The sequence below is a fragment of the Bemisia tabaci genome, chromosome 1, assembly GCF_918797505.1.
Source record: "Bemisia tabaci chromosome 1, PGI_BMITA_v3".
Classification (NCBI taxonomy): domain Eukaryota; kingdom Metazoa; phylum Arthropoda; class Insecta; order Hemiptera; family Aleyrodidae; genus Bemisia; species Bemisia tabaci.
The window spans coordinates 5,046,068-5,317,689 of record NC_092793.1 but is presented as its reverse complement, the minus strand read 5'-3'; the positions used below and the strand labels follow the sequence as shown (position 1 = coordinate 5,317,689).

The following is a 271,622-nucleotide window of genomic DNA, read 5'->3' as shown; positions in this document are numbered from 1 at the left end:
AATCGTATTTTCTCTAGTGTCTTCGCCAATGTCTTTGGTCAGCGAGTGGACAATCAACGTATCAGCAGTCATTTTAATTGCCACCAAAGCAGCACCTATTTGAAACTTGAGGAAGTCATCGTGTTCAACCGCCTCACAGTGGATCGGGTTAAAAGAAGATGTCGGATATGAAATTTTTGAATAAAACTGCAAATTTCGATGTATATTTCGTCATATTTTAAATTATAAGGGGTGATTCTAGTGGAAAATTTCACGAGAAAACCAATGGAACCACGTTTAGAACCTCGAAGTCCTTTATAAACGGCGCTTTGAAAGTTTCCAAAATGTGTCCGACCTCTCCTATTGACTAAATCCACTGTGCGCCTGTTTCTCTGACTAGTTTTTCTGCTGCATATGGTCAAAAAATCAAAATCAAGTGACTTTCTAGTGTTAAATATTGTTTGCGAAGAATATAGGACCGGTTGGACTGAAATAATACATCACCTTGCGTGCGTATATCAGTGACTGCATCGTACTTACCGACGACGTATCCCTTGCATGAGTAGTTGCTGCATCAGAATTTGAAGGCGTTTTGAGCGCGCTGTTTACGATTTATAGGATTATTACCAGTTGTTACAGACAACAATTTATCTAACGGTGAGAGCTGCCAATTTCCGTGTGGGAATGTCAAATTGAGAGGGCTGGAGAACCCCCCCCCCCCCTTGTATGATACAATTAAGTTTTGATCGTTAGAGTAGTATTTTTCGTTGCGTAAATCGTGTTTCACGTAACACTTTAATCAGGGAAAATGCATCAAAATACTTGAGTTCGCACCTTGTCTATTAAAAGTAATGGAGCCAGCGGGCCGATTATTTAAAGCTTTGAGCATCGGCCCGATGAGACATCGGAATGCGATATATTGCATGGTTACTATGTCTACTATGTTATATTGCTATGTCTTGTCTTTTGGTGCTGACATAATTTAAATAATAGGGCTGAAGGAGAAGAAATCGTCACCTCCGGCAAAAGTATCACAAGCGCCATGCAACCTTTCGAAATTTCCACTGCCATTTTATTTTTTTACAGAGAAATTGTTGGTTGAATCTGTTTGAAAATGTCATTCAATTTCATCGACAGCACAAAAAAAAAAATTCAGTGGAATATTCAGACAGCTTCGTTGAATGATTTCTCTGTAAAAAAATAAAATGACAGCGGAAATTTTTAAACGTTGCATGGCGCTTGTGATATTGGCCGAAAGGTGGCGATATCAGCATGAGTATCTCGACGAACGTTCTTCTTATTGCTAACTTAGCGTTACTACCACAATAGTTGACTATCACGCGTCCCGAAGGAGGATTCACTCCCGTAAGGACCAATGAGAGTGTGGAATGTGAATTTTGATAGGTATTCAGTGCAGCAAGAGATTAAATATTTTAGTCCTCATTAAACACTAGAGTTCCAGTATTTGCTACCATAGGGTATATTGATTATTTCCATACTCTTATACTTGTCCCGCAAACCATATTTTCTCCTTTTTTGGTGTAATAAATGAGCGGTAGAAGATTAAGGGTTCGTGCGACTCAGTTTTGTGGTGATCGGCACAGCTTTATTCTGGGTGCCCTATCAAAATTTATGAATAAAAATTAAATAACAATTGAAGATTTCTAAACAAAGATTAGCCTCAGCGTAGCTATCTCATTATTTAAGAGTTGCATTATTGCTGCAACACTGTAAAGGACTGAAAACAGTGTATTACACCAAGCGCCCGAATGAGTGAAGATTTTTAATTACCTTAATAATTACTTTTATTCCAGCGACGGTTGTAATAATTGACGGTGATTCTTTTATGGTCTATCGGACAGTATACAATGTAATCCGTCAATAAATGTAACTGTATAAGAATGTCGAATGAGATTTCACCTACAACTATTGCTTTATAAGTATTTTCATGCAATGATGAAAAGTAGTGTGCTTACATCGAATCTTGCAATAAAACAAGAGCGGAATGGCAGCTCGCATTTCCACTAATATACACTCCATACCTAACGCATTTCAAGAAAATTATCCCCTCCTTTCTAAACGAACCATGAGTGACATGAGTGAGTTCTCGACGAGGTCAAATCTCATGATCTCAATGGAAATCTCAACTTTGCAGTCTTCTTCTTTAGTGAAATTCATACATTGATTTTCATCTTCGAGCTGCATAATAGTTGATATTTGCCTCGGGGCAATTAAATTTTATCTAATACTCCTACCCCTGGTTAATGAATGTAATTGGTTGGTATTGTAATTCTTAACTAAGTAACTATTACAGTCCCGTTTAATCAAAATCAGCTAGTCTGCACTATTGTCTACACGTTGTAAAATATCTTTCCCTGCTTAGTGGGTATTCTCTCTACAAAAATTTAATAAAATATCGCCTGGAAATCTATCGATCCCCCTTGAATTCTCCCTATCAATTGCCTTTAGATTAAATATGAAGAATATGATTCACTAAATTTCAAGTCGGAATGTTGGGTAGTAATTTGTGGAAAAAAAGTATGAGAGGCAATCTAGCAACATCTGCGGGCTGATTATTGAAATTTATATAGAAAGAAAACAAAGAACACGAATGGAAAATGGAGCAGTTCTATTGGTTGAAACGGGTGGCTGCAATGGACGGAGGCAAGACTATCTAACGGCTCACGAGAGACCCTTTGGCTAGATCATAATTTGCCCCCTTAGTCTATTATAACCACCCGTTCCAACGAACAGGATCGCTCCAGTGGCGTGGCGTGGATGGCGATGTATCGATTGTTGTGCCATTTAAACCTATGGTAAAGAATCGATTATGAAGGTGTTCGCTGCGATCACCCTGTTTATCGATCCTGTGTTTAGGCTAATTTTGGTTAAACTCATCCACTTATGATATTTGGATCGCATTTAGCAAAAAGGAACCAGCGAAATTACAGTATTGTAAAAATGTTACTCCTTCATAATTATCTAAAAAGTCTCCCAGATGAGCAGATAGTTTTTGCTTCCTACCAAAAAATTGTTGCTTATGTTTCGCTTAAATCCGCTTATGTTCCTTCACAGAGAAAAGTTTAGGGCTCCCAGGAAAAAGTTCAATATCGACTGGACAAAATAATAACGCAATGCCGTTTGTAATGAGTCGGTCAATGTCGATCAGTGGGGAACTCTGCCGTGATGAGGAAAAACGTCATATGATCATTCGCATGTTGCCAAATTTCCTCTCAGGAAATTTTCATTTTTGAAGAAAGTAATGAACATTTTCTCTAGAAATGTTTAGACTGTTTAGATCAAATTTCGAATGAAATTCTCTGAAAAATCGGAAGAAAAATGTTTATTAATAACCCCGAAAACTCGTGATGTATCAAAGGAAATTTGGCAACGCCTGAAGGTTCATGTGGCGTTTTTCCCTAGCACCAGATGATACTTTGCCGTATGAACTTGAAAAGCATCGCGGAAATATCTAATAGAGAATGCGAGGCGGATGCGTTAACACCATCATTAGATACAGCTCAACTCGTTAGTGCATCATTATACGCTCCTGAGGTGTAGCCTCGCGTCCACGATTCTCATGGTGCAGTTGCGGCTCGACACCAGTCTTCTGGAGATCAATCAAAGTTCACGAGTGAGACCGCATGAAACAACACATTCGCAGTGATTTGCAAATGGAACATGATTGTTACGCCAGTTTTTGAGACTTGGTAGTGGTGTTTTAGGGCATCCTTCTGCGTGCCTCAGACCATACACCTTGTCTGAAATTGTGTTTTCAGGTGTGAATAACGGACCAGGAGATTGGGACTCCTTGGTTTTCTCGAGTTTTTTTGTTTTTTATTTATTGAATTATATCTCTGAAAGTGTGCAAAAAAAAGTGTGACGGACTCTTACGACGTTCTAGATTTGGTTGTACATTACCTAATTTCGATGGTTATTTGCCCATATGTGACACTGATATCTTGACAGCCGATTTGTAAATTTTAATAGAAGTGTAAACCACCTGCCTCCTGAGCAGTCTCACCAGAATTTTTAGTCTTGTCAGGAATAAGGTAAGCAGTCCTTAAAAGTTTGAGAATTTAAAATACTTTACATGTAGATAATGAAGAAGCAAATGTTCGTGACAGTCACCGATAAAAAGAACCTTAGTCACGGAGACAGTTTTTTGTGGAGATCAATTTTGGTTATTTCATTTTCAACTGATACCTTACTGATATCTTACAGACTTTTCGACAGCCTCGTTCACAAACAGGACTAACGGGACGGACTGATAGGTCGTGGTTCAATAGGTTGTGTAGAATTGCATTTGAATCCGAAAATGTTGAGCCCCTAGCTAGAGAGATTGATATTTCCCATTTTTTTCTCAAAATTATATTTTCCTAAATTTCAACCAACGAAACATCGGTTTGTGTCAGTGTCGGCATTTTTTCTGCCAAAATTCACGAGCGAAAATGCACTTAGATATCCCTGAGAGGTGGTTTCTGCATCTAAATTTTGAAATTTCTCCATACGGTTATTTTTTCGATGGGCGGTCTCTTTTGCTTGGAATATGATGAAAATCGTACTTCCTTTTCATTTTTCAGCGTGCTGAAGATCAAGCAACGTATATTAATACATTGAAATTGTATTTTGTCGTGTTCAATTAGTGTTCGATTCATTTTTAAGCCACGTGTAACATTGGAATAAGTATACGACACTATACAACGTGCATTTTAACAAGGTTTACATTTGCAAGAACTATCCTCCCATATATGTAAATTTTCTTGGGATGCGATATTCATACAATTACACCAGATAAAAGAAAACCCGAAAAAAGAAAGGATAGTGGACGAAAAAGAGGAGAGCCGGGGAGAAAGGAGAAGAGAAAGAAGGGGAAAAGGAGGAAGGAGAGGAAGATAGCGGTAAGAGAAAGAGGAAAAAAGTAGGGGTGGGAAAAGGACAGAGGGAGAGGGGAAAGAGAGGAAGCACGGAAGGAGAGGAGTCCTATTACCACTACGGAAAAACTTCATAATAGTAAATACTGGAAGTACAGTAGTAAAACAGTAAAGTAGTAAAATTGGACAATACGGTACGGTACAGTACAGTTAGTACAACAGTTGAGCTCTGAAATCCACTTGCTCTCAATATTACATGTTTTAATCGAAGGAAAATAGTATAAAGATGAAATGAAGTGAAAAACCTCACAAATGAATTACATCAAAATCACGTACATGTGCTGTCAAATTCTGATTATCAGAGAAAAAGTACCCGATATTACCTTACATAAGCTCATCATTATTTTTCACAACGTTTTAATCAATGAAAAATCTGCAATATTTTTTTCCCTCTTGATCGTGACTTACACACACAAAAATATGTCAAAATGACGTAAAAATATCGTGTAGTTACTTGAAACCTATTTATAAAAATAATGTATCATGTTTTTGGTCAATTCTCATTTGGATATAAGTATACAAAAGTAGCCACATATTATTTTCAAAATACCTACTCGTATTGCTTTCATCAATAAAGTTGTAAGTTGAGTAGTTCCTATTACGTTTAAAAATTCATTTACCTTTCCTTCCTTGTGCAAACACAGCTTTTAATCTTACGACCGCGCATACCTCCCAGTCTTGCAGGCAAATGTAATTACAGTTGAACGTCCAAGGTCACATTAAAGCAGAAGGCGTCATGTCAATCAGTTTGCGTTCAATTGCAAAGATAGCGAAGGAACAAACAAAGCAAGTCTGGAACTCATGGAAAAAGTTTGAATGATCTGCGATTCAGATATCCTAACGTCATGAGAGAACAAAAAACGTTGACAGTCTCTTGATCTCTATACTTTTACAGTATCTGCAGATAATCGACGACTACCATGGATTGAGTAAATGGTCGAGCGTAAAGTTTTCCCATCGCAAACAGGATTTTCCTATTAATTCATTGTCACCCCACCCCCCCCCCCCTCCAACCACGGAGGAACGTAACTCCATTTCAAAGTTGCCAAATTATCCCTCCCAAATCGTACCATTCGTCGCTTGGCTGACATAAGGGCGTAACCACACATTGAGATGAGCCCGGAAAATCATTGAGTTGTATGAACGACAGGGTTCATTGCAGAGCGTAGTTCAGTGGCGAGGCGTGAATTATCGATATTTCCCCATTTGAAACTACGGTGAAGAATCGATTATGAAGGTGTTCGTCACATTAGTCGGCCTCCTATGGTGTAGTGGTTGTAGCGCTTGCTCTATAATCGGGAGGTCCCGGGTTCGATTCCCGGCCAGGCGACCCGAGTTTGATGGTCTCAAACAATGGTTGCCTGGGGCTGGTTCAGTAGGGACGGAGGGGGATGGGACTTAAAGCGTGGGATTAGCCCTTGTGGGCTATTTGAAGTAGTAAAAAAAAAAAAAAAAAAAAAAAAAAAAAAAAAAAATTCACCCTGTTATTCGATCCGTTGACATAGGTTTAAACGGCAGATCAATCGATATATCGCAAATCACGCCCCGCCACTGGTGTAGTAACGAACTTAGGTATGTCAGGAGGGCGACGATTCATCTGGATTATCTTGGGCCTTTTTAACCGAAAATTTTACTGATTTTCCCTCTGATCTCAGGCAAAAATCAGGAAAAATCGAGACAAAAATCGCAGGAAAAATTGGATTGTCAATTTTGCAACCCTGGAATAGAGTTACGTTCTTTCGTCCTGGAAACGACGAATTCATAAAGCCGTCGCTCTCCTGGCATAAGGACGTAAGTGCACTTTACGGTGTAGCCTGTCGTCCGTATAACTCAATGCTTTCCCGGGCTTATCTGAGAGTGTAGTTACGCCAATTGGACGTAATTCTGCCAAACGGAACTATGTGCATTGAGACAGTTAGTTAGTTTGAGCCGCGAGACCCATAAGGATATATGCATACCAGGGCTCACGTCAGAATGCACGTAGTTCCATTTGACAGAAATGCGTCCAATTTGTGAGTCGAGCGACGAATCCACGCATTGTAATTAACCTAAACGTGCTGCGACTATAGCTGATCGATCATAATGACATAATTATCTCCACAGGATTGACGTCCGACGCTTCCACTTCCGAAGAGGAAGTGAAAATGTACCACAACGTATGATTCCTGCGGCGCGATCTCTCATGGTAATCATTTCAACGATTTTCATGCTCAAATTTCGCCAAAATGGATTATAAATTTGCCATCATTGGTAAAACATTTGAAGCCCGGAAAAATTATGTTCATGCGCTGGTGGACGAGTCAGCTCTTTTGAGAGAGAAATCTTGCAGTCAACTCCGATCTCTTTTGTTAGGTAAGAATAGTATAAAAACTTTGTTTTCGTTTTCATTTTTTTACACTTACAGGGTTTTTCCTGAATAGCATTTTTCAACGGAAAAATCGTGATAATCTCAGATTAAGATGATATTTTTGACGAGTTTTTGGTAATAACATCGATAGGATTTTTAACATCTGAGAGATTATTCTTGATCTTGTCGTAATTTTATGTCTATAAAATCGCATTCGATGGAATTGTTTCATCTGATTTTGCCACGATATTGCGCTACATTGCTGTCGAAAATCGTGATTTTATTACAAAGTCATGTGATGAGATGGCAATTTCTTATCCGATAATATTGCAATAAAGCGACGTCGCTATAATCGCGATACATTTTCCGATCAAATCGCAACTTATCGCTATCACTGCGCTTCTTGGGCTTCATTCCTCATTTCAGCTTTTGCAAGCTATTCCTCCTAATTTTGATTCCAACGTGCGATACACAAATACTATAGATTTTAATTTATAATTGAACAGCCGTAATGAAAATGCAATCAATTTATGCAAATCCTATATATAAAGGCTCCCTTAAAAAAAAAGAAGCTCACAACTGAACGCCTAGAGACCTCCACCATTAAATTGTGCTTTTCTGAAACGAAGAGTTTGATTGATAACTGACTTTCCCGCCTTTATTTGATGATGCCTCTCGAACAAACCCCAAATCAAACCGTATGTTGACGAGGCACTAGAAAAAAATGTTTGGCATGAGTATACACTATAGAGATTTGTTTTATAGGGGGAAGGTGCGAGGGTTGAACTGGACTACATTTTGAAATTTGGACCTATAGATTCTAACCCCGTTTAAAAACAACGTATGTGCCATTAGTTTTCCAATGCACATAAGTGTTTTTCCAGAAGAGCCAGAATTTATAGTTCCAAATTGCAAAATGCAGTCCAACTGATAAAGCGGTTTTCTACATGCAATATTTTTTCAATCGAGAATTTTTCCTGTTGTCCCGTTGCCATATCGCGCTAGGACAAAACACCGCATCTGGTGAATCACTATCAATGGCAATTTTGCAAGTTGGCAGTATTAATTTTCCTCCATTTAAATCGATCAAAAATATCGAATTTAGGAAAGACAAGCAGCCTCACCAAGGATCGATTGTTTTACATACATTTAAATGGATATAAAAATAGTTTTGCGAACCAGTAGCGTGGCGTGCTTTGCGATACATCGATTAATCTGTCATTTAAACCTATAAAAAGGATCGATAAACAGGGTGTTCGCAGCGAAAACCTTAATAATCGATTCTTTACCATGGCTTCAAATGGGGAAGTATCGATGGTCGATCATTCACGCCACGCCATTGATTACCTTTGATCCGCGTGCAAAACGTTCCAAGATTTAATACTGTGATTAATAAAATAGTTTTTTTGATGGGACAGACGACACGAGATTCAGCTCCATCTTCAACAGCTCCTCAAGGTCGATGGATAATCGGCAATTGAGAGAGAAAAATCTTAAACCACGTTCTTGAAATATTATTTTCTTTTCGAGTGGGTAAAAACCCCTTACGTAAAATTATTTAAAATGCTGTTGGAAGTGATCTAGAATTAAAAAGGAGCTTGAAAATTCTACAAAATAGAAACATCACAAACGATAAATTTTAATTACACTTATATTTCACTATGATTTATGGGATTGCTTTAAGCATGCGGATTAGTCACAAAACAATTGTGTCACTGTGGTTTTAAAATATATATATTTTAACTATGATTTCAACCAAGACTACCGTAAGAAAACGAAATATTCAAGAATCAAAGTTTTCATCAGCCTCAGTCTTAAATCTCATGAGATTATAATTTTTTGAAGGCAGAAATTTACAGTGTTATAATATAAATATTCTGACGCAACAGTTAAGATTTGATTGACACTTACTTTCTTTTTCGCCCGATGAATTTTTTTTCTCGGTTGTCACTTAAAAAAAAAAAAAAAAAAAAAAAAAAAAAAAAAAATTCATCGGGCGAAAAAAAAAAAAAAAAATTCATCGCGCGAAAAAGAAAGTAAGTGTCAATCACGTAGTTCCTGATTAAGAAACAAAGGATTAGTAATTAAGATTTGTTTTCAAAATTTCACATCTTCAGTTTCCATTCTTAAATGTTGTTTTGAACGGAAATTTTGTTTTTTCAGAGGAAAAGAACCTACGAACAAGCACTGATGACATTTTTTTACTGAGATTTCTGAGAGCGACGAAGTTCAACGTTTCAAAAGCTCACTCCATGGTGAGCCACATTATTGCTCGATGTTTCAATGTAATTTTTGGCATTTCATTAAACCAAAATTTCTTTAAAATTGGTCAGAAAAAATATCTCAATTCCTTCATTTTCTCAAAGTACTGTGGTTCTTAAATTATTCGTATTCATGCCTGACTGCAAAAAAAGGCAATAAGGGTATTAAGAATAATGTTTTCAGAAGAAACTCATCTTGCAATGAGTACGTATGAAGGTTTTTTTACCATTATTCTTTCAAATAAACTAATACGCTCTTCATTTTGCTTCCCGCGTTCATTTATGTTAATTTTGTTCGCAGCTCTTGGAACCTAACTTATGTGAAGACTTGAGATGCAGGCAAAAATTGTCAAAGCTATCCAATAATAATGCTTTCATCTATGCCTGAAACCACCATACTGACGTGCTAAAGAAGAACGTCGTATGAACATTCGAGAGTTGCCACATTTCCCCCAATAAAGAGTTTATTTTTTATGAGAATTATCAATAATTTTCCATTAAATTATCAGACTTTTTAGATCGAATTGCAAACAAAATTACCCGAGATAATAGAAGAGAAATTCCCACAAATTTCCTTGAAAATGTGTGATTTATCAAAGGAAATTTGGCATTGCCTGAAGGTTCATACGGCGTTTTCCCCTAGCACGGCAGCATACCCTATGCATATTTTTTACCTATTTAATAATATAATTATAAAATTTAATTATTAAATTTAATTTTTTTTAATTTTTATTTTTATTACTAAATTTAATTATTTTTATTTATTTTATAATTATTATTTTAACACTTATTATTTTTTACTTTGTTAAATATTTTTAAAGGCACACTGGATATTTTTACAGATACTGAAATATTATGCAGTGAAACAGAGAAGCCCGGAGATGTGCGTTCCTCCTAGGCCATCAGAAGTTATCCATTTGCTGAGAATGGGAATGCAAAGTTTTCTCGAAGATAGAACACGCGCAGGCTATCGAGTTGGCATTTTTAGATTAGGTTGGTTTCTATCTTTTCTTAATAGGTAAAGTCATCTGAGGAATAAAGTAAAAATGGAGATCTTTGGCGTAAAGTAATGGAGATAACCACCAATGTAACCGCGTATATTCGGATTAAACATTGTACTGGTGGACTACCGTACACTCATTCTTACAAGTTCGCCTGCAATACCAAAGTAGTCAACGTGAGCGGCTTGGGAGCAGTAATGTGGCCACGTTTATTCAAACATCATACTGATAAACTATTATCGAGTCATTGCAGTGTTTCGCATGCATTCTGATCAGTTCGCCTTCAATATAAATGTAGGCAATGTGAGCGGCTTGGGAGCAATAATACAATCAAGTTCATCCATTCTAAAAGAAAAATATCATGACGATGGCTTATATACCTTCAATGTACCTTCAGTGACTTTACCTCTGATACATTTTTTTACATTCCAGATAAGGTAGATTTCTCGCTCATCGGTTTAGACGACATTTTCTTAACCAACGTGATGTGCGCAGAGGCAGTCTCGCTGGAGCCGGAAACTCAAAAAACGGGTGTCGTCTGCATAATCGATCTAAATGAGTTTTCCTTGCATCAACATACTTGTTTATTTTCTCCGCACTACTCGAGTCGTACTTTTGAACTTGTTCAGGTAAGCATTTCCTCTTTATATCCCGCCATAGGTTATATCAGTCCTTCCATCCTTTTATAGAACAAATTCAAGGAGAAGGTAGTGAAATAGCTATTGATGTCCCTTTAGGATTCTGAATCAGAAATTTTTTCAAAATTCCATGAATTTTCCTCCCAAACCTATCATTCCCATGAAGCGGAAACCCAACTGTGGTGCGTATAGCGCAACGCTATTTTTCATAGGGTATTTCTATCTCCCTTACCCCTATATTTTCGGTATAACCCTATGATTCCTGAATTTCAAGCCACAAGCAAGCTTCACTTACTCAACGGCGTGATCAGTCGACCGCATCTTTCTTTATATGTTTTTTAATCTCTGCGGCAATTAGGAGGATGAGGTGATGTGGCTTTTTACACGGGCAACGTGTCTCGTAACTCGAAGAGACGCCACCTCGGTTCAAGCTTCAGCTTCGACATGTCCATCTCGCACTACCTACCTCTTGTGCTCCCGAAGGGACTGATACCTTGTAATGGTTCTAGTCTTAACTTAATAAAAAGCATAAGTCAAATCAATAACTATCTTCAATAATTTTTACAACCTGCTCTCCCACTTGAATAGCTATTCCTATTCTCGTAACACGTCTTGTGACATAGTACCAAAACCCATGTCATAAATACGGAACGTGTGACAAACTGCTTTTCGAGTCAGGTCCGGATCTACCTACTTGCTGCTTGTGGGTCGCCAGTATTTTGCCGCCCCTTCTGATTCGTTTGGAAACATCGATTCAAACCATCAAGTGAACGTGCCGGAGGAGGAGGGGTGCATAAGACGCGTTTACTCGTGTTGGGCTAATATTTTGTGAAAGCCCTGTCAACACTAGCAGAAGTTCTAAGTTCCGTAAACCTATCCCTATGTGGACAAGGCCTCTCATTTAAAGAAAAGAACGAAACAATTACGAAAGAATAAACATGAATGTGGTTAAATGATTTTAATTTCCGCCACCGCGCTAACCGCACTGTGTTTGGCGCAATGCGTGAAGTATCCCTACAGTCTCGTAGGCGCTATGCGTTTCACGCCGCGCCGACCGCTGCTGACCGCACTGTTTTTGACGCAATGCGTGAAGTATTCATGCACTCTTGGAGGCGCTATGCGTTTCTCGCAGACCGCTGCTGACCGCACTGTGTTTGACGCAATGCTTGAAGTATTTGTGCAGTCTTGTAGGCGCTAATGTGTGTTACATGCCGACCGCCACGCCAAGGGCTTCTCCTTTTCATCTCAAGTCCTCGTGATCATTGCTCTCTGCGCCGCGCCGTTCCAGGCCAAATTGCGTGTTTGGTTTCTTTCTCAACTAGACTAATGAAAGACGCTGTCTCTTGTATCACCAAAAGACGAACTAATTAGAAATTACTATACTTTAACTCTCAGGAAATGAGAGATTTTTTCGCCTTTTCTTGTTTGTATTTTTTTTTTCTGAATCAAATTTTTTTCTTGATACCTAGATGTGAAAAAATTACCAACATTTGTCGCCCCCTAAATTTGCCGACAAGGGCCGCGGCCCATGTGGCCACCCCCTAAATCCGGCCCTGTTCCGAGGACTGTGATGGTTTCAAAACTATAGAATACAAACTGCCTAATTATTGATTCAGCTTGTCTTCCCTGCAAAAATCAAAGGATGGATTGAGAGAGTACCGCCGCTAAATGAAGAGAGGGTTCGTTGCAAAAGGAATAATCTATTTGAACAGAATGATTAGATCCACAAGAAAACTAGGAAATACTGAGCTACAGGATATTGATACAGAAAATTAATTTTAATTTAAAAAATCTCATAAAGTTTATCACCTAGAAAAAAAACTGAAAATTTGACTGTGCCAACTGTGAAAAATGGTAGTATGGTAGTAATCGTATTAATGGAAGTAATAATGGTAGTTTGGTAGTAGAATAGTGTGGACCCAGACGCGTTCTGGCCAGGGATACTAGCATACATCAGCACCTCAGAAATTCTGACAAGTGACTCAGAGGATCCCAGCAGGACTCTTTCAGAGCCTCCAAAACTTGAAAAACCCACACAAAGGAAGACTTTAAGTCAGTTAGCTCCCCCCCCCCCCACTCGAGAAGAGGGGCCCCGAAAGCGAATCAACACCCCAAAAATTTTCGAGTCAGACGGACACTGCATGTGTGGATCCGGCACTATCTACCACCTTATTGTTGTTCACCTTATAAACATGTTAACACATTCGGACAAATTTTAGGCCATCATGTTAGTACTGCCGTGCTAAGGAAGAACGCCGTATGAACATTCGAGAGTTGTCAAATTTTTCTTGATAAAACATGTATTTTTGACGAAATTTATGCATATTTTTCCTTAAAATTCTCAGATATTTTAGATTAAATTGCGTACAATATTGTCTGAAAATTTTTGAAAATAATATTAATTCTTTACCCTGTAAATTCGGTTTGTATCGAAGGAAATTTGGCAACGTCTGAAGGCTCATACGGCGTTCTTCCTTAGCAAGGCAGAGTAACTATTGAATTTAGTGAAGACGGGGATCTTGTTTGGGGTCGAGGAGCTTTTCGAGCGGTCGACACATGGTCCAAATGAATTTCGTGGAGTCTTTCGGGTCAACCACGCAGGTGGCAGGAGCGTAGCCAAAGTTGGCTGCGAGCATGTTCATGACGTCGGGGGCGCAGCGGTAAACCCGGGTATGGTCCTCGTAGCCCTTGGTCTTGTCCTCAAAGGACTTGATAAGCCGCTGGATCTCGAGCTCGATGTCCATCCCGTACACACGACAGTCCTCCGTCGTTAGGTCCCCTACCACCATCAGCAACATCACCGCTGACCTGCAGTCCCAAGAAAAGCATAGAAAGTGTTAAATGGACGTATTTCTATCAAACTGCAGAACTATGTGCAGGTGAGAAATATGGGGTATGCTATGAGGAGCTGCATAAGAAACAATGTAAAAGTGGGCGTGATTCCTTTTGAAGAATTGGAAAAGCGGGATTTTAGATTCAGCAAAGAGAACTATGTGCCAACTGAATGCGGGATATATGAGCCGCGGGCATGGCACGAGAGCGTTGTGGACAGGGCTCATGAGTGAATGACCATTACGAGGAGCCCCGACGACGGCATCTATCTCCGTTGACGTCACTGGCGCTTTATTATTCTCATTCACTCTTACGGTCGGAGAACTGACGAGCAGACCCCATATTTCTCACCTGCACATAAATCTGTTTGAAAGAGATACGTCCAAATAACACTGGTCAAAAAAAAAACCTTCGGCGCGTATACACAGTATACCGCCTTTGTTATCGTTTCGACCCCCCTACTCGATACAATGCAACGAGTGCCTGAGTTGCTTACCGGAAAAAGACTGGCGGGCTCGTCCGGAATTTTTGAGAGCTTGTCTCAGATTTGTTACGTCGATTTTTTTATTATATACGGAAAATTGATAGTTTTTTGGGATTGAAATGGTTATCATGGATTCACGATAAAATAAATGCAACCCCAAATGACTGAAGCATCTTGATGTTCACATATTTGCCTTCATAAAATTTATTTGCCAGATCAACGAATGGACACATCGACCTGGTATATCGAGTTTCTGCAATTGTTTACGGCAAATCGGTATATCTTTGGGATGCAGTTGGCTTACTTGCAATTCACGAATGAATGAAGCAAAGGATATGGCTGAACTTCTGTGCATGGCAAGATGCTGAAAATAGCAATGTCAAGACATACTCAATGCAATTGCATTTTCATCGAGTCAATTTCTTTTCAATGATATAACGGCATTTACTACCGGTGATTTGGATATAACAGCCCCAAAATTCCATTGAATTGGCTTTATTATCCAGGAGCTCAACAGAATTTTTTCCTTTTTAGACTTAAATTACTCATCATGTAAAGCTCATTCAATTGTTTTGCGTCAGAAAAGAACGGAAAAATTGTTTCCTTATGTATCAAGTGGACTAATTTCCGATCAATTTTTGCCGCTGATGTCGAAAATGACTTTCGTTTCCTTCCAAAATCCACCCAATTTTTGGGAGTCTATTTCTTCTCTTGGAAACTAGATTTTTCGAATATCTTATCTATTTTGGGATTATGTACTTGGGCAATAAACAAAGTTGCATAGGAAAAAGAGAACGCAATATACTTTACCTTTTTTCCAAATACTGAGAAATAATTAATATTGGTCACATAGGCATATCGAACGTAATCAAGTAACTGTGCACACGTCTTAGTAGGACAAAAAAAAAATGTTCTCTGCAACTTTGAAGCCTACTTCCAATAAAACTACACATTTTTCAAAAAACATAAAAAGTGGAGGAATGTTGTATCTTATCAGTTATGACTTAATTCAATAGATAAGCTCCCCAAACAGAGTCAGTTAGGCAATCTCAAATAAGTTTAAAAAGACATCAGGGAAAAAGAAAGAAATGAATTTTAAAAAGACAGGGCGCTGTATAGTCACTTCAGGAGAGCAGAATGTATTTTTTACGTATGTTGAAAATCCTCTCGATCTTAATAGAATCTACTACCCATAGAAATACAATTTCATTATTTCCTCACAATAGAAAAATATCTGTGTATACTGACGTGCTAAGTAAAAAGGTCGTATGACCCTTCGAGCGCGGCTAAATTTCCTTCAATATAATATGAAATTTAAAAGGATTAAATATGAGCCAGTTAATTCTAATCTAAATTATTCCATGTCCTTATACCAAAAAATAAAACCCCTGCGAATAAGTGAACTACTCACTTCGCGGTGTATCAAGAGTCGCTCTCTACTGGGCTTAAGCTAAAACTCCCTGAGGTTTGGGTCAATGTTTTTGTATACAGCGGCGCCCTCTGCGCTGTGATGCTACCGTCAAAGTTTATGAATTCCCCCAATGTTCGAGCGAGTGAACTTGTGGCTGACGCTAAGTGGGTCTCCCTTGCCTTCGAGATCATAATATAGGCAATAATTAGTAATGAAACAAAGCTGTTTTGCTTTTTTTTAAACAAAAAATTGAAAATAATAACACAATAAATAAAATAAATGAATAAAACCAACGCATATATGCAGCGATGAGAGTAACTTCAAAGAGTGTACTGCTAAACATGACCCACTGACCTAAAATTATACAAAGGCTCATTCAAGCGACTAATCACAGGCTGTGTGTCAATATTGCGAGTCAAGCACATACACATCGATGCGGAACGTTTAGTTTCTTGTGTACACCAATTTTCTTTTCTAAGAACTGACCTATCGTTACTATCCAAACACTTCTTATGACTTCCTCTCACCTTATAAAAAATGTTAACAGAAGTTTTTTTTTTTTTTTACACTTACCTACTCGATTCTTTTCGAGCCAAGTCTATGAAGTATCATCATTATATACAACACTATCAAATCATTGCAAATGGTTTATTTAGAGAGAGAGGGGGGAGAGGGAGAAAGAGAGAGAAAGAAAGTATAATGTGTTAACTCCTACTGAAAATGTTGCATGATTCAAATTTTAAATATGCATGAAAGCTTTCCAAAATTTTTACGTCCCCATCAAAACTGGCACCTGGAAACCAAATCGAAATATTCCCGATACATAGGTTCTGGAAGTATTTCCGTAAACATTCGGTTAAAAATCTGCTTCGTATCCTTGGCAAATAAGGAATAATGAGATAGACAAATGGACGAATTTATGCTCAAAATAAGTATTTGTTTTTTGTAGTTACGATAACTTTTGTTAGGAACACGCCGATTCATTCAAATTGTTTAACGATATGCATTTCGGTCACGTAAGAGTTGAGTTCTATTTTACCGTTCATCAATTGTGCGGATAACACAAGCTCCCGTGGTCAAATAGTGATAATGTGGTAAAACGGCACGCTTATCTACTCGGAGCTCACACAAAAAATAACTTTTGAGCAAACCAAAAGAAGTGATCGAAACGCCTCATCAGTTCGCCTTCAATTTTTAGTGCAGGCAAAGTGAGCTCCCGCATGGTCGAATAGTGGTATCCTCTTAAAATGGGATACACACAAATTAGAGCTCTTTACCAAACGGGGATAGGTTATTTTAACGAAGCGGCGACTCTTGTAAATTGCAATGCTGATTTTTCTCCGTTTAAATGTATGTTAAAAAGTCGAATCTAGTCGATACAGCCTGTCTCACCCAGAACCTATGGATTCGATGGATTTACATGGAGAATTAGCAATGTTACAAACTGGCTAAAATCACCACTGCTTTAACGTCATGTTAGTTTGCCTTTCCATTTTGAACAATAAGGCTTTCACATGGTCGAATAGTCGTATCAACCCCCATATGATAGACACAATACATGATGGAAAAACAAAAGTTCGAATATACGAATAAATGAGGAGGGTCATGAACAAGCAGTGGCGCGGCGTTCTTTGCTATATATCGATTGATCTTCCATTTAAACCTATGGAAAAGGATCGATAGACAGGGTGTTTAATAATCGATTCTTTACCATGGCTTCAGATGGGGAAATATCGATGATCGATCATTCACGCTTCGCCACTCTAAACAAGGATAAAACATTAGGAACACTATAAGGCAGGTGTTTCATTTTTTTGTGGTTTTTGCAGCTGAAATGAGCTGGTAACAGCTCGAAACGTCCTGCCTTTTGGTGTTTTTAATGTTTTAGCCTTGTTTATCCATGTTTTGATTCCCTCCTCATTTACTTTATAGCGTATTTATAAAGAATATTCTACCACCAAAAGAGAAAAAATGCAAGGAAGTTTTGAAGAAATTAAATCGACTGTTTTTCAGAGTAAAAAGAAAGTACGGCGGAAAAAGGAACGGAGATACGTAATTTCGCTCTTTAGCCATTGATTTGGATAAACACGGCCGGAGAGGAAGCGAGAGAGACCCAACAGGTCCATGCTGCCGTGCTAAGGAAGAACGCCGTATGAACATCCGAGAGTTGCCAAATTTCCCTTGATAAAACATGCATTTGTGACAACATTCATGCACATTTTTCTTGGAAATTTTCAGATATTTTAGATTAAATTGCGTACAAAATTAACTGAAAATTTTGGTAAAAAATATTCATAATTTTCCCGGTAAATTCGGTTTTTATTGAAGGAAACTTGGCAACGCCTGAAGGCTCATACGGCGTTCTTCCTTAGCACGGCAGCATGGCTATCTGTCTCACAGCATCTCTCATTTGAGGAAACTTCCCTAATGGTCAGCGACGTCGAGGACCTCCTCGGAGGGATTGATAGAACTAGAGCGAGGAGAGCGGGGTGTGCTTTGCGATATATCGATTGATCTGCCGTTTACACTTATGGAAAAGATCGATAAACAGGGTAATCGATTCTTCGCCATAGCTTCAAATGGGGAGATATCGATGATCGATTATTCAGGCCTCGCCTCTGGAGGAGAGAGGACAGAGGAGCGAGCTAGGGTGGCTATAAAAGTTCCAACTCTATAAATTGGGACGACAAAGGAATGTCAAAGTGTGAACGGCGACGACGGTCGGCGCGCCGCGGCGCCCGACCGTCGTCGCCGAGACGTAAAACGACGTATCTCAATTTGTACGTAAGCCCTGTTTTACATCTAAACCCATTCTTTCTGGGGCTCAAGCGGAAATCGAGATACGCTTTTTCGCCGGAGGAGCGACGAAACTTGAAGCCAAGGCGTCACGCTCTGGCTATCTCCTCGCGGTTCCGATCAGTGGCGAGGCGTGAACGATCGATTATCGATTTTTTCCCATTTGAAGCTATGGTGAAGAATCGATTATTAACAAAGCCCTATATCGATGGTGAAACTACCAAACCACGTATCTCGGTTTGCGACGTCGCAGACTTCCTGTCATACTTTATTTTTTAAACGGAAAACTACGTAACGCCCAGTCATGAAAATTTCTGTGATTTTTCCTCTTCGTGCGGAGAAAATGCTGTGAAAATTTCATGGAATGATATTGATTTGGTCTACTTCAAAAAAATAAAATGCGAGCGTAGATTTTTAAACACCGCAAACGAGATACGTGGTTTGGTAGTTTCACCGTCGATATATCGATCCTTTTCAATGGGTTTAAATGGCCGGATCGATCGATTCATCGCAAAGCACGCCACGCCGCGGGTTCCGATGACTCGATCGAACTGTTAAGAACTTTGATCAGGAAGTTTCAGCGTTGAAATGGATTTTTTGTCGGGAGAGTTTGCAACATGAAACTCAAGTTCCATCGTTATAGCTCGGTCTCGAATCAATGGCAATGCACGGCACTCTCCTGCAGCTCGGCTTTTCAAAACAATGCCATTATTTTTGTAATATTGCTTTCTATCGATGGCCGAAGTGTGAAATCACATGTTTTTATTGCAACGTTTCATAATTTCCGCTCCTACTTTATTTTTTCGAAGAGTAACAAGCCAAGTTTATAATCTGAAATTCTTACAGAATATTCTGCTGACCCAGAAAAAATTTTAAAGAAATTACGATTACGAGTTTTTAAAGAAAAAAAAGAATTACAAAAGTTTTGCATCGTCGCATACGAAAGTACGTGTCTCGCATTTTGCCTATCGCTCTCTGTCTTACATTCTATAGATCAGGTTTTCATGGAAGGAAAGCCATCGACATGCTGCATGGGATTCTTTGGGACCAAAGAATCTTCAGGGACAACAAAGAGAGGATTTATAACTCTCTTGTCAAACCTATACTATAATGGCCTATATGGCAGTGAAAAGTGGCAGTTGAAGAAGCGGACCCAGGAAATGCTCAAAGCGATAGAGATGAATTTCCGACGAAGATCGGCTGGAATCTTGAGGAGAGAACGTATCAGGAATGAACGTGTCCGGAGATCCCTGGTAAAAATGGCAGTAGAATCTGTGTTCCAAAACACCATAGACCTACAGCCGGCTGTAAGATTTCCAATAGCTTCTATAGTCGGCTACACAATTTCTTATAGCCGATGGCGATTAAGCAACAGCCAGGCGATAAAGTGTATACTAAATGTTACTAATTACGGATGCTAGGACTTAATGAGTTTTTGGACTACCGCTCTCTTTTTGGGCCGTAGTATCTTGATTTATTTTGCGAGGAAAGCTCCGTACTTTTGATGGATGCCTGCCATTCCTAATATGTTAGCGCGCCTTCAATTTCGTATGATACTGTGCAATACCTCTGGTGTGAAATAGTTGCTTCAAGCGCCGTGGCACGCTGCGGCGCGGCGGGCGGGCGGCCAGCGCGAAACGCGCATTGGCGCCTACAAACCTAACAGGAATACTTCACGCGTTGCGCAATGCGTGAAGTATCCCTGTTAGGTTTGTAGGCGCCGATGCGTCGCCGCTCCGCTTTGTGTTAGGCTCTAATATTTAATCTGGCGAAGTCAGCGTTTTTCAACTCATGATTTTGAAATGTTTGCACTCTCTGTGTGGATTATTCCCATTTTAATTGATTAAAAAAAATATGTATTAAAGGAAAATATAATGTGTGGTTTGTAAATATTAAGGTGGTTCCGTATCAAACTTAATGATTTTCAAAGCACACGAATTTCTACACAATTTCTTATAGCCTTTCATAGCAGATGACGATAAGGTGTATAATCCGGCGATAGGAACTATAGCCCGCCTTCAGAATTTTTTATCGCTTCGTATAGCCCGGCCGTATGATTTTCTCCGCTTTCTACAGCCAGCTATATGATTTTCTGTAGCCTTCTTTGGCCAGCTATAAGAATACCTATGGTATTTTGAAACGCAGCTCCTATCGCCAATTTTTACCAGGATAATGGGCGTTGAGGGGACAATTATGCACGATATCATTACCAAGCAACTGGTATGGTATGGGCATGTGCAGAGGATGGCTGATACCAGGTTGCCGAAGAAGGTTTGGAGTGGGTTCCTCCAGGTGGGCGAGGGAGAGGGTGTCCAGCCAAACAGTGGGTAGAGGGCATCCGTCAAGAGATGGAGAGCTTCCGGAAGATCTCTACCATGACAGATTCCTGTGGCGGGTAGGCGTCGCAGAGCGCCCTAGCGCGCCGTAAAAGCGACCTAGATGCACGTTCAATAATCTTCCGTTTTGCTAAAAAAAAATGAAATATAATCACCATCAAAAGGTACCAGTGGCGTTTTAATGAAGTGCCGTGTTGTTTATTTTGAGGGGGCTGCAAAGAATGCCACGTTGGGAATCCTAAATATTTAACCACTTCCCGCTTTCCTTGAGTTTTGAAGTAATTGAACAAGCTTCTAAGTCAGGCTCTCAGCCACTCCGCCACCGGTGGGGCACGAAAGTGGGGAAAATGTTGGAGAGAAAAGGTTGAAAGTTGACCGAGCTTAGCAGCATGCAAATTCTGTCTTGTCACCTCCCTCTTTCATTTCACTTCCCAGCTTTAGTGAGTACGATTCTCACTGAATATTTTTGCGGAATTTATCTGATCGGTGTAAGCTGATGGTATTTTACTCCTATAATTTGCACTCTGAAATTGCCATTCTCACGAAAAGTCCACACTTATGTTTTATTCAATGTTATATGCTTAAGAACCTTAGACGGAAAATCGAACGTATTTATATTAAAGAGAATTATGTAGAAATTTATTAAATCAAAAGGAGGGATTTTTGCGTTTCATAGCTTTTGTTCATTAAAATTAATTTTATATAGTTTCCTTATATGGTTCTTATTTAGTTTCTAGCATAAATACGTCCAACTCAGCTTTCTCGATTGACCAGTCATCGAAACTAGAATTTTTCAGCCAAGTGCAAAATGCGTAAGGTCATGAAATTATTTTATCAATTGAATTTTATATGAGTACTCTTATAAGTTTTACCCGTAAAATATGTCTGAAATTCAAGAATTCAAATCTGTACCATTCTCAATACTGTGACTTTCCTCTGTAAATCCATCCTAACCCGCGTTATAAATTATACAAATTCCTCTCTGGTGCTGAGCGTGGAAGAGGTTTAGTCAGAACGTCTGGACTTGCATTATAAATCGTCAGTTTAGTGATTTTCTGCATTTCTTTGAGCCTCTCTTCCCACATTATGAATGCACGAGAACTTTTTCCTCCGACGGAGAAGCAGAAAGAAAACCGAAGAAAAAAAAGGAATGGATTCCATTTATAATATACGAGATAAAAGACTTGAGACACAGATGTCAAAGAAGGAAGAAGAATTCAAAGTAACATGTCTTAAAGATTTTGTGGCACAAATAGCAATAACAACTTGTTACTTTCTTGAACGGCGAATTAAATCTTACATTATTCCCTCGTCTTTATTACTTGAACTATTGATACCCCTCAAATTTTGATAACTATTCATAACTATAACTTTATAACTGTTTATTATTTTGATAATTTTTTAAGTCCATAATATCGTCTCGTTTGAAAAGATGCTACATGATACCTACTTTTTATTCAATTTTTAAATTTGTATATATATTTTGATCCACTTTAAAAAGGCTGTGGTGTTTTCCAGCCGAAAAGTCTTGGAAAATTATTATTTTCTAGTCTTGTTGCCTTTAAAACATTTGATAAGAGTTCAGTTCTTTGATAAAGATTGGAGAATAATTATTGAGTGTCAAATTAGGAGGCCTCCTCTGAAAAGAGATGGCGGAGAAGTCTAAAACTAAGTGATCCTCGTGGTATTGGTCACTGAAACGGTACTTTAAGATGGGGGAAGGTTCAAGAACAGCATGACAAAAATAATATGCTAGGTTCGAGTTCGTATCAAAAATTAGTCAAAACGGGTATAAATGGGAATACCTAGAAGAAAAATAAAATGCTTTGAATAATATTCTTAAGCACCCCCCCCCCCCATATCTTCACCAATAGCTCGAGAAGACGATAATTTAATACATATTAATTTAATCACGTGGTGCTTCAAGTCAGCTCAAAATAACAGGTGTATAAAATATCTTTTTCTGAGGGGCTTTGGGAAATCTGACATTCAACGAAGTGTGCTCAACCGACCTGATTAAGTTCTGGATGCCCGAAAGGCAGAAAAACCTCAATGGATGAGGAGAATGATGGGTTAGGTTAACATTATTAACAAAAAAATGCCTGCGGGACTATACATTCAGAATATTATTTTACGTTCCTCCGAGGAGCTGCCTTGATAGGAGCGTTCTTCCAAATTGAGGATCAGAGAGATTGAGGGACCAAATGATTAGAATTTTACATTTTCTCAGCATTTACAAGGCGCAAAAGTTTCCCTCACTTTTTAAAAATCTTTAGAATCTTATAGGGTAGGAATGTACATTTGAGTTGGCTCGTTGCGCAGGGCATTTCATGAGTAAAGATATAATTAAGACTTAACTCTTTACATAATTGTGTGTTTATTGGTGAAACGTAAAAAAAAAATAATCTCCTGTAAAGTCAAACGGATTCGTATCTGAGAAGACTTAAAATTTCAAGGAGAGCTTCTGTCTGTGCTTCTTTTCTGACAGGTAAAAAACCCAACCGTTTTAAATATTTTTGCAACGCCTTTATCTTACGAAAAATTAATTTAACTTAAATTGACTTAAATCAGCTTAGATTTAATGGAAAGTTTGCCAGTCTCGCACTACAAATAATTTTCTGAAATTTCATTTTTTTCACCTCTGTTTATGGATCTGTACCCATGCGAATAAAAATACGATCCGTAATATTATATAAATTTGTTATTATCTGCTTTATTTCAGGGCGCCTTTCCACTTCGCTTCAAAGAATTTCATGTTATTAACGAACCCTTCTACTTTGGCGCTTTCTACTCTCTCCTGAAACCTTTCCTGAAAGAAAAAATTCGAAAACGGGTGCGTATGAAACGTTCTTCAATTCCATGCTTCGTCAAAATTAACCTCTTAACCATTAATTGAACCAACAAACCCTTAAAGAATTGAAGAAGAAGAAGAATGTATTTATCAGAAAAATCGATTCAACATTTGATCGTAGCGTCTTCATATTTCGGTGACGATGAACTTAATATTCTGAAAAGGAAGGCAGCGTTTGATGTACAGAAACCTCTTAACAAGCAAAATCCTCCTATGAATCTGAACGACCTTTTTATATCAAAACATGCTCAACTTTTTGTATACAACAAGTTGAAGTTGTTCTTGCATACAAAACGTTGAGCACATTTCAGGGGAATCAAAAGGTCATTCAAAGGGATGAAAACCAGTGGCGAAGCGTCGGTTATCGATATTTCCCCATCTGCGGGCCGATTATTGAAACTGATAGACAAAGCGATAGACAAAGAAGACATAGGGAGTATAGAGCGATCCTATTGGTTGACATGGTTGGTTCTTATAGACTAAGGAAGAAAATGATGGACTAACTGTCGGGTCTTGGTGGGTTGCCGTTAGTTAGTCCATTACCTACCTCCTATGTCCATTGCCACCACCCGCTTCCACCAATAGGATCCCTCCAAATCCTTTTGTCGTCTTTGTCTATAGCTTTGTCTATCAATTTCAATAATCGGCCCGCAGGAGCCATGGCAAGAAGTTAAAAATAATAATGAATTTTCCGTACTACCTAAATACTTTTCCTCAGTAATATAAGCTCTACTTTTTATTAGTAATACATAAAAACAAGCAAAAGCGAAATACTCCAATGTGAGAGCGCCGAGTCAATAGGAGGGATCGGTTATCGCGCATCACGTGTCTTGTTTTCTCTGAATGCAGAGCTTTTCCGACCTCATTCCAGAGTAAATTACCCTTTCCTCACGTAAGTTTTGTACAGGATTACATTTTTTAAGATATTAGGGCGAAATAACAAGTTTTAATACGATTTTGACCCACTCTTTCATGACTATTGGAAATGGCGGATCCTTCGTAACTTATTTTTAGCTTATTTTTGATGTTACTTTCGGCGAATGAGACAATGAGCTGCTTACATAACCATGCATTTTGCAAAACTTGGTAGAGACATTAATTGAGGTGTGAGGAGGGAGGGGAAAGGGGCTCCACAGTCCCTTCGCCACTATAAGGTTACCAGATTTCCTTAGATCGATAATTAAGGTGTTCGTTGCGAACACCCTGTTTATCGATCCTTTTCCATAGGTTTAAATGGCAGATCAATCGATGTATCGCAAAGCACGCCACTCCAATGATAAACATTACTTGCAATTGCAGAGAAAGAAAGGAGAGGACGAACGTCTGAAACCAACAGAGACTCATACTGCCGTGCTGAGGAAAAACGACGTATGAACATCCGAGAGTTGCCAAATTTCTCTTGATAAAACATGTATTTTTGACAACATTCATGCATATTTTTCCTCGAAATTTTCAGATATTTTAGCCTGAATTGCGTACAAAATTATCTGAACATTTTGGAAATTGATATTAGCAATTTTCCCAGTGAATTATCGGAAGAAACTTGGCAACGTCTAAAGGCTCTTACGGCATTCTTCCTTAGCACGGCAGCACTGCCGTGCTAAGGAAAAACGCCGTATGGACCTTCTGGCGTTGCGAAATTTCCTTCGATAAAAACCGAATTTACTGAGAAAATTGTGAATATTTTTTTCCAAAAATTTCAGAAAATTTTGTACGCAATATAATCTAAAATATCTGAAAGTTTCAGAGAAAATGTGCATAGTTGTCGTCAAAAATACATGTTTTATCACGGGAAATTTGGCAACTCTCAAATGTTCATACGGCGTTCTTCCTTAGCACGGCAGCAAACTCGTTCGACACCGCGTCGTAGCGCAGGTAGTTAAGGGGGATTTTTTCGAGGGATCGCCTCGCGGAGCTTCCCCTCGGGGAAAATACTCGCGCTAAACTGAAAAATACAGGCTCTAATAAGTAGGAGAGTAAACAAATCGGTGAATTTAATATGGGGCTGATTAAATCTCGCTCGGGAAAATCGATGAGGAGCGATAATCCAGGTGGATACCCCTAGCCCGACCCCAACCTCGACGGATTAAAACAACGGCGAGGCTTGAATGCGATTATCGATATCTCCCCATTCGAAACTATGTAAAGAATCGATCATCAGGGTTACACCCTGTTTATCGATTCTTTTCCATCTGTTTAAATGGCAGATCAATCGATATATTGCAAAGCACTGGATGAAAAGACTCCTCGAGTGCATGGCGAAGCTTGAACGATCGATTATCGATACTTCCCCATTCGGAACTATGGTAAAGAATCGAAAATTAAGGTTACAACCTGTTTATCGATCCTTTTCCATAGGTTTAAATGGCGCATCGATCGATAAATCACAAAGCTCTGGATTAAAAGCTCGTCGTGCAGCGTGCTTCCCGGTTCCCGGGAAACGGAAAGCCCTGGCAAGATCGTCGCTCCCCTGACGTAGGCGCTTCTCAATTTTCGCGTGAGGTTAATTTCGTATATAAATCCATGCTTTCTGGGGCTCATGTGGGGACGGAGATACGCCCTTCGGAGCGGCGAAATGAGGCGGCGCCCGCTTCAGCGTTCGAGCTTCGGATTTTTTGACGCACTGAAAAAAAATTCTCGGCGTTTTTACGAAGGTCCGTTGGTACCTTTACCATCTCACTTTTTTTTACCAATCATTGGTAATTTTACCAAGACAGACTGGCAAGCTTACCTAAAAACCGGTATTTTTACTGTTTTTTCCAGGTAAGAATACCACTTTTATTGGTAATCAACTCCCGGTAACTTTGCCATTTTATCTCGGTAATTCTACCACAGTCGATAAAAATTATTGGCGTTTTTACCAAGGTCCAGTAAAATTACCGAGAAAGTTCAATCATTTTACCGGGATTTTTCGGTAAAATTACCAATTCCATAAATGGTAATTTTACCAAGAAAAAACTGGGATCAAATAGAACCCTGAATTCTTGGTAATTTTACCCTTTTCTTAGTAAATACACCGAGATTTTTCTTTCAGTGAAAACGAGTTCCTCCACCTCCGTGTGAGCCCTGAAAAGTGAGGAGTTATATCAGGGAAAGAGGGCTTGCCCCGAAATGAAGTCACGTTCCTAAGTCCGAGGCGCAACGTATTTTACCGTGCTTAGGATGAGCATTCGAGAGTTGCCTAATTTTCTCCGGTGAAACATGTATGTTTGAGGACATGTATTTTTCCTCGAAATTTGCCGATATTTTAGATTAAATTCCGAACAAAATCGTCTGAAAATTTTGAAGGAAAATATTCACAATTTTCCCAGTAAACTTGTTTTGCATTAAAGGAACACTGAAAAAAAATGAAGTTGATTTAACATTTTGGATGTTAAAAAAGTGTGCGAAAACTTACAAAATGCTAAATTAACTGCTACAGCAGCTACTTTAGCACTGTCAAGATGTAAAGCTGACTGCCATAGTAGGTAATTTATCATTTTGCGAGTTCTCGCACACTTTTTTTACATCCAGAATGTTAAATCAACTTCACTTTTCTTTTCTCTCTGAAATTTGGCAACGTCTGAAGACTCATGCAGCGTTTTTGTTTAGCACGGCAGTGTGGGGATGACTCTGAAACGAAAGATGGGTGGCAGTGGCGTGGCGTGAATTGCGATATATCGATTGTTATGCCATTTAAACCTATGGTAAAGAATCGATTATTAAGGTGTTCGCTGCGAACACCCTATTTATCGATCCTTTTCCATAGGTTTAAATGGCATAACAATCGATATATCGTAATTCACGCCACGCCACTGATGGGTGAGGAAATCGCGCCGGGGCGCTTAACTCTGAGTGAAATTTATCAGCTCCAGTTGAGACTGGAGTCAAAAGTGACAGACAGACATTTTCCCCCTGGTTGTCACAGTTATTCTCTTCCTCAACGCTCGTACGTACTTACCTCCGTGCTGAAAAAAACCACCGTAAGGAAATTTCAGCCTTGCCAAACTTCCTAAGACAAAATACGAACCATCCGGAATTCCTCGGTCTGTTTCCCCTCGCATTTTTCAGAGGATTATATTCGGAATCAATTTTACAAATCAGAAAATTTGAAATGAGAATATTCATCAGTTTCCTCAAATATTAATCTTATAATGAGTGAAATTTGGCAACATTCGAATGTTCATACGGCGGTTTTCCTTAGGACGGCAGTATGCGTCTCGGAGCACTCAACTTTTCCTCCGTTCATCCGTTAGATACTTTGTATTCCCTTGATGACAAAGATGGATTTCAAACTGTAAGACGTCGCGGAGAAAATGGCTGAGTTAGTTCCGGATTCGAAGTCTGCTGTCGGATGACGCGCAGCATTACTGCCGTGCTAAGGAAGAACGCCGTATGAACATTCGAGAGTTGCCAAATTTCCTTCAATAAAATGTTCCTTTTTGAGAAAAGTTATGAATATATTTCCTTGAAATTTTCAGGAACTTTAGGTGAAATTGCAAACAAAATTATCTGAAAAATTGGGAAGAAAATATTCATAAGATTACCAGGAAATTCGTGTTTTATCAAACGAAATTTGGCAACGCCTGAAGGCTCATACGGCGTTATCCTTAGCACGGCAGATTACCGAATTTCTTCCTGCTAAACAACGGGGGCAAAAATTACTTTTCTCCGAATTCTAGTTTCAAAATAATGAGGTCAAACGGCAAGTTCCTGCGTCATTTCGGCCAGTTTAAGCCTAACTGATAGTGTAATCATGTTACAAGAATCAGCTTAACTTAAATTTGTAATCGTGTAAAAGCAAAATCAGCCTAACCTCTATACAAAATGATAACCAATATATCATCAGCCAAAACATGTAATAAACTATCAAATAAATCCGACGAAAGGCTGCAAAAATACAACAGATAAAAAAAAACCAATAGAAAAAAAAAGCGGGACGTTTCGAAATAATAACTGTCTCATTAAGAAACGAAACTTGTGTTTTCGATTCACTACTCTGAGGGGAAGAGAAGTGAAAAGCCTTCAATTTTCTGTATGCAACACGCACATCCACTGAGTTAGAATAGTTGCATCCAGGTGTTAACTTATCATCACGCTCACATCCGTCGACAAATATCAATTCAGCACGACCAGTTCCTTGTTTTTTTGTTTGTTTACATCAATATTTCCTCTGTTAATATTAACAACTTTGAATCAGCGTTTTCTAAGTTCTGAGTTTTAATTGGGAAGATCTTTCGCAAATCAATGCCATGAAAAAAATTCTCGAAGTATTCTTTGAGAAGATCGAATTTGACCGGAAATCTCGATACATATCAAACCAAATTCATGTTTTTCTAGTTCAACTACCTACTATCAACTACTGGGTAAACTACTATTTCAACTTCACTATCAACTACTGTAAGAAATCCGCTCCAAAGCATTTTTGTGTGGCTCAGGTACTCCGAGTCTCAATCCTATTGATATATTCTATTGATATATTCTAAACTTATGGAGTATTAATTTATTTTTATGGGATAATTGGGGTGAAATGAAATTTAAGAGGCTAACATACTTTTCGACTGTTACCGATAAAAATCTGTTCAGTACATTGCCCAAAAAAATCTGCCTTTAATCTAAACCCATTTAGATACCAATACACCCTTTCTTGTTACTTCAGTGTTGGTGCGTCAAGTTTTACACTCTCTTTTCTGTACTTCTCAACAGGTTTTCTTTCACGGTCATAATTTAAAATCGCTGCACAAGTATGTTGATCCGATGATTTTACCGAAGGAATACGGTGGTGTGAAAGAGGAATTGGACGACACAGCTTGGCGAGAGAAACTACTCGAACTGGACGACTGGTTTGCAGGTGAAGCTCTGATTTCTCATTTTTATGCTTTTCATATTGATAGCCAAATTGCAGAGCCACGTATCTCCATCGCAGTTTTTTTTATAATTTCTGCTTCTAGTATATTTTCTTGAAGAGAAACAAACCAAAGTTATAGCTAGAAAATACAGAATATTCTGCCAACAGAGAGGAAAAATCAAGGAAGTTTTCAAGAAAAGAGCCGCTTGGAGGACATGAAACATGGTTGCAGTTTTTGAAAAATTGAAATTTGAATGATTTCAAGGGTGGTTTCACGATAATTGGAATAGTTTTGTCGCCGTAACAGACAACACATTTTTCGGTCATATTTTTCGTAGAAATGATAATCACCCGAATTTTTTTTGCATTAATCTACACAGGGTTAAAGGTTACGTGTTATAACGCTTTTCAATGATTTGGACCGCATTATGCAAAGGAAACACTATTTCTGGCTCATTTCAGAAGCAACATAATTATATGCCATATGCCATTGATTTCCTTCTTCAGAAAGGTGCGTTTATGGAAGAGTCAGAAATAGTGGTTCCTTATTGCAAAATGTAATCCATTTATCGCTCTACTTTTCAATTTTAGGGCCGAAAATGTGCTGTCTGTCACGCTGACTTTTTACCGTGTAAGAGACAGCACAGTTTCGGAATTTACATAATATTAATTGAGGAGTAGAGCAATGAATCATTAAAAAGCGTTATAATCAGGGCCGGATTTAGGGGATGGCCACATGGGCCGCGGCCCATGGCGGCAAATTTAGGGGGTGGCAAATTTTGCAATTTTTTTAAATGTAGCTATAAAAAAAAATCGGATTCAGAAAAAAAAATTACTAACGAGAGAAGGTGACAAACTCTATCATTTCCTGAGAGTATATCTCTAATTTTGTCGTCCTTCTGTGATACAGTAGACAGCACCTTTAATTAGTCGAGTTAAAACTAAGAGAGAAACCGAACACGGAATTTGGCCTGGAACGGCGCGGCGCAGAGAGCAATGATGACGAGAACGTGAGATGAAAAGGAGAAACCCTCGGCGCGGCGGTCGGCATGTAACACATATTAGCGCCTACAAGACTGCATGAATACTTCACGCATTGCGCCAAAGACAGTGCGGTCGCTGCGGTCAGCAGCGGGCAGCGTGAAACGCCTAGCGCCTACAAGACTGCATGAATACTTCACGCATTGCGTCAAACACAGTACGTGCAGCAGCGATCGGCCCGAAACGCATAACGCATGTAAGACTGTAGGAATACTTCACGCATTGCTGCGTAAAACACAGTGCGGTCAGCGCGGCGCGGCGGCGGAAGTTAAAATTATTAAACCATATTTATGTTTGTTCTTTCATAATTGTTTGGTTCATCTCTCATAAATGGAGGGTCTTGTCCATACAGAGATAGGTTTACGGAACTTAACTTTCGCGCCAAGTTCCGTGAACTTTTGCTAGTAGTGTTGACAGGGCTTTCGCAAAAAACGTGACCAACACGAGTAAACGCGTCTTATACGCCTCTTTCCCTCCGGCACATTCACTTGATGGTTTTTATTGATGTTCCAAAACGAATGAGAAGGAGGCGGCAAAATACAGGCGGCCCATGGGTGGCAAGTAAGTAAATCCGGCCCTGGTTATAATACGTAACCCTGGGTAGATTAATGCATAAAAATTCGAGTGATTATCATTTCTACTAAAAATATGACCAAAAAATGTGTTGTCTATTACGGCGACAAAGCATTCCAGTCATCGTGAAACCACCGTCAAGTAACGCTAGTCTTGATGCATATTCTGTGAAAAGTACGCTCCGAAATTCCAATTTTTAAGCATCAAAAAGTCGGTATTCGAAGTTACTTTCCGCCATAAGGATCCGTGTAATTTTGAAACTTCAAACACGTATTCCTCGGAATAGCAAAAACTGCACGTATGCGTCTTATCCTCCAAGCCCTTCAAATTACGTTAACTATAGTTTTTCTTTGAAAAAATAAAATACGACAGGAAAAAAAAACAACGTCACAAACGGAGGTACGTGCTTTCACACTTTGGCCATCTATATATTTATTATTTTTGCCCGTTCCATTCGCACTTTCTTACAGGAGGCCGTCCCCAAATTAGTTAACGCATTTTTCGATATTTTTACCCCCCCCCCCTTTTTCCGCTACTTTCATCGCTTTTGTGACCTAGGCCCTCTTCTTTAACACGTAAAAGCATAATGACGTAACGCTCACCTGAATTCCCCCCTAGAGCGTTACGTAATGGATCGTATTCGACAGTGGTTCGATGTATCGTTTGGTTCAAAACAATAGAACATAACCTCAAACCTAAATTGTAGGACAGTTATCGGTAAAATTGAAATTGAGAAGTTTCGTAGCCATTTCACTACTCTTGGCCAATAAGCACTCATACGAATCAAAAATCTATCACAAAAAACCCGTTCCGTCAGATTACTCAATTGACTTTTGTGGCTATGTTTATGTTTTGAACCAATCGATATCGATACAATCTCACCCGTTTGATGCATCGAATACGATCTATTTGGAGACGGCCCCGACCGCCCCCAAGCTTGATATCATTTTGTTACTATTATGGAAATGGTGTGCAGTTTTACTTCATCGTCAACTTATTAACGACAGTTCTGACTATTCGTTGTGATGGTAATTAGAAACGTATGATTTAAACGGAATCGCACTAACGTTGAGGTGTTTCTCTGTTGCAGAACTGAAAACTTACGGGTTTGACAAGTCTTAATTATCAACGTGCTGACGCCTATCCTCGAAGCTTTTCATATCGATTTTCACTTGCCCATTCATTTTGTTTTCACGCCACGTGCCATGGCAGGCGGCCAAATCACCACAAATATCTGCGGTGGAAAGTCGTAAGCGGATACGAAACTTTCCAGGAATAAGAGGAAACCGCTATGCATGGTGTCTTTAGGCAAGATGAATGGTGAAGCTACCTTTGCGAAAATGTTTTTAGGTTAACCTCCTATGCAATGCCCTAATGCTAATTTTACCCTGTTACGGGGGTGTGTATGTGTTGTCTCAGTTCGGAAAAGAATTAGTCATTAAATCAAAGACTAACACTATGTTTTGTTTTATTTCCCGTGATACCAGTAAATTTTGAAGGATCGTTGTCCAGAATTCACTTCTTTAATCATCATAATTTGTGTTCCAATATTCTGAATGCTCCTTAGGCATAGGTACGTTTGAAACATGCAACTTGACCGCAAGATATGGCAATGGTAGTACTCAGAGCATCTTGCTGTCAAATTGTTTTTTAAATAGCATATCGACGGTGCAAGTCGGCAATCACATAACTCGTTTGCGGTGTCTGAAAATCTCCGCCTCGATGTTATTTTTTTAAAGGAGAACTAATTGACATCATTCCTTGAAGTTTTTGCAGAATTTTCTTCGCACAATGAAGAAAAATCATGGCAGTTTTAAAGAATTGCCGTTGAATAGTTTTCCGTTTAAAAAATAAAGTATGACAGGAAGTCTGCGACGTCGCAAACCGAGTTATGTTATTGCCGACTTGCACCGTCGATATGTTTTAAACGGAGAGGTGCATGCCTAAGGAGCATTCAGAATATTGGCACACTAATTTTGATCGATTCCATTCCATCCTCATTTTGAAAGCTATGCAATTTTGCGGGATAAAATTCCAGATTTGAAAGACATAAAAATACATTTTTATAATTTAATGTGCGAAATTCGAACGATTCAATTACAAGCTCTCGGAACTCTAAGATTGACTTCGCACTTTGAAACTACTTCCAACCGTCTGAAAAATTGCGATCGGTTCGTCCACCGCATTTTGTTTCGTTTATGTTCGTCCACTCTCTACATTTCAATGTAATTTCGACAGCAAAAGCGTTTCCAATCGACATAAATCATTATTTGCTCTTGTAACTCGTCCGGGAAAAAGTTTCGATTCCTGTGTCTCATGAGATGTTTTCCGCCATAATAGTAGTCGTTTTATTATTCCAAAAGCTTTTACTTTGATTGCAGTCCAGGAATAGTGTTATGTCCTCCAACAACGATTTATTCAATAACAATCAACTATTGAGGAAACAATGGAGCTTATCTAAATTTCAGTCTGTATATAGGTAGTTAACAATTTTAAACTCATGAAATGCATTTAAGAAGTGAGAGCATATTTAAAGATAAAAAGGGAGAATAAATCGATCATTCCTTGGTTGAGACAGTACCGCAATAATATAAATATAATCAAGGTAACATTGTCTTTTTAAAACTTCCGACTTATCAGACGTTTCAAAAGAGGAATGAAATGGACTACATTTTGCAATTCCGAACTACAATTTCTGGCTCATCTGTAAAAACACATGATTCTATGGGGATCTAATGGTCCATACGTTGTTTTCAAACTGAACCAGAGATTGTAGATCTAAATTGCTAGATAAGGTCTAAATAACGTGACGAGTTGTGTAGGAACGGCTCCAAAAGTGCTTTAGAGCAATTTTTTTTAGTACAACCAAGGAATTAGTTTTATCTAGTTGAAAATGGACTACATTTTGCAATTAGGAACTATTAATTCCGGCCCGGTTTAAAAACAACATATGTGCCATTAGCTTCCCTATGCACATACGTATTTTCTCAGATGAGACAGAATTTATAGCTCCAAATTGCAAAATGCAGTCCTAATAATAGTCTCAACCGATGACATCTCCTAAGTAGACAGTAAGGATCACGTACGAAGTTGGCCAGATTGACTCAGTGGTCAGACTTTAGGTTAACATGCCCCGGGTTCATCATCCCGGAATCGACGAAAGGGTCTGCTGAAATTGGACGTATTTATGCCAAAAGGAACTATGTTCCACACAATCCCTATGCACATAGTTCCTTTTAGCATAAATATGTTCAATTGATGTTTCTCGGCCCTCATTTCTGAAAACTAGAGAAGCCACAAGCATGGATGTGTAGCAATCCCTCTAGTATCCCTCATTTCCTCCCATGGCTGTATGTTCCTATCGGAATATATAAGCCAAATAAAAACATCGGAATGGGGTATGAAAATAATTCACGGGAAAAAAGTCTAAGGGGTTATCCCCTAGAATAATAATTCTAGTACTTCCCCGATTTGTTGGATGATGTGGACATTTCAAATTAGTTTTGGTATAGTGCCGCAACTAAAGTTGGGGTGGTAACGCAACATTTGGGTTAGTAACCTACTTTAATGGGGTACCACCACGATTAAGAGGAAATATCCAAGTTGGGACTTGACCCCAACCTTTTTTTTCCTGTAGATTTAATAGGTTTCATGGGGATTATATTCCTTGGATATTGTACGCAAAGACGGAGAAAAGTTGTTTCAGGACACATGCAGTGATCCAAAAGTGATGCAGTCAAGCCATGCACCAGAACTTTATTTTATTTTATTTTTTACCTACATAGCAGTGGACATACCTTCGGTCTGAGATACCCCAAGTCCTGAAATTCATACGTATTAACAGTGGCGTGGCGTGAATTGCGATGTATCGATTATTCTGCCATATAAACCTATGGTGAAAAATCGATTATAAAGGTGCTCGCCAACGAACACCCTGTTTATCGATCCTTTTCCATAGGTTTAAATGGCATAACAATCGATATATCGCAAAGCACGCCACGGTACTGCGTATTGATACAACGCGGTTGCGTTTAAAAATGTCTCGGTAAGATTCTTTGAATATTCGCTTTGATATGAACCAGCGAGGGTGCACCAAGATCAAGAAACGACACTTCATCGTAGCAAAGTACGCGCAAAATTGAGCGGGAATGGATAGCGGTCGTAAAACATCAAAGAGGCGACCGACCGTTTCTCACCTGCGCGCAATCAATTTACCGACGCTGAAAATCAGACTCAAAGTTTTACGCTAGATAATAATTAGTGACGCTAATACGTGTCCTACTTGTCATTCGAGATATGTTTGATGATCATCTTACCCGTGCGAATAATTCGTAATGCGGTCGTGCCGCGCTGTCAAAGACGGAGTCCGAATATGATTTCCAGCGCGGCGAGGGTGGCTCGCGGCTCAATGCGGCGCCACCGGCCGCAAGTCACGTTAATTAGTCAGTTCATAAGCTCCTTTTGCACGATGCCAAGAGTGAACCTTGTTCATAACTCCGGGGTCATCCATCTTGATTATTATATTCGTCTCTTCCCATCGTAGTTGCGAAGCAACGTGCACCATGCTACTGCCTTCGCGAAACAGGAGTATAGCGCAACGCAACACCACAACGCTGCTGCACTAGGATAAAACGCCGTATGTACATTCGAGCGTTGGCAAATCTCCTCCAGTTAAATTTATTTTGTGGGAAAGTTATGAATTTTCCTTGAAATTTTCAGATAATATAGATCTGATGAGATGTGTTGGATGCTCCACAGCCCATGACAAGATTCGACGGTGTAAGTCGACAATGACATAACTCGGTTTGCGATGTCGAAGACTTCCTGTCATGCTTTATTTTTTAAACGGAAAACTACTCAACGGCAGTTCTTTAAAACTGCCGTGATTTATCTTCTCTGTGCGAAGAAAATTCTGCATAAACTTCAAGGAATGATGTCAATTTGTTCTCCCTTAAAACAATCACATAGAAGCGGAGATTTTCAGACATCGCAAACGAGTTATGTGATTGCCGACTTACACCGTCGATGTATAAAAATAGTAACAATTCAAACAGCGGGTAACAACTGGCGTGCTGCCATGCCAGCGCGACATGCGCATTAGCGCCTACAAACCTAACAGGGATACTTCACGCATTGCGCATTGCGAGAAGTATCCTTGTTAGGTTTGTAGGCGCTAATGCGCTGATCGCCCTCGCCCTCCGCCGCGCCACGGCGCTTCAAGCAACTATTTTGCAACAGAAGTGTTGCACAGTATCATACGAAATTGAAGGCGCTCCAACGTATTCAGAATGACAGGCATCCTTTAAGAGTACGGAGCGATCCTCGCAAAATAAATCAAAATACTACGGCACAAGAAGAGAGCGGTAGTCCAAAAACTCACCAAGTTCTAGCATCCGTATTAAATAACGTTTAGCATAACTTTTGAATTCCATCGGAGAAAAAGTGATTCGATTTAAGCAGGAACATTCTTGAGTATAAGCTGTCAAGAAGATTTTATTTTGAATCAAGAATAAAATAACTGAGTGAAAGCGGGTTTCTGCTTGATGTAGGTGACTTTCCTTGTTATTTGAGCATATTTTCTTCTGTGCTTAAGCATTATTTTCTTTATTGATTCATAAGGAAATCTTCTCGGCGGTATATTTGAGCATATTTCTGCTTGAATCAAGTCATTTTTACCTCTACTGGAGTTCAAAAATTATGCTAAATGTTATAGAATACATATCAAAGGTGTAAGTCGGCAATCACATAACTCGGCTTGCGACATCGTAGACTTCCCGTCATAATTTATTTTTAAAACGGAAAAAGTACTCAACGGCAGTTCTTTAAAACTGCCGTGATTTATCTTCTCTGTGCGAAGAAAATTCTGCATAAACTTCAAGGAATGATGTCAATTTGTTCTCCCTTAAAACAATTACATAGAGGCGGAGATTTTCAGACATCGCAAACGAGTTATGTGATTGCCGACTTACACCGTCGATGTATAAAAATAGTAGCAATTCAAACAGCGGGTAAGAAGCTTTTTTTTACACGGATGACACCGAAACGTTTCGGCCGAAAACACTTTCTTCCTCGGCTGGATAAAAAGCAATGAAAATCTGAAAATCTAAAATCTTAGTACTCGGCTGTACCTTTCAAAACGAGAAAAAATGTGGTTATCTCATCATGCTCAACAACGATAGGCAACAACATTCTTTTCGTATTGGAGGGAAAAATTGTTGGAATGGGAAATTGATGGAAAGAGAAATTGTTTGACTTTTTTCGAATCATCAGCGCTCACTTTAGCAAACATAATATATAGGCCGGAAAATCCTTTTTAGAGAGTAAAAAATCGTCTTCTGTAAACTTAATGAATTCCTGATGATTTCTAATGTTTATATTAAGAAATCAAAGCGGATCACCTTGCAATACGAATTACTGTTCACTTTTTCTGATCGAAATTCTCAACCCCTCATGTTATACACCCCCTCTCTTTCAGGGGCATGAGTGCATTAAAAAAAATAAGTGTGTACTTATCAGGTATCGATTTTATGCACCTCCAGCTTGTTTGTGCATGCCTCGACGTTAACACGCTGTATACCCAAGGGAACCATATTTATTTTATGCATATTACACGCTACATGATGGCTATGCGGCCGTTCGTAATTTTAGATATGACTGAATTATATGCACGAAGGGTAAGTATCCTCCCATCACTGAGCTTTTGTAATATTTAAATACTAGGGGGCTACGCGGCCCAACCCCCTGAAGGCGCTCCGCGCCATCAATGGGCCGCTTCGCGGCCCTATTTTTACTCTCCTATCAGTGTTAGTTTTATTTTTCCCCTAAAAAATTACGATATGAGGTATACTTTAATTTTAAACTTTACTTAAAATTACTTTAAAAGTAAAAGGACGCGTTTTGGAATGACTGCTTGATGAAATATTGCAGTACAACAGTGAACAATGATAGTCAGGTAATAATTAAGATTCCATGAGTCTGGGATCGAACCCACACCGAGATCAATTTGGCCGCATCTGACGTTTTAGACGACTCGGCCACCGCTCGACATGAAGTTTATGGTGTGAATCTTGTGTAGATAAGTGTAGAGCTGATGCGCAGGCTACACAGCTACTGCGCAACCTCCTCGACCACTGCGCATCCTCCCGCGCATAGCGGTAGCAGTACCGGAGCATTCTGTAAACTCACTCACTTTTATAACGTGATTTTAAAAAAACCTGGGTCCCTTTTCCAAAATCTGATTACAGCGGGCTCATCTAGGGCTTATTACCTGTCGATTTACGCAAAAATCATGGAAATCGGCCCGGTAGAACGCTCAAACGAACTATGACAAAAAGTATAAATTTACATTGTTTAAATGGGAGAATTCGCAACTTTACCACGTAATATAAAAAAACCTGGGCCATATTTTGAAAATCTGAAAAGAGTTGGCTTATCTAGAGACAATTGTACGTCGATAGCCGCAAAAATCATAAAAATCGGCCCGGTAGAACGTTGGAACTAAGCGTTACCAGTTTCGCAAAATTAGGAGGTCTTGGAGCTTATAGTATAGATTTTCAAAAACCTCATCTCATAATAAAAAAGAACGAGGTGAAAAAACGCATTGTGGCTAGACCCACACATTGTGACAATGTGGCACATTGTGTATAGATTACTTGCTACAAAGTATACTAAGAATGCAGTTACTTTATACGCCAAAAAAAGAGTTAAAAGAAGTTTCGAACAAAAGAACTGAAGAATGCAAAATTGAGAAAAAATTCTTCCAGTGAGGAAAGATGAGTTTATTTCAATTTCTAATATTAAGTTCCTTGGAAGCATGAAACTTCAAACATCTTTTTCTCGCTCAGTTACAATTTAATGTGACTTGGTTTCGAGTCGGTTCAATTCTGCATTTCTCCTATTTCAGAACGTTCTCGCTCGGTATTCCCACATGCACAGCAAAAAATGCGGACGATCGTCGAAACAGGATAAAGGAAATTGCCCTATTTTCCTCTTTGCTATTTACCTACTTAAACTCTTGCGGTCCAAATCACTTTCATGGATCCAAGCCCAAATATTAGATAGCGTTGGACATTTTAAAACGTTCATAGTGGTGTTTTTTTCATAGGTCGACAACAATGAAACGACCCAATAGAGTATTTACTTGTTTGGTTAAAACATTCAGTTCTCACCACTGTAAGCATCATACTTCGTCGCTTCTCTGATGTAAGGCCGTATATCTTTATTTGCACAAGGAGCCCCGGAGAACATTTACTTACACAAATAACACGGTTCACAATGAAATCGAGTTACGCCCTTACATCAGAATCGCGACGACTTACAAAAACCCAGTGCATTCTCGCATTTTAGCTTTTTACTTTTACGGTTTGACTACTTTCCAAAAGCACCAAGCTTTGATCTCTTTCGAGCACATCCCCGAATGGCTGAGAAAGTGCATTTGAATTTCAGGTTTTCCGTTCATTTCTTGGCATATCAAAGGCTCCTCAATGTTGTTTGCTGTTATGCAACCTGCATAACTTTAAGCTAGGAAGAGCTTCCTTATGATCTGAAAAGACGTGTAACATGTCGTGAGTGGTTTATCGAATTCTAACCCATAAGAAAAACTGAGCACATTATCTGCCCGGGCCATTTGCGATCGTCCTGTAAAAAACAAAATATCTCCACCCTACATCCCGCTGTCTAAATGGGGAATGGGAAAATCCAAGCTAAGGCCGCGGGAAAATAATGTTCCGCAAGAAATCCATTATTGCATGTCTTATTTTTTAAATTAAAAAGTATCACCGGAGTCATCTTTTTCACGGCATCGCGTAAATTATGTTCAATATTGTCGTTCGTCAGCTAAATGAAGGAAAACGAGAAACTAATTACAGAAAACTGATCTAAGTAGGAAAAGATTAAAAGGAAAGAGAATGGGTCTTTCAAGGCAAAGATGACAATCACTGAGACAATGCCTAAGGATGCTATGAACACTAATCGCTCATTTTAAGTATTTAAGAAGCTTGGATTCAGCCGTGCGAGTACGAAATGTAGAGGGATGAGAGTCAGGTGCGGGTAATGTGGAGTTACTCTCAGAAACTGAGCAGTGTCCTCGCGTGCTTTTCGATATATCGATTGCTCTGATATTTAAACCTATGGAAAAGAATCGATAAACGGAATGTTTACAAAGAACAACGTAATAATCGATTCCTTACCATAGCTTCAAACGGGGAAATATCGATAATCGATCACTCACGCCTCGCCACTGGAGCTGAAGCCTCACACCGAGCTAAAGTTTGCATTCGACAGTGAGTGGATATCCCTGCCCGTCCCTATCGTTTTCTGTGCGCGAGAAAATTATGAATTCTTCCCTCTTCGTCCGGGGTTGAACTCAAGGTTACCAGCTTGTGCCGTAAAATTCTGATATTTTACATTGCTTTAAATGGGAATGATTTTCCAGCACCATCTGTCAACTATGACTGAATTTCGCAGCGCCTCGAGCCCCGCATATATTGAAAATACTTCGTATGAAAGATAAATTCCGGTGAATATCTAATCGGATACGAAGACATAATAGCGGGGCTTTCAATTCAACTGAACGGTGCTTTAAAGCTATAGCAAGTTTTTCCTCTTTTCCCCTTTTTGACTTCACTTTCTTCCTTTTCTATTTATCCCGAAAGAAAACGTTCAGCGGTTATTCGTCCTTAGTTATTCAAACCTTGGGAGGGGGGATGAGACTATGATTAGAATAAAAATTTTCCATAGCATCGATTCAAAACATTCCTGCATTGCAAAGTTGATTGAAACATTTCATATGTTTACAAAAATATGACTGCCCAATTTACATCTAAATTTTTTTTATTTTTTGCATGCGCCCTCCGTGACCTAGAGAAAAATCTGTGAAATTTCTGATCAGAGATACCCAATAGCTCCATGGGAAAAACTTAAAACATGTTTAAGCTTGTTAAGCATGTTTAGGCATGCTTAAACTTTAAACATTTTAAAACTTAAAACGTATAATGGTAAAAGTAATTTTACGTGAGTTGAATTGGAACTGGTTTTTCAGCACTGCAGCTGCCAACTCTGGCTGAATCCGCATGCAACACCTCGAGCGCATCCTCGAAATGTAAAGCTGTATTGGGGCAGCATAGAGCGAAGCATCAGCATTGCGAGTTCACGCCGCGCTCCACCGCGCCTTCAAATTTGCAGATGCAACACGGACATCCATCAAGCACGAATAGTTGTATCTCTGCGCCGTCATCAGCGCGCGTCCGTTCCCTTGCTCAATATCCACATCGTGTTCGTTTCCGTTTGTCCCATTTCTTGGCTCCTCTGGCGTAAGGGCGTATCTCGATTTCCACATGAGCCTCGGAAAGATTTAGATTTAGATTTAGATTCAGATTTATTTATTTGTTTGTTTGTTAAGCATAGAGTTATACGGAGCACAGGGTTTACGTGGAAATTGAGATACGCCCTTACGTCTGAGGAGTGACAATTTGTAGTGGTGCTTTAAGGTCTACGTGAGCAACACAGCTAAAGATATGAAAAAACTAATCCGGCCTCGTTTTTTAACTTTTCTCCCGAATCTAAGCAACATTTCACTCACTGGCAGCATAAAGAAGAGCATCGCGAGTTCACGCGTTATTTAAACTTAATATAACTGGTTTCATTATAGTAGATATATCATTGAATTTATAAGTTTTTTTAATTTAGTCTGGTTATTTAGTTAGAAAATAACTCGTTCTCATTATTAACAATAACATACCTCTGTTTTGGTTTTAACGAAAATTGTACGAAGAAGCATAAAGTTCTTAAATTTTAAGCCGAAATTAAATGTAAATTTATACTTCTGCACAATTTTAAGATAGAAACTGCCTGGTTTACTTTATAATTGCAATTTACATGTTTTGTTAAACTCCTATCCTGAATCTTTATATTATTCAATCTAACAACCCCGTTCACCATTCATACAAAAACCCTAAGATAAGTGACAACATTAATGTATAAATCATTAAAAATATATACTCCTATATAATATTCCATACCTTCAAAAATATAGTAGTAACAGTAATACTACTTCAAAAACTATCGAAACCAATGCACGGGTCAATTAGACTCGACTTGGGACTTTCCGCATGAAAGCGGTCTTTGGCAACTGAGGGTAAAATGCTAGAAACCTTGATCATTGGCACCTAATTCTCAGTTATATATTTCTTTTTCAGAAATTTCTGAGAATGCTTCAAGAGGGATTTAAAATTCCATGAAATGCCACATTGGCGATGAGCAAGCAAAACTAATATCTACGTAAAATGAGACTAAAAGTGATTTGTCTCGGGTTCTCAGTGTGGTCAAACTGGCGTGCGATTGATCGCATCGGTTATTTAAAAACCTCGGCAGATTCTGAATTTTCGGCTAAAACAAAGAAAATATCCCCCACGCAAGAGCCTAAGGAATCATTTTCAACTGAAGATATTCCAAAAGTCAGAAAATGGAAGAAGAGTTCTTCTTGGGAAGAAACGTTGTGTTCCAAGAGTTATCAACCCTCGTATATATCGCATGTCAGTTCGACCACGCCAAGAGCCTAGGAAAAGTCTCCAGAGGTCGAGTTACCCTGGGGTTGGTGGCATGCTTTGCGATGTATTGATTAACATGTCATATAAACCTATGAAAAATGATCGATAAACAGGGTTTTCGCTACAAACACCCTAGTAATCGATTCTTTCCTACAGGTTCAAATGGGGAAATATCGATAATCGATCATTCAGGCCAAGTCACTGCCAGCAGGGGTCGCAGAGGGCACTGAGAAGCTAGGCGCGAGTTCCAGACGCCTGAACTTAGAGCTTCAAAGATAGTTGATGAAGGGATTTGCAATTCGGATTAATGAGGCTCAATCTGCAGGTGTAACACGAACAGGGTGCAAGGCGACGGAGTGGAAAATTATTCGAGTTGGGGCACTTCTATGACACCTTGATTGAATCGGAGGTCAAAGTGGCGCTGAGTCTTCGCTGGGAATATATACGCTGATGTTTACGAAACCTGAATCCATAATTCGTCTTTTCCCTCACGAAAGAACGTAAACGTAACGTGCATTTCAATGTTGCCAAATTTTTCCTCGCAAATTTCAGTTTCACCAGGAGAATTCTGGGCATTTCCAACTGGAAACACTGATTTCTTAGTGCGCACCTTTATATGGGGAGTATGAATACCGGGCCCCGGAGGGCTTGGGGTCCAAAAATGGCGGCGCTTTGCTTTGGTTTTAAAGGATGGAGGGAGCATTGTCATTGAACATTGGAGGTCATTGCCAACTTTGGACGGTTATCATCAACCACGCTTACTGCCAACCTTATTATATCTAAGACGATTTTTTTCCAAAATAGTACACGAATAGCCGTGAAACTATCTAAATACGTCGTAATAATGCACTCGAGTACATTTCTCGTTGCGATATGCGAATGAAACTACATTTTGAGTAATTTTGTATTTTCATTGATTTACAGCGTCAGCTATTTTTAGGCCTCATACGATGGCTGAGCCAATCAGAAGTGGTAACTACAGTGACCATACTCTCCTTATGCAAATGAAACTACATTTTGAGTAATTTTGTATTTACACTTACCTACTGTGTCAGCCATTTTTATTCCTCATACGATGGCTGAGCCAATCAGAAGTGGTAACCACAGTGACCATACTTTCCTTGTCAAAGTACAATACATATGATTAACATGATGACATACTATACGTATGATTTCTTTCGCTCCTAAAATCTGACAAATTTTGGACAAAAATGTCACGGGTACATTCTGGTAAAAAATTGAATTATTCGAGTGAGTTTTGGAGCCTTGGAATGGAGTTACGCTCCTTGGCCTATAGGAAACGTGGAATTAGGGATAACTTAAGCGCTCAACGGAGTAGTGTGCCCTATGGCCCGAAGTCGAGGTTGTGATTGAAGTGAAAAGAAGAGTATTCGCTGGGTGACAGGGCGCGGGGCCGAGGTGGAGATGAGGGTAGAGGTTTGTAAAAGGACGGAAGGGGGTGAAGCGGGGAGGGCGTGGGAGGGGCGGTTTGGGGCTCAGATGGTCGGAGTGCATGGCAGGGCGCAGCGGTGAGAGTGGGGAGCCGGGGCCGGGGCCAGGGGGGCCTGGAGTCCTTGGCGGGGGACGGTGGGGGCCGGTTGGGAATCGATCGGGATTCGGGGGTGCACGGTGTGCGAGCGTGAGCCGTGAGCGTGAGCGTGTTTCGCTGGGCGTCCGCGGGGGGCGGCGGCGGCGCTTCGGGTGGCGGCGCGGGGGGCGGCTCGGCGGCTGGGCTAGTCGTTGAGCGGAGGCCAATGGAGGCGGGAGATCCGGACCCGTCGCTCGAGCGACTCTACAGGAGCTACAGCGCCAAACAGAAGCGCGCCGCTTTGCCATGCTTCATCTTCGCCGCGTTCGCCTACGACGTCTACGCGCTCACCTTGCCCAGCTTCGAGCCGCTGGTCACCTGTGCTTTCATCGTGTTGTGGTGTGTTGTCCTCGTCTGGACTCGCTTCCGGGAGCACCGTGTCGCCCCCCACGTGGCCTCCAGCCTCTTCCTCTTCCAAGTCCTTCTTCATCTCGCCCTCCAGCCCCACGGCCTCAGCCCTCGCGACTCCTTCGGCTGGGTCCTCCTCCTTGACTTCCTCATTTATGTCGCCCTCCCTTTGCCACTCCGCTTTTGTCTCCTCTTCAGTGTCATCGCCTGCATCTTGTATTTTATTCTAGTCGTCTTTTTTGCCAAATCGGAGCCCTATCTTCTTCAGCAGGTAGGTCCACTACTACGTTCACGTGTGTTCCCTGTCAAAACAGCCCCATGGGAGCCCATAAGCTTCCTGAACTATCTTTGCGAAACAGAACTAAGCGGCATAGGGAGAAGAAGGGGAATGTGGGTAGGATTGGCGGGTACTGCGGACCAAGAAGCGCGTTCCGTCCTATGCTCACAATGCTTTTCCATGGCGCTTAGTTCCGTTTAACAGAACGCGCTATCCGGAATTCTAAAATCTTCAGAAAGTACTGCAGTTGGCACATAGTTCCGTTTAGCAGAAATACGTCCAATTGGAGCCCCTGCTAGGATGAGAAAGCATACCTGAGGGTCCCTATGGGGTGAATGAGGACACTAAGATGAACCCATGAGGCAGCTGGAGTGACCCAGAGGGAACCCTCGTGGCTCCAAGAGGAACCCTGGTTCTGGATTGTCAAACCTCGTGGCCAATTCCTGATAGGTTTTTGATGGTTTATTCTCATGGGTCTGTTTTGATAGGATTACTAAGTTTTTCCTCCATTCAAAGCGCCCTGCCGTCACTCATTTTAGCTTCGTCATCCTCCACATCGTAGTTTGTTTACCTTCCGGAGGTGGGTTTGTCTGCGAGCAATTAGGCGCTGAATAATGACAGTTTGGATCACGCGCGCTCACAGACTCCAGTGGCATTGCGTGCCTTACGATATATCGATTGATCTGTCATTTAAACACGTGTAAAAACATCGATGAACAGGGTGTTCGCAACGAGCATCTTAATAATCGATTCTGAAACATAGCTTCAAATGGGAAAATATCGATAATCGATCCATCACGCTTCGCCACTGACAGACTCGTAGTGACTCCTCCGACTAATTGCCAAGCTCTTGGAGTCCGTGCTAATTGTGCGCGATCTGTTCATTGTCCCGTTCACCTCATGCTCTTGCCTTGTTTCCCGCTCGTCTGCTCCAAGCTCGCTTCGTCAGGTGCAAGCCCCATTTTTTTAGCCTCTGAAAAAACACGTGCTGTCAGAACTATCAACTTTGTAACGGCCTTGACGATGAAACACGCGGTAGTCGTAATCCGTCCCGGTTGCAACTTGCACATAACATCGTTTCTCACATTTCTAATCTTCATCCTGAAATTTCTCAGCAGCTCTCAATTATGAGATATCTTTTCACCTCTCAACACTTCAAAGTCCCTCCTCCTCAAAAAAGGAGAGAAGAAAAGTATAGAATGCAACAAACTTAACTACCTGGAAAGTGTAGAAGTCGCATCAACAAAAAACTCCCATAAAAATTTAGATATGGTGGGTTTGGAGGACAAGAAGCACACCTGAATTCAGTTCTGAAAAAACTGAGATATTAATGATTTCCTGTGAAACTAGCCTTAATGCATATTATGTAAAAAAAAAATCGCTCCCAGCTTCCAATTTTTAAGCATCATAAAGTCAGTTTGAACTTTCTTTCCGCCATAAGAATCAATGTAATTTAGAAACTCTAAACACGTATTTCTCGAAATAGCAAAAACTGCACATAGCGCATTGTCCTGCAAGCCCCTCAAATGGACTTTAATCCAGAACAAATGTATTTGTTTAAAATGTGGGAAAAGGGACCAAGATCAGATCTTTATTGGGCATTGTTGCGTCCGGCAAAGCACCAGTTGCATCGTTCGGAGTTTGTTGAGCGTGAATGGGTATTAGTTTCGAGGAAATCTTGGGGTTCTGAAAAAAAGCTTAAATTAGTATCAACAATTTTTATGTAAATTGTAAAATTGAGGACTTGGGAAATCTCCCTCCTAAGAATTTCTACAGAAGCCGTGCCTGAAACGATGCCACCCGTTTCAACATGTATGAAACTCCTAACTACGTTCCATTCAACTAGAAAAAGATGGTTGAAATGACCACTTTGACATTGGTTATGCTTGCCTTTACTTGCGAAGGAGAAAAAGGGAAGAAAACACTAAAATATGACCTGAGAACTCTTAGGAAAGTGTGGACCCAGCACCATTCTACTATCCTTTTACTTAAAAATTAATATGAATATTTTCAAAAATTTACCCTCAAAATTACATCATTTCAATTTGTCACTCATATGATTTTTAGATCCTATTATGAGCGGAAGAGGTTTTCGTAAAGAGAAACGTTCCAACATTTCTCAATCGGCATCAAATTTTGCCCTGAAAGGAGTAACACATTTTCTTCAAGCACGCAGAGTGACATAATGAAATGTGTGCGAGCCTTGTTGGATGAGAGAATTAGTATTTTTAAAACCATTGCATGTTTCTTGGAAGCACAACATTTACTGAGCATTTATTTATATAAATATTCAATTTTTATGGATTTAAGTAAAAATTCCGGAAGGCTTTATGCCCTCTAAAGATGTGCGCTTAGAGAAATAAGGGAACGCTGCATGGTCGCATTTTCAACCAAAACCTCTTCTCCCAGGCTCTGACCTTAAATAATTAGGAAATTTTTACTGGAGATTCTGTTTCTATCTTATGTCCATTCTTTTTTACAACACGTCGAAAAAACTCGTCAAAACCTATGATTCATCTGCAAAAGAGGGACGGTCTACATACCACTTTTTTCTGTTTTCTTTAAAGCATTCCTTCCCCAATGACGATACCTAAATATATCCGCTAGCCGAATTCTGTTTCAATTCGTATAAGCTTCGATGTAAATGTCAAAGGTTTAATATGAGTTGATAATCACGTATCTGAAAACAATTATGAAATTTCTGCCAAAACAACGCCGTATGAGCCTTCAGACGTTGCCATATTTCCTTCAAAAGAAGCCGAATTTACTGAGAAAATTGTCAATATTTTTCCTCAAATTTTTTAGTTAATTTTGTTCTCGATTTAATCTAAAATATCTGAAAATTCAAGGGAAAATATGCAAAACTTTCCTCAAAAATACATGCTTTATTCGGGAAAATGTGGCAACTCTCGAATGTTCATACGACGTTTTTCCTTAGCACGGCAGAATTGTAAACGATTTTTTCTCGAAACGCGAGTTCTCGGTATGGACTCTTCCGGAAAGCTCCTCAATTCCCAACAAGCAACGAGATGAGTGCCGGAACAGTGCGGATACTCGTTTCCTGAAGTTGGAGTTTGGAGAGCGAGCATGTAAAGAATCAACCACATGTTATGCCATGGGGTTTTTGTTTTGTTTTTAGGTCAACAGTGCTAGTATGTGGTCGAGTGGAGGCTGATAAATGGTGATCGGTGACATAGCTAATTTTGCTGGAAAAAATCTATGCGCTCATTCTGCTCCACTTCCGAAGAGGCAGAGTTGTCACAAAGCAATTTTTAAACTGACGCTCTGTTTATTTCTTCTTCTGCCTAGTTGCTCAGTGCATGGAAATCATTTCATTTATTCTTAAATGACAATCACTAATGCTTTTCCTCTCTAGAGACTCTGTTAGAGGAACATTTAAGATGTTAAGTGATTTTCAATTTTCTTACTTCTTTTACCGAGGACGGTGCCTCGGAAGATAAATCCGATAAATTTATTGTAAATTATAAAAACCCTGGAAAGCCGTAAAATTACCGTGCATTAATGATTGGCAATTCCCAGAAAAATTGGTAATGTAACCGATCAAGTTGAAATGCTTTACTGTGAGTCTATTTATCAGACTTATGCTCAAGAATACTCTAGCTCTTCTCCCATACATTTGAATCAGTATACATACTTTTTGGGTATACACTGAGTTAAATTACTTGCATTTTTCTATTTCATCAAAAGCACATATCAATCATGAGTACGTACTCGCCACTCACTTTCCTTCATGTGATCGTTGTAGTAGTAGTAGTTGTAGTATACCAACTTTAATGGCTCCAAAGTTACTTTTGGCTACAAAGCACCCAAGTCAGCGCTGCGTAGGGATTAAATCAATCAAGCAACTCTTCGTGCTCCAGTACCACACAAATTGCCTACGTCGACAATCACAGGCGTTTGATAGGTATGATTTATTAACACGCGTCCAGTATGAGTTAACTCATTTCTGTGAATGATGAAATTATTAGGTATTAATTCTCTTTTCCGCAACATAGGAAGACAGTTTTTTCTTATTATAATACAGTACAAAAGAATATAATGCATATCGACGGTGAAACTACCAAACCACGTATCTCGTTTGCGGTGTTTAAAAATCTACGCTCACATTTTATTTTTTTGAAGTAGACCAAATCAATATCATTCTTTGAAATTTTCACGGAATTTTCTCCGCACGAAGAGGAAAAATCACAGAAATTTTCAAGACTGGATGTTGAGTAGTTTTTCATTTAAAAAATAAAGTATGACAGGAAGTCTGCGACGTCGCAAACCGAGATACGTGGTTTGGTAGTTTCACCGTCGATATACAAGATAAAATTATTGCACAAGAGGTATAATACTTTTTCCCAAGTCTGCAACAAGTCTGCTTTTCTGAAATAAGACATATTATTAAGATTTCTGAAACACTATAAACAATTCTATTAGTGCGAGATCTATAAAATTCATGAGGAGACTTCTCGATATATCGATTGATCTGTCATTTAAACCTATGAAAAAGGATTGGTGAACAGGGCGTTGGCAACGAACACCTTAATAATCGATTCTTTACCATAGCTTCAAATTGGAAAATATCGATAACCGACCATTCACGCCTCGCCGCTGCGCTGGTCCTAAGATTGAGTTTCGAGGCCATAAAGCGGAGCGGACCTGAAAAATTAGCGAAGTTTACAGATTCGAGATCATGTAATGATGCCTCAGAACGATGTCTGAGTATCTTAATTTCCCCCAATTCCGCCTCATTTCGAACTCAACGCCCCCTGAAACGATGAACGTTCAATCCATCAAAACCGCTCCGATCCTAATTAAAAGCCAAAACGAATAGCTCTCTTTTTCGAAGAATGCGTCTGCTATAAATAGGGAGGATCCGAGATCAAATAAGGTTGAACGTGGAAAGGAAGTGCGTGTTTGATATGTTCCACACTGTGTTTTATCCTCCCGTTCTGCTTTCCGAGGGAAGAACGCCGTATGAACCTTGAAACGTTGCCAAATTTTCTTCGACAAATGACGAATTTACGGAGAAATTCGTTGGTATTTTTCCTCAGATTTTTCAGAGAATTTTGTTCATAATTTGATTTAAAGTGTCAGTAAATTTCGAGAAAAAATATTCAAAACTTAATTCACGAATAAATATTTTCCGAGAGGAAATTTGGCAATATTCGAATGCTCTTACTGCGTTTTTTATTAGCACGGCAGTGTTCCGCCTCTCTTCTAGCTTAGTTCATGTAGGCTGTACGGCGTTCCTCTCCTTTCCTTGTGATAAACAAACTGATCAGCGGCGAGGTGTAAATGATCGTTTATTCGTTTCGATATTTCCCCATTTGAAGCTATGGTAAAGAATCGATCATGAAGGTGCTCGTTGCGAGCACCCTGTTCATCGATCCTTCTCCATACGTTTGAAACGAAGATCAACCGATATCGACGGTGAAACTACCAAACCACGTATCTCGGTTTGCGACGTCGCAGACTTCCTGTCATACTTTATTTTTTAAATGAAAAACTACTCAACATCCAGTCTTGAAAATTTCTGTGATTTTTTCTCTTCGTGCGGAGAAAATTCCGTGAAAATTTCAAAGAATGATATTGATTTGGTCTACTTCAAAAAAATAAAATGTGAGCGTAGATTTTTAAACACCGCAAACGAGATACGTGGTTTGGTAGTTTCACCGTCGATATATCGCAAAGCACGCCACACCGCTGAAACTAATGAGGGAGAAGAAGAAGTCTCACATGTTTCCCTGTTTCTGCTGAGTTTTCAAAATACGAGTATATAGGCCGCAATCTGTCTTGCGGCTAAACATGATTCCAGTTGAGCTTTCGGGCTTATGGCGCTTTGAGACGAACTGAAAATGAGGATGAGCCTCTGCGTCGCTGCCAAATTGCACAATGTCCTGATAAATTGTCGCTCCTTTGGCGAAAGGGTGTATCTTGATTTTTACATGAGCCTCAGTCGGCTGATTTTTGAAATTGATAGACAAAGCTATAAGAAAAGAAGACACAGGGAGTATTGAGTAATCTTATTTGTTAAAATGGGTGGCTCTTAAATGGACTAAGGGAGAAAACGATGGACTAACTATAGGGTGCCTTTATCCGTTGCAAGCACCCACTTCCACCGCTAGGCTCCCTCCATATCATTTGTGCTTCATTGGTCTAGCTGTGTCTGCTCCATTATGTGCTGCTCTCTGGGATTTTTATTATACTTAAAGTATGGCTGTTCTGAAAAATTCCGTGTGTCGCATGTGAGTTAACGTGTAATGGTGGAATATACTGCTGTGGGAAAGAAATTAATTAAACATTTAAGAAATAATAATAAACAGGGAAAATATAACCATTTATTTTAACGGGTAAAATTAGCATTACGAGGCTGGGAAGAGGTCAATAATTGGCAAAAAACCGATAGTTAAACTACAGATATTTGTACCCGTTTGCGCCGTTGCAGATTTCCAGTGATTTTTCTGCATGGAAAACTATTCTGAACGTCATTCTTTAAAACTTCGGTGATTTTTCTTCTCTATTTGAGGAACATTCAGTGAGAATTTCAAGCCGTGAGATTGATTCGGGCTCTTCTTTAAAAATAAAATAGGAACGGAGATTTTGGCACATTGCAACCGGAATATTTGCATTTTGCCGCATTTTTGCAGTTTCACCGTTGATTTACTCTGCCAAAATGGTTAAGCGTCAAAACAAACGTGCATCATTCATTTCGACGGTGAACCGGCCTATACCAGACCGCGTGTATTGTTCGTGGTGTTTAAGAATCTTCGCTTCCATTTATTTTTTTGAAGGAGAACAAATCAATATCATTCCTTGAAATTTCCAAAGTTTCCATCGCGAAGAGTAGAAAAATCAAGGATTTTTTTAAAGAATTGTCGTTGGGTAGTTTTCTATTTATTTGAAGTATGATCGGAAGTCTGCAACGTCGCAACCAAGATATACGTGGTCTTTCTACGTCGACTTTTGATTTATTCATTCTAATTTATAAATTAACGGCCTGCTCTTGTCAAAACTTTAAAAGATTCATCCTTGAAACAAAAAAAAACTGATTATATAAATAAAGTAGTAAATAAATTAAAGGAAAATAAACATTAGAAAACAGACTTTAATTTTTGGAATCTCTCGTGCTCTCTTTTTCTTCATTAGAGCGGCTTGGAGTAGACATGACCAATGACCATGCGGCCGGAGCAGAACGCATATCAGCGCCTACAAGACTGCAGAAATACTTCACGCATTGCGCGTAGAGCACGCTGCGCTCAAAACGCATATTAGCGCCTACAAGACTGCATGAATACTTCACGCATTGCGCGTACACCGTAGTGCGTACTTGAATCTTCCAGTGCCAGGTTTCCATTGAAAAAATAATGTAGGTATGGCACGAAGTCTACAACGTCGCAAACCGAGATATGTGGTGTGGTTGTTTCACCGACAATTTGCACACCATGCAGACAATATATAGTATTAATTATTTAATGTTGCAATTTTCAATAACTTTTAAACGAAGCATGCCTAAAAAAGCGATTCCGTAACACTGAACGAGGTTATCACAGAGGAGGCGTAGCGTCTGCAACTTTGTGAAAATTTACCTCAATTTTTGCCGTATGCATCATAGGACGGCGACAGTCAATAAAGTGACCGCGACAGCAGTGCGCCACGAGAGTGTAAAGCAAACTCAAGCTTTTATGGACTTTCGTTAACTTCCGGAGAAAAAGTGAACCTTTCATGTCGAGAACAGAAAAGCTGGTACATCGTTCCTCCTCTATTAACCTTTTTTTTTTCAACTGACCCATCATTAACTGAACGCGTGACTCGACTTCTGACCCATATACTAATGGTGCGCGGCTACAGGGCTTCCGATACGACGATTAAGGATTCCTGGAAAAGCACGGAACTTTCCTCTTCCCTCATCAATTTCCCAAAGAAAGAACAATTATTTCGTTAGTTAAGATTAATCAGAGCGTGGACCGGGCTACCGCTGTGGGGCCGTCCCTAAAGTACGTGACGCACTTTCTCGGTATTTTTGACCCCCTCCGGCCCTCCCCTCCCTCGTAACGCTTTTGTGACGTAGATCCCTTTCCTTTAACACGAAAAAATAAAATGGCCTAACACTCTCCTCGACCCCCCTCCCCCTTCCCTTGAGTGTTACGTAGTCTAGGGACGGCCCACGGTAGATCGAGTCAATTAGAGAGTTCGAACAGAATATTTTAGACTAAAACTGCAAATTTTGATGTTTATTTCGTCACATTCTAAATTTTGAGGGGTGCTTCTGGAAGAAAACTCTACGAGAAAACCAATGAAATCACTTTCAGAACCTCAACATTTTGTATAAGCGGAGTTATGAGAGTTTAAAGTTTCCAAATTTTGTCCGACCTATCTTATTGTCTCGATCCACTGTGCGGCCCCTGCCCTGAGGAGGAGCCTACTTTTCACCATGAGATCAAATGAAATAATTAAAGTTTCGGTTTATGTGATCGCGATTTCGTTCACCTCTTGACATTAAGAGAGATTAAGGAACAACTGGACGTATTTCTGTCAAACGGAACTAAGCGCCAAATTGAGTTCCTTTCGAAGATTTTAGAATCCCGGATAGCGCGTTCTGTCAAACGGACCTAAGCGCCACGGAAAAGCATTGCGAGTATAGGAGGAGCGAGCATCGCGTTCCGCAACACCCGCCAATCCAAGCCCCCCTCTCCTTTCCTCCCCCTATGGCGTTTAGGTCCGTTTGATAGAAATACGTCCAACTGACCTATTTTACTATCCTGGAAATGGAAATATCTTTTTTACTTCACGACTAAGTGCGCATATATTGTAAAATTGAAACATTTACAACATTCCATAAATCCTTCGAAAAAGGCCCCAAAAAGAGTCCCCTTAGGCGGACCGTGTTGGATGGGCCCGTCAAAGAGAGGAACGTGGCAAAATATTCTATCATCCTCGGGAGAAGAATGCCAGCGTTATGTTGCCGTCAGATAAAACAAATGGAAATTTTGGTCTCCACTGCTGCCATTCGTAAGACGGCGAACATGTTGAAAGTTGCCAATGGCACCGTGTCAGTCACGTAAAATTTAACGAACACAAACCTACATACGTAAGTACATGACAAAATATCTGTCACTCCACTGTCAGTACTTTTTTGAGGTGGGCTGAAGCACTGAGTCGGACAGGGTAAATATGCAAGCGCATCCATGGATGACCCGGCTGCGAGGCGTGAAAGATCGATTATTATCGATATTTCCCCATTTGAAGCTACGGTAAAAAATCTATCATTGAGGTAAACCTTGTTTTTCGACAATTCTCCATAGATTTAAATGGCAGCTCAATCGATATATCGCAGAGCACGCCACACCACCGAAACTAATGAGGGAGAAGAAGAAGTCTCACATGTTTTCCTGTTTCTGCTGAGTTTTCGTCTCGCTGTCTATCGATCCTTTTCCATAGATTTAAATGGCAGCCCAATCGATATATCGCAAAGCACGCTACGCCACTGGGATGACCGTTGAAAATTTTGAAAGGGATCGGGAAAGTCTCAAATGAGCGAGCAAAGTAGGACAGGGCTTTGACGAGACGGCAGACAGGGGCCTCGCGACTCGCGTATGGAATCGTAAAAAAAAGTGGAAATGCAATGACGGGATACGGATCAGGGTGTGTGGGAAAGCGGCTGTGAGCAGGGCGGGGAGTGGCGGGGTGGGGGCTGAAAGAGAAAAGAGATAGTTATAGAGTGGAAGCTGAGCCAGGGCAGGGAAGGAGGGTTAAGCTTGTGCTAGGACGAGCGTCTCTGTCGTTTCTACTTTGAAGCTCAATCAATTCACAGGGAAGCGCCGTTGTCAGATTTCAGGACTCGTCTCCGCAAACCCGACATTTCCCGCATTCTCGTTTTTAGCGGCTCTGGTGCTTGCACTAGAGCTGCTATTCCGGACGGTCCCAGCTGGGGAGTATCAATGCAGCATGTTACATTGTAGAGACCGCGCGTTGGTTGATGGGAATCGGCGCCATTTTCGGCTATGTTCCTTGTCATGACTTTATTTTATTGCATACTGTTTTATTGTTAGTCAATGCTATGTTGTGTATTGTATTTTTGGAATCATGGTGATACAGTCAACAATTCAAAACTTGTTTGTGCTTTTATCTCGTGATGGAAAAAATGTACTTTACGTTCAAAATTTGAAAATTTGAATTTGAAAGTTTTCGCGGTTAAGGAAGCTTTAACCACTGGGTTGGAGCTTCCTAGTCATTTACTCGATATCAGCTGATAGCAAACAAAGGTTACCAGGGAAACCGTAAACGTCTAACAACTATCGTGGCCATTGGGGCGATTATTGAAATGATATCGACTGTATGTCGCCGCTTACGACAGGACATAGCCCTATCTTAACTGTGTAATATATCGCAATTCGATATTGTTTTGATTTTTAAAAGGAGCAATTCATTCATACAGTTCCGATTAGTTTTGGCGAACGGGCCCTTAACCTACGGCACTCGGCTCATGGGAATTTTTTAACTCTAAATTTTTTAACCTAACTCTTCCATTCCGGGAACATATTTATTGAAAACGGCGACTTTTTCAACAGTCCTATTTTTATCTACAACATCTAAGTGGCCCTTCATAATCATTTAATTTTGGCCCCTGGCCAGAAAAAGGTTCGGAAATTGCAGTGATTTTGCCGAAAATGCTGAAGTAAGTAAATTTGGGCATTTTTTTTCCTTCTGCAAACTCTGTGGAGAAGCACTTCTCCTCCAGTACATCTATTTTTTTACTTATCTCTCGCAAGGTACATTTACAGAAGGTGTGTTCCAGTATTAACAGTTCAGATTCGTTGTTTTTTTATTATAACGCTTATTTCGGAAAGCAATTATTACATTGTTCAATTCTACTGACTTTCAACACTCGATTATACTCCCGGCAAATTCTGCAGCAGCGTTTCAAATGTTGACTCTAATGCTTCCAACAGCCATCCGATGTCTAAGGGTTTATTCCTAGATTTAGGGATTTTCCGGAATTTCCAGGGATTTAGGGATTTTTCAGGAAATCTAGGGATTTTTTTTTGATGAGGTAAAGTTACCAAAAATCAACTTTTTAACCTCAATTATAGCTTCGACAATCGAAAACATTTTTTCATCTATATTTTGTAGGCCTTTTTGGCAACACTATTTTCCCCGCAAATAAGCCGGAAATTAAAACGATTGTGTCCTTCGATGTACTTGACATTCAACTGCATTCAACCTGTTAATAATAAGAAATCAACTAATATTCTTTCATTTTATTGGTCTGGATTAGCACTGCTTTCAGAGAGCGCCAAAATTCAAACGAGCCAATCAGATATAAATATTGCAAATCGCTACATCGAATGACATCATGATTCTTCATAAAAAAATGGCGCTTTTTGCAAAATCTAGGGATTTTTTAAGTATATTTGAGCAAATCTGGGGATTTAGGGATTTTTAGCGAAATCTAGGCATTTTTTTTCTTCCCCGCTAGGGATTTAATATCGGAAGACTGGCTTCCAGTATCGCAGCGTTGATCGTCGCTGATGTCGAAATGGAACCTAATGCCGGACATACTGTAACACCTCCATTCCTCAATTCCGGTGAGGAATACGTCTCTACCCTTAACTCAATATAAATATACAAATTGATAAGTGAGTGCTTTAGTCTCCTGAAAACAGAATTGCGAAACTTAAAATTGGAGAAAAATGATGAGTAAATGAAAAAATGGAACCAATTGATGGAAAAGTCGCATGCCATTCTGACACAAAATATGGCGTCTATCGAATCACCTTAACTAAATAAAATAACCAAATTTTCAACTCTCAAACTATCAACTATCAACTATCAAAATTCAAACTATCAAAATTTCCAACAATGACAAAAATGATTGTAATATACCTATAATGTAATGAAATATACACGCTCTAATCATTTAATTTGTATTACCTTTATGTTATGTACCTACATGTTATACTATTTTTATAATAAATTTTGCCAACATGCTTTTCAATTCAGTCTACAACATTTCATTCCGACGTGGCAATAATGATTTATAATGCCCCTAAACATTAAAATGAATTACAATAGTAATGCCGCATTATAATGTCGTATTATACATCGCAACGATTCATGTCCTACTGATTATTGATTATTGTAAGATGAATTCTGTTTTCTCTGATTGTATGTTTCATACGTGCGAAGCAAGTACGGGTCACTAGAAACGTGGTTCGTACGGGTGGCTGATGAAATTGATCTTCGAATACCTTTTGATGAGCTAGGGAAATGGAACCATCTGCATCTCATGGACAATAAATAGTTGCCGTAATTAAGGTCATCCCGTGATTAAGGTGCCGTGATTTAAGTCATAAATTCTTCATCTAATTCTTGATTCATCTCCAAAATGTCTGCTAAAGCTTTCATGCGCTTCTCCTTGTATGCATGAATGAGCAAATTGGGTATCGAACAAGCGGACACTTTTTGAAAATTTAGATGATTCTGGACAATATCGTACAGAAGTCCACGAGCTGCAGATAGAACCATTACCTCTAGCTCATCAAAAGTTATTCGAAGATCATTCAACAACCTCTTTGACAAGTTGCAAAAACTTTTCGTTAACAATAGTGTCACACGGTACTAGGAATATTTACTATTTAACGAACCTTATATTTCCCTGACTCAGTCCTAAATTATAGAAGTATGCGTTACTTTTCCAGCAATCCAAAAAAACAATTATACAAAAAACCAATACCTACACTTTCAGATATAAAAATGCAAATTTTTTGCAGCCTCGCTAAACGACTTATCAACCAGAGATTTTTTAGGAAGCGGACCTCCAAAGAGCTTTCAAAATTAAAAGTATACAACAAGTGATAATGCCATGTATTCGCCATATCAAAGCCCAATACACATTTATACACCGGCTACGTAAATCTGCTAAGTTACAAAACATGAATCGACAGTTGTCGGATTGTACATCAATGACAAAATGTGTCTAGGCCCTCATTCTTGACTACAACTACTGCCCCCAGAGCCGCTCTCCGACGCCAATGCGTTGGAGCTTCCTGCTTGTTTTTTTCTCCGATCGTAACTCGTTCCAGGTCTCCTCTGAAGCTTTTTTAATTATTTGTGATGGAGTCAAAAAAAAATACTTCTAAACTTTAGAAAGATGGCCGCGGAGAAGATGGAATTGCGGCAGGGTGAATAAAACCCACGTGGCCAGTGTAAAGTAGTCCAATAGAGAATTTGCACTCAAATTTGTACTGCTTCATCTGAGAGTGCTCAAATAGCTGGTTTCACAGTAATTTTTATGATTTCTTTCTGATATGGAAAATAGTATAAAAATAGGCTTAAAAGTGAGGAAATGCATCTGGCGGCAATTCGCGTTTAAACACCTGCATTCTCGCAGATTTGATAATTTTGCCATTTCTCCTCTAAAAATTGGATTGTCTATGCTTAAATGAACTATGTGAAAGTAGAAAGATGGGGTGTGCTTGTGGTGAGCTAGATACGAAACAATGTAAGAGTGGATATAGTTCCTTTTGAGAAAATGGAAAAGCGAGATTTTACATTAAATCAAAAGGGACTGAGCGGTAACTCGTGAGCCGTGGACATGCGACAAGAGTGTTGTGGACAGGGTTCATGAGTTAGTACTCGACGACGGCGGCTTCGTCTTCGCTGACGTCACTGGTGCTTTAAAATCCCCATTCATTCTTATGGCCCTCAACTAACGAGCCCACCCCATCTTTCCACTTGCACATACTTCCATTCAGCATAAATACGTCCAATTGTTCAACTTATGAACCAAGGGTATCTTTGTGCTCAGTGCACTCAGTAGTTTCCATTAAAACACGAAATTCATCAAATTTCAGACACATGCGAATTCTCGCAAAGTCGTTGGAAAATCATTAATTGGACTGCATTTTGCAATTTGGAACTATAAATTCTGGCTCATGTGGAAAAACACTCATGTGCATAAAGAAACTTATGGCGCATACGTTGTTTTTAAACCGGGCCAGAATCTATAGTTCCAAATTGCAAAATCCAGTCCAATTGAGGGGCGGGAAACCACCTTCGGGTGCGCTTTTTAGGCTGCGTAGTGAACTTAAGCCCCTTGTTGCCGACTTAAGGTTACGAATAGTTTACCCCAGCTAAATATCGATGACAGTAGCGTGGCGTGAATTGCGATATATCGATTGTTATACCATCTGAACTTATAGAAAAGGATCGATAAACAGGGTGTTCGCAGCGAACGCCTTATTAATCGATTATTTACCATTGGTTTAAATGGCATAACAATCGATACATCGCAATTCACGCCACGCCTCTGATCGACGAATTACGGGTCTTTCGATGAAAATTTCAGCCATTTTTCTGTATCTCTGAGCATTCAACTTTAAACCACCACTTTTGGGGGAGAAGTACCTAAATCTGCTCACCGGGTGAGTCCACGAGTTTGGCTCCTTTTAGCAAAACCTACCGGATTTCGTTGGCTGCTCTTGAATCATACATCCTCCTTACTTAAGAATGACTTAGCGAATAAATCTGCCTCTCTCCTCGTCGTTTTCTTATCAAACCATTTATCAAACTGATTAATCATCTTGGGGAAAAATATTCAAAACTTTTGTTAATGAATCGCTTTCAACTTTTTGAAACACTGGGTGTTTTCGAGATTTCATGTTGGCGTTTCGTTCTTATTCTCATTTTCAGTCCTCTCAATTCGCGCCTCTCATAGGTCCCACTTCCTGTGTCATATTTTAAACTTTAAAGGAATCAGGCTAATCTAGACGTTACTCTGGTTACTACCGACTAATAACCGCAAGAATCATTGCCATGGCCCTGTTAAAACCTCACCACTCTGTAGAGTTTTTTGTTGCTGAGTAACTTCCTCCTGTCTTTATTCTCATGTTACGAGGGTCGTCCAGAAATTAAGTTTACCTATTCAATAACTCTTAAATTAAGATAGATAAAGATAATTTGTAAAAATCGTTAAAAAGCCACTACTTTCAGCTTTTTAAAGCGCTATAGATTTTGAAATTTGGTTAAATAGAAAGCTAGAAAAGTGGATTTTTCTACACCCACCTTCTCTCCGCGCGGGTCCAAAATTTCAAGAGGCGCCATCAACAACTCCCTGGTAAAAATTGGCGATGCGCGAGCTGCGTTTCAAAATACCATAGAGTTCCTATAGCCGACTAAAGAAGGCTATTGAAAATCATATAGCTGGCTGTAGAAAGCGGAGCAAATCATATAGCCGGGCTATACGAAGCTATAAAAAAGTATACAGTCGAGCTATAGTTCCTATCGCCGGGCTTTACACTTTATCGCCATTGGCTATAAAAGGCTGTAAAAAATTGTGTAGAAATTTGTGTGCTTTGGAACTCATTAAGTTTGATACGTAACTACCTTAATATTTACAAAACACACATTATATTTTCCTTTAAAACATATTTTTTTTCATCAATTAAAATGAGAATAATCCATACAGAGTGTGCAAACATTTCAAAATCATGAGTTGAAAAACGCTGACCCGCGAGATTAAATATTAGAGCCTAACAAAAAGCGGAGCGGCGACGCACTGGCGCCTACAAACCTAACAGGGATACTTCACGCATTGCGCAACGCGTGAAGTATTCCTGTTAGGTTTGTAGGCGCCAATGCGCGTTTCGCGCTAGCCGCCCGCCCGCCGCGCCACAGCGTGCCACGGCGCTTGAAGCAACTATTTCACACCAGTTGTATTGCACAGTATCATATGAAATTGAAGGCGCTCCAACCTCTTAGGAATGTCAGGCATCCTTCAAAAGAACGGAGCTTTCCTCGCAAATTAAATCAAGATACTGAGGCCCAAAAAGAGAGCGGTAGTCCAAAAACTCACTAAGTCCTAGCATCCGTAATTAGTAACGTTTAGCATACACTTTATCGCCAGGCTGTTGCCTAATCGCCATCGGCTATGAAAGGCTATAAGAAATTGTACAGCCGGCTACAGAAGCTATTGGAAATATCTTACAGCCGGCTTTAGGTCTATGGTATTTTGGAACACACATTCTACTGCCAATTTTTACCAGGGCATGAGCTGGTGTGTGTATCGCTTATCGCAAAAAAGTGGCTTAGAGGTGATTGAATTTCATGTAAAATATGGAGCAGCACAATTTTAAATAAGAAAATCGCAGGTTCATTCGATATTAATGGATCTGAGCTGCAATACGTGCAAAGGTTACGCTACAGTTGGTTAACTCGTGAAGTTGTGTCAGCTGAATTTGGTTCTGATGTGTGAATTGCGCTCTATAATTCGTTTTTCAATCAAAAAAAAGTGACAAAAAGCTGCGAAAATTCAGATTAATTCACCGTTAAGATGGTGTAAATTTTGCGTATTTTTCCAAATGATGCATCTTCGACGAAATTTTTTAAAGAGCGGGCGGAGTAATGTGAAGCCCTGTGAACTATTCAGTCAATAAGCAGTTAACGCTGAAAATTTGGTTAACTTTTGTTCAAATACAACTGATTTTGCGGTAAACACAGTCAATCTTGCAATTTCCTAGCTGAATTATATTCTTTTTTATGTTTTCCATGACTTTCAACCATTTTAAGCCACTTTCTTTGCGATAAGCGATAGATACAGCAGTCACAGCAACTCACTTGCTGATGACGCTCCGTGAAATTTTGGACCCGCGCGGAGAGGAGGTGGATACAGAAAAATCCACTTTTCTAGAGTTTTATTGAACCAAATTTAAAAATCAATCGCGCGTTTAAAAGCCATGAGTAATGGCTTTCAATGCTTTTTACAGATTTCCTTTTTCTACACTTAAAAAAGATATGACCCCATAAAAATTGGCTCGGAGATCCATAATTTCTAACCAAAGTGACTTACCGTCTACAGTATGGCTTTCTGAGCCATACTTTTGTGGCCGCGAACCTAAGCATGGCTCCACGAACTATATTTCATGGCTCCATGATCCATAACTCGGCCGGCAAGTCACTCTTCAAATACTTGTTTTTTTAGTGTATCTTAATTTAGGAGTTGATGAATAAGTGAACTTACTTTCTGGACGACTCTCGTAATATGAGGACGGCCCCAACGCAAGACCAACACCGTTTGTTTTTAACTTTAGGAGTTTAGATCGTATGTAATTTGTATTTGAAAACCGAAGTCTGGCATCGGCGCAAATGACATCTCATTTCTATGCTACTCTAGCTTGTGTCGGGCGCTGCGTGAGCGCTTTTTCCCGTGAAACATCCCTATCTTCGAAATCAAAGGAGGAGAGAAAAAACGGAAACGCGCTTGAAAGAGTCTCTATCAAATATGGACGTGGTTCTACCAAACAGACCTATGTGGAAGTGAGAAATGTGGGGTGTGCTCGTTAGTCTCTTTGCGTAAGAGTGAATGATAATAATGAAGCACCAGTGACGTCAGCGACGATGACGGGAGCAACGATGCCCGGCAGCGTGGTCTTTAACTCATGAGCCCTGTCCACAAGGCTCTCTTGCCATGCCCGCGGCTCATGAGTTCCGCACTCAGTTGCACATAGGTCTCTTTGATAGAATGCAATATCCCGCTTTGCCAATTCTTCAAAAGGAACCACGCCCACTTTTACATTGCTTCTTATCCAGATTTCTAGAGCACACCCCACATTTCTCATCGCCACATAGGTCTGTTTGGTAGAAATACGTCCAGTTTTAGCAATCGAGAAAAGCAAACTTTCGCTTAAAATAGTTCCACATTCCGAGAATCATTAACTTAATCGAGTTTGGAGTTTGTGGAGCCAGCAGCAAACCCCAACCATCTCCAAATTAAATTTCTCTCCCTTTGCTCAAGTTTGCTCTCCGCGGAATTTTCTTTTCGCCAAGAAAATAGAAACGGGAGAGCGGATTTTATGAGCGGTCAATTTCTGAAATGAAAAATCTGAATTGAAAAATGAAAAGATGAAAAACCAGAAAGCAGTGAACGACAATTTTTTGTCTTCGACTCCTCTCAGCTATTCTGTTTGTACAATTTGCGTGAGCCAAATTTCATTTGAAGTGTCTACGATGTCTGATCGTTAAAATTTGCATCTATCTCTATTGGATCAGATTCCTCATATTTTTCTTTGAATTTGGAATCCAGCATGTGCCCCATGATATCTAATCAAAACCGTCGAATATTGCCCCACGAACTCTGGGGCTTCTCTTTGAATTTTGCGTGAAAAACATGATCCGTGTACATAAGACTTTCCATCTCTTGAAATAAAATTTAAGCAAGTTTAAAAACAGAAAAAAGCAGCACCAAAAATTGATGAATCTTTTTGCAGGGGATAAAGCAATGTATACATTCGCGGGGAGATTTTACGCCTTTGGCCTTTGACGGTTTTTCCATACGAAAAAATAATCTGTTTAGTAGAGCCGGAACACTGTTTATAAATAAGTGCAGCTATGAAGACATACAGCGATTGAAACAAACGAACAAATGAAATATGCATTTTGTGAAATTTTGAGGATAAAAAGACCAATTTTGAAAGCAATGCCAGGAAAAAATGGACTAAATTTTGCAAGTAGAACAAGCTCAGTTCCGAAACATCGTATACATCATTCGTTTCCCCGTGTACAAAAGTGTTTTTACGGATGAACCAGAAATGAGTCAGTTGCGCTAGTCACAAAATGGTATTTTGATACTTTATTCTTTAAATCGGCTAAAAAAATAAGATCCGTCCAAACAGCAACTTTCTACAGTCAGTATTAATCGAGATATCGCGATCCGAAAATTTCGGTTTGAGACGTCATCCACCGCGGTAGTGACTCCCTTGGTTTCAACCACTATGTTTTTATCCGAATTTGACGTCGAGTAGCCAGTGTAAATACGCATTCTCCCTAATTGATGAAAACAAGGTGGATGAAACCAAAAGGGTGTCACTACCGCGGTGGATAACGTTATAGACCGAGTGTTTCACAGTGCGATATATCAGCTAATATTGAACGTAAAAAGTTGCTGTAGGGACGGATTTTATCATTTTTAGCTAACCTACGAGAATCAATCATCAAAACACAATCCTGTGATCGGCGCAACTGACTCATTGTAGTTCCTAATTTTAAAATGAAGTCTAAATGAGGGGCTTGGAGGGCAAGGCGCATAAGTGCAGTTTTCAAAAAATTGATATATTAATGGTTTTAAGTAAAACTAGTCTTGTTGCATATTCTATAAAAAATTCGTTCCCAAATTCAAATTTTTAAGCATCACAATGTCAGTTTGAACTTTCTCTCCGCCATGAGGATCCATGTAATTTCGGATCCTCGAACACGTATTTCTCGAAAAAGCAAAAACTGCTTTTATGCGCCTTGTCCTTCGAGCCCCTCAAATGTACTTCTTCCACTGTACTTCTGGGGGCTAATGGACCACTAGACAAGGTGCAAATTTCAGCATTCTGATACATATTTATCAATCAAAATTGCACGTAAAACACGATGCGCACAACAAAAATTACCGAAATCAACTCCTTACAAAGATAATTAATGATTCCTGATGAGTGAATTCAAACCACCCGCTCATTAAAACTCAATGCTCTACGTGATTTACATGGCGCGCTGAACATTATCATGATAGTCTCTGCGATATAAAAATCTGGCAACCTCAATCTTGACGCTTTGGCTCAGTTGTAGCAAATTGCTTACAGTTTGAACAACACATGGTGGGAAATGAACATTGCTAGATTAAAAAGCTTGCTGAAACCGTTGTAGTGCGCGATTTGATTCACGTAGAGCTTTGAGTTTCTTGGGAGCGTTCAGTTAAAATTCCTCGTAACCAATGTGAAATAAAAACGTTCATATCTTCGTTAGGAGTTGGTTTCAGTAATTTTCGTTGTGCGAATCGTGTTTTACGTGAAATTCTGGTTAAGAAACTTGTATCGGATTGCTAAAATTCGTACCTTGTCTAGTGGTCCATTGAGACGAAAAAACCTTGGTGCTGTGCTGCCGTGCCGAGGAAAAACGCCGTATGAACAATGAGAGTTGCCACATTTCCTTCGTTAAAATGCTAATTTTCGAGGAAACTTATAAATATTTTTCCTTGAAAATTTCAGGACTTGTTGGTGGAATTTGTAGCAAAATTATCTGAAAAAATGGAAGAAAAATATTCATAAGTTGACCAGGAAATTTCTGTTTTATCAGGGGAAATTTGGAAACGCCTGAAGGCTCATACGGCGTTCTTCCTAGAGTCCCTTTATACTGAGAGTTGAGACAACCCCCGTCATGGAGTCACAAACGGGAATAAAGATTACACAAATTGAAAGTTTTTCGTAATCTTTGATCGGCTCATTCTCAAATTTCTTTCGTCATTCCTTCTCTCATTCCGTTTTTTCCTTGCCGAACCCGTGATTCCCCGGTCCATTCTAGATTGTAATTTTTGCAATTGGTAAAAATGTAATCTTTATTCTCGTTTGTGACACTATAGAGGCCTAAAATACGGGAACCAATCAGAAATGGATTCACATTGTCTTGACTCTCAATACAGAGGGACTCTAGTTCTTCCTTAGTACGGCAGTATGGAGGTTAACACAGGCGTGGCGTGAATTGCGATATATCGATTGTTATGCCATTTAAACCTATGAAAAAAGATCGATTATCAGGGTGTTCGCAGCGAACACCTTAGTAATCGATTCTTTACTATAGCTTCAAATGGCGAGATATCGAAAATCGATTATTCTCGCCACGCCACTGCAGGTTAAGAGCCGAAAGTCACCTACTCCGAGTAGTGACCACTGCGTCTGCATCGATATATTTTTGACGTGCGTCACGCCACCCGTCAAACGTGCCCATTCATTATTCACCCGAGGAGAGCTATCAAAGCGGTTCGTTTCAATGTCTCAGTGGCTCATCCTCATCCTCCTATCCCCTTGCCCTTAAGAGCCGAAAGTCACCTCCTCCGAGTAATGACCACTGCGTCTGCATCGATATATTTTTGACGTGCGTCACGCCACCCGTCAAACGTGCCCATTCATTATTCACCCGAGGAGAGCTATCAAAGCGGTTCGTTTCAATGTCTCAGTGGCTCATCCTCATCCTCCTATCCCCTTGCCCTACTCGCTATTGTCATGGGAACGGAGTTCCCCATGATATTACAATCGTTCCGATGCTATCGCTATGGGATTCCCTATGCCTCTGCGACCTTGAGCGTTTCGCCCAGTCTTCGATTTTTGGTTGATTTTCCGATGTATCAAAAACCGTTGTATTTTTTAGCCAATCATGTCTCTACGTCAAGTTGTGTTGATTTCTAAAATTCGCTTTCAGCGAGTTTTTTTCCACCTTGAGATGTCGTGTCTGACTGGTAAATCTGCGCAGAACCACGAAGTTCCGATTTTGGGCAAATTCTTTTTTTTGGGAGGTTTTCATTGGTTATTTTACGCCATCAGTTTTCTGTTCGTTGGTGCAAAAGATCGCCTACCTCGTTGCTCTTGAGAAGCCGCCATTATCCCACCTCAAATTTTACAAATAGAAATAAAGAAATTATAACTATTGTGCAAGGTGGAAAACTGCTCTGGAGGACCCGTTACGGATATATGAGCCAAAATTGGAACTCGATTGATTGATTTATTCCATGAATACAGAAATATTGCCTCAGCTTACTGCCGCGATAGCAAATGCATGCTGAGATGAACCTTGAGACACATGATAGCATAGGCAAACAATGTCTCACAGAGAAAGGCGCTTAGCTCATTTCTCTCATATCTCAGAGGCTACGAAGACGCGAATCGCTCAAGGACAACTCTTGTGATAAGTCCCGCCCATCGTCCGAGTCTTTTAAATGCTATTTTTTCTCGGAGTGCCGCGGATCCGTGATAGCCTAGTTGACTGAGGCGCCCCATTTTTTGATAAGGTGCGGGCAATAGGTGATCGGGAGTTCGATACCCGGCGATGGGAGTTAATTTTTAATGGTTGTATTGAATGTTTTAGACCAATCATCAAAAAATAATTAATACTAGATGATAAATGTACGAACATTTTCTCGTGAGTTAATATGTTAAACAAAAATACTGGAATATACCTCCTTCATATAATCAGCCACATGTTTCCCCAAATTAATGACGTTATTTTCTTTTTTTCAATAAAGTTTATTTGCATTCAACGTTCGTAAGTTAAGCAAGATGTACCTATTGATACAAATAGAAAGACATGAAAATAGTATGTCTAACATTTCAGTTGTTTTTTTTTTTTTTTTTTTTTTTTTTTTGTTTTTTTGTCTTTTCAATAAAACAAATTGCCTTGGACTAGAATCAGTGTATCTCTGAAGACAAAAGCTAAGTTTTTTGATACAGAAATACTAATATATTCATCCGTTATATAATCAGGGAGATGTTGACCCAAATATTGATGTATATTTTCTCTGTTCGCCCAAATTAATGATGGTATTTTCTTTTTTCAAAAAATAAATAAAGCAATGACATGAAAGTAGTATAGTGCACATCGAACATTTCAGTTACATCTATTTGAATGAAAAAATGGCAACTTAGGAGGCACATAGGTCACTTATGATGCGTATTCGGGCATATGTGTAGAGTAAAAATATCATACTTTACGCCGAAAAAGCGAAACTGAAAGTTAAATGCGTTAACTTCCGAAAACCATGTATAATCCAACGAAAATAAATAATTGGTAAATAACAGCTTTCTTGTATGCAAAGAAAAAAAAATTAAAAATGTTAAAAAAGAGATGTTGACACAAAATTACATAGCCCCTTCAATTCTGAAGATACTGCAAACGAACTGTACCTTAAAATTTTCATATCCCAGAAGCTAAAGTTCCCATGACGAATATTGCTATCGCTAGCGATTGCAAAAACCAACTTGTTTTTAAATTAGAATTCTTTTGACCTCAGAATGAACCAATCATTGGCATGTATCATCCTACTTTGGTATTATCACTCTGTAAAGGGGGCGGAAAGTAAAAAATGTGTGGGAACACACCGCACAAAAAAAAATGGATCGCTGATTCAACAATTTTGAAATTTAATGTAATAAGTAACTATTCTGTTGATACTTTTTTCCCCTTTTACTAATACCTTAAGAAAATCGTTTAAAATTCCTGTATCGGAAGTTAGCAATAAACCGAATCTATAAAACAAAACAAAAACAAAATTAACAATTAAATTATTGAAAAATAGTTCCGACATGTTTCAAATGTAAATTTTACAATATTGGAAAGCTATTTTAACTACCTGGGTGGTTCAATTAGCAATTTTTTTTTATTGTAAAATCTACATTAAAACATGCCGGACACTTTTTTTAACTACAAAATTGTTAAATCAGCAATTTCATTTTTTCCGTGTGCCTTGCTGAGGAAAAACGTCATATGATACTTCAGAGGTTGCCAAATTTTATTTGATAAAACACGGGGTTTCGAAGAAATTTGGAAATATTTTGTTCTTCGATTTCCTAAAAAAATTTATCCGTAATTTGATTTTAAAGTGTCTGAAAATGTCATGGAGAAATATACTTAACTTTCTTCTAAACTCGACATTTTCTGAGAGGAAATTTGACAACATTCGAATTCTCATACGGCGTTCTTGTTTAGCACAGCAGCATATTACATACACGGTATAAGAAACATATACAGCTAACAGGCGTCGGATCCTATACTGCGGCAGCTTTCGAAGTTACATTTATATTCCTGTGCTTCAAAATCTCATATTATATTTTAGTAATTTGGGAGGAAACTAACCAGTATTTTTGCTTAAAATTTTGTAGAAATACAGTGGGCGCCGCTTATTAGAAACGTGGTTAATAGAATCGGCCGCATAATGGAATCATTTCTCGCGGAACGGACCGGCAACATCCAATTCCATACGAAATCCGCCGCGTATTGTGTTCGCCGGCCGCATATTGTGATCGGGAATCCGGAGCCTTATCAGCACTTACCTGGTGTGAGAGCTTATTTTTGTTGACAGACACACCTAATCAGTGCCTTCCGCGCGGTTATTAGACTCGCATCGCGTCCGTACAGTTCAGTGTTTCCCCATTTTAAAGTTTTATTGCCGTTTTTAAAGTTTTATTGTTTTTAAGTTATTTTGACTGAAGCTGAGCAGACTCAGACACGATGAAAAGACTCCATACACCACCACTAACAGAAAATCGCAATGCTTGGCACTTAAACGCGCGTCAATGTTGCTGAAAACTCGAAGTTCGCATCAGTATGAATCATTCGTGAATGCTTTGTTACGAGACAATACAAAACAAGCTACTATTGACTCTTTCTTTAAATGATTGTTTTAAAACATTGAGTTTTTATCTTTTTACTATGTACTTTTTAATTTTTACGGCTTTTAAAAAAATTATTACGGCTTTTAAATTTAGTGCGTGAGTGTGCGGGTGTTCTTAAGAGAAAACGAAGGCGTGCTGAACAAGGGACGGTCAACAGTCGGGACAAAATCATCGTGAGTAACTTCACTTTTTTTTTTTCGCTTTTTATAATCAGCCGTTTAATGTGATCAAAGTGGCCCGGCCCAAGTTGACCACAATAAGCGGCGCCCACTGTATAACCTACATATGGGTGAGAAAAATTCAAAAAATTTCGAGTAGGGATATTCATTAGTTTCTTTCCAAAAAATTAAAATAAGGGATGAGATTTTGAAACGGCGCGACGTAGCTCAACAACGGTTTTCCTTAATTCTATCCCGTTAATCTCTGAGCAGCCCAGTTAATTCAATATCTTTTCATGAAGAAATTACGGTGAATATTACAATTAGCAAAAGAAAAAATGAAAAAAGCGAGAAGAAAAGTATTTTGTTCTGCTCATCATAGTCAGGATTCTCAACTGGAACCAAATAAAATACAATGCAAAGCGGAATCTCGATAGCTGACATAAATTCCCGTAGATTAAGAATCCCAAAAGGGAACAATGACAGGCGAATTTTAAGCCGCTGTCATTGTGAGAGCCCTTCCGGAATCGTTGAGACTCTCTTCTGTTGTGATATCTCCTCGATGAAAATATGCTCCTAATAAGGCTCATCAACTAAGTGTAAAATGCTTGACAAACGGAAAAGATTGTTGTGCGTTGATTTTGCTTTTTAATTAGAACAGGGAAAGGGTACCCACGGTCCTTAAAATCCTTTGAGAGCTCCTCTGAGACGAGGCTTCTCGGTCTCAACCTGTTCGGTAACTGCCTTTCGATTGTTTAAACACCCTGACTCTCCCTCTAATTATCGTCGACCCTCTTGCACGTCTGAGCGTATAGCCTGTGTCACACTATCAAAATACTCCTCCAGAATATCAAGATCAAGTGCTGTGATTGGTCCAAGTCATCGAATAAGCCAATCACAACACCTGACCTATATTTTGATCACTAGCTTTGATAGTGTGACACAGGCTTATTTCCATTTCCACATGAACCCCAGAAAGCATAGCTTTACACGTAGAACTGGGTTCACATGAAAACTGAGATACGCCCTTACGTTAGAGAAGCTACGTTATCAGAGCTACTCCAATCCTCAAAATCTTCAATCTTCAGCACAATTCAATCCCAATTATTCTTTGTATGCCATAATATCCAAACCATCCGAGTTCAATCTGTAACTTAGAGGTAAATCAAAATTGAGCTTCAGGCTTCGGACTCTAATAACGCTTAATTCAAACTAACGGCCACAACGGATCAATCCTAAAGGCCAGAGGCGATTTTGCAAATTGGCATCACTATTGCTCTTCCATTAAAGGCCATGAAAAATATCGATTTTAGGCGCGATAAGCTGCCTCGCCAAGAATCGATTGTTTCTTATACTTTTTAATGGAAAAAAAATAGTGTTGCCAAATTATCTAAAGGCAACAATGAAACTATTTCAGACTCTCAAATTTTCGTCTAGGGAAGTTTCTTAGAGGCATTTCCCCTACACATCTGCGATCCTTAAAATTTTCAAAAGGTATATAATTATGTCAGGGCCGGATTTACCTACTTGCCGCCCATGGGCCGCCTGTATTTTTCCGCCCCCTTCTAATTTGTTTTGAAACATCAATAGATCGTATTCGACAGTGGTTCGATGTATCGTTTGGCTCAAAACAATAGAACATAACCTCAGACAAAAATTTTAGGATTTAATTTAGAATAGCTGAAAATGAGAAAATTCCTGACAATTTCACTTTTCATTGCCATTTGGTATTCGAGAGAATAAAAATTCGATCACATAAGACCCGTTACCTCAATCACCGTTTCAAGCCGACTACTGCTGACCGCAGTGTATTTGACGCAATGCGTGAAGTATTCATGCAGTCTTGTAGGCGCTATACGTTTTATGCCGACCGCCGCACCGCGCCGCTCCGTTCGAGGCCAACTTGCGTGTTTGGTTTCACTCTTAACTCGAATAATTAAAGGTGTTGTCTCTTGTATTACCGAAAGACGACAAAATTAGAAATTACTGTACTTTTACTCTCAGGAAATGAGAGATTTTGTCGCCTTTTCTCGTTTGTAATTTATTTTCTGAATCCGATTTTTCCTCTCTTTTTTTGATACCTACATTCAAAACAATTGCAAAATTTGCCGCCCCCTACATTTTGCCGCCCGGCCCATGTGGCCATCCCCTTAATCCGGCCCTGAAATATGTTTCAAGTTTACTTTTGGATTTCATGTCAAAAAAATAAGAGCTTTCTTATTGAACACTTTTTAGCCCTCTTTTTACACTAGGGGTATTTTGAGACACTTTCGAGCATCTAAACTCAATGGAGCAAGGAATCAGCTGGACCCAATGGCTACCCTATGCAAAAGTGCAGAGCGGATCATCAAATTTAATAAATACCTAAGCTTTTGAGGTAGAGATACGTAAAATAAACATTGCACAGCATTTATTTCTTGAATGGACATCTAGTTCTTTTTATGCAGTCTGGCGGGGCGTGAATGATCGATTATCGATATTCCCCAATTCGAAACAGTGATTAAGAATAGATTATTAAGACGTTCGTTGCGAACAACCTGTTTATCGATCCTTTTCCACAGGTTTAAATGGCAGATCAATCGATATATCGCAAAGCACGACGCCATCACTGGAAAAAAAAGTCGCTTGGATCTAGAGTCCAGACTCTTAATAACATCGACAAGAAAAAATACTCTTGATTCAATACGATTTTTTCTTGAATTGAGGAGCCGAACCTATTGATCTAGACGGATTTCCTTTCGATTCAAGTAAGTTGTCCGATGGAATCAAGAGTGTTCTTTCTTGTCAATGATTTTAAGAGTCTGAACTCTAGATCCAAGCGCCTTTTTTTCCAGTGCACTGAATTTCAGGAGTCATAAACTTGCCCTGGCATGAGAGGGAGGAAAATTCAAAGACTTTAGGGTAAAACATTCCAACTCTACGAAAATAACGAAAGTAGGAAATTAAATAATAATGTGGCTGGCATTTATTAAATTTAATTGTAAGTCCCCGAGTGCTGTGGCGGATTTTAATTTCGGATCTGCCGAAGCGCGCGGAGGAGCTGATTAAAATTGTACGACGCGAGCGACTCTCGAGGAGGTTCCCGGCGCACCGTGGTTCGAGTCAGTCAGAAAGGTTGGGCATGACATTTACAACTAAAATTGCAAATATTGATGTTTAATTCGTCTCATTTTACATTTTAAAAAGCTTATCTAGTAGAAAATTTCACGAGGAAACCAGCGGAACCGCTTTCAAAATCTTAAAGTTTCGTATGAGCGGAGTTACGGGGCTTTAAAATTTCCAAATTTCGACCGACCTCGCTCATTGACTAGATCCACTGTGCGGCGCGAAGGCTTGCGGAGCTGAGCTGCTTTGGCAGTTAGCTTTTATTCCTAAGAGGAAACACAAACATGAGAGCCACGTAAAGTTTATATTGTTTCCGAATACTTCTTCCATTCAGGAGTTTCCAACCCCCACCCCCCCACCCGCTTCCAATCCTTTTTTATGCACTAGTAATTCGCTCGACAGACAGCCAAGCGAGCCCTTTTTCAATGCGTATACTTTTTCATGGAAAAATTCTAACCACAAACTCGGTCTCCGCGCGTATTTTTCCTCGGAAGAACAATTTTTCAACGGCTCCGGCGAGCTGCGAGCATTGAAGCAAACTTAGAAACTATCTGTTCCCGCTGTAAAATTGCGTCTTTTTTCATGGGAACATTGCAAATTACTTTCTTCGGGAGATTTTGTGTCAGGGGGAGACTCTTTTTTCTTGGTGCTTATTTTATTTCTGTCTTTTCAATCATCAGTATGCAAAATTCCTAAGAATAATAGCAAGTTTATAACGCTGTAGGGCAGGCAAAGTACACTGAAATAATTGGTATGCTGTTTTAGCACGTAGGATGTCAAAAATGTGTCTGGTTATCCTAAGATGCTGCCTTGATTGCCCACGCAATTGAATTTGCATTCTCTGGATGTAAAAATCAACTGCGGGGGCAAGAGAGGCAGCATCTTGGGATCAACAGACACATTTTTGACATCAGATGCTAAAACAGCATTTACCATTTACGATATATCTCAGGTTCAGGGTGTAGCCATATGGACTAGATGCGCAGGAATTTGTAGTCAGAGCAAGTTGAGAGGATGGCACAAGAAGTATTGATCGCGATAAATAGCGATTTGATTTGAGAATGTATCGCGATTTCATATTATCGGATGAAAAATTGCGATAAATTTCGATTTCATTGTATGGATATGCGATAAAATTGCAATTTTATCGACGGTAATTTATCACAATATTATAAAAAAAAATCGTGATAATTGAAATTAAATTTTGGTTTTATCGATCGCAAATTTAAAGAGAAAATTGCAACAAGATTGAGAGTAATCGCAAAGATGTTGATGATCCTAGCGATTTTATCGCCAAAAAATCGAAAAACAATCGCAACTTAATTTCAAAATATCGCGATTTTTCCGTCGAAACATGTGACTTGGGGGGAGGGGGGCACGGGGAAGGCTAACCACGCCCTATATGATTAGGGCACCATGAAGACAGCTTGAGAGATGGGCTACAGTGCTGCCTTACATCCATAAAGGTATTTTAAGATCATTGTCTCCATGAAGGAGAGGCTAGACAAAAAGGACTTCGACTCTGTCCAACAAATGATGAGGAGAAGAAGAATGTAAAAATATTCAGGCAAATCCTTCAAGTGCGACGTTTCAAGCTATCGCTTATTTTATATTTTTTTAATGGGCAATTATTACTAAACGTCATATTTTGAAAACTTCCGGTTTTCTCTGTTTGGAGAATATTCTACGATATTTCGAGCCTCGATTTTCTTTCTTTTTCCTCAAGAAATTAAAAAAGAAACGTAAATTTTGACAGACTGCGAACGACGAGTTACGCCTTTTTGCAGTTCCATCGTCGATACTCATTGTTTTGCAGGAATTTAAAACGATGAGACGCAGGGTTGCAAACCTGCAAGAATCGCCAATGGACACTTAGGCTCCTCGTGCTAACACAAGAAGACACTGATCGAACATTCTTCATGATGGATTTTGAAAAGGAAATATGCCTTTTGGTGCTTATATTACAATCCGCCCGGCAAACCATTTTAAAATACGATCGTCTTCCTCCATCAGAGCAAACCACAAAGGCCAGCCAAGTCACGTAATCAAATGTAACCTAACCTACTTGATGGCACTGAAAAACAATACTCCGACCAAAATCCCTTTGTCGAAGCCGTGACAACACTGCGGAAATACATGTATCTGTCGAAGGCAAATAGTCAAATCAGGTATTTTGTCAAATACTAGGCAAATAGTCAAATATTCTTACTTCGTTTGAAATTTTGATTTTTTACCCTAATTTTAGACAGAATAACTCGTCGCTCCTGAAGGAAAGAATTCTCTGTAAAAATATGCAGCATACTATAGTATTTTAAACGATTTTAAGATACTGAGTGCACATTTATCATGAAATTTTCAGCACATCATAAAACATAGAATTTTTAAAATTTTGACCTTTAAATGTACTAAAGGCATATAATAAGGAAGGAACAAGGAGATTTCGCGGATTTGAAGAGTTATTCTTCCCAAAATATTGAAAACCCGTGAGTTCCTCGCCGTAAATTTACAGAATTCCGTAAACCGTCAAAATTTGACTACCGGCCTGGATACTGGATTTGATAAAATGCCTGATTTGACTGATTGCCTTCAACATATCTATGTTGAAAAAGACGATTACACATTTGATTCGTGAAGAACGAGCCTCATAGTTGACATGACTTTGTACACAGTGAAAAATAACATTCCTGGCTTATTACTACAAGTGCATCTTGGGCGTAAAAATTGTCAATTGAAAGTGCGCCCACGCACAAAAAGAAATAATGCGCAATCCGTTAACTTACGTACCTACTTTGCGATATATCGATTGATCTACCATTTAAAACAATGGAAAAAGATCGATAAACAAGGTGCTGGCAACGAACACTGTAATAGTCGATTCTTTGTGACAGCTTCAAATGGGGAAATATCGATAATCGATCATTCACGCCTCGCTACTACTGAATATGGTACTAAAATCAGCCAGAGGAAAGCCGATTAAGTTCCTTTTTTAGTGTAACCTTTAATACACAAAATAAATTTTAGTAAAGCAAAGTTCCTGCGCTGGACGCTCGGCGAATTTTGCGCTGTAATTAAGTGGCGTGCATCAAAGGTGAGAGCGTAATCCTTTTATGTAAAAACATTTACATCCAGCATTTAATTCGTAGCCAAAAGCATCGCAGAATTAATTAATTATCACGGCAAGGGTCAAATTAGAGCTCGGGCTCAAAACCTTTGCTAGAATAATACTTTTCTTGGTCTGAGTAATTCTTGGAAATATTCAGCAGCATTTGATGAGCCAAGATTAAATGGACGTATTTCTGCCAAACGGAACTATGTACAAGTATGTCTGGTCATTAGACCGACAGCGGGTTTGAAATCTGGAGAAAAGTTCTGTAGATTCTCACAAATTTCGCCGTTCCTCTGACGTAAGGGCGTATCTCTGTTTCCACATGAGCTCCGAAAAGCGTAAGTTTATACGGAGAACAGGGCTCACGTGAAAATAGAGATACACCCTTACGTCAGAGGAGCGACGATTTGTCCATTTTGGAGTGGAACACCAAACTGGCAGCAACCTCCCTAACTATGACTTACTCAAATTCAAATGTATTTCATTGAAGAATACAGTATGTGTAGGGAAAAATTGATCTTCTCTCTTTTAAGTGCCTCATTTTTCAAATAAAACGAATAAGCTTCTCTGAGATTCCTCTTTTTCTAGGGTTGTCTATCGTTGTGCATGAATTATTCATTTTTCAAGGCCTACTCTTGCAAGAATTGGGTCAGTCATTTCATTGCACCGTTATATCTTCAAACGTACTTGTGCTAATTTAGTTAGCATGTTTTCTCGGAATATGATATTTTTCGCATAGTTTTAACTGTTTGTTGTGAATACACGATTCTACAGAAAATAAGCTTTTCATCCTTTCTGTTTCAGGTAATTGAGCACAAAGATAATCCTATTTGATGTCCTAATTATTTTGGTGAGTGATATGATTTCTTTTTATTTTGAGTCTGCCTCCAATGTGAACAGTTCGTTGAAAATTTTGCCTTTCCCGCTTTGTTCACCGTGAAAATAAGTTTCCCTTTTTATAAGAGAAATCTCGTATAAAATCAGCAGTAGATCGGAGAAACCTTTGCCAGCTCTCTTACAAAAGGTACTTTAACATTATGTATGTTTTTCAGGCGCTTATTGACAAAGATTGAACCCTCAGAAAACTCCAAGAGCCCGTAAACTTACATTGATTGATTAAAACTTAATTAATTTGAATGACACTGACCGGAAACAGCAAGTAATTACAATAGACGTTGCCAGAATTCATCTCATTTTTCCTTCATTTTTTTTACAAAACGCCGAGCGACTTATTAATTTACCTTAAAATTTCATTTGTAAAATTTTCAAAATTTAGGGAAAATTATTCATGTTGTTACGGTCCTTGGTCTTCTTATGAAAAAAATGAAATATAATTTTTAGAAGGTATTCTATATAATTTCCAAAAAAAAGAAAAACAAGTGAAATTTACGAATAGCGAAAAATACATAAAAAAGGATTTTTGACCCTGTGAAGAGCAAGTCAGCATTCTTTCTGGTTGAGTCCATCCGTTAAAGAATGTAAATTTGACTTCTCATCTTAAATTTCTTACCTTGTAAATTTTGTTTTCAAAGTTTCAAACTACAGCTTGGGGAGGAGATTGATGACTAAAATTAAACGAGGAGGTAACAGGTGAAAGAGAAACATATTTGCCGTCATGAGATGTAAAAATCAACTTTAAAAACATTTAGCCCGAGGTCTGAGGCAACTGGGGGGCTCTAATCTTCAGTGGACGGGGGGCCGTTCCTAAAATTACGTAACGCTCTAGGAGGGGAGGAAGTTGAGGAGAGTGTTACGTCATTTTGTTTTTGAGTGTTAGAGGATAGGGATCTACGTCACAAAAGCGCTTAAAAGGGGCGGTGAGGGGGGTGTCAAAAATGCCGAAAAAGTATGTTACATACTGTAGAGACGGCCCCCAGGCGATGCGGGTCATCAACCTGAGATCTTTAGTGTTTTATTAAAACGAGGAATCCGGAAGAGATCTCGATTCCCTCCTCCTTCTGAATATTCGGGTGGCAATGCTGCTGTGCTACGGAAGAACGCCGTATGAACTTTCGAGAGTTGCCAAATTTCCTTCGATAAAATGTTTATTTTTGAGGATAATTATGAATATTTTTCTTTGAAATTTTCAGACGTTTTAGATCAAATTACAAACAAAATTATCTGAGAAATTGGTAGGCAAACATTTAAAAATTTTCCTGAAAATTAGTGATTTGCCAGGGGAAAATTTGGCAACGCCTGAAGGCTTATACGGCGTTTTTGCTGAGCACGGCAGAATGACTGAGACATGTGAAACCGTTTAAACGGGAATGGGAGGAAGTCCGTCGGGCGGGAGGGGAGGTGGACAAGATGTCCAAATCTCCAAGTGCCGCGTGAAGGTGTGGGTGTCGACAGCTCGGATCATCGCGGCTTCGTTTATGAGAAACGGATCGCGCGTGAGGTGTGACACGAGAGCGACGCTGCGCCGCGCCGCGACGCTTGTGGTCGCGATTGCGGTATTGCATACGCGGCGCGGCGCAGCATGCACCGTGAATCCGTTCTGGGCGAAGAGGAGCGTTCATTGTGTCGCATACCGCTGCGCTGATGTACGGGGTGATTTTTAAAATATTCCTCGGATCATACCCACTCAGAGACGAGAGACTCTCCACTGGCCTCTTGGCGACAGGTGGAAGCTTTTACTTTCTGGGATTCAACACTTTCCTGTGGACAATTCGTCACCTTCCAGGCAAAGTATCACAAGCGCCATGCGACGTTTAAAAATTTCCGCCGCCATTTTATTTTTTTACAGACAAATTGTTCAACGAAGCTGTCCGAAAATTTCACTGAATTTTCTTTGTGCTGCCGATAAAATTTAGTGAAATTTCCAAACAGATTCAACCAACAATTTCTCAGTAAAGAAATAAAATGGCGGCGGAAATTTTTAAACGTCGCATGGCGCTTGTGATACTTTGCCTGGAAGGTGACGAATTATAAAGGGAGCAACAATCATCACTCTTTTTTCGACTATTGACCTACCGAAATGGTGGATGATGAGCTGCGGGTGACGTCATGAGCCAAACAAATTCCCCAAATTTCGGTTTGTTTGCAGAACGAAACTGCCAACACGTTTTTTACCATCAACCAATGAGGTAGGTCAACAGTTGGATGTTGAAGTCCCGAAAGTAAAAGTTTCCACCATTGCCAAGACTCTAGTGGAGGGTCTCTTGTCTCTGTACCTACTGTGGGCTGATTATTGAGATTGATGGACGAAGGGATAGACAAAAGGAAAATGGAGAGATCCTATTGGAGGGAGCGGGTATTTGATATAAATTAACGGGGAAACTGATAGGGGAAATTATCTAGACTCTCTCGTGAGTCGGAGTAAAGGGAATATTTACATTTGTCTGAAATTTTGTGAATCTTATGTATGAGATGAAACTACTGTGTGAACTGAGCACGAAAATATCCTTAGTTTCCAAATGGACGTATTTCTATCAAACGGAGCTATGTGCATTGTGACGTGAGCCCTGTTATGCATATATCATTATGGGTCTCAGGGCTCATGTCTGAATGCACATACGAGTAGTTCTGTTTGGCAGAAATATGTCCAAATTGAACAATTATTGGATGAAATATGACAAAATAACCGAATTTGCTCAAATACATGTGTTCAAATCGAAAATGCCGCCAGATGATATCACAAGGGGGTAAATTTTCTTACATTTAAATATATTTTTCTGCAATTCCCATACCAGAAAGTAATCATGAAAAAGTCTGCGAACTTAGCTCATTAAGCACTCTTAGATGAAGCAATAAAATTTGTCCGTGCAAATTCTCTATTGGTCTGTTATATTTGCCTCCTTGTCCAATGCAACCATCCGTTTCCAATATCCCTTTGTATTTTTTTACCATCGCTTTTTCAGGGTATCAATTGAACGTATTTCTATCAAACGGAACTATGTGCATTGAGACATGAGCTCTGAGACTCATAAGAATACATGCTTAACAGGGCTCATATCATAATGCACACAGTTCCGTTTGACAGAAATACGTCCAATTTCAATGATCGGCCCTCAGAAGTAGACGCTCGTTTTAAAATTCATGCGATATGATCCGAGTGCAATTGAATTCTACACAATGCGTGAAACCCGCTGAAATTTCTAAATAATCGAAACAGTAGACTAGAAATTAGACATCAACGAATTTTCGTACAGCAAATCATCGTTTACAGTCTCGGAAACAAAAGCACTGTTTCCGATTATTGAAAATATCCGTGATAAATCATGTATCAACAATATCGATAACTTTTTTAATACGCGCGGCGCTCTCTGCAAACATATCATTAAAATGATTTATTGTGGGACTGAGATTTCATTTCTTGGCAAGCAGCAGACTTTATCTTTAACTTGCATCTCATGGAGGAATAAAACTTTCAACCTCTCTTTCTGAGTGCGATCTTGATCAGAAGCGAGGCGTGAATGACCGATTATCGATATTTCCCCATTTAAAGCTATGGTAAAGAATCGATTATTAAGGTGTTCGTTGCGAACACCCCGTTTATCGATCCTTTTCCATAGGTTTAAATGGCAGATCAATCGATATATTGCAAAGCACGCCACGCTACTGATCTTGATGTGACTTGATTTCCTCTGGTTGAGCTTGGTCTGAGTGTTCAACTTAATGGATCAACAATTAAGCCAGTAGCGTGGCGTGCTTTGCGATGTATCGATTGTTCTGCCATTTAAACCTATGGTAAAGAATCGATTATTAAGGTGCTCACTGATTCAAGCATTCATGTTGCATACATGTTTCATGTGTACAATTTCACGTAGAACATGATTCGCACAACTCAAATAACAGATGCTCACTCCAAACCAAGATATTAACTCATTAGAGCACATTCTATTGAGTTAATTTTATTTATTACTCCCAAACAGCAATTATTAATACATGGAAAAACTAATACCCGCACCTTGTGTGTCTAATTCTATCGAGTTCGCCTTCAATTACCGTTAAGGCAATATGAGCGGTATAGGAATACGCATAGTTGAACGCAGTAAGTTTGTCACTTTCGCTCGTTCCCGGCACAGAAGAGAAACTTAGAGATTCAGATCGCTTAAACCTTACCACTACTCTAACCTATGAATCAATCGGGTCATCCAAAAGTATTGTTAAGGGCCCGTTCGCCAAAACTAATCGGAACTGTATGAATGAATTGCTCCTTTTAAAAATCAAAACAATATCGAATTGCGATATATTACACAGTTAAGATAGGGCTATGTCCTGTCGTAAGCGGCGACATACAGTCGATATCATTTCAATAATCGCCCCAATGGCCACGATAGTTGTTAGACGTTTACGGTTTCCCTGGTAACCTTTGTTTGCTATCAGCTGATATCAAGTAATATAACTAGGAAGCTCCAACCCAGTGGTTAAAGCTTCCTTAACCGCGAAAACTTTAAAATTCAAATTTTCAAATTTTGAACGTAAAGTACATTTTTTCCATCACGAGATAAAAGCACAAACAAGTTTTGAATTGTTGACTGTATCACCATGATTCCAAAAATACAATACACAACATAGCATTGACTAACAATAAAACAGTATGCAATAAAATAAAGTCATGACAAGGAACATAGCCGAAAATGGCGCCGATTCCCATCAACCAACGCGCGGTCTCTACAATGTAACATGCTGCATTGATACTCCCCAGCTGGGACCGTCCGGAATAGCAGCTCTAGTGCAAGCACCAGAGCCGCTAAAAAGTCGTTTCTAGGGACCGATAATAACTTTGAACACAGCTGATGGACGAATTATTACCGATGTCGACTCATTGTCAGTATTGCAAAAACTGTGGGAGCTTACTGCTGAAGAGCGGCGAGACATGAAGGAGACTTGAATTCTTCACAACAAGGCTTGCCCCCCGAATGGCCCATTACACTGAAGAATTCGTGGATGGATCAACATGGGATCGTCTGGCTTTCGTAGTCCTCCGCCCCCCCCCCCCCCCGCCCCCCGAAAGTACGGACCCTTAAAATCATTCCTTGAATTGAAAAGGAACGTGAGAGGCAATGATTGACAAAAAAAGCAGTTGGAACTTTGTTCAACTCCCTCGCGAGAGAAGATTTTGAGAAAGCGTCTCTGATGAAATGAGAAGAACTGGTGCGTTGCTGCACACAAGGTAATGGCGAAGATACTTTAGAAAACGGGGAAAAAGCTGATGAAGAAAAGTAAATTTTGTCAACTTTGGTGAAAATCTGTAAACGTATTTTCAATACAACCATTTCATCATTTAACCCTATTGCTCTTGTAAAAAATGCTGCGACTTCAACCCGACACCCAATTTTCAAAATCCTGTGCCTCAGTCAAATTTTAAGTCAAGGAGCTCAATTTGGTCGTGGTTTACAGTTAATTACCAGGACTCTAGTACCACACAATGATAGGGATTTTACAGCAAAAGACAGAAGTAAATGTAAATGAAAAATCAATTTCTAAAAAACCTCACCACTTTCACTATAAATTTCACTAAAATACCTTGGTAAAAGTGGTGGGTCTTTTTAAAAATTGATTTTACCATTTATAGCCGTACACAAACCGGAATTTAAAAATACTGTATCTCAGTCGGATTTGAAGTCACGGAGCTCAATTTGGTCGTGTTTTACAGTTATTTGCCAGGACTATAAAACCACATAATAATAGGGATTTTAAAGCAAACGGTGAAAATGTATTTAAATGATCAATCAATTTTTAAAAAAACTCACCACTTTCATAATAAATTCCATTAAAATCCTGTATTAAAAGTGGTGCGTTTTTTTTTTTTTTTAAAAAAAAATTGATTTTACCATTAATAACCATACACAGACCACATTTTGATGTCTGCTACCTTTCGCCCTGTGAGAAAAAGGAGCGGTTCTTCTGGAACAACCTTTGAATATTACCTGGATATTTTGATCCCATCATAGGAGGTGTTAGTCGACTGAAGGCGAGAACTTGGGAATCACTCTATAGGCTGGGAAAATTAAAGCGTGCGTGTATTTATAACTCCGTTGTCTCGTGGTTCTCGTCGCGGTACATTACAGAACGCCACGGTCGCGGGCTGGCAGTACTGCCGTGATAGCGAAGAGAGCAGTAAGTGCATGCTGGGGTGAACCTCGAGACACATAAAAGCACGTGCAAACCATAGCTCATACAGAAATGTACTTACGGCTCTCTTCGCGATCGCGGCAGAGTAGAGGGCGGTCCGCAACGCATGCCAATTGAAAATGCACCGGCGCGGCGCGATCCTCGCCAGTTGGCGATACCATTTTTTCTCCATTTAAACCTATTGTAATTAATCGAATCCAACGATGTATATCGATTTACATCGATTGTTTTACACGCGTTTCAACGAGTAAAACTCATTCACCAGCCCGCAAAAGTGCTAGTGACTCGAATCGATACTATTCAATTATTTCTTATTGGGAATTGGAACACCTGCCTTACTAGCAACGGCTGTTTAATTTTGTTTTTAAAAAAACCCTTGAAATTTAGGTACGGAGAAGAAAACCCTTTTTGGGATTTTTAAGATGAAATTTACGAGAGGCAAAATTTATTTTAAAGGAAGTGTTGAGAAACACTTAAAAATACGCGAGTTCTTCCAATATTTTTTAGAAATAAAATTTACGAGAAAAGGTATTTAAAAAACCGGTGGATTACTCTAAGAGTGCTTCTTAATAATTATTGTACCTAAATGAGATCTCTCGTAAATTTTACGTGAAAAAATGCAAAATGGTTACCTTCACCGTAAATTTTAACAGTTATATGAAAGTTTTAATTTTAATTATTTGTAAAAGTTTTTTAAGAGATTTTAGAGTCTTTGCTACTAGGGTGATATTGATTCAGACTATATTAGCAAGATATAACCATAGAAATAGTTGGTCATGCGGAATCAATCCTGCTTCCAGGACTTTATGTCCACCTACCTTTCGTCCATTAAATAAATGTCCACCGCTATTTATGTCCACTAAACGTTAAGTCCAGTCTTTATTAAGTCCACATAATTTAATGTCCAACCATAAATATGTCCAAAATTGTCCAAATTGTGGACATGTTATGTCCACATTTTTTTCTTCTCATTTAAATGACAGGAACCACCTCAAAAATAAATGCATACTACTACTACCTTTATTCTTAAAAACTTTTCATTCATGAATTAAGTCATGAAAAAGAACAGACTCTAAGAGCAGATAAAAACATATGTTCATGTGTACACTGTACGGATATGATAAGATGAAAACCAAAGCGGGAGCCTAGGAAACGCTCCAATGCCAAATTAAACAATTTTTAGTGACAGATGCAGTCAAAATTGAAAGTCCTCTGTAACTGGTTATTTCGTGCGCCTTTAATCTTGTAGGATACTGTGCAACGCCTCTGACGCGGAATAGTTGCTTAAAGCTCTGCGGCGCGGCAGGCAACCAGCGTGACACGCGCATAGGCGCCTACAAACCTAACGGGATACTTCACGCGTTGCGCAATGCGTGAAGTATCCAGTTAGGTTTGTAGGCGCCTGTGCGCGTTCTGCGCTGCTAACACGCCGCTCCGCTCTGTGTTAGGCTCTAATATGACGGCTCTATATTAGGCTCTCTTATAACGCTGACTCGCGGAGTCAGCGTTTTTCAACTCATGATTTTGAAATGTTTGCACTCTCTGTATTGATTATTCCCTTTTAAACTGATGAAAAAGAAATATGTACTACTGAAAATTATAATGTGTTTTTTGTAAATATAATAGTGGTTCCGTATCAATTTGAATGATTTCCAAAGCATTCAAATTTATTCTTTTATGTTTTGGGCTTTTACTGTGCTGCAGCGTGGTGTAAGCGCAACCAAACGCTCAAAATTGGACGTACTTGACTCAAGGAGGTCGATGTACAAATAAGTTAAAAACAAAAAATTGCGTGCTTCTTAGTTTTTTTCCTCTTTTATTAATTTTTGTATAGTTTCTTTCATCACAACTACGGCTCATTGAGATTCATATCGATGCCATTGCTTGGAATTGCTTTTTTCTTTTTTGCACATACTGCTCTTCTGGTGTAACACGACAGCATTGCAATTGCAACTGCCATGCGACAGCGACAGCTTAGTTCACACGGGGGACTTGGCAGCCTACATTTTGGAACGCACTTGGAACGTAGGCACTCCTGAATCTCACGTCATAATTATGATGAATAAACTTATACCGCATTTCAGCTGCTTCTGAATATGTGCGACCCTTCACGGAGAAATGAGTCTTAATTATAAAACCTTTTTCTTTACAAATTAATTTTTTATTAGAAATCTATGATACTGGGTTACTTTTTTATTATTCCTTACGCACAATGGCCATTTCGGACAGGCCGCCCATCTTCAGGTGACTGCGCCGGCGCGTCTATCTTCACGCCGAATGTTTAACTTTTTCATACCAGTTCAGTCACCTGAAGATGGGCGACCTGCCCGAAATGGCCATTGTGCGCATAAGAATAATAAAAAAGTGAGTCATCTAAGTACAATCGGTTTTTGAAAAAAAATGTAATGTGTATAGGAAAAAGTATTCATAGTGCCGATAAAGTGTTAAAAAAATTGTGCAGTATGCAACAATATAGTGTTAATTATAAAAAACCCGGAATTGATCATAGATGTACTGCTTGGAAGAGTGCTCCGCAATGATGTTGTAACAAAAAAAATATCAACGACGTCAAATTAAAGAGAATTTGTGACGGTTTATTAAAGTTTACAATTAAAAAACATAAAGTAGTAAAATGCAACCATACCCACTCTTTTGGTTTAAAAATCCGCTTGCAGCGTACTCTTGTATTAAATGATATGGAATATCCTCCATCGAAGACTATGGAATTCTACCCCTCCCCCTTCCCACACAGATTGAGAAAAATAATTTTCCTGAAAATTTGCCTCCATTAACGAAGTTTCCTTTTACTCTATTGGTGGTTATACATAGGGTGTCCCAAAAGTACTGCCCCTTTTTTCTCAGAGGGCGAAAGAAAGCAGATATCAAAATGCGGTTTGTGTGAGGTTATAGTCCTAGTAATTACCTATAAAACAAGACCAAGTTGAGCTCTGTAGCTTAAAATTTGACCGAGATACAGCATTTTGAAAATGACGTGTCAAGGTGGCGCCTACAGGATTTTCAACATTTTTTACGAAAGAAAAAACCAAGTTTAAGAATGAAACGGTTTTATTAAGAATGAGTTTACAGATTCTTACCGAGGTAGACAAAATGTACACTTCTTCATCAGATGACTCAACTTTTCCTTCCTTCTCAAAGTATCTTCCTTCACTTTGTATGCAGCGCCGCATCCGTTCTTCCCATTTCACCAGAAAAGTTTTCTCAAAATCTTCTTTCGCCAGGGATTTGAAGAAGGTTTCAACGGCTTTTTGGATCTCGGCAATCGAATTGAAACGCTTGCCTCTTAAGCTCTTTTTCAGTGCGGGAAATAGCTAAAAATCGCAGGGTGCGAGCGTTTCAATTCGTTTGCCGAGATCCAAAAAGCCGTTGAAACCTTCTTCAAATCCCTGGCGAAAGAAGATTTTGAGAAAACTTTTCTGGTGAAATGGGAAGAACGGATGCGGCGCTGCATACAAAGTGAAGGAAGATACTTTGAGAAGGAAGGAAAAGTTGAGTCATCTGATGAAGAAGTGTACATTTTGTCTACCTCGGTAAGAATCTGTAAACTCATTCTTAATAAAACCGTTTCATTCTTAAACTTGGTTTTTTCTTTCGTAAAAAATGTTGAAAATCCTGTAGGCGCCACCTTGACACGTCATTTTCAAAATGCTGTATCTCGGTCAAATTTTAAGCTACAGAGCTCAACTTGGTCTTGTTTTATAGGTAATTACTAGGACTATAACCTCACACAAACCGCATTTTGATATCTGCTTTCTTTCGCCCTCTGGGAAAAAAGGGGCAGTACTTTTGGGACACCCTATGTATACAGACGCTATCAGTGTTACGTCACGAAGAAGCTATGTAAATCAATTTATCACCAGGTAGTATTGAAAGGTAGGATATGTCATTGTAAATGTTTGGATCTAATTTGATGTAATAAAATGGAGCCTCCTTAGGGTGACTTCGGTATATTAAAATATGTCATATATTAAAACCACATAAACTTATCTGCTATCAATGAGGGGTTTCAGTCGTAGCCCCTCACCGTTTGCTTCTTTAGGAGAGCGAAGAAAGTCAGGCGCCTTCAATCTATCTCATACGCAACACGGACAACATCTGAGCGCGAATAGGTGAATGAAGGCAATATCGTCAGAATCGTGTGCTGTCCGTTCATTAAAAGTGTTCAGCGATTCGGTGAAGTCGGTTTGATGACATTATTGGGGAAAAATCTTTCCTTTTCCGACCTCCTGATCAATGTTTTGTTTAAAAACAACTCAAAAGAAAATAGTGCCTGCCCTGGCTGTGCGAACAAAATGGCCACCCAATCCAACAATCTTTCTCCACGCGCTGCGTTTCATCGCGTCGCCTAAAGCCCAAAGTTCAGGTTCAGCAAAATGAAGATATAACCCACAATTTCAATGTAACTGATCAAATTTTACTGATTATCAATAATTGACAAAAATACGGCGCAATAACCCAACGAACTTAATTTTGTAATTGAATGGGTTTCAGTTAGACGGGCTTCAAAAAAATCATGAGCTCTGGCTTTCGTAGATCACGTAGGACGCTGGGGCTCATGAGTTTTTGGGCTTACGCTGACAGAATCCTAGCTAATTAGGAACTACCTTCACAGAAAAAATGAAATTGCAGATCTAACAATTTTGCAGTTAAAAAAATTGTCCCGACTTGTTTCTATGTAGATTTTGTAATAAGAAAATGTTAATTTAACCACCCCCGTGGTTAAATCGGCTTTCCATTATAGCAAATGTTTGAAATGTGTCGGGCATATGTTTTCACAATTTGATCGATAAATTAGCAATCCATTTTTTCTGTGTTTTTGGTTTATCCATAAAATCAATTATCTGCAGAAGAAAACTCCTCTCTATAATGAACCAGAAATGAAAGTTCCTTGATGCAAAATAAAGTTTAATATAAGCCTGCTTCGGAGCGTGGGCTGTGTTTCTCACATTGTAAAGCAGTCGCGAGGCGTGAATGATCTATTTTCGATGTATCCCCTTTTGAAGCTGTAGTCAATTATCGATTTTTAAGGTGCATGTTGCAAACATTCTGTTTATCGATCCTTTTCCAGAGGTTTCCTTTCTTCGGTTTAAAAGACAGATTATTCATTTTATCGCAAGCACGCCATGCCACTGTTGTAAAGTGTTATACCTCCTGTTAATGTTTCATCACGACTGCTGCCAAGCGGTGGTAAATAACCCCTAAAAAATATTTTGACAGTGAAATTACCAGACCACACATCTTAGTTTGTGACGTTACAGACTTCTTGTCTTACTCAATTTTTTAAATGGTATTCTACTTAACGTTGGCTCTGGGAAAATTCCACGATTTTTCCTCTCTGGGCGAGGAAAACTTATGGGGATGATATTGATTCCTCGTGACACGGGACTGGAGATTCTCAAAGACCACAAACGATACGTGGTCTGATAGTTTCACCGATAATTTTCCAGCGCTTTGAATTTATGTTTGCGAGAAAGAATCATATTATCTTGAAAAATCCGGGACTCAAACTTCAGGCTAGACTGGGCTGACTGAATGGAGCACAGAGAAGTTCAAACGCAGCAGAGAAAATCGTAAAGAAGCACATCGAACCCTGACAAGAAGGAACAACTCTTCTGAGTTTTGTCTAAAGTTTTAAATGCATTCATGACATTTTTCTCGTATGGATTGCCATGTCACGAAACAAAAATATATTCGAAAGTTGGACGATCAGAATAAAACCAGAGGCAGACGTACATCGTGTGGCCCGCTAAAAATGAACGCGTGTAATGACGTCCGTTACTTTGTATGAAAAAAAGTTGTTGGCATTACCTCTGGATTACTACAAAGACGCCCAGCGTCTGACAAATATGCAACGCCAAACTTAATCCCTCTGCTTAGCGCCGAACAGCGTTAAAAATCTCACTGCCTCAGTGCATTGACTCGGAAATGAGCAAATCTTTCTCAAAAGTTAAGGGACAGATTTTTCAAAGTAGACGCACAAAAAAAACACACTTTTGAAGGGAAAAACTTGGAACACACTTGGGGGCATTCTTGCTAGGGGGGGAGGGGGACTGCAACGGGACATCAGTGGAATTTATAGGAAAAAACATTTCACAAATTATTTCTTTATCATCTTTTTTGAAACGAATTTGTTGTTGAAATGTATTCCATATAGTTTCTATCAAATCAGCAACAGGTGAAATTAGTGGCTTTGAAACTCACCGGATGCTAATTTTCTCATATAATCGTGTTTTCCATAAGAGCGTAAGTTCATTCTGCATGACACGTATTACTTAGCCAAAATTTCATGTAATACACGATTCTTATAATGAAAATTATTGAAACTAACTTAAAACTAAGATATCTAATGTCTCTAACGCGTGTATTCAAACCTCGTGCATAATATGAGGGAACAAAGGTCTACGTGAGTCCTATTGCGCACTAAACATTATCGTAACAGTCCTAGCGATATGATAATGTGGAAACCTCAATTTCAGTGCTTTTGCTCAGCTGTTGCACATTTTTGACATTTTCATAAAAACTGGGCGAGAAGAGAACACTAATCGATTGAAAAGCCTGCTAAGATCGATGTAGTGCGCGATTGGATTCAAGTAGTTTTCTTTTGCGAGGGAATTCAAAATTCTCTCAACCAATCTAAACTTTTTTTTTGGTGTCGCACTGGGTGGATTAAAACTTCCAAGGAAACACTCAGCTCTGTAGAAACATTTCTCCAAAACTGGGCAAGAAAAATTTAAAAAGTTAGTATTTTAATTATGAGTTGATTTCAGTAATTTTCATTGCGTGAATCGTGTTGTACGTGAAATTCTAGTTTAAAAAAAATGTGTCAGAATGCCTATATTTATACTACGTCTACCGGGATATCGAGGAAAAATCGTTGAACGCGGTGGCAACCCAGCGCACGGGGTGTTTCATCAAATTAATCCAAATTATGTGCCGGTCATTTGAGGTTACTGGGCGAAAACCCGCGGGACACAAGCTCCTGTTGCCGCATTTAGCCTCATTTTGTCGATTTCTGTTCAACTCCGACTATGATTCGAGTCGTTTCTATCGTGACGACTTGGAAACAACGGATGAAAAATGCCTTTTTTCATTCCTCATTTAGCGATGATATCACCGTTGAACAAACTCGGAATCGGATGAATGCTTTTTCAACCTTTGCTCGCGGTGACAAATCTGCCTGCTAATGAAGCATATAAGAGCAAAACTGCACGCACTTACTTATCAAAACTTTCGGAAAGCCGTAGAGGACCGTAATTTTGCCCAGAACGGATGGATTTTTTCCTTAATCTAAAATGAAAAAAGAAAATTAAGTTAAAATGGTCAGACCCGAAAATCTAAGGGGCGTGCTTACTACGTTCAGTAATTTTATACTCATGCAGTTGATCAAAACTGTAGGATGATTTTATTCATGATTCATCCAGACATTTTATAGGATAAAAACTTCGAAAGTTTTCGGAGAGGAGAGGGGAAGAAATTTTAAAATTATGAGCAAACACTGCTGCAGAAGTCCGTATTTTTCAGGTTTAGCTCTTATCATAAAAAAAATTGTTAGATTTTAAGGTCATTATACCCCCAGTCCTTAATCTCCACGACTTATTTTATCCAAATTTGTTTTTTATTTGCATGAGATTTAAAAACCAACTGCTTCGTTATTTTATCATCTCAATTTTGTCCGTAAGAGGATTGAAGCACTTTTGATTCTACTTGCTCTAAACGTTACACAAATTTACATCTGCGGTCACATGTAAAATTGATGGTTATTTCTGAAACTTGAGAACTTTTCAGGCCGGATATGCACCAAAATGCGCGCTGCAAAGTATCAAAATCACGAATTATCTTTAAAATAAAGTTTTAAAATGAATCCGGCGAATTCTCAATTGGACGTATTTCTATCAAACGGAACTATGTGAATTGAGACATGAGCCCTGAGACCCATAAGGATATATGCATAACAGGGATCACATCATGATGCACATAGTTCTATTTGACTGAAATGCGTCCAATTACTCTGATGGAAAAAAGTGAAAAACGAGATATTGTGAGAAAAGCACGGTCATTTTCGAAGAGGAGTAACCCAACAGTAGACTATCAGAGTACACGCATGTTTGGTCATAGCTGTAGAAGAAAAGCCAGACATTCTCAATTTAGGGCGCGGACTTCACCCTCAGCGCGTCGCGTCCCTGAGACCACTTTGTAGGCTAAGTACCGTGCGGTCGGCATAAGTTTGCAAATAGTTTATCTCCGATGAATATCCGCTCTTGGAGTGAGAATTTTGGCAGTTTTGCCCTCGCTCTAAGCGTTTAGTAACAAGAGACCACTATTGCGGACGGAATTCAACCGTTTATTTTCGTCAAAACGGAACATCAAAGTCTCACCATGAAGATAAAATGGCGAAATTTGCTTTTCTTAATGATTTTAACGCTTCCTCAATTTTTTCGTGCCTGGACTAAAAAATTCAACCTAAAACTTAAAAATAAGTATTAATGCCGTGGGTATAGGATTTATGTTTGAAGAAGCTATTCACCATGAGAAACGATTTATGATTAATCAAAAGCCCTTACGTGTAAAAATGTGTCTTCAATATTATAACACATACTTATAATATAAAATTATAAGAGTAACGCATGACGCATAACGCCTCTAGCGTGAAGACTGTAACGGGGGGTTGGATCACGAATCTCTCAGGGGGTGTAGCCTACTACCGAAAAAATACTGGGGATGGCTTACAGAACGTTAAAAACCTTAGGTATAAATGACTTATGGCACGTCAACTTCACTGACGTCTGACGTCCTTCACTTAACGTCAACCTCAATTGGACGTATTTCTGACATATAGAACTATGTTCATTAAGGCATGAGCCCTGATACCCATTAGAATATGTGCATAACAGGGCTCATGTCATAATGCACATTGTTCCGTTTGATATAAATACGTCCAATTGAAGAGTTTGCCAGTAGAGGGATGTCTTTAGAAAATATATGTTTCGGATTAAACTCATTTATATCTCAGGCTTCGTACCTTTTGGACTTATATATGCTAAAAGAAGCTATGTGCATTTGCGTGCAAAATAGTTCCTTTTAGCATAAATACGTCCTTTTGACCTTGTAATACGCATAGGAGCGTCGGATCACATAGAAACTTGATGTTATGTATCCAAAGATTCGCCGATATGTATTATTGGTTATCAAAACGAAAACGAATTTTAAAACATTTAAACACGGTATTATTGAAAGCAATCTATTGCTCGTTTCCGGTCCCTTTCGTTCGGATACGGCCCAATGGTTGAAAATGCCATTTCCATGAACCGCATTTCTATGATTTTATTTCGCAAATGACCACATTCTTGCCAATACGTCGTGTTTAAGGGTTGCGTCTTCCATGGCAAGGAAGGGTCCCTTAAATATTTAAAAAAAGAAGATGAAAACAAATCAATAATGATTCGTGACTAGATAATTCAAAGCACTTCGATTCATTGGACTTGAAAATGAAGCGGTCAGAATCTTTTGTAATGCAACACAGCAAAAAGCCCGTGGAACAGATACGGAAACTATAATTTTTCAAACCAAAGAAAAGTTAAGCAAAATAACTGTATATAAAGTTCCAGAGATGGCAACAAAGCTATACCACGCAATGGAAGAAGTTGCACGCAATTTTTTTATTGCTTCATCTGAAAGTGCCTAATGAGCTGAGTTCGCAATATTTTTCATAATTTTTTTCTGACATGGGAAATTGGAGAAAAATTGATTTAAAAGTGAGAAAATGTGCCGCCTTGTGACGTCATCTGGCGGCATTTCCCATTTAAACACATGTATTTTAGCAGAATAGGTTATTTTGTCATATCTCCTCTAATAATTGCTCAATTTATGAATCAAGGGTATCTTTGTGTTCAGTTCACTCAAAGGATTCCACTTAAACAGGAAATTCATCAAATTTCAGACCCTTGCAAATTCTCGCCATTAAAATCCACGTGGAATCCCTACAAATTCAATTACGTTTCAACCCGGTAGAGCAGTCTAAAGAAGCAACAGTGCCCAATTAAAGTTAGCAAACGAATCAATTAGTGCGGCTTATTTCAAGCGAATCAATACAACTATTGGAACAAATATATTTTTGCAACAAGCAAGTTTTTGCTCAAAACCTCCATGGTTAATATTCCTGAGAAGAGGGAGTGGATTTGCATCGGTTTTACACAGCTTATTTTGAGCACAAAAAACACGGAAAAACAAGGACCTAGTGTTGAGCACTACTGGCCGTTTAGGTGCGGAGTAGGAGTTGAGGGCTGGCGTCTAAGCACTGTACATCAGTCTCAAACAGCCGGAAGGCATTGCAGGTGGCACTGAACATGAGTAGTGCTAATCAGATGCCGCGAGACGTAGTTGCCGCCTTAAACGAAGGTGTAAATTCCACCCCCGAGCCGTCGGAGATCACGATAGCCGGGTGGGTTAACGGCGCTGGTCTGCCCCACGGCGCAACCCGAGTTCGCTCCCAGGCGGAGACGTTTCATATTTTACGCTGCGCTCCAAAGTCACTTGAGGGCTTGGACACTACTTCTTCCTTAGTGACCGCTGCCTTCGAGCTGTTTTAGTGCCCAGCACTTCTCCCTCCTCTGACTTGCTGGCTCCCATTTGATCTAACCCTCCGTTAGTGCCCAGCACTAACATGTAGGTCCCAACCCTAAACTCGTTTTTTCCGTGAAGAAGGCTGAGTTCAAAATTCGTGCTCAAGAAATATCTTCGTAGTATGAACTAAGAATTGAAGGCGTTCTGACATTTCGGATCCTCGCATTACTACTCGCAGCTGCACCGCGCTGCTGGTGAAGCGGTGCGTGCCGGAGAGCCAAAACGCCTTCAACTCCGTGCTTATGCAACACGGACATCCGTAGAGTTCGAATAGTTGCATCCAGGCGTTATGATCATATTCGTTCAGTGTTCATCGCATGTAATACTGACAGAGGACGGGTTGCTTACTTTTCTTACATCTCAACTTAATTTCAGCGTCCCCTTACGTACCGATGAAGTAAACCATCGCTGATTTTTATCCCTACATTGTCAATTTTCAGAAAAATGCATTGATTGATTACTTGAATGTATGACAAAAATGCCAGTCCTCAAAATCGCCTAAAATGTAGGTACCAAGCAAGATTTGTGAAGCTTTCTTTAACATTTATGAACTAGCCGTTCTTCGTTTGGATCCACCCCATTTAGGCAAATACTTTTGACGTTTAAGTGTGAAATTTACAAAGAACACTCCTCGACCCTGGCCCAGAATTTCGTGCATAAACTCCTGAATCAAGCGAAAAAAGATCATGAATTTTTCTTCTTAGTTTTTCTTTTAATTGCGAATTTGCGCTTTTAGGGTGAGTCTTTACACTCTGCTTTTCCGGCATTAAACTAAACATTTCTCACTTTATTTGCAAATATGCGCTTGTGGGTACCGTCCACCTTTTGACACCAATACTTTTTACACATTGAGAGGAAAAAGTGAGCGCCAGAGCTCACTTTTTTCGTGCCGTGTACTCGGAGACCAGTTTAGGCGAAATAAATGAAACTTCGAGTATTTTAAAAAAAAATTACTCAGTTCACTCTTCTGCGCTATCTTTTAAATTAGTAGCACTCGGAAAAGCATTACCTTTAACCTTCATACGATCTATTGAAAGAAAATAGGGGAAGCAGTGCTTCCCTTGCTTACATTGATGCCAAACCACTGATACACATGACGTCATCTTTGGGGAAGACCCAAAAGGAAGAATAAGAGCGTCCCCCGTTTAGGGAGTTTTTAAAATGTACTGTCTCCACTGCGATAAATGAATCTCGACAACGCTTCCCCCCTCCTCCTCCTTTAATTCTTTCTCCGTTTCATTATATGTACAAAATCCTCATTAGCTATTAAGATCGACCCAGAATTGGCTCTCGTGCCGCGCTAACCCTGGCTTACCACAACCTTCCTCCCAGTCATCCCTCGGAATGCCTCCCTCCAATTCCCACCCACCAATCATCGATACTCTGTCAACTCCCGCCACTGCTTCGCTTCATTGGTCTGCGTAGAAGCACAGAATTTACTCTATCATGTTCTCCCCTTTCACTTCTTTATCGGCAGAGAGGAGCCCTAAACTTACCTCTCTTCCAACTTACTTTCCACAGTGGTCTTGAAGCAAAAGAAAGGGGAGAGAATACTTTCCTCACCTTAGAGAATACTTTTCTCTTCCGAGAGAAAATTGCATGACAACATTTTCCTCGCCTCGAAAGGTACGGCCAAGTACTACGTTTTTAGATTTTTACAATTTTTTTCTGGTTTGTCCAACTGAGGGAGGCTAAGTTTTCAGCCGAAAAGTTTTGGTGATATTTTCGTGACAATTAGCCTTGTTAACCCGCTTTGTAATTTGTTTTAATTATTGTATTATTATTTATTATGAATTTAAATATTGTATCAGTTGTAATCTTTGTAATTATTGTATAGCTTGTCACGGGCTGCGGAGCATCAATCATCTCATGTTTTAATTTATGTCGAAAAGTTTTACACAGAATCCCCCATAAAATGACCATAAAATACAACTCTCTATTGGTAACAATATTGATTACAGAGATAAATGGTTTTCAACGTGTTTTATACGGTTGTTTTCAATTCGCCTTCAGCTGCGTCCGCAGCAATTGTTGTTATGAATATGTTGTGCGTGCTGATCTCAGCCCCTTACATACTTGACTCTTTGAAGGCGTTTAATATGCGAAAGTAGAGCACCCTGCTGGAGAACAACAGAAGTGAGATTTAACGAATCGATTAATCAATACTTCATTCGTTCTTCGACAGATTGCGCTATTCATGCACATAAAACGCCTTCAGACAGTCGAGTATGTAATGAGCTGTAATCATCACGCACAACATATTCGTAACAACAATTGCTGCAGACGTAGCAGAAGGCGAATTGTTCAGTTAACAAAAAGACCAAGATAGAAAGTCTGCATGTAACGAGAGGGTATGTAATGTATTCGATCGACATGAATCGAACGAAAAATAAAAACGTGAACCAATCAACACAGATTCAATGGACATAGAAATAAAAAAAGCTTATCAAAATCAGTAGAAAACTTGCATTCAGTATGAAAATTTAAACTTGCGGTATCGCGAAATTAAGATCAGCCAGGATTTTGATTTTCCACGACTTCTAGTCCACACGCGTCATGGACTCACCCCCTGTAAACCGTTTTTGAATACAATTTGTCGAATTTTTTTGGTTTGTTTTTTCCTGTTTTTTTTTTTTTTTTGTTTGTTTTTGTTTCAATACCACTGTGTTTTAGGTTCTGCAATTTTGGTACCTATCTTATCTTGCGTTAGCTTTTTCAAAAATTAAGGTTCAATAACGCTTATCAGATCTTACATGGGATGAATGAGGTTAAATTCAATCTTACGAAAGGGTCTCTTTTTACTAATAGAAACTATTTGTCAACAAAAATAATTTGTTCCGTGCAAGTTTTCTCAGTTACTTCCTTGGAAATTGGCGGGAGTGGGTTCCACTCCAATTTTAAGTATTTTAAAATGGAGGAGGTTGGAGGCAGAGATGGAAGGTGAAATTTTAAAAGGCTTGAAAAAATAACAAAACAATTTTGTATTTATTTTAAAATTATTATAATTAAAACTTGGGAAGTCCGAAAAGCGTTTCAGATGGTTGTCTTGTTGATGCAGCCGTTTATGCTACTCTAATGAGGTGATATTCATGAAGGGAGGCACACAAGGGAGTTTATATTGGAATTTAGACCCAACTTAACCTCCATACTGAATGAAAACATTTTCAACGCGTGAATGTTTTAGGCTTGGGGTGAAAAATGTCAATATAGAAAATCTTTGTTTTTAGGCGTTTCTTTGGTCTCCTAAACGCATCCCCAAAAGTTTCAAAAAATTTCATGAAATTTCTCGCGGATAATTTTCATGATATTTTCCAACCTTGGTTTAAGGCTCTTACGAGTGGCTTATAAGGAAAGAGGGGAGTAAAAAAGGCGGCCAAAATGCCTTACATAATACATAATACTTGAATGGTCCCAAAGCGACTCAGTAAGGCAGGAAATTGTTTGCTGACGTCTTTTCTTCTGTGTTCAGGGTATTCAGGGCTTGAGCCCTCCGTTCAATTTTCTCGGGATCCCTGTCGCGCGCCGCTCAGCGCTTTTCTCTCGTGCAGGGTAATTGCTCACAATTGCGAGTTACGGAACACATGAACGTAGACTTGACCATTCATCAATAAGGGAAACTGCAGGCAATAAATTGGCGGGTAACTACAGCAACAGACATGCTCGCAGGGCGTGGTTTCATTTATCTCGGTCAGTAGTGTGGCGTGCTTTGCAATATATCGATTGATATGTCATTTAAATCCATGGAAAAGGGTCGATTAACGCGGTGTTCGCAACGAACACCTTAATAATCGATTCTACACCATAGCTTCAAATGGGAAATTATTGCTAATCGATCATTCACGCCACGCCACCGTCTCGGATACCTATGCAAGATGGTATTTCAGTTCAGGCTCAACAAGGGCGTGGGATACTGCCGTGCTAAGGGAAAATGCCGTATGAGCCTTCAGGCGATGCCAAATTTACTTCTACAAATCGCGAAATCTGGATTGTTCAGACTGCGTATAAGAACGCGCTAGGCATTGCGCCTTCATTTGTCAAAGTATACCACAAAATACTCTGCGAGCATTAATAGTTACTACTCGATGCCTAGAAGGAGCATCAATGGCGATTTACAAATGCTGAGTCGCGAGCTTTTGAGCAGCCGGACATATCATGACTTTTCGTCCCGATCTTGAATTTTGCGTTTGTCAAGAGAGTAGAGCGCCAAAAGGGGTATAAATTAAAGCACATTCGTGAAAATTTCCCCGACAAAAATTTGCAGAGAACTCAATAAAATCGCTCAAAAATTCTGAAATCGAATGGAAACGAGGAATTACTATTCATACCTCAAATTAGAAGTAGTAATTCCAAACTTTTCGCTCACGAAAATCCCAAAATCAGCATAACTCAAATTAACCACTGAAAATAAACTTGTGAGTCTGGCAAATAAGTATACGGTTTAATTTCACGACAATCTCCTTATTCCTTCTAACCGATAAAACTTCTCATCTTGCCACAAACTATCTAGAGAGAAATAAATTGTATTGTCACGAACCACACTAAAGTTAGTTTAGTGCCTGACTCGGCGCGTGTAGACCTTGGTTTTTGGTGAGAGGGTTTGCGCTGACGAACACAAAAAACGTTGATTAGAATGCAATTGATGAGAATGATGTGGCAGAGACTGCACTTCAGGTTACATATTCAGCGGCATATCTGCTGTGAAGTATATTTTTATTCACTACCAAATTAGCTAAAGGAACAATAAATTAACATGTTTGTGACAGTTGGCAATGACATTTCCCTCATTTTAAAAACATTGTAAAGTATCAGTTCTTGGTGAGGCGCGCAGCATGCATGCCTCATAGAATCAATGCGGTGCTTCTTAAATTTTAAAATGTCGAAGATGTCATTCGGATTGAGGAATTAATCTTTCAGCCTTAGAAGCCCCGAAAATAGCAAAAGTTTTGCCTCTTCGTCATTAGATAGTAAAACCGGGCTTAGAGGTCTTCGCTCAGCATTTCAAAGGGCGATAGGATTCTTAATCGATCAATAAATACTTTCTGCATTTCAGGGCTTTTCTTGAGAGTTTCCCAGCATCACATCACGCTGTAGCACGTCCAATATTTGTATGCAATATTTGACCACGGAGCATTATTGAGTAGCTTTAAAAGTGTGCTCCCAGTGAATATTGCGCAAATGGAAAATTGAATGGCAACACCGTTCGAGATATTTTCACTTGGGATATACTTCAAGAATTATTTCGAGTTTTTTTTTGGAGGGGGAGGGGGAGGGGTTAAAGTTTGTGTGAAATACCCAGCACACTACAGCGTGATGTGATACTCAGAAATTCTAAAGAAATCCTAAAATCCAGAAATTATCAATTGATCGACGTACTGTCCTATTCTCCACAGTGCTGAAGAGTCACTTCAAACGAGGAAAAGCTACATCACTGATAAAATTAAATTCACCGGCAACACCGCGACAGTGACGTGGCGTGATTTGCGATATATCGATTGATCTGCCATTTAGTCATACAAAAAAGGATTTATAAACAGGGTGTTCGCAACGAGCACCTTAATAATCGATTCTCTGCCATGGCTTCAAATAGGTAAATCGACGGTGAAAGTCGGCAATCACATAACTCGTTTGCGGTGTCTGAAAATCTCCGCCTCTACGTCATTTTTTTAAAGGAGAACAAATTGACATTATTTCTTGAAGTTTTTGCAGAATTTTCTTCGCATTGAGAAGAAAAATAATGACAGTTTTAAAGAATTGCCGTTGAGTAGTTTTCCATTTAAAAAATAAAGTATGACAGGAAGTCTGCGACGTCGCAAACCGAGTTATGTGATTGCCGACTTGCACCGTCGAAATATCGATAATCGACCATTCACGCCTCGCCACCGCACCATGATGGTTGCCCGTGATGAAACTTCTTGTTAGCCTCGATCAAGGTCGTCAAAGAGGCAAAAAACTTTCCATTTTAGGTTAGTTCGACAGCTGCGGCTCTGTCTTGAACATCGGCGCGGCGTGATGACTTCTAAGAAAGTCGCGCACCGGCACCGGCTGTCGTCACCAGCTCACTACCCTCTTCATTTTAATTTGCCCCTTCGCTCAGCTCGATGCAACCCAATATACACCCCGACAGTGGGGCTCCGTCAAGTGTCACGGTCCGGAAAAGTGGGCCAGGAGACGCGGCGCACAGTCGACCGAGTCGATAGAGAGGTTGGACAAAATTTGGAAACTTTAAGAGCTTATAACTCGGTTTCTACGATATTTTGAAGTTCTAAAAGTGGTTCCATCGGTTTTCTCGTGAAATTTTCTTGCAGGAGCTTCCCTTAAAATTTAAAATGTGACGAAATAAACATCAAAATTTACAGTTCTAGTCAAAAATTTCATGTCTGTCCTCTCTAATTGACTCGATCCACTGTGCGGCGATGGGATCCCTTCGGCGAGGAATGAGGTGCGACCCGGGGCCGGGGGTGACTCGATAGCGAAACGAACGAGTTCGGTTAATTATCGCAGCCGTTCGTGTTGAAATTCTCGGCTCGATCCCCCACACAGTTGCCAGATTGCTCTGAAAAATCAGCGCTTTTCGCCATTTAACCCGCGTAAACTATACGCATTTTATCGCACAACCTGGCAACCCTGATCCCGCGGCCGCCCTCGAACTTTCCTTCCTCCCATTGTGGTTGGATCTTACTTGCGTCAAGTTTCATTGTATTTCAATGAGGATCCGTATAGCGATGTCACTTCAGTTGAAGTATATCGTTTTGTCACCTTTGGGGGCGACAAAACGCTCCATGGAGGGAAAAGGGTCAACTAGAAAGACCAGAAATGGAGAATTTGCATGCTAATATTTTATTGCTTCATCTGAAAGTGCCTAAAGAACTGATTTCACAATATTTTTTATAATTTTTTCTAAATTGGAAATAGTATAAAAATAGATTTGAAAGTGAGAAGATGTACCGCCTAGTGACGTCATCTGGCGGCATTTCCCATTTAAACACACATATTTTAGCAGATTAGATAATTTTGTCATGTCTTCTCCAATAATTGCTCAATTCATGAACCAAGGGCATGCTCGTGTTCAGTTCACTCAGTAGTTTCCACTTAAATACGAAATTCATCAAATTTCAGACACCTGCAAATTCTCTATTCTAGTTTACAAGTGTATCAAATTTCAAGTTACAGATTAAGTCAACGCGTTGAATTTCCAAAAAGTTTTTTTTTTTTTTTTTTTCACTTCAAATATCCCGGAGGGAGGGGGAATAATCTCACGCTTGTCGGCCCTGATGTCCCATCCCCCTCAAACCCTAAATCAAGCAAGTCCCAGCCAACCGTTGTCTGAGAACAATAAAACTCGAGTCATTTCGCTGGGAATCAAACCAGGGACCTCCCGATCATAAATCAATCAATTAATCTTAATAAGTTTGTATTTTGAATTTTTTCGAGAAAAGGGTCGTTCCACATACTTCCACCGCTGGAGAAGAGAACCCTAGAATAGCTTTATCCAAAGTTTCCCTCTAATTCTGTTGCGGCCTGATGCTTGCTTTTAGAAAAATTCATTTTAAACGCTTATAAAATCATTATTGATGCGAGTTGGACAGTGGTTTTTTTGGGAGGGGGGGTGTTGGAAAATGGATGCATCGAAAATTGAAAATCGATTTTGTATTTTCCGAACCGGTTTTTCTCGATGAACAAGGAAATACGAGTTTCCATTTTTAGCACATTTTCTCTGGCTTTGTCACAAATATTGTGATACAGAGGCCAATACTGCCATGCAGGGAGACACGCCGTATGAGCATTCAGGAGTTGCCAAATTTCCTTCGAGAAAATTTGTATTTTTAAGGAAAGTTATGAATATTTTCCCTTGGAATTTGCAAGAAACTCAGGTGAAATTGCGAGCAAAATTATCTGAAAAATTAGAAGAAAAATATTTTTAAATTCACCCGGAACTTTGTGTTTTATCAAAGGAAATTCGGCAACGCCTGAAGGTTCATACGGTGTTCTTCTTCAGCACGGCAGAATAGGAAATAGCGTATAAGGTGACGGATGCATGGTGCCAAATGCAGCTAGAATATAGCATAGTATTTGAGTAGGAGTAAAGAAGTAGCAAGAGAAAGGTATTGAAACGACAATTGGACGTATTTCTGCCGAACGGAACTACACGCATCAAGACATGAGCTCTGAGACCCATAAGGATATATGCATAACAGGGCTCACATCATAATGCACATAGTTTCGTTTGGCATAAATACGTCAATTGGAGCATATGACGAGAATGTCTTCGCAAGCAAGACAGTGTGGCATTCAGTCAATATCATAGAGATTCAGCGACACGGCGCGGCGTCGGTCTAGATGAAAAACGGCGCACGTCAAATCAAATTCCCATCGAACCGTGCTTAGGTTTCTCTTTAGCTCTCCTCCTTTACTTCACCCCTACGTTGAGGACGCTTTTACGTTCGAAAATTTTATTCTATCCCTCCCTAGCTGTCTGAAATAGCGTGAAGTCATATTTTTTCGAATCATTCATGCGTCATATCCCATAGTGTGAGGTTTCATTGCGTTACGCGCGTGGCGTGTTTAGCCCGGGAAACAGAGCATACGAGCTTTTCTAGTTGCGATTTTTTTAAATCGACAATACTTAGTTTTGCCCATTTAATCCTAATCCATGTAACAGTCGATATGTTTCGAAGTAAGCTACCCGCTACATCTGGAATCTTTTTGTTCTTTTTTTGTAATCAAATTGAAATGGAGGGAAATTACTGTACATAATAACAGCTCTGTCATCATGAAACTCAAAACGCACTTTTTATGGCCATGAAATGTGGAATCTCGGTAGATTTGAAGAGCAACGCGGTACAAACATGTCCGTACGCCAGATTATCTTCTGTCTGCAGTTGTGATATGGCAGACTCGTAGGCAACCCAGTGTCTTGAAATTTTAATCCCCTCCCTCTTGTCTCCCAAAAATTTACACACAAAAAAGAAACATTCTTTACGATCTGATGGAATTTTTCAACCAATTGCGTCTAGTAGGAAAAAGATCAGACCGCACGAACAATCAGTCGGAAGAATGCTAGCAGCTGCTACTGCCGACCTAAGTAAGAACGCCGTATGAGTCATCAAGCGTTCCCAAATTACCTTCGAAAAATCACGACTTTTCAGGAACATCTGGGAATATTTTTTCCTCATTTATCCAGGGGATTTTCCTCGTAATTTGATCTAAAAAGTCTGAGCATTTCAAGAAAAAATACTCATAACTTTCTTCAAAAATACAGAATTCTGAAGGGTGATTTCACGATAAGAGGAATAGTCGTGTCGCCGTGGGTTATGAACGATATAGGGCAAAACGATTGAAAACCAAATGAATAAATCAATAGGAATGATGTCCCTGAACCTATCCACGCTAAAAAATATGATAAATTATTATCATATTTCATAATATGAGACTTTAAAGGCCGAAAATGTCCGGTCGGTTACGCGTCGCCAACCCCGATTTTGAAGCAAAAGAGCAATTTGCGGTAACAAATCAGTACTGATCATGAACTCTTTGGCAATATTTGCTGAAAAGAGACTCTAATGTTCAAGAAAATTGCCAGTTTGAACTGAAATGTTTATTATTGAGCGAGAAAAGTCATTAGAAAGAGGTGTCGCCACATTTGGCAACAAATTTTTGCAGTTGTATTGAGTGCAGTGTTTATCTCGCCAGACGGAGTCAGGAGTTTCAAAATTGCCATCAAATTGTTCGCTGAAGTCTTCTCGACAAAACCATTACTGATAAGTTCAGTTTTTTTTACAATGAAAACTTTAATTATTATGAAAACCAGTGATTTTTAGGTGTGTAGCACTAATTCCTCACTACGCAAAAACCTCAATTTAATATTATTAAACTAAAAGGAAGTCTCCAAAGTTTAGAAAACTTTTAAGGCAGCATCAATTCCACCTCATAACTCAAGAATTGCCAAGTTTCATCTTTTGTATCATCTTTTATCTCACATTTTCAAGTGTCGGTTACGCTGCGTCTGTTACGTAACCGACACAATATGGCAGGGCCGCCATGTTTGCGTGGACCTCCAGCAGTCCCGCGGGAAGCGCTGATACCTGATTCAATGGCTTGTTTATCAATCACTTTAACTTTGCACTGAATCAAAATAGAGCGTGCCAAAGCTGGAAAAAGGAGGTTCAATACCTTTAAAATGAGGTAATGAAATCCTGTTAAAATTGGTGCACTTTTATTTTTAAGGTATTTCACATTTTAACTATTCCTGTTATCGTGAAATCACCCTGAAGAAGAAATTTGGCAATGTACGGTGGTTTCACATATTTGAGTTCGTTTACGGCAGGCGTAACATACAACTATTTGACCACTGGTGTACGCATGTTGCAGCTCCGCCGGATTGAAGGCGCGTCAAACTGCGAAGATGTCTTGACAGCCCTGCCTAACCCTTCCGGCCAGAACGAATGCTAAAATCGCTGCAACACTGGGACAACGCGTCATTATTTATGACTCCCTTTTAATTTTCACCATAAAAAACAAAAATAACATTCCTTATACTTGCGACTTGGAATCAGGGACCGTGGTTTTTTTTCGATAAAGATAAAAAAAGGATATAAAAGGACTAAATACACTTCATATCGCGGGGATATTTCCTGTGATTTCAATTAAAAGTATTCGTAAAATTCTTGTAATTTTTTCAAAGAATGTGTGCATATCTTTAAAAAAATATTGATTAAAATTGAAACATTAACTGTGGTTTGCAACGTTGCAATCTAGGTAAATACGCTCCTTTTCGTGTGGAATGAACCGTTGATATTTAAGTTTTTTTACGACAGGCGTAACATGCAACTATTTGATCACGGGTGTACGCATGTTGTCGCTCCGCCGGATTGAAGGCGCTTCAAACTGCGAAGATGTCTTGACCGCGCAACTGCGACCCTCGAGGGCGGGACGATCGCTAACATCGCTGCAGCACTGGGACGACGCGTCATTATTTACAACTCCCTTCTAATTTTAACGATAAAAAACAAAAATATCATTCCTAGTAGCTACGATTTAGAATCAGGGACCGTGGTTTTTTTTCGATAAAGAGAAAAAAAGGATAATAGGACTAAATATACTTAATATCGCGACGATATTCCCTGTGATTTCAATTAAAAGCGTGAATGAGAGACGGCTTTTGCTCCTTTCAACGTAAGGACGCATCAATCTCCCATTAAGAGGGTTAATTATTGGCAAAGTTCCAAAATTCCCAAGATAATCTAACTCCTCACAAATGTACACAGAGGATGTACCCAGCTCAGATTCAGGGCTGAAATATTTTCTGATGAGGAGCCAATGAAAGATGACAAATATTTTCTTAGCAGTGTAAGACGCAGAATAGGAAAAGGTCCGCGAAGGGATCACAAGTAAATAACATCTCTGTCATCATGAAACTCAAAACGCACTTTTTATGGCCAAGAAATGTGGAATCTCGGTAGATTTGAAGGTGTCTGAAAGGTCTGAACATTTCAAGAAAAAATACTCATAACTTTCTTCAAAAATACATAGTTCCAGAGAAGAAATTTGGCAATGTAAGACGGTTTTACTTAGCAAGGCAGGCAAGATAGTTGAATTAATCGCCCTGACCAATGGCAAAGTCAGGTGAATCCAAGGGGGTTTGCGAGGTCGTGGAAGGGGGGATGTCTCGACCTCCTGAACCCTCTCGATATGAAAATTTCATTTTACCTCCAGTTTGAGGTAATGTATCTATGAAAGGTGCGGTTTTTCACTACAAATGCACATTTACGCTCTTTGGTCCATCTGATATCAAACCAAATAGAATTTAATTGTAGAAATGCATGCACATTTATGATTCAGATTTTCCAATATTCACACGATATTGCTTTGAATTCGTTTCAGTTGCTGGCAGATGCTGTGTTACTCATAAATGCAAACATTCTAGGGGCATTTTGCTACGGGATCTCGGATAAACAACAACGGACGGCATTCTTGGGGACTCGACAATGTTTGGAAATGAAACTAGTCATAGAGGAACAATCTGCAGAGCAGGTAAAATAGTTTGAAAAATCAATGCAACATTTTTCTCACAAAATGGCGATGAAGAGTTTGAAATACTTAGATCTATATTCGCCCTCGTACATTGGATAAAATCCGCACAAACTCTCCTGAGCACGACTGACGGAAGAAATAAGGGTGAAGAATGTTGCCACTTATCGATATCATCAGTTTTCGTTTTGTCAGCGTTTTCAAGGCATTCCCATGCTCATTATGAGGATGTGGTATACGTGCAATAATGTTTACTTACTACTTCCTTGTTAACTTACTACTTCTTCCTCTTTCCTTAATTTTCTCTCTTCTTCTTTCCTCCTTCTTTTTATCTTCTTCATCTCCTCCCTCATTCTCCCTGTTCTCCCGCCTCTCCTCTTCTTTGCCCTTTTCTTTTCATCTCCTTCATATAGTATCGTGTCTACACCAAACCGTCAACAGAAACCGTCTGTCTATTATGGGGGATGGCCAATATTCGACCACGTAGGAGCTCGTGTTGCCTACTCTAAAAATTGAAGGCAAACTGGCATGACGTTAAAGAACCTCATCCTTCACTGTTAGAAATAAAAGGGGTCGGAGTGATTTGGAGTGAACCGGAGTGAAAGACTTCGGAACTTCAAAATTACCAAATGAAGAAAAATGACATTTGGTCGAGTGAATTCTGCAGATGTTAGTCTGAAATGGACTTATCATCAAAATTTCACTCTTATTTTAGCATAATCTTGAACTATTTTAATACACAAGCAGGACTTTTGTTGACATGACGATAAAAATCACCCTTTGGACGAGTGATTGTCAAAGTAACCTACGTTTGACTTAATTCTGTCCATGGATTGGTAAATGTTTCTCAACTTAACACGTAGAAGAGAAAAACAACTATATAATTCCTGGATTATCATACCCGACTTCTGGAAATTCACCGTTAACTACGAAGAGTTTTCATACGTCCCAGAGAGTTATTTCTTTGGCAGCGTTCGGATAATTAACTTAAAATGTTGCAAATTCCACTCCATTCTGAGACTATAAATTGTAAGGCATTCAGCCGCTGTTGTAAGACTACGATAAGGGATAAGATGAAATGAGACAGAATAATAACTCCCATCGTGCGGTGAAAAAGGGACACTTTTGCCGAGCTTGGAGTGAATATTCTGGCAGCGAGAAGAAAGAGCCCGCGGGTGAGAGACTTTTCACTTTCAGCTGATCGCGAATGAGATTTTCGCGCCAAATTTCGTGACCGTTACGATCTTAGTCCTCCGCTGATCTTCTCGCGAGTCGCACGCGTGAATGAATTCAATGTGTGTGATTTTCAATTCAATTTGTGCCCTGTGGTGTTATTATTCAGTGTAGGTGCGGTAAATCGTTATGTTCGGCAACATTTTTGATGACGGAAACACTGGACCAGTTCCTCCAGTAAACCAACAACAGGTTCAGTACTATTATGTGCGAACGGAATACCAAGGCAAAAGGAAATTCGTTGTGACTGCTGCCATGTCAGAGACAACTTTGAACTCGCAGGTTCGTTCAAGTACCTAACTACATTCATATTGCAAAGAAGTTTTTAATCACTTCTCAAACTTAAACTATTAGTTTTTTGTGTAATTAAAGAAGCAAATAAGAATTGACACAAAACTTGTAATTTTTCAATGTTTTTACTGCTAGCTTTTCAGTCATGCTATATTCAATTTTGCTGTAATCTTGTGTTGTTTCATTTAAGCAATTCTTAAACGCGTATTCCGTGTAATATTATTTCCACTTCTTAACATTATTTTTTAATTAAATTAAGGTTTATTTTCATTTAAATACATTGTTTCTCTGTTTACTTCTAAATGTTTTGGTATTTTTTATATAGACTGTCTATACCTACTTCTGTCGACTTAGCGACGCAAAACAGAATTCCAGAAATTTTAAAAAAGTGATTACTTATACCAAAGTTGAGGTGAGGAAACGAGCCTTCCCTTATTCGTCCTTGTGCTCTCTAGAAGTAAATAATTTAACTTTCACCAATGTTTTTAAGAAGCTCGACGTAGTGCCGCAAAACATTGATATTTTTGCGAAACAACCTAGATACAGATTTGTTAGATAAGTAAAAATTTTCATTCATTCATTCTACACCGAAGTAGCGAAAAGAAATCAGTAATGAAGTTCCCATGCATTTAAAGAAGTTCACAGTTCCATTCTAATGACGCGTTCTTCATCCAGTTTACGGACGTATCTCGATTGTGACAATTCAAAATTTCCTTACAGGTTTATCCATTGAAATCAACTCTATCCTTAATAATATATTTTCGTAAATTTGTTATCACTTTGGAAAAAATATCCATAGTTCTTGTGAAAATTTTGGTGTAATTTTCTTCTTAAATATAAAGTATCAGTGGAAAATTTGAATGTCGCAAAGATTAAGTTACGTCCATTTGACAGCAGAACAATACTGAAATTGTTGCATGGGTTGGGGATTTGCGACTTAATCATCTTTCCCTTTATGGCCCAATCATCATGGCCTCAATTTTTAGAACTTTCTTTGAGCTCAAAGCTGATTTTAGAGAAAACACTAGCATCATCTTGTTTCTCGCGTTTTGAAAGGGAAGGATGATTAAATTGCAAATTTCCCACCCATGCAACAGTTCCATTGACGTCAAAATTAAGTAAAATTTTTTGAACGGTTCACAGGTTAACAACAATTCACCCATGGCCCTAGTAAATTAACTCAAATCTACAGTGAAATTGTTACTTCATCGACTCAAATATAGAGTGAAATTAATGAACTATTCACTCAACGGTTTCGACGATTAACTCTAATTTTCAGACAATTAGCTTGAAGGATTGAAAATAAAAGAAAAGAAATTCACTCAGGGCTTTAGAAAGTTTTCCATTTTATGTGAAAATTCACTCGGTTCTTTTGAAAAGTAACGCAAAATCTGGATTGATTTTGTTTCAAAATTTAATCAATAATGAGGGAAATGTCACTCCATAAATACGTAAATCATCAAACATCTAGGTTGAATCAAACTGAGCAGGTAGCAAATTAGGGTGATTATTGAGATAAGTTTTTCCCGTGCAGAGTGAATTCACTTTAATTTTGAGGTGTCTGGGCATTGAATTTTCACTCTGACGAAGATTTAATTCTGTCCTAATTAAGATAACTTACTCACTTGCAAGATAAAATAACTATTCGAAAATTTCACTCCACAAATAGATTCACTTCACATTTGGGAAATGATTGATATTGAAACCAACTTTGAGTGAATTATTTCTAACAGTGTTCCTTTTCCAAAAGCGGGTGGTTAGAGGATGAGTGAAAGACTAACTAACGACAGCTCACGATAGACTCGATAGTTAGTCCATCATTTCCTTTTTAAGTCTATAACAATTAACCACCCGTTTCAACGGACAGAATCGCTTTATCAATCAATTTGAATAATCAGGACGGTGAAAGAAAGAAAACCCTAGACTGAAATCATAGCGAGTGAATGCAGAGCGTGGCAGCACTGAGCTTGAAGAACCGACCCACAGAAAGAAAGAAACCCATGTTAAGCTCGGATTAAAATAAATAGTAAACGGATAAAACCGCGACCGAGGGGGGGGGGGGGGGTGAAGGTGCTGCGATGAGCCTGGGCTCTCGACTATGGCGAGTTCATTAATCTAAAAGGCGGAGCCTGGATCTTACCGCGAGGGAGATACACAGAGTGGCTACAATTACGCTCCTCTTAATTAAAGAGCGCTCGTTTCAAACTTCCCGTGCAATTCACCATTCAACGTCCGAGCGAAACGGAGACATGAATCCGGGTAAATATGGCAGCTTTGATTGAAAACCATTTTCATTTCTAAAATGCCCGGGAGCGGAGCAAAAAAATGCCAAGACCTCGCTTCATCCCTCGCCGTGCACCCTCTTACGCTACCGTGCTAAGGAAGAACGCCGTATGAGCCCTCAGGCGTTGCCAAATCTCCTTCGGGAAATCTCGGATTTTCGGGAATATTTGCAAACTTTTGTCCTCCAATTTTTTTACAGAATTTTGTCCGCGATTTGATCTAAAGTTTCTGAAAATTTCAGGGAAAAATATGCATAACTGTCGTTAGAGATTAAAATTTTCCGCGAGGCAATGTGGCACCATTCGGATGTTCGCACGCGTTTTTCCCTAGGACGGCAGTATGAACCGCAACCCTTGCGCACGAGAGCGTGAAATGTTGAGTTAACCGCGAGGTTCGGAACCCGCGAGGCTGGTCGTAAATCCTGCGTGGCGTTCGCGGACGTAAAATTAAGTAGCCCTTGGATCGTAGGTGCTCCCGCGCCGAGCAATTTTTACGGTTTCGTAGCTCCTTGGTCGCTTGATATTAAAAATGAGTTACTCGCATCGCTTGCTCCGGCACCCAGTCGTAACCCGCCGCCCGTTTACATTTCATGAGATTTCCGACTCATCAGTGTGACACTTTTATGACTCACGGTCTTCCAATTGAAACGCGCCGTCAAGTCGTTAAATTTTCACCGACTCAAATGACTGGGATGACCATATCGTATTTAATGAGAAGCGGAAATGGACAGAGGGCGCTTTCCCATTGGCGGATCCAAGGAATTGGCAACATTGTCTTTTCTCCGTGTAAACCTATGGAAATGTATCGATTCGTCAGCAGTGGCGTGGCGTGCTTTGCGATGTATCGATTGTTTTGCCATTTAAACCTATGGTAAAGAATCGATTATTAAGGTGTTCGCTGCGAACACCCTGTTTATCGATCCTTTTACATAGGTTTAAATGGCATGACAATCGATATATCGCAATTCACGCCACGCTACTGTTCGTCAGATACAGTGGATATCGCATATAACAACCTTGCAGGGACCGGCCTAATTTGGTCGTTATAGCCGATAGTCGTAATAACCGATAGTTGATTTTTCACGCACTCTCCTCAGTTTGAAGGCGGAGACTAAGGCTGCACTCACACTGGAAGTTGACGAGTTGGAGATGCGCCAAACAAGGCTCTTTAAATTTGCACTGCAGTAACTTTTTTTTTATCTATCTTGTGTTTTCTTTTAAATTTCAATATAAAATAATCATGTAAATTTCACCCTCATTTTGCCGACGAAAAACTTCGAAAAAACTAAGATTCCATAGATTCACCAAATTGTAATTAATTAATTTATTTATTTAAAAACTATTTTTGTGTCAATTTTGTTTCAGACCTTCTACATTTTTAATCGAAAAACCTTACACACTTTAAACTTGAAATTTTTTTTAAAAAAATCATCCAATGAATAGACAAAAAATTAGTTAATTTGAAAACTAGTCCGTAATGAACGTTCCTCTGTTTAACAACAGGATTTATGTACGGCATTTGCACCGATTTATGGACCAAATTTAATGAGTTTGCGAGTGCCGAGTCGTTCCATTCCGGACAGCAACACCAAATTGAAGCCGCTGTGACCGATAATACGGCTCGAAATTCCGCGGAAACCCCCCCCCCCCCCCCCGCGCTGACCGATATGTCGCTATAAGCGTCGTCGTTATATCCAATACCTAAATACATTGATCTAATGGAGTTTCGACCGGGACCAAAGAGATTGCGTCACTATGACCGATATGTCGTTATAACCGATGTCGTTATACGCAATATCCACTGTATTTGTATGCAATATTTTGACCAAAAAGCATTATTACGTAGCTTTGAAAGTGTGCTCCGAGTGAACATTGCAAATCCATCGGCGGATCCAACAAATTGGCAACATTGTCTTTTCTCCATTTAAACCTATGGAAATGTATCGGTTCCTTGGGGGGTAGGGTGCTCCGAAAATAATCGATTGTTTAGCACAGATGTAAATGGAGGAAATCAAGTGTCGCCAAATTGCTGGACCCGCCTTTGCGCTCCCCTTGCTGAAGGGACTTCAATAAAGAATTTGCAAGTGTCTGAAATTTGATGAATTTCGTGTCTATGTGAAAACCACCAGTCGAACTGAGCACGACGGATACCCTTGGTTTATAAATTGAACAATTATTGGAGGAGATATGACAAAATGATCTAATCTGCTAAAATACGTGTGTTTAAATGGGAATGTCGCCAGATAACGTCTCACTAGGCGGTGCAATTTCTTACTTTTAAATCTACATGTACATATACCATTTCTTATAGCAGGAAAAAAATTATAAAAATACTGCAAAATCAGCTCTCTAGGCACTCTCAGATGAAGCGATAAAAATTTCCGTGCAAATTCTCTATTGGACCATATTTTCTGCCGATGAAAAACCATTTCTGGATCATTTAAGGAACGGAATAAGTGCCGTTAGTTTCCCCATGGAGATGTGTTATTTAATAGGACAGCTAATTTTCACATGAAGCGAGATGGTACAATTGAGTAATTCTTTTAAAATAAGCACTTTTGGTCGTATCCATACGTGGTTCTTCTGGAGAACAGTTCATATTTTTTCTTTTAATTGAATAGATTTGTGCTAAATGAACATATGCGTAGATGAATTAAATCCAGAAAGAACTAAGTGCATACAGAATGTGCGTGTTACACAATTCCTTTTGATGTTTTTCCGTTCAGCATAAATACGTCCAATTATCAATATTTATTGCCTCGTCATCAGCTAGAATAAGATCATTACTGATAAAGAATAAGTTTGTTGGCGGGTACATACGGGCAAAAATGTGGCTCAAAGACTAGCTCGCCCTACATTCTCATTTTTTAGCAGCATTTTAGCCCCGTGTTACCATTTTCACTTCACATCCTTTCACTCCAGATGTCTTTCAATTTAAGCATCTAAACGCCCTTTTCTTATCATTAAAGCATCATTTGGAACTGTAGCTTTCTTCAGATTTTTAAGTATCAGATGTTACTTAAACTACTACTCCAAGTCAGAGACAAAACTTGCGGGTTCATCGATGCATGGAGAACATTTTCAAGTGACCTGCAATTTGGCATACCTGCATCGCACATTAACTAATGCGATTTCCACGCAATTTCTCTAGCAGCCGAGCCGCGTAGCCTAGTAATAATTAAAATGAAAGCGACAAATCATCAATTTAAGTGTTCGCGGTTCCATTTCCGGTACATCGTCCAAATTTATGAGTGGAATTACGTTATAGACAAGTAAGATTTGACATACCGAGATTAGTGCTGTGTGCTAACTTAAACTTTTTCTTTTTTCTCATTCCAAAGAAAGTTTAGTCTTTTTGCAGAGACTGTATCAGATCGAAGGGGCAGCCAAAAGAGGGATTCATGGGATTGGATTCCTTTCCCCTCGTGACTTGACATTATTTTCCAAGAGCCATAAAACCACTCGCAAGTCGCGATTCATGAACAAAAATGAGGAACAACTGAGTTCATAAAGCCAACAGGACACTTTTTTAACCCCGAGATGTCTTGAGTAATGTGAAGTGTCGATTGATTCCCGCATTCACTCCGGTTCATACATACATTCGGCGCGCCCGGGCGCTCTGCGGCACCTAATCGCCACTCCTAACTATCGACCCAGAGGTCATCTAGTAAATGGCATTTTGTAATTTCATCTTGAATGCCACCTATCCACGATTTTGCTGGACGTCCCCTGCGTCTCCTCCCAGGAGGAGCCCAATCAAGTACCTTCTTAGGCAATCTGTCATCCGCTACTCGTTGCACATGACCATACCAGACACGCTCTTTGGTCATAATTTCATGCAAGATGTTCACTCCGGTTCATCCAATCTAAAATTTGGTTCAGCATTGAATGAAATTGTTATTGTTGGCATATTAACCGAGCAAGAATCAACCCAAAGTAATAAGCGAAAACATATCGACGGTGAAACTACCAAACCACGTATCTCGTTTGCGGTGTTTAAAAATCTACGCTCGCATTTTTTTTTGAAGTAGACCAAATCAATATCATTCCTTGAAATTTTCACAGAATTTTCTCCGCACGAAGAGGAAAAATCACAGAAATTTTCAAGACTGGACGTTGAGTAGTTTTTCATTTAAAAAATAAAGTATGACAGGAAGTCTGCGACGTCGCAAACCGAGATACGTGGTTTGGTAGTTTCACCGTCGATATGGATTATGTTAACAAAAATAGCTGCGAGCAATAGATGGCACACAGATGAGTAGGTATCCGTTTTCCATGTGATAAGTGTGGGTAAAATTACCTCTTTGTTTTATGCCGCCGCGCCACTCGGAAATGAAAGCGATTCTAGTTCCAGTGGCGTGGCGTGCTTTACGATATATCGATTTATCTGTCATTTAAACCTATGGAAAAGGATCGATTAACAGGTTGTCCGCAGCGAACAGCTTAATAATCGATTCTTTTACCACGGATTCAAAAGGGGAAATATCGATAATCGATCATTCACGCCACGCCACTGACTAGTTCCCCTTCAAATTTGGTGATGCAACACCGAAGTTAATTAAGTTGCATCCACTGATTGGCTGAATTTGGAATGTTACGAAGCACATCCTGAGCACCTATAATATTTGAGGAATTATTAATAAATTGATAGACACGCGCAGCCATGCTGAGGAAAACGCCGTTTGAACTTTCGAATTTTTCCAAACGTCTTTCGATATAGTAGTATTTTTCAGGGAAGTTTTCACCCCTAATCCACAAATCCTCTTCACCGCGGAATAAGAATAACGGTGACACATTAGGCGTAACGGTAGGAGCGGTGCCGGCAGCATCATCAGAGGAAGCTCGGTATGCAGTTGAAATTCCAATGGAGCTCATGCATGAGTGGGGGATTCGCGCAATTTGAGTACTTTTTTACGTAAAATTTTGCACGAAAGATGATGATGCCACTAATTTTCTCTGATATTTACTCCAAAGCTCAAAAAAGCTCCCCAACTTGAGGCCGTAATCGAGATAGTATTCCACGCTACCCAAAGATACCACCTCTATATCAAAATAAACTCTCTATGCAAAGATAGGCAGCAAATACATTAGCAGGGTTGCTGTGTTTTCAGTTTTGGATCCCCAAACTAAGTGGCAACCCTGTTAGTGCATTCGCGCTCTATCTTTGCATAGAGAGTTTGTCTTGTTAGGTTGACTCTCAGGCTAACGCGCAGGATATCGATATCTCCTCCATCACGGCCTCAACTTTGAGCGCTTTTTTTGAACTTTGGAGTTAATTTTAGCAAAAACAAGTGGCACCATCGTGCTTTTCGCAAAAATATACATAGAAATCAGTACTTAAAGCGCAAATTTCTGCCACGTGCAAAAGCGTCATAATCAAGCTCATTACATTTCAACTGGACCTATTTATGCTAAAAGAAACTATGTGCGTAGGGATTGCATGCAAACATAATCTCTTTTAACATAAACACGCGCAACTGCCCAACGCAAAAGGGCCCGATAAGAATCCTGCGTACCCATTACCTGGTAAAGGGAGCTCAATTTACTAGCTCCTTTCCCAGGTGTTATTTCGAATCGACCAAAACTCCATCCCATTATAGCAAAGGCGAGGCGCGAATAATTGACTATCGGTACTACCCCATTTGAAGCTGTGGTAAAGAATCGATTATTGAGGTGTTTGTTGTGAACACCCTGTTCATCGATCCTCTTACGTGGGTTTGAACGGCAGGTCAATCGATATATCGCAAAGCACGCCACGCTACTGCATTATAGGACTATGGGGAGCCTCTGGAGCCATTCCGGAGTGAAATATTACGTATTTTGGGCGCAGGTGGATATTGGACGTGCCACGTCGCCAATAAAATATTCTCTTCAGACTAATACGGCCTGCAATCTATGAAGAATGAAATTGAATGTCGCTTTTTTTCAGCATGGTAATTTCCATGGTTTTGTAGATTGGGCAGAGGAGAAACAGAAGCTTACTAGAAAGTCGTGCATATGGACATGATTTCTAGAAATCGAATTTAATATCCACTGCAGAATGGGACAAAAACTCGTGTGATGTGTTATGAAGTATATCGACGGTGCAAGTCGGCAATCACATAACTCGATTTGCGACGTCGCAGACTTCCTATCATTCTTTATTTTTTAAACGGAAAACTACTCAACGGCAATTCTTTAAAACTGCTGTGATTTTTCTTCTCTGTGCGAAGAAAATTCGGCAAAAACTTCAAGGAATGATGTCAATTTGCTCTCCTTTAATAAAATAACATAGAGGCGGAGATTTTCAGACACCGCCAACGAGTTATGTGATTGCCGACTTGCACCGTCGATATAGAAACGTCATTTGATTGTTAGGTCTCTTCTTATACTTATATCCCCCAAACTGTATTTGAAGTCATTTTTATGAGCCCTCGGACCCTGCCAAGTTTTCTTCGATAAAATACAAATTTTCTCGGAAAACAGGGGAGGAAAATAGGCTCTGGGATGAAACTCACTCAACTTTAAGATCTCTGACGGTCTATCCTCCTCCCGAATAGTTTGTTTGTAACCGTGAGCTTCCATCTACCTTAATTAGATAACCCAGTGAACTGCTCTACAGCAGGTAAAAAAACACATTGTTTTTGGAGGCTCTGGAGTTATTGGACGCATTTCTGCCAAATGGAACAGGAGGCAAGTGGGAAATGAGGGGTGTGCTCGTTATAGTTGAGGACCGTAAGAATGAATGGGAGTTATAAATCGCCAGTGACGTCAGCGGCAACGAAGCCGTCTCCATCGTCGTTCTTGCTCGGCTTTAACTCATGAGCCCTACCCACAACGCTCTTTTCCCACTCCCAGGGCTCATGAGTGCCGCATCTAGTTGGCACATAGTTCCATTCGACAGAATGTAAAATCCCGCTTTTCCATTTCTCCGAAGGGAATCACGCCCACTCTAACATTGTTTCTCATGCAGCTACCTAGAGCACACCCCATCTTTTCTACTCGTCAATAATTCCGTTTGGCAGAGATACGTCCAATTCTCCGGATAAATCCGTCGTATTTTGCGTGAAATTCGAGTAGGGGAAAAAAAAACAAGTTTTGCAGCGCTCCTACTCAAAATCTATCCAGAATAGAGAATTTGAAGGTGTCTGAAATTCGATGAATTTCGTGTTTAAGTGGAAACTACTGAGTGAACTGATCACGAGGAAACCTTTGGTTCATGCATTGAACAATTATTGGAGAAGATATGACAAAATGATCTAATCTGCTAAAATGCGAGTGTTTAAACGGGAAATGCCGCCAGATAACGTCACTATGCCAATCCTCCATTCCTCTAATATCCGAAGGATTGCCTCATAGGAGCGCGGAGGGTAACGGGCGTTTGAGCTTAAGCGATTCACTCAGAGTAAAGAGAGGGCATCGAGCGAGGGAGTGTGAAAGAAATGATACTGCTCATAGTAAATGAGGCGTGAAAAGTCATCAGTCGGTATCGATAGCCGAACTTGGCGCGGCAAGAGGCAACGGAGCTGGTAATCGCTGTACCCGCCGCCGTCGTGGCCTGACAGCTCGTCAAACTGTACAGAGTGATCCAAGAATCCTGCACCCGCCCTATAAACTGGACGTATTTATGCCAAAAGGAACTATGTCTCACGCAAATTTTATGCATATAGTTCCTTTTAGCATAATACGTCAGACCGTAGGGTTCTTGTCCTCTTCCAGGGGGCCTTCCTACAATTTTCTAGGTGATACAAATGTCGTCTCCTTTGACCTAGAAGTACTTACAAGATTAAACCCTGGTAAAAATTGACGATAGGAGCTGCGTTTCAAAATATCATAGGAGTTCTTAAGACCGACTAAAGAAGGCTATTGAAAATCATATAGCTGGCTGTAGAAAGCGGAGCAAATCATATAGCCGGGCTATACGAAGCTATAAAAAAGTATACAGTCGGGCTATAGTTCCTATCGCCGGGCTTTACACTTTATCGCCATTGATTATAAAAGGCTATAAGAAATTGAGTAGAAATTCGTGTGCTTTGGAAATCATTAAGTTTGATACGGAACTACCTTCATATTTACAAAACACACACCTTATATTTTCCTTTAAAACATATTTTTTTTCATCAATTAAAATGAGAATAATCCATACAGAGTGTGCAAACATTTCAAAATCATGAGTTGAAAAACGCTGACTCCGCGAGATTAAATATTAGAGCCTAACACAAAGCGGAGCAGCGACGCACTGGCGCCTACAAACCTAACAGGGATACTTCACGCATTGCGCAATGCCTGAAGTATCCCTGTTAGGTTTGTAGGCGCTTATGCGCTGGTCGCTCTTGCCCGCCGCCGCGCCACGGCGCTTCAAGCAACTATTTTGCAACAGAGGTGTTGCACAGTATCATACGAAATTGAAGGCGCTCCAACATTTTAAGAATGACAGGCATCCTTCACAAGTACGGAGCTTTCCTCGCAAAATAAATCAAGATACTGCGGCACAAAAATAGAGCGGTAATCCAAAAACTAACTAACAATAAGTCCTGGTATCCGTATTTAGTAACGTTTAGCATAAACTTTATCGTCTGGCTGTTGCTTAATCGCCATCGGCTATAACAGGCTATAAGAAAGCTTACAGCCGGCTACAGAAGCTATTGGAAATTTTACAGCCGGCTTTAGGTCTATAGTATTTTGGAACACACATTCTGCTGCCAATTTTTAGCAGGGAAAGTATCTGACTCAATTTGCTCAAAAATTACAGAAATGATGCCTGGTGCGGATGGCGTGGGACTTTTAGATCACCCTGTATACTCTTGCCGCGTCCATGACCTCAAAAGTCAGATTACTTCATTATACCCCCGTAACAATACGATACCTCATGCTAAACACCACAAAACTCCATGCTATGCGCGGGAAAGGCATTGCAGTGAGGAGAGGCTTTCCTTCGATACCTTTAAAGGACAGGTGCCCTATAATTATACACGTGCTGCAAACATACGTACAACCTGAATACCTTAACTGCCAAGTCAAGGAAAAACGTCGTATGGAAATTCGAATGTTGCCAGTTCTAATAAATTGATTATTCCTCAGGACAATTTTTGAGTGTTTGCCCGGACATTCTCAGCTAATTTGAAGTAAATTGCTTTAAAAAATAATGACGGAAGAATTGGAATTAAAATATTCTCAAGTTATTCCGTCGAAAAAAAAACCAGAATTATTAAGGATTAATAAGGATTGAAATTTGCTTTGTAATATTAAACCTTACACCGAAAAAAAAGTGTATCTCGCTTCGCGCTCACATTTTTCCTATTGTTAGAAAGTAAAATAGGTCCCAATTTGAAATGCATGTACCAGGTTTCACTCCGTCTCAGTTCTACAGCCCTGAGATAGCCAAAAGGGTAGCAAAAAATCAAAGCACTATGAAAGCACCTCGGTATAAAATAATATCTCTCGGCCGAAGTGTGTCGTGATTTCATCTCACTCTCATTAAATTTAAAGCTCCCTCCTTTGTCTCGAAAAACCTGGATGTTTGTGAGAGACCGCTCTCGAAATACTTCGCTCCATGAAGACAAACGAATAAAGTAAATAACAATTTGCTGGACATGTGACAAAATAAATGAGTCCGTTGAAAAACTTTCATTAGACGTTCCGGGTCACTATCGTTACGTTAGGTCGGCGGAATACGGATAGGAGTGTTGCTAATAGAATTCTGTCGCGAGAACGGCACCGGAACGGTATTGCTGCCGCGATAGCGAAAAGAACGGTAAGTGCATGCTGAGATGAACCTCGAGACACATAAAAGCATGTGCTAACCACGGCTCATGCAGGAATGCTCTTATTGCTCTCTCGCGATCACGGCAAAATGGAGACGAAAAGCAAATTAATTACTGTCGTCTTTTGAGTAATTACCACCGCAAGGAATCTAAACTCGACTCGCCGCGGAGAAAAATTAGAGAAAATCAACGGTTTTTGGACTCTGTCTTTCTTGACAATTTTAAGCGCTAGGTCTAATTTCCCTTCTCCCCTTTCGATACTACTTGCAAAATAATCATTGTTTTTTCTCTCGTTTTTTCAGGAAAGATTGCTTCTGTCCGTGTTACCAGAGCATGTAGCTGTAAAAATGAGGCAAGACTTAGGGTCTGGACTCGACAGTCAATTCAAAAAAATTTACATGAGCCGCCATGAAAACGTAAGGTGAGTTGAACATATAATTGAATTTTTCTGCCTAAACTTTAATTAATGAATATATGCGATCTCTAAGGTCTGGTTCTACAATATAAAGACGCAACAATTATTCTTTATTTAAATAAGCATACACCTCCTCCAAGAAATGGTTTAGGGAGAAAATTTTGAATAATGAGTCTGGATAAGCGTATTTTTGTTGAGTTTTTATAGGAAAGAATCAATTTAAATTTCCAAATATAGATAAAAGCACACTATGGCAGCCTGAGAACATGGAATAAAAATAGACAGTAAAAGGTGGGGACAAGGCTAAAAAAACACAGAATGATCACAAATCGCGGGACGTTTCGACTGGTCTCCCGGTCCAAAAAATTCCCAAAGAAATTAGGATTTAAGACATTTACGAATTCGATTAAGATAAATTAAGTTTAATACAGCTATGGTTAATTGCTAAGCCTCAAAATTGTATGATGACAAATTGTATCTTTACTAAAAATAAGACATCATCGTCATCCGTTCTCGTACAACGGGCTGTATTACTATCGAGCAGGACAGCTGTGATGATCATTGAAGATTTTTTCATGCCAAGGTTGATCATGTGAACATTGATGCTGTGTTATTTTTAACAGGGAAGTGCTATAAAGCTTCATTAATTCTCCAAGTTAAAGGACTCATTATGTATGATATGTAGTGGTTTTTATTAGTCTAATTTGTTTGTTCAAATACCGTAGAGTAATAGAGGTCACTAGAATTCTGCTAGCTGAGGAATAACACCGTATGAGCCTTCAGGTGTTGCCAGTTTTCCTTTGATTATATACAAATTTCTCGGTAATCTTATGAATAACTTTTCTCTCATTTTCATACTAAATTTTGTTCGCAATTTCACCTAAATTTCCTGAAAATTTCAAGAAAAAGTATTAATAAGTTTCCTCAAAAGGAACATTTTATCGAAGGAAATTTGGCAACCCTCGAATGTTCACACGGCGTGTTTCCCTAACATGGCAAAATTGTAGTTCCCTCTCTAGCAAGCGCCATACCAAAAATCGATGTTCGTGATGGTTTGTAGATAAAAAGGCTTCGTAACTGGATCAAAAGCGTCGAAATTAAATTTAAGTGATTTTCAGGCGTTTTACATTCTCGGGAACATGCTTCAAACAAAACCAAAAACATGCCTGCATACTCTCGTAAATTGTTTCACCATCAACATTATGAAATTGCTGTGAAGGTTTTATGTTGGCGTGTGCATAGTGTATGGGAGTGGTGACAAAATTGAGCTTCATTAGTAATTTCTAGCATGGCCCTGCTTGTTGGGTTAATGTAATGGGATTAGACCTATGTTTGCTCCCGCCTGGTATGGCTTAATTGGCATTGCTCAAAGCTTCCTCAGAACATCCCTTTCATGCAAGATATACAAGAGATTTAGATTAGCGAGTATAAAGACCGACACAGCCTAGCGATCATGTTGCCAAACCTATTATCCAAGCTATATGGACCGCGTTTATCTGAAAGAAACCAAGCCACATCGGCTATTGCTGAATGTAATTGCGCAATTAAATGTTTTACATGGAAACGGTACTACAGATTTTTATGCAAATTTCGGTGAATTTTCTGCTTGGTACAAAGTAAATTCCTCAATATTGTCAAAGAAATCCGCACAGACGTTCTTTTGTAAAATATTAATTTGACCAATTATTAGCAATAGCTGATGTGGCTTAGGTCCTATCTGTAAAACGTGGTCCATGTATCCGAACAAATATGAAATGAATTTCGATCGGAACATCCCGAAAGAAATAAAATTGTACATACAACAATATTTTGGGCTCAAAATGTAACTCTGACAGGGCGTATTTTTCCGATGAAGCGATTGAGGTTAGAGTTTAATGACATACTGAAAATCACTGTTATAAAATTAACTTTGCACTTTTGTGCGAAACATTTGGGGGTTTATATGCTTTTATCTGGTCAAATAGCCTCGTTTGGCATAACATATGGGAGACGTTCCTAGACATCTTGCATATTAAAGAAAAGTTCTAGAAAAAATTAATCGCGACAAGATCGAGGATAATCGCTTAGATGTTGATGATCCTGGCGATTTTATCTCCAAAAAATCGTAGAAAAAATTACTACTTAATTTCAAAATATCGCGTTTTTCCGTTGAAAAATGCCACTTGGATGCTGCGATGATGACTCCTTGACTCATTACTTTCTTCAATATTTTTCACAGCATCCTGTACGCTGACATCGTTGGATTCACGGCAATTTCATCCACTTACTCAGCTTCGGAACTCGTTAAAATATTGAACGAACTCTTTGCCACCTTCGACCGGCTGTCTGAGGTAAGAATGCCGAAATTTCGTCACTAATCGTAAGTCGGTAATCCAGTTAATCAATCATGGATGATGCTGCTCCGGAAAATTAAGCAGAGGAGGGCGGGGTGGCCGATTAGTCTGGTGTAGGATCCGAGTTCGTAAATTGAATTTCCGTGTAATTTGGACTTTGGAGGATGCGGGTTCTTCGCCCGAATTCTTGGACCTTCATTTTGTAGTTAGTTTAAGAAACTTTCGAGTCTTGAGACGGTGAAATGGGTATAATACAATTTCTTCAATGTCTGCTTTCTGAAGGATTTTCAAAACTGAAGAGATACTCGGTGTATGAATCGCCATTCCCTGGCCGAAAGAACGTAACTCCATTCCAAGGTTGCAGAATTGACTCAAACAATTTAATTATTTTCAAAGTTGTAGCTGTGCAATTTGTGTCCAAAATTTTCTGATTATTGCTCGAGATCAGAGGAAGAATCGGTGAAATTTTCGGTTAAAAATACTAAAGATTCTCCCGGTGAAAATGCAATTTTCGAGCAGAAATTCGGCAAAATCGAAATGTAGTCACGTTCTCTCGGGGGGAGGGGGGGGGGACGAAATCTGAAACGTGACGCTTCTTCGACTTAGAAATGGAGCATATTTTGAAGACGATGAAAGGAGAGAAAAAGTACGTATTTATTGAAGGGTATAGAATCGAAATGAGTCGATCGAAAAACGAAAACGTGAACTGATCGAATCGTCGATCGATTCACGTCGATCAGTCCACGTGTTTATTTTTCGATCGATTCATGTCGATCGAATCTGCACCTGTTTTTAATGATTTGTCGATCAATCCACGTCGATCCATTTAAGTTTTCATTTTTCGATCGATTCATGTAGATCGAATCCATACCCTCCTTATTTTATGTCCCATACTGCTGAGTGATAAAAACACTGACGTATTCACTCTGAAAAAAAAAGATTGGTAGAATTTACCATTCCTTCATGCTGTATTTCACACAGCGTGAATTCAAGGTCGATTCTGCCAGAGGAATGGTTACCTGCACCAGTATATAGTAACGTGTACCTTTCTTCTGGTAGAATTGACTCTTGAGTTGACGCTGTGTGAAATACAGCGCGAAGGAATGGTAAATTCTACCAATCTTTTTTCGGTGCAGTTCCGAAACCATCCGTGGAGCAACTCTGCAGAGAATCAAACAATTTGCTCTCGAGTAGCTCAAAAATTCCTGTAACATGGCTTCACTCAATGTCACTCGAGCTGTCGAAGACTGTCACGATTGACTCGAGTCTTTCGGGGAAATCGATCAAAACACGCTCTGATAATTCTCCCCGGAGTTCGAACGCAATATCCCGTTTTTGATTTCTTACACAGACCGAGTCTCGTTCCGTCGCCTCAACAGTTGCGATAGAGCCCTTTCAATTTTCCGCCTTTTGGTCACAAAGGAAAACAACAAACACAGTACCCTCTGGCCTTTTCAAAGAACAAAAATAATAATAAAAAAAATAATCTGGGATTTTCAGCGAATGCATTTTAAAGAGAGAAGGGCGTGAATAAACGACGAAAGAGAGTAAGAAGAGGAACGGGAAAAGTCTTCGGAGTAGTGAGAGAAATCAGTTCCCACAGCTCGAGGATGAACACATTCCGCCCCCTCTTGACACGAGAATGTAAGAACATTTTTTAATGAGCCCTGACGCCCATTTAGCTCAATGCTTCTCCGGGATCATCTCAATGTGTAGGTAAGCCGTTTTGCCAGCGGAGCGACGAAACGCGCATAGTGACGAAAGCGTGAGCCCGGAAAATGGAAAGGAAATTGGAACAAACATCGGAACAGGCGGAAACGGGACGCTCAACCTAAATGCCGTGGCAACTGTCCGCTTCTGCTCGGCTTTCATGGCAAGAGCAAAAATATGAACTTGCGAAATATCAGAGGGAAATGACGAGGAGAAGAAATTGGAATAATTGAAATTCGCTCGCCTCACCCATCATTCAGGATCCCGAGAGTAGCGATGAGGCGTAAAGGATCGATTTATTGAAATTGATAGACGAAACGATAGACGAGGAAGACATGAGGAGTATGGAGTGATCCTATTGGTTGAAATGGATGGTGCTTATGTAGACTGAGGGAGAAAACGATGGACTAACTATAGGTTCTTTCGTGGGTTGCCGTTAGTTGGATTACATTTTGCAATAAGGAACCACTATCTCTGGCTCTCCCACAAAAGCACATATTTGCATAGGAAAACCAATGGCATGTATGTTGTTTCTAAAATTGGCCAGAAATAGTGGTTCCTTATTGCAAAATGCAATCCAGTTAGTCTTGCCTACCATCCTTTGTCCATTGGAACCACCTGTTTCAACCAATAATATCCCTCGATACCCTATTTCCTTCTTTGTCTATCGCTTTGTCTACCAATTTCAACAATCAGCCTCAGGAGCTAACATGCCTGTATCCTCAATAATCCAAGGACAATGAAGACTGTACAATAGGCAGCGAATGAAAAAATTTGAGGATAAAATCCAAAGGAAAGCAAAAGATGAGAGTTGATTTCCTCGGGGAGCAAAACCGCGCGACCGTTTCATTTCAAGACTGGCCAAATTTTACGGCGAATCCCGACAACTGTGCTAGATTTGAGATCATAAAACTATGTCAAGAGCAAGTCATTTTTCTTGCCGCTCGTCTTTGAAGCTTTTATCTCCCGTTGGCACTTACAAAGCGGAAACCACCCTTGCCCCGACCACCCTCCCTCCCTTTTCAGACTCCTGTTTCCCGCAAGCCCGCGACGCCGCACAGTGGATCGAGTCCATTAGAGAGGTCGGACAAAATTTGGAAACTTCAAAAGCTTATAACTTCGTTTTTTCAAAATTTTGAGGTTCTCAAGGTGGGCCCATTGGTTTTCTCGTACAATTGTCTTTGAAAATCACCCCTTGAAATTTAAAATATGACGAAATAAACATCAAAATTTGCAGTTTTAGTCAAAAATTGCACGTCCGACCTCTCCGGTTGACTCGGTCCACCGTGCGCCGCGCCACGTACCCCGAAATGAATTATGCCAAATTATTCATCCTAACTCTGTAGCAACAAATCCTCGCGCCCTCCTCTCGAGGGTCGTAAATTAGCCGGCTGCAAGTAGAAACCGATGACGAGTATTCCTTTCAGAAATTCAGCACTGAGGAACCTCATTTTTTAGCCGGCAGTTCGTGTGAATGACGTTGCGCCGTGTTCCCGCTCTCAAGGCGATTTACTTGTTTTCGCGGGACTTTGACTTATTCTAAACCAGGATGTTCGATGATGAAGGAGGAGTGTGTTCTGTCTTATTAATGACGTCATAGTTTGGGTCCGCCATCAGATGCCGTCCTCTTGATCAGCCCTTTAGGGGCCGTCCCTTAATGGCGTAACGCTCCAAGGGGGGGAGGGGTCTTTGCTAGGGATTTACAGTGGGGGTGGGGGGTGGGTATAACCATGGCGTCACGTAACGAGTTCAGATGATTCTTTTTAGTTTCTGTAGAATTATTCCTCGGTCGTCTTTAGACATTTTAAAACATTTTGAAAATATTATCTGCAATACATTCACTTTTCCTCGCTAAATAGAAACGCTAATCTGATCAGAAAATGTAAGGTGATTAATGAGATAATACAAAAAAACACTAAGAAGTGGCCTAAACTGTATGTAACAAGGTGGAGAAATGGTACTGGGTCCACACCAATTCTCGGGGAAACTTCTTTGAAACTTTGGAACTTCTTGGCTTTGTTTTCCCCGCGAAATGGTGTGGAACCAGCACCATTTCTCCATCTTGTAATGTAAAAAGATTTTTAGATTTTTTTTCAATCGGAATGGGGGGAGGCTGAGCAAGCGTTACGCAAATTTTAGGGAGGCCTAGTACAGCGTTAAAAAGCGCGTTAAGGAGTGGTAGGGGGTGTCAAGAAACTGTAAATTTAGCGTTTCGTAAATTTAGGGACAGCCTCTAAACAGAGTTTTTCCTCTGAGAGGCCCCATGATGGTTTTTTCAATTACTAAGGGGGATTCAACAGATCTCTGCCACCCACACTTCGAGTAAAATTCAACGATTTAACTTGAAAATAGATTCCTTTGAGAAATCACAATGGTTCGTTACCTCAGAAAATGTTCAGATTTTCAGATACTTTAAGGAAGCTGCGGGACGACCTAATTTTTCAGAGAATCTGAGGTTTTAAAAAATATTGATTGGAATTGAAGCATTAACTGTGGTTTGCAACGTTGCAATCGAGGTAAATAAGCTCCTTTTCGCGCGGAATTTTTGAGTTCGTTTACGGCAGGCGTAACATACAACTATTTGACCACTAGTGTACGCATGTTGCAGCTTCGCCGGATTGAAGGCGCGTCAAACTGGGAAGATGTCTTCACCGCCCTGCCGACCCTCGCCAGCCGGGCGAACCCTAAAATCGCTGCGACACTTGGACGACGCGCCAATATTTATAACTCTCTTCTAGTTTTCACCATAAAAAACAATGACTATCCTAATAGCTACGATTTAGAATCAGGGACCGTGGTTTTTTTTCGGTAAGAAGCAAAAAGGAAAATAGGACTAAATATATTTAATATCGCGACGAAATTTCCTGTGATTTCAATTAAAATTGTTCGTCAAATTACTGTTTTTCCCATGTTTTGATATGTTTTATTGAAAATGCATAGTACGTTGTAATGACCTGCAAATGAAACTCTGTCTCTCGTTTACCAAGTAGCGATGAAATATGAGGATGTTTAATCAATCGAACTGAATTTTATAATTAGAAACTACATGATCCAGCTCACCCATACAAATATGAATGTTCACAGGGAAAGTAATGGGACGTACGTTCTCTCTCAACTGATTCAGACATTGTAGTTTTTTAATTGCAAAATGTAGTCCGATTGTATATTTTATAAATTATTTTAGTGGAGTGAGCTGACGCCAGGTGAGACAGCCACGATTTTCCTCCCATTAAAAATGAATTGAATAGTGATACACTAGCATAAAAGTATGCTTACTTTCTGTTTCCAGAGGTACGAACAATTAAGAATAAAAATCTTGGGTGACTGCTATTACTGCATCAGTGGTGCTCCCAGGGAGAGGCCAGACCATGCTATTCTCAGCGTTTACATGGGGCTATCCATGGTGAAAGCTATCAAGTAAGTCATTCTTTGGTGGAAAAATGCACAAGATAATTACTTTCATTACGAAAGCCTTTTCTCACGCCCAGTGGATTTCTTTCGTCCATTTGCATGTTTATTCATCGTCATAATTTATCTCTTTTGTCATTCGGTAAAAGGGAGGTTGAATGAGTTTGTCTGTGCTTAATGAGGGGATGATGCAACCCTTATCGACGTCAACCCCGAGGAGAGGGATAATTCCATTAGAGCACACGGAGAGTTTTCAACTTTCCAACTCTCTAACTTTTCGTGGCCTTTTATATTGATTTTTTACCTCTCCATTTTTTTTAAACGATATGTTTTTCGTATATTCCGCATTTTCTTTATTGAATGTCAGTCTTAAGATGAGAATAATCATTACTATAAGTATTACCATAAGCTCTCTGGCCCTTTAAATTTCATTTTTTATCGTGCTTTTTTCGACACCGTTCTATTGGGCCGATTTTCATGATTTTTGCAGCTATAGACAGATGATAGTCCATCGATGAGCCCGCTTTATTCACATTTTAGAATTATGACTCAGGTGTTCTTTAGATGACGTGATAGAGTAGTGAATTCTTCCATTTAAACAATTTAGATGCTCATTTCTCGTCGGAGTTCGTTCTGAATCATTAAGGTGCTTGCTGCGAGCACTCTACATATCGATCCTTTTCCATAGGTTTAAATGGCAGATCAATCGATACATCTCAAAGTACGCCACGCCACTGGTCGTGTAGCAGCCAGTGCACAATTTCGTTCTCAGCATTGCCATTATTTCACACACTTCTTCGTCAAAGATTAGATTAGCCACAGGATTTCCTCGAATCAGTGCTGTCATTTTATTTTACCAAAGATTACAGGGTTCCCGGAACTACTTTCAATTTACAAAAGTTCCGAGAAAAGCTCCGATTTTTTTCGAAACTTCCGGGAAAAATTCCGAGATACACCGAACTTTACTTCCGAAGATTGTCAAATTTGATCAGAGAATCATTAAATGTGCTCTAACAATCGGCCAAACTGACGAAAACCCCCAAAATTCCGAGAAATTTCAGAGAAAAACTGGAAATTCCGGGATATTCTGGGAAATTCGAAGATACCAAGTGAGGTTCCGAGAAACTGCAAAAGTTCCGAAATTTTGAATTAATTCCGGGAAATAGCAGCTTTGCCTCGAATCTCCTCTTCAACTGCCAGACCTCACTTTCGCCTATTAGATTTTTACCTTACTCTGAAAAAAAAGAATCTTAAATGCCGTCGAGAAGTATTCTTCTTAAATCAAGAATTTCGGTGCTTAATATAAACTATTTTTTGCTTAATCCAAGCCTTATTTTCTTTGTATCAAGAAAAATTCAGCTTAAATCAAACTAAATTTCGGCGGCAATTTCAAGAATCATCAAGCTTGAGCCAAGCACATTTTTTCTCAGTGTAAATAATTTTGCTTTCGAGTTTTTGAATGTTTAAGAAAAATGGTTTTGTCATCAGGTACGTGCAACAGAAAACCAACTCTCCAGTAGACATGCGGGTGGGCATTCATACTGGAGCCGTCCTGGCCGGGGTTTTGGGTCAACGACAATGGCAGTTCGATGTTTATTCCAAGGACGTGGAGCTCGCTAATAAGATGGAAAGCAGCGGTCTTCCAGGGTAAGCTCATCCCTTAATTGGAATTATTTATGCTAGAAGGAACTATGTGCATAGACTTTGCGTGTAACATAGTTCCTTTTAGCAGAAATACGCCCAATTAGCTCACTATTTTACTACACTGAAAACTCAATAAAATCTTTGCACGTCCGCTTCTCCTTCCACTGGCTTTTAGTCATGATTTCACTATTCCCCCATGCTTTACCGATGCTAGACGGATCCTGCAATTTGGCAACACCGGACTCCCTCCATTTAAACCTATGTTAAATAATCGATTCTTGTCGGAGCACCTGGCTCCTGGCCCCTCCAAGAATCGATACATTTCCATAGGTTTCAATGGAGGGAATCCGGTGTTGCCAATTTGCTGGATCCGCCAATGTTTGTCGTCGGAACGTAACTCAACGATAATTCATGATTTCTTCTGATCGTGTGTTGAATGTACAACCTTCAGCGCTCCAAAAATCGAATTAAGAAAAAAAATAAGCCGTCAGGACACAATCCATTCAGGCTTGAAATGGTTGACCCACCAGTATGAAAAATTTTAATTTACTTGTTTAAGTTGTCAAAAAGAGAATTATTACTTTTGAGGTATTGCTCCCTGACACATAAACACGTCAGTGAAACGTGACTGACTCTAACTTCGAGAGTTGGTGAACGTATGGGTGTACCGTTCATACCTTCAAACGCACGGTGTAATGTTTGAAGTATTTCCACGGTGTTGAAGGCGCTATAAACGCTGCCTGCCGACGCGCGATTTGTTGCCCACGATAAATGCATCTGGACGTTTTCACGCTAAAAGGAACTATCTTGCACGTAAACTATGTATGTACATCACATAGTTCCTTCTAGTATGCATAAATACGTCCAATAGTGACGTTGGTTCTCGGACCTTCCTAATCGTGTTGCCAACTGTTTGTAGGGGGGGGGGGGGGGGGGGGGAGTCTTCTTATTGAAAAGAAATATGTTTCTAATCGAACTTATGACGAGGATCTTCTCGCGAGAAAAGAGCCGACACTTTAAACTGGATAATATACATGTCATATGTGGGTGAATCCTCAACAATAGCCATATCACAGTAATTGGAATACGAATTATTAAAAAGCCCATTATGTTTATTGAAAATGTACTATTCATATTTATTCATCCACAAAGTGTTTGTTCTGCTTCGAATGCCAGCATGAGGAAATTGAAAGCAAGTATAAGCAATAAGTTTTCAAAACACTTGATTTCAACCAGAAAACCAGGCCTTTTGGATAGAAGGCAACTCTCAATGGACCACTAGACAAGGTACGAATTTAAGTAATCTGATACCAGTTTCTTAACCAGAATTTCACGTTGAACACGATTCACACAACGGAAATTACTGAAACCAACCCCTAACAAAGATATTAACGTTTTTATTTCACATTGGTTACGAGGAATTTGAACTGCCCGCTCACAAGAAACTCAAAGCTCGACGTGAGTCAAATCGCGCACTACAACGGTTTCAGCAAGCTTCTCAACCGAGCAATGTTCATTTCCCGCCATGTGTTTTTCAAACGATAAGCAATTTGCTATAGCTGAGCCAAAGCGTCAAGATTGAGGTTGCTTGATTTTTATATCACGTTGAGCATTGAGTTTTCATGAGCGGGTGGTTTGAATTCACGCATCAAGGATCATAAAATATCTTCGTAAGGAGTCAATTTCGGTAATTTTTGTTGTGCGCATCGTGTTCTACGTGAAATTTTAGTTACGATACATGTATCAGAATGCTGAAATTCGTACCTTGTCTAGTGGTCCATTCCGAAGTAACATTCAGGACAATTAAATTATGATAACAAATTAGTTCGTTTTCGAATTGTGCGAAATCATGCTTTAACAGTTAGCAAAAACCTAAAGAACCAACAAATAAAGACACATTTTTAAAAAAGTGAATCTCTAAGGAAATTGCCCATTTAAACAACACAGTTTGGCTGTATTTAAGTAAATTGATATGCGACACGGAAATCTTTGAAACATCGTTGCATGTGCGTATTGCCGTTCAAAGGCTAACGCCTTCACGTTTTGATGCATGCAGCAAAGACGTCTTTGTAGCCTGAATAGTTGCACCCTGGCGTCAGCATGAATTTTGCCGTATTCCCACGTATACATTCGACGGCTACAAAAAAAAATAATGTGAATCTATTTGTTCCAGTGGCGTGGCGTGAATTGCGATACATCGATTGTTATGCCATTTAATCTATGGAGAAGGATCGATAAACAGGGTGTTCACAGCGAACACCTTAGTAATCGATTCTTTTCCATATGTTTAAATGGCATAACAATCGATACATCGCAATTCATGCTACGCCACTGATTTGTCCCACAAAGATCCCGATTGATTTGCCTCTAGGGTGTTCGTCGGGGATGATACTCTCAACACGCACAGTGAATAAATCTTCATCCGCGCATCATTACGACTTATTTAACGGCGTATATTAGCGAGCCAATCGGGGTATCAGTCATCATTAAAGTGGATTCGACGTTTGTCTGGAATTTCACCGTTGCGTTGACTGCACCATTGATCCGTCGTCCCTGCGCACACTGGTCGGAAATGGTGTACGCCGCGGCAGGTTGGACACCGAGATATAATTACGAATTTTCGAAGATTTAAACTCGCACTATTGCGTACGCGCAATGCGTGAAGTATTCCTGCAATCTTGTAGGCGCTTATATGCGTTTTGCGTGCACCATGCTGCACGCTCAATGCGTGAAGTATTCCGGCAGTCTTGTAGGCGCTAATATGCGGTTTGCGCGCACCATGCTGTACGCTCAATGCGTAAGGTATTCCTGCAGTGAAGTATTGCTGTAGGCGCTAATGTGCGGTTTGCTCCGGCCGCATAGACTTGTCTATTCCAAGCCGTTCTAATAAAGTAAAAGCGAGCATTAGAGATTCCCAAAAGTAAAGTCTGTTTTCTTATGTTTATTTTACATAATTACGTACCACTTATTTTACATAATTATTTGTTTTTGTCAAGGATGATTCCTTTAAAGTTTTGAAAAGATCAGACCGTTAATTTATAAATTAGAATAAATGAATCAAATATCAACGATGAAAAACCACGTATTTCGACGTATAAACCACGTTTGTGACGTTGCAGACTTCCGATCATACTTCAAATAAATAGAAAACTACCCGACGTCAATTCTTTAAAACTCTCGTGATTTTTCTTCTCGGTGTCTGTAGAGAACTCTGTGAAAACTTCAAGGAATGATATTCATTCGATCTCCTTCAACAAAAATCAAATGGAAGCGAAACTTTTTAAAAACCGCAAACGAGATACCTCTTCTGATAGTTTTACCGTGGAAATGATTACTTTTTTCAAGTTTTCATTATTGAACGATTCGATGTGTTCGCTAGAAAAACTACTTTCTTTCAACATGAGGTAATCTAGTTTCTTAGTCTTCGCGTTTAAAAAGCAAGTTCGTCAAGACAATTAAATAATACAATTCATACTGAAACTAGATGTCTAATGGATTAATCTGCAACATCTCAGATTCTCCGTGCCAAAACAGGAATGCAGCGTTACATTTGAGCAACGTTATGATGAGATATGACTGCAGTCCGGTAACTGACTTTTAAACGTTGATTGCTTTCGATAGAATTGAAATCTAATCGACGAGGTGCATGGACAGACAGCCCTTCGCTCTCTCTAGCTACCTTAGTGATCTCATCCGTAAATATTAAACCTTTAACAAGATTCTGACCCCTCGCCGTTCGCGCAACCCGTTAAAGCCTAAAATCTTAAGTAATCATGTTAATAAAACTTTGGTTTTACAATTGAAGGAGAAAATTCATCTTGGGGGGGGGGGGGTGTCTCACTCAGGAGTGTATTTCAGGACAGGGTCGGACTGGCTCGCATCTAAGGGCGTAGACCCTAGGCTGGTTAAAGAGGCGTGATATACTTCCTGGTAGGGCATCCCCTACGTGGAGAGGGGCTCAGAAAATTTTGGCAAAGCAGCACGAGTTCACGCTATTTTCTGGTTCAAAGTTTATTTATCGCACAGAGTAAACATTACAAAATTGAACGTATTGAAGTAAACCGACAGGCTTCTGAATTTAAAGAAAACATCAAAACTTAAAGCCACTAGATACATCCAAGGCATCCAAGCACCATTATTTTCAAAAGAGCCGAGCTAGTGCTGCTATTTACTCGGGCTTAAAATGAGGGTATGCAAATCCAACGTAAAAAAGAATCAGACAAGAACCTGAAAAAAGAGAGTACATATCAACACAGCCGAATACAGGAAAGACGTATTCGGGCCTCTTTATAACATCTCTCCCGAATCTGAGCGACACCTCATTGCCAGCATATAGAAGAGTATTGAGAGCTCACTCTTCGTGTCATCGCGCCTTCAATTTTTCGGACGTTCCGTCCGTCAAGTACGCATAGTTGTATCTCTGCGCCGTCGTAAACGAGTATCTTTTCCTTCCCTCTATTTTCATATTGTGTTTGTTTCCGTTTGTCTTATTCGTAATGGTGCTTCAAGCACTACGTGAGTAACACAGCCGAAGGTAGGAGAGATGTGTTCCTGCCTTTTTTTTTTAATTTTCTCCCGAATCTGAGCGACATCTCATTGACATCATGTAGGAGAGCATTCAAAGATCACGCTTGGCGTCATCGCGCCTTCAATTTTACAGATGCAGCACGAACGTCCATGAAGTACGAATAGTAGTATCTCTGCGCCGCCGTCGTAAACGCGCATCCTTTTCCTCCCTCTGTTTTCATATTTTTCATATTGTTTCCATTTGTCATAATCGTAATGATGCTTCAAACTAGTAGCATAGAGCAGAGCATTTCGAGTTCACGACTCACGCCATCGCGTCTTACATTTTTCATATGCAATGTGGAAATCCATCTTGTGCGAATATTTGTATCGCGTTTACTCTTTAGATTCCTCTTATTTTTGAATTTAGAGAAAAATGAAGGTTAACTTTGTCCTTAAAGTTCCCGAAAAGTTCCTTATCACCTCTATAATTCCAAGGTCTTTTGCCCCTTTTTGAGGGCGATTCCTTTAAATTTTAGGGATACCGAAAAGTATCTGTGATCTAGGAGTATTTACAAAATGTCAATTCTTTATCTCAATTTGTTCAAAAATTACACAGGTGATATCTCTGTTGCTGGCGGTACAGGACTTTCGAATCACCCTGTATTATTAATGAGAACAGGCCTAAAATTACTGACTAAATTAAAATCTGGGTGCTCTCTCGCCAGCACCATGTTCAAGTATGTTGCTTTCAAAGTAGACCCCCTAAAAGGCTATCGAGGAAATGGCGGCCAAAAATAGGGGATGCGCAACTGCATAGGTATTGGGCCTCGATTGATTTTCATTCTAAAATAAATAATCCGTCTAAAATAACGTGCTGGACGCTCAAGTGCATTACTGAAGTGGTTTTCGACCGCAAGAACCACCCCCCCCCCCCCAAGTTGCGATTTGATCGGAGAATGTATTGCAATTTTATCGACGGCGATTTATCACAATACATCTGATAAAAATTGCGATGGATTGCGATTTCATTGCGCATAAATTTGTAATAAAATCGCGATTTTATTAACGCCAATTTATTGAAATATTATCGGCCAAAAAATCGTGATAAATTGATTTATAATTTTGATTTTATCAAACGCGATTTGAAATGTATAAAATCGAGACAAGATCGAGTATAATCGTTAAAATATAGTAAAAAATTACGATATTTTGAAATTTTTGCGATTTTTTAAGATATGTTGGCGATAAAATCGCTAGGACGATGAACGTTTGAGCGATTACCCTTATTCTTGTCACGATTTTATCTCTATAAAATCGCGTTCAATAAAATCGAAATACCGTCTCTTTTTATCACAATTTTTTTTTGATAATATTGCGATAAATCGTCGTCGATAAAATGGCGATTTTATCAAATTCATGCCACAATTTTCAATGAATAGCAATTTTGTATCCGACGATATTGCAATAAATCTACGTTAATAAGATCGCGATACATTCTCCGGCCAAATTGCAACTTATCGAGGGCGGTTAGGAAATAAAGGGGACCAAAATAACCTCTCTATCGGTTTCCGGGCCACGCGGGGGTGGTTTGAGGAAGGGGCGGTTGAGTGGACGAAAAGCTGTTTGCACAAATGTGCTCCAGCCCCTCTCACTGACAACTTGGCAGCAGTGGAGTGGCGTGAATGATCGATTATCGATATCTCGCCGTTTGAAGCTATGGTTAAGAATCGATTATCAGAGTGTTCGCTGCGAACACCCTAATAATCGATCTTTTTTCATAGGTTTGAGTGGCGTATCAATCGATATATCGCAAAGCACGCCACGCCACTATCTGGCACAATATAATCAAGCTCAATATAATCAAGAGCTTTTACATTACACGCGAGCAGGTGAGTTATAATTATGCCCGGCATATCTTCGCATCTATCTATCTTTTTGACGTGACCAATTTAGCCGCAATTAAAAATGAGTTTTAAAGTATTAAATCCACTGTATTGTCCAGATAATGGACGAGAGCAAATATCCCCTCGTAGAAAGCCATTTTTCAAATGAGCGTGTTGATAGACAATCGAACGAATCAAATCGAAAACAGATATACCTGCTTTAAAAACGGTAGCTTGGTTGCCGATTTTCGTCTACTTGCGAACTTTTATTTGATATGCTTGTCATTGACTCGTGAAATATTTAAAAAAAAAAAAGTAGGGATACGTCAGACTGAGCTTGACCTTCCTTACCCATCGCAAGGATCGACAATGCCCTCTCGACCCCGCCTGGCCCCCTCGACCCCTCAGAGGGTCACGTACTACATGAACAATCCCTATTAAAAAAATATTGAGCTATAACTGAATCATTTAATTGTAAGACAATGTGCGATTTTGTTTAAGTATGATGATTATAACACAATGGACTTAGACCAACGATTTCGCGAGGGATTGTTTCCTCTCTCTCTAAAAGCGAGTTTTGATTTTGTGTAGTTTCTCGCTTGAATTATACCTTCCTAAGAAGAAAAATGTTTATTTTGCTTTAATAACGGTTATTAATATTCCTAATGTTGTAACGGTTTCCCGTTTGAATGATGCTTCCAATGAGGGGAGGAAGAGGTGTTCATTTGCTATAATAACATGTATCAATGTACATAATATTACAACTGTAACTCAAAAGTACCCAGTAAGTGAGTCAGTACTGCCGTGCTAAGGAAAAACACCGTATGAACATTCGAGAGTTGCCAAATTTCCCCGTATAAAAATTGTATTATACGGAAAGTTACTCATATTTTTCCTTAAAAGTAGATATATCAGATCCAATTGCATGAAAAATTGTCTGAAAAATTTGAAGAAAAATATTCCAAATTTTCCTCGTCAATTCATATTTCTCTTACGTCTGACAACGTTTAAAGGCTCATACGGCGTTCTTTTTTAGCATGGCAGAGTATTACTGTACGAAAACCTAAAAAAGATCTTCCAAGAACTCTATCCTCCACCTATATACTATACTTCATTCTTTGTTCATTACTCATACCTTCACTGAGGATTTATCCATACACATTTATGCCATGATCCCTGGCTCCTTAAAAACGAGCTCTCTTGATATTCATTTGCGACACAGCTTTTAACTTTTGAAAATCCGTCAATGAGATTGATGACCCGAGTAACGACGATCTACAAATAACTCGCTGAAAAACCACCACCCTCACCCCGGGGCTCATTCTTTTCACATCTATTTGAACCCTAACAATAGTAGCTCATCGATTATTCTGTTGCGTGTTTATACACTCCCCTAAACTATTATGAGCCCCTCATCAATCTGCTCTATTCTTGAACGAGTGCAGAATACTTCCATTACTCACTTAGAGTGGCGTGATTTGCGATTTAGCGTTTGATCTGTCATTTGAACCTATGGAAAAAGATCGATAAACAGTGTGTTCGCAATGAACACCTTGATAATCGATTCTTTACCATAGCTTCAAATGGGGTGAAATATCGATAATTGATCATTCACGCTTCGCGACCGCACGCACTATACCTGGACGCTCGTGAAGCCCTGCTCCCTTAGACATCTGTTTGGCTCCTTACAGAAAATTTAAGGGAATTCTATAAATAAGTGCGTGACATTTTGCTCATTTTTGGAGTTTTATTTAAAACCAACTTTTCAATAAGAACAGCTCAAAGTGAATATTATGGAATGACAAATTTTTTCAAAATTTTCTAGGAGAGGCCTACAAACTCCTTTTGGTGCTGGAAAAGTCCCCAGAGTCCTCTCTTATAGGTGATGTAGCTCATTGGCCAAGCGTGCTCTACGATAAGTCGATATTTTCCCATTTGAAGCTATGGTAAAGAATCGATTATTAAGGTGTTCGCTGCGAACACCTAGTTTATCGATCCTTTTCCATAGGTTTGAAAAGGAGACAAATCGATATTTCGCAAAGAACGCCACGCCACTGCTAAGTGAAGCTCTTCCGACTCAGGTGGGTCCCCTCCCCCCCCCCCCTCCCCCCACGAAAAGTTTCTAGTTCCACATACGGCAGTATGGGACACTGCAATGAGATGAAAAACAAATAAGAAATACAATTTTGAGCACGAAAAGAGACGAGCATACCCGCATGAAATCGAAATGCATCAAAACTTGTTAACATGTAGAAACAATACTGACATGTCTGGTAAGCAACAACGCCGAAAAACAACATTGAAAATTGGAGAATTTATTTCATTACAGTGCTGAAGAATGGTGTGAGACGCCTAATTGTAAAATCCTAATATAATTATGAGTATAGATCTTTTTATTTAAATATTCATGTTGAACATAATCTGCTTAAAACCTAGTTGTTTTTAATTAGTATATGTATAGGAATCCATTCTTCGAATGTCTTTCCAAAATAATGAAGAATATTAAAAACATGATAAGAATGAAATGCGCTTCAAAACAATATGACAACAATATCATGTGTAATTTATTCTGATTTCAGGCGAGTTCATGTCTCTGAGAAAACTTTAAGCTTTTTGGACGGAGCTTTCGAAGTGGAGCCGGCTTATGGGGAGAAGCGGGAAGAAACTTTACGCTTAGCCGGAATTAAAACATATTTCATCGTCGAGCCGAAGAAAGCAGTGAGTGCATGCCTCTGATTTTTCCCAACATTTCCCAACTCCTGGAGTTGAGCAGAATGAATTATTCTTGCTTGACAGGGTTACAAAAAGAAGAATACAACAGGAAAAAGGAAAAATTGAGTATATGAGGTTAAAATCGTCAAAACACAAAAAAAAGGACAACGTTTCGAACAATGGCGAGGTGTGAGTGATCGATTATCGATATTTCCGCAATGGAGATGTTGTAAGCGTGAGGAATTTGCGATTTGACTGTTGATTATTGTGTAAAATTTTGCGAGAAACACGATGGTGCCACTGGTTTTCTGTGAAATCAACTCCCAAGCTCAAAAAAAGCTCTCAAGTTGAGGCCAAAATGGAGGGGATATCCCACGCTATCCTGAGAGTCCACCTCTACATCAAGACAAACTCTCCATGCGAAGATAGGGAGGAAATACATTAGCAGGGTTGCCATGTTTTCGGTTTTAGAGTCCCCAAATAAAGTGGCAGCCCTGTAAATGTATTTGCTCCCTACCTTTGCATGGAGAGTTTGTATTGATGTAGAGGTGGACTCTCAGGATAGAGTGGGATATCCTCTCCATTTTGGCCTCAACTTGAGAGCCCTTTTTGACCTTGCGAGTTGATTTCAGAGAAAACCAGTGGCAACATCGTGTTTCCCGCAAACTTTTACAAAAGAATCAATAGTCAAATCGCCATAAGCAACATCTTTATTGCAGCTATGTTGAAGAATCATCGATTATTAAGTTTTTCGTTGCGAACATCCTAGCTGTTCATCGATCCTTTTCCATCGCGGTTTAAAAGGCAGATCAATCGATTATCGAAAAGCACGCCACGCCGCTGGTCTCGAGCCGTTACGGGCTGATTTTCAGTAGCAAAAACTCTCCAGCACTCAATACTTCATTTATTTGATTAGTTCTTGCAGCCGAAAATGAGCCCGTAACGGCTCGAAACGTTCTGCCTTTTTTCAGCCTTGTTTACATCTTTTTAAGGGGTTGGGCAGCGCAGCGGCCAGGGGGCGTAGCCCGCTAGTTGTAATTAATTATCTCCATTTCCCTTTCGCGGTTACCATCGGGTGCTTTGTCCCTCATTGTTTTCTTTATTCGCAACATTTACCTTAATTAATTCAGTGCAAGCGAGTCCGCATCAAGTCGCTTCTTCGACATAAGGGCGTATCTCGATTTTGGCATGAGTTTTAAAAAGCAGGGATGTATGTGTAAAATGGGGCTCACGTAGGAATTGAGGTACGTTTTTACGTCAAAGAGGCGGCGATTACAGTGATAGGTTCGTTAAATCGTTGATGCACCTTCAAAGCATTGAAAGTCAGACATTAATTCATGAGATTGAAAGAGGGCGCGTGTCAGGTCTCCGGATTGAATTGATGTTGTAGATGCTCTGCACCGAACGAGAGGATCAATTTTCTCGGAAGAACTTTTATGAAGAAAAAAAATATTAGTCTCGTATTAAGTCCCGCTGCGGAAGTAGCAAATTTCCAAAGGAGACAACCTTAATACCATCCCTTTGACCAACTCCCGCTCCACTGAAATTAAAACCCTTCTTAAACACGCAATTTTTACTCAGCACAATATACGAGGTCTGTTAGATTAGAAACCGGATTTTGGTCATAACTAGCCCACTGTGCGTTCGAATGAGGTTTTCTTGGACTTTTCTGATAGCTGATAATATACTAAAGAACGCCACGTTCACAAATCTTGTTTATTATGATCAGTGTTTATTCTGTGTGCGTTCTAAACACAGAACAAAGCGGCGCGGCGCGGTGTGCTCCCAGCGCGACATACGCACTGGCGCCTACAAACCTAACTGGGATACTTCACGCATTGCGCAATGCGTGAAGTATCTCTGTTAGGTTTGTAGGCGCTAATGCGTGTGTCACGCTGGTCGCCCTCGCCTGCCGCGCCGCGGCTGCCACGACGCTTTAAGCAACTATTTCGCAACAGAGGTGTTGCTCAGTATCATACTAAATTGAAGGCACTCCAACGTTAAAGGGTTTCAAAAGAATTAGTTATTGATGATCTCAAGAAAAACTAGTCTTAATGCATATTTAGTCAAAAATTCGCCCCCGAAAACCAATTTTTTAGCATCTAAACGTCAGTTCGAACTTTCTTTCCGCCGCAAGGATCCGTGCAATTTCAAAACCTCAAACATGTATTTCTGGAAATAGCAAAAACTGCTGTCTTGCGCCTTTTCCCCAAGCCCCTCGATTCTTTTTATGCCGTGCTGTAATGAAGAACGCCGTATAAGCCATCATGAGTTAACAACTTTCCGTCTAAAAACAACGAATTTTCAAGAAAATTTGAGAATGATTCTCCTCCGATTTTTTGGAGGATTTTGCTCGGAATTCGATCTGAAAAGTCTTAAAATTTCAAGGAAAAATATTTACAACTTTCTTCGAAAATAGATATTTTTGAGAGGAAATTTGTCAACATTGGAATGCTCATACGGCTTTTTTCTTTAGCATGGCACTTTAAACCACGATTCAATTAATATACATGACAATGTCTTTGCATGAACATAAAAAGCGCGAATATTTGAATCATACTAGTGGTATAAACAGTTACGTGACTACTCAATCAATGTCACAATAACAGTTTTCTATGGTTTTGTTACATTGATTGAGTAGTCACGGCCTCAGAGCCGCAGTGTCAACACGTAACTGTTTATACCACTAGTATGATTCAAATATTCGCGCTTTTTATGTTCATGCAAAGACATTGTCATGTATATTAATTGAATCGTGGTTTAAAGTGCCATGCTAAAGAAAAAAGCCGTATGAGCATTCCAATGTTGACAAATTTCCTCTCAAAAATATCTATTTTCGAAGAAAGTTGTAAATATTTTTCCTTGAAATTTTAAGACTTTTCAGATCGAATCCCGAGCAAAATCCTCCAAAAAATCGGAGGAGAATCATTCTCAAATTTTCTTGAAAATTCGTTGTTTTTAGACGGAAAGTTGTTAACTCATGATGGTTTATACGGCGTTCTTCATTACAGCACGGCATAAAAAGAATCGAGGGGCTTGGGGAAAAGGCGCAAGACAGCAGTTTTTGCTATTTCCAGAAATACACGTTTGAGATTTTGAAATTTCACGGATCCTTGCGGCGGAAAGAAAGTTTGAACTGACGTTCAGATGCTAAAAAATTGGTTTTCGGGTGCGAATTTTTGACTAAATATGCATTAAGACTAGTTTTTCTTGGGATCATCAATAACTAATTCTTTTCAAACCCTTGAACGTTGGAGTGCCTTCAATTTAGTATGATACTGGGCTACACCTCTGTTGCGAAATAGTTGCTTTAAAGCGTCGTGGCAGCCGCGGCGCGGCAGGCAAGGGCGACCAGCGCGACACACGCATTGGCGCCTACAAACCTATCAGGGCTACTTTACGTATTGCGCAATGCGTGAAGTATCCCAGTTAGGTTTGTAGGCGCCAGTGCATATGATGCGCTGGCAGCACACCGCGCCGCGCCGCGCCGCTTCGCTTTGCGTTTGACTCTAATATTTAAACTCGCGGAGTCAACGTTTTTCAACTCTTGAAATCATCAATATCTAATTTTTTCCAAAACCTGTATCCCTGCGCCTTGTCCTCAAAGCCCGTCAATTCAGAAGACTGACGACTGATAGGCACTACATTCTAATTAAGATATCTCGCCAATCCTACATTTATTCCCAAATATATTTGATCCATAAAGGAGGAACTTCCTCCCGCCTCAAAAATATGAATTGCTCTATTAATCAATCCTTTCATAGATGTTAATTTCATTTCATTTTTTGTTTTCAGTATCAAAGTGTGCGGAACGGTGTGATAACTGATATTAATGAGGCGCTGGAGAAAGATAACTTTGAGGTAAGTTAAATATTACTAACTAATTAGTTACTAATTTCACTGATTTCACTCGTTTTTTGATGGCATCCACTTGGCAGAATTTTGCTGCAAAAACTTGTTCGGCACACATGCAAACACAAAAAAACCCTATGCCTGTCGACCTAGCATCAAAGGCTTGTGTGAAACTGAAATACAGTAATATTACATGTGTGATGATTAATAATGTGAGAGACCCATGATATCACGCATTACTTAAAGAAAAGGAGGAAGAGAGTATATTTAAGATACTAAACAGTTATGTAATCAGAAAAGTTTAATGATTTTTATTTCACATGTTTCAGTGCACTAGTCCAGATGATGAAACGAGTAGTGCTCAAAGAGTTCGAGAAAACTCGGAAAATTTCAAGAAGCGGCTGAAAAAAGATCTCATGAACAAAGATGGGCAAAGGTAAGGTGAAAGGATAAGGATACCACAGTACAACGATGAATAATTCCTCCTATTTTTTTTCTTCTTCTTCTTTCTTTTTTTGTTAAAAAAAGCTTGTCATTATTTTTTCAAATTTTCTATAATTTTTCTTAACCTTTTCTATCTCTTTTTCATCTTTTCTTATCTTTTATTCAGAATAGAATCCTCGCGGAGGACCCGTCACAATTAATTCGTAAAAATTTCACGCTAATTCTCTCGGGTTTTCTTCTAGAGAAATAAATTATAGAAGGAGATTTTGAGGCACTGCATTAAAATTACAAGTTCTCATAATTGAGTCATCAATGCACCATATCTCCTTCGACTGCACTTTAATACCGACGACTTGATTATGCACCTTAATTGTTCGTGCCTGACCGTCATTTTATTATATGATCTCCTTTCATAAGCCATTGTCTTGTTTTCACATTTTTACAATGAGCCATCCGTGGTGCCCAATTATTTTTTTTTTTTAAGTAGAGGACAAAAAAATAATTCTATCTTTCATTTAATAGTCTTAATATGTTCAAATTTTTACAGAGAACTAAGCAATCACATTTCTCCGTGGACCCTTCGCTTCAGGGACACCGACAAAGAAAAAGATTACAACCAGCAAAAAGAAGCATCATCCAATGTTTCCATTTTAGTCTGCCCCATTGTTTTAGTCTGCACATTTATTGCACAAACAATGATTTTGCCAAGGTAAATATACATTTACACCCTCACATTCATTGAAAGGTACAAAAAGCAGTCGCCCATACATTGAATGTATCAACAACTGGATTACATTTTGCAATAAGGAACCACTATTTCTGGCCCATTTTAGAAACAACATACATGCCATTGGTTTCCCTATACAGATATGTGCTTTTATGGAAGAGCTAGAGATAGTGCTTCCTTATTGCAAAATTTGATCTAACTATACAGTATATTCTATGGATAGCTCACAATCGGGATATTCTCATCCTCGCAAGTGCAACAGCGAGTAGATTGTTGGCTTGTTATCCAATGACCTTGATCGACAGATAGCACTGCCAAAATAGGGATTTATCGATCAATTTCAATCGATAACGATTCAATAAGCGACCCGCAGGTGCGTTTGTGATAGAGAACAGAGATCCATTACCGAGATTTCCGGTGATTTACCCGTGCCGAAAAATGAATATTTAGGTACAATATTTAAATGGGAGAATTCACAACATTTTAGCATGTAATATAAAAATCTTGGATCATTATCCAGGATTTGAAACTAGCTGGCTCATCTGGGGACTATCATATGTCGATAGCCGCAAAAATCATAGAAATCGGCCCAGTAGAACGGTAGAACGAATTGTGACAAAAAATGAAAATTCCGGAGCGTGCTTTGAGACATATCGATTGATCTGCCATTTAAACCTATGGGAAAGGATTGATTCACAGGGTGTTTGCAGCGAGCACCTTAATAATCGATATTTACCATAGCATCAAAGGGGAAAAGTCGATAATCGATCATTCACGCTTCGTCACTAATGATTATGCCAATTTCGGTCGCTGATCTGGCCTTAGACCCGGACTTGCGTTACTTAAGAGTAGCGTACCTTTAAATTATTGCAGACTTTGAATTTTAATCTAATCATATTTCTGTTAGCTCTTGCCATAATCGTTAAATTTGTCTCTGGTGGAAAAACCTTTTTATTCTCATTTATTTTTCGTTTGTAAACCCGATGTTGATATCAGTGTTTTTTATTTGCTTTCAGGGACGCGTTAAGTTTCTCATCATTTGGCGTAGGATTTATTTTAATTATTATTTTTACTAGTATTATAATAGCTGATATTTTACCGGCGGTGAGTAATAGTCTTCAATCCTTTTTAATGGTTTTGTTCCAAATTAATTTACTTAAAGTCCAAATTTTGCGCGCCGTCGCACCTCTTTCTGAAATGATTCACAATTTACAACAAAAAACAGTGCCAAATAGATTGCAACATCGGAACAAAAAAATGAAGCTTGAAAAAATTATGACAAATTTCACAGAAAATTTACTATCTTGACTAGACATCATCACCCATTTTTTTAACAAGGCTTTACAAGCTCAAATAGTCAATCTACTTCAGGAAATAAACACGCAACAGCAAAGAAGTTTAACATAGCTTAACTGTCTATTTTCCAAATTTTAAAATGCAATCATATATATTTTCAAGTTGAAACATGCATGAATGTCACCGAGAAGTGATCTTATATATAAAGGGCGCTAACATACGCATATTTCATTTTCGTAATCTTATCAAACGCCTAAATACTATGTGATGCGTCTTGATTCAAACAGTTATCCGCAATATTACATAATTAACAATATGTTACCTCTATGTTTCAAATCCAACGTTTTGATTTTTTTCCAGATATTTCCAAACAAACTGGTAAAATGGAGCGAATCTTTAAATAGCGTTTTATGGGCCCGAAGGCTGATTGTTATTGTTGTTGTTATTGTTCTAGGATCAACTAATTTAATAGACTCTGTAAGTATCTATATTTTGTTTTGAAATACTCTGTGGGCAAGAGATTACTATTAAAGAAACTTAATAGTGATTTTCCCTCGAAAAATGCACTCAGTCCTTATACAGGGTGAGCGAAAAGTCCCCGACCCCCCCTCTAACTTTTGAACGAATTGAGCTAGGGAAATGAAACTTTGGGAATGTTCCTATCTCAAAGGGGACCATCTTTTGGGGGGGTCAAAATTTCGGTCCCCCCCTCAGGGGGGGACGGGGGCCCTCCAACTTTTTTTTTCAAATGGCAACCCCTATCTTGCGATACCTCATTCAAAAGAGCATAAAAAACTAAGAATTTTGGCGCAAACCGCAGATCAATATCTTAATTTTTGACCGAGTTATGATAGGTCAAAGGTCAAATTTGACCTATTTTCAAAAAATCATAACTCCGGTTCAAATTATCGTAAAGGAAAAACTAAAACGGGAAAATTTACCAAATTGTGTCCGCTTTTAGGTAAAGATTGCAAAAATCACTTCGATTTAATTTTAAGGGGGGGCTCGGACCCCCAAATACGTCAATTCAAAGGTCATTCAATTTTCCCGCGAAATAAGCCAATTTCCCCTGGATTTGCCTCCACATTATCTCAGTAAGGTCAAAATCAGTTCAACATTACGTTGGCAAGTCCCCAAATTTCGGGAAAAGTTGAAAAAAAAATGATATTTAAACGGTCGAATTTAATTACCTTAAATTTCGTTTTGTTAACTTTTCCCGAAATTTGGGGACTTGCCAACGTAATGTTGAACTGATTTTGACCTTACTGAGATAATGTGGAGGCAAATCCAGGGGAAATTGGCTTATTTCGCGGGAAAATTGAATGACCTTTGAATTGACGTATTTGGGGGTCTGAGCCCCCCCTTAAAATTAAATCGAAGTGATTTTTGCAATCTTTACCTAAAAGCGGACACAATTTGGTGAATTTTCCCGTTTTAGTTTTTCCTTTACGATAATTTGAACCGGAGTTATGATTTTTTGAAAATAGGTCAAATTTGACCTTTGACTTATCATAACTCGGTCAAAAATTAAGATATTCATCTGCGGTTTGCGCCAAAATTCTTAGTTTTTTATGCTCTTTCGAATGAGGTATCGCAAGATAGGGGTTGCCATTTGAAAAAAAAAGTTGGAGGGCCCCCGTCCCCCCCTGAGGGGGGGACCGAAATTTTGACCCCCCCAAAAGATGGTCCCCTTTGAGATAGGAACATTCCCAAAGTTTCATTTCCCTAGCTCAATTCGTTCAAAAGTTAGAGGGGGGGTCGGGGACTTTTCGCTCACCCTGTATAGTAGAAGAGATTAATTTGATGGCATATTAGTTCGCCTTCAATTTTTAATCAGGCAATCCGAGCTCCCGTGTGGTCAAATAGTGGTATCATCCCTCATATAATCGTCAGACAGTTTCTTTCTGTCAGCAAATTTGTTGCTAACACGATAACATTCATTAGAATCGCGTCAACTTTTTCAACTTTAGTGTAGTTTCCGAAGGAAATACACTATTTTAATGGTGCGCTTCACTAAAAACTCAATGAGAACCATTAAAGTAGTACATGATTTTTACATAAATGTTGAACAAATACGATTATCTCAACGTGAAATTGCAGAAAAAATTGCGCCGCTAACCGAAAAGATCGAGAGAAATTTTGTAGTTTTTGGTTTTATTTTACTCTCTCTGTTTAGTTTACAGGGATGGGGGGCGCCTAACTCATGCTACTAAACGTATGCCAACAGAGAGACTCTGAATTTTTAAAAAAATTTGAGGCCTTATAAATTCTCCCATTTTCTTCAAGGGGGCTCTAAATCAGTCTCGTATCAGTTAAAAAAAAAAAAATCATAAATCTGGCATTACAGTTTAGAACCTCCCTTCCTATATGTGTGCAGAATTCCTCATTTGATTCTCGAATCAGCATGTATTTTGCACGCTAGAATCAGCATATTTTCTAAATTTATAGTCTTGTGATTGTATTGAATGTCAAATTATTTGACTAATTGTATCATTTATTATATTGTTAATTCTTATCAAAAGACTGGTCCAATAATATCAAAAAGTTTCATAGTCTTGTCAACGTGAATTTGAAGGATGGTTTGTTGGTCTTTTCAAGAGGTCGATTCTTTACTTATTCCGTGCTTTGCCTTGGCTTGACATTTATTTTATTTTTATACCTTTTTATTTGTTTGATTAGTAGGATCATTCTTATGTTTCAGTTATCGTGTTTACCTGAACATGTTCCGGGGAATTGCACAAGGTCCGAACCAGCAGATAGCTGTGTCTTTCCCTCGTATTTTACGCACATGTGTGCTCTTGTGCTCATCGCGACTGCTCTTCTAGGACAGTTGTGTTACCTGACCAAGGCAATCTTATTGTATGCAATAACCGTCGCTCATTCTTCTTTCAACATTTTCGTGATCAATAAAGCACTCTATTGTGAGGAGTACCAAACAATATCCAATTTTAATTAGTAAGTTAATTTTTCATTTTCTTTTTAGATGCATTGTCTCAATTAACCCTCATACAGTTTCATGGTTTGTAACCGTTGCGACGGGGAGAAAAATTATGCAAACACAAATTGAATTTGGTTTTTTTCACATTAATATGATTCTCAAAAATGAATAGAGAGAATTTACCGCACTGTGAAGACCCACTTCTTTGATCCAATGGCCGGAACCTTACATATTGTTATTTCCGCATGTCATATTCTATCGATTTATTTAGACTATTGATTGTTTCCAACAACTCCAAGCATCTTGAATGATAACACGTTTCCTCTTTTTCTTACAGTTTACTGCCAACACAATACACTATTTCGGAGCAACTCTTGGGTGTTATGGCTGCTTTGGCAATATTAGGCCATTATGTGAGTAGATTTCTTCCTACATCTCTCATCGAGCCTAATCGCAAAGTAAGGGTTCCTAATTTAGTGTCAAGATTCTACCTGATAGGAAGGTATAACAGGAGGTAATACAATCAGTAAAACAAATTTCGGGAGAACCGTAAAATGTGGATAGCAGCCTCAGAGGCCATCTTCTGATTCGTCATTTATTGAAACACGTAATGAATATCTTCATTTTTTATCCAACCGTCAATGGCTCTATATAGTGAAGATTAATAATTGAACGTTAAAAGGAACCGAAGACTGGTGGAGAAGAAGAGTGTGCTCGTTAGTTAAGGATCATAAAAATGAACGGGAATTATGAAGCGCCAGTGACGTCAGCAGCGATCACGGAGACGACGATCCGCGGATCTAAGTCTGTAACTCATGAGCCCCGTCCACAACGCTCTCGATACGTGCCCGCGGCTCATGAGTTAGCATATTTTAGCGCTTAGTTCCTTTGGATTTAATTTCAAATCCCACTTTTCCATTTTCCCCAAAAGAATCAGGCTCACTTTTACATTGATTCTTATGCAGCTTGCACGAGCGTATACCTCATCTTTTTCACACATCTCTAGTTATTTTCAGCATAAATACGTCAAATCATTGTGCTGTTTAAAAGTTACAGATACACAAATGACTTCATCATTACTGATTTATATGTTGCGAGTGGCGAATATTCCATGGGTGACCATTTTGGGCTAGAAGCCCATCGCCAGTAAAGTAAAAATTAGCTTACTAACATCACGGTATTGGGTGTCAAGGGTCATAATTTTGTTGATTGACATAAGATCGCCGATACACGGTTTTGCGTTCCGTAAGTCCGTGTTTAAGAGATATAGTGGAGCATGCTGGGTACACGGTATATAGTTCAAGATCCTCCGGATACCAGTTAGCTCTGGATGGGTATTCACATTAAGATCCGAAGAGGTAACGTGCTGCACTACAAGGCGGTCAGGGTGCGTACCCCTTATCACGACAATAATCTTAAAAACAGTCGCAAGAGCGTTAAATTATTTGGACGTATTTCTATCAAACGGACCTAAGCGCCATAGGGGAAGGAAGGAAAAGGGGGGCTTGGATTGGCGGAGCGCGATGCTCGTTCCATCCTACACGGAGGAAAAAACTTCGTGCATGGAACCCGAAGTTCAGGTCATATGGATCTCTGAAGTTTTCGGATCTCACATCAGAAAACTTGAGGTCCAGCTGCCGAAGTTCGGGTCAGACATCTGAAGTACTTAGGTATGTACCGGATACTTCAGATGTGTGACCCAAACCCTTCGGTATGTACCTAAGTACTTCAGATGTCTGGCCCGAACTTCGGCAGCCGGACCTCAAGTTTGCGGGTGCGAGATCCGAAAACTTCAGGGATCCATATGATCTCAACTTCCGGTCCCACCCACGAAGTTTTTTTCTCCGTGAATACTCGCAATGATTTTCCATGGCGCTAAGTTCCGTTTGATAGAACGCGCTATCCGGGATTCTAAAATCCTCAAAAGGAACTCAATTTTGGCGCTTGGTTCCGTTTAACAGAAATACCGACGGTGAAACTACCAAACCACGTATCTCGGTTTGCGACGTCGCAGACTTCCTGTCATACTTCATTTTTTAAATGAAAAACTACTTAACGTCTAGTCTTGAAAATTTCTGTGATTTTTCCTCTTTGTGCGGAGAAAATTCTGTGAAAATTTCAAGGAATGATATTGATTTGGTCTACTTCAAAAAAATAAAATGTGAGCGTAGATTTTTAAACACCGCAAACGAGATACGTGGTTTGGTAGTTTCACCGTCGATACGCCCATTCCTCGGTAAAATGATTCAGAATCTCAAGATAACGTAAAAATGTTTCTGTTTGACGTGGTCGTTTTCGTGTGACAGATGGAAAAGGCGTCTCGAGTGCTGTACCTGTGGAAAATCGAGGCAGAGAGCCAGCAAGAGAGGGCCTCGGATATTCGACGTCGAAACGAGGCTCTCGTCTACAATATTTTACCGCCGCACGTAGCAACGCATTTCCTCGGAAACAGGAAACGGCAGCACGAAGAACTCTACAGTCAGAGCTATGCTGAGGTCGGCGTCCTCTTCGCCTCAATGCCCAACTTCTCAGGTATTGATTTGTCGAGATACTACAATACGCAACATTTTTTGAACCACAGGGTGATCCGAAGATCTCGCACCACCCCTGTAACCCCTCGGGTTCTTGCCCCTTTTCAGGGTGGTCTCTTTAAAGTTTTAGGAGTTCATAAAAGTTGAGTTCTCTAACCTAAGAGCACTCTCAAATTTCGAGTTTCTATCTTATTTCGTTCAAAAGTCACAGGAGTGACGCCTGGTGGAAGTGGTGCGGGACTTTTGGATCACCCTGTCTACACGGTGCAAAAGGCTCGTGACATTTGGACGTATTTATTTCAAACGGAATTATGTGCATAAGCCTGAGACTCATAACATATAAGCGTAACAGAGTTCATGCCGTGATGCACATAGTACCGTTTTATAGAAATACGTCCATTTAATACAATTGGTCTGTCGATCACTTAATAGCTGTACTAGGAGGCTATGTCCCCTGGCCGCTACGCGGCCCAACGTAGTGCTTTAATCATAACTTGTCTAGTGACCCACTAGCGAAATCCGTATAGTGGATTATAAAAAGAGAGATAGAAAAAACCTATTTCAGGTAAGTATAGACAAGAAAAAAACACAAAAAAGCGTAGCCCAAACTGTATGTAACAAGGTGGTAAAATAGTGTCCATAAGTCAACACTATTTTGAGAGGAAAACAAGGCCGAAGTGTTAAAAAATTTCAATTAGAAAAAAAAATAATATCTTGACGAAAGATGGTCTACATATTCTCTGAGTCCCTACATCAAAATCACTGATAATAATGGAAAATAGGGTCCTAAAGTAAGGAGAGAGTTCATTTCCAAGCATCACTCAGCGAATGCAAGGAAAGAAAAAGCTTTTATTTTTCGGACTCGTCCAAAACAATTTTTTCAGGATTTGCCTTTATTGTAAGATTTTCTACATTTTTTTTCTACACGTAGTGACTAGGATGAATCTCATTGTAGACGTCCCAATTGGAAGAAGGCTTCCTCAGTTCTCAGAAGTAATCTGGTTTTTCTTTCGTAAATAGCGTAAATATTACGAAAAATATTTTGAATTGAACTTCTTGTTTCGAATTCCAGATTTTTACTCTGAGGAGACGGTTAACAACCAGGGTTTAGAATGTTTAAGATTTTTAAACGAAGTTATATCTGACTTCGACGCGGTAAGTTTGTTCAAGTCTTTTCTTCATTTACGTATCTGAAGCTCAAGAAACATACCTGTCTCCAATCTGATTTTACACTCTTCAACTTTTTCATCACGATTTTGACCTTACTTCTTTCAATCAGCAATAATATAATTCGTATATTTTCCGATGAACCTTTATTTTATGTATATCTGATTAAATCCAAGAAAATCGAATATGGCGACGGCGAGGTTTTGAAGCTCTAATATACTTTCAAGTTCTTAATTAAAAATTTTGCCAACGTGCATTCACAATTCAGTCGAAGGGTGATGTCTCATTTAGTCATTATAAAGAGAAGAAAATCACACGGTCACTTTTTTCAGGAGAGTTTTGCTGTTTGGCGCCTGACCAACGACAATAAGCTCGGTCGATGGGTCCAATTAGACCTGAAATGCGTCTGCAGTTGCCGCCCTGATTGGGTGTAACTAGCATTGCACCAAACAGTATAGCTCTCGTGAGGAATTTATGCTCGGATGATCTTTTTCTACAATTAGGAATTAGTATTAGACAAAATTTTGAACGAACGTTAGTAAAGTCACGAACAGTCTTGCCAAAACGACTTGGGCGATTTGAGCAGAGAGAGCCTCTATCATCGATACTATTAGCAAAAAATTCCCAACACGTGATTCCAAAAATCTGCTCCACAGTGTAGAACACTACGGTGTTGCACTCATATCTGCGTTCTGTTTTGAAACATTAAAGAGAAAGAAGAAACAAACAAATGATACCTATAAAAAATTGCATTTTTCTTTTTAGCTGTTGGAGCAACCGCAATACCAGGATATAATTAAAATTAAGACGATAGGATCTACCTACATGGCTGCAAGTGGTTTGAACCCAACGAGAAAAGTCCTGGTGAGTCAAGTGTACGTTTACTTCTGTCACGCGCAAACCCCTTAATTTCCGGATTATCCCGTGCAAAACGTACCCAATAAAATGCAATTTGGAGTTTAGGAAATATTTATTTATTTCTGAATACGTGTAAATCCTCTTGCAGGACACAAGTATTGCTGAGCTATACATAAGCTAAACTCATCTGAGATTATTCACTTTCGTGTGGTCGTTTTTGAATTTATATTGAAAATCGATCATAGATTGAAAACTCATATAGGGACCTTTAATTTTTTTTTCAAAATGATTATTGATTCGGACACATCATAGCATATTTTAGGCGAACTTCACCTTGACTTATCTCTTTCAAAAACAAGGGACACCAGCGCTTATTGATGACGGGGCAGAGATACAACTATTCGTGCTTGATGGATGGCCGGGCTGCATCCGCAAAACTGAAGGCGCGCTGGCGCGAGGCGTAAACTCACAATGATCCGCTAGGGTGTTTTAGAAAAAAAAAACTATTTTTGAAAATCTTTGCTCCCTTGAAAATTCAGCCTCAATTCGTTATTCTAGACTCGCGTCTTCCAACGCGGTTTTAGGGATGGATATATTTTTTTAGCAGGCTCTTTTTCATTCAAGTATATCGACAGCCAAACCACGTATCTTTGTTTGCGGCGTTGCGGACTTCCTGTTATACTTTATTATTTCATTGGGAAACTAGTAAACGTAATTAATCGATACTTACTGGCGTTAAATGCATGTAGATCAGTGGCGTGACGGGCTTTGCGATATATCGATTGTTATGCCATTTAAACCTATGGTAAAGAATCGATTATTAAGGTGTTTGCTGCGAACACCCTGTTTATCGATCCTTTTCCATAGGTTTATATGGCATAACAATCGATATATCGCAATTGACGCCACGCCACTGATGTAGGTATGATGATCGCATCGTTAAATGTGAATCTCCAGCGCGCAATTATTCGAACTCCAGAGTCTTCTTTCCGCGATATTGAGGTAATAATACGCGTAATCTTTGGTGTTTTACAAAATCGCGTATTTGCCGCAATACTGAAATGCAAGTCACTCCCCCCCCCCTCTACCACAGGGGGCTTTTCTAAGGGAGGGATATGTTTCTTTTTCCCCCTTGAATACTAATTAAAAAGAATCATTCGAAAACATATTGAAACTTCTTGACCAAGGGAAAAGAAATGTGAAAAAGAAAAACCAGAGCACGGATTTGCTTATGAGCTGAAGCCCCCTAAAACTGCATGTTCCTCCTAAGTGTGCCCCCAAGTTAGAACCATGGTGACTTGGTTCTCGTTGGATGAGTGTTAATGAACAATTTTAATGGAAGAATCATCAAAAAAATGTCTTATATGCGAGTATATAGCTTGAAAAAAAAGAGAAGCAATCCTCATAATCAGCCCATTTTTGGGGGAAAAGGGGGGTTTGGGTCCAATTAGAAATAAGCAAGTCCAAAATTTGACTCATATTCATATTACTGAAGTCCATCAGCACCAGGAATTTTGAGTGGAGCAAAGGTTTCCAGAAAAAAAGCTAATTATAAAAAATCACCACTGAGGTGCCACTCAGATTCGGGAGAGAAGTTAGAAAACGAGGCCCAATTACGTCTCTCCTATCTTCGGCTATGTATATGTAGCCCTTTAGGCACTACTGCCAATAAGACAAACGGAAGCAAATACAATATAGAGATAGAGCAAAGAAGAGGACGCGCGATGATGGCGGCGCAGAGATGCAACTATTCGTGCTTGATGGATGCCCATGTTGCATCTGCAAAATTGAAGGTGCGAGGCGTGAACTCGCAATGCTACGCTCTATACTGCCAATTAGGTGGCGCTCAGGCTCAGATTCGGGGAAAAAGTTTAAAGAAGGAGGTCCGAACGCGCCTCTTCTATCTTCAGCTGTTTTGACACTCGATTTTTTCTCCTTTTTTTCAGTTTGATGTGTCAGTTTGAGTCTCTAATTGTCAGTTTGTGTTGAATTTTTGATGATTCTTATTTAGGATGTATTTTTAGACCGATACCTAAAGCTTGTACGTACGGTCCCATACAATCCGTGAGGCATGTGCTTTGCACGTGGGGGTCGGGTCAATTTGACTCGCCTTGGGTATCTAAAAGTTAAACTGATAAAAAGGAACCCTTCTTCTGATTCAGCCATTAGATAATATGAGGAGAGCTCAAAATGTTTTAAATGTTACATTTATTTTTACTGTGTGCAAATTTTTATTCTTCTTCCTTAAAAAATCTATGCATATTTTATCGCATTTTTACCCAATTTTGTGTATTTTGTTTTTCAGGCTGACGATCCGATCGAAATTAGGTGGGCACACTTATCTTTACTTGTGGAGTTTGCTTTGGATTTGAAGAAAGCATTGCAGAGCATAAATGAACAGAGCTTCAATCATTTTGTTTTAAAAATGGGTGAGTAGTTTCATTGAATTTTTGGTCGTAGGGTAGGTCCCCATTCATCACGAAGTTTATATAATATTGGACCATAGGATGATCCTTACAAATCATATTTCAAAATGACAAAATAGATATCAAGTTTATAATTCAAGTATTTTACATTACATATTTTATTTATGTCTGTGCCCATTTAAAATTTAAACATTCCTGAGCATCAAAGAACAGAAAGCGCTCAAATCGTGTGAGCTTTTCAAAACAGTTCCTTTTCCAAATTTTCAGTGATATAAAACAAATTATAACTCAGTTAAATGGGACAACCTCACAAAAAAATTTCGCAATTAGTTTAAAATTATCAAGAAAAGTCGCAAACAAAATAAAATTATACATTTTTACACTAGCAAGATTAAAAAAAAACAGTTAAAACTAACATGCGTTTTTTTTTAATATGAACAGAAATAAATAAACTTGAAAAGTAATGATCATCAGATTTTATAGGATGTACTAAAAGAGTAAAATTTGATTAGTTGTGTTTGAATTATTTAAGAGTACCTATATATTTGACATTTTCAGGTATAAACCATGGTCCAATCACAGCCGGAGTTATAGGAGCAAGAAAGCCTCATTATGATATTTGGGGCAATTCGGTGAATGTTGCTTCAAGGATGGAGAGTACAGGCAAAGCTGGTTGCATCCAGGTAAGAGACACTGTTCTCCGGAAATTAATGGTGTTTCTTCTCAATTAAAGAACTAATAATTTTTCAGATTTCAGACATTTTATATTTTCGAACCCGTTATTATTTCCCTCTCCAATTGAGGGGCTTGGGGGACAAGGCTTATAAGTGCAGTTTTTGCTATTTCGAGAAGTATGCGTTAGAAGTTCCGAAATTACACGGATCCTTTTTGCGGAAAGGAAGTTTAAACTGACTGTTTAATGTTTAAAAATTGAAATTTGAGAGCGATTTTTTCACCAAATATCTTCAGGGCTAGTTTAACTTGAAATCATTAATATCTCAATTTCTTCAAAACCTGCCCTTATGCGCCTTGTCCTCCGAGCCCTTCATCAATGGTTTAACGGTGAAAAAATTCATATCCCATTATATCAGGTGACCCAGACCACTCGCACCAGGATTTTTCCACGGTTATCTCGAGTCGGACGAGGTTCGAATGGATTTCCGTTCGGGTTGAAAAAGTATCATCATGCTATCGTACCGTTTCGCATGACGATCCTGAAGATCCATGAGTTTTGAAAATTCAGAAACCATACGCATAGATCTTAATTATTATTCTTAAGCAGTAGCGATATTGCAAGTTGGCAACTCTGCTTTTCTTCAATTTAAAGCCATTAAAAATATCGATTTTGGGTGAGGCAAGCTGCCTAAGCAATAATCGATTGTTTTACATGCATTTTAATGGAGGGAAAACAGTAATACCAACTTTCAAGAATAGCCACTCTACCGTGCTAAGGAAGAACGCCATATGAACCTTTAGACGTTGCTAGATTTCCTTTACTAAAAACCAATTTACTGAAACAGTGTGAATATTTCCCTTCCAATTTTACAACACAATTTTCCTTCCACACAATTGTATTCGCAATTTGATCTTAAATATTTAAAAATTTCAAGGAAAAATATATGAATAACAAGGTGGAGAAATGGTGCTGGGTCCACGCCATTTCGCGGGGAAACCAAAGCCAAGAAATTCCAAAAATTATGATTAGAGCCAAAACTAACTTGTACTGATACTCATTAGAGTTAAACAAATTATTTTTGACTCTAATTATAACTTTTGGAATCTCCTGGCTTTGATTTCCCCGCGAAATGGTGTGGACCCAGCACCATTTCTCCACCTTGTTACATACCTACAGTGTTCGGGCCACTTCTTCGTTTTTTTTTTTTTTTTTTTCTTAACATGAGTAACTTTCCTGAAAGATACAAGTTTTAATCGGGAATATTTGGCAATCCTCAAATGTTCATACGGCGTTTTCATTTATAGCACGGCAACACTGTTCTTAGTTCCTAATACACGACTGTCTTTATTTGGCAGGTCACTCAAGAGACCTCGGAAATTTTGCAACATTTCGGTTACAAGTTCGAGCAACGAGGGCTGGTGGCGGTCAAAGGGAAGGGGCAGCTCATGACGTACTACTTAATCGGGAGGCAAACGAGTCAGTTGTGCATGGAGCCGAAAATGGAGACGCTTAAAGAAGAGGACGAAGAGGAACTCGAAGGAGAGACGGAAGAGACGCAAGTTCACCTTTCATTGGCCGACTCGGAGAAAGAGGCGCTCCTCGCGGACAAACCGCCCGAGCCAAACGAAGAAACGACGTAGGAATAAGTTGTGGTGGCGATATCAAATCGATTTTTTCGGTAAATCGATTTTTTGGAAAAAAATAATCGAGAAAATCGAATCGATTTTCTGTTGCCGATTTTTAATCGAAATCGATTTTTCGAGCAGAAATCGGAAATATTGAAAAATAAATCGAAATTTCCTACGTTAATGTGGAACAAGAAGGTCTATGTTCTGTGAAACCCGAGTTTCATTTCAAGTTCAGTTTTAGTGGCCGTTTCGTTTTTGGCGTCGAAGGTGGATTTTAAAGTGTTTTAAAATCGATTTCGAAGAAAATCGATTTTTACTTAAATCGGTTTATTAAAAAAAATCGTCATCCCTGGTATACAGAACAAGCCATTCACTTGATAACGTGAAAAACAAAAACGGCAATGAAGTCGGAATCATGAACACTGCCGTGATTGCACACCGAAAAAAGAGGGATGCCGTTTTAGCATTCTGGATGTAAAAAACATGCGACAACTCACAAAACCCTGAATTAACCGTTACAACAGTTACTTAGCAATGTCAAGATGTAAAACTATAACTGACGCGGTGGTTGATCCAGCATTTTGTGAGTTGTCGCACACAGTTTTACTTCAAGAATGTTAAATCAGCGTCCTTTTTTTCGGCGCATCAGTGAAAACATCGAGAGATGTTGAGAAATCGTCGTTTCCTCATGAAAGAACGTAACTCCATTCCAAGGCTTCAAAATATACGCAAACAATACAATATTTTACAACATACTTGTGCAACTTTTTTACAAAATTTGTATGCTTTATACATGAGACTAGAATAAAAATCAGTCAAATTTTCAGTTAGAAATTCCCAGGAATCTCCTGTTGAGAATGCAATGCGTGTGAGGTTTGGCAACACTCAGGTGTAGTTACGTTTTTTCGTGAGGGAAACGCCGAAATAAATGAACTGCATTTTGCAATTTGGACCTATAAATTCTGGCTCATCTGAAAAAACACTTATGTGCATAGGGAAACTAATGCCACATACGTTGTTTTTAAACTGGGCCGGAATTTATAGGTCCAAATTGCAAAATTCAGTCCAAATGAACTTCGTGGATGGTCAAAAAGCTGGAGACGAATGAGGAATACAAAAAAGGTCCAAAGTTTAGGGTCGTAGTCATAGTCCTTCTTTAGACAGCTAGTTACATTCCAATTCGGTCCGATTCGGTTTACATTGTGATTGAAAAAGGCTCAAAGAGCCTCTGAATACAGCAACACAAAAAGTACATAAGTACAAAAGTAGTAAAGTTCAGCGGAACATCTCTTGGAATGGATCTTTCCAAGAGATTACAACGATTCACCCCAGCAAAAAATACAAAATACAAAGGAAAAAAAATGCAAGTTTTGTAAAAACTGGCATGCGATGAATACATCATGTGTATTAAGTAAAAAACTTCGGCAGATTCTGACTTTTTAGCCACAAAAAAGACGCTAGCCATCACTCATGAGCCTGTAGAAACATTTTTAACCAGAGAAATTGCAAAATTCAGAGCGATGAAGGTAAAATTCTTTTCGGAATAAAACGTTGCATTCGATCCAAAGGTCAAGGCGAAGTTTTCTTTCCAAGAAGAATCCTGCTTTCATTTCTATGAATTTTGCGATGTTCCTGGTCGAGAATGATTCTTTTGGCTCATGCGCAAGGGTTATCTTCCTTTTTTCCAAAAAAAAAAAAAAAATCAAAATCTACCGAGATGTTTTACTTAATTGACACAATACACCGCACGCCAGTTCGACCACGCCAGGAACCCTAGACGAATCATCTTAAATGGACTGCATTTTGCAATTTGGAACTGTAAATTCTGGCCCGGTTTAAATACAACGTATGTGCCAGTGCCATTAGTTTCCCTATGCACATACGTGTTTTTTCAGATGAGACAGAATTTATAGCTCCAAATCGCAAAATTCAGTCCAAATGATCTGCATCAACGATTCTGCCGTGCCAGGGAAAACGCCGTATGAATCTTCAGATGTTGCCAGATATCCTTTGATAAAACGTAAATTTCTTGGTAAATTTATGAATATTTTCCTTCCTATTTTTCAGATGATTTAGTTCACAATTTTACCTAAAGATTCTGAAAATTTAAAGGAAAAATATTCATAACTTCCCTCAAAAAATAAACATTTTATCGAAGGAAATTCGGCAAGTCTCGAATGTTCGTACGGCGTTCTTCCTTAGCACGGCATGCAGTATTGGTGCTCTGACGTCGTTGTGTCATTGCATGTGTGAATAACTAGGGAGTGTTGCATCACTTTATGATTTGTGCTGGTTTTTTTTTTTTTTTTTTTTTTTTTTTTTTTTTTTTTTTTTTTTTTTTTATTATTGACCAGAAGACCTTCCAAATACGCGTAAGTTACTCATCGACGGTGTCCAACGTCGTGATGTATCGATTGATCTGCCATTTAAACCTAGGAAAGGATCGATTAACAGAGTACTCGCAACGAACACCTTGATAATCGATACTTTACCCTTTTGAAGCTATAGCTTCAAATGGGGAAGTATCGATAATCGATCATTCACGCTTCGCCAGTGATCCGAACGTGATCCAAACGGATTCAAGCAATATAAAAAGTATACTCGGTATATTTTTACAACGAATATTCATGCAGGATTGGAAGTGCCAAGTGGAATTTTGATTCGAGTAACCCATTCTCACGGAACACGAATAGGACGTACATAAAAAATATGAGTTTCAGTCAAGAAAACTTATTCAAAGTCAATTTGTTTTGTAATTCGGCATCTAAATTTTGAGCTCAAAGTGTTGCCAATGTCTCGGAAGAGCCCTCAAAATGATAGGTACCATAATATGACAAGTTTTGCTCTCCAGGTTCCCCGAGACAGAATTTATTCTCGTACGTATACCTAATGAAAGAGAAAAACATTAAAGTAAAAAACTGAACGGAATATTATCTCGCTAGTGCATGGAGATTACTGACCTGCCACCACAGCCTTAATTTTTTTGCCATGAGGGCGTGGGATATAGGCTCCATGAATTCTTTTTACCTCATGTGCCAGCAACAGATCTGAGGAAAATTTAAAATATGTCGGTAACTTTGTGCTATAGCTACCTTTTCCTCACATATGAAATGGATGTGATGAAGAGAGGCTTGTGAGGATTTTTTAATTCTTTTTTTTTTTTTTTTTTTGACTTATCCTTTGCGTCATGATATACATTTATTCGTGACCGTGACTCTGATTTCATAAATTTCAAATCTTTCAATTAGTTCTGGATTTCTCCGAAGTAGAATTTCACTGTCGAAAAAACACGTAACAATCTACCATACCTAGGTAGCAAGCTTCTCTTTATACCTGTCAGCATTTATTACAGCACTACCTTTAATTAAATAATTGGTGTATGATTTCTAATATAGGCAATACTGATAAGAAACAGTCCGTACCTATACACCCCCATGATCTCATATAAATGTTTGTTACCTAATTTCAGTGTACATAGGATTATTGTGATAGAATTATATTTTTTATTGAAATGTATTATACTGTAAAAATATTTTCTTATAATGTTTATTAAATTGTGCACGAAGTACCTTTATAAGGTACCTGTTTTTAAATTATTTTTGACCATTTGAAGTACCTACATTGTATTGGAGTGATCGCGAAAAGTGGAAAACACATATGAGAGGGTAAAGTAACTTTTTCTTTTATGAGTTTCATGCGAAAAATCCAGAAAAGTGAATAAGTATTGAGTAAAATCCAGGAAGGATTGAGTACCCTGGTAAAAATTGGCAGTAGAATATGTGTTCCAAAATACCATAGACCTACAGCCGGCTGTAAGATTTCCAATAGCTTCTATAGCCGGCTAAACAATTTCTTATAGCCTTTTTAGCCGATGGCGATTAAGCAACAGCCAGGCAATAAGGTGTGTGCTCAACGTAACTAATTACGGATGCTAGGACCTAGTGAGTTTTTGGAATACTGCACTCTTTTTGGGCCGTAGTATCTTGATTTATTTTGGGAGGAAAGCTCCGTACTTTTGATGGTTGCCTGCCATTACTAATATATTAGAGCGCCTTCAGTTTCGTATGATACTGTGCAATACCTCTGGTGTGAAATAGTTGCTTCAGACGCCGCGGCACGCTGCAGCGCGGCGGGCGGGCAGAGAGCGCGAAACGCGTATTGGCGCCTACAAACCTAACAGGGATACTTCACGCGTTGCGCAATGCGTGAAGTATCCCTGTTAGGTTTGTAGGCGCCAGTGCGCCGCCGCTACGCTTTGTGTTAGGCTCTAATATTTAATCTAGCGGAATCAGCGTTATTCAACTCGTGATTTTTAAATGGACGTATTTCTATCAAACGGACCTAAGCGCCATAGGGTGAGGAAGGTAGAGGGGGGCTTGGATTGGCGGCGGAATCGGGCGTCCGGCTTATTCCGTACTAAACTCGCAATGCTTTTCCATGGCGCTTAGGTCCGTTTGACAGAACGCGCTATCCTGGATTCTAAATTCCTCAAAAGGAACTCAAATTGGCGCTTAGCTCCGTTTGATAGAAATACGTCCAAATGTTTGCACATCCTGTATGGATTATTCTCATTTTAATTGATGAAAAAAAATATGTACTGAAGGAAAATATAATGTGGGTTTTGTAAATATTAAGGTGATTCTGTATCAAACTTAATGATTTCCAAAGCACACGAATTTCTACACAATTTCTTATAGCCTTTTATAATCGATTGCGAAAAAGCAACAGCCAGGCGACAAAGTGTAAAGCCCGGCGATAGGAACTATAGCCCGGCTGCATAATTTTTTATCGCTTCGTATAGCCCGATTTTCTCCGCATTCTACAGCCAGCTACATGATTTTCTGTAGCCTTCTTTGGCCGGCTCTAGAATTCCTATGGTATTTTGAAACGCAGCTCTTATCGCCAATTTTTACCAGGGATATTCAACAAGAGTAACAACCCTCACCTGTAACCTGTCTGGGAAATTGAATGCGATCTGATTACAATTTTTACTGACCATTAGTTTGCCCTTTACCCCTGTACCAAATTTACAGCCTCCTTTCCCTTAAAGCTGCATACGTTTGATTCGTACCTACAATAATTTACATATGTGTTTCTTTAATAAGGCAACAGAAGCATTGTTGTCTGGTGCATCGTTTCAAATTCATGAATAAAAACTCTGTCTGTTCTTTCTGTTTCCGTTATTTTGAAAAAAATTGTTCCTCACATCGACGGCGGAACTGCTGAGATGCATATTTCGGTTTGTGGTATTGCAGACTTCCTGTTATTTCTGCGTGGAAAACAAACGCTTCTCTTGAGCACTACGGTGATTTTTTTTCTTTATGTGAAACATTTCCCGTGAAAAATTTCAAGCCACAATGTTGGCTCGGTTCCCTTTTAAAAATAAAAACCGAGCGGGGATATTGAAACAGAAACCTAGACACGCTTTTTGGCAGTTTCATCGTCGATTTGGACATATTTCTGCCTAACGGAACTATGTGCATTCAGAAATGAGCCCTGAGACCCATAAGAACATATGTATAGCACGGCTCACGTCATAATGCACATAGCTCCGTTTGGCAGAAATACGTCCAAATGTATTACTTAGTTCAATCAAATAGGTACAAGTGAGAAGCTCTAGTGGGCACCTACCTAAGTATTCTGCCGTGGTAAGGAAAAACGCCGTATGAGCCTTCAGGCGCTGCACAATATTCTTTGATAACAAACGAATTTCCTGGTAAACTTATGAATATTCTCCTTCCAATTTTTCATTTGATTTTTTTCGCAATTTCACCTAAAATTCCTGAAAATTTCAAGGAAAAATATTCATGACTTACCTCCAAAATAAACATTTTACCGAAGGAAATTTGGCAACCCTCGAATGTCCATACGGCATTCTTCCTTAGCACGGCATTTTCCGGCGAACCAAATGATAGCAACTATTGAGCCAATGCACCAAATTGAACCAAAAATTACGAAGAACAAAACCCTTTACTTACTTTACAAATATCCTGTAGGTATGTGGGAAAATCAACTGATCTAGGAAGACCATTGATAGGACTGAGTTTATGAAAAAGGAACCAATCCACCTGTCATTATTTATGACTCCCTTCTAATTTTCACCATAAAAAACAAAAGTAACAATCCTAATACCTTCGGTTCAAAATCGGGGACCGTGGTTTTTTTTCGGTAAAAATAAAATAAGGGAAATAGGACTAAATAAAATATCGCTACGAAATTTCCCGTGATTTTAATCATAATCGTTCGTAAAATTATTGTTAATTTTTCAGAGAATCTGCGCGTATCTTTCAAAAAATATTGATCGAAATTGACGCGTTAAATGTGGTTTGCAACGTTGCAATCCAGGTAAATAAGCTCCATTTCGCGTGGAATGAACCATCGATATTTGAGTTCGTTTTCGGCAGGCGTAACATACAACTATTTGACCACGGGTGTACGCATGTTGCAGCTCCGCCGGATTGAAGGCGTTTCAAACTGCGAAGATGTCTGGACTCTTCACCGCCCTGCCGACCCTCGCGAGCGGGACGAACGCTAAAATCGCTGCGACACTTCGACAACGCGTCATTATTTATGACTCCCTTCTAATTTTCACCATAAAAAACAAAAGTAACAATCCAAATACCTTCGATTCAAAATCAGGGACCGTGGTTTTTTTTTCGGTAAAAAGAAAAGGAAAATAGGACTAAATAAAATATGGCGACGAAATTTCCCTTGATTTTAATCATAATCGTTCGTAAAGTTAATGTTAATTTTATAACATCTTCTCTCTCAATTTTCTCATTTCGATATTGTCGGTATAATTTTCATGCAGGCTAAAACATTCCTGATGCTTGGATCAAGACACTGTTGCTTATTTTACGCGTGGACGTAAATTACTGGACAAGACAAGTGCGAGGATGAAAAATTGTTGACGGAATGTCCTGAAACCTTCTAGATAGAAAATTGCATGTAACTAGAGGTCTGCGGTATCCCAAACTATAAGATACATGGTCTCTGAGGTTAGCTGTTGATTAGCGAAATTAGCAAGACCAATCCACACAGGTCAGTCATTCCCGAGGACGAATTTTGGTACTCTACTGCGCAGTGACGTAGTATTGAGTGCATACAATGTATTTCTTATGGGTGCACTCAATAGTACGTCACAATGAGTGCTGCGAGTTAGGGCCGGGCGGGGGAGTGGATTTCAAAAAAGCTGCGCAATGACTGACCTGTGTGGATTGGTCTTGGAAATTAGTAAATTATGGACATCAGAACTGAATAAGGTATGTAAGGGAAAATTCTATGTAGACGGAAGAGTTGATGATTTTGCCAATGCGCGTTAAAATTTGGTAAAAAACTGAAATTCTCATTGAAGAGGGAATAAAGAGCTCATTTGGGCACAGTTTCCTGGGGGGAAAAATCTGTTTGGTAAAGTCACTGACTCTTCTCTCTGAACGACTCATGCTTGGATCCACATTTTGATTGAATTAGGAATGTTATTGGTGGGTGCACTGACTCTCTCCAAACTAGATTTTTCCCATGTGCACATTACGGATCATACACAGCTCCATTTAAATAAGATTTGCTTGGTTATTCAAATCAAACCTCTTTGGATGCATATAATTTTGAAAGCACAACATTTCTTCTTTTCTGCGAGCTGAAAGTCTAACGAAAGATTTTCAGTTTGCAACCAATCTCAATTTTAGGAGACTGTTGCGAATCTTCATAAAAACTCCAAGAGTTCATTCATCATTGGTTGCAAGTGGTTCCTTTAAAATTGCCCCAAATTTTCTTTTTTAAAAAAATTTACGTAAGAATAATAATACTATAACCCTGAAAAACTTCCTTGCCACTGCCACTCACAGAATTAATGACCAAAAAGATAACGAACACCCTCTCTTAACAGTATAGAGACTAAATAAGGTCGTATGAAGTCAGAAACAATGTTAAAATTTATTAATGAGTAAAACATAACAAAACATAAAAAGAGATATAATTTATGTCATTGAAATTCTATCAAAATTTCACTTTCAGCAACTTGGTCTCCCGCTTTGATATTGATGGTCTTTACAACTGCATCTTGTGTTGCAGGAAGAGAATTTTGCATTTTCATGGCCTCTGAAAAAAAGAACATAAATTGTCATGTTGATCATTCAGGAAATATTCAGGTTAAGCCTTTGATGATTAAATCAACATTTTAAAAAAATAACTACTCAAGCTTGTTTTAGGAGCTTTCAAATATTCGTCTTAACTCCATATTAAAATTTCATTGGTAATCATGTACAAGAAGGAGGACATTTGTCCACAAAAACATAAAACTCAGTAACCAGGGTGTCTACAGAAATCCAAAAACAAAAATACAGCACTTTTATTTAGCCGTATAAGACCATTTTTGCCCCCCCCCCCCCCTCCAAAAAGTATGACCTCAAGGCTAATAAAAAAGCTTCCAGTTTCCATTAAAAAGATGGTTACATTGCTGCTGTCCACAAGCAATTGCGGATTGGTTGGAGGTGAGCATGACGCTGCTGTGCACAGATACCTACCTACCAGAAAGACAGCGTACAAATGTTCGAGAGTAGCCAAATTTCCTTCGATGAAATGTTTCTTTTAAAGGAGTGTTATTCATATTTTCTCTTAAAATTTTCAGATAATTCAGATTTGATTACAAATAAAAATGTTCATTCGGCGTTTTTCCTTAGCATGGCAGAAATGTTTTAGTGTGCGTAATCATTCACTTGAGAAGACTTTTTGACATCCAAAATTTTTTCTACTTTAGTTGATAAGTGCTTGATGTTGGCATTATTAAGACTATTCGAAGAAACTTCAGCATTTTAACATTACCTTTTTCAGTAGCGTAATCCACGAAGCGCAGGCCCACGCAGGCGATTGGGCCCCCCTCCCCCAGCGGCCCAACATTTACCGTAGCCGGACTGAGCCGTAGCCCCCCTCCCCGCAGGTCCTACATTTACGCCACTGGCTTTGTTAATGGATGAGAATTATCTCAATAATCCATCATAACTGGTATGATTAAATTAAAGCTAAAACTTACCTATGATACAGAGCTCTTGGCCTTCATATACTTTGTCGCCTACTTGGCAAGTAACTGATTTCACAATGCCAGGCATTGGCGCCAAAAGAGTCTTTGACACATTGGACTGAAAAGAAAATTTTGAAGACATTAGTATCATTATATTTGCACAGCATTTGTTTCCCCTTCTGTTGTTGGCTCAGGTGCAACAACATAAACTCTGACCGGTAGAATAGGAGATTCCTAGTTCCTGGCACAGATTTCCTGATTTTTCTCAGATTTTCCATGAGATATTTCATTCCCTGATGAGTCCCGGTTTTCTCCGGTCCCAGACACCATACTTTTGCCTCCTTAGATACTGGCAAAAGTACCAGTATACCTGTCGTGTTCCCTCAAATCCAGTTTCCTCTTCCTCTTGCATTCGCAATAAATTCGAAGGTCAAAATTTCAATCAAGTCAGTTCTCATAAACATTGACCTCTCCATAGCCTTTGGCTACTTTATGTTGCATTATGCCGATGTAAATTAAAACAATACGTAAAATTCAAAAAAGGGGGGAAATTTTTTGAATAATTAATGAAATTAGGTCAGAAATATATTAGATTTTATAACATGTTTCTTACATTTTAAATGCTCAAAGTGCCCAGGTGAGTTGAACAGGATTAAAAAAGTTTTGTAAAAATTCGACAAAAGAGGTCCCACTGGACGGGTTAAAGCAAAAGGAACTCAAAATTTGCAGGACTGCACAGTGCACCTCATTTTGCAACAAATTTTTTAAACTTGCTTCAAGTGAAAATCTGTGAGTTTCAATTATTTTTAATTTTTTTAATTTGAAGAAAAGAGGGGGAGAGAGAGAGAGAGAAACGATGGGCACAAATTTACTTTAAGGATACCCGGGCTCTCCTTTAAAATACTAAATTTTCAACACACCCTGTACAAATGCCAATTAAGAATTCTAATTGACTTCCCTTTCATTTCATAATTTTTTAATAATTATGATGATTTTTGTAATGACCTGTCCTTACCTTCTGTTTTTTGGGTAACAGAGCAGCCAATTCAGATGCGTCTTTAGTCAACACCCGTATTTTGTAATCAGATCCTTCAAAGCTAGAAAAAAAAAATATATAGTTATGACGTATGTGAAAAATATATAAATGAAGACCTCCTGAATGCATTTGTTCTCATGTACATCTTGGTCCGTGACATTCTATTCAGACCCTATCAGTGCCATAAGTACATATAATATTTTAAGACAAAAACAATCTTTGAAAAATTGCTGTGTAATGGATGACTCAAGTCGAGGCACGTGCATCTAAGATTGCAACATCGTAAGTCTACACTCATGCTTCAATTTTTTGACGTAAAACAAACCAGCAGTTTCTACGAAAATTTTCTATGAATTTCAAGACACTCATTAAGAAAAATTACACAGAATTGCAGGGAAGCATTTTCATTACTTTTTCTTGAAGAAAAAGAAACATAATGGGAGATTTTTAAAAGTAACGATTGAGTTAAAAATTTTCTGCATTTAGCCACCAAAATTTTAAGGGAGCTGGATGGAAAGATTTTAATTGGAAGGACTCAAAGTTTAGAGTTTTGTTATTCGAGGTTCTTACCAGATCCACCAGCTTAATATTCTCTCCCCATTTAAAAAACCATGAATTGAATTGTTAAAAACAATTCTATTTGCACGTACATGTCCTGTGGAAAATATTTTGTCAAAATTTATGTGCGTTATGTAATTTCAACATATACTTACATTAAGTGGATGTGTCCGGCTGGAGTTTTGGAGACAAACTGTGAAGTAAGTGGCTCAGTATCAATTTCTGATTGGATTAATGGGCTGGCTAAGTTGAATGAGTTCTTTACTTCAAGAGTTTCATCATTGATGTAAACCTGGAGGGGAAAAGAGGAGGTGATATGTTAGGAGCCAAAAATTTAAAATGTCTGAAAAACTGGAAAAATATATGACGGAGGATCTGTTGAAACTTTTTTGGTTTGCACCAAAGATAAATTACCATGCAGTAAAAAAGTTAACTTTTACGATAAGAGTAGTAGACACCTGGGCCTGCTATAGTCGAAGCAATACTAGTTACATCCCACAAAATGATTAAAACATTTGGTAGATTTTGCCATGCTAAGGACGAACGCAAGATGAGCCTTCAGACGTTGCCACATTTCCTTTGATAAAATATGAATTTTCAGGAAAATGTATGAAAATTTTTCAGCGAATTTCTTAGAGAATTTCATTTGCAATCAGATGTAAATTATTTGAAAGTTTCAAGAGAAAATATTTGTAACTCTCCTCAGAAATGAGCATTTCAGCGAAGGAATTCAGCAACTCTCAAATGTTCATTCTGCGCTTTTCCTTTGGACAGTACAGGAGAATCAGACTGAACAGTTTTGTCTGTAAACCTCGGAAATTTTTTTACCCAGAGTAAGCGGTAAATTTGGGGATTTTGATTTCACTCTTTCAATTTTTTGATTATGTGCAGTTAAGACGTATATGGGAAACTCAAAGCTACAACTAAATTGAGAGGTTTTCCAGAAAAAGAACCCATCAGGAACAATTGTGTTCGAGAAAAATGCATTGTAAGTTTGCATAATTAATTTCAAGTTTGACGGTGGCGTACTTACATCGGAGCTTGGACTCCAACCGCCGATGTTAATCACAGTCAGTGGCTAGAAAGTAATAATGAAAACTTCAAATGCATTTTTCCCAAGCGCAGTTTTTCAATAAGATCCCTAATCCCGGAGAGAGCCTCAATTGATCACAGTCAGTGGCCGGAAAGTAATAATGAAAACTTCAAATGCATTTTTCCCAAGCGCAATTTTTCAATAAGAGCCCTAATCCTGGAGAGAGCCTCAAATGATAGCTTGTTCCACAAGACTATCAATGTTTACAAAATATTTTTAAAAAAAATATAATCGATATGTAAAAATCTCTTACAGTCAGGTTTTTTGCTAGATGGTTCTCCTACAGAACCCTCTCCAAACTGAGAGCAATACCTTAACATTGTTTAAAAAAAAAAAAAAAAAAAAACTTGCCTTGATTTTATCACCTACTAACTCGACTTCAACATCAATTTCTTTGTCCTGATACATGACGACCAGCGTCCACTTGGTTGGTGGCGGATGCATCAATTTCCCCGAGACAAGGTCATAGCTCCTCAACTCCTTCTTGACAAAAATCGCAGCTGCTAGAGCAGTAAGTTTTTTCTCATCTCTGACCGACAATGTTCTTCCTGTGAATCCCTTGGGATAGGTTTGAGGCAAGTAGTTTGTACTGATATTACCAGAGGTGAAATTATCTTCTGTAAGAATATCCCTGAGAAGAGGTATGTTGTGAGTAACTCCTGAAAAACGAGAAGCAAGAAAAATGGCTGATCTGATAATGATACGGTGCTGTGGCGTTAGGATGTTTCAAAAATTACTTTTTTTTAAAAAACTTTCCTCCACTCAGATGGACCTTAGTAACATGGATATGAGTCAAATTTTGGTCTCGTTTAATTCAATATGGACCCAAGCCCCCCTTTTTTCCGAGAAGCCTGTTTTGAGGATTTTTTTTTTCAAGCTATGTACTTGCATATAAGACATTTTTTTAGTGATTCTTCAAGTAAAATTCTTCATTCACCCTCATCTGATGAGAACTAAGTCACCATGGTTCTAACTTGAGGGAGTTTTAGGGGGTTTAAGCTCATAAAAAAATCCGTGCTCCGGTTTTTCTTTTTCATATTTCTTTTCCCTTATTCCGTATTTGCGATTCATTTGAATTGAGGGCCTCTGAATCTTTCAAAGCCACAAAAACAAGCAAGGCAAGCAACGGCTTACAGCTTTTCATTCTGCCCTCATTACAGGTTCAAAGGTTAAGTTGAGTAAGGTGAGAGTGTGGAAGAAAATTTTGGCGCAAACCACTGATTAAGTGAAAACGTCATGTGATCTTTGGCTTCTCCTTACCGATAAAGTTTTTGTATCTAACAACTTTCATCGAGTAATAAATGACTGAAAAGAGAATGAGAAAACATACCGTTTGGTGCAAAAAAAAAGAAAAAGAAAAGAAAAAAAACACCTAGGTGCCTACTTATCACATATTTGTAACAGCCCAGAACGGCTGAAACAGAGGAAATTCGAGGGGCAACCTTTCAGACCAAATATATAACAGAGACTTAAAAATTGGGCTAGAATTTGTTCTCTTTTCTCTCTCCTTTTTCAAATCTTTCTTACAATAGATCACAAAGAGGAGTTAACCATTCGGAAACTCTGAGATGCTTGATGCTGAGATGCTTTTTTTAGAGATCCCCAGAACAGAACCGAAAAAAGACGCAAAGAAGATTAACTTTTCGACACAATAAATGATAGTCCTTTGGAATCTTTCATAAATATTTTTCAATTTGTGGCGCAAATACGCGTCATTGACTGCTGCCCAAGGTCAAAATCCGTACCAATATTTACCACTGCCCACGTAATTTTCGCCGATGCTGAGAGTACTGTTTTTGTGGTATGTAGCTTTACATTTTCTCTTGGACTGAGCCAAGATAAATATGCAGACTAGCTTGAGTTACATTCTATTTGGCATTAGTTCCTCAGAGCTTAACATTATTTGATAAAAATATTAGCTTTGAAGACAAGACAATTTTTCTACACGAACTATTTGACACTTAAACTACCAGTAATTACTAAAGCAGATTTGAAACAGAAAATACCTCTAATTACGTATGAATCGAGAGCAGCTAAACTTGTGGCGATAGCATCCTGTCTGGTCGGGCCGGAACAGACTAGTTTGCATATCATTGGATCGTAGTAGACGCTAATAGCACTTCCTTCCTCAACACCACTATCACATCGCACCTGTTCTCAAGCAAAAAATAAAAATCATAGTCTTGAGATTAGTAAAGGGATTTTTTTTTTATTCTTGATGATGGAGTATTACACCTCTTCTCTAGGCGTAAGACTTTTAGATGATTTTGAAATGAGAGTTGGGTATCTAACAGTGCTGTAGATAGCTCTCGCTTGCCGAGCCTTCACTCAAATTAAGTCAATCCTCTCCAAGTCTTGCAAAAATACCTACTGAAAAAGTTAATCTTTTGCAATATGCAGGGAAAGAGGTGAAAAAAGAAGGTAAAAGGTGTTTCCTAGATATTTTCTGCTTAGAAAAATCTGAATAATTTTCCAACTCTTCATCCAAGGTCATCAAGCAACAATTGCGCAGGTTCCGTGCAAAACTTATTCATCCTAAGCGAGTAGCCTCAGCCATTTGTTCGGACTTTCTTTTAAATCCAAAATCTCAAAATCAATGGGTATTTTTGCAAAAATAATTATGATGCTAAGGCGAAAATGAAGATACATATTGACAGTGAAACTACCAACCACTTCTCGTTTGTGGATTTAATATAATCTCTGCTCTGGTTCTAATTTTTTTTTAAGGATAACAAATCGATATCATAACTTGAAGTTTTCACCTAGTTTTTTTGGCACAAAGAAGAAAAATAACGTAGGTTTCCAAGAATTGACGTTGAGTAGTTTTCCATTTAAAAAATAAAGTATGACAGGAAGTCTACAAAGTCGCAAACTGAGATATATGGTCTGGTAGTTTCACAGTCGATGTCGATCAGAGCACCAAAAAAAGCCAAGGGAAGTACACTATGAGGTACAATACTGAACACTTGTTCACACTTACTTGTTGGCTAGAGAAATGCACAAGGTCTTTTTGACAGAAAAGAGGCCAAAATTAACATTTTTGGTGGTTCAATTGTAAAAATTATCAAGATTAATAGACAAAATGGTTCAAGTGCCTACTGCTTCTTTCAGTCAGGAGTGATCCATTAAAGGATCGACTATTCAAATTCCGTTCATTTGAAGAAGCAAGAAAATTTTGATCCTGCCAAAGTATAGAGAAAAAAAGATCTTACCCCCGGAATATGTGTTGGCTCAATATACTTGTAAAGACGTCCGATGGAGGGCAAGCCAAAATTTTTGTACGGATCCTCAGCATAAACACGACTTTCTATTGACCAGCCTCTGATTTCAATGTCGCTCTGTGTGTGTTTTAATGAATAACCTGTAGAAAAAAAAATACAAATTTATAAAATAATTTTAAAAAGCCTATTGTTTGCTATGTAATTTTTTTCATCCGATAAGAAAATGAAACTTTGCCTTAAAATTTCCATGTCTGTGTTTGTACCTTAGGATATATGCTTGTACATTATTCTAAGATTGTCCCATAGCAAGAGAGAGCTGCAGTATGTAGAAACCACACACCACTGATGATGGGGCCTTCTTACTGATATAAGTTTACGGGCTTTTGAGAGATAGCTTACTGCATCCTTAAAGAACGTACTTAAATTCATTCCTCTTCCGTACACACATTTAAAATGATTACTCCACAGATAAACCGCCACAAATGGGTATTAATTTTATGAAATTTCACAACAAAGAGGAAGTATCTTTTAGATCCCTTGCTGCTTCCCCAAACCTTTATGGTCAATGCGGAGATATTAGGCGGACGCCTGGGATCACTGAACTTTAAATCAACTTTACTTTAATAAGTTAAGATTAATGTAAGAGCAGTGAAAGTACCTTCTGCGACACGAATCATCTGATGAACAAGATCAATACCAGTAATAGACTCTGTGATAGGATGTTCGACTTGCAGACGAGTGTTCATCTCTAGGAAGTAAAACTGCTTCTGGGAGTCCACTAAAAACTCCACAGTCCCGGCTGAGTAGTAACCAAGGCGTTTGCATAAAGAGACGGCTTGCTCTCCCATTTTTGCCCGTGTTGCGGCATCCAAAAATATGCTGAAAAATAGACAGGTTAATGCTTTTTTGCAAACAACATAAGTTATTGGTTATCCTAGGTACCTAAAGACATTATGTGTGCAGGGTCACGAAGATATTCTGAAAAGATAGGAGGAGGAGAAATTTTCCTTCTAATAAAGAGAGTAATTATCAAATGAAAATCAAGTAGTTCTAAATTGATTGAATCCTTAATTTTTTTTCCTCAGGATTGCATTACGAAGATTTTTAATGTGACAGAAGAAATTATTGATTTAAAGCTTGAAATAAAAGTTGAATGAATTAACGGAGAAATAATTTTCATAACTTTAGTGTCAAACTGACAAGAGAATAAAAATGAAGGAGCAAAGTCTGTTTACTTCATGTATTTAATTTGACCTATTATTACTAATCTTGTCATTCATTTATTTATTTTCTAAGAAAAGGAAAACAGAGAAGACGTTTTAGTATCCTAGTACTGTTGAATCATACGTAAAAATAAACAATATTTGCTTCTGTAACTATACATGAAACTACAGCTGCTGGTTTTTAAAGTCCTGAAACATTGCTTGCCACTTTATTAACAAGAACAACACTCCGTGAAAGTAAAATGTCTGGAAGGAAACATCATTGAAAGAGCATTAAACAATTACCTGGGAGCTTCTTCAATTACTTTTTGATTCCGCCTTTGAATACTACACTCTCGCTCGTTGAGATATATTGTATTACCATGCTTGTCTGCTAATACCTGCATTAAACGTACTACAAAATGTTAATAGGTCAAAAACGTAACTATAATCAAACATATTTCAAAGAAGAAAAATGACAGGGTATAGAATAATTAACTGTTGGACTCCCATTCATGGAAAGAATTTGCTTTTTCTTAAAACTACACAACTTCAAACAAGTAAAATTCAATGAATTTTCAAACTAAATTCTGGAGGCAGTTTTAAAATTAAAACTTGTTATCTTTTGACACGCTATTGAATCAGTGTGCTTTTTGATGGCTGATTTTCTTATAAATCCATATTTTTATAAGTTTCACAAGTTTCCAGTTTTTCTGCGAATGAATTCTTGAAACTTTTTCAGAGTGCTTTGGTGGATAATTAATCATCTGCAATTTTAAAAAGTCCTAAGATTTTCAATTATACATCGATACTGCAAAAATGCATATCTCCGTTTGCAGCATTGCAGACTTCCTGTTATACTTTATTTTCTACATGGAAAACTACTAATCATCATTTCTTGAAAATTCTGGTGATTTGTCTTCCTTGTGTTCAGAATATTCTGTAAATATTTCAAGTCATGATGTCTCCTTTTACAAAATAAAATAGGAATGGAGATTTTTAAAAACCGCAACCAAGATATGCATTTTTGAAGTTTCACCATTAATATAGCCTCAATCCTTAAGGACTCTGAATATGAGCAATTTTTTATGAAAGTGTAAAACTCGAGAAAAGAAGAGCGAAAAAAATATTGAAGGCTGCGTTCAGTAACATACCTGGATCTCAATGTGTCTTGGTGTGTCAATGAATTTTTCCACAAGCATCCTATCATCTCCAAAACTTGATGCTGCCTCTTGAGAAGAAAGTTTGAAGCCCTCACTGAAATCAGAAGTTGAAAAAGATCAAAATTAATGGTAGTAGGATCCGTTGTCAGAAGTGCTGTTTAAGGACACACTTTCTCTTTTCAAAGCTCCATTTGAAAAGATCAATGCTAAAAAATTTACAAAATTACAGTGAAAAATTAGAACACAATTATTAACAGCTCCTGCTTTTTATTGCTCTACTATGCTGCCATGCTGAGGAAAAACGCTTTATGAAAATTCGAGAATTCCCACATTTCCTTTCATAAAATGTTTTTTTGAGGAGAGTTGTGAACATTATCTCTTGAAATTTTTAGATGATATAGATCTAATTACAAAGAAAATTTTCTGAAAAATTGGTCGGCAAATATTCACAAGTTTTCCTAAAAATTTGTATTTGATCAAAGGAAATTTGGCGACCGACAAAGGTTCATACGGGGTTTTTCCGTGGCAAGGTAGTAGGTACGGACAACAGTCCTGAAGTCTTTCGAAACTCTGCCTCTATCTAATGGTAGAACCAATCCAGGACATTAAACTTTGAGGCGGAAAATAAGTGCCAGATGAGAGAATCAGAACCACTATTAATTAGTGATCTTATGCGTGTATAAAAGTATCTATGTGTGTGCTCTGGATTTTTTTTTGGTTTTTTTCAAATGAAAGTACATAAGATTGGGTGTTCAAAATTAGAATTTGGCACAATTTCCTGAAGCTCTGTCTCTTACTTATGCACAACTCGGCTTCATTGTCGTTCATGTAGATGCATCTATATTGGCTATTCCTAAATAATCAATCAATGCGAAAGAGACGAACCGAGCGTCATTATCATTGTATGCGATGCGCATGCCCTTTCCTCCTCCTCCAGCTGAGGCCTTGATCATTACTGGATAACCGACATCACGAGATATGCTAACACAATGGTCTGCATCTTTAATGACTCCATCAAAACCTGAGCATGATAAAATTAGGATCATTAAATGTCGATTTCAGTTGATTGAGCAATTTCAATTAACTGCTTGCATTCACTTTCCTTACAATGTATGAAATATTAGCAGAGATTCTCAATGGATAAAAAGTTGGAGATATTTTCAAGCAAAGTTTCCTCGAGAGAGGGAAGAGAGAACAAGATTGAGGAGAGCTTTTACTTGAGTTTCTTATATTTTTGTAAAAATTAAAATTCAATTGAGGATTCGTAAAGTATTACCCCAAATTGATTATTTGAAGATGGGGTCAATTAATTCTTTTAAACACTGCTTGTAGTTTTGTTGGGTGCTCTGTTTATGTTAAGGTACTTGATATATATTATATTTTTTTTTTTTTTTTTTTTTTTTTTTTTTTTTTTTTTTTTTTTTTGGTTTCAAGGATTGAAATTGACAGACGAGTTGAAGAGGCTATCATGTTGCAAGAAAAAACTCTTCTACTGAAAATCTTAGAAATTGGAAAGACAGCGATGAGGATTGCTTTCACACGTTTTATTTACCTCCATGTTTTACTACAGTTCCCAACACATAACATTACAATTATAATAACATATATATTTATACATATTAAAATATGTATTTTTACACTCATTTTTATAGCCTCAATTTCAGTAATAGGGTGTCCAGCAAAATTTTATTTTCCTTGTGCCCTGACATTCCTGGACCTTTTCTTCCCAATCAAAATAAACCTAAAAAAGAACAAGGCTCAGCACAAAGTGTACATGCGAATCAGAGGAGGCTCGAATTAATTAATTCACTATAGACCTTTGGAGAGCACTGCAGGACTAAGTATTGAAGTGCTATAGAGTCATGCAAAAAACCACTACCTTAAATGAGCGTCTGAAACTCTCCTGGCTACGTGTTTTCTCTCCCTGCCTGATTGCACCTCTCTAACTTTTTCAGTCGTTAGAGACCCTGAGCATTTCAAATTGTCTGAGTCAAAATGCGTTAGTGACTTTTTCACTACTCACATGACAGTTTTGTTCTTACCTTGATAAAATTATAGATAGCTGATTCTACCAAAACTTTTAAGTATCCACGATCCTAAGTGTGATAAAAATCCTAGACTTTTCATCAGAATGACTCTAATTTAAAACACACCTGGAATTGTGTTGACTCCAGCGGCCATGGCAAGTCTTTTAGACTCCAGCTTGTCGCCCATACCCACTATGGCTTTTGCTGATGGACCAATAAACACGATGTTACGTTTCTCCTAATATTGAGGAAGATAAAGAATAAGGTTTAAAAAATTAATTCAGAAAATATTTCATGCAACAGCTATGAACAGTCACTTTAAGAAATCAATGTTATGATGAGGGTGTTTCATTGTCATTAAAGAGTCCTATTGATAAGTTGGACTAATGTCGAAGATAAGTAAGCATCTATTGATGCAGCTGTACAGGAAAGATAATATTACTATTTTAGATTCCATATTCTGAAGAATAAAAGGAGTTCCCTCACTTTGCAATACACCATAGACTGAATGATTTTCCCCTGCTTACTTTAAATTCATCTCTAAAAAGTTCATGCAAAAACGTTAGATAGTTTTCTATCGCAAAAATAAAGCGTGAAGATATATGGAGACACCACTACCAAGCTATACTGTTGCTTAATTTCAACTCCAATATGTTTTTTGCTGTAAGTTCACTTATAAGGACCCTGCACAAAAATAAAGGAATTCGGCAGCAGATAAAGTTCATTATTATTTTAAATATTTTTTAAGACCTCTTGGCCATTATGAGCTTTAAAAATTGAGGATTTTATGTGACAATTTGAATAATACTATGCTTAAAAATTATTTCCTTATCATTTAAAAGGCATTTCACTTTTTGCATGTGACATTTGGATTGCATTTTGTAAAAAGGAACTAAGAGCATTCCAATGTTGCTACGATTGAGCAACTTACATTTTTTTGCAATAAAATTACTGACATTGTGCAAAAAATTAAATTCACGAGGCAATTTTTATCTTGAATTTGTAGTTTTTTGAGATTAAAAATCAAATGTGTTTAAATTATTGATTTTTTTCAGAGTAAAAAAAGTTGCACAATCTTAGCGACATTGGAATGCTCTTTGTTCCTTCTTGCAAAATGCAATCTAATTCATGCAAATGAACTAAATAAAAAGAAAAGTTGAAAGCTTCAGTGGATAACAGAAAACTTAGGAATATTTTGCAGAACTCTACATTTTAAGCGTATTTTAAAAGTGTACTTTATCCGTCCAAATGAAATTTATCTTGAATGAAGCCAACAGGAAGTTTAACAAGTGTTTACCAATTCTGCAACAAATTGTGAATTTTCAGAGAGGAATCCATAACCTGGATGAACAGCTTGCGCTCCAGTATCCTCAACTGCTTTCAGAATTTTCTCCGTATCCAAGTAAGACTCCTTTGCTGCAGGAGGTCCAATACATACAGCTTCATCAGCCATTTTGACATGTAGCTGTACAAAAGGAAATGATTAATTGTTAGGAGTAATAACAAGCAACAATCAGAAGGGAAAAATAACATTGCAACTGCAGAAACATGCTTGAACAAAAGACCATAAATTTCATTGTTTTGATTTTGCATTGGATTTTGTCATGTCTGAAATCACTTTTTGATCTGGTTTTTGATTAAAAATAAAGAAATCTTCTTCAACGCTAAAGTTTTAAACTTTGATGCTAGTTTTAAAAGAACTGTGCAGAATATATTATTTAGACTAGAAGAAGTTATTGAAGCATGTTTGGAGAAGCAGCAAATATAAAAATAAAATTCAATTATTTTCATTACTTTTAATTTTATTTTTAGAGGATAAATGTTGCATAGAGCAAAGAATAATTTTGTTGAATCAAGAACAAAATATATTAATAGGTATGCATTACATATTTTATGAGATCCTTTAATCATGCATATTACAAGGAAGAATATGGATGCATCAATTTAAACAAATCTTACAGTCCACAGGAAATATTCTGAATCTTCAAATTTTTTGACAGGTTGTGATTATTAATGGATCCTATTCATACCAAAATTTGATTGGACAATTTAAGACTCGCTACCAGTAGCAAAATTTTCATCGATCACGCAATCAGAATGTGAATCACAAAAATGTTTCTCTTTGTATTGAAAAGAAGAAAATTGTACATCCTCTGAAGAGGGATTTTTCTCGTTGCCTAGCAGTTTGGACTCTAGTTCATAGGTAATGAGACTCTAAAAATATTAGAGCAGTATTGCTAAAGGGTCAAACCAAAAGTTGTAAATAAAATCTTTGTAACTGAAGTTAGATGTTGGATTTTTTTTAGGAAAAAACATTCTGCAAAGGAACAGAGCCTCTTGTAAAGATGCACTGCACAATGTAATGAATCAATGTCCTCAAAGATCTTTAATTTTAAAAAAAATATAAAAAAATAAAACACAGACTTACAGAATTTGAGTCGGCTGTGGAGTAAACTGCTACAGTTTTTATCCCCATTTTTTTGGCAGTTTTGATGACGCGGCAGGCAATTTCACCACGATTTGAGATGAGAATTTTGTGAAAGTGTTTCTCTGATGAGTCGATAGGATCCTTGAAGTAAATTGTGTCATGTTGTTGAATCCCTGAAATTCGGCGCAGCTGATTAGTGAACAATTTCTGAAAGAAATATGAAAAAACTGTGAAAGATATGTTAAAGCTTGTATTAGACAATAAGAGGAAACAAAGACTGTACATCAACATTAAATACATTACTAACTGCAAGGGAGATTTACTCTGTGATTTAAGTTGCAGCATACTTATATATATATACTAATATTGAGCATTCTGCAAGATTTCATTTAAGAATAAGGCATTTTGGAAAAAATGTTGGAAACCTCGTTGAGAACTTTGCCATTAAATCTCTGCCTCGAGAGGCAAAAAATTTTTTCACAGCTACTGATCCTACAAAAGCATGAATCGCAGTTTTTTATGGAGCGGGCCTGAGGGAGGGGGGGGGGGGTGTCATCCTCCATGCTCTGTGCAAACTGCCTCCCCCAAATGAGGCAAACTGTTGGGTATATCGTTATTTCTAAACTTTAAACTGTTCCATGGCAAATCTCTGAACAAGAGGACACTTATATAATAAAAATAATAAATTAACGATGATAATGTAACAATAATGGTAAAATAAAAAATAAAAAAATTACACAATATAATTCAGAGTTAAACAGAATTAAATATCTAACCTTAAGTTTATTAGCCGTTGATGAGCACTTAATGAGCTGGTAATATTAGTTCTCATTTCAGATAACGCTACGTTTTAAATTTTAAATTATACCTACCTAGTCTCTTTTGTACTTGAATCCTTTCTTTAATAGTACATTACATTTACATTTTAATTTTTAAACTAAAATAAGATTCACCCAAAAAATTTTATTTTATGGAGAGAATTCCGAGAACAATAGTAGGTAAATGCACTGCGAGGCAAACTGTTGGGTATTTCGTTATTTCTAAACTTTAAACTGTTCCATGGCAAATCTCTGAACAAGAGGAGACTTAATATAATAAAAATAATAAATTAACGATGATAATGTAACAATAATTTTACCTTGGCTGACGGGCCGTGAGGTACACAACAGTTCTTGCCGATGTGGCTGAAAAGCAGCACAACTTGATGATATTTAACCATTGCTCCGGCCGAAAGGGATCCAAGAGGATGCTGAAGGGATCCAAGTTACGAACGCTACACGGTGCCGAAATGAGGATCGCGCCGCGGTTACGTCAAAAGGGTCGGTTTCATTTTCATCGAATAACACCGAATCGGAACCGGTTGTATTCGCGCGAATTCGTAAACACTGATAGCGGCTATCAGTGCGAGCGCGGCCTCTCGGATGCGGATAATGGCTTTTCTTTTCATATCTTCCGATTTTTTATTTTTTTCTCACCGACGCGACGCGACACCGCTACACTGCCGTCCTAAGGAAGAACGCCGTATGAACATTCAAGAGTTGCCAGATTTCCTTTGTTAAAATGTTTATTTCTGCGAAAAGTTAGGAATATTTTTCCGAGAAATTTCCAGGAACTTAAGGCGAAATAGCAACAAAATTATCTGAAAAATTGGAAGAGAAATATTCATGAGTCTACCAGGAAATTCGTGTGTTATCAAAGGAAATTTGGCAACGCCTGAGGGTTCATACGGCGTTTTTCCTCAGTCCCAGCCCTCCCCTCCTTCTTTATACTGATAATCGTGAAACGGGTTAATTGCACTTTCTGTTTCACGTCATTGCCGCGGGCTTGCTATACGGCCGTGCTGATGAAAAACGCCGTATGGACCTCCGTCGATTGCCAAATTGCCTTGATCAAATACGAATATTCAGGAAAACTTGTGGACATTTTCCGTTCAATTTTTCAGAGAATTTTCTTCGTAATTAGATCTATATCATCCGAAAATTTCAGGAGAAAATATCTATAACTCTCCTCAAAAAAAAAAAAAAAAAAAAAAAAACATTTTATTGGAGGAAATTTGGCAGTTCTCGAATTTTCGTAAGGCGTTTTTCCTTAGTGCGGCAATATAGATAAACAAGACTCAAAATTATGAAGAAATTCGATTAGGTAACACGCCCCTATTTGGTGCGCATTGTAACTATAAGTTGTGTTTCAACTATTAAGTATATTCGTGTGCAAAAACGCCAATCTTAGAGTAAAAATTGAAAATCAGTGTCATGGCCTAGCACGATTTTTTTCGACACCTCTTCTCTCCTTTCAAATTATTTTTTTTTTTATTTATTTTTCACAAGTTGTAGAAATTTAAAGGTATCAAAGAGAGAGCTATACCAATGCCTCATTCAATTAGGTATATCCTCCTGACACATTTTGTTCTTCTCAAATGAGTAGTTGTCCTCATCATTGGAATAGTGACTGGTGAAAAGGAACCAGATGGCATTGCTTTAGGTAATTGAAAATAAGAAAAGAACATTTTAATTTTCTTTATTTCATAGGGCTCGATGTGAAAAACCAAATTTGAGTCCAATAATTGCACTCTGCATATTTTTTGCAGACCATAGATTTTCGTCAGGTAGGGAAAAAACGGCTCTGGAGAAACTCAGAGATATCCTTAACTCAATTTTCCTACGAATGTCATGTGGTTCCTTTTCGCTAAATGTAGCCCAGTTAATTTCTGCATTTCAAAAAATATCCTTCACCTATCTTTATTAAAATTTCCTGCAAATAATTTTAAATGGTTACAAAAAATATTCTTAGAGATTATTCTCCGTTATATTAAAGGGAAAAAAATTAGACAATGACCACATTATAGTTATTGAGATTTGAAATTCTACCCTTAAGTCGTCTAAACTGATTAGAAAATCAGGGTTTTCAAACTTCTAAAAAAAATATCATATTGTCAATTTGGTGAAGTACTAAATTTCTCTCACATGAGACTTTTTTTTTCTTTAAATAGAGTATTTCAAAACATTTGCAACCAGAAGCTTAAGGCATAATATATGTCCTTAATTAATATAAGAAGATACATATGAGTCATTTCATGAAATCTCAATTTGGCATTTTTTGCTCATTCAAAAATTCGGAAAATATTTCCAACTCTTTTTAAACCTTCATTGACAACCAATAATTTAGAGTAAGAGGTTATGATCTGGACTACCAAGTTTTTTATTCGGAACCAAATTCAAATGGATTCTTTGTTGCGCTCTTTGTTCATTAATGTGTTACTGGGTGACTCAAAAGCCCGCACCCCCCTTGCAACTTTTGAACAAATTGAGATACAGACTTGAAATCTTGCGATTATAGATTAAAAGAGACTACTCATGAGGCCTCTCAAAATTTAGGGGGTGGGGGCACAAACACTAACTTTTTTTTCATAAATGAACCCCCCCCCCCCTCCCCCACTTGAGATACATCATTAAAAAACAAAACATACAAAATGGAAGCTTTTAGTCCGAACTGCACATCACTACTTGAAAATGGCAACTAATGAAAGTTTTGCAAAAAGAGAATATACTAATTTGTAAATATTAATGAGCTTTATGATGAGCCTCAACTTTTGTACCTAAGTTTATTCCCATAGAAATAATTTTCATGTATTCATCATCCATGTAGTTGTGTATAAATATGAGAGACCAAGAATATCTAACGCATCAATTTTATTTAACCACTCTGTATTAGAACATGAGGGTAAAAACTCTCACAAGGGGAGTCTACGAAGTGACATCCTGGGATTGGGTTCATTTTGCTTGTACATGAAGAAGAGACAAATCTAAGGTTGACGTATTTTTTTTTAGCCGCCACCTCCCAACCGTTCTCGAGATATCGATTTTTAAAGTTACGATTTTTGCACGTTTCCGCGCGGAGTTCCGGCGAGTCAACTGAGCGCCGGCAAGCTGCACGAAGCGCGTTTCTTATCAGCGCTGCAGACCGGCCGACGTTATCAACTGTTCCGTGGCCGAGTGGTAGAGTGTTCGCCTACCGTTCCATCGGTCGCGGGTTCGAGTCCCGCTTCGTATCGTAGCTTTTGGGGTCTGCCGCAATGCGTTTTTACAAGTTTCCTTTATTTTTATCACACACCAAGGGGTCCGCCCCCTGGCCGCTACGCGGCACAACCCTCGGGGCGAAAAGGCCCGCATCGCGGCAAGCGAAATCATCGAAATCAACCGTTGACGGTTACTGGGTAAATAATTTGAATTGAATGATAAAATGATGTTTCAAATAAAAATTTCCCACCACACAATATTCTTAATGACTTTTTCCTTACTCTGAATTTGCAACCGGCAACGGTCGATTTCGATGATTTCGCTTGCCGCGAAGCGGGCCTTTTCGCCCCGGGGTTTGTGCCGCGTAGCGGCCAGGGGGCGGACCCCTTGGTGTGTGATAAAAATAAAGGAAACTTGTAAAAATGCATTGCGGCGGACCCCAAAAGCTATGTACGAAGCGGGACTCGAACCCGCGATCGATGGAACGGTAGGCGAACACTCTACCACTCGGCCACGGAACAGTTGATAACGTCGGCCGGTCTGCAGCGCTGATAAGAAACGCGCTTCGTGCAGCTTGCCGGCGCTCAGTTGACTCGCCGGAACTCCGCGCGGAAACGTGCAAAAATCGTAACTTTAAAAATCGATATCTCGAGAACGGTTGGGAGGTGGCGGCTAAAAAAAAATACGTCAACCTTAGATTTGTCTCTTCTTCATGTACAAGCAAAATGAACCCAATCCCAGGATGTCACTTCGTAGACTCCCCTTGTCAGAGAGAGAGAGACTTTAATTTGCAAAAAAGAACAAACTATGATAAAATAAGAATAGGAACCACATCATTGACCAAGTCCAATACCTTCTGCAGGTATTTTTTTTTCCTTCTTGTCTTTAACCAGCTATCAAAACTTACACTGACACAATTAAGAAATTGCGGAGCATAAGCAATGTACATTTTCTAATTTATGCTGTTTTGAATCATTCAAATTTTTCAAAATTTATGAAATGAAAATTGAAAATTAAAGTGTGAGCTCTTTAATTACTTTTTTGTACATGGTGCATACAATATTTTCATAGAAATTTCAGTTAGAGGAGTCTTGCCACCACGATAAAAATGGATCATGTTTCAAATTATGACACACAAGACAAAAATCCGATTATTTCAATGGAGTGAACAACAAGCTGTTCTTTGAAAAATTATTTGATTTCATCGTAAAACCCGCTTTCAAAAGGCAAGCTCCTCAGTCAAAATTTTCATCTAAACTGTAGACCTTTATGCGAGTCTTCAGTTGATAAATTGAGTACAAGCTCAGCAACTAAGTATTTACTTGCACATAAAAATGTATCTTACAAAGTAAAATAATTCTGACAATCTGAAAACACAGCTTGTAATTAAAGAGTCTTCTCAAGTTGAACACAAATTTATTAAAAATGAGAAGAAAATGCTTAAACTTTAATACAATCATGTTTCAGAAGTTTTGGAACTTCACAAATCTGACTAATGATACTTGTATAGAGCGTTGATGGGATCCTAATCACAGTAAAAAATAGTACTTTAAATATTACACATAAATATTAGTATAAAAAGTATAAAAATAAACGATTATTTACAGCAAGCATTTCACAAGACATTACATTAAAAATGGTCTCCTAGTTAGGAGGATGCAAATGAAAAATAAACCTAGGGAATATTAAAATTATATTTGAGATAAGGTACATTACTAAGATCACTGGGTGAGAGACTATAATGCATCAAAATAGTAGGTGGGCAGAAGAATTGAGCATTAAGAAGAAACATAAGACACTTTAAAGAAAGAAAGAAGGAATATTAAGAAGCAAGTTAGTGAAAACTGCTGATGATGAACTATACATAAGGAAACAAGATAATTTTACAGGTAGATCCGCGACATTCATTGATGAATGTTCAAGAAAAAGCCTATGATGATCAGATGGACGTGACAAAGTTAAAAGCGAACACTTTCAATGCATAACTAATCAATTAGTTGGAGTGATGATGAGAAAACATTTCTTCTGTCTCCAAGCTCTGCCGAAACTTTCAACGATGTCTTAAAATTTTAAGTTTGCTCCTGGAATTTCCGTCAAGACTCGCCTAAAAGAAAAAGAAAGTCATTCATGTAAAAACTTTGTGGCCTTAAAGTTCATCAGTACGGAAATCATATCAGTATTAGAATATTCGATCAATTAATTAGAAAAACGAATCCAAAACTTTCCATTTCCGTATCAAATTGTATTCACTCTAAAAAATAAAACACAATTGTCTACCCCAGCCCCAAGCGATTCTTTTATAACAAGAATTCCCTGAGACTGAAATGTTGAAAGCATTCGAGAGACACATGCATCATCTAATTGGACTACGTTTCGCAATTTGGAACAATAAATTCTAGCGGGTTTAAAAACAACGTATGAGCCATTAGTTTCCCAATGCACATGAGTATTTTTTCAGAAGAGCCAGAATTTATGGTTCCAAATTGCAAAATGCAGTCCAATTTTTCCTCTCATTGTTAATTTAAAGTATTTTTATACTTTCGGGAGTAAAGGATCTTTCTACACTATAAAAAATGGTCAAGTATTATAAAAATAATGAATGAAGTTTGTCTCTTTAAAAAAAGAGAGAGAGAGAGAAAAAAATGCTTGTGCTAACGATAGAGTGGCTTTCACAAAAGGAGGAGCTTTCAGCCTGTGTCACACTATCAAAATACTCCATCAAAATATCGAGGTCAAGAGCTGTGATTGGTCCAAGTCATCGAATAAGCCAATCACAACACCTGACCTTGATATTTTTATGGCTAGCTTTGATAGTGTGACACAGGCATTCCTGTTGCAAACCCCTGTGACGTTTTATGACTGAATACAGATATATGCGTGCAAAAAACACAATACTTTCAGTGATGAAGCTGTAAAATTAGAACTGCATTACAGACTAAACTGAGGGAGAAAATATGGAAAAGAGGAGTTGAGCTACCGGATAATTTCTAGGGTATAGGAAAATTTGTTAAGAAAACTGGCAAAAATAACCAAACAAGCGACAGTTGATGACGCAGGAATCGATACAGCTCACTGGAGAATTTATTTCTTGCATAGCATTCCTTTCTAATTTCTCATTTTTCTTTTCATATCAAAACAAAAACTACATTATGAAAGTGTTATTTACATCATGCAAGCATTGCAATTAGAACAGTGGGAAGAAAAGAACGGCCAAATCTCAGATCTGACTAGAGCATTATTCAACCTAAATAATCTATGTAGTAACCAATGGGCCAAACGATGATTGATGCATTCAGATTAATGTGACATTTGTCTACCTTTTTCCTCCCTCGGTTCAAAGATTTAGGAGAAAATGCCTTGGGACAGCCACTAGCGACAGGCTCTATGAAATACAGACAACTCGATGAAAACTAATGTCTATGATAATAATTTTTACTTTTTCATCCTGGATGAATTAAACAAATTGAGCAGGAAAAATTGCTCAAAATATCTAATGAGGAAAATAATTAAATTGTAAGTCTAGGAAGAGAGAAAGAATAGAAGCACTTACAGTGTAAAATTGGAGTAAGCGAGTGAACTAGAATGGCCACAGCCTGGAGGAAAAGAAGCATTTAAAATGAAATTGAGATTTAATAAAAAAGAAGCAACGGATTAATAGTTTTCAGCAAGACATACCACACAATAATGGGATACTACACAAGATCTGAACCAGAAGAAACTTCACATGTTTTCTCTTCGAAAGTTTAGGAGGAAAACGACTCACATTAGTCGTCGTTTTCCTGACGAAGGAATGTAACTGCATTTCAATGTTGCCAAATTTCCTCGTGCAAAGTTTATTTTTACCGGGATGATTTTGAAAATTTCGAACTGAAAATTTCACCATTTTTCTTCTGATATCAAGTGAAACTCAGACAAATTTTCAACAAAAATTATGCAGGTATATTCTCGTAAAAAATTGAATTGTTTAAGTCAATTTTGCAACCTTGGAATGGAGTTGCGTTCCTTCGTGCGAGAAACGACAAAGTATGAGAACAGAAATCAACTCCTAGATGAGATATTGACAAGCAAGCATATTTTCAGGGTTGCCACAGAATTCAGAAAATTAAATTCCTTGGGCATTTCCCTTCACATTTTGGTAAGATTCCCTGACAATTGAGGATGCGCCAGATGCTTATGAGGACATGATTTGAAATAGTTTTAAGGCGAAATTTGTTGTTCAAAACGTTAAAACCCATTCTAGAAAGGAAATAAATGTGACTTGACAATTTTTCCCTGACATTTCCGGGTGTTTCCTGACTATTTAAAATCCCCATCCCGGCATTTCCCCGTTCTCCTTGACCTTGGCAACCCTGTATATAATGCAGATTAAACGGAAATTAGATTATAAAAATTGTGTCATTAGTATTTCTGCCACTTAATCAATATTAAATTTAAACACTTGTATCTTGTTCTGGAGTCAAATTCCAGATTTCTAGTGGTGGATTCATTTTTCACATAAAATTTTGAGGAGAATACATGCTGCATGGTGCATTAATTGAACTGCATTTTGCAATTTGGAACTATAAACTCCGGCTCATCTGAAAAAACACTTACGTGTATAGAGAAACTAATGGCACATACGTTGTTTTTAAACCGGGCTAGATTTTATAGTTCCAAATTGCAAAATGCAGTCCAATTCATACCTTCTCTAGAGACCCATTGCTGAAAGATGAGTATTTATTTTAAGGTGATTCGTCAAGCTCAAGTGATGTGGTACACTGGCATGCAATATATCGCATCAATTAGGTCAAAAATCTCGGCAGATTTTGAATTTTTATCAAAACTAAGGACGATAGCCCCTGCGCATAAGCCGAAAGAATCATTCTGAACCTAAAAATCGCAAAATTCAGAGAAATGAAAACAGAATAGTATTTGGAAAAAAACTTCGCATTCGATACAGAAACTGATAGCTGAATCGAATGTGAGGTTCTTTTTCCAAACACTATTCTGCTTTCATTTCTCTGAATTTTTGCGATTTTTGGGTTCAGAATGATTCTTTAGGCTCATGCGCAGGGGCTATCGTCCTTAATTTTGCTAAAAATTCAAAATCTGCCGAGATTTTTGACCTAAAAGATGCGATATAGTGCATACCAGTTCGACTACCTCTTTTGAGCTTGACGAATCACCTTAAGGGTTTCTCAGAGAATCCATGAGTTACTTCCTGGGTCAAAATTCAAAGCTCACTGGTGGCCTGGAGATCAACTGACTGCACAATTACAATCTAGCAGGCAAATACTCCATTGAGAATCAATGCGCAAGGGATAGCATACTCTCCAAGCTATCTTAAAAAACATGTGTGGTGTGAAGCCAAAAATTCTGGACCTTCTTGTGGATTTTTACTTGATCAGTACTTCAAGAACGCCCTTAAAAAATCAGTGCTACTTCCAGACAAATAGACACCCTGTGTAAGGCCAAAATCGTTCGAAATCTTCATTGTAGGATCCCTTTGATGACTGCGGATGGGTAAAATGAGCATCCGTGAAGAGGGAAATTTGGCATGCTTATCCTTTACCGGGATACCCTTTGCTGAATATAAAAAAAGATAGGCAGGGCTAAAATTCAAGAAATGCAAGATAAATCTAAGGAGAGGCAAACTCAGTAAGCATTTCATTCCATTTCAAAAATATACATAAGTGCACTGAAAAACAGGAGAGAATGAAAAAAGAGGAAAGATTGCAAAATTTCAATACTTAAAAGCTTCTCAATAAAATTAAGGCACTACTTGCAAGACATTTGAAACTACTTTACAAGGCAAAAAGCAAAATTGGAGCAGAGCTTATGCTGCAAAATATAAAATAAAATAGTAACTTGTAGGTAGTAATTATTTTCGATGTGGTTTTGCTATCAAATGAAGAAGCAGGTCAAATAAAAATTGCACCGAGGTTTGTTGGTCAGTTATTGAAAACACACATGGACGGTGAAATTCCCAAACCACCTATATTGTTTGCAGTGTTTGAAAATCTGTTTCTATTTTCTTTAATTAACAGAGAACAAACTAATTTTATTCCTTGAAGTTTTCTCAGAATTTGCTTTGCACAAAGAGGAAAAATCATGGCAGTTTACAAGAATTAAAGTTGAGTAGTTCTTTATTTGAAAAATGAAGTACAGTAAGACCTCGAATTATCGGATCGCGATTTAACAAGTCGATCCTCCGGTCGCTTCAGCAGGACCGACTAGCGCGATTTAACGGATTCGGCCTCCGGTCCTGTGAAATCCGATAAATCGAGGTTTTACTGTATGACAGGAAAGTCTGCAACCTCGCAAACCAACATACGTGGTTTGGGAGTTTCACCGTCGACATGTTGTTACAGCATTTCTGTAAAAAATAGGTTGCATAAGGCATAGAGGTTATTACTGCAAGAGACTGCATTGTGAAGTTTCAAAGATCTCTTGCTGACGCGACTTTCAATAAGTAGGTCTACAGTTACGCTGTAGGAAACAAGAGTTACTGGCAGTAGATGATGGAATACTCTTGAAGCACTCTTCAGTTTCTTAATACAACATGCTCTCCTGTTTAAAATTAATTCTTTTTGATGATAAAACCAACCCAGCATCAACAATTATCTTTGAGATTTTACAACAAACAACTCTCAATTTAATTATGAAAATGTTTTTTCATGAGGCCATAACTAAATTATGGCAGAATGGGATTTGTATTTACCCAAGCCTTATATGAGTAGTGAAGGCATTTATTGTAATTACATACCTGCTTTGCCCAAGCTTTTCATGCCTTCAGTATTTAGTCAAAGCTTAGCAGTATTAAATATTCTGATGAATTAAAACTAATGATTGAGACATGAGCGGAGTCAAATTATATAAATAGAATAATTTTCGTTTTATTTTTGTGTATGTATGATGAGGATATCACATTGCTTGATAGTTTTAGCAGAAGTAGCTTTGACTCAAGAAATGTTTCACAAAAAACGCTCAAAGAGCTCTCATTAGAGTTGTAATTACATTGTCTAGTGCCCTACCTAAACTGCATGTTGATATCTCATTTCAATCTTTTAAGACTGCGACTGTTGCATTTCTTGCCAAATGCTATGTATTAAATAAGGTCTTCATTTTTCGGTTTTTTCAGGTGTGAAGTGAGCTCTAAAATATCCTATTTGATTTTCAATAAACTGCACCAAAAACCGTTCATGACCCTCAATCCTTTCACCTGATTTTTATCCATTTGGAAAACTATCTTCAAATTAAATCCTGCTGCAAAAAAGAAAAAGCAACCAAACCAGGCAGCCACAAGTAGCACTCAAACAAATGCATGAAGGATTCTGACTTTACCTTGAAGAGAAGCTTGATTCTTTCTCTACTGTTTTTGCTGCTCGCGCAGATGCTGATTCAGGATTCTCTTTGCTGTCCGGAACAGGCAAGTTGTTCTGCTTGATGTATTGTTCTAGAGTTGAAATTTTGCTAGCTCGCATACGACACAGCCGTTTCATAGTTTCATGTTCTCTTTCCAGTTTTTTTACACGATCCTTCATTACAGCCTCGGCATTGTTCTGTAAAAGTAATTTTCATTTAAAAAAGAACAAATAAATAAAGAGAATTTTCATTGATCATATTTTTGCTCAGAGCAACCCAGAGGATGTATCTGGTCAAAAAGAGATAAAAATATCCAATATTATTCTTTAACGTAGTTTGCGTACTTTGCCACTAACTTAGAGGTGGATGGGGGACCTCCAGAAATACTTTGATGTAATTGGAAATTAAAGCTGGTAATTTTCCTCAGAAATTGTACCAATTTACAAGGGGTCTCAGTGAAATTTCAGAAATGTTCCCAAAACTCACTGCAAAATGGTCCACTATACGATCGTATCTCAGGTGAGATGTCTTGCAGCTAGTAACTAAGCATACCTGAACGATGGAGCTCATTTCACCATCTAGTTGTAAAGTGGCCATTGTCTGGACTCCGATCTCCGACTTGGTCTTGGTTCGCCGTGAGACACATTGAGGGCATTCGTGCAGTGTTGACTCTTGAATGGATGCCTGGTACCGTCTCAGCTGGGATCGAAGATCCTCGCACTGTAAAGAAATTAGGAATCTAAGTGCTTCAACCAATAACAAATTCATTAGTTAACATTTTGTGAGCTAACATTCTTGATGATTAAAAATGAAAATAAGGAAAAGAAAAAGAGACAATAGGTATGATGAAGTCGTTGAAATTTTGTTATAAAATATTTAGTAAAATTGGACGGAATTTACAAAAATGCACCAAGTCACATTTTGAAAAGAAAAAAAATGAGCTGAAAACAGAGTAGTGTAACAAAGTCAGCTTCAATTATGTACTGAAAGACTCTTTAGCATCACCAAAGTCTCTCAGAATAAAAGTTCTCCACATGCTCTCTGACAGCATCACCCGAAAAAATTAACTAACAGGGTGGTAAGGTTGAGCCGACCTTTCTTTCAGAATACGTATAATGCTGAAAACATCAGTATTTTTCTTCAGCTATGGACATTTTTAAGACTACATAATGTAGAGGTCTCATAGTTCACGTTAACATGACTCTTTCATAAGAGCAGAGCCGTGAATTCCGCTAAAGGCATATATTTCTTGAAAAATCACCCTTTGAATAAGTGGAGTTTTCAAATTTTACCTTCTTCTTGTAGCTGGCAAGATTTGTTTCCAATTCAGCAACTTTGCCACGGTATGGGAAGTTTTCACTCTGGATTTGCAGTTCCAGCATTGTGATTTTTGCAGTCTTGTCAGCTAGTTCAGTTTTCAATTTCTGGATTTGACTCTTCAGGTTTGACAGCTGATCATCAGCTAGATAATAGGATAGAGACATAGGTTAACAATAGAAAATAAACTCAATGTTTATCACAAATATCTGAAGGAAAATGCTCATATTCTTACTATAGGGCCATTCAAGTATCATGTACACCACTAAGAGGAGGGATAGAGGTCTAGACTGGTTAGATGGTTTTACAGAGAAGGGGAAGAGGTTATTTAATGTTATAAAAGACCCCCCATTTTGAAAAATAATTTTATTTGACATTGTTCTGACTTTCTCCGTTATTATCTGAAAATGGGAACGGAGATATCAAGTCGGTCTTATGAATTTTGTAAAAGGTAGAGTCTGTCTTACAGGTGCCTTAAAAAGGGGGAGGGGAGGATCAAAAAGCTCATACTTTCGAAAGCTGCTTTAATAAATTAATTTGATGCTGGCAAGTGACTCGTACTTTTCCCCTACAGACATCTGATGTAATGTGCAAAAGAAAGTGCTTAACTAAATATGTACTTACATAAACTGATAATTTCATTAAAAACTGCTGGTAAAATTTTATGATATGCGATTGAGGGAGAGACCTCGGTTGAACTTGAATTGATTACATCTTAAATTCAACACACTTAAACTTACATCCCCGCATATTGTGCATTTTCTGGGACCAGCTTGCAAAACCTATAATTAACTCGTGCCTTGCACCAACGGTACCTTGAAAAGTAAATTACTCTTGCAGCACGTTTATGGTTTTGTGAATTTGATGCATTCACAACAAAAATTTATCCTTAAGAATCGCTCACAGTTAGAATGATAATGAAAATAAGGCTGAAAAACAAGGAAAGTACACTTTAATTAAGAGTGAAATCGCTGAAATTTAAAAAAAACTCAAATCTTTCCTTACTCAATTTTTGTCCCAGACAACGTTTTGTGGGGTCTGTTGCACTCCCTTTTCAGTGGTGATATCGCAACAAAAATTAAGTAAGGAATATTTTGACTTTTTTAAATTGATGCGATTTTATTCTTAATCACTCACAGGTTAATTTCTATGAGAGATTGGATTGGGTATTTTTCAGTGCTGTTGGATACTAACATTTTCTTTCAAAAAATACATGATTAGTAAAATTTAACTTACTGGCTGTATTTTTGTCGGTCTCCAGCTTATCATACTTGCAGAGAAGCACATTCAAGTTGGTGCTCAAGTTTTCCTTTTCATCAGTAACCTGGATAAGATGTGCCTTCAGGCTGCTATTCTTGGCGTCCAGTGCATGGTTCTCTTTTTCTAGCGCTTCAACTTGGCTCCGCAGCTGTACTAATTCTGCCTCTGACTCCTTGACTTTTGCCTTTGCCCTGTAAAAGTCTTGCACCATCTGCCGCTTCTCATTCTTTACACTACGCAGCTGCCCGACCAACTCTTGGTTCTCCTTCATGAGAGCGTTTTTCTCATCTTTCAGTTTTGCCATGTCGCCCTCGGCCAGAACAGACTCTGAAATAGTTGTCGATTCATGCAGTTTGCGTTTGAGCTCACCTTCGCGCCGCAAGGCCTCAGCATAGTCTTTTTCGAGTGAGACACACTGTTGCCACGTCAGCACGCATTCCTCATCCAACGTTTTCCGCTTGTCTTCACTTTCTTTTAGCGCTGCATTAAGAGCAGTCATCTTCTCTTTGTTGTGATCGATAATTTTTGCCAGCTCTTCAATTTTTTTGTCCTTTTCCAACAGCTCTCTTGACACACGGGCTGCACTTCCGTCAGCTCCTTCTAGTTTCTGTTTCAGCAGGGACACCATGGCAGGAAGTGTGCTAGGACTCTGTGAGGGTAGCAGAGCCCTCAGAGACTCTTCCACCTCCTTGAGCTTGCCCTCTTTTTCCATGAGATTTTCCATTCTTTTTTCGAGGGAAGCATTTTTACGGTTCAGTTTCTCGCATTGCTTGCTACGCTTGAACATGATGGGCGTTGAAGTGGGGTCAGCTTTTTTGGATTCTGAAGAGGGGGAACAGATGGAGGTTTCGAAGCTTGTCTGTAGTTTTTCAAGGCGGTTTGCTAGTGCAGTTTTCTCTTCCTGGAGCTGTTGCAAACTCGTCAAGATTTTTTTCTTCTCTTCTTCAAGGACCTTCACCTCTGAGACTTGGATCGCAGTGCGGTTCTTTTCAATCTGGAGTTTTGATTCCATTAACTTGATCTCTTCCAACAGTGAGTTTACTTGCTGTTTTAGTTTGTTCATCTCACCTTTAGAGGCTTCCTGATCCAACTTGTGCTTGCTCAGGGCATCCTTTAAACTCTTGATTTCAGTATTTAATGATTTGATTTTTTCAGACTCAGCATTACTATCCTTCTGGATGTTCATTTTAGAGCGTTCTTGTTCTAGCGATGCTTCCAGCTGATCGATGATAGCTTTTTTATCATCAATGGCACATGTCAAGCTGGCAATCTGAGATGTCTTCTCTTCTGTATTTTTGATCAAATTAGAAACTTCTTCTTCTTTTTTGGTCAATCGATCTGCCAACGACGAGTTTTGCTCCGTTTTATCATTAATTTCTTGTTGCAAGGCTGCAACTTCTGCCAATAAAGCATCTTTTGACTTGACCAAGAGGTTATATTTATCTTTTACCTCATTGGCCTCACCGATGTTGAGGATGTTCTGCTCTAATTTTTCTTTGAGAACGCTGATTTCATCATCTTTACATGTACTGATTTTGTTCAAAGACTCATTATTGAGTTGAACTTCGGCTAGTTCTCCCTTTAATTTTACATACTCGTCATTCAATTCTGTAAGCTTCATGGTTCTTTCTTCAATTAGTTTCCGTAGAGAGACAACAGTATCTTCTTCTTTGAGTAATTTGCAACGCAGATCATTGCATTCCGAGTTCAATTTATTGATCTCACTATCTTGTAATTTCAACTCAGCTTCTGTTTGTTGGGTTGAAGTCATTTCTTTCAGCTCAACTACTTGCAGCTCTAATGCTGCAATGCCTTCAACTTTAGAGTCCAGCTGTGACTGAAGAGTTGCTACTACGTCTGATTCATTTTCCAGTTTTTGGGTCAGAATGGACAACTTCTCACTAGCTACAGATATTTCCACCTCCTTCTGTTTAAGAGAAGTTTGAAGTTTCGTGTTCTCATGCTCCAAATCATCAATCCATTTTTTGGTGTCATTTTCCTTCGATTTGAAGTATTGATTCTCTTTTTTCAATGTTTCGGATTCATTTAGGATTGGAGTGAAGATTTCTCTCTGTTTTTCCATGATAGTGGTCATCAGCTCCTGGACTAGACAAGGGACAGGGATTTTGTCCGCTTGGTACTCAGGTTTCAGTGACTGGATCTCTTTGATAAGCTGTTGTTTGGCAGCCAGTATTTCTTTTAATTCGTCGGAATTTTTTACTGGGGACTCAAATGGGTGTGGCTTACTTTCCTGGTTTGAGATGGATGCATTTTTGGATTGACTCAGCTGGTCGACCTCTTTTTTCAACTTTTCAATTTCTACCACTTTGTTGTCTATGTCTTCATGAAGCACAGCGAATTTTTGCGTCCAGGTTTCCTCTTCAGATTTTCTGAACCGAATCTCTTCTTCAAGTGCATGCATTTTATTCTTGAATACTTCTACCATCTCTTCATTTGTCTTCACTTCCAATTTTAGTTTCTCTGACTGATTTTCTGCATTTTCAAGATTAGCAAGACTTTCTTTCATTTCAGTTACTTCTTTTTCTAATGAATGCATTTCCACTGACTTTCCTTCGAGTTCTTCTTGTAACTTCGAGGCTTCCTCCGTTTTGACGCTGAAGTCTGTCTCTAAAGATCTCAATTTTTGTGTTAGGCAATCAACTTCACTTTTCAGGCTTTCAATTACAGCAGATTTCTCATGAACCGATTCTGTGAGTTCCTTGACTTGCATGACCATCTTTGCTAAGGCTTCATTATTTTCCATCTTAATTTTTTCTACCTCAACTTTAGACTCTGTTGAAAGTTGTTTACTGGCCTCCACTTCAGACAAGACTTGAGCGAGTTCTTCAGTTTTATCTGAAATTATTTTTTCTAGATTTTTCATCTCGTCTGATTTCTCCTCAATGAGCACAGCTTGCTCAACTTTAAGTTTGGTGTTAGCTTCAGATAGAGCAGAGATCTCTTGAAGTAACCTTTTAATCTCATCATCATGCTGAGAGGAAATGTCTTCGCTGAGGACTGTTATTGACAGAGGCCCGTTTTGTTGGGTTTGGCATTGCTGATCAAGAGTGGCCTTTGTTAGTCTGTCGATTTCGTTAAGCTGGTTTTCAACTTTGGCCTGATAGTTATCCAATTTCTCTAAAAGCATTGATATTTCAGCTTCTTTTTCACTCTTCTCAACAGATAATTTATTGAGCTTATCTTTCAAGTGTGAAATTAGCTCTTCCTCATCGTCCAATTTCATGTGAAGGGCAGACAGATGTCCTGATAATTTTTCATCTTTGTCAGTTTCCGTGCACTCATTATTTTCTCCTGCAGACTTTCCTTCTTCTCGTTGCCTACTGGAATCTGATTGTGCTTTCAAATTGTCAACTTCTTCCATCAACTTCATCAAGCCCTCTTCAAGGTATTTTTTGTCCTCCTCTAAATCTGATACAAGTTGTTCCTTTTCCTTCAATTCAAGTTCCGTTTTGGCGAGCTTCAACTCTGTCTGTTCCATTACCTCCGGTAAATGGACATTCTGCTTTTTCTCAATTTCAAAGTTGCGTAATTGACTTAATGCCTCTTCAATGCGCTTGTCTTTGGCTGCATTGTCTTCGGTCAGTTTGGCTAGGTCGCTTTTCACTGCAGCAAGAGTTGATGACTCGTCTTGCAGAGCCTTCAACTCTTTCTCCAAGTGAGCCTTCTCAGCAATGCAAGCTTCATACTTCTTTTGAATACTGTCCAAGGCCATTTGCTTCTCTTCTAATTCTGATTCAGTTTCATTCAGCTTCAAGCATACCTCTTCCAGTCTTTCCTCTGCTGCCTCTTTCTGCGCTTCAAGTTGGCTCGTCAGATCTTTAATGCACTGCTCTTTGACGCTATTATCCTCTGCTAAATTGGCTAGAATCTTGGACTCTTCCTTCAGCTTGTCTGTTTCTTCCATCATTTGGTTGACTCTATCCTCAAACTGCTTTTTGTCGGCCTCTATGCTTTGCAATTTAGACTCTAGCTCTGCTGCAATTGACACCTTGTCATTGAGCTGTTCTTCCACTTTAACAAGTCGTGCCTGCATCTTTTCAAGTTGTTCCAACCGGGTTTCATTTAATTGTTCATTGTCTTTCTTGAGAGTGTTTAGCTCTTCAACTAGATCTGCAACTCCGGAATTGCTTTGAGCGAGGTTTTTCATAGTGTTAAGCTCTTCAGTTAATTCAGCAATTTGCCTTCCGCTTTCAGTTTTATCTACTTTCAGAGCAGATAACTCTGATTCTAAAAGTAAGATTTTCGAAATATTTTCCGCTTCACTTGCTCTCAAAATGCTCAATTCCTCCTCTAAGTTTGCGATTTGCAGTTTGCTCTGGCCATCACTGTCTTTCAACACTTTCAATTCTTCAACTAGGTTGACATTTTCCTGTTCGACCTCGGCTTCTTTCAATTTTGATGCACTCGATTCTTCGTTGAGATCTATAATTTGTTGCTTTATTTCCTCTCCGTTTGATTTCAGAGTGGTTACCTCTAATTCTAGCTCCACGATTTTCACTTTACTTTCAGCTTCATTTTTTTCAGAAATTTTTAACGTCTCTTCGAGCTTTATAACTTTTTGCTGGATGTCAGCTTCATTCACTCTCAAAATTTCCAATTTTTCAACTAGTTCATTATTTTCTTGTTTGATCTGGGATTTTTCTAATTTTAGAGTGTTAAGCTCTTCCATTAAATCTGACAGTTCCAAGACACCTTTTCCTTCTTTTTCTTTCAAAAAGGCCAACTCTTTTTCTAGACCAGTAACTTTCAATTCAAATAGAGCTTTACTTTCTTTCAAAACACTCAATTCTTCCTCCAAATTTTCTGCTTGCTTCTTGCTGTAAAGCGCTTCTGCCTCAGAGGAGCTTAACTTTTCAGAAAGACCAGCAATCTTCCTTATATTCTCAGCTTCATTTGCCTCCAAAAATTTCAACTTCTCGGTAAGATCTTCAATTTTTGTTTCATTTCCATTTTTGTTCGCTAACATAATTTCCAGTTGTTTTGACAAATCTGCATTTTTCTCTTGATGCAATGAATTCTTCTCCATTAGTTCAGACAATGATTGTTTCAGGGACTCAAAGTTATCAACCTCCGACTGCAAATTCTTGATCTTGGCGTCTGTGCATTCTAATTCAGACTTTAAACCATCAATTTCTTGCAAAGCCTGTGAAAGTTCTTGCGAGCATCTTTCAAGGTCACCCTCCAATTGTTCAACTTGCGACTTCAACTTGACACATAAAGCCTTTTCATTGGTCAACTGCTCTTCAACAGCCAGAAGGTTAGCCTGTTTCTCGTCAAGAGCTTGCAGCTTAAGTGAATTCATTTCTTCCTGTGACTGCAGTGCGGTCAACTGGGAAATCAAAGCCGCCACGCGAGACTCCTGAGACACTTTTTCTGCAATGATGACTTCTAACATATTCTGCTTGAGTATTTCCTTGGACTCTTCAAGCATAATGCGCCAATCTTCTTTCAGGAAACTCATTTCAGCGTCTTTGTCTTCAAGGTCTGCAGTCAAGGAATCAATTTGCTTCATGAATTTAATCATTTCAGTTTCATAGTATTCTTTGTCTTCATTAAAGCCACCAACTTGTTCCAGAAGATTCTGTAAGGATTCTTCTTTGACACTTAAATCAAGGTCCAGATCTTGAGTTTTAGACCGCATTTGGTCAATTTTCCACTCTGAAAGTTCTTTGATTTTTGCTTCTTGCTTTTGTAGCTGATTTATTAAACCAGTTTCCTTAGATTCCATGACAGACTTCAATACCCCAACCTCACTTAGCAGATCTAACAATGTTTCTTCTGCGTATGCTTTTCTATCAAGGAGACGAACAAGAAGCTCTTTGATATCTTGCACAGTATTAGGGCTTGGGCCGGTAAAATCTCCGCCAATGCTCGTAAATTGTTTTTCTATTTCTTCAAACTTGTGTGAATGAGTTAGGAGCAAATTCTGCATATTCAGTTCCATCAGCAGGAAGGAGACTTTTTCTTTCCAGGAGGTGGTCTCAATTTCAATTTTTTCCAATTCTTCAACAAAGCCATTTAAAATGCCATCGGTATGAACAGTTTTGGCTTGAAGATCATGACAGCATCTTTGAACTTCAGATACATTCTTATCCTTCAGTTCTTCCATTTTGCAAGAGAGCTCTCTGATTTTCTCTTCCTTGACTCTAAGGGTGCTTTTCAAAGCCACTAACTCTTTTTCCAAGGCTAAAATGTTGTCTGGCACTTCTGGCTCATCATGGGATGTTTCTGATGAGTTTTTCAGGTCTTGAAGATGAGATTCTTTTTGAATGATTGTCTCTGTCAGTGTTTTGGATGCGACTGTTTCAAGATTTATCTGGTCCTCTAGGCCAGACATTAGGCTTGTGACGTCATTCAGGTCGACAGAAAGGTCGTGGAGTTTCCTTTCAACAGCTTCATACTTCGAAGTTAAGTTTGTTGGCTCCTGGATAGGGATTTCTAACTCTTCTGGTACTAAGTTATCTAGATTAAAAGATTTAATAAGACTCTTCAAGACATCATAGGCAGACCGATAGCTCTTCATCAAAACATTAAAAGCACAGACAAATGGGTCAGAGGAGCTACTGATGTCAATCTTGCGCCCAGAAATTTCCTCCACGCCATTCTCGAACTGATTCAGCAAAATCTTCAAATTCACAATCTTCTTCAGGAGAGACTGAGGGCTCATAAGAAGATCATACTCACTTCCTTCTGTTGCCAGTGTTTCACTCAGGAAACCAGAGGAGCCTTCAATGAGAGTTGAGTCGGCACAGAATGACTTTAGTGGATCCTCTGAACAAGTGTAATTGCCATTGAACATTGCAGATGAATTTAATGTGCCATCGCATAAGGCAATCTCAGGTTGTACGATATTCGATTTCATTAAATCAGCTTTTGAATTTTCTCTTGATGAGGCATCATAGCTGGTTAAAAGCTGATTTTCCATGCTTTCACTTAAGCTAAATTGGTGCTCATTCATATTCTTGAACACTGACAAGTTGACAGCATCAGATGAATTCAATGACTGATCTGCATGCTTTGCTTGAGAATGGTATAAGAGACTGAGATTGCTTTTGCTGGGAGTTTTTGCAGTTTCGTTGAGAGAGTTACTTAAAGAGTTGCGAGATTTGAACAGATTACCAAACATATTAGTAGTGTTTAGCTGGCTGTTGTCAATTTGTGACTTGTTCATTTTGCTTTGGAAAGAATCAAATAAAGTATACCAATAATTAGAGGTATCAAAGGTTTGATCAGAAACACATGTACCATTCAAAGATGCATCAGGGAATTTTGCGCTTGGTGCCTTGAAGAGATTATGGATGAAATAGTCGGTGGCATCGGCAAGTGATCTATCTTGGATTGCATCAGCCGTGGAATCATTATGGTGCACAGATTCAAAAAGCTGGTGGAAATAGTTAGAGGTCTCATTCAACCATGAGTCTAAACCTACTGAGCGGCTACTTACGGAATTGGTTGCGAAGAGATTATTAAGGCACATTGAGAAATCTAAGAAGGATTTGGGAGTTGCGAGAACGTTGGCAACACTTTGGTTTAGAGGCTCAGATGGAAGTGATGTAGAGGTATTATTTTCAGATGAATCTTCTTCAATATCAAATAAGTTGTAGAAAAAGTTTGAAATGTCCAGTTCAGTATCTTTCTGATCAGCAAATTTTCCAAACTTCTTTTTGACACCTTGCAAATGGTTCTCTAGCTGGATAACTCTGTCGCATTTTTCTTTCAGTTGCAAAAAGAGCATGTTGTTGTTGTTGGTGACATTTTCGATGTGTTTTGTGAGAAAAGACATGTATGAAGTCAAGACATTAGTTTTACACTCTAACTGCCGGATGATACAATCTTTGTCGGTAATAGTGTCCTCCAAGGTAACGATGGTGGTATCTTTGGTTTTGAGCATTTCTTCCAGTTCATGAACGTTTGATTTTAGCCCCTCAATTTCAGAACAATACGAATTAATTTTAGCCAATAGATTTTCTGTAGAATGATCAGATTTCTCCTCTAACTGCTGAATAATACAGTCTTTGTTAATAATACTTTCCTCCAAGGTAGAAATGGTGTTATTTTTAGTTTCCAGCATCATTTCAAGTTCTTGGATGTTTGACTTTAGCCCCTCAATTTCAGAATTATATGATTGAATTTCAGCCAAAAGATTTTCTATAGAACGATCGTCGAAACTGTTTGACGTATCAGAGCCAATGGTTAACAATTTGGGGTTCGCAGGTGCTACAGTTAATTTCTTAGCATCTTCCAGCTGCTGAGTCAGGTCTTCGATTTGGCTCTTGAGCAAAGACAGTGTTTCATCAGGCAATTCAACTTTGCAAGGAATGTTTTCAGCGCGGCTACCTGAGTTACTCAAGCCAATGACATACTCTCGTAAAGAGCTGAGAACATCTGAGTTTTCTGGGAGCTGAAACTCTACTTTCATCCTTTGCAATGTGGCGTCCTGTTCTTCAAGCTGTTGTTTGGCAGCTTCGAGTTCTGCTTTCAGACTTGCCTCTGCGTTTTTTAGAGTGTCTCTTTGGTTTTGTAGATTTTTTTGACGTTCTAGCAACTGGTGTACTCGGAAATTCTCCTCACTGGAGGAATCCTCCGATGAATCTTCCAGCTGTTGATGAGATTCCACTTCTTGCCGCAGACGAACATTTTCATCTTTTAGCTGCTCGATTTGACGGAGCAGGTCATCAACTTTCAAGTTTTTATCCGTACAGCTTTGTTTCAGCTGAATCAAGGATTCAATACGGTCCTTGTATTCTTTGTTCTGTTGAGATAGATTTTCAATTTGGAGCTGTAGATCGGCAACAGCTGATGTTTCAGTGCTGGGCAATTTTTCATTTAATAAGGCTTTCTCCCTTTCTTCAAGAGCGGTTTTTAATTTTTCATTCTCCACTTTAAGATTTTTCACGACTATCTGTAACTCTTCTTGACAAAAATCAATATTCACTGAAGAATCACCAGCATTACTTTGACTTAACGTGCACTCGTCAGGATCTGTATCCAGAGCAGTGAAGCTCTTGCAACTGAAAATATTAAAAAAAAAAAAGGATTGATAAGAATTTTATTTTATAAGTCTTGCATATTTTCTACATTCTGACTTGACGAAAAGGAAACTAAAAATAAAAGAGATTTGAATCGATCTAAAGTTAAATTCAAAGGGCACATTGACGGTGAAACTACCAAACCACAGATCTTGGTTTGCAACGTTGCAGACTTCCTGTCATACTTCATCTTTGAATAGAGAACTACTCAACATTAACTTTTAAAAACTTCCGTGATTTTTCTTCTCAGTGCAAAGCAAATTCTGAAAAAAAGCTTCATGGGATAATGTTGATTTGTTCTCCTTTAAAAAATTAAATAAAAGTGAAGATTTTAAAATACCGCAGATGAGATACGTGGATTGGGGATTTCACCATCGATATGTGAATGAAATTTTTTTCAGTGACATACCTACTGTCAGTTTTGAAACCTCTTTAAGAAATGCTGATTGTACAGACGCTACGAAAATGAAATCAATGGAAAAAATTGGCGAAAGTTCCCGAGGGATTGTAATACCTAGTTGGCTTAGAGATAGATGATACACTTTTCCTCTCAACCACAACAAAAACCTTCTGCTAAGAAGACATCGAACCAACTAAGAAAGATGGAAGCCTGATGCAAAAGTTTTTTAATTCCAGATAGCAAGTTTTGGAAACAGCATAAGCAAGAAAACAGATGGATCATCATCGAATCTATTATTTGTTGGTCCCTTTCATTTATGAATATCTAGATCCAAGTCAGGGGGCCAAGGTCTAGAATGATACCCTCCTATTTTTTCCATTCAAAGAATGCCTAACAACTCATTTCAAAATTATGCACTAATGTATTGTGTTTTAGATGACAAGTCCTTGGATGTTCATTCAGCATCATGTGTTTACTAACCTCCTCGACACACAAAATTCAGACAGAGAGAAAATTAGACTTATTGACGATATGTAATAAATAAGTATAAATTAGCTTTAAAAAATTACCTTTGGTCCATGGCTAAGGAGCGATTAAAAAGGCTTGCTAAAATATCTGGTTGGGTTAGTGAAAGATCAGCTAATTTCTGGAAAAAAAAATTACAAAAAAAATCAAACATATGATTTTACATTTACAATTTTCAGGCAGCAGTTCATTTTTTTATTCAGTTATAATAAATTTTCTCCGATTCAATGATAAATGCTCATTCAGAGCAGTCGAGAAGAAGGTCAAATTTCAACACTTTATGTTCTAGCAAGCTACTGCATGACACAAAAATAGGGCAAACTTTAGAGAACAAATGAAAAAACTCTAAAATCAGGGTCAACATTTTTTAACTCAAAATATGCACATAGATATTGGCAGTGTGCTAATAGTTCGTTTGAGTTGGCCTCATGAACCAGATATGGCATCAGCAGAAAAGCTTTCGCCTGGACCATGAACAAAGAGAAAATCATGAAAATTGTAAAGGGTGCAAGACTTCCTTTGCCAAACACATATTGTTTTTGTTGCTACATGTATTCATTTCAATTTGTTCTGCTGCCCTCTTCAGTCGTAAAGCACCATCAGTAATAATGGCATTTATCCATAGGTGGCGACACTGATTAAAACAATGTGAGGTCGGAATTAACTAATGAATGCTTATAAAAATCTAAAAAAATTATCAACTGGAAAAAACAAGTTAGAGTCAGTTGCACATGATCATTGCAGAGGGTAAGCAGCAAAACTCACAAAAACAAAAAACAGGCTTGGTACGGAATATGTTGAGTTTCACATGTTTTATTCAAAATGCAATTTCTATTTCGCTAAACTCAAGTTTTTGTAATTGCAGTGCTTTTCAAAAAATAATGCCTATGATTAGAAAAAAAAAATAAGAAAAAGAGGAAAGAAGGAAAAGGAATGATAGTTTTCCATTAAGTACTTTTCCTAATAATATTCACTGGTTAGGGATAAAAACACATTGAAATTGACACAGCTGTGGTGTGAATTACTCCCAGAGAGTTAGTATTAGGTTTTACTTGAGGTTGGGATGGACTGGGCTCTGTCAAAAACAGGAAAAGGTAATGGAACAGCGACCCGATTATTAAAACTATATTGGTATATAGCTGCATATAGCACATAAGGTGCTTGAAACTTTCAATAATCGGCCCACTGAAATGACAACACAATCATGCATTTAATTTAACCCACACACTTTATTCAGAAACACGAATTCATATTAAGAAGCTTCCAGGTATTACAAAATGAAGAAGGGAATTTTAGACATCATCAAATCCCAGATAGATTATGACATACACAACAAGCGACTGTAAAACAAACTAGGTATTTTCAGCGTGCTTAACTCCAAAAATGAAAAATGTTGAGAACATACAAAATAACAATACACATTGAAAAAATTTACATTAACAGGTAGATGAGCAAGTCATTTAAGAAAGACAGACCACAAAAAAATGGAGGTAATCTCGATAGCTAACAAACAATACTGCCTATCTGCAAATTGACGATTTTGCAGAAAACTGCGTCATTTTTGTGATTTTAGGGCTAAATTTGCATGAATTTCATACATTACAGCGTCAATGAAGCGCTCCCTTACAGAATTGGAAAAAAACTAAAATCATCAGCTTGCGTATTTTATACTGAAAAATGTGGTAAAGTTGCTGACTCTTTTTCGTCAAGGTTGTGCTTCAGGCGGTATTGTTCATTAGCCTCTGATATCTAAGAAATGACTTCAGCATTTAGAAACTAAAGGAACTTTTTTCTTCCTCAGACATTGACCCCGTCGCTTGAATTCCTAAGTCAGGGTTGCCACAGAATTTGGAAAATGAAATTCCCTGACATTTCCCTGACACATTTTTGAGAAATTCCCTGACAATTGGAGATATGGCAAATGGTTAAGAAGACATAATTGAAAATAGTTTTCAGGCATAATTTGTATTTCGAAACTTCAAACCCATTTTAGAAAGCAAATGAAGGAGGTTTAAAAAATTTTCCCTGACTTTTTAAAATTCCCCGACATTTCCATGTTTTCTCTAGCTGTGGAAACCCTGCTCAGGGAGAGAATTTTTGTGCGATTTCTTACCTGATTTTGCACATATAAAAAGCATTCAAGATCAAAAATACAAATATTTTCATTAACATCTACTGAGTTCAGAAATAAGATTCAAGCGTTTAAATTTTGCAGAGAACCCATTCATAGGCCATAGAATTAATTGAGTATTGAGGGGGACAACAATTTTCTAAAAATGTTCCTTCATTGATTTTGTAACACCCTGGGCAGTATGATCATGAAAAAAAGCAATTCGATTACCGATGAAACTTATAACTGGACCGAGGTAAAGAAAAAGAGGTTCCTTTCAAGTTTTACTCTTCCATAAGACTCAATGTTTAAAGACCAAGTTTAACAGATGTTTTCAAGTTCAAAATATTTTTTCATGACTTGAAATTATTGACAGAAGCAAATTTGCGCCGAGCTAAGTTTAAAACTATTCAAAATTAATTTTTTACTAAGAAAGACCTTCTGTTAAACTCAGCCCATTTTGTCTTACGTCCAAAAGAATCCAAGTTATTGAAAGGCTCAACAATTATAAACAGTAATAATGAAGGATGGATGAACTGACGCATATAAATTTTTTTCCACTTCCGTATGGACCTCGACTAATTGGAGCGAATTGGATAATGGAATAATGGGAAAGAGAGTAAAAAACCGAAGGTTGCAATCTATCTGTTCAAATGAGTGTCCAATGAAGTTGACAATGGCAGTTTGACTGATCGTCATTTGAGAAAGTGATGGATAAGAGACTTGTCCTCAACAAGATGCACAGACCAAATTTGTGGGGATTCTCCCAAAATTACCTCAATTTTGGGAGGTCACAAGAGAAGTTCTGTCAGACCAGGAGCACTCCCAAAATTTTAAGTCTTTGACCCGATTGGATCAAAACTTATCGAGACGGATGGGGACTTTTTTGACACACTGTGTCGCTAAATTTGAGTAGGTATAACAGTATTTATGGCAGTATTGTAATGTTTCTGAATCATTGAAGTTAAATTACAGAAAAAATTGCATTGCTTAGGAGTTTAAGATAATGATGAGGTAAATTTTATTTGTATATTCAGCGAAGAAACTTCCTGAGCACGTGAACTGGAAGTCATATTCTTTTGGTTGCAGGCTAAATTCTGGACCAAACGGGGTTCAACAGCTTTCTCTCAAAACTATAGAATTAAAATGGCAAAATTCAACCTGCGACCTTGATTTGATTTGATATTTTTGGCTTTTTTAGCGCCAAAATATTTGTGGGACATTTCTTCGTGCAATGATGCTGCAAACTAGGTAAATACTGAATTTTTTTTTTTGGTCGGTCATATTTATTAGCACTGATAGGTAAATTCTGCCCCTAAATAAAATGAGATAAGTTTTAAAAAAACCGGTTACAAAAAATTTTACATACATTTTGGTCTGACACGCAATTCGCTATTAGAGTTAGAATGGTTGAATAAGTGACACACCAGGAAACCAGGATCTCGAGATGATGATGATAATGACACTTAACGGATAGCACCCACGAAGCATTCCCTCTACCTAGCTAAAATGAAGACGCATACCTCAGAATTTAAAACCTGTCGTTCCAAAACAGTATACTCTTTCAGTGTCTCATAATCTAACTGGACATTAGTGACTACCTCTTCAAGGCTCTGGATTTTCTGTTTTGCTTTTTCTGGTGTCTTCTCAGGTTCAGGACTGAAGCTCTCTCTGCAAAATTTGAAAGAGACAAGGTTAAATATGTATGTTAAGAGACCTTGATCAACATTGCACAGAAAAAAGAAAGAAAGGAAGGAAGGAAGAAAAAAAATGCCTTGCCTATTCAGCGATTGCTAAAAACTGGCGAGAGTCATTCCCAGAAGGGATGAAATTTACATATTTGAAAAGGAACCTTAGTTCATTGAGACAAAATTTTCGGAGAAGTGATGTTTGCCAAAAAATTAGATGTTGATGGATAACCCCTTCTTGTGTTCTTAAGAATAAAGTTACGAGCAGTTAACTTCTCCGTCAATAGAGGGCATATGAATCTGCTGTGCTCTGGCAATTTCAAACAATGTATGTTTGCTGGATCAGGGTATCTACTAAAACAGGCAGGCCAAAAATCAGTACTTTTCCAGTACATTCCCAAGAAATTCAGTACCTCCTCAACGGAAGATTTCAGTACTTTTTCAGTGCCTCCATTTCAAAAATTTAAATTTCTCGCTCAAATTGCGAAAAAAAATCCGGACCTTCTTGAGGAATTTCCACATTTTTTCAGTATTTCTGGACCGCTCTCAAAAAATCAGTACTATTTCCGGACTTGTAGACACCCTGTGAATGTTTAAAAAACGTTGCTAATTGTTCACAAATATCTTTAGGAATTTAAAATGATTACAATTCTTTACTTGATTGCTTAAATGTTTACAATTTTTCTTTTACACATATTGCATTTCTCACACATTCTTTCTCGATTTAATGAGAAGATATTTCCTGAAACAAGCCATGAGTAGTGTCTCCTGTAGAGACAAAGTTCAATAAACTCACACCAAATTGTATTCAATAAAAAATGGAATGGAGGTAGTTTTTAATTCATCTAGTTGTAACCACCTGTCGAAAATTCAAAGTAGAGGAGTAGAATTTCGAATGGGAAGACACTCTTAAAACTGTGTCTTTAATTTGAGTTTTACGGAGGAGTAAATCCTCTAGCTTATTTTTCTCAGTTGAAACTTGAAGCGATTTGGTGGATCTCTGTTAGGCTTGGTCCTTCAGCCTCACTTGATTCACACCAAAGCCATTCATTGTGTGTTAATAGGATTGCCAAAAACGAAGTGTTAAGCATTGGGCATTTTAGCAGATTGCTTCTTGTCTCTCCTTGTCGCCAGCAAACCCATTCATTAACACATGGGTGGAGCTCTTCGGCAGCCATGAGGTAGGATTTTTTCCTGACCAATAATAGAACATTGGCCTGTGGTTGGTACAAAAAAGTGACAGAAAAAACGAACAAATATTTAACTTACAACTCTTCCGAACCAGATGAATTGATTGATCTCTCCCACACTGATTCTTCGTCAATTCTGCTGAGACTTTGTCTTACTCCTCGACTTGAAGTGGCACTTTTATCCATACTCTTGCCCTGCTGCAGCTCAATTAATCATATGGTTCTTCAATGAACTCTTCTCTTGGGCAACAGAAAACTTTGATGATGTGTCTACAAGTCAGAAAATGAAAATATGACAATATTGAATAGGTTTTGTGGGTCAATTTAAAAAAAAAATACTGTCAGCAAAATAATATCAGAATTACATCGTTTCACCTGCATCCTTTATTTCCCTTGAAAATTTTCTAGCAGGTAGGATAATCGCATATGTATAACTCACTATTTTTGATCCCATTCTGCTCACATGGGAATTAATTTGATGTTAAAGAGAAATCTAGAAGCAGGGGTGCAAAAACTTGCTAATCATGAAATTGTTATTGCGTGGCTACTTGCGTGAAAAACTGGGAAAACAGGGAAAATTGGGAAGACCATTTCCCATTATATCGTGGAGAAATTCATGTTTTGTATGGAATTGCGATAAAATTGGAGTGCTTTCCGCAAAATTGCACAAATTTCAGGATGAAGGACAAAAAAAAGAACATAGCTTCGAACATTTTACAGAAAATGGGACTTAAAATGTGGGAAGGCCAGTTTGAAAAAAAGAGAAGGCTGAGAACTTTCTGCACATTTGTCTAAAAGAATTCAAGTTTAAATGGTATCATTTAGTAGGTAGAGTCGCTTTGCCATATCTCATCTCCTCGTATCATGCGAAACTGTGCATCCATTTTTAAATTCAAACACTTCTGCATGACTTTCCTATGATTACAATGCTAAATTCGAATCATAGCACTTTTAAAACTGTAATTGTAGTGCTTACAGACATCCTGCAATCTTTCCATATTCTCCCACTTAATAGAACAGGAATTCCATTCATAAATTAAAAACATTAAAATTAGGAGAATCGCGATCTGAGGACTGGTTTAAGAAGAGGAAATATTTATACTTACCTCCTTTGAATAATCCAGCTGCCAGTGCTTGAAATTGCTAATGTAGATGGATCACACTTATTTACACAAATTATTAATAGATTTAATGTTTGCTTGGAAGTTTACGTCATTTAATGCAGGGTGGGTGGAATAAGTGGCTTAGGGAACTTGGTATCTAAGAACCTCCATGACCTGTTAATTTTTTGGTACACACCTACTTACTTACTTGATGATAAATATATTCAGACATTGAAGCAATCGATTACTTGTCTACATTAGTTTGGAGACCATGATAATGCCATTAAAAAATAATCTATGACTTAAACTGATGAACAGATCATCAATTACACCTAGCACAGTCCATGTGGTGCTGATGCTTCAAAGTCTGACCATCCGGATGTTGCCTTCCCCATGGCTCATTCATTGATATGGCAAAAGTGTAGGTGTGCACAGAGACTCAAGAGCCAAGAGTTCCCTCTGACAGACGCGTGGAAAATTTTTCATTATCTTTTCTAAGTAGGTACTCAAAATTTAGGGTCCTAAGACTCTGGTGGATGATGCAAAGGGGGCTTTGTTTACCAAATTGCAGGAAAAAACTCTGCCAGATGGACCTATACCCTTCACAGATAGGATATTAGCTTCTGAAAAGGTGACGTTTACTGCTGACTATTTAAGAAACAGCATAACTGTATTTTAACAGTAGTGATGAGGGACAAAAATTGTACACAACTTAGTTTTGGAGCAAACAACACCTTTTACTCGAGATGAGTGATGGCTTTTTTCCCGCTCAAAAGCAGAGTTTGGCGCCTGTGACGGAGGAGTGATTGAGTAGATAACAGTCGTCTCAAATGATTTACTATGGAAATGTACTTATAGCAACTTTCGCAAACTTGGGAGCATTTCAATTTGATTACCGTTGAGCAAGATTTTCCTGTGCGGTATGTTGAAAAGAGACTACTTAGTTTGGGTGGCTGATGAAAGGAAGAGAGGCAGGGTCTCCCAGGATTGGGCTGAACACTTTTAGACAGAATAACAAGGATGATTCATTTACATGAATATCAGACCCTTGCTTAATGCGCAGCAACAATCACTAAGTACTATTGCTGTTTACCTCATTGTAAACTACAACCTAGAATTCCTTCAAAACCATGCCACTCTCGCTCTCCAGCTACAGAATGATATCAGGCATGAATGATGTGCGAAGCAGAACGAAGCATATTATTGACCGGTAATTGAACTGAGAGCTCTTAAGAGAGCAGAATTCAAAGGAGATGAGTTCAATTGGAACAACATTTCATTGATCAATTTGGAGCATGAAATAAGGTGATGTGAATATGACTAAACTATTACCTGCAGAAAGGATGAAGGATTGAAGGGTGATTAGTGACCATGTGCTGAGAGTCTCCAATGCTGATCCGAGTAATTCATAGGCTTTGTTTTAACCGTCGCACGTATCTTGACGGGGGAACAAAAGAAAAAGTTAAGATAACGTACCTGAACCAGATAAGAGAGATGGAATCCACTCAGCAATTCTTTTCACAACAACAAGGCGACGACAGTTCCCAAGATATAACCTTACACCTTTGACAACATATTAATTTTAGTAACTTTCACTGATTTCACTAGGATTTAACGAACTGATACTGATTACAAACGAAAATTACTTAATGGACGAAAGTTTGAAACTTATCCGCGGTTTCAAACTCAACTTCTACTTCTCCGCTTCAACGTATTTTGCATTTTGCATTGGCTAGCTCTTCGCGTCGCATCAGATTCAGAATTTTCATTTTTGAAACTTCCAACAGACAAATTACACGAATCCAATTGGTTGTTTAGAATGAACATATGAACTGTAGGGCCAATCAAAGCGCTTGATTTTTAAAATTGAGGAGAGGGGAGAGCTTTGGTGCTGCTGCGAGTGTGAAGTTTAGGCATCAACGGTGGTGGCGCAATTTTTTAAAATGACGCGTGCGTGTAACAACTTGCGACTCATGATTGTGACCGTCCAACGGAGATACTTCAACTTCGCTGGCGTAAGTTCAACCAGCTGGTTTTTTTTTCTCTCTCTTTTAATTCATTAGAGGGAAAAATTTAAATTTCACAGAAATCATATTCCCATCCACAAAAACGATGCCACATCCCCTTCAGGTCAATTCCGGTTGTCATCTGCCTAGATACTTTAACTTATTATCAGGGGACAAGTAGTTGCTATCTACTCGATGAACGATTAAAGGGCTTGGAAGACAAGACACATAAGTGCAGCTTTTACTATTTCGAGAAATACGTTTTTGAAGTTTCGAAATCACATGGATCCTTGTGATGAAACATTTTTAAAAAATTTCGTTACTCACTTGCGGTAGAATTCTTCATAGAGACGCGCGTTTTCGGGAACTTAAAGAATTGAACTCAATTCGCTGCCGACCGATAATGGAGCTCTGGATTCCGAAACGCGTCTCTATTAACAATTTTACCGCCAGTGAGTGACAGAATTTTTTCAAATATGTTTTATCATAATTAACTTGTAGCGATCCCCCCCCCTTCGAATTTTCTATGGATCCTTATGGCAGAAAAAAAGTTTGAACTGACTTCTTGATGCTTAAAAATTGAAATTTGATAGCGAATATGTCACAGAATATACAGTCAGACTAGTTTTACTGGAAATCATACAATCTTCATTTTTTCAAAAGCTCCACTTGTGCGCCTTGTCCTCCAAGCCCCTCAATTTGGCAAAAACTACTAAAAAAGGGAATCGAAGTGTAAAAGGCGTAAGTATGTGTGGTACATATTGTAGAAGGCTGTTCCCTGAACTCCGAGTTATGACAGTCTCTGCTCGTTACATTTTTATCTCAATCAAGGAAGCGATAAAAATGGCATATATTAGTGAAGAGAGAAGCAAAAATGACCATCAAATGGAAACAAGGAACATTCTAGTGAGAACTACAAGAAATGTTGACACGAGCTGGTACTGGGATAGCTTTGAGTTTAGGGCAGTCAGATTTTTCAACAAGTCACCCAAAGAATTGAAAGAAATCTTTATCAAAGCTAAGTCGCCCATTAAGGTAAATTAAAAGAACACTTTTTACAAAACCCTCTCTACACCTTGCAAGAGTTTTTAAATTTGTAAAAATTACTCTTTTTTGTAATCTGGAACCCACAATGTGTTTTATAATAAAGGCGCTCGCTGGAAGAATGTATTACTGAGGTGATGATCAATGATAATTTTATTGCTTCCACATGTAGGGGACAAACGTGATTATTTCATAAATCTGTTGTGTAATATTTACGCCCGACTGGAATTAAGTCGTTGTTCAAAATATTTTGAGGGCAGACTTTGACAAATATTTGACTCATACCAGCAGGCATGCAATTTTCGAAAGACTTCATTCATAGGTGAAGCAACTAATAATACCTGCCTACCTTCTGTGCTCTTGTTTTTGCAAGATATAAGTACTTATCACCTATTCTCTCTCTATCATCTTTCCTACTTTTTAGAAATGATCTTTTTAGCAGACATGTATGTTTGCCATCTTACTTTACAAAACCACTCTTTGAGCATTTGAACGTTTAGTGGCATCACAAAATGTAGAACTTCTTTTACGAGTAAAAGCCGTCTCATTCTGCTGTAGAACAAGAGATGTATGATGAATACTTAGATTATAAATGTAATACTTTCGTGGCACTTAACTAAACATACCGGCCGAAAAAAGAGGAAAAAAATGTAAAGCCCGCCACTTCAATAAAAAATCCCCTGACATTGATAGAAATTTTTTAATTGAAGTGAGGGACCGTTGATAAAATACATGACACTCTGGGGAGAGGGGGGTTAAGGTGAGCGTTACATAATATTTTTACAAGTTAAATAATAGGGACCTAAGTCACTAAAATTCCAAAATTTAGCGTTCGGTATGTATTTTTTTAATGGCTTTTAAGAGTGCAGGGGATTTTATAGACTGAGAAAAAAGTAAAAAAGCTATAAGATAAAATAAATACATGAAACAGAATAAGTATTTATTATAATTAAGTACAAGGAGATTCTACATCCCAAAAGGTAACAACTGTACCAATACTGAAAACTGTTACAAGATTCCATGGAAATAAAACGAGGACTTTCTTCAAGACCTAATTTCTTAAGGAAACAAGTAAAAATGAAAAGAGGGACAGTTTGATGTTATTTCCTAGCATACTTTACATTTTTCACATTAGTAAAATCATATAGAGAAAATCATTATGGTTGAGCAGCATTTTAAAGGACTGCAAAAAGAAAACAAAATAGAGAAAGAAACAAATGAAAGAGGGGGTAAAATTATTTTCTTTTCAGATTGACAGGAAGCAAAAGAAGAAAAAGGATAGTGCAAATGAAACCAACCCAGTAGTTCATTTTACGGAATGTTTCCCTGTTTAATTTGTTTACTTTTCTCAAAAGCATGGAGAGCGTGGATTAAAACATTTTTTATTTTAGGGGTCAAAAATCAACTGGGTTGTAAGTATAACAGATTTATGAGGCCATCATTTAGAGCGAATTCAAATCAATGCAGGAGGAGACATCTCAATTTAAAATTCATGCTATGGAATGGAAGAAAGGTGGCTGCAAAAGTTCAAAGAAAATTAAAATTTGGAGTTGAGATGAAGATCTAAAATAATTGGGTAAAAAAGTACGATCCAAACGTAATGATTTTTTAAAATTAGCTGTCACATAATTTTATGGTTATCTTAAGTGCTTCCCTTTTAACTTTTTAGCAAAGGAGCTATAAAAAAAGGTACAATCAGTGAAGGGACCAGTATGACAAAAATCACGAATGCATATTTCAATCACTGATTTGAATTGATTTTGACACGAAAATGACATTTCAAGAATGTATCAAACCTAGAATTTTTCATGCCATAATTTTTGGCACCTTAATTAGAATTGAAATTGGAACCTGCTTTTGATCTGTTACTTTGTACTGAACTAATTCAAGGGAGGAGAAAATAAGCATCATGAGTGAAGTGAATCGTTTGCGATTCTGAAGGCAAATTGTTTACAGCTAAAAAGTACAAGGAGCCTCATGACAGACACAAACAATGATCTTTCACATTGAAGACGAAATTTTGGTTTTGATTTTAGGTGGCTTTCCAAAAGAATTACAACAAATAAACAATACTGCGATGTATCAAGAATGTCACTTTCTGCCTTCATGCATTGAAACCTTCAACTTTTGACTCGCTGTTCCTTATGAAGTGCAGCTTTTTCCTTTACCTTTTTCTCCTTCTGAAGGATAGTTTTGATTTTTTTTTTTTTTTTTTTTTTTAATTTTCACAAAAATAGGATATAGATTCGTACACACAATTATATAGCATTTAAAATTATCGACTAATAACTTTTCTTAATTTTCAAGCGCCATTTTCCGTGAATCCTTACTTATAAATCAACAGTATAATCATTTGATGATTTCTGGATTTTTTTAAAACCCCAAAAAATTTAACAAAATATGTGGGGAAATATAATGCAAGATATACTTCCTCACAAATGACAACATTCGTCCTCAAGATAACAATAACAAAAAATCGATAAATTGATCTGGACAAAAGGTAGAGCCTAAAAAAGTGACATACAAGACTTACTGATAGATTAAAAACTTTAGTTCTAACTCAAGACAGGAACTAGACAGCTAAAAATTAGCTGTAAGGATTTTCTATGGATGTGACCAATATTTATCAATAACATTTGCTAGAATGCGAGATTAAAATTTTCCATACCATAATTTGTAAAACTTACGAGAAAGTACAAGAAATGTTCAACAAATGGCAAATTAAAAATTTACTACACAAAAATGTGCCTTGGTACTAATAGAAAGCTTCCACAGTGTCTCAGTCATTACATGTCAATTTTGAATAGCAAAAAACTGAAAAAGAATTATTGATTACTGATATTTTAAGTACTTGATTCAAAATTTGTGACATTGGTCAATTGTTACCGCAATAGAAACAGGTAAACTTGTTTCTGGCAAAGCTTTTGAAACAATGTATGGCTGAAAACATAGAATGGACAAGACACAAAAAGCTAACAGGATTTCACAACCATCATATGAGAATAATTTTTTTTAATTAATAAATTAACAAAGAAGATCAAAGATATAACAAACAAAATATGAAGAGCAATAATCATCATTCATCCAAGAGAAATAGTCAAGAAATTTGAAAGTTTACCTTGCACATTTGATTCATTTGGTTCGATGTATAGGACATGAAATTGCAAGTTTATAAGGAAGTACTAATCCCTAGAAGAATAGAGGAAATGTGATAGTTAAAATTAAGGTCAAAAATGTATAAAAAACTGACTAACTTATTGTAAATACTAAACCCTTCCTTTAATTACTAGACAATTTCTCTTATATTTTCCTACTGGGAGGTAAAGACTTCAAAAGGAATTTCAAGTCACAAAAAAATACTAGGTAAGAGTGACTCTTAAATATGTTGTTTATAGATTTCTTATGTATACATTCCGAGATTCAGAAATAAAGGAACAGTTAAGATTAAAGATCTTTTACATTTGAAATGAGGGACTCCAAATAAGTTCTTTCCCTTTTCTTTCTTTTAAGCCGAGGCTGATTAATTTAGGGGTAAACGTCAAGATAATTCGTCATTTCTTTAGTATACCTTTGTACGGCGGATAGAGCCAGAAAATTTGAAAGCAAAAACTATTTGTGTTATGACTCAAATTTAATCCTTCACTAAGAGATTACAAATTGCACAGAAAAAGAGGGGGGGGGGGTTGAATAAATGTATAATTCATTTCATTTTTTTTTCTATGTGAATTTCCTCGGGAAAACATTTAGAGACTTCTCTGAGCTCAGAGGAGTAGACCAAAGAATACATTCAGTGAAGCCTCTAAATTTTGCTCCAAGGAAACTATCTTACTCTCAGAAAAAAATTTTAAATGAAACAGACAGCCATTCAATTTTTTCCCCCTCTTCACCATTGCATTTTAAGATCCTTTATTGGAGGATTAAATTGGAGATCTAACATAAATCTTTAAATTGACATTGAAAATTTTTATTATGACGCCAAAAAAATATTTTTCTAAGACCATTCTACAGTTGCTTTCCTAAATTGTTTAGCCAGTGTCAAGAAATTATGCTTTCGTCAGATGGTTACCTTTCAATTTCATCTTCTAATTAAAGATACCCTCCTAACAAGCAATTGACACAAGTTAGTTAAAAAGTTTTTCCTATGAGATAAAATAACCAAATCATTGACAAGTTCTACTATAATGATGATAATTCTTCACAGAACCATGTTATCAGAGATGTAACAGAAAAAGAGGAAATATACGGCAAAAAGTAAGGAACCAAACATTTGGTTACTCTTATGATGCACATAAATGCAAGAGAAAAAAAATACACAAATTCTACTAACTTTAACTTGACTGTTGTGATTACCATTGCATTGCAGATTACCCATTAGTAACTTATTATTCCCATTTAAAAAAAAAAGAAGTAAATAAATAAATAAATAGATAGTCTAATATCAGCTGCTTCAAAAATGCTGCACTGACAGCGAGGTTTAGATAATTTGTAACTATAGGTGTATGCGCCTTCTATTCCAAGGACTAGCTTAACAGTAACTAGATGGATTGATGTTCTCCATCACAGTTTTTTCAGGTCATACAGGATACCAAAACCGTATGCTGTGTGGAGGGGACGCTGGGTCATGGAATGAAATCATCTGTTCAAGCTTTCTTCTTCCAGAAAAAATGGATCATCTTTGTACAGTTTTAATGACGCATTGCTTTCAAGAACGTTATCAGCAGTTCTGATGTCTTCTTTGATGGTTTCGATCAATTCATCTGAAAAAAGAACAGAGAGATATGTTAAAAAAAAGTTTTAAGTTTCCAAAAAGCAGCTTTAATACATTGCTACAGCACAACTCAATATAATTACTTTCAGCGAACTGGCAAAGATAATTGATGAATCAAGGTTGTTGCTATACTGCCGTGCTAAGGGAAAACGCTGTATGAACATTCCAGAGTTGCCAAATTTCCTTCCATTAAATGTTAAATTTTGAGGAAAGTTAAGGATATTTTTCCTTGAAATTTTCAGGAACTTTAGGTAAAATTTCCAACAAAATTATCTGAAAAATTGGAAGAAAGATATTCATAAGTTCAGCAGGAAAATTTTGTTTTAGAAATGGCGATTTGGCAACGCCTGAAGATTCATACAGCGTTTTTCCTCAGCACGGCAGTATATCAAAACATATTGATGCGTGCAGTTAATGTCCTTCGAAATGAGCTCTTGCTATTTTTGCAGGGTTATGCAACCCTTGAACTTGCATGAAGCTATTTTGCGGCCTATTGTTCTTTAATCTGATGTGGGTATTAGGTATTAAAGAAAAACCTGTTGGCTGGTTGACCAAAAAATTGGCTTAGTAACTTTAAAAACCTCATCAATCTTTATAAATATTGCAAGAGTGCATGCAAAACTTGGACAAGCAAGGATGTGCGCTAGGCAGTGCGACACAGCATTCAGCCTCAGGTAGGTTAACATTGGCTAAACTTGTTTCCAGAGCTGCCGACATTCTTACTTGTGTTTTGCAACTTTTGTACTCACCCACCAGTTGTCATTCCCAAATTGATTTTCTCACTACTCAAAGTTCTCCATTTTACTTACCTGCTACTTACCGTTTCTGATGTTACTCATCGAAACTCACACAAAAACTTCTCACTCGCTGCTTGGGGCATTCTAATGAAAAAAAGGCCAAATATGAATTCTTCTATGATTATCTATCAATCACTTCAACCCTCCTTCTCATTAGTATACAGTCATTGTTATTTTCTTGCAAAAAACAGGTTTTATTCTTTCTCATTGGTGGACATTGCAGAGATAAATTTTCTATATTCTTTCAATGTCTTTATCAAGAATTAAAGGGAGTCCTACATACAGGACTTAGGGATCACAACTCAGTTCTTCGTCATTGACTTCTCAAGAGTTAGTTTACATGCCACTATAAGCATCGAAGCTTGAATTCACGGCTTCAAAATACTTCCAGTAGAATTTTCAGAATATGTATTAGAAAGTACAATGCATGAAATGCGAAATGAAACAAACCTAAAGAGGTGAAATCCTTCTCGGGCCTAATGTACCCAACCATTATGATTTTCAACTCTGATCCATAAAAATCATTTTCAAATGTATGCAAGATGTGAGTTTCCTGGAAAAAAAGAAAAAGAAAAACAGAAGTCGAAAATTCCAATAGCAAATTTTGAGAAATACAAGGAAAAGAGGCATTTTGCAGTGTAAGTCAGCAATCACATAACTCGGTTCGCAGACTTCCTGTCATACTTCATTTGTAAAATTGAAAACTACCGACCGGCAATTCTTTAAAACTCCCGTGATTTTTCTTCTCCGTGCAAGGAAAATTCTGCAAAAACTTCTAGGAATAATGTCAAATTGTTCTCTTATACTTAAAATAATAACATAGAGGTGGAGATTTTCAGACATCCCAAACGAGATATGTGATTGCGGATTTACGCCGTCGATTTCCTGTCAAGACCACTAACCACCAATGGGATCAAAATATATTGAGTGCAAAGCACTTAACATGATCAAAGAGGAGAGATGAGCTAATAAATTAATCTCCGTGGGCATCTTTCTAAGATTTGCTTTGACTTTTCAACATGCCAAATGAAACAGGTGATCAAACCAACAGTATCAAAAAAGTGTTATGTACTAACACAATCCAATTTTATTCTATTTTGTAAAATTTTAGACTTCAGAGTCAAATGGGACCATATTCATAGCTGTTCTTTTAACTCTAAAACCTCCTTATGCCATGAAAAATAATATGTTTAGGGAAGTCTCAATAGATCAAGGGACAACTACAAATCGACGGTGTAAGTCGGCAATCACATAACACAGTTTGCGACGTTGCAGACTTCCTGTCATAATTTATTTTTTAAACAGACAACTACTCAACGACAATTCTCTGCCATGATTTTTAATTTTTTTTCTCTGTGCATAGAAAATTCTGCAAAAACTTCAAGAAATGATATCTATTTGTTCTCCTTTAAAAAAATAAAATAGAGGAAGGGAGATTTTCAGACACCGCAAACAAGATATGTGATTGCCGACTTACAACATCGAAATATATGATCAGCAACAGAGACTGTGAATGAAGCTCTACTGAAATAATACAGGCATAGTACAAAGTCTTAAAAGCTACCCCAAAAACCAACTTTTTTCATCCAATTTTGAAACACTGCAGTTTTATCTAAAACTTGGGCCCGATGGCCCTTCGTCAGACAGGAATTTTCATATAAAAATGAGTACTTATAATTTTGACCTCATTAATTCTGCATTATGCTACTTGATGCATCAGAGAGAAAGGGCTTTCCATCACATCTATGAGAGAAATCAATTTATCTGATGGCTAGCGATTGCTATCAGCTATGATAAGGCATGCGGATAAGAGTTTGAACAAAGCTTCATGGATAACTCCCACAAATAAACCACTGACCTGGTTTTGATTTGATATTTTAGTGCTATAAAATTTAATTTCTTTGCTCCACAGAGGAGAAAAGAGATTACTAAAGAACTTGTACTAAAAATCCACAATGACACAGCGCTTTCAAACTCTGAGCTTTAGGATTTTATTTTAATTGAAAATATTCATTTAAAATTAGCCTAACCCTGGAATTTATGTGAGTAACTCTTGCATTTTAGGAAGGATTCATAGATCTTAGATCTTGATTTTCATCCCCTCTGGCTAAAACCATCACATTATCAGTGTTCTTGGTATAACTTGTGAGAAGATCCGGAGAAAGAAAAAAAATAAAAAATTACCATAGACTTGTGAGTGTTTTTGTAGAATGGATTCCATCCAACACTGAGGACCATCTTGAATACAGGCGAAGAGTCAACTTGTGCCCATCCATAATAGATACCCGTTTTCAATTCCTCGGGGAGCTGATTGACCACTTCTTGAGGAAAATTTGCTGGGTGGAAATAAAAATGAAGAAAGTGAGCACACAAAAACCAAAGTTTTAAAAAAAACTTTTGGGTCAACTTAAAAGGTAATTCAAAGCCCACCACCATGTAAAACTACATATCGACGGTGAAAGTCGGCAATCACATAACTCGGTTTGCGACGTCGCAGACTTCCTGTCATACTTCATTTTTTAAACGGAAAACTACTCAACGGTAATTCTTTAAAACTGCCGTGATTTTTCTTCTATGTGCGAGGAAAATTCTGCAAAAACTTCAAGGAATCATGTCCATTTGTTCTCCTTTAAAAAAAATAACATAGTTGCGGAGATTTTCAGACACCGCAAACGAGTTATGTGATTGCCGACTTGCACCGTCGATATACTACAACTTGTGCAAGCTGAATAGCAGTTCTTTTGCAAAGCAACTTATGTTTGTACCCAACATCATGGCGCCTTCGATCCATTTACTACAACAGAGATTGCTTCACCTTCCTCTAATAAAAACTGGGGCACCGCCCTGTCTGTCAAGCTCTTAAGTACCAAATACATATACATCATTGATGAGTATAAAATTTGTCAAAAATTGAAAATAACAGCAATGGTAACATTCAAATATCTTCAGAAGAGGGCCAGTTCTGAGCCCATCTCTTGGGATGTCGCCCAGGTAATCATTTCCCTAATGGATTCAATTACTGTCATTACTACCTACCTGTAACTACCATAAAAATGACAGTAACAGCAAAAAACAATCATCGATCAAAGTTTTGTAGAGAAGCCACGGCTTCCTAAGTATGCATCACATCTGCGGCCTAATTGGTGAAATACAAGTCAGCATGACAAGACGTAGAAAATCAATAAATTACACAGCTTAAAAAGAGCAACATATTGTCCTGTCTTGCCAATAAGAATTTAGTTCAAACAATCAGGTTGCGGAAAAGTGGGGTAAAAATGGAAGAGTTCAAAGTTAATGATGTAAGAAATAACGCTTCGACAGGTACCTACCAGTGGGAACACCAAGTTGCTTTGATCCTCTTCCAAAACCTTTCACAACTTTTCCTCTGGTATAATAAGGGAGATTTTTACAAATCATGACACCCTATGATCTACTGCTACTCTCCAATCCGTGTTGATAAGGAATTTCAGGTGATTGACTTGAGGCTTGGACTTCCTCAATTATAATTATGTAAAGGAAGAGAAAACGCCCGGCAAAGACAAAGAAACTCACTACACTGCTTTGTAACGAAACTGATAAATAATTGTAAAAACAAGCACCGATAACTGTAAAAAATTTAGTACTTCCTTCGATGTCGCAATTTCAATGCCACATTCACATTCGAATGCTGTGTTATCTATCTAGAGCTTCAAGGTATGTTTTAGTTTTAGGTTATAGTTGATGGCATTGGTATTGCTGGGTTACCAAGTTTCTTCAATGTTACTCTTTTCTTGACATGACGCTCATTTTCAAAAAATTTGCAAATAACTAAGAAATGCAACCTTGTTTTAAGTTCTCATGACGTCCAATCACGTCATTAACTGACGATTTCGTCATAATACGTCGTTTACCCACGTCACCCATGAATCAGCTGTTGCTGATGGTTACTGGATTCGTTTCGTATTTTATTATTGTGAATGTGATTTGTTAATCAAAATCAGCAGTGTTTGATTGAAGCGGTTATCTATCTTCTATCAGTCTGTTATCTGTGTAGTAGTGTTAGATTTAGTACTCTTAGTTTGTTAGTTCACATTCTGTCCTAATTCATAATTATTTAGTCCTAAATTTCAATTCTTTCACTACAAATTTGCGTTCGTACCTACTTATGAACCACAACAAGTCTCGGATGATTTTATTCTTCAGTTAGAGTGTCATTTTAAATATGTTCCGGCAACTTACTAAGGTGATTACATACTCAGCTTACATCTTGCTTTATGACCTGTAATTGTCCTTTCCTTGCTCTAAGGAATTACCTAATTACCGATCTTGCAGGATTTCTGTGAGGTCTTGGTTAGTTGTGCGAGGAACAGACTTTTCAGCACTTACCTTCTGCTGCTACGTTAGCTACGTTAATCTGTGCTTGATGAAAAAGCGACACATTCAAGCCTATTTGGACGTATCTGTGCTAAATGGAACTATATGCAAGTGGTAAGATGGGGTGTGCTCGTTAGTTGAGGGCCATAAGAATGAATGGGACTTTAAAAGCACCAGTGACGTCAGCGGTGACAACGAAGATGCACGTGGTGACAAGCTCATCGTCAGGGCGCTTTAACTCATAAGCCCTATCCACAATGCTCTTGTCATATGTCCACAGCTCACGAGTTAGCGCTCAGTTCCTTTTGATTTAATGTCAAATTCCGCTTTTCCGTTTTCTCAGAAAGAACTATATCCACTTTTACATTGTTTCTCGTGTAGCTTCCACAAGCTTACCCCATCTTTCCGCTTGCATGTAGTTCCTTGTAGCATAAATACGTCCATTTGTGGAATCGGCAGATGTTCAAAGTGAAGTTCACTTGCCAAGAGCCTATCATATGTTTTCCATTAGTTCACAGTAAAGCATCACGACGGTGTAAGTCGGCAATCACATAACGCGGTTTGCGACGTCGCAGACTTCCTGTCATACTTTATTTTTTCAACGGAAAACTACTCAACAGCAATTCTGTAAAGCTGCTGTGATTTTTCTTCTCTGTGCCGAGAAAGTTCTACAAAAACTTTAAAGAATGATGTCAATTTGTTCTCCTTTAGAAAAATAACATGGAGGCGGAGATTTTCAGACACAGCAAACGAGTTATGTGATTGCCGACTTACACCGTCGATCAGCTGTTACTGTGAATGAATTGGTTGTGTGAATGGGAACTATTAGTTGAAACGAGGTATACATCTCGCATGTAACTTTTCTGACCTGTAAAGTTCAAAATAACATCTGACCATGATAAAATTGCACCCTTGTGTGACGTACAAATGATTTTATTGCTTTCATAGTCGTGAAATTGATACATGAAATTAACTGTGTTGTCATGTAGTCAGTAACTTGAGGATGAAGATCCGTGGCACCTTTCGGTCCTTGGCTAATTTCAGTAAGTGGGGTGCAAAAAGTTCCGAAATGCTGATCATTTGCCCCGATCTGGCATACTGAATCATCTGCTAAGCTACAAAGTCACACCTTTACAGATTTTCCTACTTTTTTTTCAGATAAGAAATGGAAGAGGGACCAGTCTGGAGTTCTCCATCCACTGTGCCTTGAGACGTAGGAGGTAATTAGTTCTGAGTCTCATGTTTTTAGTATGTTTGCCTTAAATGTTGAGGAGCAAGCTGATCATTTGGCAATTCATTATTTATACTCAGGGGTGCCAAAAAATGTTTATTTATCCCCAGGAAGGATTCTTTGTGAGCTATGGGCTAGCAGTAGACCACATTTGCCGTATCATTCGGTGAATGGAGGTCTACAGATCAGATAATGTAATCAGCTTGTTTGAATTTTGCTGCTGTTGGAAGCATAAAATATCCAAAAAGCATAATATGAGGCAGAAGCCATGGGCTTTTTTGGTTGAAACAACCAGTCAATAAAATGTGTCCTTATTCCTATTGCAATGTTCAAAAATTTCTGATTATATCGTTTGAACAAAATGAAAAAAAAAACCCTCGAAATTCTTTGTGAATATCTTTTCTTAAGAGTATAGAAAATTTACAGGAAATCAAGATAAGAAAGTTTGCTGGTTTCCTCGGAAAAATAAAACTTGCGGAGCGGAGACTTGCAATGTTTCAATTGAATGCATTTATGCTAAAAGGAACTATGTCTCACGGAAACCCTATGCACACAGTTGTTTTTAGCATAAACACGTCCAATTGTAGGTAAGCACGTTTTGACAGTAGCCATCGAAATGTTCAATGACAGACCCCTCATAATCAGTCTATTAGGTGGTACGATTAGTTTATTTGTTGAAAGAAAGAGCTACCTGGAGGTAAATTTCATAAAAGAAAGACTACTACCATAGTGATTGGTTCATCTTACACAGGTCTCTGCACTAAAGAAAATATAACTATAATTTAAAATAAGCTTTTTTAGTTTTCATATTTCAAAATGAAAAATGTATTCAACATTTATTCAACAAGCCAATATTTAAATGTTGGAGAGATTAGAATAATGCGCAATACAATAAATTTTATTCTGCAGCCGATTAGTGGAATTAAGTAATCTGTTTGTAAAATTACAAACTTGGTAGTAGCCGAAAGAAACCAGTTACCTATAAATAATTTGATTTGAGATGAGCAAATGAAGCTGACCTAGCCTTTTAAGAAGAATGAATCTTCGAAAGCAAAAGTTCAATCTAATCATCTTCTTTTTGCAGGCATACATATGCTGAGGATCAGTACCTCCAGATAAGCAGTGTGCCCACTCTTCACTTTCAACCATCTCTCCCTCGTCTGCCGATTCCGGAGCTTTCAAAAACTTGTGATCGCTATCTGCGATCTGTGAAACCAATACTTTCCAGTAGTGAATATGAGACAACTGAGAAAATCACAAAGGAATTTTTGCTGAATGATGGAGCGGCTCTTCATAAACATCTGGTGGCTAGTGACAAGGCCAATTCTCATACCAGTTACATTTCCAAGCCATGGACAGATGTGTATTTTTCTGACAGAGTGCCATTGCCGCTCAACTACAATCCAATCATAGTGTACATCAACAGCTCAGAACCTAGTTTTAACAGTCAGTTGATAAGAACAACGAATCTCCTCATTTCATCTCTCAGGTTTGTAAATGCCCATTTTTCTGTGTTTAATATAATTTTAAGAAAGGAAGTTTGTCTCGATTAGATAGAACTTCATGTTGAGCTCATTCTTAGAAGAAAAGTATCCATCATTAAGTCCTCAATATTTTCAAATTACCTCATAAATCTTGTGTCACTGTAAGTAAAGCAAAAAATTGCAGGAAACTCAAAGAAACAAAACAGCTTTCTTTCAATTTCTGAAAATTATTCGAAGTAGGTTAATAATTCAGAGATTCAATTCTCAGGATTCCAGATTTCCAGGATATTTGCACCATGGGTCACCGTAGAGATAAAATTGTGATGAACAAAATGTTGTTAATCTATTGAAAAAATTAAATTTTTTCTTGCAGTAATTCAAACTGGCCGTTGATTATGGTTTTTCTTGCAAGTGGACAGTTTGAATTGACGGATTCTAGTTTAAACTACAAATCCTATTCAGCTCTTATTACTTGATTATTTTTTTATTTATTTTTTTTCCCAATTTTTTCAACATGTTTTGCTTGAAATTTCGATAAGTTAACATTCATGTAATATCTTGTCTACTGGTCCATATCTCTAGAAGTGAGTGATAAGATCAAAGTTTCCCTGTCCATGTGTGCATGATGTAATATCTTGTCTACTGGTCCATGTCTCTAGAAGTGAGTGATAAGATCAAAGTTTCCCTGTCCATGTGTGAATGATTTATTTATAACTGCTGTGTTTCATGCTTGGTTAGGTTTTTGAAGTCTCTCAGAGCAAATATTTTGGAACCGGAAGTGTTTCATTTGAACCCAAAGAAAAGCGACACTCCATTCTTCAGAACGTTTACTGGTTTGCTTCCATCATCCATCAGCTGGTATGGTGCTTATATGTTCAATGTAAGTTCCTAAAGTAATCCTGAAAGTTTTTTTCATAGCATGGCTGTAACAATTATTGAAGCTTTTTAAGAGCTTTCTGTAGAGCCCGCACCAAATGAGTTAGGGCACTTTTAGAGTGAGACAGAAGATCAGCTGTCATCAGTTTAACATTGACAGTTATTCCAAGAATCAAGTTGGCAGATCTTCCGCTGCACTCTTAAAGTAGGTAAACTTATTTTGTGTGGACTCTACAATGACTTTTTAGTACCCATACATTTCAAGAAGATCGTTGTTGTCATAAATGGTTGGTCTTGTTAGAACAGCTGCTGCTCACATTCTGTGCATTGTTGCTGTGTTACCTTGTATTTTGAGTCGCCAAGCCAGTAGATCAGATATTCATTGTGACAGCTGAATATTTCAAACTATCTACCTCAGTGGTAAAAGCACAGATTTTTAAACCTCGGTATAGAAGTTGAAAATTTTACCCATAAAAAGGTATGAGAGTTCGAGATTTTTTGCAATGAACCTAAAAAAAAAGTAATTTTGAAGGCATGTAATTTTCCTTCATAATTCATTCTATAACGTTCCTCAAGACTGTTTAGTTCTGTTAAATTCTACATGTTTTAGTTCATTTCTTATCATTCCTTTATTCCACTTTCCAAATGAGAATCTATTTTTCTTTCACGAAATGTGTTTTTGTCACAGTTGAAAATGCCTGTAATGTACGGGAAAAGCAAGCATTTTAGGAAACCTGTGAAAAGAGGAATTTTCTTGAAAATAAGAGAAAAATACTAAAAAAGAAGGGACTTTAGATGATGAGGTATTAGTAGACACCCTGTAATGCAAGCTCCAAAACTTAGACATTCCCGCTAAAAGTTCCAATCAAAAATTTTTATATTAATGAAAATGTCTCAATAATATTATCATGATTAATTTTGTTCCATCCTTGATACATTTTTTATGCGAAAAAACAGCATCAAAGTTGGCAGTGTTTGTAGGTTCTCTTGGATTTTATTTGGACTTCTTAAAGGCTTAAAAATGGGATCCTACTTGGCTATTTGCATTATGCCAAAAGTGCTAAAATTTCTTCTTGGTGTGGTATGCAGTGGGAATTTGAATTGATTGTTCTCACAATAATTCTGATTACTTTGTCTGTTTTCAATCAATTTTGTAGGCTTATCCATTGGACATGTCTCAATACAAGCACCTGTTCAACACCTCGCGGATTCCAGAGCAAAATAAAGATAGACTCTTTCATGATGCATCAAAGCGGCACATTCTTGTCATGCACAAAGGTCACTTTTATGTTTTTGATGTCTTAGACCAAGCAGGTAAGCTCCTCTCTTTTTTTAAAAATCAATTTTTTATCTGTGAATAAACAAGATGATTGAAAAAGAGACTAATTTCTATTATTTTGATGCGCAATTATGTCAAAGTCACCAGGCCCAAAACTTATTTCCTCACTTTTCAAGATAACTTTTGGCAAAAATGTTCCTCCAGATCACAATGATTTTTTACTTTTTTAGCTTCACCAGCTTTAATAGCAAATGGACCTAGTTTAACAAAAGGAACCAAGCCACATCAGCTATTGCCAAGTTTAACTGGGCAATTAAATTTTTTACGAGAGAACGTTTGTTCGGATTTCTTTGAAAATTTTAAGGAATTTGCTTTGTACCATGGAGAATTTTCACTGAAATTTGCACGAAAATCCGCACAACCGTTTTCATGTAGAAAATAAAATTGCCCAATTAAATTTGGCAGTAGCTGATGTGGCTTGGTTCCTTTCTGTTTAACGCGGTCCAAATATAACCAGGCATCAGGTATTAGCAGGAATTTGCAGGTACCTATAAATATGTGACTGGTGAACATCGGTCACCAAAGACCATTGCTTCATTTTCATTCTGCTTAATTTTTCTGTGACAATTTTCCAATCACCTTCAGTGCGTAAATCATTATGATTTTTGTTTGGAAAAAAAAACACACACACATTTCAGGCAAATAATTTTTGGACCGTAGAGGTTTTCTCTATCTGAAGGAGTCGAGTAGAAAAAATGAATTGCAATAAAATATGTACTTATTCAACCCGTTCAAGTAAAATTCCCACTTTCACTTATGTTGTGACAGATGAATAAGTTTTTTAATCACCTCTCCAATTTTCAATGTTTAGGAAATATAATAGAGCCCAGCAAAATTCTAGGATGTTTGAAGTACATCTTGGATCAGAAGACGCCAGCAGAGTATCCCATTGGTGTCCTAACAACGCTAGATAGAAACCATTGGGCCAAACTAAGAGGCAGTTTGGAAAGTTTAGGAAACAGTGAAGCTCTAGGTTTAGTTGACAGCAGTCTTTTCAATATTTCTCTTGATGATGAAAACTGCCAAGATGATATTGAGAAAACTACACGGCTTTTTCTGCATGCAGACGGAACTAACAGGTAAATCCTTCTTGTAGTGTCAGTCAAAAAAAAAGGAATCTCTAAAATCAGTATCTGTCATTATGATTTCAATTTCTTTACTTTTTCCACAGAATTTAAAACAACTGGGATAACAAAAAAGTTACCATGAGATCAACTCGAATAAATTTGAAGTATTTCTAAATCAGAAAAGACATCGAAATGCTTTGGGACGGCGTTGTCCATAAAATTGCGGTATTATCCCCGTTTTTCAAAAGCTGCTCCCTCATTAAGATCATCAATTTCATGAAAGCTTGCTCGTCAGATCAAGTGATTTATTAAATAGCAAACTATGTAAAGATCAGCTGAATTTTTGGTTTTCGAACTTTTTTAGAGTCTGGATAAATGAAGTCCTGTTGGAATGAAAAGGTTGAAGGTCCGGTTTGGGTTCAGGAACCTTTTTTAAGGTTTAGTTAGGGCTCAGTTTGAAAGCCAAAATCCGAGATCCAAAGTGTTCTGATAATTTTAAGAATCCAATAAACCTAATAATGTCAGTATGTCTAAAACCTTTGCACTATATGTTAAAATGAAGGGAATCTATTTTAAGTTAAAAAGCACTACTCATTCTTTATTTTTCCCTTTAAATTCTTCCTCCAAAACTTGCCCATCTTTTTTTTTTTTTTTTTTTTTTTTTTTTTTTTTTTTTTTAAGTGGATCTTGAAAAATAGTTAACGTTCAAAGCTAAATGAAAGAAGAAAAATTGTTTAATACTTACGAAAAACTGATGATGCTATCGGAGCCTCAAAATGACCGACTTAAATTTGAATTGTCGTTCATGTTACATGAAAAATTGTCAATGCAGTATGAAGTCTGACTTTCTAAAATTTAAAATAGCGAAAAATTAGGAAAAAAATCATGAAAAGGTAGAAAAATAGGAGAGAAAATAGGATGATGAGATCACTCGTTTCAAAAAAGTCTGTCATGGTGAACCATAAATCTCTCGTCTTACACCGAGTATCACTTGACACAGAGAAGAGAAACTATTTGAAATGCATGCCAAAACTGACCTCTTAGCAAGAAACAGAATTATTCACACTAAAAATAGAAGAAATTCTGAGTGCACTTTGTCTGGACAGATGCGTTTGTTTACTTTTTAGCAACCTTTGCTCAGCTGGACCTCTTATCATGTTTGTGAGATTCCGTGAGGGAACCCTGCTGAAAATATTTTAGTTGTTTTAGTCTGACTCATGGTTTGCTAATCTCAACAGTGGCTTCAGTTTTGATACTCACAGTGTGAGAGAAATGTCACAATGACCCCCACCCCCTTCTCCTCCGCAGTCTAATCAACATAACCGAAGCTCGATTAAGAAGGGAGGACCAACCTTACGGAATAATTTCAAGTCATTGTCAAAAAATGTTTGTGTGTGATTACGTAGCTATCTTCTTTGATTTTGACATAATACACGATAGAGGAAGAAAAAATTAGGGAAACTAAAACTAAGCGTGTAGATTAATTCCTTTTCCCCTCTTTGTGTGTATGTGTGTGTAAAAAACATTTTTCCAGGCGTGGTAGAACCTACTTTATCTTGCCTGCTATATTTCTGATTTCTCGTACTTTTTTTGCATCAAGCATCTCAATCGTTGAAACCTTGGCTAGCCCTCAACATTCGATCATCTATATTCTCAAAGCCAAACCTTGACTAGCATAGTTGAATGTAGATTCTTCTAGACTCTTCATAAATATAAGATATCATTAGCAAAGAATTCGGCACAATTGTGCTTAGTTTGAGTGATTGCCCTCTCAGCTTTTGAATAGGTTTTATTGATTATCTTGCATTTGCTCTGTGAGTGCCATTAATCTTGTCAGTCAAGCAGGATTCATGTGAAAGGTAGTATTAACACCGTAAGAATTCAGTCACTATTCGCTCTTGAAGCCCTCTTGTAACATTTGTTTTACAATACACTTGTGCTTTCCCGTCTTTGTCTGAGCTTGTGAACTTGCAAGGAACTAAATTTGAGGTCAAGAACTCCTTTTAACCAGCTTTATTGGTCAGTAATATACTTTAACTGTAGATAGAACTTAATCAGCCGAAAAATATTTTTAAGTAACTGACTAATTTGGAGAAAAGTTGCAATAAAATACCAAAGATTGGAGAAAAAAAAAAAAGAAAAAAAAAACCGTGATGTTTTGAAATAATTACAATCTCAGTTCCAACCAGAAACAAGTGAAAAATGAGGTGTCCGTTCACTGTCATTGCGAAAGCCAGACTCAATTTTCAAAGAGTTGAAAATGAGATTGTAATTATTTCGAAACGTCCCAGTTTGTTTTTAAACAATTGTATTTTATTGCAGCCTTTCCCCTGATTAAGTTGTTATTTTGTCATGTAAAATATATTTCAGCTCGGAAGATTCGGAGCCTTTTTCATTCACTACATTATCTAGTGAGTATTGAATCTCAGAGCCATTTAATTAACATTTTTAAACATTCTGTCTTTTTTACAAGGGCTCCAGTAATATTCTGTTAACAGAAGAGCTTCAAACTTAGCATCAAATCCGAGTGGAACTTCTTGCCGATGTTAACGCAAACGCAGCCTGCGACTTTAAAGTGAGTTTTCAAAACTCTTAGCCCCCTGCCCCCCCTGATTTTTGGTTGCAGAGCGGGTAAAAACCGGGAAATTCACTACAAATAATGCCCGAAACTAATGTCCAACTTGAGGAGGACCCTTGAAACGTTGCGATCAGTCGGAGCATTGGAATACAAGGACTGCCACCCCCTTAAAGTACGGAAATATCCAAAACACCCCCGCTACCCCCCTCATTTTTCGTTGCAGAGCGGGTAAAAACCGAGAAAATCGCCAGAAATGATGGACCGGTTCTTACCAGCTCTGCAACGAAAAAAGAGGGGGGCAGCGGGGGTTTTATGGATGTTTCCGTCCTTAAAGTGGGCGGCAGTTCCTGTGTTGCAGTTCTCCGACTGAGCGCAACGTTTCAAGGGTTCTCGTCAAGTTCTACAGTGGTTTCGGGCATCATTTCTGGCGATTTTCCCGGTTTTTACCCGCTCCGCAACGAAAAATGAGGGGGGCAGCGGGGGTGTTTTGGATATTTCCGTACTTTAAGGGGGTGGCAGTCCTTGTATTCCAATGCTCCGACTGATCGCAACGTTTCAAGGGTCCTCCTCAAGTTGGACATTAGTTTCGGGCATTATTTGTAGTGAATTTCCCGGTTTTTACCCGCTCTGCAACCAAAAATCAGGGGGGGCAGGGGGCTAAGAGTTTTGAAAACTCACTTTAAAGTCGCAGGCTGCGTTTGCGTTAACATCGGCAAGAAGTTCCACTCGGATTTGATGCTAAGTTTGAAGCTCTTCTGTGACTTTTCGCATTTTAATGCAATGTTTCATTGTAACAGGCCCATCCCCCCCCTACGGGGGGGCTGTGGTGGCCCGGGGGCAATATGAAGACTTCGGTATCAGACTTGGAGTATTCGAGGACTCTTTGAAAAGAGAAACGGTATGTCCAAGAGCCGCCGAAGCTACTCTAAAAAATGAAGGTACGGACCCCCTAAATAACCTTTGGACCCCCCTAACTTTTGACAGGGGGGTCAGATCGACTTCCGGTTTGCGCCAAAAATTTTCTTTTTTTATGCTCTTTCTAACGATGTATCACATGATGGGGGTTGCCATTTGAAATTTTTGAGTTGCCCCCCGCCCCCCCTCCCCCTGGGGGGATGAAGAACTGAAAAGTACCTCAATATTTATTTTAGTAATATTCTATTCTGATTTTATTCTCTGTTTGCAGATGGTTTGACAAGAGTTTCTCTCTAATTGTATCAGCAGATGGTGTGGCCGGCCTCAATTTTGAGCACTCTTGGGGTGACGGGGTGGCTGTTTTACGCTATTTCCAAGACACTTACAAAGACAGTGATACTAAGCCTGTCATTCATCCTGACTCCAAGCCTGACAACTCTATCATCTCATCTGTCAAAAAATTAGGTACACACTTTTTAAATACTATTAAATCAATGTGTAATTTCATTTCAATTTTCTGGTTTTGTGTTTATAGAACTCACGAAAAATATCTTTCATAAAATCCTAGAATGAGGAGATTAAATGGGGCAGTGGGAAAGAATCTTCATGGAGTTGCAGTAAGGTTTTCCGTTTTTAAAATATTGTGATAAAAGCAAAAAGTTCCTTAAAACGTTTATAAAATCATTTCAAAGGGGAGAAAAAGATAATTGTCTCTTTTGCCAATCAAAGTGCCCAACAGTCAATAAGAGAATAATTTCGAGGGTTGAGTCTTAGAGCCCTAAAAATTAAAGTTTTCACCAACTGCTAAGAGAGTAATGGTTCTCTCATTTTCTCCTCTTGCATATTTGAAGAAAATTATATTCAGTTTAAAATTTATCCCTGAAATATGATATTGATCGCCTAAACTCAGCCTTGAGTGCAGTATGACACCAAGAAAGATCCCTGTGTTTCTGTACAATACTTTTCTCAAAAAGATTGATTGATTTGTTTAAAGTAAAATACCTTTTTTAAGTTTGCAACGAATAATTGCTTTCAATTTCCTTTTTTAGATTTCAAACTTGATGATAATGTTAAATCCTCCATTATCAAAGCTAAGGAAGATTATAAAAAAACATGCAATTCCCTGCAAATTGACTTTTCACAATTCGAATCTTTTGGTCGGAATTTATGCAAAAAGAAAGGTGTGAGTCCAGACCTAGTCATGCAATTAGCATTCCAGGTAAAATACATTGTATTATAATGTATGCTTTTAAAATTCAGAGGTGTCGGATATAGTTTAGAAAGCTCTGTCCTTGCTTTTATTGTTTAAAAGTTGCTTACCTTTTTTTTCTTTAAAAATCTTCTTTGTCGGCATTTTCTTCTTAATCGGGCTGATGAGTTTTTTTTTACAATTAGTTAGAAGCTAATAAATGAGAGCCTCTCCCAAACTTAAAAACTGAGATTTATGGTAGGAGTAAAAAAATACTAACCAAGGCTCTGCAAGTCTAACTTTTTTTAAGTCCAGCCAAACCAGAGCCTCTTTTTTTTTTCACTTCTTTGATCCTTCAAAATAATAATTGAATCAAAGTGAGGTGGTTTTACTCTCTTAAAATTAAGGGCGCAGCTTAAAAGAGATAGTATTGCTTTGGGTAGGTGTAAAAAGTTGCCTGTAGTACTTTTTGGTGTTCTAAACAAATGTCTTAAGTTTTGGTTTACTATTTTAACCCCTTCAAGAATAAATAAACATTGAAGCATTAAGAGGCAGCAGATCGAATCTTAACCAAATGCCTTCCATTGAAAGGCAGGCTAGTCATCTGATTTAGTAGGAGCATTAGGAATTTGGAATAAAAGCTTTACTAGGAGGCTTTGAAAAACACTTTCAACCATTTATCACTGAGTAATTTTTAAATTATTAATTAGGTTTTTTTTTTTGCTCTTGCATAGGTTGCGTATGATAAACTAGCAGGTAAACAGGTTGGAACCTATGAGTCTTGTAGCACAGCAGCCTTCAAACATGGTCGCACAGAGACTGTTCGTCCCTGCACTATTGAAACAACGGTTTGTATGTTTATAATATAATTATCAACCTGATTTTAATCGACACAATCATTATTAACATTACGAGCAACCAGTCATTCTCAAGTGGTTTTGTCAAAAATCCGGGTGAACCGCAATCCAAAAAAAAATAATTAGGCTAATTTTGAAGCCCCAAGATGAGATAAAAGAAGAAAGAGACCAAAATCCTCGTGACCAGTAGCATCCAGTAGCATTCTAAAGCTTTTGTCATCATGTGAAATGAAGATTTCATGTTTCAGCAGACGATTATGTGCATTTCTTAAAGTGAGTTTAATTTTGTCTCTGTATTTCTAAAGGAGTTCGGAAATTGAAGTTTGGGTCGTTCATTCAGATTTATTTTATCTTTTCAGAAATTCTGTAAAGCAATTAATGGCCCCAACAAACCAAGTGTTGATGAGCTAAAAAAAGCCATCATGGAGTGTTCTACTAAGCATAGTAATCTAGTAAAGGAAGCTGCAATGGGTGAGTTGCCATCACTGGATTTTTTTCCTTACGGAAAGAATAAACAATTTCTGACTTTTTTTAGGATATCATTTATAGTGACTCAGTGAACATACATATTTTGTTTTTTTTTTTTTTTTTTTTATAAGGAAAATTATGATCAACCTTAGAATGTTGCCTTAGAAAGAATCGCATATTTCTCCTTAAACATCAAAGTATCAATAGACATGCTCGTACATGAAATTTGTATCTCAAGCTGAATTCAAATCTATTGAAATAAAGACTAGAACTGCACGATTGATTGTGGTGCAATTGTGACTAATTTTTTGAATCCTAATGGTAATCAATTTGAACAATTATGGGTAGTTAATTTGACTCTTCAGAGATCTGTTGTTCAGTTTTCTCGTCGCGTTTGTTAGAGAAAAATACGCTGTTAACGTAAGCTGTAAACCTTCAAATCAGCATTGATGAGCATTGTATAATCTTCAGTAGCAGAATATCATAGGAAGTTAGCAATAAGGATGGACACGCACACGATAGCTAATTTTTTGTACTTTTGATGTCTTGAAATCTGCCGGTCCAATTTTTCTCTCTTAAAATTAGGTCGGATTTCGTCAATCAGCTTAGTCATGATGTCTTTCCTGCAGGTCAAGGGTTTGATAGGCACTTGTTTGCTCTCCGCACTATCGCACAAAATGAAAATAATCGCATTCCCGCTATCTTTCAAGACATTGCATACAAAAGAATCAATCACAACATTTTGTCAACATCAACCCTAACTTCACCCACTGTCATGTTGGGAGGTTTTGGTCCTGTTGTTAAAGATGGCTTTGGAATTGGGTAAGCATTCAGTTAAAATTTCCTTCCATAGAAAGTTTTTAGTTTTGCTTAGTCACAGGTTTTTTAGAAATTTAAAAAATAAAAGACAGTAGGAAAAATCAGAGAAATTTTTCCGTTTTTTCATGTTTTAACAGATTTAATAAGGAATGGCTCTAATTTTTTTCCTAACTTTTGGCGTAATTTCAGTTTTAATGCTGAAACTTCTCTATAATCTTTCAGTGTCTCTTAGTGTATCATTTAACAGACTTTTTCTCTTCTTTTTACGTCTCGAAGATAGGACAGTTGAAATAGGTAGAAATTTGAAATTTTGATAGAAATTAAATTTTTCATTTAATTTAATATCTTATAAGATTTTCATTCGTTTTGTCTCTTGATTGCAGGTATTCCATCCTGGATGATAAATTGGGCGCAATTGTCACAAGCTATCGAGGTCAATCTGACGGGGCTGGCTTTCAGAAAAGTCTTTCAATGGCCCTTCAAGATATTTACAGCATCCTCAAATGAAGGTAGGCTTTTGTTTCTCAAATATTTTCTGAAAATTTGCATAAGGTTTTATTTGGTTGCAGTTGTTTTTGGTAGGATTTTGCATTACTCTTTACTTGCTCTAATACACTCATGTATAATTGATGTAAATAGCCGCAGAGATGCTGTGCTTCAATCTATTTCTTATGCTTTGACCCGCATGTAAATTTCAGCTCATCAACCTCCGATTCTCTCTGCAGATTAATTTTCGAATAAAATTTCATTCTAATTTGAATGGTAATCCTTAAGTTACCAGGGGCGCCATTTGAGAGGGGCAGGCTGGGCATTTGCCCCGCCCTGCGCTTTTGAGTCAGGCCATGGAAAGCCGTTTGTCGTTTCCAAGATGAGAAGCTGAGCAAAAAAAAAATCCTGTCCCTTTATTGCACGGCTCTGCAATGTCCTGAAATAGCGCCCCTGTAGGTTAATGATAGATTCCTATCAACTTAAATAACTACTACAAACCTGTATCACCATAGTAAACGAAACTAACAAGGAATGCATGTGCATGATGTTGATAATAGACAGGATGCAGTCTAAAGTAAGTAGAGTACACCCTTTTTAAATCTCAGCAAGGAGATGAGAGATGATGGAGAACAACAAATGTTGCGTGGAAACTATTTCAAGTTATGTCTTTTCAAACATCTAGGGTTTCCTCCAAAGGACCGTTCAAAAATTGCATGATTCTCTAAGGAGAGGAAATGTTGAGGAGAGCGTTGCGCAGTTTCAAGGGAGGGGGATCCAAAATGCTGCAATAGTGCGCCTTGTAATTTATGAACACTCCCAAATGTCAGGAAATATTCCCAAAATGTGTCAAAGAGTTTAGGGAAATGTCCAGGAATTTCATTTTCTGAATTCTGTGGTAACCCTCAAACAAACTCGACCGCGTTTAGTAGAAAGGAACCAAGCCACATCAGCTATCGCCAAATCTAAGTGGGAAATCTAATTTTTTACAAGAGAACGCTCGTTCGGATTCCTTTGAAAACTTCAAGGTACTTGCTTCATTCTATGCAGAAATTCACTGAAATGTGTACAAAAATCCGCTCAACCGTTTTCATGTAAAAAATTAAATTGCCCATTTAAATTTGGCAATAGCTGATGTGGCTTGGTTCCTTTCTGCTTAAGGCGGTCCAACTGTGTTCTTTATCACATTTACCAAAGTTTTATACTTTTTGTTATGTTTGTCCATCATCACTCATCTCTTTCGAACTATTTTGGTATTGATTAAGATTTTGCAAAAGCCCATTTTTATTTTTATGAGATGCTTTATTGTTTCAAACTTCCTCAAAAATTAATCTCCCGCGAAGTCCGTGCTTTACAATTTATTCATCTCCAAAACCAAAACCACTCACCGGGGAGGTTTTATAATGAAAGCTGTCAGCTTCACTAAAAGCTTGCCATGCTGACAAAGTGTGTACAACACTGGTTTGTGTTTGTATTTTGTGGTTTGATGTTTGTGTTCGGTTGTACAATGTTTGCATATTGATTTCCAAATCCTCAAGTCTTCAGCTTGCTTCTCATTCACGACATCTTACTCAAGCCCCTTATAGTAAGTGATCTCCTCTTTTATTCAATTTTTTTTACTTACCTAGAATCATTACCTGCACAATTATTTTTTCTCGTTTATCAAAAGAAAATGGTTAAAGGATCTGCACCAGACTTCAGTAATCGAAACTAACTAAAATTAGGTAGTTTATTTCACCTTTACATTTTCTTTTAGAAAAATTTCGCAAAAATCTGCACTCAAAACACTCAGTTTTCTATTTTATGGTTGAATGATCTATTTTTAATAGGATAGAAATTGAAAGGTATGTCATTGTAATTAACAGATACTTTGTCCTAGAAACAGATTTAGATGAGTGATTAATGCTTGCCTTTTTTTCCATTCGAAAAGGTGTATATTCAAATACTGAAATTATTGCAAAAACACAAGGAAAGTAGTGTGGCATACAAAAAATTAAGTAATTGCAACACTAAGCATAATGTAACAACAAAACAACTTTAGAATTTATTTATTTTCACTCATTAAACTTCCAAAATTGGAAACTTTTTAAGACCCAAGCGTAAAGACAATAATTGTACCCCCCTTCTCCCCCAATACAAAAATTGTAAAGAACAAGCTCCAATTTTCAAGTGTAAAAATTCTATGGCTTTAATAACAACACACTTTTTGCTTTCTTGCCTTTTTAATTCTTCCAAACTGATTTGAAGAGATTCACTCACAGTTCCAAACTTGAGCTTCATGCATTATTCGTTTTTACTTTCCAGTTGCTACCCTTCTAACTGTTCATGCTTTGATGCTTTTGGCTCAAGGAGATCTGGTGTTTCAAATGTACCATGGTTCATACATCTTTTGAAACTCTTTCCACTCATAATGGTATCTCATAATAGTATTTCAACTTTTTCGATTTTCCAACGGAAGTGTCAGACCCATGAGAAGTATAAAAGAAACACTTGGAAGAGCGCCTGAAAAAGAATATTGTTTTTGGAGCAAAACTCATTTGAAACTTTGAGCAATTGACTTTGTACATTTCAGCCCTTAATTTTACAGAGGAGTGTTGGATCAACATAAAAACATGAAGACATCATTTCCGAAGATGCGCTGATGCTGTATAATTGATTTTCAAAACTAAGGCCAATTTTACAATCTGTCCTTCCACGAGCAAACTCTTCAAATAATGTGCTTCAGTCAGTTTCACTTTCCTGTGGAACTTTTCATGTATCGTCACTCACGCCCCCCTTTTTTCGGAAGTTTTTATCAAATTGCATTGAATTTTTCTGTACAGATTTTCTTCAGTAATTTGTATGGAGCTATCAAGTTTTTGATGTCTGGCATCAACGGTCAATTACAGTCGTAGCAGGACAGAGAACGGTCTAGGAAGTTATCTTTTGGGAAGATGGATTTTTTAATTATTGGAAGACTGATGATTTTTTAATGTTCATATCAATAGAAGACTGAAAAATATTTTAAGGTGCACATATCTTTATTGAAGTATCTTATCAGAGCGGAATCTAATTTCCGAAAATTTTAACGAGACGTCCAAAAAATCTTGGTTGAACCCACATAATTAAAGCTTTCTGCCTTACCTCAAACTTAAAACTTCCTTCTCTTCACAATGTCTCAGAAATATTAAAAGAAAAAAATCATGCACACAGTGAAATGGAGAAGGAAGTGGCATTTTTTTAGAAAAGGAAATCATATGTTCACTTTTGTATCCAATATGAAAATCGGCATTGTCTCTTTGCAAAATATACCTAGTGCATTTTCCCCCCTTATTTTTATAGAAAATGAAATCGAAGCTGATAGGTACTTTGAAATAGAACAAAATTATAAAATCATTGTTATTTTCATTACCAATTAATGTGTGGTTGTAGGGCAAACTTGTTGCGCTAAGTTTGCATGGCTAATCATATGAACTCAGTCTATGTAAATTTCTGTAGTCGGTGATTTTTATCTTGCAGTATTAATTTTGTCTAAGAAAGACTATTTAGGGATGTATAGACTAATTTGTAAGGTACCCAATTAAAAAACTTTACTCCGGAGTTAGCTTGGAAAATGGAAGGATAGTCTTTTTTTTTGTATTATGTCTGTGAAAGTTTTCAGAAAAGATAGTAATTTGTCCTTGAGTTTGAAATAGTCAGTCAGTTTTGATTTATCCACCTGGAGGTCATTAAACTCTCTTATACATAGTCAAAATTTATGTTGTACAAATATTTTCTGTAACTTTAGAAATGTTTTAAATTTAATGCAAACTAATGAGGCAGACCTTATCCTTCACTCTTAATGAATCATGATATTAATAGGCTTAAAGCACCAGTTTTAGCTGCAAAGAATACCTCCCTTTCCTCCAGTGTGGAATCAGAATTTTATCTTACCAAAGTTTCTTATCCAATACTCCCATCAAGAATTCTAGGGGGTTTTCTACACCCTATATGTAGGTTTCCTTGTTTTGTCAAATGGGAATGCACAAACTTTTTCACAAAGTGATCCGAAGCGAAGGGTTCAACATACTAGGGATTTTATGAGGTATATATATATACTAAGCTAAACTGTATCCTAATATAGGGCATCCATAAATCAGGCGTGGAATTGTGATTCCAAAAATTCATATTGTATCTGGTAACGTTAGGCACCTTTTTGTAACAAAATACCGCCTTTTTTTGTGTGCCTGCAAGTTTGCAATTCAACTTATTTCTGTTAAAGTTTTATTTTTTATAAATTACAAAATAAATTTAAATTTTTATTTTTTAAGCCAGCCTTTTTTCTTCTCCCAGCACTATTATTTTACCATGTCACGCTAAATTAAAAACTTTAAAAAAATTACAAACATTTTGAGATGCGCGCTCGAATTTTCCCGAAGTAACCATGAAACGACTTTCCCGCATTCGCCGTTCTTAGGTAGGGGCCGCAGCTCACAACCGAGGACGGAAACTTTGTTACAAAAAACAATCAAAGTATTATTCGGTTAATTGACAGTGTCGCAATGACAATGACAATTGATAAAAATCATTGTTAGTTCACCTCATTGGTACAATAGGCAAAGTTGAAAGGTATGGTGTAAGAGGAACTTCAGCAAAGCGCCCTAAGTCATTATCAAATGCGACGAACTGTATAAAAACTTCATTTTCAACTCCTGGATGCAACTATTTGGGCTTGATGGATGTCCGTGTTGCATATGCACGCAAGTGAAGGCTTAATGACTGTCCAGGCACTCGCAGCTTCACTCGCGGGGCGGCACAGTGGATCGAGTCAATAGGAGAGGTCGGAAAAAATGTTCAAACTTTAAACGCTTATAACTCCGTTTATACAAAACTTTGAGGTTCAAAAAGTGGTTCCATTGGTTTCCTCGTGAACTTTTCTTATAGAAGCACCCCTTAAAATTTGAAATGTGACGAATTAAACATCGAAATTTGCAGTTTTATTTAAAAAAAAATGTATGTCCGACCTCTCTGATTGACTCGATCCACTGTGTGCAGGCGTGGCGTTAACGGTGGTGTTTACTGCGAGGATCCAAAATGGCGAATCGCTTTCAATTCTCCCTTTATACTTCAAATATATGTCTTACGCACAATTAGTTACATACTACAGGCGTATGATGTGAGTATCTTCTGTGCTTCTGTTTTGATATCGTGATGTGCTGAACTCATGCTCAGCACAAATCATGCTCTACAAATTTTGTAGAGCCACTATTCATGCATGAGAGATGTCTTCCAAGTAAAAATGAATAATGAAAGGACTCTGCCATTTTAGATCCTTGCAGTAAAGCTCCCGCTCAATTCAGTGAGCCTTTAAGCGAGGTTGATCATGAAATTTTTGACAAATTCGTACTATGAACTAGACCACATTTTGCAATAAAGAACCACTATTTCTAGCTCATTTTAGAAACAACGTATATGCCATTGGATTCCCTATGCAGAAAGGTGCTTCTACGGAAGAGCCAGAGATAGTGGTTCCTTATTGCAAAATGTAATCAAACTGTATGAAGTGCTTCTTGAATGGAATTTTATGAGAAAATCAATACAACCACTTCTACATTCTGTAGTAACATCGTTATGTTACGAGCTTGTAACGTTCTCTCAATTTGTCCGACTCCTCTCATTGACTCGCTTTACCGAGCGTCGCTGGTGAGGCGCTTATTGTATGTATTCAAAACGCCTTCACTCCCGTGCGTATGCAACACGGACATCCATGGAGCTCAAATAGTTGCATCACCCAGGCGTTATAATGATATCCGTTCAGTACTCGTCGCACGCGACGCGACGTTAAGTGAAGCTTTGATTGTTCCTCTAACATCCTAAGATGATTCGTCAAGCTTAAGTGACGTGGTCGAGCTGGCGCGCGATATATCGCGTCGATTAGGTAAAAAATCTCGGCGGATTTTGAATTTTTAGCAAAAAAAAGGACGATATCCCCTGCGCATAAGCCTATAGAATCATTCTGAACCCAAAAATCGGCAAAACTTAGAGAAATGAAAGCAGAATATTGTTTGGAAAAAAACCTCGCATTCCATTCAGCTATCGATTTCTGTATCGAATGCGAGGTTTTTTTCCAAACACTATTCTGCTTTCATTTCTCTGAATTTTACCAATTTTTGGGTTTAGAATTATTCTTTAGGCTCATGCGCAGGGGCTATCGTCCTTTTTTTTGCTAAAAATTCAAAATCCGCCGAGATTTTTGACCTAATCGATGCGATATATCGCATGCCAGTTCGACCACGTCACTTGAGCTTGACGAATCACATTAACGGATCAGCTGATGTAGTAAAATATTACCGATTTTTATCTTTATTGTGTCAATTTTCTGCAAAGTGCATTATTTAAATGTGTTACAACGTTGCCGGCTCTCAAAATCGCAAAAAAATAAGATGACCTATTGTGAGCATGATTTGTAGAGTTTTCTTTAACCTACTTTAATGAGTCATCCTTTGTTCGGATTCCCCCCCCCCCCCTTTAGGTAAACTAATTTTGACGTTTAAGAGCGAAATTTTCTGAGCGAAAAAGAACGATTCTGATGAATTGCATGGAATTTAAAACAAAAACCTTGACCATTTGTCCTTTTAAAAAAATGAAATGCGACATGAAATCTATAACGTAAGCCTAAATGCATTTATATGATTTCCTAGGTGCCATGGTGAAATTATAAAACATTGAAGTCTGTTAAATATATTAGTGAAATTATATCATGTTCTGCTCTTCCCATCCTGAAACGTGGGCCGCGTCTAATTCAAATTTTTTTTTAAATCAAATGTGTCAATGCTGTGCTGTATGATTCAATGTTCCATAATTTTCTCTCAACATGTTTGAAAAAATAAGGAACAGCAGGTTCTCTGGCAGTGAAGGAAACCATTACATAAAACGACTGTACGTAATTTTTCCAGGCGATTGTGAGTTAAAATCGCTCTCGGCCAATGGCCGTTTGATTGCGTTGTTCTCCGCATCTCATGAGACTCGCAATCTCATCAAATAAACCAGGCGGTATAATTTTTTATTTTTTTAAAAATTCTGATCGCTTGCCTTTATCTAATGTCATTATTTCTTATTTTTAGAGATTGTCATGCATAGCCGTATTTCGTAGCCTACACGGAGAAAAAAACTTCGTGCGTGGGACCCAAAGTTGAGATCATATGGACCGCTGAAGTTTTCGTATAGCCCATAGCGGCAAATTTAGGGGGCGGCAAATTTTGCTATTTCTTTAAATGTAGCTATAAAGAAAAATCGGATTCAGAAAGAAAATTTCAAACGAGAAAAAGTGACAAAATCTCTCATTTCCTGAGAGTATATCTCTAATTTTGTCGTGGAATTTAGCCTGAAATGGCGGGGTAGAGAGCAATGATGATAAAAACTTGAAATGGAAAGGAGAAATCCTTGGCGCGGCGCGGCGGTCGGCGTGTAACACAAGAGCGCCTACAAGACTTCATGAATACTTCACGCATTGCGTTAAAGACAGTGCGGTCGCTACGGTCAGCAGCGGTCGGCGTGAAACGCATAGCGCATACAAGACTGTAGAATACTTCACGCATTGCGCCAAACACAGTGCTGTCAGCGCGGCGCAGCGGCGAAAGTTAAAATTATTAAACCCCATTTATGTTTGTTCTTTCATAATTTTTTCGTTCATTTCACATAAGTGGAAGGCCTAGTCCACACAGAGATAGGTTTACGGAACTTAACTTTCGCGCCAGGTTCCGTGAACTTTTGCTAGTAGCGTTGACAGGGCTTTCGCAAAAAATATGTCCAATACGAGTAAACGCGTCTTATGCACCCCTCCCCCTCCGGCACGTTCACTTGATGGTTTTTATTGATGTTTCAAAACGAATGAGAAGGGGGTGGCGAAATACAAGCGGCCCATGGGCGACAAGTAAGCTTATCCGGTTCTGCCAGCTGCCGAAGTTCGGGTCAGACATCTGAAGTACTTCGATACATACCGAAGGGTTCGGGTCACACACCTGAAGTACTCCGGTACATACCGAAGTGCCTCGATGTCTGACCAGAACTTCGGCAGCTGGACCTCAAGTTTTCGGATGCGTGATCAGAAAACTTCCGAGATCCACATGACCTCAACTTCGGGTCCCACGCACGAAGTTTTTTCCTCCGTGTAATTTTGAGCGTTCAACAATCGCGTTCCTGATGGGTGCGTTTCCATTAACTTGACGAATAGAAACGCACCGTCGTCGAAATACGAGGGCTGTCCCAAAAGAAACCGGACTTTCGTCATAGAGGGCGAACCGAGCGTCGTAATGAAGTTTTCTTGAGCTTGTTTGAAAGCTGATAAGCTACTGAAGATGCTGGTTTTTACAGAATGCAAAAATTCGTCTTGGTAAGGAAACTACACGCTTTGGAATAAAGGAAAGTCAAACTCGAGTTGCGATTTTTGTCTTTATTTCAAGAAAAATTTAGATACAACTTAAAAAAACCCAGGTTTTAAGTTAAAAACTTCGTTGCTCTCATTCAAATGCTTAAAAATAAGGAAATTAACATTTTAAGCAGCTTACCAAGTCATCACCTATCCCCTTCAAAATACTCGCCAGCTTTGTCGATGCATTTTTGCCACCGTTTCTTCAATTGGGAGAAACACTGTTGGAAATCCTCAGCTTTGAATGATCGCAATTCCCTCTAGGTGTTCTCTTGAATTTCCGGAATGGTTTGAAAACGTCCCTTTCAAGGTAGATTTAAGTCGTGGAAATAAGAAAAAATCACACGGAACCAGGTTAGGTGAATAAGGGGGATGAGGGAGGACACTCGTCACTCATGGCATTCTTTGCACAAAATTCACCAATTTGGAGGGATGCATGGGCAGGTGCATTATCGTGATGCAGAAACCAGGAATTCTCTCTCCAAAGCTCAGGCCTTTTTCTGCGGACATTTTCACGTAATCGTCTTAGAACACCATTGTAATATTCGCGATTGACAGTTTCACCTTGAAGGAATTCCGATCATTCAAACCTGAGGATTTCCAACGGTGTTTCTCCCAATTGAAGAAACGGTGGCAAAAATGTATCGACAAAGCCGGCGAGTATTTTGAAGGGGATAGGTGATGACTTGGTAAGCTGCTTAAAATGTTAATTTCCTTATTTTTAAGCATTTGAATGAGAGCAACGAAGTTTTTAACTTAAAACCTGGGTTTTTTTAAGTTGTATCTAAATTTTTCTTGAAATAAAGACAAAAATCGCAACTCGAGTTTGACTTTCCTTTATTCCAAAGCGTGTAGTTTCCTTACCAAGACGAATTTTTGCATTCTGTAAAAACCAGCATCTTCAGTAGTTTATCAGCTTTCAAACAAGCCCAAGAAAACTTCATTACGACGCTCGATTCGCCCTCTATGACAAAAGTCCGGTTTCTTTTGGGACAGCCCTCGTAAAAGTGTTTCTTGGAGGTTCCTCAACTAGGACGCTTTCCGTCAATCCTCATCGTGAGTCGACCGACAGCCGGATCGATATCTCGTTTCTTCCGACTTTGAAAGGCACGAGCTTTTTCATTCGCGTGAAGAGAAAAGGCTCGATAGGTGATACACGATCGTCAATGGCGATTATCCTGGAAAGCAAGCCGCCAACCAATGGCAATGACCTGCGCACCCCTCAGGTACTGGAACTCGCTCTGGTTGTCATTGTCACATTCACACGCGCACTTTACGATTTCGCGATGCCTAGATCGTTTTACTTCTCGTCTCGCCTCCCGCCGGATTCACGTGTGACCAGTGGCGTGGCGTGCTTTGCGATATATCGATTGATTTGCCATTTACATCTATGGTAAAGAATCGATTATTAAGATGTTCGCTGCGAAAACCCTGTTTATAGATCCTTTTCCATAGGTTTAAATGGCATATCAATCGATATATCGCAATTCACGCCACGCCACTGCGTGTGACGATTGCTGCACGTGTGGGGGGGGGGGGGGGGGGGGTCGTGTCCGGTGTCTGTTAAGAGATTATCCAATAATAAATCGCTAGGTAATCTATCTCGACCAGTCGCCATCCCAAAGCACACAAATAAATGAACTTTATCCGCGATGCCGCACAGTGGATCGAATCAATAAGAGCGGTCGGACAACATTTGGAGACTTTGAAAGCTTATAACTCCGTTTCTACAAAACTTTGAGATTTTATGAGTGGTTTCATTGGTTTCCTTGTGAAATTTTCTCCAAAAGCACCCCTTAAAATTTAGAACGTGACAAATTGAACATCAAAATTTGAAGTTTTAGTCAAAAATGTCACGTCTAGCCTTTCCGATTGACTCGATCCACTGTGTGCCGATAGGTAGAATGAGGCGAGCTTTATCACAGACACATAATCGGTGGGAACTTGGAAAGAATAACATTGCACCAATTCTTACTCACTTAACCCCTGGAAGTCCTGTTGATTTTATGTAGTAGGGTCTCCTTGGGAAACTCGAATCAAAAGCCATGATCAAGTGTTGTGAACCAGGACGCGAGTACCCGCACGATCCGTCTTTTGAAGATTTTTTAAAAAAAAAAAGTCATAATTTTCAAAAATAATCTACATTGGGCAATCGACCATCGAATCCGTCTTGTCAGCCTTTTGATCCCTTTTTAAAACTATTCATAGTTAGGATGAGTTGGGTTCAGGCAAAATCATGCAAAATCGCACAGGTCCTCAAATTGATACATCTCTTCTCGTAAAAAATTGGAGCATGTTCCCGATTTGTTTTTTTCTTCCCTGCACAGGATCTGCATTCCCGCAGCCCCTCCTTTATAGCATACTTTTTTCATAAAATCGAAGGAGAGCTTACATGTTCCACAGTCCACACCCACAATATAGGATTTCTCCTGATTTGCAACAAAAAAGTTCATTTTTGCGGCACAAAATTAACATAAATTGAGGGGCTTGGAGGACAAGGCGCGTAAGTGCTGTTTTTAAAAAATATTAATAATAATTTCAAGTAAAACTAGTGTTAATGCATACTGTATGAAACATTCGCTCTCAAATTCCAATTTTCAAGCATCAAAAAGTCAGTTCCAACTCCTTTCCGCAATAAGGATTCGTGTAATTTCGAAACTTCAAAGAATATTCTCAAACAAATTTCTCAAAATAGCAAAAACTGCGTTTATGCCCCTTGTCCTTCAATCCCCTCAGTTTATGTGTGTTTTTTTTTTTTTTTTTTTTTTTTTTTTTTTTTTTTTTTTTTTTAATATTCTACTTTTAAAAGTGGGGGACTTTCGTTCCTAAAACCCCTCTAATTTTGGATGCCATTTGTCCCTACTTTTGCAGCGAAAAATTTGTTCTTGGCGACACAAAATTGGTACAATATTATGACTTTAAAAAAAAAAAAAAAAAAAAAAAAAAAAAAAAAAAAAAATTAGAAGTGAGGAGGCTGCAGAAATGGACGCGTCTTCCCCGTGGCCGTGTTGGAGAAATGAATGAATAACAAAAAATTAGCAGGGGATCCAGACGTTCAGGTTGTAGCCCCCCTCTCTCCTCGAGTCATAGCCCCCGTCGCGTTGCGTCTTTGTCGCTGTGGGTGTAGCGGAGCTAAAGTCATAGCTGTTCAGTACGATTCCGAAATTCAGCGCTTCCTGACACGCGCTGCAAATTTCCGGCACTCCGCTCACGTGGGTTCACCGATCGCGTTTCTCTTCTCCAAGAAGAAAAAAAGCAAACATCCCTCACGAAATTTCTTCTCCTCAACCAAAATAGGCCAACTCGAGTGATGACATCGTAGAGTTGGGTGGAATTTTGAGGCCGAATTCAATCTTTGCTACCCTGAATCAATTTTATTTATTCATTGAGCAGAGTTCTCGAGCGTTCGCAGCTTGGAACTACAATATTCGTTAATTCAGAGTTCATCGGAATTCGTCACGTATATTGCTTTTTTAATTCCATTATTCGAAACTATTTTGTGCTCTTTTAAATTGTCTAATTTCGGGTGTGTTTTGAGGACTTAGTTCAAAATGTGACGCGCTCAAAATTTCTACGCTCGGACCGATGAAATTTTTGTTACCCTCCCAGGTATGTCCATCCATGTTATGTTTACTTTCTCGCTCCCCTTGAGAGTAGAAGGAATACTTCCATCGAAAAAAGAAGAAGAAAAGTTGAAATTCAATCATTTCTTGGCGTTTTAAGGTGCCTGGCATAATAAGAAATCATACTAGAAAAAATGTGCGTCCGTCCGTCCGGTATCCCCTATTTCTGACCACTGCCATTTCTGAAAATCTATTTTTTTCTAATGAACTGCAACCTTCAGGTGGCTAGATGTTCAAATCACTTTCATGAGTGTTGATCGAAAAAGAGTACTATCGCGGATGAAAGAATCAAGTGGTAGAAAAAAACCATATATTCTTTATGTCAAGTAAAAGTCTCGATGTATCTTGTATTTTGCATGTAGGAATACTGTGCGAGTTTCTAGTTCATTTGTGTCTGTAATTTTTGGAACTTAACTGCATTTTGCTCGAAATTATGAAAACCTCACTCAACGCCTTCATCAGTCTGACCCTCCAATACTCCCACTGATTCTTTTTAATCGTCGCGTCGTTTTTAACCCGCCTTCTCTTGCACTTAAACCTTCAATATTTATCCTCAAATTAATTCTACCCGCTTTTCGATGACTTGCTCCTTCGAGCTCCTCTTATTGCCCAAAAAGTAGATCTCTACCATTCTCGGACTTTCATCCAATTTTGAACGGATTATTTTAAAATCTATGTTCAGATATAAAATTTAGACCTACGATAAGATCTAAGACGGTTACGGTTCACCAGAAAACTTAGAACGCAAGCATTAAACTGAATATGGTAATACAGATACATTCTTACATTGCGCTCCTCTAACACCACGTGTCGGATTTACCTGCTTGTTTTTGTTCATTTTAGAAATAGCATGAATTCCATTTTTTCCTGGTAGATAGGTGACTTTATGGACGAGTCAGAAACACTAGTTCCTCATTGTGCTTTTTCTTTTCTTTTCTTTTTTTTATTTTTGGTCTTGTCGGAAAATGAAGTCCAAATTAACAGGAGGTTTCAATCAGAGTAGAAAATGAGATAAATACATGCACGATTCTCAGGAGATAACTGTTCCTGCTCCCCGGTTGGTTTATTGCCTATCCAGCTAAATTGAAGGCGAACTTCAGTGGACGCAATCTACAAACTGGATAGCGAACCGTCTATTGCTTTAATTGAAGAATCAAGCTGATATAATTTTCGTGTAGATCGTGTCCCTCTATTGATTCGTTCCTACTCCGCAAAATTGAAGACAAAATTCAGGTTGTCGACACAAAAAATTTGTATCGAATTCGCATCCTGGAAACTTGACCGAGTACAAAATCGTGTACACCAATATGTATTTTTAACATCGCAGTTAGTTCTCTGAAGAAACGAAGGCGTGCATTGACGTATCATTCAACGCTCACTCATAACGCACTGTGTTGAAGTTTAGTTTGCTTGTAATGATCACTATTTTCAAAAATGATTACATTTACACCACTTTATCATCGACACCTTTAATTTTCCCTAAATTTCGAATTTTACTTATTGTTTTTTGTTTCTTTCCTCTGTTTCAGGTAAGGAATATTTTCAAATATTCTTATTCGAAAATAACAATGATATTGTGGTGAGTCGGCTCATATGGTCGGTTTTTATGTACTAAAATATTATCTAGGAGCTTACATTTATCACAACTTTGCGCGATTTTACCAGAGACGGTATGCTTAGAGACTCTGCACTGCTATTTTTCCTGTAGCGTAAAAGTTACATTCGGGAGTCAGCGGTAAACTTCTCTTACTGATAAAATGACCTCTATTTTGCAATTTAGAACTACAATTTCTGGCTCTTTGGTAAATTCACTTATCTGCATAGGGAATCTATTGGTACTTAAGTCGTTTCTAAACGAAGCCAAAAATTGCAGTTCCCAATTGCAAAATTTAGTCCAAATAATGACTAACGAGTGTTGAGCGATTAATTTAGCTGAAAGAAACCGGGATGCAGCGCCTTCACATAAATGAAACCTTTCTTATTTTTAAAAAATCGGGGAACGTCAAATGAGGCTCGAACATCCGATCAAATCAGGCAAAATCTCAGACGTATCGCTTGTTCGCTACACTTGCGGGAAAATTTCGTGAGAATCGTTCCGGTAGATCTCCAAATCCCTCCGGTACAAGGAATTCCTTCTTTTTTTGAAATTTTTTAATTTAAATTTAAATTTTTTTGATTGTTTGGTTCCTAATCCTACCATGCTTAGGAAAAACGCCGTACGAGCCTTCAGACGTTATCTAATCTCCTTTAATGGTAAATTACTAATTATCAGGAAAATTTGCCAATATTTTTCCAACAATTTTACAGAGATTTTATTCGCAGTCAGATCTAAATCATCTGAAAATTTCAAGAGGAAACATTTGCGACTCTCCTTAAAAATATAAACTTGTCATTTGAGGCAATTTGGCAACTCTCGAATGTTCATACGGCGTTTTTCTTTAGCACGACAAAATTGAGAGACTAACAATAGGTCTAATTTATACACCTTCGCACTTAGCGTGTTTACTGGCACCCTCGATTATCATTCGTGAAATGCTGGAAAGTAGATGACGTCAAAAGGTTTCCGTTGTCGGGTTTAGTTTGCTCCATTTGCACCTTCCTTCTCAATGAATCCCAGAGACAACGGTGGCGCCTTTCTTCGGTGAGATGGTACGGATCCGACTTATTAACATTATTCCATTCTCGCCAGAGGCACACCGATGACTATACCTGCCGCCAAACGCAAGACAGACCCTCGTCAAATGTCGGAATGAAATAACTAATAATTCATATCGGCTGACACTGACCCGAAGAAAGGTAAAAAGCCACTGATGATGAAAAACTCCGTTCGTGTGGTTTCTTTCTGCTTAGCGCCTATCCAAGAGGTTTGAGTCAGCATTGGCGTTGCGTGCTTTGCGATATATCGATTGATCTGCCATTTAAACCTATGGAAAAGGATCAATAAACAGGGTATTTGCAACGAACACCTCACTAATCGATTTTTTACCACAGCTTCAAATGGGGAAATATCGATAATCGACCATTCACGCCTCGCCACTGGAGATCTGAGTACAAAGCGGATGGCAACTGGGTCGCGTAGTCGCATAATTATAGCTATGGCCAACCAATAACACATCCCTGCGAAAGAGAACAAAAGTAATGTGAATTGGTTTTCTTAAGGTCCATGCATGATTTCTGTATATATGTTGATCAAAAGGTGCTATCCCGTGACAATATCAAAACTACGTGATTCGTTACCTATTATCACGCAGCCTTTAGCAAAATTTCTTCAGGACCCCCCCCCCCCTCCCTCACAATCTCCTAGATGAATTGCTATGCTCTGAAACTTCGAATGATGACAGAATGGTGAGGTGAAGTGGAACTCCCATAAAATGAGGCTGATGTAAAATATTCCGTGTACTCCCACCACTTTAATACCCATATGACTAATTATGAAACTCATTCGGATTATCGTCGAAAAATCGGATTTGTAGGTAGTTTGTCTATCCCGCAAGTGTATATATAATTAAATTTGAAGTTAACCAGCCAAAAAATAAAGTTACAAAAATTAGTTACCGCAAAAATTTCATGGATCGATGACGATATTTTTCGGTTGTACGATTGACTTCATTTTTTGGCCCATTAACTTTAAAATTTGATCATGTACTCACAAGGTGTACATCTACTCCTGTTGATCCGATTTTTTTAAAAATAGGTAATCCTTTTCTCTGTTAGCAGGATATTTGGTATGAATTTCAAGCTATAGTGTTGGCTTCGTTTTTTCAACAGAATAATACAGAAGCGGAAATTTTTGAACACTGCACTGGACATACGTGGTTTCGCACTTTGATCGTCAATATGACTACATTTTGCAATTTAGAACTATAAATTCTAGCCCGGTTTAGAAACAACGTATGTGCCATTAGTTTCCCTGTGCACATAAGTGATTTTCCAGAAGAGTCAGAATTATTAGTTCCAAATTGCAAAATGCATAGTCCAATTTGTCGAAATGATGGCAATGCACGGAACCATATCTATTCACCTTGGAATCGCCTCAACCACTAACGGCCATTTCATTTAATTTATTCGCAAGCTTCAGTGAATACTTTAAACAGAAAATTCCATTCAATATTCTAATCCTAAAAATTCTGAACAGTTTATTAGGTTTTCAAAGTTTTCAAACGTTCGGCACGGCATGGTGGTGTAGGTTTTTTAAAAACTTTAATCTGCTTCTCTATGCTGCCGTGCTAAAGAAAAACGCCGTATGAGCCCTCAGGCGTTGCCAAAGTTCCTTCAATAAAATGCAAATTTCCTAGAAAACTTGCGGACATTTTTCTCCCAATTTTTCACAGAATTTCATTCGCAATTTTATCTGCAGTGTGTGGAAATTTAAAGGAAAAATATTCATACCTCTCCTCAAAAATTAACGTTTTATCGGAGGAAATTTGGCGACTCTCGAATGTTCATACGAGGTTTTTCCGTAGCACGGCAGTATGCACATTAGACAAAACGTTCGAGACGGTTTTACCATTTTTTTACATAGCAGCTCTAACATAATGCATAGATGCTGATTAGTAACTCTAATATAATGCTTATGCTGATCAGTGATCACCCTCTCTCTGCCTGCTTGAGACAAACGACTCCTAAAAATGAATTAATCTCATGAATCACAAAAAGGATGACAAGTAACCGGTTTTACAAGTAATGCTCAGATGAGGGCCTGCTTACCCAAGTTAGTTTATTCACCTCCTTCTGATTTTTAATTCTTTTTAAAATATGTGTCTTAAATTGACCTGGCGCGAAATGTGTAGGTCAAAACCAAGAGAGCATAGAGTCGTAATGTAAGTTGGAGAGCTGGCGCCACTTTTAAGCATTTTTCAGGTTCCGAATTCCTCCTGTGTCACTGCGAGTCACTTTCTCGATGCACAATCGATTGTTTTCGATATACGATTACCCGGCCGGCGGAATCGTCAAGAAGAACGTGGACCGAGCTCACTTCATTATACCCTGGTGAAAATTGGCAGTAGAATCTGTGTTCCAAAATACTATAGACCTACAGCCGGCTGTAAGATTTCCAATAGCTTCTATAGCCGGCTACACAATTTCTTATAGCCTTTTATAGCCGATGGCGATAAAGTGTTTGTTAAACGTTACTAATTACGGATGCTAGGACTTAGTGAGTTTTTGGAATACTGCTCTCTTTTTGGGCCGTAGTATCTTGATTTATTTTGCGAGGAAAGCTCCGTACTTTTGATGGATGCCTGCCATTACTAATATATTAGAGCGCCTTCAGTTTCGTATGATACTATGCAATACCTTTGGTGTGAAATAGTTGCTTCAAGCGCCGCGCCGTGGCAGGCGGGCAGCCAGCGCGAAACACGCATTGGCGCCTACAAACCTAACAGGGATACTTCACGCGTTGCGCAATGCGTGAAGTATCCCTGTTAGGTTTGTAGGCGCCAGTGCGTCGCCGCTCCGCTTTGTGTTAGGCTCTAATATTTAATCTGGCGGAGTCAGCGTTATTCAACTCATGATTTTGAAATGTTTGCACATCCTGTATGGATTATTCTCATTTTAATTGATGAAAAAAAATATGTACTAAAGGAAAATATAATGTGTGTTTTGTAAATATTAAGGTGGTTCCGTATCAAACTTAATGATTTCCAATGCATACGAATTTCTACACAATTTCTTATAGCCTTTTATAATCGATGGCGAAAAAGCAACAGCCAGGCGATAAATTGTAAAGCCCGGCGATAGGAACTATAACCCGGCTGCATAATTTTTTATCGCTTCGTATAGCCCGGCCGTATGATTTTCTCCGCATTCTACAGCCAGCTATATGATTTTCTGTAGCCTTCTTTAGCCGGCTATAAGAATTCCTATGGTATTTTGAAACGCAGCTCTTATCGCCAATTTTTACCAGGGATATTACGACTCCATGTACTCTACGGTCAAAACCCTTGACCGATCCCTGTTTTGATTGTTTTCTTCCTCTTTTTCAATGAACATGAACACATTCTCACCCCATTACTGTTACGTGCTTTCCACATTGAGCTTTTTGCGGAATGATCTCGCGAATCTCCTCTCAGGCGTAATTTATGCCGTTTTTACCAATGGCGTGGCGTGCTTTAATTGCAATATATTGCTTGCTTTAATTTTTTTCCGCCAAAAATCAAAATTTGATCGGGATTTGAAAAATTATGAAATCAAAATTTAGCAGTCAAAAATCAGGATTTCATCAGGATTTGGAAAAATGAAAAAAACAAAACTAGACACTCAGTTGAAGCCACGAGAATGGAGTTAAGTCAGTCAATTTTCTTGCTCAGTGGAAGCTGCGCCAAAATCGTTTGTTTCGTCCTACGCATTGAAAGTAGCAAAAGTGAGTTGCGGAAAGTGAATGAAGGCGCAATACATCAAAACCTTGGCACAGTAGCCCCAGCCCGCCGCGGGAATCCCGCGCCGAACAAAGGGACGCGCAACTAGAACGGCCGGTAACTGTGCCTCCTCAAAAGCTCTGCGATAGGTACGAAAAATTAATTTCTACTCCTATTTGCGAAATGCTTCAAGTTCCAAAATGAGTCAGAGCGTGACATCATCTCGCATGCTGGAAAGTTATCCTCGCATAACGGATTCCTCGGGCTGATTGGCGGCTGTGACCTTGGAGGAGTATTCTGCCTTGCTGAGGAAGAACGCCGTAAGAGCCTTCAGGCGTTGCAAAATTTCCTTCGGTAAATCGCGAATTCTCTGGAAAATTTTTAAACATTCTTCCTCCAATTTTTCAGATAATTTTGTTCGCAATTTCACCTCAATTTCCTGAAAATTCCAAGGAAAAATATCCATAGCTCTCTTCAAAAATAAACATTTATCGAAGGAAACTTGACAACTCTCGAGTGTTCTTACGGCGTTTTTCCCTAGCACGGAAGCATTTTGCCCTGTGGTTGCTCGCGCACCATTTATCCTATATTCGAATTTTCGAATTTTTTTTTTAAATTTTACGTATTTTATTGCTTAGCCGAAGGAAAGAAGGAGGGTGATGAAAGAAGGCCGAAGGCGGATCAAGACACTTGGAACGAGGGAGGGGGCGGAAAGGGTCCGAGGGACTTCCGAAAATTTTCGAAATTTAAAGAATTTTAAAATTTTACAGAATCTAGTCTGCTGTTTCCGTCAATTTTTCCATAAATGATCCGAATATAAGCGTCCTCCTTTTTCTTTCCTCCTTTCCCTCCTATCTTCCTTCCCCTTTCCTTCCTCTTTTTTTCGGACGTGAGGAGGAAACACCGACTACGCTCCTCTCGGATCCGCCCGTGTAGGTAAGTTGAAGGGTTTGAAAGGCTCTCTTCCGGAAAATTTTGAAGAATACTATCGTGCAGATTAAAAATTTAGGGACAAGTAGTTCTTAAACTTAAGTTTTGTCGGTGAACATTGTCTCTAAAGCCCACCTTGCAGGCCACGTGAGTTAGGAAAACCGGGAAATGCCAGAGAATTTGAAAAAGTCATGGAAAACCTGGCATTGTCAGGGAAAAGTTTTTCGGTTACCTTTATTCGCTTTTCAGAATGGGTTAAATGTTTCGAAAAACAAATTTTGCCTGATTTCTCATCATGTCTTTTCAATCATCTGGCATTTTTTCAATCATCAGGGAATTTTACTAAAATGTGTCAGGGAAATGAGGGAAATGTCAGGGTATTTTATTTTCTAAATTCTGTGAACCCTGGAGAGGTAGCTGTACTCCTCTCTAAAAGCACCTTTAAAAAAATTTTCGTTGAAGAAGAAAGTCTCATTTTGACCCATAGAGCATGCTCCTTCAGTCTGGGGGTTTAACCTTGAATGGTCACTTGATGATCACTCGTAAGTCGTCTCTTTATCAATTAATGAGAAGCATACCTGCATTCCTTCACTAATTTTTAGCATACATACAGGGTTATTCAAAAGTCGCGCACCACTGGCCACAACTTTAGTTCTAATTATGATATCGACTTGCGGTTTAAGACGGTTTTCCTCATATTGAGAGGGAAATTGTTTAAGGCAGGTACTTTCCAGTTTTTGATCCCCTCAGGGAAGGGGGCAACTCAAAAATTTCAAATGGACCCCCCCCCCCCCCTTTCATAACCAGTGGTGCGTGACTTTTGAATAACCCTGTACATTAGTACTGCCGTGCTAAGGAAGAACGTCGTTGGAACATTCGAGATTTGCCAAATTTCTCTCGATGAAATGTTTATTATTGAGGAAATTTATGAATATTCTTTCTTGAAATTTTCAGGAGCTTTAGTTAAAATAGCGAGCTAAATTATCTGTAAACTTAGAAGAAAAATATCCATAAGTTCAACAGGATATTCGTGTTTTATCAAAGGAAATTTGGCAACGCATGAAGGTTCATACGACGTTTTTCCTTATCACGGCAGTGTGGCTCATAAGCTGATCATTCATGAGTCGCTATCATGTTGCATACCACGCGCCAACTTGCTACATAGCTTGCTCTGATTTCAACTCTTGACCTCTGTAGTGTAATATCGAATTATTTTTTTATCTCCAGCACTTACGTATGTACATTCACCGTGAGTAAATACTGTTACTCTCCCGTGTCTCCTAATTTATGTCGTTTTTTCTTCCCTCACCTATAAATTGAACCCGTGGCGAGGCGTGAATGATCGATTTATCGATATTTCCCCATTCGAAGCTGCGGGAAATAATCTATTATCGAGGTGTTCGTTGTGAACACTCTGTTCATCGATCCTTTTCCATTAGTTTAAATGGACTACATTTTGCAATTCGGAACTATACATTCTAGCCCGGTTTAAAAACGACGTATGTGCCATTAGTTTCCCTATGCATATAAGTGTTTTTTCAAATGAGCCAGAATTTATAGTTCCAAATTGCAAAATGCAGTTCAAATGGCAGTTTAATCGATATATCGACAAGCTTGGCACGCCACTGATTTGAATCGAGCCTAATAGAATCGTACCAAGTCGCATAAAAGACCTGGAGAAGAGTAGGTTTGAAGTTTGGTAGAGGACTATTCCTTGGTGTTTTGGTTAGTTAACGGAAGTTTTAGGTTAGCCGAACCAAAGTTCGGCCTCCGAAGAGAGGAATTGGTTTTTTCCTCGAACCGAAAACTTCGGTTATCTGAACCGGATAACTTTGAACTTCATCTGGAAAATGACAACCGCGGGGCGGCGGGAGGAGTGAAGCCGTGCATTTTTTTTGCGTGTAGTGTGTTACAAAATCCACCATTGACGTAGCATAGAATCACCTATCTATAATTTCTAGATCGTTGCTCCATATCTCTTTTGTCTTCTTACAGGGTGTCTAGCATCAGGATTTGCCCGATTTATTAGGACCTGGGGAAAAATCGGTCATAAAATCTGGATTTGAGAAATTCGGCTGTCCGATCGGATTTTTTTATGCGTCCGCATACGCTAATGCAGAAATTTTAATTTTTCTCCGCAAAAAATCAGGATTGGTCAGGATTTGAAAAAATTATGAAATCAGGATTAAGCAGTCAAAAATCAGGATTCCCCTAAATAAATAAAAACTAGACACCCTGCCTCAGTCTACAGCTTTGCCTATCAATTTCAATAATCAACCTACAGCAGACTAACCTATCAAAACAAACTTTGGATTTGGCAAGCGCCGTAAAAGACTTGCGTCCGCGCTTCGATCTTGCCATCTCTATTTCGAAACTATCAAGGCAATTTTCCCAGCAGAACTGACCTACGGAGGAAGGAGGGTCTTTGACTCTGATGGAACGGAGAATCGGGAATCCCCGGTCGTTTACCAGGAGCATGAGCATGAACAGGAGCCAACCGCCGCGCGCCGCACAGTTGATTGAGTCAATAGGAGTGGTCGGACAAACTTTGGAAACTTTAAACGCTTATAACTCCGTTCATACGGAACTTTGAAGTTCTGAAAGTGGGTCCATTGGTTTTCTCTTGAAATTTTCTTCTCGAAACACCCCTCAAACTTAAAAATGAGACGGAATCAACATTAAAATTTGCAGTTTTAGTCAAAAAGTTCATGTCCGACCTCTCTAATGGACCAATAGACAAGGTACGAATTTAAGCATTTTAATACATGTTTCTTGACCAGAATTTCACGTAGAACACGATTTGCGCAACGAAAATTACCGAAATCAACTCCTAACAAAGATATTAACGTTTATATTTCACATTGGTTACGAGGAGTTTGAACTGCCCGCTCACAAGAAACTCAAAGCTCTACGTGAGTCAAATCGTGCACTACAACGGTTTCAGCAAACTTCTCAATCAAGCGATGTTCATTTCCCACCATGTGCTGTTCAATCTATAAACAACTTGCAATAGCTGAGCTAAAGCGTCAAGATTAAGGTTGCCAGATTTTTATATCGCAGAGACTGTCGTGATAACGTTTAGCGCGCGATGTGAGTCACGTAGAGCATTGAGTTTTCATGAGCGGGTGGTTTGAATTCACGCATCAAGAATCATTAAATATCTTCATATCGAGTTGATTTCGGTAATTTTTGTTGTGCGCATCGTGTTCTACGTGAAATTCTGGTCAAGAAACATGTATTAGATGCTTAAATTCGTACCTTGTCTATTGGTCCATTGACTCGATCCACTGTGCGCCGGCCGCGCCACGCTGGTTGCGGTCGATATTGTTGGCGTCCTCTCTTTCGATCAGGAGATCGTACCTCTTGGCATCTGCAATTAGAACAACATCATATTCCATGATCTCATTTTATTATCGTCAAAATACTCCACTGGTTGCCAATGTATATTGTGAAATAATCTATCCGGAGGAAAACAAAAATCGGTTCGTACGGAATACACTAACGTTGTCGGTTCAAAGTGTTCGGTTATGGGAACTGAACTTCGGCTTAGTGTTTGTAACAGAAACTCTTACTCTATACCGAAGATTTCAGTTTTATGAATCGTAGTTTTTCTTTAGGTTTTGTTTCGTTACTGTAGTGTCACAGGGTTAGCAATCCTGCGGACCCCAGCTGGTAACCCCTGCCTCAAAGGGGCCATGGACATGGTCACCGGCTTCAAGGCGTATGAACCACCCATGGAAGGGGCTGATTGGGCTCTTAGCCGTAGTGAAGGCAGCCAATCTACGAGAGCGTACTCCGAATTCAAACGCTGGTCCTCCAGGTTGGGGGTTGTGTCATCGGGCTAACTCCCCGATACCCGTAAAACCTACGCAATGTTAAACGACCTAATTTATGCCTCGGTGAACAACGGATTAAACGGATATTTCGACAAAAATTACGCAAAAGGACAATGGTATTTGGGACGTGGAATGTCCAAGGCATTTCCAATAAACTGATGGAGGTTGTTTCGGAGATTAAAAATAATAACGTTAACATAGCAGTAATTACAGAAACGAAAAAAAAAGGATATGGCTCTGAAAGTTTGGGATGCTATGATATGTTCTTTAGCGGCGTAAGCAAAGATCAGCGGGCCCAGCAAGGAGTGGCGATTTTGGTTCGGAATGACTTACGTAAATGCATAACTTCTTGGGAACCGATCAACGAACGAATCGTCAAAATGAACGTTACTGTGTATGGTCATAAGATAGCCCTCCTTGGAGTGTATGGTATCAACGATGATGCGCCAGTGGCAGCTAAAGACCAGTTCTTTGAGCTCCTGAACGATGAAATCTTAAAAGTTGGAACCTCAAGGGAAGTTATCGTCTTAGGCGATTTGAATGGAAGAACAGGACACCGGATTGGTTGCAAGGTCGTTGGTCCATTCGGTGAAGATGTGGTCAATGACAACGGGAACCGCATCATCGAAGTCTGTGAGCAAAACGAGTTAAAAATCTTAAACGGATTCTTTCAACATCGGGATATTCATAAGTATACGTGGGTTCAACGTACTCGAGACTTAAGATCCATCATCGATTATGCGATAACAAACCAAACAACGAAGATAAAGGTTCAACAGGTGAAGGTGTGCCGAGGGTTATCTTGTGGCAGTGACCATCATTTCCTCAAAGTAGAAATAGCTTTTCCTGTTAAAAGTTTCCCACATAGCGTGCCTCAACAGCAGCAGCAGCAACAGGGAGAGAAGGTCCAGCCAGTAAGGTATAACATCGATAGTCTGCACCACCAAAGTGTCAAGGATCTCTATAGGAAGCGGTTAAATGAAAAACTTGATGAAAAACAGGATTTCTGTGATGCCGAAGATCAGTATCAATTCATCAAGACTTGCATCCACGCTGCGGCTAGAGAGGCCCTTGGAGTGCGCGAAAAGATCACCACTGAATGCAAACCTTACTGGTGGGACAAAGAGATTGAGGAAGAGATCGATGCAAAGAGGCGAAAGTACCACTCCTTCCTTCACTCCAAGAGTGATGAGGACAAAATTGCTTACAAACATGCGCAAGTTTTGTCTTTACGACCGAAGAACTCAGTTGCCTGGACCGGAAACTTTACTTTTCTGTATGAACTGAAGTTCAGTTTTTGTTACAGAGTTTTTTTTCTTCCTCTCTTTCTTTCTTTTTTTTTCTTTTTGGTAGCTTTTTAACTAAGATACTTTCAATAGGAACGGGCTACTAGTCGATGGTATGAATGAAAGCACTATATAATGTGATTTCTTTTGAAAATTGTACGCATGAAGTAGTGTGCGAGTATTACGCTTCCTTAAAGGGCACATCGATTGTGAAACTGCAGAAATGCGTGTATCGATTTACGACGTTGCAGATTTCTTGTAATTCTTAATTTTATACGTGGAAAACTACCAAACGGTAGTGCTTGAAAACTTCGGTGATTTTTATTCCCTGTGTGGTGAATATTCTGCGAAAATGCCAGGCCATAATGTTAGTTGTGTCTTCTTTTAAGAAATGAAGTATAAGCAGAGATTTTGAAACACTGCAACAGAGACACGCATTTTTTTCAGTTAAACACAGTACACAACAATTTTACAATTTTTTCAGTCGTACACATAATATCAGTTAACGTCAATTGACAGCGAGAGGATACCAGCAAACATATGGGAATTGAACTTGTGCTTAAATAGTGGTCTCTTTTTGAATTCTTGGCAGAGGACTGTTCTTTTGCGCTCAGAAGCACACTCAGCCTTTCATATCCGAAAAACCTCTGACTGAAAAAACCTGAAATAAAGCTACACTGAAAAAAAACCTCCGACCGTGGAGGCCGTATTTACGGGCTATTGACATACCGTCGGCGTTCCGGGCTCAAAGGCCGAAAGTTCCGGGTGTTGCACCCGGAGCAATTGCAGCTATTGCTCCAGCACCCGGAACTCTCGGCCTCTGAGTTCGGAACGGACGGTATGTCCATATAGCCCGTAACTTTTTTCTCCAATGTAAAAGTATGCGAACGCAAAAAATTAATGACCCAGGTGATGTGCTTGATGCCCACTTTTAAAGAATTAAAGGCATTTTTCAAAATTTACAGTCCCTCAAAATGAGCTTTCCGTGTGATTTTGCTGAAAATGGACCTTTAACCCAATTTGACCCTAGCCCCCCCCCCCCCCCAAATTTTAGCATACCCCAAAATCGTTTGACGTGCATAAGGAGACCATAAATATGGTGTTCTGTGAGAATTTTGAATGAAATCGAACAGATAGATTCTGAGATATCGCTGTAGACAGATTTGGGGGACGTCGGACGGACGGACACACATTTTTCAAGTATGGTTATTTTGACTCCTGGGACCTTAAAACGTCTAGAAATGATGAAATTTCAACTTTTTTTCTTTTTTTTTCTTGGAGGATGACAATACTTCCTCTCTACCCTAGGGGAGCGAGAAAGTAAAAATAAGTGTTCGATTCGACTGGAATACAATATTTCGCTTTCGCATTCTTTCAGCTGTAATTCAGGTTCCATAAACGAGATTTCACAAGAAACAACGGCTGAAAAGTGTTTTTGGGCGGTCTGTTTTCTGCCCGAGTTTGAAATTAAACCAGTAATTCAGCAAAATTTCTTCGAGACCCCGATGTTTGTTTACTTCCGGTGTGGATTCATCTCAAGAGGCAAAACATGAGTAATGCCATAATGTTTAGCATACCGAATGTTAAAATCGCTGCCGCGAATTTCCCGCTCATGTCGAATTTCCGAACTTGGTGTTCTGCCGTGCTAAGGAAGAACGCCGTATGAACATTCGAGAGTTGCCAAATTTCTCCATTCAAAACATGTATTTTTAAGGAAAGTTATTCATATTCCTTCTTGAAATGTTCAGGTGTTTTAGATCAAATTGTGAAGAAAATTACCTGACAATTTTGAAGAAAAATGTTCGCAATATTCCAAGGAAATTCGGTTTTAATTGAAGTAAATCTGGCAACGTGTAAAGGCTCATACGGCGTTTTTCCTAAGCACGGCAGTATTGAGCAAGCCGTTTTTGCCGTGGAATTTTCAGAGGCAAACATGCATCGCGAAGTGTAAATGTCATACCCTGTCTATATCGGTCCATTGTTCTGTTACGTAAATCCCGTACCTATGGACATGGAAAAAATTTGCGAGGGTATCAGTGGCGGTATCCAACTGGCTCGGTTTGCCGCTGCTGACATGCGCAATGATCTGTCGCAAATAGATCGAGGTTAAGGACTTGTTTTTGCCAGGTGACGAGACGATGGAACCAAGACTCCAGCACTTCCGCAAAGTGTTGCTCCAATAATCTTCGCGTCTCAACTCAAAGATATTGTACTCTAAAGGTGTAACTCGCAATTGGACGTATTTCTGCCAAACGGAACTATGTGCATTGAGACATGAGCCCTGCGACCCATAAGAATATATGATATGCATAACACGGCTCACGTCATAATGCACATAGTTCCGTTTGGAAGAAATGCGTCCAATTTTAGAGTGTAAGCTTACGCACAAGTTAACTCGAGTAGGTTTTGAATTTTTAGCGAGCGAGAAGTTTGAATTTCTATGTCATTTTATCAAAGAGAAAAAAGGACCACGATTTTGAATTACGGGCCAAAGTGGCACCTCCTACTTCTACGAGTCGTCTCTGATTGGCTGATCCGCCTGGTGACCACTTTCTGGGGTCTTTATGGCAAACGATCCTGTTTTTTCATGACACTAAGCGTCATATTTCTAGTTGAAAAGACGAAATTCCAGGTCGATCTGTTTGGTGTACTTGTTTGAGAAAAGTGTCATGTTAAAAAAAACCTCTTGGTTCAAGAGTGCAGTTTCTTGTCGCCGGATTTAAGAGTCTGGACTCTTGTTTCAATGCTAAAATCCGCTCGAAACAAGAGTTCAAGACTCTTAAATCCGGCGACAAGAAACTGCACTCCTAAGTCAATGCACCGCGGCATTGGTCCAATAGGTTTTTTTTTACCAGTGTACCCATCGATCTTTTCAGAAGAAACTGGATAGTTGATTTCTGGAATCTCTGAGTATTTATTTTTCCTTGTTTTTTTCGGAATATTTTTGATGAAAATGAACCCCGTGTTTTTTACCGTAAGAACTCCAGAAAATGGACACCAGGCGGATCAGCCAATCGGAGACTACTCGGAAATACCCCTTGACCCGTAATTCATTTCTGCTCTCTTTTTCTCTTCGATTTTATCACGTGGGAGTTGAAATTTTAAATTTTCATTGTGTCTACCCGCCGTGCTCTTCACGCAATTTTTATGAATTTACGCGTGCTGTAATACGTTTCTAACCTTGCCCATCGGCACTTCTAATGGATTATTATCTGCGCTATTTTTTCGATATTTCACGGCAACTTCCTTCATGAGCGTTCGGTGTTCAGTTAAGGATTGAGTGACTAGACCGCAAGCCGAATCTTGTTTCGCAAACTGGTCAGGTCAGGGTTGTCCGTTCAGCTTGGTTGGTTTTTTTTTTTTTTTTTTTTTTTTTTTTTTTTTTTTTTTTTTTTTCGCCAGCTTTTTCATGGATTCCCACCGAAGCCCGCGGTGGTGGTTCATCACGTATTTCTTTACCAATCCAATAGAAAAAAGAATCGGTTTCAGTCGACGCTTTATGTCGATTAACCACCCAGAATATCACTATCTATCAATTGGATTGCATTTTGCAAAAAGGAACCATTAGCATTGCAATGTTGCTAAGATTGGGCAACTTCTTTTGTCTTGGAGGAAAATCCGATTATCCATAAATGGTTTCTATTTTACTCGCTAAAAACTGTAAATTTAAGACAAAAATACCATCTAAATTTCATAGTTTTTCACGATTTCCGCAATTTTATTGCAAAAGATGAAGTTGCACAATCTTAGCATCATTGCAATGCTAGTGGTTCCTTTTTGCAAAATGCAATCCAATTCTCTCATGTATCTTAATATTCTACAATTCGTGATTTTGGCGGGGGCACTGGCGGCGTGTGGCTAAAATCTAGGGGGAGGGGGTGGGCAAAATTCGGATAAAGGAGTGGGGGCGTGGGAGGTTGCCCTCAAACGGAGGGGGTCGCCTGTAGGACGAATTTTAAAAATTAAGTACCCCAGAACAAATTTTCACTTATTTTCGTGGTAAAAATTGTTTTTTCTATAACCAAAAAAAAAGACAGCAAAATTTAGGAGGCGGCTGCTCCAGAGCTCCCCCTCCTTCCCCATACAGACGCCGCCACTACTGGGTGTGGAATGAAACGAGCAACGAATATTCTTGAAATCTTCAGTAATTATTGAGTAATTTGCAGGGATTGTCGTAGACATTTCCTGGAAAAAATGAGACTAGTATACTTTTGAAAAAAATAAATAAATAAAACACATCAGGGGCAATTTTGTAACATTGTGCTTTCGTGCCGAGGAAAAACGCTGCATGAACGTTCGGACGTTGGTAAATCCCCCCCTCTTCCTCTTTCCCGATAAAATATTTAATTTTGAGAAAAGGTGTGAGTATTTTTCCTTGAAATTTTCGAATATTTTAGATTAAATTATAAATGAAATTCTCAAAAAAAAATCCGAGAAAAATTCACAAGTTTCCTAGAAAATGTGCATTTTATTGGAAGAAATTTGGCAATGTCTATCCAGAGATTCATACGACAGACTTCTTCAGGAGGACAGCGTAATCCTCGGTTTCATTCAGGATTTTGTGGCTTTAGCTGAGCGGATCACTTCATTCTTTAGTAAATGCATATGCATAAGCTCATATAACGCTAAAATTAAGCACGCGTGTACCTATTTTTGAACTTGCTGACCTTCTCAAAAGTTGACTGGCGTGAGTATCTGATTCACTGGTTAGTGGTGCTGTACTGCCGTGCTAAGGAAAAACGCCGTATGAACCTTCAGGCGTTGTCAAATTTCCTTGGATAAAACGCGAATTTCCTGATTATAAATATTTTCCCTCCAATTTTTCAGATAATTTTGTACGCAATTTAATCTTAAATATGTGAAAATTTCAAGGAATAGTTTTTTTTTTTTTTTTTCACTAAGAAGTATTACTTTTTTACTCACTGAAATACTAAATGTTAGCCTCTACTTTTTGTTTCCTTAAAAAAAATCCAAGTATATGTTTGCTACTTCCCGTTGGCAAAATTGCTCAGTTCGCAGACTGAACAAATTTTTTGTCCCGTCTGCAGACTGCAGTGGTGGAGCGTGAATGATCTATTATCGAAATTTTCTCACTTGAAACTATGGTAAATGATCGATTGTTAAGTTGTTTGTTGCAAACATCTTGTGTAACGATCCTTTTTCATAGGTTTTAATTGCAGATCAATCGATATACCTCAAAGCACGCCACGCCACTGGTGAACCAGGCGGCCGGCTCGATCTTAAGTCTGAAAATTACACCAAACGGCGAATCGTCATCAGCTGCAATCGGTACGCTAATCGAATAATGTCACCCACTGGCCGATTTCTAACGAATATTTCTCGTGATTTTTAAATGGAACTAAAAAGTATCAAAAAAAAGTCCCATGCAGTTTGTAAAAGGTTGAAGGGTTACGTAAATCCAGTTTAAAATTAATTTTTTCAATTTATATCAAGAGTTTTTAAAATATTACAAGCCCCCTCCCCCCCCCCCCACATACTCGGCATCCGAGTAAACGAAACCGATCAATAGAGAGTCGTTTTATCAAGGGAAATATGAATGAAACTAACAGAAAAAGGATAATCCTTCGCGAAAATATCCATCTTTTGTTCAGAAATTATTTCAAAAGTTGAAAATCAGACAGTCCAAGTGAGTCTGAAATCTGTTGACCAAACAGAGGATGACAATTTTGTCGTAGTAAAAGGATTGAGATGACAATAATACCTCTACATAGGTACTCTGTTAATTGAGTGCTGCAACTGACGGCAGTCGCGAGAATCTCTGAGGAAGTGAGAAAAGCGAAAGTGCCTTCAATTTTGAACATGCAACACGCACATCCGTGGAACACGAATAGTTGCATACATCATCTAGGTTTAGTCTTTGTATTAAGGGGAAGCGCCTTTGCACAAAAATAACAGGTAACATGCTTAATTTTGATCAGTTTTATATTCTTGTAGAAAAATTAACCCCTTTCGATACCTACTACCGTGGTATCGAGGAGAGCAGTAATTGCAAAATGGAAGTTTTGAGAAAACGGGCTCAGAAGCTTCTGACCGGAAAATTTTATTGAAAGAAGCCTCCATTCTTTCTCAAATTATCACTATTCATCCGAATGACTCCCAGAAAAGGTTTGGATGATTAAAAAATCGACTGATTTTATTTCATTTACATAAAAATGGTATTTTTCATTTTCATGCTAGGTTATATTGGTAGGTAAGACAGCCGCAAGTGTCATCTACTACAAGCTGTCTTGGTTGCATTTTGGACACACAACGATCACATTTTCAGGTTGGAAATTCGCCGAAGAGGGCGGCACTTTACTTGAAAGCACTGTTTCCATTGGCTCTCTGTAGAAATATTGTCACTTACTGCTGTCTTGCCTGAAACTACGTCATTTTTTGCGCTCTTACGGCTTTCTCATATCTCTCGTTCTGATCAAAACAAAACAAATCTTGCTGTTTTAGCAATTTCAGCGATTTCATCTAAAAGAGCTTAGACAAATTTTGAAGGATTTTCGATTTTGAAAATTTGATTTTGAGCTTTATGTCTCGTTCTGATAAAAACTAAACAAATCTTGCGGTTTTAGCAATTTCAGTGATTTCATCTAAAAGAGCTTAGACGAATTTTGAAGGAAACTCGATTTTGAAAATTTGACGCTCACTGCTCTCTTCGCCATCACGACAGGATAGTGCCCTTTCTGCATTTTGGGATTCAACTTCATTTTGTGATGAAGTTTTGCAACCGAAGCCCGGTGAGTGTTAGTGAGCCTGCGGGTCGTTTCGCAAAAGTTTCGTGTTGCGTTCGAGTTGTGGACCCGTGTTCCAATGCGAAGCCACAGGGGGCACCAGCACTCTGCACACCCACCGAGCTCCACCATATTTCCACCGCTCGGATGTGTCTCGCTCATCCCTCCGGCTTGGGTCTCATCTATGCTCAGCCTGTCGGGATTCGCCAATTTTCTCTGGAAGGCCACTCTCATTATACCGTTCTATGCTGCCGTGCTAAGTAAGAACGCCGTATGAGCCTTCAGACGTAGCCAAGTTTCCTTCGATAAAAACTGAATTTACTAGAAAAATTTTGCATATTTGTTTCTAAAATTTTCAGACAATTTTGCACACAATTTCTCCTAAAATATCAGAAAATTTCAAGGAAAAATATGCATGAAAGTCGTCAAAAATGCATGTTTTCTCAAGGGAAATTTTGCAACTGTGGGATGTTCATACGACGTTTTCCCTTAGCACGGCAGTATGGCCGAGCGCGAGCGGTGATGTAAACGTCTCCAAGGATCTTTTCCCGTCAACATCTTGAAGCCCCAGGGGGGGTTCACCCTAAATTACGACTGTTACTCGACATGATTCGCAATGAAAACCAGTGGCGTGGCGTGCTTTAGTATGTATTGAATGATCTACCATTTAAACCGATGGAAAAGGGTCGATGAAGAGGGTGTCTGCAACGAACACCTTGATAATCGATTCTTTACCATAGCTTCAAATGGGGGAATATCGCTAATCGATCATTCACGCCTAGCCACTAGTCGAAACTTCACTGAGAAATGGATGGACTCTCAGCTTTTTTGCAGTTTCCCCCTTCGTATAATTTATTCTAGAATGTTACAATCGTAAAAATGTCTTTACAAATCGTATAATTTTTTAATCTGAAGAAAATTGCAGAATTTCATGACATTATGAAGTAGAAATGGAAAATACTGAAATATTCTACCTCATGTTTCGATGCTTTTATGAAAATCTTCCGAGATCATCGTCGTTTTTTGAAAAGTTCTATGTAAGTTTAGTTGAAGGTTCAAATATATCCAAAGTTTTTTCTCTTTCCCGGCGGGTGCAAGTGGAAAAACTGACACACGTCGTCAAGTAATTGTGTTTTTAGGGAGGAAAACGCCTTTTAGTTGTGTGTTGGAAAAACATTACACCGGATGAAGTTAACTATCAATATCTTTGTTTTTTTTGTTCTTTAGATGGTGTGGATTCTGAATTCTGATCTGGAAGAGCGCCACTGTTTCTGTTTTTGTCAATCGCCAAAATGAGTCCCCACGCACTCATGAAAAGTAAGTGCCTTCTTTCTGTCACTTATTGTTGCACGATCTCTGCGTGTCGTGTCCTTTACAGACACTGCTATTTTTAAAAATCTCGACGGAGAATAATTAATTTAAGAAATTATAGAAAGAGGTTTCAGTATTTTGATCCAGTGGTTATAACTACCCATCAAATACCTTCAACATCAACATAGGGGTTGCTCGACAGTTAAATGATTCACTTAAAATATATAATTTATGCATTTTAAAATGTAACTCAATTCACCATGTGAAATCGTGGAATTTGAATAGAGATTATGTCGAAGAAATTTTAAGACGCCGTGGTAGATGAGGCAACACAACTATTTTATAAGCGCAGTTTTTTTATATATTTTACATTGAGATGCCGGAATTTTGTCTCAAAGTGAAAAAATGAAGCACATGCAGTATGTACGCTTCCAAGATTTTATGTCCACCTACCTTTCGTTCATTAAATAAATGTCCACCGCTATTTATGTCCATTAAACGTTAAGTCCAGTCTTTATTAAGTCCACATGATTTAATGTCCAACCATGAATATGTCAAAAATTGCCCAAATTGTGGACAAGCGGGAGCCCAGGAAACGCTCCAATGCCAAATTAAACATTTTTCAGTAACAGATGCAGTCAAAATTGAAAGTTCTCTTTAACTAGTTAATTCGTGCGCCTTCAATCTTGTAGGATACTGTGCAACGCCTCTGACGCGAAATAGTTGCTTAAAGCGTTACGGCACGGCAGACAACCAGCGTGACACGCGCATAGGCGCCTACAAACCTAACGGGATACTTCACGCGTTGCGCAGTGCGTGAAGTATCCAGTTAGGTTTGTAGGCGCCAGTGCGCGTTCTGCGCTGCTAACACGCCGCTTCGCTCTGTGTTAGGCTCTAATATTTAAACTCGCGGAGTCAGCTGAAGTGCAAATTGATGAAAAAGAAGTATGTACTACTGGAAAATATAATGTGTTTTTTGTAAATATAATAGTGGTTCCGTATCAAATTTAATGATTTCCAAAGCATTCAAATTTATTATTTTATGTTTTGGGCTTTTACTGTGCTGCAGCGTGGTGTAAGCGCAACCAAACGCTCACAATTGGACGTATTTGACTCAAGGAGGTCGATGTACAAATAAGTTAAAAACAAAAAATTGCGTGCTTCTTAGTTTTTTTCCTCTTTTATTAATTTTTGTATAGTTTCTTTCATCACAACTATGGCTCATTGAGATTCATATCGATGCCATTGATTGGAAAAGGTTTTACAAATATTTACCACGTTTTAAAAATGTAAATGTTTTTAAAATGAAGTAATCAATTTCATTTAAAAAAAAGAATGTACATTTAAGGCATATTTTATATCGGAAATTTCAAGGATAGAAATAAAACCAAGTATTTACCAAAGACAATTTGAAAAGATGAATCAAAAGAAGAAATTAACATTTCTTTTAAAATATGAGTTACGATAACAACACCTCATTCTCTCTTAATTTTCTCATTTCGATATTGTCAATATAATTTTACACACACACACGGACTAAAATATGACGCTTGAATTTGAATTTAGTGGACTTTACATTTGTGGACTTAACGATAGTGTAGGCAATAGAACTGTGGACGTAAAATTTGTGGACGAAAAGTCTGTGGACGTAAAAAAAAGTGGACATAAAGTCCGTGTACCCATCAGTACATACGGTGCGGTATGTACTGATGATGCTGATGGCGATTTGCCACATTTTCAGAATAAACGACTGATAGTCATCGGTAGAGTCCCTTTATACTGAGAGTTAGGACAATGTGAATCCATCTCTGATTGGTTACCGTATTTTAGGCCTCCACAGTGTCACAAACGGGAATAAAGATTAAATTTTCACCAATTGCAAAGATTTTAATATTGAATGACTGAGGAATTACGGGTTCCACAAGGAACAAACGGAATGAGAGAAGGAACGGAGACAGGAATTTGAGAATGAGTCGATCAAAGATTACGAAAAACTTTCAATTCGTGTAATCTTTATTCCCGTTTGTGACTCCATGAGGGGGTGTTGTCTTACCTCTCGGTATAAAGGGACTCTAGCCATCGGTAGGTAATTAAGGCACTTTCCCGCCGAAAACTCAATTTCAAAACAAATCCAACTTGGCAAAACGCCACAACTCTCACTCTCGACTGTTTATCGATGGTTCCGCGTGACGTGTGGTGACGTGACGTGAGATTTTCGTAGCGCGTGAACGTTTTTCGCCGGAAGCGGAAAGCATCGCTTCGCGTCGTTTCGGGGGACGTCGACTGATGGACTGCCCCAGTGACCGCGTCCCCCTCCCCCCCCTCCCCTGTTTTGTTCTTAAAATACAACGGTTTTGAACTTGGCCGTGCCACGCTCCAAGTGCTGCGACATTGTGTCGATCCGGCACAGCGCGACAAACGCACGGTTCTTCTGCCGCCCTACGAAAAACGTCGTATCAGCCTTCGGACATTGCCAAATTCCCTTCGACAAATCATGAATTTTCGGGGAAGTTGTCGATATATTCCCCCCGATTCTTCAGAGAATGTTGTTCGTAATGGGGAATTTGCAGGTGTCTAAAATTTTGTAAATTTCATCTTGAAAATGATACTGCTAGGAAAACTGAGTACGAGGATATCCTTGGTTTCTAAATTGGACAATGATTGGAGGAAATAAGACAAAATAACCTAATCTGCTTAAGTACATGTGTTCAAATGGAAAATGCCGCCAGATGTCGTCACGAGGCGGCACATTTTCTCACTTTTAAACCTATTTTTCTCCAATTTCTAACATTAGAAAGAAAACTCTGAAAAATACTACGAACTCGCTCATTGAACACTTTCAAACAAAGCAATAAACGTTATTTGTGCAAATTTTCCATTTGTTCTACAAATATCTGAAATCATTTTTTTAAAACTACATATTTTCTGAGAGGAAATTTGGCAACATTCGAATGCTTGTAAAGCGTTCTTCTTTAGCCAAGCGGCATTGTCAGCTGAACACGGCGCACACTGGACCGAGTCAATGGGAAAGGTCGGACGTGAAACTAAACTGACGTGACTAAAACTGCAAATTTTGATGTTTATTTCGTAATTTTTTTAAATTTTACGGGGTGCTGTCACGTCGAAGGGTTAGTTGCGTTTTAGACGGACTGAAACATCTAAGAACCCTTGACGCGGCGGAAAAGTTAACGGAGTTGTGGGAGAGCAAGAATTGAACGAAAATACTTGGAGGGCCGAAAAGATTGTATTGTAGAATTTAGAAAATGATTACAGAGTCACACTTAGAATAATGCCTACGGAGAGAGAATGGCATAACGTAGTACTACGGGTCGAGATGGTAAAAGGACCTAGATTTTAGGGCAGCGCAAGCTTTTATAGACTTGCTGACGTCACAGGTGGTGAGACAACAAGTCTACACGCTATTGGCTGGCTATAATCAGTGGAGCTATCAGCTGCAAGTTCAGTAATAAAAGTAATGGGCGATTTAAGGTGATGGCTGGGAGATAGGATTGAAAAAGACGAAAGTGTACGAAATCCAGCCATCCCTAATGAGTGAACTGAATATGAATAGAAAATTTATAAGTTGAAGAAAAGAACAAGTTGCAGGTATTTCAGTACCTGTGACAGGTGCCTTTTGGTAAAATTTCACGAGGAAACCATTGGAACCACTTTGAAAACCTCAACGCCTTGTATTAACGGAGTTATAAGCGTTTAAAGTTTCTAAATTTTGTCCCTGACCTCTCCAATTGGCTCGATCCACTGTGCGGCGCAGAGCCGCGAGTCCCCGCGGAGGGCGGGCATGGGGTCCGGCGGCCCGGCTCAGTTCGTGGTCATCGCATCGTTGCTTCGTCGCCGCGCGGCCGCGCCACCCCAAGAGCCAAGACCCCAGGTGCCCAGGTCATGCCCGAAGAAAATATCGTCCCTTCTACCGGTATGTTAATTTCACATCATCCATCCAATCCTCTAGAGTCCCTTTATACCCAGAGTTACGACAATTCGATTATCAGCTGACTGGCAGCCGTCCTTGGCTGGCCATGGAAGCCGAAACGAGTGCACCCAAACGAACGATATTGAGGGATAAGGATCAGGAATCCTCCGATGTCTGTCACACAAAAACAACAACATCAACAAAGTGATCAATTAAAAAGAAAATGAGATTGGTTTGTGAATAATTTCTTAATCTATTTTCATTTTGGACCTATGGAAATAACAATTTACTCTTGATAAACCACAATTAGGTAATATTTTCATTATTCTTGTTCACATTCGAGGTACCGCCATCTTGGTGCACTCGTTTCGGCCTCCATGAGCGAGAACCAATCAGAATTGGATTTTTTTTAGGCCACTTTCAGCCCAACTAAAAGTGAGTTGTCGTAGCTCTGGGTATAAAGGGACTCTACAATCCTCGAGGTCATCCCGCGGCGCAGGGAAATCCCCAAACATCAGGATTCCCCCCATGATTCGCGCTCTTTTCAAGATTCAAATACAGTTCCCTTTTTTTCTTCTTTTCCCCTTTCTTCTTTTTTCTTCTTTTTTTCTTTTTCTCTTTTTTTATTTTTTTTTTATTTTTTTATTTTTTTTTCTTTAACGGGAATAAAGATTACAGTTTCACCAATTGCAAAGATTATAGTCTGGAATGGATCGCGGAATGGGGGGTACCGCCAGGAGCAAACGGAATGAGATAAGGAACAGATACAGGAATTCGGGAATGAGTTGATCGAAGATTACAAAAAACGTTAAATTTGGGTAAATCTTTATTCCCGTTTGTAACACCCATGAGCCGTGATGGTATGGAACGATTGTTTCCAGCCGTTCTAGTAAACTTATTTCTAACCTTCAAAGTATGACATTTTTTTTTACTGCTGATGATGTATGCTAGGAGGGGCTATCGTCCCTCTTTTTGAATAATTTTATCGCATTTGCTATAAAATCGTTCCTAAAGTGGCTGTCATTTAGCAGCGCGACGTGATTGCAGCGCCACGAACTACCGCCATTCAGATCGTCTCTAATTTAAGGGACTATAGTAGTTGA

At 38.5% G+C, this 271,622-nt stretch overlaps 6 protein-coding genes across 13 annotated transcripts; 3 read left to right on the top strand and 3 right to left on the bottom strand.

Annotated features, from left to right (window-relative positions):
* The first annotated feature begins 3,473 nt into the window (after positions 1-3,473).
* LOC109035226 (alpha-tocopherol transfer protein) lies at positions 3,474-32,768 on the top strand. The gene is made up of 8 exons (XM_072306075.1): positions 3,474-4,031; positions 7,017-7,265; positions 9,424-9,515; positions 10,364-10,514; positions 10,955-11,151; positions 23,742-23,852; positions 29,556-29,700; positions 32,402-32,768. The coding sequence occupies exons 2-8, from the start codon at positions 7,139-7,141 to the stop codon at positions 32,431-32,433; spliced, it is 855 nt and encodes a 284-aa protein (XP_072162176.1). The 5' UTR covers positions 3,474-4,031; positions 7,017-7,138; the 3' UTR covers positions 32,434-32,768.
* An 11,806-nt stretch (positions 32,769-44,574) lies between these two features.
* On the top strand, positions 44,575-161,264 carry Ac3 (Adenylate cyclase 3). Its single transcript, XM_019048821.2, has 20 exons — positions 44,575-45,064; positions 105,244-105,393; positions 119,242-119,360; positions 121,573-121,684; positions 126,687-126,814; positions 128,294-128,452; positions 137,421-137,559; positions 141,349-141,414; positions 141,735-141,841; positions 142,397-142,558; positions 143,593-143,680; positions 144,233-144,349; positions 146,574-146,827; positions 147,148-147,223; positions 149,117-149,342; positions 150,414-150,496; positions 151,274-151,372; positions 153,672-153,795; positions 154,351-154,475; positions 155,824-161,264. The coding sequence occupies exons 1-20, from the start codon at positions 44,612-44,614 to the stop codon at positions 156,106-156,108; spliced, it is 3,072 nt and encodes a 1,023-aa protein (XP_018904366.1). The 5' UTR covers positions 44,575-44,611; the 3' UTR covers positions 156,109-161,264.
* A 2,745-nt stretch (positions 161,265-164,009) lies between these two features.
* Positions 164,010-179,249, bottom strand: LOC109035230 (propionyl-CoA carboxylase alpha chain, mitochondrial). 2 transcript variants are annotated; one of them, XM_019048792.2, is made up of 15 exons: positions 178,979-179,249; positions 177,841-178,047; positions 176,710-176,877; positions 175,539-175,650; positions 174,271-174,406; positions 173,377-173,479; positions 172,529-172,623; positions 171,679-171,899; positions 171,012-171,160; positions 169,806-169,950; positions 168,151-168,458; positions 166,862-166,998; positions 166,128-166,209; positions 165,125-165,230; positions 164,010-164,193 (listed from the first exon to the last, which is right to left on the bottom strand). In XM_019048792.2, the coding sequence occupies exons 1-15, from the start codon at positions 179,057-179,059 to the stop codon at positions 164,078-164,080; spliced, it is 2,166 nt and encodes a 721-aa protein (XP_018904337.2). In that variant the 5' UTR covers positions 179,060-179,249; the 3' UTR covers positions 164,010-164,077. The 2 variants fall into 2 exon arrangements, with proteins under 2 accessions (XP_018904337.2, XP_018904339.1); XM_019048794.2 differs by having other exon boundaries at positions 177,841-178,013.
* A 4,003-nt stretch (positions 179,250-183,252) lies between these two features.
* LOC109035228 (uncharacterized) lies at positions 183,253-209,587 on the bottom strand. 5 transcript variants are annotated; one of them, XM_019048789.2, is made up of 10 exons: positions 209,176-209,313; positions 206,820-207,010; positions 205,386-205,533; positions 201,797-201,873; positions 191,754-200,809; positions 190,493-190,662; positions 189,753-189,920; positions 189,180-189,397; positions 185,407-185,449; positions 183,253-183,960 (listed from the first exon to the last, which is right to left on the bottom strand). In XM_019048789.2, the coding sequence occupies exons 2-9, from the start codon at positions 206,924-206,926 to the stop codon at positions 185,434-185,436; spliced, it is 9,960 nt and encodes a 3,319-aa protein (XP_018904334.2). In that variant the 5' UTR covers positions 206,927-207,010; positions 209,176-209,313; the 3' UTR covers positions 183,253-183,960; positions 185,407-185,433. The 5 variants fall into 5 exon arrangements, with proteins under 5 accessions (XP_018904334.2, XP_018904333.2, XP_018904332.2 ...); XM_019048788.2 differs by lacking the exons at positions 185,407-185,449; positions 209,176-209,313 and adding an exon at positions 209,320-209,587; XM_019048787.2 differs by lacking the exon at positions 185,407-185,449.
* A 2,225-nt stretch (positions 209,588-211,812) lies between these two features.
* On the bottom strand, positions 211,813-220,172 carry Rfk (Riboflavin kinase). Its single transcript, XM_019048812.2, has 4 exons — positions 219,788-220,172; positions 218,643-218,794; positions 216,909-217,011; positions 211,813-215,650 (listed from the first exon to the last, which is right to left on the bottom strand). The coding sequence occupies exons 1-4, from the start codon at positions 219,873-219,875 to the stop codon at positions 215,526-215,528; spliced, it is 468 nt and encodes a 155-aa protein (XP_018904357.1). The 5' UTR covers positions 219,876-220,172; the 3' UTR covers positions 211,813-215,525.
* Positions 220,173-220,403: 231 nt separating this feature from the next.
* CPT2 (Carnitine palmitoyltransferase 2) lies at positions 220,404-238,408 on the top strand. Of its 3 annotated transcripts, none has more exons than XM_019048810.2 (13): positions 220,404-220,680; positions 221,970-222,031; positions 223,127-223,531; positions 224,265-224,406; positions 225,560-225,716; positions 226,553-226,820; positions 230,573-230,766; positions 231,351-231,520; positions 232,225-232,338; positions 232,707-232,818; positions 233,445-233,637; positions 234,018-234,143; positions 236,708-236,923. In XM_019048810.2, exons 1-12 carry the CDS (start codon positions 220,660-220,662, stop codon positions 234,139-234,141), a joined length of 1,962 nt encoding a protein of 653 aa, XP_018904355.2. In that variant the 5' UTR covers positions 220,404-220,659; the 3' UTR covers positions 234,142-234,143; positions 236,708-236,923. The 3 variants fall into 3 exon arrangements, with proteins under 3 accessions (XP_018904355.2, XP_018904356.2, XP_018904354.2); XM_019048811.2 differs by lacking the exon at positions 236,708-236,923 and adding an exon at positions 236,425-236,679; XM_019048809.2 differs by lacking the exon at positions 236,708-236,923 and adding an exon at positions 236,943-238,408 and having other exon boundaries at positions 220,405-220,680.
* Positions 238,409-271,622: the final 33,214 nt, after the last annotated feature.

Excerpts from the sequence above, each read along its gene's own strand:
- LOC109035226 (XM_072306075.1), top strand. The coding sequence starts at position 7,139 with ATGGATTATAAATTTGCCATCATTGGTAAAACATTTGAAGCCCGGAAA. Across the intron at positions 11,152-23,741 it reads GTACTTTTGAACTTGTTCAG|GGCGCCTTTCCACTTCGCTT; the intron begins GTAAGCATTTCC and ends GCTTTATTTCAG. Across the intron at positions 29,701-32,401 it reads ACTGGACGACTGGTTTGCAG|AACTGAAAACTTACGGGTTT; the intron begins GTGAAGCTCTGA and ends TCTCTGTTGCAG.
- Ac3 (XM_019048821.2), top strand. The coding sequence starts at position 44,612 with ATGGAGGCGGGAGATCCGGACCCGTCGCTCGAGCGACTCTACAGGAGC. Across the intron at positions 119,361-121,572 it reads AGCCGCCATGAAAACGTAAG|CATCCTGTACGCTGACATCG; the intron begins GTGAGTTGAACA and ends TATTTTTCACAG. Across the intron at positions 154,476-155,823 it reads GCAAAGCTGGTTGCATCCAG|GTCACTCAAGAGACCTCGGA; the intron begins GTAAGAGACACT and ends TTTATTTGGCAG.
- LOC109035230 (XM_019048792.2), bottom strand. The coding sequence starts at position 179,059 with ATGGTTAAATATCATCAAGTTGTGCTGCTTTTCAGCCACATCGGCAAG. Across the intron at positions 178,048-178,978 it reads CTCACGGCCCGTCAGCCAAG|AAATTGTTCACTAATCAGCT; the intron begins GTAAAATTATTG and ends TATTTCTTTCAG. Across the intron at positions 164,194-165,124 it reads CCAAGAGCTCTGTATCATAG|AGGCCATGAAAATGCAAAAT; the intron begins GTAAGTTTTAGC and ends TCTTTTTTTCAG.
- LOC109035228 (XM_019048788.2), bottom strand. The coding sequence starts at position 206,926 with ATGGATAAAAGTGCCACTTCAAGTCGAGGAGTAAGACAAAGTCTCAGC. Across the intron at positions 190,663-191,753 it reads GACCGACAAAAATACAGCCA|CTGATGATCAGCTGTCAAAC; the intron begins GTAAGTTAAATT and ends CCTATTATCTAG. Across the intron at positions 189,398-189,752 it reads AAATGAGCTCCATCGTTCAG|AACAATGCCGAGGCTGTAAT; the intron begins GTATGCTTAGTT and ends TTACTTTTACAG.
- Rfk (XM_019048812.2), bottom strand. The coding sequence starts at position 219,875 with ATGATTTGTAAAAATCTCCCTTATTATACCAGAGGAAAAGTTGTGAAA. Across the intron at positions 218,795-219,787 it reads GCAACTTGGTGTTCCCACTG|CAAATTTTCCTCAAGAAGTG; the intron begins GTAGGTACCTGT and ends ATTTCCACCCAG. Across the intron at positions 215,651-216,908 it reads GAAGGATTTCACCTCTTTAG|ATGAATTGATCGAAACCATC; the intron begins GTTTGTTTCATT and ends TTCTTTTTTCAG.
- CPT2 (XM_019048809.2), top strand. The coding sequence starts at position 220,660 with ATGTTCCGGCAACTTACTAAG. Across the intron at positions 223,532-224,264 it reads CTCCTCATTTCATCTCTCAG|GTTTTTGAAGTCTCTCAGAG; the intron begins GTTTGTAAATGC and ends ATGCTTGGTTAG. Across the intron at positions 233,638-234,017 it reads AAAGATGGCTTTGGAATTGG|GTATTCCATCCTGGATGATA; the intron begins GTAAGCATTCAG and ends TCTTGATTGCAG.